General features: G+C 40.0%; 4 protein-coding genes across 4 annotated transcripts; all 4 read left to right on the forward strand.

Moving 5' to 3' along the window:
* Positions 1 to 8511: 8511 nt before the first annotated feature.
* Positions 8512 to 14940, forward strand: DBF4B (DBF4B-CDC7 kinase regulatory subunit). Its single transcript, XM_087713379.1, is given in 12 exon segments — positions 8512 to 8550; positions 9325 to 9361; positions 10955 to 11008; positions 11705 to 11786; positions 12139 to 12250; positions 13074 to 13112; positions 13114 to 13199; positions 13860 to 14172; positions 14174 to 14270; positions 14273 to 14618; positions 14620 to 14705; positions 14708 to 14940. Coding segments are annotated over 12 exon segments (1524 nt in total).
* ADAM11 (ADAM metallopeptidase domain 11) lies at positions 12138 to 103671 on the forward strand. Its single transcript, XM_014076414.2, has 27 exons — positions 12138 to 12250; positions 18656 to 18893; positions 20111 to 20322; positions 36403 to 36479; positions 43763 to 43829; positions 47894 to 47979; positions 48583 to 48649; positions 54064 to 54133; positions 56393 to 56460; positions 58749 to 58823; positions 65606 to 65677; positions 69145 to 69311; positions 70792 to 70876; positions 71500 to 71590; positions 73958 to 74009; positions 78631 to 78730; positions 88381 to 88452; positions 89144 to 89236; positions 89915 to 89995; positions 90661 to 90711; positions 91049 to 91112; positions 95814 to 95913; positions 96077 to 96196; positions 96552 to 96720; positions 97287 to 97401; positions 98294 to 98384; positions 101510 to 103671. The coding sequence occupies exons 2-27, from the start codon at positions 18830 to 18832 to the stop codon at positions 101553 to 101555; spliced, it is 2355 nt and encodes a 784-aa protein (XP_013931889.2). The 5' UTR covers positions 12138 to 12250; positions 18656 to 18829; the 3' UTR covers positions 101556 to 103671.
* Positions 103672 to 120331: 16660 nt separating this feature from the next.
* On the forward strand, positions 120332 to 223390 carry LOC106551420 (sodium channel protein type 4 subunit alpha). The gene is made up of 26 exons (XM_087713380.1): positions 120332 to 120428; positions 151153 to 151477; positions 157509 to 157627; positions 159350 to 159439; positions 160488 to 160616; positions 162379 to 162470; positions 162914 to 163222; positions 165125 to 165188; positions 165752 to 165893; positions 166591 to 166803; positions 171710 to 171877; positions 172968 to 173091; positions 173746 to 173984; positions 180379 to 180552; positions 182043 to 182399; positions 186964 to 187410; positions 199258 to 199390; positions 200457 to 200611; positions 203163 to 203336; positions 204369 to 204491; positions 205554 to 205841; positions 207804 to 207857; positions 207947 to 208084; positions 212997 to 213101; positions 214432 to 214702; positions 220347 to 223390. The coding sequence occupies exons 2-26, from the start codon at positions 151211 to 151213 to the stop codon at positions 221597 to 221599; spliced, it is 5628 nt and encodes a 1875-aa protein (XP_087569506.1). The 5' UTR covers positions 120332 to 120428; positions 151153 to 151210; the 3' UTR covers positions 221600 to 223390.
* Positions 223391 to 258330: 34940 nt separating this feature from the next.
* On the forward strand, positions 258331 to 277739 carry LOC148045974 (uncharacterized). The gene is made up of 12 exons (XM_087714428.1): positions 258331 to 258727; positions 259400 to 259630; positions 259814 to 260655; positions 261176 to 261283; positions 263214 to 263266; positions 266358 to 266400; positions 268029 to 268168; positions 273091 to 273336; positions 274365 to 274409; positions 274566 to 274610; positions 276852 to 276893; positions 277667 to 277739. Exons 1-12 carry the CDS (start codon positions 258331 to 258333, stop codon positions 277737 to 277739), a joined length of 2265 nt encoding a protein of 754 aa, XP_087570554.1.
* Positions 277740 to 288358: the final 10619 nt, after the last annotated feature.

Below are 288358 nucleotides of genomic sequence, written 5' to 3' on the forward strand. Positions count from 1 at the left end.
CTTTTGACCAGTGCTGCAATGTGAGTGCCCCAGGTCAGGTCCTCTTTTATGATAACACCCACTTAAAACTGGCCATTTGCTCCACTTGGTCTCTATTGATAAGCAAAGGCCGGATGTCTGATCTGTTCCTTCTATAGTCCACTATAAGCTCCTTAGTCTTATAGGTGCTAATGACCAAGTTATTTTCTCCACACCACAAAAGCAATCAGTCCATCTTATCTTGATAGGCAGACTCATGGTTTTTTTTTAATGATTTGATGGTGTTTTTGATGCTAGTTGTCCATTTTAAGTCTTGAGATATTATAGAACCTAGAAACTTGAAGGACTCTACTGTTGATACTGTGTTGTCTAGTATTGTAAGAGATATAGGAGGGTTTCTCCTAAAGTCTACCATCATTTCTATGGTTTTTGAGTATGTTTAGTTCAAGATTGTTCTGGCTGCACCACAAGGCTAGTTGTTCAACCTCCCATCTGTATGCAGATTCGTTGTCATCTCGAATGAGACCAATCACTGTTGTATCATCTACAAGCTTCAGTACTTTAACAGAGGGATCTTTTAAGATGCAGTCATTGGTGTATGGAGAGAAGAGAAGTGGAGAGAGCACACAGCCTGGGGGTGGGGGCTGTACTAATTGTACAGGTATCTAATAGCTTGCATGTTGAGTACCAAACAACTGATTTAGTTTAGTTAGAAGAATATCTGGAATGTTGGTATTGAATGCTGAGATGAAGTCTACCTTTTGTTGAATAACCGCCTCCTGCTGCTTCACATTCGGGTGGCGCAAATGAGTTGAGGATTGGTGGCGCCATCTTGGGGACCACGTGCAGGAGGAACGGGGCTTCGTCAAAGCCGCTTGGCAGCAGCCCTAGCCAGCTGAATGGGACAAGAAGGAGGCTGGAGGTGGTGCTGCGGAGCTGTGAGTAGTTGCAGAGTTGGGGGAGCTTGGCAAGATGGTGGACACCATGAGGCGACCAGGGGCCTCCCCTGAGGCTTCTGATCTCGGCGAGAGGACTTCCAGGGGAACTACTCCTTCAGAGAGAGAGAGGGCCAAAAGCAGAAAGAGCACCTCTAAGTCCTCTAGGAAAGGGGGTGCTCATAAGCAGCAAGCGCCCTTCGCCCTCCAGGTCATGTTCACCCCGCAGGCTTTCACCGGTTGCTCGGTCCCCTCCTAGATCTAAAGGCTCCTCTAGGGGAGATTTCTCCCTGTTCCTCCTCTCTCACCTGAGCACCCAGGGGACTGCCAGGAGGCAGCTGCAGCAAGTAGGCCCGGCTTGCCCCTCAATCAGCTAGCACCAGGCCAGAATTGGAGCCTCCCATTCTTTCATCAGCCTTCCCAGATATTCCAGAAAGCTTTCAGAATATTATTGCTCAGGCTATTGCACAAGGCATTATAGCAGGGATGCAGCAGAAGTCCCATTCTTCTAGGTGAAGTTTGTCTTGTATAACACAAAGAGGTCATCCAAACCAATCCGGAACCTCAACTACTCAGGAGCAATGGTCGGGTTCCCCTTCTACGGCCAGTGAGGGATCTTGCTTAGATGAGGAAGGCCAGAAGGATGTTGATTTTTCTGAGGATGAGGATTCTCCAATCCCAGAGGCCTCTGTGGTCACAGGTTTTTTCCCTTCTTTGTTCGGGTCTCTTCTACGCAAGGCCAAGGCCACTGCTGACCTGGGGGTACTCCTACTGCTGCTGAGACACCTGCTGCCTCTGCAACAAGTAGGAAGCCAAAGGGTCCTTTCCTCAAGCCACAGAGGGAGAAGGAGGAAATCCCAACTCCATTGATGTTTCTTAAGATACTCAAGACCCAATGGGCCAAACCTGGGGCTTTTCCCACTCCGGGGAGCAATGATCGTCGTTTTTATAACTTTGATGCCAGCTTTTCCTGGACCTTGCAGATTCTGACGGTGGATACTCCGGTGGCAGCACCGGCGTCTTCTTCATCCCTTGTGGTGGGTGACATCGCCAACAACCTGAAGGCGGAAGATAAGAGAGCAGAACTAACCCTGTGCAAGATCTTCCAAGCATCAACCTGGGCAATCAAGGCAGTGACCACTGCTTCCTTCTTCAACAGGACTACTCTTCTTTGGCTGATCCAGATGCAGGAGAGGGCTTCATCATCAGAGGTACGACTCTTGCAAGACATCAAGAAACTTACAGCAGCTACCCAGTTTTCAGCGATGCCACGCTTGATGCGATCAAATATGCCTCAAGGGCGCTCTCTTCTTTGGTGGCCTCTCCTCTGGCTGTGCAGCTGGCAGGCAGATGCACAGTCCAAATGGAACCTGGCGGCGGTTGAATATTCTTATCGAAAAGCTGTTTGGGCCCCTCCATGAATCCTATTTTAGTGGAGGATAAAAACAAATGCAAGGTCCTCCCTACTACATTGAAGTGCCCTGAGCAATGTCTGGCACCCTACCAGAGGAGGCTTTCCTATCAGCCTCCCGAGGAGGACTTCCAACAGCAGATATTCCTCTTCCAGATATTCTAGCATGGGGACAGACATTTTTATAGGGACAGGAATAGGTCCTAGCAACCCAACAAGTGGCCTTTTCAGGGGGGGGCGGGCATCCCTACTGCAGAAGTATTTTTTGGAGTATAAGATGCACCGGAGTATAAGACGCAGCAAAGTTTTGAAGAGGCAAATTTTTTAAAAAGTGGGTAGGTAGATAGCGGGATAGAGAGGGAGAGAAAGAGAGAGAAATGCAGTAAGTAGGTAGGGAGAGAAAGAGGATAGTTAGGTAGGTAGGTAGGTAGATAAAGGGAGAGAGAGAGAGAGAGAGAGAAATAGAGAGAGAGAGAGAGAGAAATACAGTAGATAGGTAGGGAGTGTGTGTGTGTGTGTGTGTGTGTGTGTGTAGGTAGGTAGGTAGTTGTTTCCAGGTGTATTTATACATTTGTGATAGAGAAGAAAATTGCTAATAATCTGCAGCACCTAAGACTTTTGGGAGATTTGTAGAGTGCAAAAACTTTTTTTTTCCTTTTGGAAAGCTCTTTAACTGATTGATGAGAATTACATTGATCAAGTGCTGTGCCAGCAGAAACAAAGTCTTAGGTGCTGCAGATTATCAGCAATTTTCTTCTCTAGCACATGCATAAATACACCTGGAAACATCTACCTATCTATCTACTCTCCCTTTATCTACCAGCCAGAGTGATCAGGACAATTGAGGCATCACGGAGGCAATCCACTACCTGCATTTACAATGCTACATGTTCCTCGTTTGTGTCCTGGTACCACTCCACGCAGGTGGAACCGGCAACGGCTTTGGCACTGAAGGCTTGACCCTTCATTCTTCCCAAGGTTAACGTTCCCTTCCATAGGGCTTAGGAGATGGTTCTCCCAGACTTCTGTCCGGCACCTTCCAGAGAGAGGGAACGTTCCTGGCATTGCCTGGATGTGTGAAGGGCTCTGTGAAGATGAGGCAATCTTCATCTTCTTCCAGTCCTCTACCCTAGGGGCAAGGGTGTCCCCAGCTACCATCAGCAGGTGGATTAGGTTAGCCATCACTAGGGCGTATGAGGCATGCAGGCTTCCGGTGCTGGCTGGCATCATGGCACACTCTGCTAGGAGTGCGGCCATGTCTGCAGCCTGGTTGACTCATGCGTCCATTGAGGATATTTGTAGGGTGGCCACCTGGGTTTCGCTCTCGCCTTTAATCAGGAAATACCGGCTGGACGCTTCCGCTTCAGTTGTGGCTTCTTTCAGTAGGAGGGTACTGCAGGGAATGCTGGACATTTGAGGGGCTCAGGCCCATTTATTCCCTCCCATGGACACCAAGCTTTGATATGTCCCCTCAGTGACTCATCCCACAGGATACTTGGGAGAATGTCCCAATGTTACCTGAACTGCATTTCTCGAAATACTGTGGGATGAGTCACTTCCCACCCTAGTTAGTACACATTTTTGGCATGAGAGGTCCTGAGCCAAGCTTTAGTGGCTGTTGGATCAGTCAGGGTCCTGGGGTTGGGGTGTTGTCTTTCTTATATCCTTCCTTCCCAGTTTCTTTTTTGGAGCACTGACCTTAGATTAAGGAACCATGCAGAGGAGGTAAAGTGGAGTGGCCTCAACTTTAACCTCAGTCTCTGGGCAGATTGAACGTGAGAATAACCATCAGTGACTCATTCCACAGTACTTCAAAAAATGCAGTTCAGGTAAGACCAACTGATATTTACCAAAGAATGTTCTCCAATGCTCTTTAAAACTTGGCATAAATATGCATATTCTACATATTCACTTCAGAGCATACACTGATTTGGGAAAAACAGATTTACTCAATGAGTTAGCAGGAAAGAAATGAACAACTTTCAGGATAAAATCTGGCAAGCATGAAAAAACAATGAATGTAGGCCCAGTGCAAATGTCAGCAAAGCCTAATTTATCCATTACTACTATAGATAACAATTTTGTTGTACTCCAAAAACTGTTTTGCAGACCCTGGTCAGTCATGGGAAGAGGTTGTTACATGAAGCTATTGGCAGTCAGGTAAAATATGTGACTGTTAGGTTTTCTTTCATCTGTGAATGAAGCATAAGTAGAGACAAGGATGGAGTTGAAACATTATCCCCAAATCATTAGGTCAAATTTGTCTCACAGGTTTGAGCCTTCCATCCAATGCAGAATTGCAAATTTACTATAGATAACCTTGAGGAGAATAGTTTCAAATGAGTCAAGCAAAAGTATTCAGATGAGAATGGGTTTTTTAAAAATTTAACTATAAATACCTATTTCTACCCAGTGGATTGTCCAATACTCCATGAAAAGCGTGCATGTAGGTTTCCGGGGCATTCTCTCAAAATCACTCAATAATGGATTTGTTATGATTATCTTATAAGAAGCCTCATCATCAAATTCGCTTAAAAGTGGCAGAGTCTTTTAGGAATGGGCCAGAATTATAGAACTATCTTATGAATGAAATATAATTGGTTCCTTCAATACTTGTTTTAATTAGATTTGAAAAGGTATTTTTCTTCATGCAATATATTATTAATATTTTAACTTTATAATGTCATAAAAACTTTTTTGCATTGATTTACTGAAATACTTTTATATTAGGATTAAATGTCATGATTTTAACACTGTTATTTTGTGATAAACCTTGTCTTCAAATTTGGCATATTTTTCAGTTTTAATAATTTTTAATCATTTTTTTAATTAATTATTTAAAATGCCCCTTGATTTGGATGATCCTGAAAAAGATAAGCAGAGTTAGTAGTTCCATGACAGTTTATCCGGAAATCCCAAATGTAGAGGCTAAGCTGGAAAGTTAACAAAATATTTTAGAAGCAGTGAGGGGCAAATCACATTTACAATGGATATTAAAAAGTCTACACATCTTTGTTAAAATTTCAGGTTTAGAGATATAGAAAAATCAGACCAAAATAAAGAACTTCAGATTTTTTCAATCTTTAATATAACATATGTATATGCTGTACAGTTCAGTTGAAAAACAAACTAAAATCTAGGAGAAAAATAATAAGTGATTAGGAGAAAAATTTATCTGAAGGGAGAATTTAGTGTACTTTGTGATATACAATAATTAGATAATGTTTTCTTCTGTGTGAAAATAATGTAGTATTTTAATTTTGCCAGGAGATGGCAGGTCAGAACAATAAAGTATTTGCCAATATAAGGGCTGCCTGGCTAAACTCATCTATATAGCAGAGTACTAAAGCTCTTGTTCCTGTAACGTTTAATTGGTGAAAATGATGTCTCACTGGACAACTGTTTTTGAATCAAGATACCTCAAATGAGTTAACTTACAGATGTGTCCAAATTTCAGGTCCCATGGACTTGAAATTTGGCAAACTTTATAAAATACTTTATGACAAAAACATACTTTATAAAATATTTTATGACAGAATACAAAATAGCAGAAAGCATTTCCTGAGGTCAACTCTTGATGTTTGACTGCTCGGTAGTTCAAGATGGGCTGCTTTCAAGGTAGATTCATTTCTCAATATCTCCCAGAATTTTAAAGAACTTTTGCAGTAAAGGCAGTACATTGAAAACTCTGTAACTGTTGAAAGCATTGAGGAGTCTGGTAAGTAAATAATTCTTAAATGATAACTCGGGGATGAAGGGTTGTATGGTATTTGATTATTGCTGAAAAATATTTTATTGTAAATAACTTTTATGCCTTTAGCAGTTTGATGTGTACCGTAATGATTATTAGATAAAGGTACTATAATCTCTGCCATGAAAAGACTAAATAGTGGGGAAAGGGGGAGAAGGTGCCACGATGCTGTTAAAGTCTCATTTCTGTTCAGCTGGCTAATATAACCCTAATTGGGCCACAAAACAACAAAGCGAAGCACAACACAAAGCAAAATATTTTTTCTATGAGGGCATAGAGAGTGCATATTATCTTTACCTGTAGGTAAAATAAGTTATACTGGAGGACTATCCATACCCTTTGGAAAGGGAACCAATGCTCCTTCATATCTTATTTTAATCTGTCTGTCAATTATATCATTTTGGAAAGCTGAAATAAAGAACAGATTTAATTAAGAGAAGAAAATTATATTGCTATTAATCCATCCATCCATCTATTGATAAAATTTATTGGCCACCCCTCTTACAATAGGGTAACTGGGTAGCTTACAGTCATTAAAATACATATACATTAAAATATAAAAAAATTAAAGCCAAGCATTAAAATCAAAGGTCACATGGGCAGGGTGGAAGTGTAATGGGGGGAGGTGGGATCTGTTAATTGATCAATCACCTCCACTATGCTGTTTCCCCATTGGGAACCAAAGCCAACTGGCAGAGCCACATTTTCAGGCCCTTACAAAAGGACAGGAGAGTTGGAGCCAACCTCACATTGGGGGCAATATATTCCAGAGAGCAGGAGCAACAGCAGAGAAGGCCCTCCTCCTGGACCCTGCCAGCCAGAAAAATCAGGCCCACAGCATGCCTCCTCTACCAGCATGAGTGGGATCAGCCAATCTGATTGGGGTGACACAGTTCCTCAAATAACCTGGACCCATGCCATAAAGGGCTTTAAAGGTGATCATTAACACCTTGACTTGTACCCGGAAGCAGACTGCAATCAACGCAGCTCGCAGAGCAACAGTGTTACAGGGGCCATTCTTGGGCCATTCAAGAGCCAAGGTGGCGCAGTGGTTAAATGCAGCACTGCAGGCTACTGCTAGATCAGCAGGTCAGCGGTTCAAATCTCACCGGCTCAGGGTTGACTCAGCCTTCCATCCTTCCGAGGTGGGTAAAATGAGGACCCAGATTGTTGGGGGCAATATGCTGACTCTCTGTAAACCGCTTAGAGAGGCCTGAAAGGCCTATGAAGCGGTATATAAGTCTACTGCTATATTGCTATTGCTTTCTAAAACTGCCCACACTGCTGCACTCTGCACCAGCTGTGGCTCCTGAAAGCTCTTCAAGGCTAGTCCTAGCTAGAGCAGATTACAATAGTCCAGCTGCGAGATGACCAGGAACTAAGTGACTGAGCAAGGAAATCCTGATCCAGGAAGTATCGCAACTAGCACACAACACAGAATGGATCTCCTAGCCATGACTACCACCTGCTCCTCAAGCAGGAGTTGTGAGTCCTGTAGAACACGGGTCTCCAATCCTGGGTCACGGCCCACTACTGGACTGTGGCCTATTTGCAATCAGACCAGGTAATACACACGCATGCAGCTTAATTTGCATGAGTGGCAGGTCAGAGCACATGCACACAGCTGTACTTATGGAGCAGTGGGCCAAGATGCACATGCTGCATGTGCATGTGTGCCAACCCACCATTTGCACAGCCTCCTCCCTGATGGGATGCCAAGCTGCAAAGGTTTGTAAATGCTGCAGTAGAGGCCCCAAATTTGCGGACTCAATTTTTTCTGGGCCAGTGCCAGCCAGAGGCAAAAATAGCAAAGTCCCTGTACCCAAAGCTGTTTGGCTTGATCAGAGTTCAGTCAAAGCCTGTTGTCTCCCATCCAGGCCCCGACAGACTTCTGGCACGGCAAGAGGGTGGCCACAGCATCACTTGGGTCACCAAAAGTGGAAATACAGAGTTGAAGCCACTGAGAGGTAAAGAAGAGCATGGATTGTCCCCAACTCACTCTTGTTAGAGATCATCAACAAATGTGACCAATACCATTTCTGTCCCATAACCAGGACTGGATCCTGACTGAAAGGGGTCTGGATAATCCATTTCATCCAGGACCCTCTGCAGCTGCTGGGCCATCACCTTTTCCATTTAACTACATCTGTTTTTTATTTCAACTTTTTCAAATCTAGTGCTCCCTTAATGTGTTGCATTTTCATTTATTTATTTTCAAGCCAAATAACTACATGTGATAATATTTAATATCTGCATTTGGACCTTAAAGACATAGCATAGTCACTTGAAGAATTGATAGAATTGTGATTAAACCTTGTCTCAGTTCTCCCCTTTCCTTACAAAGACAAGGAATTAAGAAGAAATGTTTTGTGTTGTTTCCCTCAACTATCTTTGAAAAAAATGTGATATTTTCCCTTCAAGAAACGTTATTGTACATGCAAAGATTATATAAGAAACAACCTCTGCAATGAAAGGTAATGCTGAAAGAACTGTTCTGATTATTGGAATGGGGGAAGATTTATGTGGTAGAATAGTAGATTTGGAAAACACGTTTTTTAAAGATGTAGATGCTTTTTTCATGCAATAAGAGAGACATGATGTAAACTAGTGTTTCTCTCATGGCTGGCTGGGAAATTTTGTCCATGCATCTTAAAGTGGCTAAGGTTCAGAAACATTGATATAGACCAGTGATGGCTAATCTTTTTGGCATCGAGTGCTAAAATTGGAGAGTGCACCGGAGCGCCAGAGCCCAAAAGAGAACAGCTGGCCTTACGGGTTCTGTCATGCGCATGCACACCGGACAGCTGGTCCGATGCACATGCACACTGGCCAGATGTTTTCTTCTGGAACAGCTGGCCGGCCTGCATGTGCGCACCGGAACCAAGAAGAGCAACTACCCACTGTGTGCATGCGCGCCGGACCAACTGCCCACTCCGTGCATCTGCACTGGACCAACTGGCCGGTTCGGATGCAGTGACAAAACTCATAAAAGCAGCTGCCCACAGAGAGTCACTGTCTGCCACATAAGCTCTCTATGCCAGGAATCATAAAGATACACTACAGGGGAATGATCCTCATTATTCCCATTTAGTACAATTTATTAATGTATGAAATTGTATACTGCCTGGCTCTTGATGACTCTGGGTGGCTCATCATAATCAAACATTCATATTTCATGTATAGTTTGCATTTTTTAAAAATGCTTGCTCTGGTTTAGAATCTTGCCTTAACATGTTCTCTTGGTTTAGGAGAAAGTGCTTGCTTCTGGATAGCTACTTTTAAAAAGTGAGTAGAGAAAATATTTGTTTAGAAATGCTAGATATAGTGATCCGGTTTGTCCCCTTTTGTTGCAACTGGCAGAGGTTCTGAGTTTTCATTGTGACTTGGTTGATCATCTTGATGTACTCTGTGCTTAAATGAGAAAAGGCTTCAGAAGGAAGCAATTTAATTCAAAATCAACCCTTTTCCCCACTCCCCAGCAACATGTTTTTTCCTCTTTTTTGAAATGGAAAGAAAACAAACACTGCTTCAGAAGACTATTGCTTCCAAAATGAGGTCAGGAAAGTTGGTACTCTCGCATGAGGATGGGACTATGACTGTGAGAGAAGTACAAAAAGAGAAGAATCATGGTCTCTCTAGGGTTTTTTTTCTCTCCTGTCCAACCTTCTTTCTCCATATTTGCTGGAGAACTGAAATGTTGTGCTACATTTATTTCTCTCTCTCTAGCAAACCTATACAACTGCTAGAAAGGAGAAAAGCTTAATTGGGAGATGGGGTGGAGGTTATAGGGAAAAATATCAACCTTGAGGAATGCCTTCCAGGAGGTGGATATTCCTCCTTCAAAAGTGTGTGTGTGTGTGTGTGTGTGTGTGTGTGTGTGTGTGTGTGTGTGAGAGAGAGAGAGAGAGAGAGAGAGAGAGAGAGAGAGAGAGAGAGAGAGAGGGAGAGGGAGAGGGAGAGGGAGAGAGAGAGAACAAGACAAGTGGATCCAATTAGATTGCAATTCCTGGTTAGGCTCCTCCCTGCCAACCAGAATGTTTGTCCAGAGAGTTGTATTGTTTTTTCTGATGGAAAACATCACTCTTGCCAGATCATTTTGATGTCTTGAACAAACAGCAGTTTACCTTGGCACCATAGCAAGAAAAGTGGGTGGATGAAGTAGAAAACACCAATTCAGATAAGTGATATTAACCAAAGAATTTAGAGAAGATTTGGTGACAACAAGCAAGAAAAATGATTGGAGAACCTTTGGTGAGAATTAATGCTGAATAAACTTACCAAGGTTGATTCACCTGAGACTCTTATGTTTTTAAATCCTCTCTTAATGCCAGTGACTGTTCACTGTTGGGAATTTTAGCATTGGTTTTGCCTACCCAGCTTCTCCTTACTATACTGGCTAATTCTTCTGAAAAATATTTAAATATTTCCTAATATCTGAATGGATATTCATTGTATGCCTAACAAAGCCGAAGCCCATCTCCTGTTTCCTCAAGATATGCTGTTGTGGCTGCCAGCCCTGGATAGTGTCCCGCTTGCTAACAATGCTGTATTGGCTTAGTGCTGGCACTTTGCCTACTCATGAGGCAGACTGTTGTTTTAATATAATAATCGTCTTGTTGCACAGTGTTTAAGTAACGGTCACCTGCACTAGCTTGCTCAGCTGTTTCTTACAGAGTTGGCTGCTTTAGCAACAACCCCCAGCCTGAGAGAGCTCACTATTTAATTTTAAAGAGAAATGATAGAATTTGGTTTTTCTGATTTCCTTTAAACTTTCTTCCAAACCAAAACTTGAAATTGATATCTATGTTGTTTATTATATTTTGATAGCTGCCAAAAGTTGTTTCTCCCTCTTCGCTCTTTATCTTTTATTTCTCGTAGCGAGGCTGGGTCCACCATTTGTGAAAATTGAAGACCATAGCAGATAAAGGGAGCATAGTAGAATTTCATCTTCTGGCTTTTTAAAGTTGGATACACAGAGAGTTTGGCACACCCTAACAAACACAAGTTCGTCCACCTATAGTGAATGCATGGGTTGTGCATCTGTTGTGGGTAGGTTCAGATGCAGCCTAAGGTTTTCCATCTGGTCTCTTGAAAGTTTAGAGAGGCCTTTGCTCCTCCCTGGAGCCTCATTTCTCATAATTAACCCTTAGTACATTTTTTGCAAGTCTAAAGGTTCCCCTCGCACATATGTGCTAATCGTTCCCGACTCTAGGTGGGGTGGTGCTCATCTCTGTTTCAAAGCCAAAGAGCCAGTACTGTCCAAATACGTCTCCGTGGTCATGTGGCTGACATGACTAAACGCCAAATTATTTATCTGGAAGAATACTACCTCCAGCATTTTTTGTTCCAGCATTTTTTGTTCTTGTTTTATTTTAAAACAAGAATAAACTAAATGTCTATATTTTTTCAGGATAGTGTAAGCCACAAGACATTCAAGAATTTTAACAGGATTGTGCATTCCTTGACTGACCTCTGGTTATTTCTTGCCATCACTTTTTCCCAATTGGAAGTCCTGTATACTGACTGGGAGTTGGTCTAACATTTATGGAGTTCACCATGGCTGGGGAAAATGGCTGCTCCTAATTTTCTCCCCAAGACTCAGTTATTTTTCTCCTCTTTATCTATGTACTTTCTTAAAAGTATTCAAGAATTTTCCTCAACTATATTTCCTATCATCAAGAACATGTAGCATATTTGAACCCAATTCAAAGTAAGTATATGTATTGGAGTTGGGGAAGGAATAAAATCTATTTAGGAAAGATTTAAACACAATAAACACAACCCAAACTTCATGTGTGGCTTAGAAGCAAGGAAAAATTCTACCTCTAGTAGTATTTCTCCTCACTTTGTGCTCTGATGGAAAAAAACAGAAATGTTGATAAGCGGAGCTCCCTATTTTCATATTCAGAAAGTAGCTTTGGATCTAGATGAGCATTATAGGTTGCGCACAACACCCCCCTGCCCCCGAGATTGGTTCATAGTTTTAATGAATAAAAAGCAAGGTTGAGATTTATGTGCGGTAAAATGGGAATTCTTATACGTGACTCTTTCTGTCTCTGCAGAGAATCCAAAACCAGACAATCACCCAGTAAGCCAAGAACTCTCTTTATCGTTCCCAAAGCACAGAAAGGCTACTGTGAGTGTTGTGGAGAAGATTTCAAAGATTTACAGATGGTAAGAAAGTACACTATCTAGAATTGCCGTAGACATTTTTAGGCTTTATTGAGATGTCTATTTATGACAGCATCTGTCATTCCTGGACCAGGTGCGTAAAACCTGAATTTAATGTAGTTAAAGTTGTTACTGCTAACAGCATTATGACTGATACGTAGCGGTATGTTGCAAATATCTTTGCATAGAATTCCATTACAATACATCATAAAATAGTCAAATACAGTAGCTAAATTAAAACGTTGGATAAAAAGTATTCTTTCTTACCCAAATATTCAATTAATTGGTGAAAAACCATCAAAGAATGGCAGTGGACACTCTTGAGGAGTTTTACTGCTCCCTTGCCTAATAGTGCAGACTTACCTGAGGTAGAACTATATTGAATGCTGTTGAGACTAGTGGGTGGCTATCTCTACGTTTATTGCTTCAGAAATTATAAAATCTGGTAGTTTTCTTTGTATCTTCTACATTCCTCAAACAGAATGAGCTGCTGGACATCCTTATAATAGAATGAAACCTGAAAACCAGATCCATTTTGAGATGTTTTGAATGAATGCTCTTGGGTAATTTAAACCTACCTTGATTCAGCTCTTGCCTTTTTAAAAAATAGGCTATTCAATTGTTTTGCTTTGTCAGTTAAGTTCCAGAGCACAAAGCCTTCTACCTGCCTTTTCACAGAAGAATTTTCCTTTCTTTGTCTGGGTGGTAGATATAATGAGATGGAACAGGGTGGTTTTTTTTCATGCTTTGGTTTAATATTCTTGTTTTTTTTCCATTTACAAATTTTGCTCATTGTGTTAACTTTCTGATGGCGTTTTTTTCACAGCATCTTCAAAGCTTGCAACATCAGGAATTTTTACTGGATTTCCTATGCTTTGTCCTATGCTTTCTTAGATAGCATCCTCTCCCAACTGAGCAGTGACTTTGTGCCTTCCTGCACTCCACTGCTGAGGTATAAGTATGATCCATAGGTAGAGAAAAAGAGTATCAAAGATGATACTGTTTCAAAGTATGAGAATTTCTGACTTCCCTTTGCTTACTAAAGATTTTGTGTCCTCCCCACCTCTAAAAAAAGATCCCCCCCTTCCTGCAACTAGCAAAACATGCAGGCAGAAGAGAGAGACAGACAGGAGTAGATGTTTAGTGAGAAATTATGTCCGGAATTCATCCTGGTTTTGAAAGCAAATTTAGGATTCTTATTCTTCAGATCAATGCAAGATGCCCACATAATAAAGCCAAAATTCTGGGTATGTATCTGGAGTAAGCTCCCCACCACTCTCTCCCTCTTTCTCTCCCTCTTTCTCTACCGTGTATGTGTGCATTAGTGAAGATTGTATGGAAAGAATAGTAAAAGAGGACTAGAGGAATTTGATAATCAATTGAGTGATTGATCAATTGATTATTTGCTATTAAGTCATTTTTGATTCCTACTGACCAAACTGCTAGGTTTATTCCATGATAATGCCTGGTTCGAGCCCAGTGGGGAGAAAATCTTGCTGATTTGTGTAAAATTTAAGTACTATTTTTGTGGCAGTGCAGGACAATAACATAGGCAGAACACTTGTGATAGTTGAAAGCCTTACATTGATAATCTTCCTCTTTTTCTTCTCAGTGTATGTAATGATGTTTCTTCTGAATTTGAAATGGAGGCTGCTGAAAATGTCAAAGTACCATTTTCAGGTCAGGTAGTGAAAAGTCAGATACTTTTTGAGGGCTCAACAGATCATCTTGTTAGCTTGGGGGATCCACCATGCTTGCTTAAGGAGCCAAATTTCCTTCACCTGTCAGTAACATCCATGGAGATGACCACCACACTGGTGTCATTTGCCTCTGACACCCATGAAAAAGGCAGAGTGATTGCTGACACTTGCCTAAAGACTGCAGTCCCTGTTGAATGCAAATTTGAGGTTTCTCTTCAGGAGGGGAAATTCCCGACACAAATTCCCGACACAAGCTGGCATGTTACCTTGCAAATGCAAGCACCCTTATGGGCAATATGGACAGGTGAAAAAAAGACAAACATTATATCAGATAAAAGCCTGTCTAATAAGAATTTGTTCCCTACAGACTAACAAGTTGAAACAACAGGTTACTTATTTCCTAGTCAACTCAATTTGCCTGCAATTCTATCATACACCCCCAGCTCTTATTGTGTTCCCCCACAGTTACCTCAGAAAGTCCTGCACTGTCAGTCTTGTAAGCCTGTTGCTATAGACACGAGCTATCTCAAAAATCCAATGCAACAGCTAGACCAGAAGGAGGTGGAGGCAATCTCTCCCTGTAAGGAATGGGAAATGCACAATTCTTGCAACTTTTCCAGCATTGATAGTACATTGAGCGGCCTATCTAGATTCCATGAGGACAAACAAGTACCCTGGAATTGGTGGACTGTGAGCTTGAGCGCTGGTCACCTTGCTAACACAGAATATGTTGCCACAGCAACCAGGTTCGGGGCCCAACATTTCCTTTCTTACCCACTGACTAGTCCTTCAGCAGAAGCAAAGGTCTCTTCCAATATGTCTGAATGAGTTGAAATATTTCTTTGGGTGCTGGCAGGTGCATCCCATCTCTCTTCAGAGAGTCCAAAGAATGCTACATTGCCTGGGATCTGTATTAGCTTGCAAGATAGTAACTATAAATCCCATCTCTGTTCTGTTCTCCAGTAGACATCTGAGCAAGGACAGCTTAAATGAGTAGAGCAACCTTCTGAAGATAGAAAGGACTTTCTTTACTAGAGTTGAGAATTGCCTGAAAAATGGCCCCTAGTTAGACTTTTCTCATCAACTTCTGGTTGTCTGTCTTTTTATATGTATATAAAGTTTCCATGTAAAATCCCAAGTTTCTTTATCTTCGTTGCAGTAAAAAGCCCTCTGCCATTTTGTGTGGGCTGATTTGAGTGCATGCTGTATTTCTTCAAAGGCCTCCAAATATCTTTGTGTGTAAGCTAGAGAAGTAGAGATGACATTTTTGAGACTCTTCAGAAATTAAGCAAGAATATTCATCTATGTAGGTGCATCTATTAGAATTGTTACAACAGTCCTAATTGAATGACCTAATGGGAATATTGCCTTGTTCATTTATTAGCAGGGGAAAAGTAGTTACAGTAATATTCTTCCCTCTTTTCAGCTTTGACAGAATGTAGTGTTAAGGAGGTCAAACCAGCACAAGAATTTGTGAACAGCAGTAAAGGATGACAAATGTTGAGTGCTCACTTTCGCTAATCAACCAGGTTGGAGAAGGGCATTTTTATGTTCCCGTCCTGTCCCTCTCTGCAGACAGCTATGTCTCTGGGCCTTTTAATAGAGGGAAGTGGGAGTAGAAAAGCTGCTTGTACATTTTGCAGTGATCTAATTTCACTTGCCCATCCTTTTCAAGTCCCACAAACATTTTTATGTCTGCATATCAAAATGTTTTTTTTTTAATTAATGATGTTTTTCTTCTTCAGCTTCTTTAAATGTAACTGAACATATTTTCTTTTATAAACTAAATTTATGTATATTACTATATCTGATGTGTGAAGTTGAAAAGATTATTAAAGATTTTTGTTCATTGCTACTTGCTCTGTGTATCTACTGCAGCCAGTCTAACTCACAAAAAAAATATGTGTATGCACAGAAGACTACAGTAATAAAAGTAATGTTATTAATAAAGCATCTAACATTTTTCAGAAAAACACATCAGCTTGTAGTACTACTACATCAGTAGTAGTGACCAATGCCTAAAATATTTCTTTTTCCCTTTTTAAGCTCCATTCTTAAAAAAATGAGAGGTACAGAATCATAAGTATACAGAACTAGCTGTTTGTCTTCTGAAAATCTCTTCCGAAACCAAAGTCTCAGGTTGCACTTGCTTCAACACAGAAGGTTTGGCATGGTGGAGATATTGCTTTTTGACTCACAGTTGTATGAGAAATTAACATGGTAATTCCATGTTATATATAATGACCGGATCCACACATCACTTTAAAATGATAACTTGGTTAAATGAAGGATTATAGCAAGGTGAATTTCTTGCCCCCTCCTGTATTTCTTTTTCAGCTGAATGATGACACACCTAAACCCATTCTTCTCTGTGTACATATGTAGCAAAAGCATATATTTGAGATGCATGTCACTTCTGTTTTAGTCCCCGGAAATATTCAGCAACTTTTACCAGAAGCTTTCATTTATATTTTCTGCTACTGTTTCCATTATAAATAATGCCACAGTAATTGCCACACTATGTCTTTGTTCATTTTTGTTCTTCACAGTAAAGACTTTTCTCCCACAAATTTTAATTTTCTAAAGAAATCGGTGGCATAAATAATAAAAACAACAAGAATACAATAGTACTTTAAATGAATGGAATCAACTGAAGGCTCTTTCACTCTTTTCCAAACACCAGGAATTTGCATAGTAAAAGATAATTAAATCTAGTTTCTAAACTAAAACAACTACAGGAAAAAGATTCTAATTAAAATTAGGAGACCTGGACTCTATAACTTCTTGATTCACCTCAAACAGGTTGATACAGCAACATACAAATGGAAGAAATTATCCTAAAAGGTTTTTAAAATGGAGTGATAATACAGAAATAATTGTAATGTAACAGAAGGTCAGTGTTTGCATACTTTACAGAATTTGTATTAATAAAATAACAACTCCAGACTATTGTAGAAGCCACCATATTCTGGTTTTAAGCAGAAGTGAGAAAAAAGTTACAAGGAACATAGAGTCATGTCTTAAAAAATATACTGGTATGACCTCTATTTTAATTATAGTAATCATAAAACAATCTAGTATGTTTGGATGCTTAGCATTTGATGATAAAAAAAGTCTAGATGTGGTGATGGAGAGAATTTAGAAAGCCTATAATCCACTAAAGAAGAAAAAGATGGTCCTCTTGTTATTTAGATAATAAGTGATCTCAAAAAATTGCATCTTGCATACATAAATGTGCATCTCTAAGCCTGATCAAAATCCTTATTCTTAAATATGCCACTCATGTAACTTAAAGGTAGGGCAGGGTACTTGAAACAATGAACAAATTGCAACAATTACTTCATAGCTATTAAAAGGTTGGAGAACAGTTTGGGAACATAGCCACACTTTATTTGCCTGTATCAATTGACCACTAAAACAAGTTTTATAAAAACTGAATTATATCAGAAAAGAGAAAAAGCAGGAAGAAGTTACTTGAGCTGCATCACATCCTACCTTGCCAGCTTCCCCATTGAGTTTGCATATGAGAAACTGGTGGGGAAAATTACAAATGGCAATCACATCATTATGGCTCTTTGCAACTTACAGTAATTACACGCTGGACATACAAACGCCCTGATGGTGATTATCTGACTGCGGGGATGTTACTACAGCCGTAACTTGGAGGACCAGTTTTATGTCCCTTTTTTTCAGTGATACCGTAACTTTGAATAACCATTCAAATTTATGGTATCACTGAAAAATGGACATAAAACTGGCCCTTCAAGTTACAGCTGAGCAAATAGATGTAAACTGAGGGCTACCTATAGTAGATGGTGACTCAAACTTGTGAATGGAAGTACGGTACATGGTACAGTACTATAATGCACAATCTTCATGGTGTACCATGTTTGCTGGTCAGTTTGCCTTCTATATATGTAGAAATGCTATCTGTACAAGATTGCTCATTACTGGCTGGCTTAGTATGACTTACTAAATAAGATTTAATTTTATCTAAATAGGTCAGGCTTACTCTTCTGGCCTGAGTAAAGTGGATGGAATTAAGCATAATTTACAGGCTCCCTGGTAATAGTGGAAGGCATTCTGAACCTTTTGAAAGACAAAATCTTTGACTTTACATTCAAAGCTTCAATAAAATCGAGAATCTGGTCAATCTCCAAAGGTGGCAGCTCCTTATTATATAAATGATCAATGTTTGTGCCTATGATTTATTAGAAAATTTTATTGTGACTTGACTGATTGTCAACAATCAGTTTATGTGTGCATGCAAGAGGCTGGTGTGTGTGTGGGTGTGTGTGGGTGTGTGTGGGTGTGTGTGAGTCAGTGAGTGAGTGACACTCCTCTCCTTTTGTGAGTTTTACTGCCTTCTCTCATGCTTCTCCATACAGAAAGTCTGTGTATGGAGCTGGAGAGCAAGCGAGCACCAGAGACGGCTCTTCCATGCTAAAAAGGCAGGAGGAGGGATCTTTGTAGCTCACGTGTCCCTTTTCTCTCTTGCTCCCCCCCTGCAATTCTCCACAGTTCTCCCTCACATCATGTTAGGCTCTTCTATCCATCACTGCATAATCAAGAGGAAGAATTTTTTTGTCTTTCTCCTGTCTGTCTCCAACTCTCTGCTGGTTCTGATTTGCCTCTGCAAAAGATTCCCATCACCTGCCCTCAACTGCTTTTTCTTCCACACCTCTTCTTCCACCCTTCTCTTTCTCAGAAATAATCCAGAAGGAAGAGCAAAGAGGAAAAGCAAGGAGAGGCAAGGCAAGGACCAGTAAGAATCCCAGACTTTCAATGCAAAGCAAAAGAAAACGAAGAAAGGGCACCACAATCTGCCTTCCTTGCATGCCAGACAGCTGGTGCCAACTCTGGTTCCGATTATGAAGGCATTATGAGCTGCTCGCTCCAGAACTGGGTGTTGACAGCTTTCTGCTGCCTGCTGCTTTGTCATTCAGGTGAGGGGAAAAAAACTATTTGCTTTGACCTCCCAACTTTCCCCCCTTCTCTCCCCCCCCCCCCCGCCCTCCCCTTTCTCTCTCTTTGTATTGCTTTGGAATAGTGAGCACTGTGTGAGGTAGGAAGCTGGTTACAGGCACTGGAGTACCATTCAAGCAGTGGGAGTTACATTGCATACATTTCTCAAAGTGACAGGGAGCACCATATTTCAATCCTGCCTCCTTTCTCCCCCCCCCTTCTAACAATGGCTTTTATTATTCACCTTTTGGAATGGGGCACATGGGGAGGAGGGTGCTGCAATTTGCTGTTTGTAAATATATCCCTTGTTTAAAATCTCTTCTTTATAGACACATTTTTACATTCCATCAGCTGGGACTGCAGTCTTTTCTGCTGCATCGACACATTTTCTGCAGTTTCTTTCTGAGGTGGAGATGGTTAAGCAACAGCTGGGGAGGGTGGCTAAAATCGCCTGTCAGGTTTACCTGGGAATAGGGCAGGGGGGTGGAGGATTTCAAGCTTATACGGGTGACAGCTCTGCTCATAGATATCTTGGTAAACATGAATGAATTAGATGAAAGAATCTGGGGAAATGGGAAAAAGACTGAAATTCTTGGGGATGCAGTAACCCAGGGTTCAGCTTAAGTATTTTAGATGCTGGGGCCAGTCCAAAAATACATGTGATTATAACGAACAAAAGGGGACACAATCCTTGAGTACATGCAGAGTGCATTTCCTTCATTGTTCCAGGAAAGGTTTAACCTCAGCACCTGTCATTTTTAGAATGTAAAGTACTGGGCATGCCCAAAAGAAAGTGAATAAGGTTGTGAGAAAGGGCATCGAGATGGCAGTTTCAATATGGATCGGCTTTTCTTTATACTAGCTATGTGCAAGTGTCCTGCCAATCATTGACATTTAGTATACACCAAGGTTTGGCTTAGCTTAGTTTGACTGAGAATGCATTAGAATATAGCCCTCAGGTGTCTTCTGGAGCTCAGCCTACAATCTAGGCCAGCTTATCTGAGTATATTCAGATTTTTGCCTTCTCCACTGATATCAAAATGACCTGTTTCCCTTCCACACCAGATTTTATAAACAAGGACTTTCACTTCCAAGTGGATTGAACCCCTTTTGTTGATCTTCCAGCTACTCTTTTGTCTTTGCTTTAATTGCATCTTGCACAACAATTGTTGATTTTGTTCTGTTTTTCTTTTTGGAGGTTTTGTGAAGGCAGATCCACAGCCTGGTGATTCGCGGAGGTGGGTCCCAAATTCCAGTTGGCGCAAAAGATGGGGTATTTCAGAAATCACATATCCCACTAGGCTGGTGAAACACAATTCTGGGGGAGAGATCCAGAAGTATCAGCTGGACACAAGAGTGAGAAAAGAGACTGGTGGCAGCAGAGGAGGCGACAGAAAAGGAGGAAGCCCTGTAAGTGATTCCAAGAACCTTCTCCCACTCACCATTTCATTAGCTGGTTTTCTTTTTCTTCTCACAGCTTTGTACTAGGGTTCCTACCAATAAGGCACAGGTGCTTGTGGGAGGAGAGAACAGACTCCAAGCTGTTCTTTGAAGCCAGATGGTATACACATGTAATGGCTGGGTGGCAATAGTTACTTCTAACTTTTTAACTGGCAGCACTTTGGGCCGCAGTTTTAGACAACTCAAGCATTTTTCCAGGACAAGAAGTAAAATATTTCAGCTGGCATTCCATCTCCTGCCCCCTATTGCCAAAGCCAATTCTTGCCAGCATTCTGAGTTACATATGTCATGGGAAGGGACTTTGGAGAAGTTATCCTTGTTCAGAAGATGTTTTCATCCCAAAACATCACTTATATTTATCATTCCTATGGAATCAGTAGCAATAATAGTTGTTCATATATCTTACTAAGCTATGATTTATTGAATCATAACTTATTAAACAAAGTACTATTATTTGGATTTACACAGTACAGTGTACCATAAAAACCAATGACTTTTCTTTCTGCAGACCATTAAATTGTCATAAAAAAAATGAGAACTACTACATATGCCAAGGCTAGCAACATACTGACATGCATTCCCCAGATAGTACCCCAAGGACCCCAAATGAAATAAAAAATAATCAAAAAATGAATGGCCATATATCATGATATTTTGGTATTCTCACCTAAAACACTGTAAAAAATTTACCAAAACTACTACACTCTTGATAATTTCTTGAGACTGATAGTGTATAAAAATATGTGAAAGATCGGAGGTTGGGGGGAGTGATATACACTGCAATGTTGTGGCACAAATTCTGCCCTTGTGCATTTTTATGCAATGCAAGTTCAAAAGCCAAAGCTTGTGTCATGATCTCACAACTCACATTTTATCATTTTTAAGTCATTACTGGTTGCAGATGCTTGTTTGTATCTCTGTAATTTATTAGAATGATCTCAGTCTTTTATTCAGGAACTACTAATGGATGATAATTAATAAACATAATAAGACTTCCAATTACTATGTGTGTGGCCCACCTATGGTCTCTAATTATAGACTGAGATCACGGACAATCGATCATGGTTTAAAAAGCGTACTATAGGCAAATTCTAAACCCAAGCTAACAAAAATGTACTTGCAAGACTTGCATTGCTCTGTTAGAATTTGCTCAACTGATTTGACTGTGGCTGTAAAAGCAGCCTATTGTCCCCCCAGTTGGGTGAGGTCAAGCAGGAAGCATTGCTTTTCCATGGTAGAGACAGCCCTCAGGAAGACTTTTCCCGTCCATCTTTTTCCACTTGGCAGAAGATGAAGATGAAATTCTTTTAAGAGGGCATTTAGAACATGAGCCCACTTGACAGTTGTTGACAGTTGTTAGTAGGTTTTTCAGTATTTTGTTTCTGTATTATTATATATTCTGTGTTTTATTCCTTTTTGTAAGCTGCTATGTATCTGTTTAGATCAGTGTTTCTCAACCTTGGTAACTTGAAAAGGTGTAGACTTTAATTTCCAGAATTCCCCAGCCAGTATGGTTTAGATTGTGATGTGATATAAACAAACAAACCACAATTGCTATATTCCTACAACAATCTGTCTTCTTCAATAAATTGAATCATGGCTGAAGACGATGACTATATTTGTATAACCTGCTGAAGCACAAACTTGCTAACCTGTATTTATCTAGCCTAATGTGTTATGTGAACTTAACTCTTGAGCTGGTAATGCACTGCAGCTAAACTCATCCTTCTGAAATAAGGTAATATGGTGTGGATAATGGGATCTGGGATTATTTTTTCACCTTTTGGAGTAGATGATAGACATTGCTCTAGAACCCAATCTGAAGAATTCAAATTATGGACATCATGGAGGGACATCAGAACAGTATAATACCTAAGGAAGTTAAAATTGCAATTGAGAGACCGCCTGCTGCCAATTACCTCCCAAAGACCCGTTAGATCACACAGGGTCGGCCTCCTCTGGGTTCCGTCCACCAGCCAATGCCATCTGGCTACCATCCGGGGGAGGGCCTTCTCTGTAGCAGCTCCGGCCCTTTGGAATGAACTCCCCGCGGAGATTCGGACCCTCACCTCTCTCCAGGCCTTCCGGAACGCCATCAAAACCTGGCTGTGCCGGCAAGCCTGGGGTTGATGAGTTCCCCTCCCCTCTCGACTTGTATGGCTGTGTGATTCTCGTGTATTTTAATTACGTGTATTGTGTTTTATGTCCCCTTTCCCTCCCTGAGTTGTTCGCGCCCTGAGTCCCTCCCGGAGAAGGGCGGCATACAAATAAACTAAATCAATCAATCAATCAATCAATCAATCTTTTAAATAGAAAGTATCAGTAGTTTAGGATTACTTCCATTTCCTATTTTCTTTTTAGTCAATTTCATCTTTGTCAGTGTTTCTTGAAGTAGTACTGTTGGTAATTAAAGATGAGCTTTACATACTGAGCACAATATAAAAGCAAAATATTTCACAATTAGTTCTCAATTTGTGTCCATGAAAAAAAGAAACGATGAAAGACTAAAACTGCTAGAAAATAGAAGAACTATTGTACTTGCAAGATGTCTCGGCCATCCTTATTCCTTTTTAAAAACTCTTTAAATCTGAGTTTCCAGATAGCTGGATTCCATGATTTTAGAAGTAGGGTATTATGAAGTCATTATTTATGTAGGAGCATATTAAGTAAACAAAATCTTTCTCAGAACTGATCAGCTTTGCAGTATGCAGTTTCTGATTTAGCATTCATATAAACATTAAATCAATCAATGCTTAATTGATTGCTGGTTGTGTTTGTAGACTCACTATCCAGTTAACCAAACCATAGTTTACTGAATTCGCCCAACTCTCTATGATGGCACAATGCATGGAACCAAAGCTAGCCAAACATTTTTTAGTATGCAAATCCAATTTTTGGACTATTAAAAGAAAAAAAAAAAAACAGAAGTCACAGAACATTAGCAGCAAAGCAATAATGCATTCTTAAGTCATTCTAGATTGTTCTCCCTTTTGATGCTTGCCTCCGAAATGAGAACTTTTTTTGAAAAATGAAAAATTTAATAATAACATTTACCTTCACTCTCTTGCCCATACCTTTTCTAGCATTGTTGGATTACAACTCTCACACCTAGCTAATTATATTGTATTTCCTATCTGGAAAGCAGCAAGTTAGGAAAAATAGTCTGAATAGATATGTCATTTACTTCCTGATGTCAGTTCACCTTTCACCCTTTTGTGTTCTGCTGCCTCTGCTTTCTGTTCCTTTCTCAAAGGCTGTGTTTACATATGACCCTGAGCCCCCATCTGACCACATTTTAGTTTTGCAAACATACCCATCCAAGTTGTTAGCATGTTGTGTGAACTCATACTGGGTTCACTAAAAAAGAAAAAGATGATAAATTGCAATTAATTGTGTATTACAAGCTCAGCCAGTGAGAATTATGACATTGATTTTGGATTCAGAAAGGTGGGAGCCTAGATAGGATTGTGATAATTGCATTATGTTGCCATGATTCAAATGGTGTGATTTACATTCTTGCATTATGAACATTTGTGTGTGTTGATGTTATGTTGCACAAGTCAATATTCTGATGCACAGAGCCTATTGTGGACATGTATGCCTGTCATAGATAGTTTCTTCAGGAAAGATATGCCTGACCTTTATAAGGATACTTGCATAGCTATTTATAGTGTAATACAGTAATAGATTTTTTATAATGTCTCAAAACATAAAGCATCATTAGTTAAATATTTGTGGGAAACTTGTGCATTCCTATTGGATCTCTTAATCTCATCCGCTCACATTTTCATCTTTCTCTTGTTCTACTGACCTCAGTATGCCAACAACATACTGTAGATTAAATTAGAGATCTTAAAGCAATTGAGAGAAGGCTTATATGCAGAACTGCCTTAATTTTAAAAATCCTGCCAAGCATAAGTGGCCAGGGGATAAAGCTGCAGGGAGAATTGGATATTTTTGACAGTTTTTCTTCTTTCTAAAAAATAAATAAATAAAATGTAAAACTCCAGATAATAGCTACTTCAACTACCAGGTTCAGAAAGTTGCTATACTCTTAATAAGTATAGAGTATAGGGGTGAGACAAATTGTTATACAGAGGGAATTATTTTTTTAACTGAGCATTCATAATAAAGTAAAGAAATAGAAATTCTTCTTTGTCTCCAGAGTAAAGATATGTTAATGAATATGGTCTGTTTTTAATATATCTTGTTAGATATTCTAGCTAAATGAAAGCCATTGCTCTTATTAATTTATCCAGCTTTTTAAAAATATATTTAGACATATATCACACATATTGTGGGTTTGGTTATAAATCATAGAAAGCGGATATTTCAATAGAGTTTTTTTCCCAAGTGCATATATAATTACATCATACTGTATTTTATTGTACTATTAAGTGTGCAATAGCATTATGTCTGAAAATGTACATACCTTAATTAGAAATGCTTGGTCGCTAAAATGCTAATAATCTAAGCTTTAGCTAGTTCTAATCTTTTTCTGATGGAGGGTGAAAAAAGAAATGCAGTATCTGTGAAGTGCACTAAAGCGAAGCATATAATGAGCTATGTCTGAATAACTCAAGAAGCTGAACATATTTAATAGTTCTGCTTCTGTATTCTGCACAACAACCCTGTGAAGGCTGAGAGAGAAATAACTGCCCTAAATTCAGGCCTTTCATGCCTAAGGGAGACTAGAACTCACAGTCTCCTGGTTTTTAACAGGAGAAATCCTCACTCAAATTCACACATTTTAGAATTTTTGATGCCTGGCCATTTTTCATCTCAAAATATATATTTCCTATTTTGATGACTTCCTTTATTTAAAATATTTGCAAAATATTATTTCTATGCTATTGTGAGATCTCAGTGTCTTTTATATCATATCTTCGGTGGCAGCTGTACCAAGATGATAGTTTTGTTAGATGGGGTGCAGGATTGTTCCCCAAGTATAAAATCTGCAAAAAGACCCACTTGCAAAGTTTAGAGAATTTTTGTTCCCTGGAATGGCCTCGGCTCTGCCTTCCTTAAGCAGGAAGAAATGGAAGAAAAAGCATTGGTCACATAAGTCATTTTGCTTTGCTGCATTTTAATTCTGGTTCTAACCATTGTGAGATCCCCTGGAGTTGTGCTAGGAATTAACAGTTGGCGGCATTCTGGGAATTTAATTCCAGAGAAGAATATTAGAGATGGACAGTGAAGTATTTTCTGGCAGGACCTGCAGAACTGGCTCACTTCCCTATGCAAAAAGACCCACTTGCAAAATTAGAGTGCTTCCAGATGGACTGCTCAATGTGCTGCTAATCGAAAAACACCGTAGAGGTAGTCTATCTGTGGTAAGAATAAAAAAAAGGAGGGTTATAATACAAGAGACAGGATGATTGTGCAATGAAAGCCTTTGTCAAGAAACATTTGTGAGATTGCTGGAGAGGTAGTCTCAGAGTGGGAAAGTTGTTTCCTTCGCCCCATGAATGTATTGTATTATGTTTTCCATATTTCACTAACTTGAGGCTCTCTTTAAAAAAATAAAATAACATTTACCATGCTTCAGTATTAAATGCATTGTATTGAGTCCAGTTTCCAATTAATTCAGTGTGACAGACTTGCCATTGATTTCCTTGTAAAATATATTGAACTAGCTTAGTTTGTGAGCCAGTTTGGGAGAGTTGTTAAAGCACCAGGCTAGAACCTAGAAGACCAGAGTTCTAGTCCTTCCTGAAGCACAAAACCAGGTGTGTGACTCTAGGCCAGTCAATTTTCTCAGCCCTAGGGAGAAGGCAGCAGCAAATCACTTGGAAAATTGCAGGAACTACCCCAATCGCCAGGAGGCAACAGTGACACAAAGGCACAAAAACCCTATAATAAACAATTACCTTGATTTGGGCCTAACACTGTCAATATAGCAAAGCAAGAACATCCAGGTTTTAAAACAATGACCCCCAACTTTTCATGGACCGGCAGTGGTGGCAGTGAGGGTTTGGGGGAGGGAGGGGATGGTTTCTTGTACATGCCCATTGCTTGCGCAAATGGAGCTCTGCGTACTCACCTGCCATTTGTATGGCTTGGTTCCCAACAGGACAGGTATTGGGGAACCCTGTTTCAGAAGGTTCCCATTCTATTTCATTCTGAAAATCTTTCTTCTGGAATTATTTTCTGATGGCAAAAAGTATCCCTCCCCCCAAGCATCCCTACCTAAGTTTGGGGCATGTCATTGTCATATACCAGTTACTAACTGAACATTCAGACACTGTTAATGTAAAATAACTCTAAAGGAGGCAGGGTAGAACAGTAATTCATACAGAGATGCAGCAGCCTCTTTCTTCTGAAGATAAATGTATGGCATTAATAACATGATCATACATCATTGCATATTAACTGTTCCTGTGGGCATATAACTTGGCAATTATTTAGTGTTAAACTAAGTAAGACCACAAAGATCTATTATTGCCTTTCCCAATGTTTCTAGGTGTTTATTGTCTTAATTGAGACAAAGTGGAGTAAGGTAGACTACGACTGTAAAGATCCAGGGAAGCTGTACCTTTTGGTCCTAGCTGGACCAATTTCACATATTATGTGGGAAAATAGAAGAGAATGCATTGTCTTGAACTGTTGAGTTAAAAGAATGATATGAATATTAATAATAATAGTAAAATATACTTTACTTAATTGATACTCAGGATTACCATCCTACCAAGACATTCATTTCAGAAAAATAAACTAAAAAAGAACAAGTAGAAGTGAAACAATACAACTTAAAAATTCAGCCTCCCCAAACATTTAAGAGCAGAAAATTTTTGCAAGGTAAAGGTAAAGGTTCCCCTTGCACATATTGCTAGTTGTTCCCGACTCTAGAGGGCGGTGCTCATCTCCGTTTCAAAGCCGAAGAGCCAGCGCTGTCTGAAGACATCTCTGTGGCTGGCATGACTAAACGCCAAAGGCACACAGAACACTGTTACCTTCCCACCAAAATGGTCCCTATTTTTCTACTTGCATTTTTACGTGCTTTCAAACGGCTATGTTGGCAGAAGCTGGGACAAGTAACTGGAGCTCACCCTGTTACGTGGCACTAGGGATTTGAACTGCCAACCCTTCTGATAGACAAACGCAGCATCTTAGCCACTGAGTCACCACATCACTCTTGATTTTATAGAATCATTGAAAATATGGGACATTGACAAAAATTGGCAGAAGAACGTAGTTAAAGGCAATCACTGGGAGGTCTCTCTCCCCACTGTTTCCATTCTGATCTGTAAGAAAGTTCCAGTTCTAATTTTTTTTCTGATCCATTTTTGCCTTCTACGTTTTCTTTCTTCAAAACCTCTTTAATGGATTCCATTAAACACTTTATTGTAGGTGTATGCAAGTGTTAAACTAGATTTAATTGAAGGTGCGCAGAAGATCTCATCCATAATGAATTAGATAATCACTCTGCTAAGATGGGAGCAAAAGTAGAATTGCTGCTGCTGCTATGGCTATATGTGGGGGAGTCACACAATTTATATAACAATACATGTAATACATAACCAATTATAGTGGGTAGGTGATTCAAACTGTAGGTCCCCTTTATGTTTTTCATTCTGTCTGTAGTTCCACCAGAGGATAGTTTATTCCAGAACTAATCTTTCTGTTGTCTAGATAAGTAAGTGGGCAGAGGACAGGTTGGGCAAGGCAGGACAGTATTAAAAATTCTAATTCTGCAAAATGCCCTGTTTATGATAAAGTTTGTGAGATGTTTCATAAGTTTTTCTGAGATTTTCTGGCATTATTTTGTTTTACATTCTGACAGATTTGCATTTCCAAATTTCCAAAATTAAACAAATCTAGAATTTCTACCCAACATTTTTTCATTCTACATTTTTATGAAAGTTCACATGATTTCATTGTAGAATGGTTGTATTTCAAAGTTGTATCTGTAGTCTTCTGATCTTTTTCAGGCCACATTTGTATAACAAAATGTGATCTTCTGTAAAACTTGGGAAAAAGGACTGATTGTTTTCAATAGCAATAGTGTCTTAAATTAAAACTAGTTGCATATTCCTTTCAATCAGCGTGCTTGGCTTGATACTGGTGGACAGCTGATTAGTCAGATACTGTTTTTTGTATGAACATGGAACTGATCATTAATTTGCTACAAAACAAATAAAATGAGATCAGTAATTAAAGCCTTCTTCATAAGAACGGGAACTGATCAATTAAGAAGTAATTCAGTGTTCTGAACAAAAAAACAAAAGACAAAACAAAAACAGAAGAGGTGGAAACTGAAAAAAACTATTAATTTCATCAATGTAGGGAAACAAGCTTGTGATTTACTAATCATTATAGAATAAACTTAGTTATGGAAAAAGGAAATTGTAGGATTATATAGTATTATATTGACCATTGTATGGAATCTTGTCATTTAATTCCAAATCAGTCAATGAAAAATAGAGCTTTGGTTGTGATAAAAGACTGAAATATAGAATGAACAGTATAGTATCTATACCAGATTATTTTTGTAGTTTATTATAATGAACTGATATATTTCTGTAGGTAAATATAAGTTTCATTTTGAAGTGGAGATTTCAAGGTTTGTAATTTTATTACGTTTTTCTTTTTATATCGTAAGGTCAAAGCAGAAACATAATAAAGATGAATATAGCAAATTAAATGCCATGTTCAGTACATATATAAACGTGACTTCCCCCTTCAAGTTTAAATAATTTTAGTAACATCCATCTCCTTCCAAAGTACAAGAAATATTCCAGGTCACTTTCTTGGTTTATTATTTGCATATCCCTTTTTATTATTAAAACATTTTTCTTTTATGTGTTTTGTATAGCATCTTTTTCATTTAATTCTTGTAGCATTTTATTTTTGAATTCTTTTTCAATCAGTCTCAGCCTTGTCTAGTAATCCTGTTCTATAATAACATCTTTTAAACACAGTCTATCTACAGAGGCAGACACTCTTAAAATTAATTTATATATCCATTGTTCAAAAATATCCTTCAGTGTGTCCAATTTTAAAATATTTTGCACCATAATCTTTTAATATTTTTTTAGTTCTTCCTAGTTCCCTCTAGTGTCCAACCTTCAAAATACCATCCTATGTTTTTAGTTAAATAATTCAAATAGCATTTATTGATGGGAAGGATTATTGTAATTAATTCCAAAATCATATTTCAAATTTAACTGGACTTTTAATCCATTTATAAGTTTTCAAAATCAAAGTTCTAATTGCCCTTCTGCTCCTTATTTCTTCCCCACCCTAAAACACATTTTAAGTCCTTAAACTTGTGTATTAAAACTTCTTTCTCTAAGACTTGAAGGAAACTCACTTAGTGTTTTCAGACTGATTGATCTAAAGATTCCTAATAACTAAAAACCAGTTATTAAGCAATTCCTGAAAATGCTTAGAAAAAGAAGTATGCAAAACCAATCTCCTTTTAAAGACACCAAGCATGTTTCAAGCAAGATGGCTATTCCCTTATCCCAGAGCCCTAAACCCATTAGAGACTGTTGTCTTGCTGTCTTCTTATGAGAAGCAACTGTCTGTAGCACTTGTGGGCAATCTCAAGGCTTCTTGTCCAGAGAGGAATTACAAAGAGCTGCCTCTTTTTATCAATTTCTCCCACCATTTCTTTTCCAAGGATCCAGAGATATCATTGTTTATCATGTATATTCAAAAATGTTGGTTATAACATGTATGATGAACTTATTTCTAATATTCTTGCTGGACCATATATAACCCAAGTATTAAATTTCTGAGCTCAAATGAATCACAATGTAGTGTAGAGAGTTCAGAATTCCATTTCTAAAAATCTAGCAAAGTATGCAGGAACACTTCAGTACAACCAGTTAACAAATAATACATATAAAGTGATACTTATGTACCACCATAAATACTGTTTACATTTGCTTGCAAGGACCCATTATTACCAGTTGGTTACACATTAATCAGAGAGATACACTTGGATCTCTTTAGGGTTTTTTGCCTTTTGGTTTTCTTTAATTTCAGTTTTCACTATTTTGATATCATTTGCATGTGATTGATTCACTGTATATCTTTTTAGAAATAATTTTTTTACTTGCTTCATTGACATGAAGAACCTTAAACTTCTCATCATGTATAATAGGCCTGCCATTTCAGGGGTGAAATATCTAGCAACCCTAACTATTGCCGAAGAGAAATAGAAAAAAAATTTTTTGCAGTGAGATACGATAAGCATTTGATATTTTGGAGTCTATTGTAAATGAGAAAAATGTATGTCACATATGTGTTTTACTACAGATGATTGTCAAGAAGTTTTAAAATATTACAACAAGAGTTTGGGATTTTTTTTTCCTGTAGCAGTATTTTGGAACAAATTGCTATTGGACATGTATAAAATTTAGATTACCAGTTGATGGCAGAAAGAAGATGCAAAAAAGACTGGCTTTTTGCAGGCCTGGTTTATAACTGAGTAATAGAATTTATCTTTTCATTCAAGATTTCAAAATTTTATTATTTTGCTGAGAATGCTATTTTAACATTTAAAATTTTCTAAGCTTCCCAGAATAATCCAGTTACTTCTCCTACTGTAGCCTTTAAATCAGCTCCTCACCATGACTCAATGTGAGCAAAAGGAGTCACTATGTAAACTGAAATTTGGAGTGACCTTTTTCCTCTGTCTAAATATGTTGCAAATACCAATCAAAAGGAAGTGTTAAATATGTTCCTTCTCTTTGCAATATAGTCTGAACTTGTCTTACCCTTCTTTTGTGTTGAGCCTTCTATAGTGTTTCCTTGGAAATCATATTTTTCAGCCCTTGAAATATTCTCACCACTTCACGCTACAATTGTCCTGCCTTTCTGCAGGAAAAGGAATGAGCAAACCAAAAACCAGAAGTAACTCTCATGTTTGAATAAATTTCTTTTTCTTAGCCCTTATTTTTAATCTTATCCCTTTCCTCCTCCTCTATTATAAAGCCAAAAATTGCATTAGTTCAATATGCCGCAGCAGCATTTTAGCAGGATTAAATCTGAGCCAGGATTCAGTCCCAGAAGCTTTTAGTCTGTTGTCTACATTTCTCCCATTGTCCAATCGCTCTGATAATCCATTTGATTTCACATTCCATTACCAAACCTCCCTCCCATTAGCACGCTGCTGCTCTGCTTGTTTATGGGCATTCTCTGATATAATTTCATATCCAATATTGAAGAACTTGTCCTCAGGACACATGCGATCGATGCTAATACACTCTCAACTGAAGGGAAAAAAGCATGTCACAAAATATATTGTTTGCTTGTGGAACTCTTTGCCACAAGCTTTTATTGATCATGGCTGACGAAAGACTTTATAAAGAAGTGGGCTCGTTTATTGAGGACACTAGCAGCAGCCAACTTCCATCCATAGTTGCAGGCTTTTATAAAGGAACTTTTACTTTTATGTCATCAAATAACTGCAACATTTTAAGATGAGTGCTAATTTAAAAAGAAGGTGAGAGAGAAAGAGGAAGCGAGTAGGATGCAGCCACTTAAACTGCCTTCTGACATGGAAGGCCATATTCTGTGAGAAATACAACAGAACATTACAAGCTTAAAGAGGTATTGTAATTTATAATTCCATGCATTTTATATTGCGCTTTAGCACAGTAAAAACCTTTACACTGCATATAATTGGAACTTTGGAATTCACTGTCACAACTACTGCTGGCTGTCATCTCAACTGGGTTCAAAACAGGGTTGGAACAATTCACAGAAATCATGAGGCTCAATGATTATTAGCCTTGATGGCCATCCACCTGGCAGACTAGAGGGCTTCCTTGTATAATTGGTTGGCTGCTGGTTAGCCACTGGTTGGTAGCTATGAGAACAGACTGCTGGACTAAATGGGCCACAGGTCCAATTCAGCAGGCCACACATTCCTATATTTCTGAACCCATTCCTACTGAATTGTGCAGTAGGAATATATGTGCATTGTTGACTAAAAGTGATACTTGTTTGTTTCCGCCCAAATTCCATTTCCTGACCAAGCTGTGTGAAATGATGTTTATGAACCTGAACATCCTCAGGGAATTGTGTAGGAAATATATACACAAAAGTTTGAGGTATATAAAACTGTGGAAGAAACTTAAGGGGAAAAAAAACCAATAAAAGCTGGAAGGGAAGCAAACATCTCCTTTGGCTAGACACTGCTATTCTAAATACCATACATATTTGCAAAGTGCAGTTCCCTAAGCCATTACGTTGCAGATCTTGCAATTCTAGTACATTCCAATAAGCACATTAGATATTGATGTTTTGTCTTATTAATGTTCAAGCAAAAGTGAAATCAGAGTGCTAGAGTGCAAAATGGTGCAAAGATCCAGATGCCAAGTAGCTATCCCTATAATCCAGGGTTTCAGTTGTGCTACTGCACAATAGAATACAGTAAATACTGATTCATTCTCTGATCTGATACCAGAACGCGTACTGGCTCCTGCATCTTGCAAAAATATTTTGGAAAAAATAATCATAATATTGACTCTGTGTCAGCATTAGTTTGTGCCTGCTTTAATTAGTCCTTGCAGGTGGTCAGCTGCAGCAACTCAGTTCAACTTCATTCATTGAGCTTTTTCTTCCCTAAAGATCCACATGTTGGAGTGTCTAATAAATGATCTGTAGTTTCCTGCAGTTGCAGGGAACGAATGAGAATAGACTGGGCTTGTATATAAATTGGTTGTGGTATCCAGAAATCACCTATGTCCACCATCCTTTAATTTTTAAACAATGAAATTCAGAGTTGTGCAGAAGTCTAATTATGTCAATAATATTGCCATATTTGTATTTTCTATAAAAAAACAATATTCTAATGAAGGAATTACTTCATTATCTATCTGCAGGTAGTCCTTGGTTACTAACTAATCATTCAGCAACTGTTCAAAGTTAAAATAGTACTAAACAAGTGAAGTTTATGAGTTGTCCTTGAAGTTCTGACCATCCTTCCATCCCTGTGGTCATGTGATTATAAACCACCCAACATTTAGTGATGTACCTACTACGGGCATGTAGTCATATGGATTGCAATTTGTGACTTTTCCTGCCAGCTTCCCACAAGCAAACCTGGTAGGGAAGGTAACAGGGAAGATCACAAGTTGGTCTCGTATGTTTTCCGCACCTTTCACCCTCCTAGAGTCCCATTGTGCTTGTATCATGCCAAGTTGGCCACTTGTGCACGCTCTCCCTCCCAGCTGCTTACTTATCTTCTGGTCTGGTTGCAAGTTCTCTGAGACTTCAACTTTGGCTGTTAGAAGCTGGCAGGAAGTAGCCAGGAAGTGCTTACCTAATGACACATGATCCTCATTTAAGTACAGCAACAGAGCTGCAGTGGTTGCTCTTGCTATGCAATGCAGTCATGGACATTGCACTTTATGACCACATCACTTAGCAATGGAAATTCTGGTCCCAATTCCCATAGTAATTCAAAAACTCTCTGTGTCTCTTTCTTTCATCATAAATTGCCAAATATCCATTCCCAGAATCTAATATCGTTGTTTTTCAAATGCAGTTAGTCCTCCTTTAACAATCACAATTGGGACCAGCAAATCTATCATTAAGTGACACGGTCATTAAATGAGACATCATGTTACTTCAATGCCTCATGACCTCACTTTTACTGTGCTATTAAAGTAAGCAAATCGCTGCTGTCGTTAAGCAAGAAATCATGTGGCTGTGCAATTTTACCGTTGGCTTTTGCACTGTTTCTGCTCCTTGGAAGTCATCTGTGAAGTGTGCAAGTGATAACCATGTGATCTTGGGATTCTGTGATGGTTGTAAGCCACATCAGATGTGAGCTGCCCAGATCTCGGATGCACGGATGGTTTTAAGTGCAAGAACTGGTTGTAAAGTTATTTTTCAGCACTGTCATAACTTCAAATAGTTGCTGGATAGGACATTGTTAAACAGGAACTACATATATTGCACTTTCATTTGTGTTCTTATGAGATTTACCAGGTGATGATGGGAAGTTCTATTCTCATCTTTTAATATATGATAGGCAGCTTTGAGTTGACTCGCATCCAAGCTGGTTGTAAAAACAGGATTTGAAAGCTGAGGGATAGTGATTGGTTAGCCAAGATGGTTGAATGAAACGTTTGTGCAAAAAGATGTGTACTGTCCAAGATCGGAATCAGAATCACACTCAATCAAAACTAGCTGAAGAAACTATGCTTGGCTCTACTAAAACATTGAGTTGAGCTCTAAGCCAAATGTTGGGTTTGGCTATTTCTTTTTTCTGCATTGTGGATAGAATTTGCTTGATTACTTAGATCAATAAAAGGCTTTATGAAGGTGATCGCACTGCAAGATGGTTAGATGTCTGATACTCAAGAGAAAGTTTTCTTCTATTGGGCTCCCAGTTGTTGAATGCTTTCCTCAGGGTGGTGTGCTGGTTTTACCAAGTTTTAACTGCGAATTGATTTAATTGGATTGATTTCATTATGCTCTTTTATAATTTGACTTTAACTTTTGTTTTAAACATAAACATTTGTATCAACAGAAGAGGATAGCTTAACAAACAAACAAGGCATTAATAATTTGGGATGTTTGGCATTGGGGTATAGTATAGTAGCAAATAATAAGTCAGAATTAATGGGAGCATATTTAGCAGCATGGAATTCAGGCCCAGCAGAACTAAAAACAGGGTTTTTTTTGAGAGGGGCTGCTATTCCCTAACTAGTAAGAAGAAAATGTTTTATCTCACTATTCTGCTATTTCTATTTTGTCCAAGCTTGTTCCAGAAGCAGGAGGTCTGCACTTGAGAAACCAGAGTTGTGCTTTTGCTAATCTTTGGGGTTTTTTAGTCTCCATATTTTACCCCCTGCAGAGGTGATACAGGTGGGAATGCCTTTAATTTGAAGAATTAAATCTGTGTAAATCTGACTCTCACATGTATTCCCTGAGCCTGTGAAATTGGGACAACATACAATTAACCAGGGCAACAGGCAACTTCTGACTGTTCTCTCATGCCATCTTTGCCATAAGATAAAGTGTGACTTTAACCAAGACAAGATTCATTTACTTTCCTCCATCATGATCCATTTTTCCCTACTATAGCAATAGCAATAGCAGTAGACTTATATACCGCTTCATAGGCCTTTCAGGCCTCTCTAAGCGGTTTACAGAGAGTCAGCATATTGCCCCCAACAATCTGGGTCCTATACAGGCACACATGATCAACCCTTGGGACTGCAGCTACCCCAGAGCAAGTGGTTCCTTGTTTTTAGGACCTAGGTCATCCTCAGGCTGGGGTATGACAGAACTGAAAAAGCATAATGAATATTTGAGGAAAACCTGCCCTCTGGGATCCTTCTTCTCTCCTTCCCTTCCTCCCTCCCTTCAAAGTTTTTATATCACTCCCTCGTATAGATTCTGGGCAGTTGACAAAGTAAAAACATTGAGCATGAAATGTTCTCCAAACCACAGCTCTTATCCCTCAAAGTAACATCAGAATAAAACCATAAATGGTTTCCAATGACCCTCAGTCAGCAAATCCTGCTGAGAATGACCTTCAGTGCCTTTTCAATGCCAGGAGCAGTCCTCTCTGTGGGTCACGTATTGTACCTCAGGGAGTCCACTGCTGTAGAGGCCAACTTCTTGCCCACCTATCCCACAACAGAACAGGAGCATAAGAACAGGCAGAATCATTTTGAGCAAGTAAGGCAGTTCCTAATAAGTATTAATTCTATATTATTTTCTTTAGTATCAGATGTATTGGGTATGGTGGTTGTGAATTCAAATTCAGTGATGAGGTATTCTGTATTTTTATAAAGGCGCCCTTGTCTTGTGTTATGTACGTGATGATTGCAACAGATTAATTTCTCACTGTATGTATATGAAGGGAATGGAAGGAGAGGAGAGTTATGGTAAGTTTAAGAGGGAATATGTGTGAGCAAACACAATTGGTTGCATAAACAGTATTGCAGAACCATTCTGTTACAATAATAAGCAATGGATAAGAGCTTATTTGATATTACTATAGATGAAGGCAAAAGTCAAAGAAAGCTCTGCCTTAATTTGTTTTTGTTCTTTTAGATTATCCATCTGGCCCAAGTGAGTTTCCTCATCCCTGCCTTTGGTTCAACCTTCATTTTGGATCTTGAGCTGAACCAGTAAGTATTTACTGCCAAAATAATTGTTCTTGTGATTCAAAGGTAAGATTCCATTTTTTGATTGGGTGGTGAAGGAAGGGGAAAGAGTGGTTGTTTGGAGCCTCTCCGATAATTGCAGCCAAGAAATACATTTACCAAAATTATATATAGAACTGTAAATCTTGAGCAAATAGAAAATCACACAGAATAAATAAGGAAATAGTAAAAGATGCCCACATTTAAAAAAGAAAGAAATCTTGTCCATGGAAAATTGTGTATCATTTCAATGCTAAACTAGGATTCTTCTTTATGATAAATTGCTTCTTATGGTACAATGGAGAACATTTGGGTGTATATTTTCAACATATGTAATAGAATGCTTTCATGTAAAAGGATGAAGTACGTTGTACAGCAGAATTATAAAAATACCTGAGATTCGCTATCAATGCTGGTTAGATAGTGTAAACGTGTATTATGTTTATATGCAATAGCAGGACTTATAGTGGATAGAGCCACAATCTGCTCAGAGTCACATCATTAAATCTTGTCATTCTATAAAGTGCATCTTTTCACTGCCATAATAGTCTCAATATCTTTAAAAAAATGACTCTGATCACAGACAAAAAAGACTGTTATGGAAAACTGAGTAATTTTGATTAATATACCATGCTAAACCACAAATGTGGATCACAACAAATTGTGTTAAGTTCTTAAAGAGATGTGAGCACCAGACCATCTTATTTGTCTCTTGAGAAACCTATATGTGGATCAAGATGCAACAATGAAAACTCGACACGGAACCATTGATTTGTTCAAAATTGGGAAAGGAGTCGAGCAAGACTGTATGCTGTCGCCCTGCCTATTTAACTTATATGCAGAGCACTTCATGAGACAGGCTGAGCTAGATGAATCAAAAGTTGAAATTAAGATTGCCGGGAGAAATATCTACAACCTCAGATATGCAGATGATACCACTCTAAGAGCAGAAAGTAAAGGGGAACGAAAGAACCTCTTGATGCAGGTGAAGAAGGAGAATGCAAAAGTTGGCTTGAAACTCAACATTAAGAAAACTAGGATCATGGCATCTGGCCCTCTCAATTCCTGGCAAATAGATGGGGAAGAAATGGAGGTAGTGACAGATTTTATTTTCCTGGGCTGCAAGATCACCACAGATGGGGACCGCAGCCAAGAAATTAAAAGATGCTTGCTCCTGGGGAGGAAAGCTATGGCAAATCTAGACAGCATACTAAAAAGCAAAGACATCACCATGCCAACAAAAGGGCGTATATTCAAGGCTGTGTTTTTTCTAATTGCAATGTATGGCTGTGAAAGTTGGACCATAAGGATTGCCAAAGAATTTAGGCCTTTGAACTATGGTGCTGGAGAAGACTCCAGCGAGTCCTTTGGACAGCAAAGCGATCAAACTGGTCAGTCCTAGAGAAGATTAAACCTGACTGCTCTTTAGAAGGCCAGATCCTGAAGATGAAACTTAAATACTTTGGCCACCTAATGAAAATGAAGAACTCACTGGAGAAGAGCCTAATGCTGGGAAAGATTGAGAGCAAAAGAAGGGGATGACAGAGAATGAGGTGGCTGGATGGAGTCACCGAAGCAGAAGGCATGAGCTAAAATGGACTCCGGGGATAGTAAGGACAGGAAGGCCTGAAGGAACGTTGTCCATGAGGTCGCAATAGGTTTAACACAATTTCACAACTAACAAAAGCAACAAACCACAAATACCGTACATTTCTGAGTGTAAGATGCCCTCTCCCCACAAAAGAGGGTGGAAATGTTGGTGTGTCTTATACACCAAACACAGCCTCTGGAAACCCTGCCCAACATGTCCCGTTTTCACAAAAACAGGGTGCGCAGGGGGTTTAGGAGGCCTGCAGAGTCCTAGGGGTGGAGGAAGGCAAAAGGAGGCAAAAAATGGGCCTGTTTTTTTTTAAAAAATGGGGGCATTTTTGCCCTTCACATCCCTCAGGAGCATTCCGCAGGCCTCCCAAACCCTCTGTGTGCCCCGTTTTTGAGAAAAATGGGCTCATTTTTGGCCTCCCAAACCCACCAGGAGTGCCGATTTTGCCCTTCCCAATCCTCAGGAGTATTCTGCAGGCCTCCCAAACACTCTGCGTGTGCCGTTTTTGTGAAAAACAAGCCTGATTTTTGTGAAAATGGGACATGCATGGTGGGGTTTCCGGAGGCCAAAAATGGCTGTACTTGATGTATAGGACACACAAACATTTCCACCCTCTTTAGGGGGGGGGGGAGTGCGTCTTATACTCCGAAAAATAAGGAATTTATTAGGTTTGGATTTCAAATATAGTTGGTCCTAGTTGTTGTGATTTATACATCATGGATTACAGCATAATGTGTGTATCAAGTCATTGTGGCATGTTTAGTAAATTGTTATCAAACTTTGATTTAGCATTCCACATGTTCAGTGTAACGATCAAATTGAAATAATCAACAATTATTGTAAATGCTGCAGTTTATTTATTTTTTAATAATTTAATCTGGTCTATTTATATTTGTTTATTTATTTTGCTGTGTTTTTTTAATTCTGTAAGCCAAGAAGAATCATGTGAGATATTCAACTATGTGAATTGAATAAACAAAAATAAATAATTATCATTCTGGAAAAGTTAATTAAGCAACAAATCGATGAACACCTAGAGACAATGTAATTACCAAAAGCTAACATGTTGTCAAAAAGTGATAATGCCAGACAAATCTTATTACATTCTTTAACAAAGTGACAAAATTAGTGGATCACAGGAATGCTATACTTCAATTTATTTGGACTTCAGTAAGACCTTTGATAAAGTAGACTATAACCTATTACTTTATAGAAAAATATGGGTTTAACAGCATCACCACCAGATGGATTCGTAACTGGTTGACCAACTGCACTCAACATCTAGTCCTCAATAGAACTGCATGTACTTGGAGGGGAGTATGCAATAGGGTACCCCAAGGCTCTGTTTTAGGCCCAGTACTCTTCAACATCTTCATCAATGATTTGGGCAAGGGGATAGAAGGGGAATCCATCAAATTTGATGACACCAAGCTGGCAGGAATAGCCAATACTCCAGAAGATAGGTTTAATGTACAGAAGGATCTTGACAGACTTGAACATTGGGGGCTATCTAACAAAATGAAATTCAATGGTGAAAAAAATAAGGTTCTACATTTAGGCAAGAAAAACAGAACACACAGGTACAGTATATGTGGTACTTTGCTCAATAGTAGTAACTGTGAGAGGGATCTTAGAGTCATAGTGGACAATCATTTAAATATGAGCCAGCAGTCTGTTGCAGCTGCCAAAAAAGCCAGCATTAACATGGAGATAGAATCAAGGTCACGTGAAGTGTTAATACCACTTTATAATGCCTTGGTAAGGCCACACTTGGAATACTGAATTAAGTTTTGATATACACAATGTAAAAAAGATGTTGATACTCTAAAAAGAGTGCAGAGAAGAGCAACAAAGATGGTTAGGGGACTGGAGGCTAAAACATATAACTAATGATTGCTGGAATTGGGTATGTCTAGTTTAATGAAAAGAAGGACTGAGGGAGACATGATAGCAGTATTCCAATATCTCAGGGATTGCCACAAAGAAGAGGGAGTCAAGCTATTTTCCAAAGCACCTGAGGGCAGGACAAGAAGCAATGGATGGAAGCAACCTAGAACTAAGGAGAAATTTCCTGACAGTTAGAACAATTAATCAATGGAACAACATGTTTTCAGAAGTTGTGAATGATTCAACACTGGAAGTTTTTAAAGAAGAGATTAGACAACCATTTGTCTGAAATTTGTCTAAGCAGGAGGTTGATTTGAAAACCTCCAAGGTCCAGGTCTGTTAGTCTATTCTCTCATTGCACAAATCTAGAGAGTGATCCTATGTAAAATATTTTTTATCCCATTCTTTTTTCATATACTCAAGGCAGCGAACATACCAATATTCCTTCTTCCTCCCATTTTCCCCACAACAGCACCCCTGTAAAGTAGATTGGGCTGAGAAAGAATGAGTGGCCCAAAGTCACTCAGCTGACTTTCATGGCTAAGGCAGGATTAGAACTCATAGTTTCTAGGCTAGCATTACACTGAACTGGTTCTCCAGTTATTCAATCCCAATAGTCTTATATTAAAATTTTCATAATATAAAGATCCAGAAAGATTCTTTTTTGGAATTATAGTGTAAGAGAATATTGTTATTGTATTAGCTGCAGAGGAAATTAAAAGTTTCTTTCTATTTCTTTTGAGTTTCTCTTTATGCATTTTCCTCTTTTTTCTTTTTTTACTCTTATTGGTTTGTGTTAGCTTTTATGTTCTTTGCAAAACTTTTAATGATTTATAGATACAGATAAATGGATGGATGGATGGGTGGGTGGGTGGATGGATAGATAGATAATGGAAAAATGGTCATTTGGGCAAGTTTCTGAATATTTTATTCCATGATACTTTAAAGAGGGATTAATATATTAAGGTATAAACTTTCATTAGCTGCGAGCTACTTTTGTCAAGTAGCAGATTTACATATATGAGAGTAGAGAAAATAATAGAAAAATGTAATCTCTTTTTCGGGCAGGAGATAAAGTCTGTAATTATCTACAAACATGAAACATTATTACAGACTTTATCTCATAGTGACCATTCAAAGCGCAATAATAGATGATAACACAATTATCATAGTTTTAATTTGTTAATTAACAGCAATAATGAGATTGAACAACACTGTTATCTCAGTTCAGGTATTTGTTTTTAAAAAATGCATATGGAATAAGCCATGTTTTAGCTTAGATTATACACCATGTTCTTCTCTTTAAAAGAAGAGACCAAGATCTCAACGATGGATTGCAATATGGGAGGTGTGAAATTTGTAACATGGGAGTCTTCACATATGTCAGTATCTCCCAATGTGGCGTCTTCCAGTGTGAAGATTTCCAACACTCTTTTAATTCTCAGATATCTTTGCTGTAAGTTGTGAGAACTGAAATTTTAGGCTACTTTATTGGCAAACTCTGAGGTAGTAATAGGCAAATTCATAGGCATGGATGTGGGTGCATACTTTTTCTTAACATATGGTTGTAACAGAGTGTGTCACAGGATAGGAGTTACAATGTGTTGATTTTATATTTATGTGGCAAGCCAAGATATGTGGCAGCAAATGTGAAAGAAGGTGTGCTTGTCTTCCTGTTTATTTATGTAGGTGGGTATGCATATTTTTGCGTGATAAAACTGAGTGCTTGTTGTGAGTGGAAAGGCCCACTAGCTTTGTCCCATCTGCTTTTATTAAACAATTATGAAACATACTTATAACTGAACACAGATAAAAAAAGAAGAAATTGAGATATCTAGTTCAAGAGAATTTTCTAGATACATTGATTATGTTGATCTATGACTATAATAAAGATTTGTTTTAATTTTATATATGTTGACAATTCTTGTGCTAATTAAATATTGAAATATGGAAGGGGCAATACTGTTTTTAATTTCTCAAAAGGACTTTCAATACTGAAGTACAACTATGCATCTCCTGCATATGCCTTACCCTTCATCTCTGATGAATTCGGAGACGTTATAGCTGCATAAAAATGAGAGAAAGTCACTCTGTACTTGCTTATTGACACTCTACACTTGTTATTTATAACTTCCAGAGATGTCTTGTTAATGAAAAACAGTTTTACTCCTTTTCTTGTAGTCAAATTTCAATCCCTCTATCTCAGAAACTATTTTGCTGTATTATTTCAGTATTTGTCAGAGGTTTTTTTATGCGTGGGTGCATGTGCACAAATGTGAAGCAATGCAAGCAAGCTATTGACTATGACACCATATTTGCTCATTTTGTACATGTGATTAGAGTCATAATTAATTTCACGCAGATCCCAGTGTTTGTTCATTTATTATTGTTCGTTTAAATTTACTAACTACGTAACTCCAGGGGACTTATGAAAATATGATTATGTGCATAATGTATATCAATATATGAGCTTCTATGTACCTTTTGCAAGTTTAAATAGGATATAAATAGGGGTGTAGCTGTGGGAAATTTTCTTCATGCAGTGATTTTTTATTATTATATGAGCCATGCAATATTGTAAAGGTATTTGTCTTTTTTTCATACTATCCCCTAAATATGTGTCTAAATATATTATCTGGGGTGAATATAGTTTGAAGTACTATGCTTGGAAGGTGTGATTAGGTGAGTGCCTTTTAATATTTAATAAGGCATCTGGAAACATTTCTGTTCATCTGTTCTTCTGCAAATAAATTAAGTTCAGGGTTAGGCACTAGATCACTGTAAGATGAGGTAGCTGATGATGAGCCTTAGTCTGTAACTAGATATAGTGTTGTAAATGAGCAGGTCAGGTAACTGAGTTTCACCCCTGGACTGTGCCTTATTTTACCCAGGAGTCCAGATGCCCTGAAAAATGACCTGAACAAAGCTCAATGTTCATTTTCAGTGTTGGAATTTGCTGGGGCCACAGAACTGAAGGAAATATGCAGGATTATTTGCCAAGGACTAATAGCTGCTAATAATAGTGCATCCAAGAAGAATGTTTGTAGAATACTACAGATACGTGGATTTCAATCATGAAATCTACACATCTATATTGAGGAAAGGCAAGCTTTGTAATTTGCCAAACTAGATTTGCCAAATAATGAATTCTAGTTCCTGGCTCAGTTAACCCATTTCTTTTTCACCCAAGGAATCTTTTCTCTGCAAGTCTTTGCAGAGAAGATCTGCATTCAAAAGCTAAGTGGTGGGAATCATTGGAAACCAACAGCAAGAGATTGTTCATGCCAGTCAGAGAGCTCACAATGTAGCTCATGCTTTGCATGATAGCTTGAATCAATAGTGATTCAAGAAATTTATTATGACATGCACCCATACAAGTGCCATGATTGTCAACTAGAGCAAAGGTCAGTTGCCAATGTTTTCACTACCAGTTTGGGTGCGCTCCTGCACACACGCGCAACACTTCTGTACATGCAGAAGGGCTGGGCGGGTGGGTGGAGCCTCCCGCCGCCACTACTATAGGTTCGGCCAATCTGGGCTGAACCAGCAGCAACCCACCTCTGAACTAGAGGATAGTTTAGAGTAGTTATACTGAGTAAAGGAGAGTGGGCAAACAGGGATAGGATCGGTCACACAAAAGAAATGACAAAGGTTTTGGTGTCCTCAATACTGTTAATTTTATAAGCATGAATTAGGAAAACAGGAGAATATGAGGCAGATTTGATCTCAAACATTGATGAAAGTATTTATATAACTTTCATCCTTTTTCTTCTTCTATCAGCCATCTGTTGTCCTTAAATTATGTGGAACGTCATTTTGGACAGGATGGAAATGCCAGCCACACCACGGTAAGAAATCTAAAGATCTATATCTGTATTGCTTAACTTAATATTTAAATATGTGTAGAGTCCCTTTGCATCGGGGGGGGGGGGGAGAGGGGGAGAGGGGAGGGGGAGAAGGAGAAGATCGTTACAAGACCTTGACTTGCATTTATTTCAGGCTAGTTCTCCCATCTGTTAAGCATGAAATAACTAACTGGGTGGGGCAGTGGGAAGATTGTGGATGGGAGGAGTGCTGGTTGTACTTTGCAGCTGCCAGAGCAAAGATGTAGATTGCAGATGCTGAGTCTGAAAAAGAATGAATGGATGATCCAGAAATAGCCCTGCTCTCCCTGCAAAAGGAAGCCTCACAAGTAGAGCATCAATAATACTAAGTGCTTGCTAAGTGGTTGGTCACACACAGCCTCCCAAGCAGCTGCAGCCAATCCTTGAGTCCCTGCTTTGCCAGGAGCAATGGCTTCCCCCATTCTTGTCTAAGCTAACCTGAACCATGCTGCTTTCTATAAATAGTCATGAGAGGGAGGTGGTTGCTTGCTCATGCTGCAACAACCTTGAACACAACAGGCAGGGCAGGGACACTTGTGAACTGCTTCATAGAAAGGCGCAAGCAGGCAAAAGAAGGTCAGCAGACAGGCATGCTTCTGCACAGAGGGTACAGCTGGGTATTGGTGTGCCAATGTCATTTCAAGTATAATTTATCATTCTTCATTGTTGCTGATATTGTTCAAGTGCAGTATTATCCACACTGATTTTACATTTTAAATGCTATGGTTCTTTGAGCTGTACATTCAGCATCACCGTGTTATACCAGAAAAATAACACTCTGCCAACGGTGTTGAACTATTGTTCGTATTAAAATTAAGTAATGCTGAATATGATAGGAGCCATAGGGTACTGGATGGTAGAAAACCACATCTGGAGGGTACCGGATGGTAGAAAACTAGAACATCTGGAATCCATATTTGGAGAGTGGAAAGTAGTGGAAAGTCCTTTGAGAGTCCACCTGTCTGCCTACATTCTGATCTATTCTCTGGTCATCTCTTGCCTTGGTTCCTGTAATCTTCTCTCAGCTTTTTCACCATAATTGCAGAAGACTTTAGCTAATTTTCCTTAGTCCTCTGCCTGACGTCTGTGTAGTTTATATCTTTAAATAGCCGTCCTATGCTAATCTTTTCTTTGTTATATCCCCAAAATCTGAAATATCAAGATCTGAATTATACAGGACAGGAAGACAGTTCCCATTAAAAAGAGATGGCCATGCAGTCCACACAGACAGGACATGTGAAAATGTTTTGTTTGACAGATGTCAGGACCAGATTTTAACTTTGAAGGCCATGAACATGAAAGGAGTTCGAGAGTTTTGAAGTGATCTTTCAACAGATATTATGATACTCTGGTCATAGTTCCCCCCCCCCCCCGCTATGATAGAGAAGTATTATGTTTACAAATTTGTATTGAGCTTGTAAATTATCATATGCAGGCAGCTCTGAAAATTTTGTTCTCTTTGTGGCTACGCAAAGATGTTTAAGTTAACTGTGTAACAACAAAGAAATCAAATTTCTTCTTCCACTTTACCTTGCTGTTTTTTATCATTTTTTCATGCCTTTATACTTTTAATGTTAGAGCAGTAGTAGAATTTAATTATAGGGACATGATGTCTCAGTGGCTAAAACACTGAGCTTGTCGATCAGAAAGGTTGGCAGTTCTTAGTGCCATATAATGGAGTGAACTCCTGTTACTTATTCCAGCTTCTGTCAACCTGGAAGTTCGAAAGCATGTAAAAAATGCAAGTAGAAAAATAGGAACCACCTTTGGTGGGAAGGTAACAGCATTCTGTGTGTCTTCGGCATTTAGTGATGCTGGCCATATAACCACAGAGACATCTTTGGACAGAGCTGGCTCTTTAGCTCTTCATCTCTTTGAAACAGAGATGAGCACTGCCCCCTAGAGTCAGGAACAACTAGCACATATGTGCAAGGGGAATCTTTACCTTTTAGTATTTATTTATTTGGTTAGTGGCCACTTAATTTAAAACAATAATAGCAAAATGGAACAAATTTAATTCAAAGTTTATTTAGCATATATTACAAATCACGTTTTACTTTATATCTCTACTGCTGTAAAAATGTTATATTCAAATAATGATAATGTAATTTTAAAAAAACCACCTATTTCTTTTAGCTATTTGCTTTAGAGCTACCTAAAATAGTAGCACACAAAAAAGCAAAGGGGGTGACCATTTAAAAATAATTAAGAAAACAAAACCTAGTGCCAGAAAAATACAACTGAACACTCACACATCTTTGATGTAACAAAACATAAGTCATTAAATTTGTTTATCTTATCCACAGGAGGAGTCATTTTTCAACAGCAAAGTGCACCTATTTGCATTTGGAAGGCCTCAAGTTCAGTTTATTGATTATTTTCATAACAATTTTATTACAAATTACAGCAACAAAAAACTAATTCAAACTTTAAAAAGGAAAAAAAATGGATACAAAAAATAGAAGATAAAAAGAAAAAAGAATATATTAAAGAAAAAAAGATATATAGAAAGGAATGTCTTCCCTCTTTATCACAAGCATAAATACTTTTAATAATTTATTAAAGGTAAAGATTTCTTCCCTGTCTGAGTCATGTGTGGCTCTAGGGGTCAGAAATGCTGATCTCCATTTCTTGGCCGAGGAAGCCAATGTTTTCAGAAGACATTTCCATGGTCATGTAGCCAGCATGACTATACACTGAAGTGCACAAAACGCTGTTATCTTCCCACCAAAGTAGTACTAATTATCTACTCACATTTACATGCTTTCAAATTGCTAGGTTGTGCAAAGCTCGAATCTTGAATCCAGGTTGGATATATCCAGTGCCCCCAATAACTTATTACCTTTTCTTAAAATAAACAAAAAAAATCTCTTCTTCCCATACCCCATCTGTTATTTAGAAACAAATTCTTAAAACCTTGTCATTTCAACTCCAATCATCAAAAGTGCATGAGTCATCATAGAGATAACAATATATGTGTTTTAACCATGATCAAAAAAACCAACTCTATATTTCTTAAATTTATTTCTAACTTTCTGATGTTTAGTCACTTCAAATAATGCACTAGAAATTTATTTCTTTTCATTTTTTTCTTGTCCCATCTCATAAAATACCTTCATAAAATATTTATCTGGGCTTACTCTCTTGCTTTGTTATTTGTATATCCCCTTTAATTATGAATATATCATCTAATTACTTTTGTACGTCCATGTAACATTTTGTTTCATAATTCTTACAGCATTCTTGTAACATCATTCTTATGGCATGTTATTTTAAAACCCACTTTTAAATTTGTCTCAGTATTGTCTGATAAAACTTGTTCATTTTTCATAATATCTTTTAAATAAAATCTACCTATAGAGGCAGTCACTGTCAAGATTAACTTCTGGGTCCATTGTTTAAAAATATTCTTTAATATATCCAATATTAAAATATTTTGCTCCATTCTGTATTTGTAAGTCAAATTTAAGTGTTTGTCTCTTTTTATTGTAACCTTATTTGCTTCTATTTCATTTAGTGTCCAATTTTTAAAATCTTGAAGAATTAAAAACAAATGTATTTTCCTATGGGAAGGATTTTTTATAATCAATTCCAAACTCATATTTCAAATTTATCTTAGTCCATCTGTTACTTCCTAAAAAATGCTTTGGCTCTTTGTTTCAAATAGTTTTTAAATCCTTAAACTTGTAGTTAAAACATATTTCTTTATCCCACCCCCCCAAATGTTCTCATTCTTCCTGCTCTGTTTGATACTCTATTTTTCTGATCTCCAATAAACCGACTGCACATATTTATTCCACCCATCCTTTGAGTGAGTGATGACATCAATCACTATTTTCTACATACTCCCCTCTTGTTTCTGGAGTAGCATAGAGGATCTGAATGGTAGTGCTGTGGTGGAGAGATTTGATTTGTCTCTTGCTAGTTGGTTGCTTATTTTGCTTCTTGTATTGAAGAACAAGCCAATTTGCATTACAAGAACTTAAGCAGATAAAAGGAAACATGATGTTTTGTTACATCTCTTTTAGGGACCAAATGAGCACTGTTACTATCAGGGCAATCTCCGTGGAGAAGCAAACTCTTTTGTGGCTTTATCTACCTGCCATGGCCTACAGTAAGTAAGGAATGGTGAAATGGGAAAAGCAACCATGACAAAGAAAGCCTGGTTTCCATCAAGGCAAAGTCAGTCTGTGTGTTTTTTTTTTAAATTGACTGTTGGATATTGCCCATGTTGGGATCCTTTGTAGATAAGAAGTGGTTTAGTTAGACACTTAAAAATTAATAACTCTGATAATAGGCATTTAAAAAATAATAATTCTGATCAATCAGAAATCTGATTAAAGTTGCTACTTCAGTGCTGAGTGGGCTTGTGGGTGATGTCAGCACGGTGCCATTGTGGCTTCTATCATACTGAAAACGTCAGTTTAGCGCCTGTGAATAATATTTCCTAGTAATTCTTAAGGGCATATAATCTGCATTTAGACATTTCTTGGTCCAGATTCTGTTTTTATTTCCCTGAGTGAGAGAAATAAGGAATGTCAACTATGGCTGCTTCATGGAAATGCTTAGCATGCGACTTTTAGAAACATGCAACTTTGTCCTAATGAAGTTACTGATGCCTGCCTGAATATTGTTTCTTAATTTTTTTCTGCCTAATGTAAATATAGTTTCCTTTGTGTTTTATGTAACCTCTTCGTATTTCTTTGCACTTCTTCAGTGGTGTTTTCTCTGATGGAAAAGACATGTACCTCCTGAAGCCTCATGATTCACTTGAACATCAAGCGGTAAGGAAAGCGTGTCCCGGGCTGTAATTCCATCACTGCCATAGAGATACCTCACTTGTGTTTCATCCCCAGAGGTGAAAGGAAGTTCGTGTTGGCTCCCTTCCCTCCTGTAAACTTCTGTAGATATTGGGAGTCTGTTCTAAGTCAGCATCAGTGTCAAAGTGAGGTGTCTGGGCAAAATTACTGGCATTGAATTGCAGAGGCCCGGATTCAAATCTCTCTTCAGCCAGAAAGCTCACTTGAAGGATATCAACAACCATTGTCCATCAGACCAACTGACATTACTAGGTTGTTCCTAGGATAAACGGTAACAATTAACAAGGTACACAGTAGCTTTAAGCAATAGTGACATATAAGTATAATACACATAAATTCTATTTTGACTTTCTTGGCATAGTAACAGGAAGAGAGAAAATTGCCAGCTTTAAATGTGAGGTCAGACGCATGCAGGGATAATTAACTCCAACTTTTATCAAGAAGTTTTTGTGTGTTTTATTTTTCTGAACACTTTTCGTTATACACTATAATCAGTGTATTGATTTTAAAATTGCCTTTCTTTCTCCCAAAGGGATAGGGAGGCTATTATGGTTGCAAATCCTCCAGAAGTTGCTAAAGAAAATGCAATTTTCAGATTCTAAAATTTCTGCTCCAGTATGGAGCTATTTCATATCTGGTTCCAAAGAAATTGGAATTTTCCATAGTGCTAAATGACTTAGGCAGCTTCTAAATCTGTTCTCCCCCTCTCCCCCCCAACTTGGCCTAACATATTTCCAGCAGCCACTCTTTTGTAAAAGCCATGAAAAGGAATTTCCCAAGGTGCTTCCTTTGAATGTTGTTACCATAGCAGCAAAAGGAAGGAGACTGCCTCTTTTTTCTCCCAGATAATCTGCTTCCCCTACTTTCTTACTTCTCATCTACCTCAATTTGCACACATGTTTTACTATTGCTTTATTCCAATCAATCATCGATGAAAAACATGGTAGGGAAATATTATAATATTTTACTCAAAAAGTATTGGAGAAAAAAGAAATTGCAATAACATAAACATGAACTCCAACTTAACATAAGAAACATGAGTTTCAACATTAGGGTGTTTGAATATTGTAATTGGTGAACCAGTAAGAAAGAAACAATTTTTAAGGATGAACAGGCTGTTCTTCAGTCTAGAAAAAACATAACACCTTGGTGTATATGGCACTTCCATAGAGAATCTTTTCAGCAGTTTAGAAACAGTTCCAAAGCTGTGAGATCTCACAATATTGGTTAAGAGAGAACTGAACACATGCTTCTTTTGGCTTTTCACCAGTTTATCTAAAATTGGGGCAAAGCTGATGGTTTTTTTTTTTTTTTTTTTGCAAAGTTTCAGATATCTAAAATACGTAACTGGTTGTATCTCTCACAGATGGAACTCTTGCTTCCTCCCTTTGACTATTCCTGTGCTATATGCGCATGCTATTAATTCTCAGGGCACTTAAGAGAAAAGATGGCTAAGCAACTTTGTGGCTTTCATAACATCGCAGGGATTGTTTTGACACAACTGACCATAAAAATTAAAGCAAGAACATGCTGGTAGTTATTTTCTGTTACACATACTCTGTAAAATATTTTAATATCAAAATATTTTTTGTATCATATAAGCTTTGCCAGGTAATATAAAGAGGAATGACAGAACAATAAAGATACAAAAAGCAAAGTAGAAGTTAAACTACTAATAAAACATAAGTAAAAATATAATAATAATAAACAACCTTTAGTAGTGCCTTTGCTCATTCTTTCCACTTATTTTCCCAAATGCTAACCACTACCAAGATATTTTTTGCTGTACTTGGACATAAAATGGTGGAGGTCATTATTAGTACCTAAAACATTTTATTTATCAGTTTAATTGATTTTTTTAACTCTTTTCCTAGAAAACAGTCTGAATTTGCTGTGTAATGTAATTTTTATAATTTATTTATTCAATTTATATAGCTGCCCATCTAACATATGTGATTCAATGTAGCTTGAAATAAAATACACAGTATGAAAAAAATAAAAATGAAAAAGACAATAGTGGAGTCTCATCCAATCATACAGCCAGGAGATGATCTTTGTCACATGCGTAAGGGTCCTGAGTTTGAGCATAAAACTAAGTTTCAAGTCCTTATGGAAAGAAGCAGGGATGGGTCCAGCCTAATCTCATGGGGAATGATATCTCAAAGGGTGAGCCCCATAGCAAAAAAGGCTCTTCTTCTGGACCCCATGAGCCAACACTCATGGGGCAGAATCCAGAGCATGCTGCTCCTGGCAGGGTGGGTTCCAGCTTCTTTTACTGCCGGTTCACTCAGGGCCGTGCTTTGGGCGTGCACGCTTGGTGCACGCCTCCTATGGCGCCGCCAATAGAACCAGTTTGGGGGCGTGGCCAGCCAAGTTACTTCCTACTCGGCCGAACCAGTCCGAACCGGTAGGAACCCACCTCTGCCTCCTGCTGGGTCAAACAGGATGGTAGAGACAATTGGGAAAAGATGTAATTGGGAAAAGATCAGATGTAGTCCACACACCTTAAAGTTGCCAGGTTTGAGTTAAATTGTGGCTAAGTCTATCATATTAGTGCATATGATAATTTATTTATTCAATTTATATAGCTCCCCATCTAACATATGTGACTCAAGGTAGCTTGGAATAAAATACACAGTATGAAAAAATAAAAATGAACAAGACAATAGTGGAGTCTCATACAATCATACAGCCAGGAGATATTGATTCCCCCCCCCCAATATATAATAGCTCAGTGTAGCAGACAAAAAAGACCAATACAATCAAGATATTAAGGTAAAATGTTCATAGTTTTATGGACATTTAGATCATGGGTATTTACCATTCATTTTATGATGCCTGCTGAATAGAGCAGTAAATGCTTGACAGAAATTTTAGTTTATTCTATCACTTGTTTCCAGGACCCACCCACTATTCCCTCCAATAAGTCATTAACTCTGATCACTTTTGCATGTTTCCCTGCCACTTGCCAGTGGGGAAATTATGGTCTGGTTATTATTATGTTTGCTAACCTTTCCTTCAGTTAACTTTTTTTTCATCCTGGACTCATAAGTGGTGTTGAGTCTTAATTGGGGCTGTTCAATACAAATCAGCCAGCCACATTTTAGCCTGTTCTTTTCTACTAACTTCCAGTTTATTAGATCAGTTCATTTAGTGACTGCTAAAAGTTACAACACTAAAAAAAGTAACTTCTGTCTGTTTTTCACACTCATAACTATTGCAGCATTCTAATGTCACATGATCAAAATTCAGACTTTTGGCAACTGACTCATATTTATGATAGTTGCAGTATCCTGTGGTCATGTGATCACTTTTTGTAACCTTCTGACAAGTGAAATCAATGGGGAAAGCAGATTCACCAAACAACCATGTTACTAACTTAACAACTGCAGTGATTCACTTAACAACTGTGGCAAAAAAGGTCATAAATGTGGCAAAAGTCACTTAACAAATGTTTCATTTAGCAACAGAAATGTTGCTCAATAATGGTCCTAAATCAAGGACTACCTATAACACTAGAAAACATAGAGTCTGATGGATGGAAATGCACATCAATAGTTGAAAAATTGACTAGAGAACAATCAAAGAGAGCTTTATAACAGAACATTTGTTTATACGTGAATATTCCACATTCTTTCCCTGCCATCCATGTTAAAAGATTTATGAATGAGCAGGAAGACATAAGACTTTGAAGAGCTGTCTGTGATGGTAAATGTAATGTTGTGCTAGCTCGAGTATGATGCAGTTTGTTGCAAAAGGACCCATGAGGCTCTGAAAAATAAAATAATGCTATGTGGTGTAGAAATGATGGGGTAGCATGGCAGGCAGAGGCCAATGTGGAGGAGAGGGAGGATGAAATTAGCTAAGGGATGGAATCCTGAAAATTGAAAACTATGCCATACATAGAGGGGAAGTCTGAAAAATGGGATTGCAAAAAAATGAGGCAGTAGCAATCTTTACTGTACACAGAGAATTTTTTTTAAAAAAGGGAAAAAAGCAGTTTTGCATTATGTGATTAAAAAAAACAAAACAAGTGCTGTATGGTCTGGAGAAATTCAGAGAGGAGAGTTAAAAGGAGACGCCCAGAGAAAGAGGTGGTTAATTGCTAAATAGGGACCTTTCTACAACATCATGGTTCCATTCCCCAATCCTTCAAAAGCAGCCTGGAGCTGATTTGCAGTAATTTTCACTTCTAACGAATTCAAAATGCTGAACACAGCATGAGCCAATCAGTTCTTCCTACCAGTTGCCCACCCGAAGGCTCGGGTTAATGGCATTCAATCAGTACAATTCCAGCAGGTTGCACTCACATGCTTGGTGATGTAAAGAAAAAAAAAGTTGTTGCTTTTGCTCTATGAGAAGCAGGGGCAATTTACTTTGAGTGGGACCTTGGAGTCAAGGTGAGGTACATTCTCCCTAATGGAAAACAGATTGCCGATAAATTCTTCAGAGTTCTATCAGTGCAAATGGAAAATTTGCTTTTGACCAATTCTAGATGTGGTAGCAACTGAGCCAAAAATAAATCAGTTTAGATGCTGCATACAGCATAAGAGTATACACCTGGAGGCATCTTCTGAAACAAGGCAAAGATGCTATGTGAAACACAGGTTACAAAAAAAAGTCTTCCTTTGTGGCTATGGCTATGCGGGACACTAGAATTAGCCCTTACATTTGGCTTTTCAGCTCAAGATTATAGGGTAATGAACATCAGTGTAGAGATTGGAACTATGGTAGCAACTTATGTTATCTTTCCAAACAATATACACTTGTCTGGAGAACTGAAGGCACTTTAAAAGCAAAGAATCCTTCAGTGTGATTTTAAATTCCTGCTTGTTTGGAGTACAAGTAGTATGAATGTATTTGCACGTAAGCACATTTTCTATAGGCCTTCAAATAGATATATGTAAAGGAAGAAACTTGCTATCATGAGCTTTCCTATTCTGTGATAATTAATTCAACTCTCACATTGTTTGAAAAATTATCTTAATATAGACCGAAGAGTGAATGAGATTGCAATGAGTGGTGTGATGGCCTAGTGGCAAAGATTTTTGCCTCCCATTCGGAAGGTTGAGAGCTCAGTCCTAGGGAGTGGCAGATGTTCATCTCTATCCAGTGGCCCAAACTCTACCCCGAATTTAGGCATTATAGGGTCACAAAAAGAGAGTTTAGTTAATTAAATTGCACAATTCTTACATAAGGATATAGGCAGCCTGGTTTTAGTCTTCCTGTCCATTAGTAAAAAAAGTAAAGGATTGTATATAAATAACAATACTATGAACATTTTAATTAAACTGAAGTGAATTAAGTATTGCCTGATACCAATGTAAATACATGCTTTTTGTGGTAATAATTTTTTCTTTTTTTTAAATCTCCTGCAGCAGGAGCAACTTCCTCACCAGATCAACCAGACACCGGTACCTCGCATGCCCAGTGGTTGCACAGAACCAGGTAAACATGTCTTTCTATCAAGAGGTTTTGGTACCTTGTAATTAATTTTGGATTTTGGATAAATGAGTTTCCAACTTTTACCTCTGCATTCCTTTAAATTTTTGGAATTCTGTTCTTACCATAGTCTCAATAAATTAGATGTATTCTAATGCAAATCTGTTGCATTTAATTTCTGTTGAGTACTGAGATATAAACGCATCCTCAATGAATGTTTCATTGCCAATCTTTTCTCCTGACTTATTTATTTGTTCCTTGGTAGCGTTTTATTTTCACTTGTTTTCTTTTCCTTTGGGTGTACTTAAGGTGGATAATTTTAACCAATTTCATTGTATTTAAGTACAATGACAATAAAGATTATACTTATACTTAAAAAACCCATTAAAAACCCAGATTAAACGTCCTAATAAAATAGATAGCATAATCATCTAATAGTTGAAAGCCTGTTTAAAGAAATGATAGGATTTTTAAAGGAATATGTTTCATACTCTGAAAGAAACACAAGAAGTCTTCTCCTGAATTTAAAGTGGAGAGTAGATTTGATTTTTATTTTATTGCATTAATTATTGTACTTTATTTTATTTATTATTTTATTTTATTCAATTTATATAGCCAACCGTCTCACATTTGTGACTGGGCAACACACTGTTTCAAAACAACTAATAAACAAAATATAGGAAAACAGTAAAAACAAAATAATCATTAAGATCAAATAAAAAACTTAAACTAAAATTACCATGTCCCCCCCAAAGCCCCTCGCCCACTAAAAGGTAGGCAAGTGCAAGTCGTGGATCAATCATAGCCATTTCTTTGCTATATTTTACTCCAGTTGCAACTGCTGAACACTCTTCAAGAAATAGCCTGAACCTTTTCTCCCCAATGTCTAATGGAATATGTAGCCAGTTGAAAAATTTCCTTTGTGGCCGGATAACCTTGGTTTTAACTCAGAAATCACAATATTGGTTCTCACCTTGAGCTACTTGCTATTTTATTAAGTTATCTGAAGTGCCATTCACATGCATATAAAATCCAATACTAAGCGTACTTTAACATGTGAAGATTGCCCAGAGTCTTCTATGCTTCTTGCAAACAGGAAATTTCCTATTTAGGTTTCTATCACATGCTACCCCAGGATTCTTCAGAATTCGGGCCATTTTCCAGTTGGAGGAAAAAAAATTTTTCCCCTCAAATTAATTTTGATGATGTTCATTTTGGAATGGAGAAACTGCATTTTTTCCCCCTGGTTACATCCCAAAGAATAATTGGAGTTTACAATACTATCTCTCACTGGAAATACAGTAAATCTTTTGTTCAGAAAGAAATGGTTTTCCATTGATTGATATTGTGAAAGATAAATGCAGTTAAGAATTCCTGGACACAAGTTACTGAAAATGAACAGAGTGTATGGTGTATGAATACTCATGCAAAATTAGAACTAAATATGTAGCTAAATTAAAAGAAGATCTAATTAAATAATAATTGTTGGTCTTATTTTAAAACTTAGAATATATAAAGGGCAAATAATCTAATTCATTAACCCTCATCCTGCCTATCCTCACCTCTTAGGAAAATGCTTTTCACCTAGGAGCAACCCAGATAGTGTTTCGTACCCGAAGTGCTCAGATCTTGACAATAAATAGGTTCAATCTGTTATGTCTTTGAGTGTCCAGTAATTGAGATTTATCTATGAAATTTTGAAAACTCCAGGGACTGTTCTAGAAGATTTCTGTTAACCAAAATGAAGCTCTGCTTTGCATACACCGAGGCTCCATGAAAACATATAGCCAATTATTTGTTGGCAGGATTTTTTCTTACCAAAGAAGGGAGATGGGTTGAGATGATTACGTGTCTCAGGTACCCAGCTGACCTGATATAGATAGCTGTGACACTGAGCTATAATACTTAAGACATGTTTTCTGAAAGGAAGGCAACAACTATCTCTTGTATTTTTGCACTGAGTTTGAATAGAAAGCAGCAAAAATATTTCTTCCAATAGATGGTGAGCATTAAGATGATTTCTTCTCTCAGACATCTCAACTGGTATGCATTGGAAGAAATCATATCATATAAATTAGTAGTGGGTAGTTATGCTAGATATTTTAGTATAATTGTATCAGAATGATATCATAACATTATGTCAGTATATATAGAGAGAGTTTTCTATACTGTTCCTTGTCTGATCACATCATTTGTCCTTTGATTACCTATTTTTCCATATATGATATCCTTCTTCAATATATAATACGTGTTCTTTTCTCCCAGAGTGTTTATTTTCTGCATTGAACAACTACATTACTCCTGGGCTTCCTAAACTGCGCCGAAGAAGACAGGTAAATTTACTACCTTACAGTAATCACCAGTTTTAAAAGCAGAAGAGCAAGAATATGAATTTACTGTACTTGAAAAACAGAACACAATTTATAATATGACCTATCAAAACATGACCTATTATGCTGGGATGGTCCAGACCGGTCCAGACCTTCCTCTACAATCTTTTTCTGCAATTGAGAATCAAGATCACATGACGTGTTAATACCACTTTATAATGTCTGGGAAACACCATTCTTGGAATAGTACATTCAGTTTTGGTTGCCACAATATAAAATAAAAATGTTGAGACTCTGGAAAGAGTGCAGAGAAGTTTAACAAAGATAATTAGATAATTATGAAGAATAGTTACATAAATTGGTTATGCTGTGAAAAGAAGGACTAGGGATAAGTCTTCCAATATCTCAGGGCCTGCCACAAAGAAGAGGGGGGGAGTCAACCTATTCTCCAAAGCACCTGAGGGCAGGACAAGAGGACAATGGATGGAAACTAATCAAGGAGAGAATCAACCTAGAACTAAGGAGAAATTTCCTGACAGTTAGAACAATTAATCAGTACAACTATTTGCCTCAGAACTTGTGGTTGTCCCATCACTGAAGATTTTTAAGAAGAGAGTGGACAGCCATTTGTCCAAAATGGTATAGAGTCTTCTGCTTGACCAGGGGGGTTGCACTAGAATAGCATACCCAACCTTTCCAACTTGGCAGCCCAGCCTGGCACGAGCGGAAGGTGCTTGTGTTCACGTGTGAAGCTTTACTTGTGCAAGTGGAAAGTGCCTGCGTGCAAAGCTCTGTTCATATGTGAGTGGAGCTTCATGTGCACATGCTTACTCACTGTTCACGTGAGTGGAGCTTCGCTCACGTGCTTTCCCATTGCATGTGCAGTCCGGTTTGAAACCGGCTGCCATCTGGCAGTAGGCTGTGGCCTGGGGGTTGGGGACCCCTGGACTATAAGACCTCCAAGATCTCTTCCAACTCTGTTATTCTGTTATCTTCATGGAGTTTGCTTCCCATGCAGTATACAACCAGACATAAGCAGTATTAATACTTTACACACATGTCAATCTAAAAATCTCAGAGTCCCCATACTCAATGAACTATCATCCAATTTTTCAAAATACAGGGAAGACACCATGTTGTTCTCTTTCTCCCATGGAGGCAATACTTTCCTAAGCAATCTATTAGTGCCTACTTAAGGCTTTTCAAAGAGGAAATGTTTCATAAGAATAGAAGTTATTTATTTGCATTTATGTTTTATAGGTACTGATAAACTGCTTATTCAAATTAAGCACTGTTATTTGGAAAAATTTGTAAGTCTTCAATTGTCTAACTTGGTCCAATTTACTTCATTTATTTATTCTTTTAAATGGATAGCACAAAACAGGTTAACTTCTCTTCCTCTATATTTTTGTATATTTTTAAGGGTATTGGTCTAGAAATCAGGATACTCTAAGTTTTAGTCCTGTTTTAGCCATGAAAATATAAAGTAATAAAGGCAAGATAAAAATCTAATAAATAAGATTAACAAAGATCCTTGTTTATTTCATTTGAAAATCTTATTGTAAGAAATTCCTTTACTATTTTGGGATTGCAGTTAAATTTTTATTTTAGAATAACAAATGGCAGCTAGATAAATTCTCACATTCCAAACAGCAAGTCTTGTGAGCATCCCAATTAGTGCACTATAGCATCATGTTTAACATGTTGGATTAAAAGTATGAAAATCTAGGTTCAAATCCACTCTCAGATCAATAAGTGTATGAAGATAATCTCTTAGCTCAACCTATCTCACATAGTTATTCTAGGGATAGAATATATACCCCAGTTCCCAGATGAAAGAAAACAAGAACAATGCAATAATAAAATATTAATTACACTTAATATTGCATAATTGTTATTGAAAAGAGAGGTATGAAAGTGCTGTGATTAAAATCATGTTTGGGTTAGTTTTGACTGATTATATACAACATCTTAAAGTTTTATAGCATTCCACAACTTAGAAAGCTTGATGTATAATATATACCAGCTTTCTCCAGTTGCACTTTGGATGTATTGAGCTGCTCTTAATACTTAACTATCTGCAGGAATTAAGCTGTGCCTAAATAACACTAGGTTGTGGAAGATTGATGGAATCCAATCCTCTGATTGAGCTTGCTTACTATAAAATGTAGGAGAACGAATATGGGAACATACAAAGGCCTGTGTATGAAATATGTTCCTGGGCACGAATGGAGAGGCCCTTCTTAGAGCAGGAGAGTTACCAATGTAAATGTGTCTTCTTCCCATCCCAGGTTCACCGAGGTCATCGGACTGTCCACAGTGAGACCAAATTCATTGAATTGATAATTGTTAATGACCACCAACTGGTGAGTACTGATAATGGCATAGAAAGACAAATGTGGATGGGTTTGTTTTTGCAGATCCTTTAAAATGCTTTGTGGAGAGAAGCAAATGAATTGCCTGCCAAACCTGTATCTTTGAGCAATTTGGCAAATAAAAATCAGAACGTTTTTCCTTTCAGTATCTTAAGTCTGATTTCTTTTCTTTTCTTGTTTTTAAATTGGTCAGTATATCCTCTGTCAGGATCTCTTTCACAATGCTATTCGCAATTCAGATAAACTGTCCATCAGCTGAGCTTGCTGGATCAATATAATTACACTGTCAGTATGACCAGTGTAGATTGATAAAGTACAGACAAAGCTTTCCAAAGATACTATGTCTTCCATTCTGACCCCTCCTCCAGCCTGTGAGTAATGCAGACACAAGCTTGGCTATTTGCCACTCTTTAATAATTACAACTCCGTTGGCTGAAAGCCCAGACAACACTCTCATGGAAGAAGGGTTTCCAACTTGGCAGCCCAGCCTGGCACTAGCGGAAATACAAAACAGACCAGACAAGAGTTCCTCAAAACTGTTACGAACGGTTGTGTCCTGCAAAAGGACCCCTCCCAATTTCTCACTTATATACTCTCTTGGGAGGGGCCAAGCCACAACAATCTGGGCTTGATTATTGCTTATGAGTCTGCCTCTGCAGCTGCTGCTTCCGTTTCTCCGCCCTCCTTTGACTGGTGTCAGGAACAAACTGCCTTGAGTCCTCCCCACTGCTCCATGCCTCAGGCACCTCCTGGTGGCCAACCAGCCTCTCTGGTCCCTGCTCTGAACCCTGCCCAGGGTCCTCCACATCTTCCATAGCAGACTCATAGGGTTCCTCACTATCCGAGTCCATCAGCAGCTCAAATGGATCCTGCTGGGCCACATTATCCCTCATCACAGGGCCCTTCCCCCAGGTCTGATGCTCAGGGTGCAGCCTCGAGTGATATTGTGTATGGTAGACCTGCACCAAAGCAGGGGCATGTATGTCCGTCGCATCGACCCGAGTCCCCCTATCCGACCCGTCGTCCTTCCAGTCCACCAAGTATTGGAAACGTCCCTTTAGCCATCTCGAGTCTCGGATCCGGGCCACTTCATGCGGGAGCTGCGTCTCAACCTCATGCGGTGACGGCTGGAGCAGAGACAGTTGGTGGAGAGGTCAAGCTGACCGCTCAGGGATCAGGAGCGAGAGATGGAACACCGGGTGCACTCGCATCAAGCGTGGCAGGGTCAAGCGATAGGCCATCGGGTTGATGACGGCCGCCACAGGGAACGGCCCAAGATACCGGTAGTCCAAGTTCTTAGCCAGCTGTTGGGACGAAAGATGCCGTGTGGACATCACATGCGATTTCCCACAGCCAACTCTGGCACCACACGCCGAGACCTATCCGCCACCCTCCTGGAGTCCTCCTTTGCTTTATTCAGATAGTGGCACACCACTTGGTGTACCGCCTGGAGCTCTGAGAGGAAGTCATGTGCTGGGTGGACCGGGGAGTCGACTGAGTAAGAGGGAAGAAGCGAGGGTGATACCTGACATTAGCCATGAAGGGCGTCACCTGTGTGGAGGTATGTTGCGAGTTGTTAAACACAAACTCCGCCACAGCCAGGTACTCCACCCAGTTGTTCTGCTGCTGATTCACGAAGCAGCGCAGGTACTGTTCCAAGATCCCAATCACCTTCTCTGTCCCCCTGTCGGTTTTGGGATGGTGCGCCGAGGACAAGCAAACCTGGACGTCCAGAGCCTCCATCAGCCCTTCCCAGAACTGGGCCGTGAATTGCATCCCACAGTCCGACATGACCCGATCAGGTAGGGCATGCAGCCAGAAGATGTGCTGGATGAACATGCGGGCGGTAGCGCGGGCTGTCGGCAATCTCTGACATGGGATGAAATATACCATCTTTGTGAGCATGTCCACCACCACAAGGACAGTGGTAAATCTTGAAGATGGAGGCAGTTCCATCAGAAAGTCCATGGACACGGCTCCCCAGGTCTGTCCAGGATTGGCAATGGCTGAAGCAGGCCTGGAGGAGTTCCCACCGCTGACTTGGCCTGCCGACACTGTACACAAGAGGTGGCATACATCTGTACGTCGTGTTGCAAGCAGGGCCACCACAAAGTACTGGAGACCAGGTTCAAAGTCTTGAAAAGGCCAAAATGTCCCGCCGCCAAGTTATCATGACACTGGGAGAGAATAAGTCCCTGGATGGGCCCTGTGGGCACATAGAGCCGATCCCGGTACCTCAAGAGGTCATCGTCGAATGTCCATTGGGAGGCCAGCCCTACCTCTGCCCTCCGTTGCTCCACCCACTTGTTACACCACTGCACATCCCATATCTGAGACTGTAAGTCCACGGGCTCGTGAACTGCAGTAAAGGATTCGAAGGGCAAAACTGTCTGGGGTGCAAGTGAGTCTGCAGTGTCAGAGTACTCCGGTTTCCAGGACTGGGCATCTGCCGTTTGGTTTTGCGTACTCGGGATGTAGGTCACTCTGAAGTTGAACCGGGCAAAGAACGGAGACCACCGGATCTGAAGCTGGTTTAACTTGCAGGCCGTTGTCAGGAACTCTAGCCAAGGTGGCGCAGTGGTTAAATGCAGCACTGCAGGCTACTGCTAGATCAGCAAGTCAGCGGTTCAAATCTCACCGGCTCAGGGTTGACTCAGCCTTCCATCCTTCCGAGGTGGGTAAAATGAGGACCCAGATTGTTGGGGGCAATATGCTGACTCTCTGTAAACCGCTTAGAGAGGCCTGAAAGGCCTATGAAGCGGTATATAAGTCTACTGCTATTGCTATTGCTATTGCTCTAGATTCCTATGGTCCATTTGGACCTCGGCTTGATGCCTGGCCCACTCCAGGTGATACCTCCAGGCCTCAAACGCCACCTTAATGGCCAGTAACTCCTTCTCCCAGATGGTATAATTGCGCTTGGAAGGATTGAGTTTCCACGAGAAGAAAGCACAAGGGAAAGGGGTACCTGCTAGGGGCGTGAGCCTGCAGTAACACCATGCCCACTGTGATGTCAGACGTGTCCGCCTCCACCACAAACGGACGATGGAGATCAGGGTGCTTCAGGATCGGCTCCTTCATGAAGCCGTGCTTCAGGGCCTCGAACACGTATTGTTCCATGGGCCCCCAGCGAAACAGCACTTTCTTCTGCAGGAGCCAAGTGAGGGGCGCAGTCAGGAAAGCGAAAGTGGGGATGAAGGGCCGGTAGTAGTTGGCAAACCTGAGGAGTTGTTGGACATCCTTCACTTGCCAAGGAGGTTGCCAACTGCGAAATGCTTCTACCTTGCCCAGCTCCATCGCAATTCCTTCAGGGGAGATACGGTGCCCCAGGAACTCGATGGTAGTCAAGAGCCAAGGTGGCGCAGTGGTTAAATGCAGCACTGCAGGGTACTGCTAGATCAGCAGTTCAGCGGTTCAAATCTCACCGGCTCAGGGTTGACTCAGCCTTCCATCCTTCCGAGGTGGGTAAAATGAGGACCCAGGTTGTTGGGGGCAATATGCTGACTCTCTGTAAACCGCTTAGAGAGGGCTGAAAGTCCTATGAAGCGGTATATAAGTCTACTGCTATTGCTATTGCTATAGTCTGCCAGAACTGACACTTCTCCAGCTTTGCGAAGAAATCATGCTTCCGGAGTCGTTGCAGGACCAGACGTAGGTGCTGCAGATGATCCTTCCAAGAAGTCGATTAAATCAAAATGCCGTCCAGGTAAATGATGACAAACTGATCCAAGTGGTCCCGGAAGATATCATTAATAAAGTGCTGGAAAACTGCCGGGGCATTAGTCAATCTGAATGGCATGACTGTGTACTCAAAATGTCCATACCGGGTGCTGAAGGCCGTCTTCCATTTGTCCCCTGCCCGGACTCAGACCAAGTTATAAGCACCGTGCAAGTCCAGTTTCATGAACAATGTTGCCTCCTGGAGCCACTCCAACAATTCAGGAGCAGTGGGTAATGGTTGTGCACTGTGATGGCATTCAAGTGATGATAATCACAACATAGTCTCAGATCCCCAGTCTTCTTTTTGCTGAACAAGACCGGGGCAGACAGTGGCGAAGACAAAGGCTGGATAAAACCCGGGTGAGGTTCTTGTCCAGAAAGACCAGCAATGTGGCCAACTCCGGCTCGGACATGGAGTACAGGCGACCCAGAGGGAGCTTCGTGTCTGGTACCAAGTCAATGGGGCAGTCATAAGGCCAGTATGGCGGCATTTGGTCCGTCTCCTGCTTTCTGAAGACGTCTACGAACTCCGCTAAGTCTGGCGGCAAGGACATTCCGGGCGAACTGAGCACGTGCCCTGTACAGACATGACGGGTGTGGTCAACACATTGCAGGGATGGGAATGTCACCAGGTTCTGGGACCAATAAATTTGAGGGTCGTCTGCCCGCAGCCAAGCCAAGCCCAGGACCACAGGGAAATGCAGGCCCGAAGCAAGGTAAAACTGGATGGCCTCTTCGTGATCCCCGAGAACCAAGCGGAAAGGCTGCATGGCGGCCTTGATAGGCCCAGACAGGAGTACCCGGCCATCAATGGTCTTGACCAGCATCGGTGGGTCCACTGGACACAGAGGGACAGCGTACTTGGTCTGTGGTGGCCCCAGAATCGACCAGGGTTTGGGCTGGAATCTCCGGTGGACTACCAGACAGGAGAATGCGTACTGCCAAGATCATGTGCCGGAAAGGGTTGTCCATCTCTGTTTCAGTGTGCGCCCGACCCAAGGTCTTCCTCAGATCGGGCTCCAGCCATTTCCTGACAAGTTGTTCTGGAGCTGAGGGGTAGGCCCCGGACCTCGCAACCCCCCTACTCTTCTTGGGGCAAAATGTAGCCAAGTGTCCAAGATCCCCGCAATAGAACCACAACCCCCCTGCATGCCATCTGTCCATCTCCGTTCGCGACAAGCGGGATTTGGTGGCGCCCAAATCCATGGACTCCTCCCGTGGAGCTAGGATCCATCCGAGTCCATCAGCAGCTCAAATGGATCCTGCTGGGCCACAACAGTCTTCAATTGGTAATTTGTTTGTTTATTTCTTTTGTTGCAGATCTATGTTTTGTGCTATGCATTCACAGCAGAGTTACTAATGAATCCCTGATAATTATAGACAATTATTCAAAATTGTGATAGGGGCCTTTAATTTATGATTTTATTATTTAATATGCAAAATGATGTTATTCTTTCCTAGCATGTTCAAATAACAATGATGAAATAACATGTATAATGAAAAGTTCTTTCTCAATATTGAACAGACTGGCAAATTGAAGACCACTACGAGATGACTTATCAGTAATGTTGCTATTAATCTGAATTCTTAATGACTTTATGGATTCTTCCATATGGGAAACTATGAAATATTTATTTATTAAATGTATACGCCTCCATCATTATCAAAGTGATTCATTTCAAATGGTTTAACGCTGTCTTCTTCCAAGTTATTATTATGGCATCCCAATATAGTCTATATCCTTGACCTATCTTACTGAATTAATTAGTAATTAATTAAATAATTATACTACCAGGAAATACTTGAGTTGCAGACCAGACTGAGAAATTTAAAAATATCTGATATGTCCCCAAAGTTATCAACATCCAAGCAGGGGTTGGCTTTTTATCAACAGCAGTTGAGCTTGATTCAAATGGAACTTCTTTATTCCAAGCAGGAAGTTTTTTGCAGGAAGCAAAAAACTGGATCAGTGCTTGAATACTTGCTCAGTTAAAGATGTGATCAAAGAGTGCTACATTGGTTAGAAAATCTTGGAATTATTGAGTTAAAAGGAATCAGTAATCTGATTCTCTACAGGAGGCTGCCATTGAAATATATTCAGAAGCTACAACTGATACTGACCACAGAGACAGTTCTGGAGGCTCTTGGGTGGACTATTTCACAGCACTATTTTCACACTGCACTGATTGTAATCTGCTTCTGGATCCAGTTCATGGAGTTGGTTATCATCTTCAAAGGCCTTTGTGGCATGAGTCCAGAGTATCTAAGACAAGGATCTCCAAGCTTTTCTCGCTTGGGAATTCTGGGAGTTGAAGTCCACCAGGCTCAAAGTTGCCAAGATTGGAGACCCCTGATCTAAGATGATGTCTCTCCCAAAGGTGTTGGCCTATCCTCCTTACTCCAGCAGAAGATGCCTACTTTGGATCTTATCTGCCAAAGAATTTACGGTTGGTGGTCCAAGGGAAAAGCCTTTTGTGGCCCCTGTCCTTTGGAATATTCTCCTGCCAGAGTTGAGGTCCACCCTCCTGGTCTTTTCAAAAGAGCTTTAAAACCTGGCTCTGCTGGGGGACCTGATAGGAATGCTTTATGCTGGGGTGGCTTGCAGGGTAGAGAGAAAATCTCCACCCCTGTTTTGCCTGCCCGCTTTATTTTTAACCTCCATTTATTTGTTCTTAATTTTAGTCATTTAGTACTACCATTTTTAAACATTTTGTAAGCTTCCTAGATTTGCTGCAACAGTAAAATGGGTGGCATATGAAATCAATCAAACAAACAAACAATTCAGTACAAGTTTCAGAAAATTATTTACATGGGCTTATTTCTGTGCAAACATGATAAAAGTTCATGCCTAAGAAGGAAATCATTTCCAAGAATGTATGCATGTGTTAAGAGTGGAATTGACCTAATGGCTGCTTTTTTAAGTTGGGGAAAGTCACTTCATGAAGAAAGAGGTAGAGAGAGGAAGACCCTCACTGTACTGCTTCAACCTCAGTTTTCATCAGATGACGATTGAGTTTCTTGAAACTATTTGTTCTGTATCTATTCTCTTCCAGTTTGAACAAATGCGTCGCTCAGTCAGCCTTACCAGCAACTTTGCAAAGTCTGTGGTAAACCTTGCTGATGTGGTGAGTGTGGAGTGCATTGCAGTTTTCTCCAAAAATTACATGCAAAAATATATTGAGAATGAAAAAAGAGAAAACCTGGCCCGATGCAAAGGATTCCATGGTAGGTCCCTTCTATAGGCCACCATCAGGTACAACGAAGTGACTCAGTCTATTGAGTTGTAGATCACTCTCACATATATGTAGTCTTAAATCCCAGCATCTCATTTCCACAACACATTGCGGCTAAGTGTCTAAGCACACATAAACATTGGCTTTCAAGTATCCACAATAATTTTTAGACAATGTTTCCCTGACACAGGTGTTTTCATATCTAGTACGTGTCACATTCAGAATAATTAAACAGTTAAATATTTTCCAATAACTCTGCTTGAGAAAAATGATCTGTCCCTCATATTGTGACCCCATTTCTAATAAAGAGGTACTATAAAGATTAGAGGGACATGGTGGCTCAGTGGCTAAGACACTGAGCTTGTTGATAAAAAAGATTGGCAGTTTGGCGGTTTGAATCCCTAGCATTGCATGAGTGAGCTCCCTTTACTTATCCCAGCTTCTGCCAACCTAGCAGTGCGAAAGCTCATAAAAAATGTAAGTAGAAAAATAGGAATCCCCTTTGGTGGGAAGGTAACAGCGTTCGGTGCATCTTCGGCGTTTAGTCATGCCAGCCACATGACCAAGGAGATATCTTCGGACAGCACTGGCTCTTCAGCTTTGAAATGGAGATGAGCACCGTCCCTTAGAGTCAAGAATGACTACCCTTACCTTTTACAAAGATTAGATTTAAAACTTCTGTTGAGAACTGTGCATGAATGTCAAATGTAGCTTGTTGGTGATGTCTTATGCATGCCTAAAGACCAGCCTCCAAAAATTGCACTATGTTGGATATCTCCTGGAGGAAAGACGAAACAAGGCTGGCCTCAGGGAACTTAAAGAAGATCTTAAGATTATTAGTGTCCCTAGGGCTGATGCCTAAGATGCTGCAAATGATTGAAAACCACTTCAAAACTCTTGCTGCCCAATGTGTTCTGCACAGGATCTGATGATGATGATGATGATGATGATGATGACGACATACCAAATTTTAATTCTCATAATTAGCTTAAGAAATGCAAATTTAGTTGGCCACACTTGTTGAGAAAATTTTTTCAGTTATCTTTATATTCTCCACTCACTCATCTTTTTGTTTTAAATCAGTAAACCCTTTAAAGAAAGAATTATAGACAAGGAGAGATGAAATATGTGTTAAATGGGTAAAGGGTAAGTAAGCAAAATACTAATAGTAAGATACAAATAAATAAACAAGATCTAAATTGCCTTGGAGACTACAGTTCTTACATAAAATATTACTTACATATGTAATTACAAAATGTATCAGCTTTTAAAGAAAAAACTAAGAATAACTATTAAGTTTTAAGCTAATAAAAATAGTATAGCATAAATCAGTAATTAAAATTATAAACTGTAATACCGTATATACTCGAGTATAAGCCGACCCGAATATAAGCCGAGGCACCTAATTTTACCCCAAAAAGCTGGAAAAGTTATTGACTCGAGTATAAGCCTAGGGTGGGAAATGCAGCAGCTACGGTAAATTTCAAAAATAAAAAATCAGTGTTATTTGAAACTCAAAGTTATGTTTATTCAAGGGACCCGCTTAATTAAAGTGTTCTATAATATCAGTATGACTTATAATACTGCAAGTCTGCAATATTAAAATACTTGTATAGGGGATCCCCGGGATCCCCCGAAGAGATCAAATCACAACCAGTATGCCACCTTCTTGGTATATTGTTTTTATTTTCACTGAGTTTTTAAAAATGAGCATTATTTCATCCTTTTTTTCTTTATGTTTGATTGGTATCTGCAATTTGTGTTAATTCTGTTCATACATATAATATAAATGAAAAACCCAGCTCTCTTAAAAAATATTTTAAGTTCTTTCTGGTGCTCCCTCTTAGAATTGGCCAACTAATATTTCTGTTCGCCCAACTAATGTCAGGCAGAGTTAACTGAAAAAGTAATTTTTCATGAAAGGACATTTTCCTAGGATTTTAATTGTTCTTACTGTCAGATTTCTCGTTATTTCCAGCTTGAGTCTCCTTCTGACAAGTTTCCATTGCTTCTTGTCCTGTCCTCAGGTGCTATTGCTGCCGCCGCCTCCTCCTCCTCCAACAGCACCAGCACATTTGCTGCCCAGCGCTGCGGCTGAGGTGAAGCCGCCAAAGCTCCCGCTGGCGCCCCCGCAGCGTTGGGCGGATATCCGGCAGTGCTGTTGGAGGAGGAGGAGGCGAACCAGCCTGCCATCGCCGGCCACCGCTAGCCCCGCCGCTCTTCCCACCCCCTTCCAAGCCCCACAGTCCAGCGGATGGAGCAGCGAAGCCCCGGGGCTTCGCTGCTGCTCCGTCCGCTGGACTGTGGGGCTTGGAAGGGGGTGGGAAGAGCGGCGGGGCTAGCGGTGGCTGGCGATGGCAGGCTGGAATCCCCTCTCCAAGGGATCCCCGTGCAGAAAATGCGGGGAGCAGCAGCGAAGCCCCGGAGCTGCTTCTGCTCCATCCGCTGGACTGTGGGGCTTGGAAGGGGTCGGGAAGAGCGGCGGGGCTAGCGGTGGCCGGCGATGGCAGGCTGGTTCGCCTCCTCCTCCTCCAACAGGCAACAGCACTGCCGGATCCAGTTGTAGACTCGAGTATAAGCCGAGGCGGCTTTTTTCAGCCCAAAAAGTGGGCTGAAAAACTCGGCTTATACTCGAGTATATACGGTAGATTGAATTTAATTTTCAAAATAAATTCTACTCTCCATAGAAAACTCCCATATTTTATATGCCTTTGATTCTTTGAATGAAAGAATGGCTAGCCAAATTGTGAGTGTGTGCTTTGATGTCTAGAATAAATTTGTATTTTTAAAAAAATAATTTTATTACAATTTATTTTTTATATTTAAATATTTAGACTTAATCTTAAATAATATTATTCAAGATTTCTTTTTGTTTCTAATGAAAAGAATATAATTTCCTTGTAACAGCTAACACATACAAAACTAATTCAATATACTTTGAAGGATTGTATATATTGGTAAAATTTAATACATGTTGCAACTAGGAATTCAACTTTTATAATATGTATAATTTTAATGGAAATTTATTCCCCAAAGTGCTGAGTTTTCAGTATTACTGTCAAATATGAAGCAATCATCTTCACAACAGAAATCATCTTATTTTCAACATTTTAGTAAATGAAAGAAATATGTCAATAATAAAACAGCAATAATATTACAATATTCAAAGTAATTTTAATCCCCCCCCTCACTAAAAATAGATGTGAAAATAAATTGTGGGTAGGAAATAAACTGCTTTAATCTTCATTTAACTTCAAGGGTACATTTGGAAAATTATGGCTGCTTGGAAAATGGGAAGGATATCACATATGGAAGGGGGAAAGTCTCCACCTTTAAAAAAAATCTTTGTTGGGTCACAGATTTTTAAGGAGCAGCTGAACACTCGTATTGTGTTGGTTGCCATGGAAACATGGGCATCAGGGAATAAGATCCAGACGGATGAAGATTCCCTCGAGACACTGAGAGAGTTTATGAAGTATCGTCAAGAGTCTCTTCCTGAACACAGTGATGCTGCTCATCTCTTCTCGTGAGTTTTAAACGGGAATGTGATCACTTTTATGTTAGAAAGATACAAAATTAATTATTATAGTTCTGATAGTAAGAATAGGCTGAAGTAATGTGTAAGGGATGTTAAAAAAATCTATGCACTTAATGAAACTTTTCTTTTGCGGAACAAGTTAGCCAGAAGATTGCTTTGCTGGTAAGCACACATAATCTATCTCCTGGTATTGTAGCAAAAGGGACACGGTGGCTCAGTGGCTTAGGTGCTGAGCTTGTCGATCAGAAAGGTCGGCAGTTCGAATGCCTAGGGGTGTGTAATGGAATGAGCTCCCGTTACTTGTCCCAGCCTCTGCCAACCTAGCAGTTCGAAAGGAAAAATGCAAGTAGAAAAATAAGAAACCACCTTTGTTTGGAAGGTAACAATGTGCGCCTTCAGTGTGTAGTCATGCCGGCCACATGACCATGGAGACGTATTCAGACAGCGCTGGGTCTTCCTCTTTGAAATGGAGATGAGCACTGCCCCCTAGATTTGAGAATGACTAGCAAGCAAAATGGCTTTCTATTATATGTTCCCTTTTATTTATATTCTGTTTTAGACCTTTAGAATAACATAGAGACATTCTTCGTTTATGAAGAGTATTAACTAATATAGTAGAAATAAGATGTTGGCAAAAAAGAAAACTTTGCCTGATTTTTTTTTTATATACAGCTAGTCTTCATTCAGTGACTGCTTCATTTAGCAATTGTTCAAAGTTAGAAATGGCATTTAGCACATAGCCTTATATACCACTTCATAGTGCTTTATAGCCCTCTCTAAGCAGTTTACAGAGTCAACATACTGCCCCCAACAATCTGGGGCCCCATTTTACTTGGAAGGATGGAAGCATGGTAATGAAAAAATGACTTCATGACCCATAATCACATTTACAGCCTTTGCAAGTATGTAAAGCAAAGGAAAGCCAAAGTAAGATTCCAAACACAGGTGTGCTTTCACTTAACAATCATTTCACTTAATGACTGAATTGCTGGTTCTATTTAAGGTGACTAAACATGGACTACCTGTATTAGATAATAACTGTATTACATGTTAAAATTATATAAGAGGCTCTCTAATATCTCTAATTAATATACTACTAAAATTAATGCCAGTTCTAGAAAGCGTGATTTTTAAAATAACAATTGCTTGTGATTCATGATTAAAATACTGTATATAGATTCATTTTATCAGATCTCAACAAAACAACAACAAGTTTGAATTAATGTAGATCAGCATATAAAATATGGCACAGCAATGCCCATTTGGACTTAGTGCTAAGGTCAGAATTTTTAACAAAGGTAACAGACTGATGCAAAGAAATGACCAATCCATACTCTTGCCGTATTTTGATAGTTTTCATTCTTCCAGGTTTAGTAAGTGAATGCGAACAGGACAAAAAATCTAGCAGGTCAAGGCTATCTAGCTTTCCCTTCACCTGCATAGTAAATATTCCTTCTTACTCTCCCAGAGGGCACACTTTTAGAAGCAGCCGCAGTGGTACAGCTTACATTGGCGGAATCTGCTCAGTTGCTAGAGGCGGCGGTGTGAATGAGGTGAGTTGGGTTATGATGACTGGGGCTGGAGTTTAAAGGTACAGAATCAAAGCCTGCCTGCTCTTCCAACTGTAACAAATTTGTCTGTTCTAAGATCTCAAGCTCATTTAGATTTCTTTTCTCATCTTGCAACTCCTGAGGCTTTGAAGATCCTTTTCCCTTGTGAAATACTACTCTTCTGCCCTTTAAAACCCTTTCAGGATCCCTTATTTTCTGTGAAGCCTTGTCTCCACACTCTAACTAAACTAATACTTATGATTTTTGCCACTACATTTGCTGACATTCAACCCTTATGCTTCCTTCCTCCTCCACTGTTTTCCCCTTCAGTCAACTAAATTTATACTGTAAGACGATTGGAGTGGTGCTTCTCTTGTTCCTTTACATGATTCTGCAAAGTAGCTGATGTACTGATAGGGCTCTTTACATGTCAATCATAGCCAGGAATTCATTGTTTTTTTCAGGGTGAGGAATATGTCCACAGAGAGAAAGGGCGGGGTGGGTTAACTTCCATGGGGCCTGTCAATAATCTGGAAAAGATCTGCTCTCAAAATTTTAACATTTTTATGATAGTTGATCTCTCCATACTGAGCCTATCCAATAACTTGTTGTCCTCCTTCCCAAAGTATGGTACCGTTGGAGCGATGGCAGTAACATTAGCCCAGACCTTGGGGCAAAACATTGGCATGATGTGGAACAAGCACCGTGCTTCTGCAGGTAAGTAACTGTGTGATGAGCCAAGTGTTTTCCTAGTCTCAAAGCATAATGAGAACCTGAGAATTGCTTAGACCAGTTCTCAACCTTTTCTTCACCACAACCCCCCTTTAAATACCTTTTGTGGCCATGAATTATGGCTAGAGACCTCCAAGACTTCACTCGAAATTTAAATCATAACATTTCTTCAAGCCTTCGCGGACCCCATATGATAACATCACAGCTCCCTAGTGGTCCACAGACCATAGATTGAGAACCACTGGCTTAGTCCAACAATAATTATATGGTTTGCCTAAAATACCTTGTTTCAAAGAGATTTGGAGCCCAACAGGCACTCTTATTCCAATAGATTTAAGAACTATTCCATTCTCAAGCTTTGTCTCCTGTTCTGGAGAAACTTGAAAAAGTAATTCTTAGTTTTCTAATTTAGTACTCCATTATCTATGTTGGGTTTGATATTTTTCATTTATCATGAACATTTTAGTATAAGTTGAGATTGTTTCTTTCAGATCAGCAGTTATTTTGTTCTGGTTTCCAATTTGGAAATCTGTACTTTAAAAGATTCTGAGTGGATAAGCCAAAACTGATGAAGAAGCCTGAATCTGGATTCACTATGGCTGTGGTTTATGTTGTCAATCTTCCAGATCTAATTTTCTTTTCTTCCATATCCTCTTTGTCAGTGTTTTGGCTGCTTCTTAAGATTATGATTATCATAATAGAATGGGTGAGCAAGGGCAGTTCTTTTGAGGTTAATAAAATGAACCTGGATAATGAATAAAATGTTACTGCAAATAAAATTGCAGATGGTCTTCCTGGAGATTCCTAGTTTAAAAAATTTCAACTAATTAACAGGTTTTGCATGTGTGTGTGATATATAATAGGTTATAAATACCTTATCAATTAACAATTTACATTTTTTGGGATCTCCTGAGATTGCCTGAAACATTCTCTAATCTGTTTGGTATGTAACCTTCATCTGCATATTGAACCTGCCTCCCCCCTTTCTCTTCATTCCAGTTTAAAACTACATTGGACTACCTATTAATAAATACTATTAAGTCACCTGCAACATTTTCTTTACTGAACATTATAAGCTATATTAGCTGGACATTGGAGGAAGTGTATTAGATAATGCATAGAGACCAACAGGTTACATTCTCAGGAGGAAAATGAAGGAGAATAATATATTAAAAATAAATGCACTAAAATGCATCATTACTTAAAAAAAGCAAGCACTAATATTTGTACATGCAGAAAAAGCCTTTGATAAGTTGGAGTGGGCTTTTTATTAGCCTTTTTAAAACAAAACAAATCCAAGAAAAGAATTTAAAAGTTGAATGAATAACAAACCAACAACAAGCAGCAAATGGAATATTTTCCACAAATTTTCTAGTAAGGAAACCCACTGGGTTAGGGTGTTTACTTTGTGACCCGTCAAAACCGCGGTAGACAAAAGCGCGCTCGACAAAAGTGCGTACCTGACGTCATCAGCAGCGTGACGAAAAAAATTAAAAATAAATTAAATTGAAATTAAAATAAAATTAAATTCACATAAAGGTAAGGCTTAGGTTTAGGGTTAGGGTTAGGTTAAGGGTTAGGGTTAGGTTTAGGGTTACGTTAAGCGTTAGGGTTAGGGTTAGCATTAGGTTAAGGGTTAGCGTTAGGTTTAGCGTTAGGTTAAGGGTTAGGGTTAGGTTTAGGGTTAGGTTAAGGGTTAGGTTTAGGGTTAGGTTTAGGGTTAGGTTTGGGGGGGTTAGGGTAAGGTTTTCGCTTTAATTTTAAATTTACCGCTCACAGCGCGATGTTTTAGTCGCGCTGTGATGACATCACATACGCGCTTTTGTCGAGCGCGCTTTTGTCTACCGCGGTTTTGTGATGGAACCGTTTACTTTCTTCCTTTGTTATTGGTTTATAAGTTTTGAGAGACAAAAGTTGGAAAGACAAACAAGCACTTGAAATTAAAATTCAAGGGGAGGAATATATGTAGGTGATATACTATCATGTAGTATCAACCACTATGCAACCATCAAAAGAGAACTGTCAAAATTTGTTAGGAAAGATTACTTTCTGACTCTTCTTGATATTTTTGCCAACAAAGATTAACATGACCATCTTCCAACAACATCTAGTTCAGATTTTATAGGAGAAAAATGGTTTAAGGCTTAATCTTAGAATGAGATGTTTTATCAAGGACAGTGAGAAAATAAATAGTACTTGATTATTTCAGCTTTAGGAATATACAATTCTGGGTTATGATTTGAAATAGGGGATTTGGACACAATAAATGTGAACAAGGAATAGAGAATGTATATTTCCCATAATTCTTTGAGAAGATCTTTCTATTTTTTTTATTGCTCCTTTTCTCTATAGGAGATTGTCGCTGTCCTGACTTATGGCTGGGTTGTATTATGGAAGATACTGGGTAAGTTGTAGAAGAAGTGAGGATCATATAAGGCCAAGGTTAATATTTGAGACCAGGAACCAAGGATTTATTAAAGTAAATTTGAGATCTGTTAAGATCTGTTTAGATCTTAACTTTACATCTTGCTAGCAACAGAAAACTCTCTTTGATTGATTATTGTTAAGTTCATCTATTTCCCTCTCTAGCTGACTTCAGAAGAAAGCAGGTAGCACTTTATACATAGGTAAAAGAAAGATACATCTGTTCAATTTTCCTTTTTTAGTAATCTGACATCTGCTACATCTTGTTATCTTATCAGTTTTTAAATTCAGCTTTCTATTAACCTTCCCTCCACCCCCATCCCTGCTGTCTTTTTCAAAGAAAGGAAAGGGAATTTGGGTCACTAATAGATCTTGAGAAAATCTCACCTTAAGCCTCTAGCATCAACTGGAAACAAATTCAAGATGCAGATGTACGGTTATATTAATGATTTTACATCTAGCCATATTGAGCTTACAAAACTTTTAAAATAATCTTTATTAGTGATTACAAAAACACAGATAAAAACTAAGAGAAACTATAAAAATTAAGATAAAAAAATAAAGTGCAAGAGAAAAGAAAAAAATATAATAGCAGAAAAAATATATATAAAGAAATAGCTCCGTTTCTTATCACAAGTATGAAAAATATTTCTAACAAATCATAATTTTATCTTGACAGTAACTAGCTGTAAGAGGAAACTAGGATTCCTAATGCTCAACCATTGGGATATAAACCAGCATTACTGCAGTTGCCAAAAAAAACACCCAATGCAGTCCTAGACTGCATCAACAGATCAAGATCACACGAAATGTTAGTAATGTTTTATACTGCCTTGGTAAGACTACACTTGGAATAATCTAAAGTGTTTTAGTCACTACGATACAAAAAAGATGTTAAGACTCTAGAAAACGGTTGCAGGAACTGGGTATGTCTAGTTTAATGAAAAGAAGGACTAGCAGTATGCCAATATCTCAGGGGTTGCCTGAGGGAGGGAGTCAAACTATTCTCCAGGGCGCAAGAAACAATGGGTGGGAACTAATCAAGGAGAGAAGCAACTTAGAACTGAGGAGAAATTCCCTGACAGTTAGAACAATTAATCAGTGAACGTTTGCCTCTAGAAGTTGTGAATGCCCCAACACTGGAAGTCTTTAAGAAGATTTTGGATAGCCATTTGTCTGAAACGGTATAGGGCAGCGATGGCGAACCTTTTTTGGCGTGCGCGCCATAAGTGGGGGGAGCGCAGGGGGGTTGTGTGTGAGCTTGCTGCACCCATAAAGCAATGTGCAACCCCCCAGTGTGCATGCACGCACTACCGGCGCTCCCCCCATTTTTTGCATGCTTTTTTCGTTCCTATAAAGCCTCTGGAGCCTGGGGAGGGTGAAAACAGCCTCCCCCGCCCCCTCAGAAGCCCTCCGGAGGCTTCAGGGACCTTTAGGAGGCTTCCCTGAAGCCTCTGAGCAGTCAAAATGACCCTCTGGGAAAAGCGGAAGTCACTTCCGATTTGCTCGGAGGGTCGTTTTGAGTGCCCCGAAGGCTTCAGGCACCTTCAGAAGGCTTCCTTGAAGCCTTTGGAGCAGTCAAAACGATCCTCCGAGCAAACTGGAAGTCCATTTCTGAAGTTCCGGTTTGCCCGTAGGGCCAGTTTTTTGCACTCCAGAGGCTTCAGTGAAGCTCATGAAGCTTCCGGAGGGTCTCCAGGGGTGGGGGAGGCTCTTTTCGCTCTTCCCAGGCTCCTATAAAACCTCTGGAGCCTGGGGAGGGCAAAAAATGGCTTTAAAAAAGGGAGCACGCTGGCCAGCTGACAAATGGCTCTGCATGCCACCTGTGGCACACGTGACATAGGTTCGCCATCCCGGGTATAGGGTTTCCTGCCTAGGCAGGAGGTTGGACTAGAAGATCTCCAAGGTCCCTTCCAACTCTGCTATTGTATTGTATTAAAAATGGTGAGAAGAGCAACAAAGATGATTAAGGGACTGGAAGCTAAATGTATGGTGAATAGTTGCAAGTTCTAGGTTTGTCTAATCTAATGAAGAGAAGGACTAAGAATGACATGCAAGCAGTCTTCCAATATTTGAGGGGTTGTCACAGAGAATAGGAGGTCAACCTATTTTCCTAAGCACCTGAAAGCAGGAATGAAAGCAAGGGATGAAAACTAATTAAGAAGAGATCAAACCTCGAACTAAGGGAAAATTTCCTATCAATAAGAGCAATTCATCAGTGGAAAGGCTTGCCTCCAAAAGTTGTGGGTGTTCCATCACTTTTTAAGAAGAGATTGGACAGTCATTTCTCCAGAATATCACTTCATCTCTTCAAAATCTCTTCAGAAAGATTTTTTTCTGAGTCTTTTGCATTTATTTATTTTTGCTATGGATTGAAGGTGACTCACCCTATGTGATGTTCCAAGGGTTCTTAATATTTAAAAAACAGTAAAAATAATTTCAGAAATTATTAAGAGATGAGGATCCTAATTGAGAGTTACCAGAAATACTAATGCATCTATTTTAAACTTAATCCAAAAACACCCATAATATAACCTTTCCTTTTGTATCTCATGCTTCATCTATAAAGAAATCTTCCCAAACCTTATTATCCAATCACAATAAATGAAAACTCATTAGTTTTATTTTATCCTGCTCTTATTATTTTTATAAACAACTCAAGGTGACAAAGATATAATATTCTTTTCTCATATTTTCACCACAACCATCCTGTGAGGTGAGTTGGATTGAGAGAGAATAACTGACCCAGATACCCAGCTCTCATGCTTAAGGCTGTGTGAAGGAAAGGACCACATGCTTACATTAACATTACTTAAAATATGTAAAATACAAAATAAATTATTTCCCCATATCTCTTATCTGAGAATAGAACCTTAAAACCTCTTTATTCAGTCCTAATTAGCAAACAGTCCATTGATGAGTTTCAGACAATGTATTTGTTTTACCCTTGATCAATAAACCTACTTTATATTTGTTCTGTTTCAGTTTAGCATACAAACATATGCAGGCAGTTGCTATGGAAATAAGCAGTTAATAGTAGACTAGATTGTAAATCAGGGTCTGTGCAAAGAGACCTTGCCTGAATAAATTGCTTTGAAGTTTAAGAAGCAATAGAGTGATCCAGTTCATTCATTCCAATCAGCCAATCCAAATGTCAAAAGTTCAAGGATAAGTTACACAGGAATTATTATCACGAACTAAAAATCCAAATTGTTATTTCCAATAAAGAGTAAAGGAAAAGCAGCTACATAAATCTATATGCAGTTGGCTGCAATTACTCAGGCTTTGTCCTTTACTCAGTGAAAAGCCTAATCGAGTAGTTTTGGTCTACTGGGGCTTGAAGATCATGCCTCATCATCTGACTGCTCCGTCGATCAGGAGATTCCTATGATTGCTCAGCCTTTTCAGATGAATCCTGGCTTGAAGAATCTTGAAGCTAACAATCCATAAGACTCAGCTGGATCAACGTTGTCAGAGTTTGAATCTGAATTTTGGCTCATGACCATATTCCTTCCCCTTATTCTGTACAATTTTAGTTTTTAGTCCCCCTCAAATAATGTCCTAGAACTTTCCCCCCTCCTCTCAGAAAACCTTGAAACTTTAATAGCTCTCTTTCTTCAGAGTTTGATTTTTCCCCCATTTTTGCTTTGCCCTTTATCACAGAATTTGTACATTCAGTATTTCATCTCCTTCCCTACCATTCTTGTAATGTGTCATTTCCAGATTCACATTTAAATAGGTTTCAGTTTTATCTAGCAAAACTCATTCCTCTTGCACAATATCTTTTACAATCTGTTAACTATAAGTCAATATTTTTAAATTAATTTGAGTCTATTATCCCTAAATATCTTAAATTCATCTGATGTTAAAATATTTTGTTCTGTTCTTGGCAGATAATTTAGATATTTCTCCTTTACATGTAATCTTTAGTACCTTCTGTTTTGTCCTATGATTTGCCCAATTAAAGGTTACAGACACAAAAGTTTTAGTAGTATATATACAATTAGAAATCTTATTTCACATTTATCTGGCCCTTCAGTCTGTCATTTACTTTCCCAAAGCAATACTCTAATTACCCTTTTCCTATTTACTCCAAAACGGAATTTTTCTGAGTGTTTAAATTTTTATTTTAAAATTTGGATTGAAAGAGAGCAATCAGTGAATTCCATGAAACTTCTGTGCCATTCCAAGAGTTCTAAATATTTAAACAGTAAAAATATATATATCCAAAACTGGTTAAGCAATGAAGATTGGTCAAACTTAAAGTCCTTAAAGACAATATTACATTTTTGAGCCTAATGAACTCCCTTGACTCCCAGTTGCATTATACACAAGCGACCACAGAAACATTGGTTCTTGCTATCTATACACCAGTAACAGCTATCTGGAGTATGTATGGGCAATCTCACAATCTCTTCTTTCTCCAGGGAGATTTCAGTAGCACAGATCCAGCTGTAAGCTCCCAATTCAGCTGTAATGTTGTCCACCTGTTCAGGAACATCAATTTCTCACTGGAAGTCTCTGGACCAAGGAAAACGTTTTACTTCCTTTGAGATTTCATTGGCTTTTAATGTTTTATTGGCTCTCTTCCTGATACATAGATACTACCTGCCACGGAAATTTTCACGCTGCAGTGTTGATGAATACAATCAGTTTCTGGCTGAAGGAGGAGGAAGCTGTCTCTTTAACAAGCCTTTGAAGGTAACATTAAAACACTTTCATTTGATCACAATTGTAAATAAGAATTACTTCCAGACAACATTTTCCATCTATTATCTTATATCTTGGCAATTCATAGGACCAAAATTTGGTGAAACCAAATTCTTGTTTTGTGATCAGAATATCAGCCACAGATCTAGGTAAGATAGGACCATATCTTTCTTATGGTACTTTAATAGGTGGTACTACCTCTCAGTTGACCTACAAAATTATTGAAAGGATCAATTTCAATTAACTCATGCTGCATTTCATAATTGTTTTCTTGTCAACAATATGAAAGTAATTTGTAATTTGGAGGGGTTTTTTTCACTTTCCTAATCTGCTCTGCAGTTTAATGATTATTATTTTTTGCTATCTAAGCCCCATTTATTTTTTGAAGACTTGTCATCAACATGTGTTGCAAAGACTTTAGTCAATGCATTTTACATGTGTCTGCTATAGGCAAGCTTGAGTGACTTGCATAAAAATGCAGGATTGACTACTGCAAAGTACATGTACTGTAAGGTATCCTATAAAGAATGTTCTCTTGAACATACTTGAATTAAGTTAGCATTTTTACATTTACATTTAATTAAGATTTATAGGCCGCCCTTCTCCCTGAGGGGAGTATTTCAATTGGTTGTATGTAACTGAATATATAATACTGAAGGTCATTGCTAAAATCCAAGCAATATATGTGCCAATATCTATAGTTTGTTCTATATGAATCATAAAATATGTTTGAAAGTCACAATAAATTCTATCCACGATATTGAACATATATTCTGATTTAATACATCTTGTAAAATATTAAATCTTTGCTAACAAGAAAACTCAATTTTTTAGTATTCTAGAGGCCTACTGTATGTATAGAACTCTCGTTCAAAAATGTTTTCAAGTAGAATTAGGTTTTGTATAAGATTTACTTCTGAGATACAAAGTTATTTGGAACGTCAAGGCATACTGCCACTCAGTGGTGGGATTGAACCAGTGGTGGGTTCCAATTTTTTTTAGAATCTATTCTGTAGGTTTGGCTTGTTTTGTGGGAGTGGCTCACTGGGCATGTGACCAGGTAGGAGTGGCTTGGCAGTCATGTGACTGGCTGGGCATGGCCAACTTGTAAAATGTGGTGAAACTCACTAAATAACGCTCTTGCTTAGCAACCAAAATTTTGGGCTCAATTGTGGTCATGAGTTTTCTTTCTTTCCTTCCTTTCTCCTTCTTTCTTTCCCTTCCTTTCTCTCCTTCCCTCCTTCCTTCCTTTCTTATTTCTCTCTCTCCCTTCCTCTTTCTTTTTCCTTCTTTCTCTTTCTTTCTCTCTTTCTCTCTCTTACTCTTTTTTCTTTCCAAAGGGACACAATATATGGACCTAACTAGATGTTATGCATCATAAAATATATGGCACCTTACAAAACTGACCCACCAACTGAGCAACAGACACTTCACTGCTGTGAAAAAAATATTCCTTGTATTTACATAATATTCCACCTTTTATAGGCTTTATAAATATATTTATTTCCATAAGAGAAGAGAGAGATCAGCTGGAAGAAGTAGGCTGCATTATTAATCTGAGGGGACAACCAGCTTTACCTTTCCTTTTCATCCAAAACTGGTGAAATAGTGGTTATTCTGAACTGGTAACAGAAAAGGATGAAGTGAGGGGCCAATATTTTTGTCTCTTGTATCCACCCAATATAAAGGCATTTTTGCAGGTGCCTTATTTGTCTGGATAAAAAGAACAGCTTGAGAGGAACAGACATTTTATCAACTCAGGTACCTATTGGGTTTAATACTGTTTGGACAGAGATAGCTAGTTAGCTAGGTAAATAGAGATAGATAATGATAGATAGACAGACAGACAGACAGACAGGAGGGAGGGAGGAAGTTCCATCTTCTAAATCCATCTTCCAGCATGGGAAATATTCTTCGAAATTTTGTAATGAATCCAGATGGGCCCAAAAATATCTTTGATATTTACAGGGTGAACACCATTCACAATCTTTAATATGTCAACATTATAGAAAAATTAGTTGTTATAGTCTAACATCTTATATCCAGATGATCCTAAGGTCAATTATATTTCCCCAAAGAGTCTATCCATCCTTCCTTCCTTCCTTCCTTCCTTCCTTCCTTCCTTCCTTCCTTCCTTCCTTCCTTCCTTCCTTCCTTCGCTTCCTCCCTCCCTCCCTCCCTCCCTCCCCCCCTCTCACACACAACCATGGTCTGGACACATAGACAATGGTGGTGGTGGTGGTAGAGCTTGCTTTAGCTCTCCGCCATCCTGGAACTGCACTGCACCAGGGAGTTCTTTGTGGATGTGTCTGGCAGCAGCAGCGGGGGAGGGGAGAGCTTGCATTGGCTTTCTGCCATCCTGGAACTGTTGGGGAGTTCTCCTGCATGGATGCACCTTTTCCCTTGAGTCCCCTCAGGGAAAAGGGCGGCCTACAAATGCTAATAAACCACTAAACCACTAAACCACTGTAGCGGTGGCAACAGAGCACACCCTGTCTTCGGGGGCCCATTCTCCCAGCTGGATCAACCGTAATGGGGATTTCTGTGTGGATGCTCCCAGCGGCGGTGGGCTCAGCAGCAGGAAGACTTGGTGCCCATTCCTTCAACCTGTGGTACCTTCAAGTGGCCACGGGATAGATGTGTCTTTGATGACCTTCCACCTTGGCAGCTGCTACGACACATTGCAGGCGCCCAAGGCAGCCTTGACCACCGCCTTCCTGCTGCCTCTAGCCCCCAGCTCTGCTGGGTAGCCACTCCTTCACATCCCATTGCTCCTTTCTCCTGAAAATCCTTCCTGGCTGGGAGTGACCTTCTGCCACAGAGAGTTTGTCGGAAACGGGGAAATGGAGGCTTCTTTGCTAGCCTCCCAGCTGGCAAAACAGACATTTCAGGTGCTGCATCAGCCGAGAGCCCAGGGAAGGGGTGGCGGTGTGGCTATTGTAGTCCGGGAGTCCTTAGTACCTCGTAGGATCCCTGCTCCGGAGCTTGTCGGGTGTGAGTCCCTGCTGGTGAAGCTGGACCTCAAGGGTCAAGTGGGTCTTCTGCTTACGTACCTGCCTCCCAACTGCGTTGCAGCAGCCCTCCCCTCGCTCCTCGAGTCAGTAGCCGAGCTAGCAGTTGAGTTCCCTAGACTTATGGTTCTGGGGGACTTCAACCTGTCTTCGCTCGGTGAACACTCTGATGGAGCGCAGGAGTTCATGGCTTCCATGACAGCCATGGGCTTGACTCAGGTAATTCGAGGCCCAACCCACTCAGCGGGTCACACACTTGACCTCGTATTCCTCTCGGAGCAGTGGAGTTATGATCTTGGTCTGAGGGGTAATGAGATCATACCCCTGTCGTGGTCAGACCACTGCCTACTGAGGCTAGACTTCCGGAGGCCAAACCCCCACCGTAGGGAGGAGGAACCGACCAGGTGGTTCCGCCCCAAGCGACTTATGGACCCTGTTAGGTTCCAGACGGAGCTTGGGGTTATTCCTGATACCCTCGCCCACAGTTCGGTGGAGACACTCGTCGCTGCCTGGCACTCGGCAGCTTCGGGGTCTCTAGACCGGATTGCGCCACTACGGCCCCTCCGGGTCAGCGGCCCCCGGAGGCCCCCTTGGTTTACTGAGGAGCTCCGGGAGATAAAGCGCCGGAGGAGACGCCTAGAGCACTCGTGGAGGTCCGATAGGTCCGAGTCGAAACGGGCACTTTTAACAGCATGCACCAAGGAGTATATTCGGACTTTAAGAACAGCAAAAAGAACACATATCGCCTCCTTGGTAGCGTCCACCGAGTCCCGCCCAGCCGCCCTGTTTAGGATAACCCGCTCCCTCCTAAATAGGAGGGAGACGGGGGACCCCTTACAGGGTAAGGCTGAGGAGTATGTCCAGTTCTTGGCGGACAAAGTTGCCCGGTTTCGATCGAACCTGGACTCCACTCCAGCAGATCCAGCCGAGACACAAGGGGAAGACTTGGCAAACCATCTCTGGGTTGAGTTTCAGGAAGTTGCCTCTGGGGATGTGGACAAGGCTATGCGAGCTGTGAGTGCCTCCACCTGTATACTGGACCCGTGTCCCTCCTGGCTGGTTACCAACAGCAGTGAGGTGACACGAGGCTGGATCCAGGCGGTTGTTACCGCCTCTCTTCGGGAGGGGCACTTCCCCACCGCGCTTAAGACAGCGGTGGTGAGACCCCTCCTGAAGAAACCGTCCTTGGATCCAGCTGTCCTTAATAACTACCGTCCAGTCTCCAACCTCCCCTTTGTGGGGAAGGTTGTTGAGAAGGTGGTGGCCCTCCAGCTACAGCGTACCTTGGAGGAAGCTAACTATCTAGACCCCTTCCAGTCTGGCTTCAGGCCCGGTTACAGCACAGAAACCGCTTTGGTCGCATTGACCGATGATCTCTGGAGAGCTAGGGATGGAGGCCGCGCTTCCATCCTAGTTCTCCTTGACCTTTCAGCGGCTTTCGATACCATCGACCATGGTATCCTTCTGCGACGACTGCGGGAGATAGGGGTGGGCGGCACTGTTTTGCAGTGGTTCTCCTCCTAACTCTTGGACAGGTCGCAGTCGGTGTTGGTGGGGGGGGCAGAGATCGTCCCTGAGGCCCCTAACTTATGGGGTGCCGCAGGGTTCGGTCTTATCCCCCCTACTATTTAACATATACATGAAACCGCTGGGCGAGATCATTCGGAGGCACGGGATAAAATACCACCAATATGCGGACGATACACAGTTGTATCTGTCCGCCCCGTGCCAACTCAATGAAGCGGTGGACGTGATGAACCGGGGTCTTGAGGCCGTTAAAGACTGGATGAGAGCAAACAAGCTGATACTCAACCCAGACAAGACCGAGTGGCTGTTGTGTTTTCCTCCCAAAAATTTGACCAACGTACCATCACTCAGGCTGGGGGGACAAAATTTATACCCCTCAGACAGGGCCCGCAACTTGGGAGTCCTCCTGGACCCACAGCTGAGTTTCGACCACCATCTTTCAGCTGTGACCAGGGGGGCATTTGCCCAGGTTCGCCTGGTGCGCCAGTTGCGGCCCTACCTGAATCGGGAGGCCCTCACAACAGTCACTCGAGCCCTTGTGGTCTCTAGGCTGGAATACTGCAACGTGCTCTACATGGGGCTGCCCTTGAAGAGCACCCGGAGACTTCAGCTAGTCCAGAATGCGGCCGCGCGAGTGATCGTGGGCGCACCACGGTTCGCCCACATAACACCGATCCTCCGTGAGCTGTGCTGGCTACCTGTCGATCTCCGGGTGCACTTCAACGTCCTACTCACCACCCATAAAGCGCTCCATGGTAGTGGATCTGGCTATTTGAGAGACCGCCTTCTGCCAATTACCTCCCTGCATCCCATCAGATCGCATAGAGCTGGCCTCCTCCGTATTCTATCCGCCAGTCAGTGCCGACTGGCGACTACTCGGAGGAGAGCCTTCTCTGTTGCGGCTCCGACGCTATGGAATAATCTCCCCGTGGAGATCCGTACCCTCACCACCGTCCAGGCCTTCCGCACAGCTCTCAAGATCTGGCTAGCCCGTCAGGCCTGGGGATAAGTTTTTACTTTCGCCCCTCCCGAATGTCGAGTGAATGTTGTGTTTTACTGTTTAATTTATTCTCGTTCACATTTCTTTTTGTATTTGTCCTACACTCCCTTTTCCCTTTTATTGTAAGCCGTCCTGAGTCCCCTCAGGGAAAAGGGCGGCCTATAAATGTATAATAAATACCCAAAAATACCAAATTTTCACAGCAGCGGCTGAAACACAATCCCGGGCAGTCAGTTCCAGCTCTCCCTTCCCCAAGCATGTCCTGTTGCTGCTGGAGTCGCTTTTGCTGAATCTGGCGCGGCAGCAGGACTGTTGCCATCGCTGAGAGCATCACTGGCAGCCATTTCTTGCCATCGCTGCTGCGCTGGATTAAGCAAAAGCGGCTCCAACAGCAACAGGACATGCTTAGGAAAGGGAGAGCTGGAACTGACTGCCCGGGATTGTGTTTCAGCCGCCACTGTGGAAATGTCTGTTTTTCCAGCTGGAAGGCTGGCAAAGAGGCCTTCATTTCCCTGTAGCCACTGAATGGTCCGTGCCCTCCCCCTACAGATTGATGCTGCAGGAGAGAAGGAAAGAAGCCAGTGTTGGGAAGAACCTTCCCTCTCCCTCCAGAAAGCCTATGCCGAGAGACAGGAGGGAGGGAGGTTGGTTTGAATGCGGGCAAGCTGGCAGTTTGGGGCGGGTGCCTCCTTTGCTCGTTCGGGCAGGCGGAGAAAAAGGGGCATGTGATAAAGCACCCCCGACACCAAGGGTGAAGGGGAGCGCCTCGGCTATCGCGCACCTCCTTTCTTTCTCTGCCCACCCAAACAAGCAAAGGAGGCACTGCTGCCCGCCTGCCCATGTTAAAACCAGGCTGCCTCCTCTCTCCCCACATGGGCTCTTTGAAGGGGGAGGGTAAATCTCTCCCAAGACCTGCTTCCCTTACCTCGCGGCGCAGTTCCGGGATGGCAGGATATCCTTTTTTTGCTGGTATGGAGGCATAGCCTCGACCCCTGCCTTCCTACCACCTCCAGTCCAGCCCCGTGTAATCTCCCCTCCACCCCACCAACCTGGGGACACTCCTGGATGCAGTCGGCATACTCCTAGCATACTCCTAGCAATCCTTCCTGGCTACACCCCCAGAATGGTCACATGGCGGTGGTGGGCAGGCTGCTGACTGTCCCAGGGCATGCCCAGATGCCCAGAGAGGATCGGCAGGAGAAAGCCAACTGCTGCCGCCAATGGGGCACAAAGGAGCAGCCATCCAGCAGCTGCCACAGCCCATTGCAGGCACCCAGGGTGGCCTTGATGTCCCACCTCCAGCCCTGCACAACCTCCCCGCCAACCCACTGACCTCAGAACACTCTGCTGGATGGCCTCTCCCCATCCTGTTGCAGCCACGTCTGGGCAGGTGCTGCACCCCCAGAGCGGTCACATGGCAGTGGTGCGTGGGCTGCTGACCATCCCAGAACCCGCCCAGTTGCTTCTGGAGGGAGCAGGCAGATGGGCAGCATTCCCCCATTGCCCCGGCTGCCTGCAGCCTCGGCGCCTCGGCTGGGCGGGAAAAGGAAGTGGGTGGGTGAGGCAAGCATGGTTTGGATGGGTGGGTGAGAGAGCGAGTGGTGATCGGGCGGGTGGGGGGGAACAACAGGCCAGGGGAGGAGCATTCTGGTATGGGGCCTCCAGAAGATCAGGTACAGGAAGGCATGCTAAATTTCACCAACCAGAATGCCCGTACTGGTGCATACCGGCTAAAACCCACCCCCAGATTAAACCTACTTAATAACTGGTTCATTGAAAATGTAAGCGCGCACTAGTTTGTAAATAGGTTTGTGTGCGCAATGCAGTGGATGGAATACAGCAGGAAGCAGTGTTGATCAAGCACAGGACACTCACTGTTGGCAGGAGCACATAGTGCATTTAATTACTTAAAGAGTTTGGAAGATTATTCCTTCACTTAACTCTTTGAGCTTTTATTTCTCTTGAAGTTATCTTGCAGAAGAAAATATTTTTTGGCATGTGTACATAAAGTAACTTCTTTTAAAAAAAAGAAAGAAAAGAAAATGTAAGCGCGCGTCTTCAGCTTCCATACATGGTGTCTTTTGTCACATGGTGAGGGTCGACTGAGCAGCCTTTCAGGGCCTACTCCGCTCCATCTATGCTCTCCAGGGCAGTGGTTCCTTCTGCCCAGTGCTGCTCTTTCTGGGAGAGAGAGCGTCTCTTGTGCAATTTAGCAGCTGTGAGCTGCTGCATTCTTCTAAGCCCCATTTGGAAAGTGTGCAGCACAGGGAAGCAGCAGCCATGTTGAATGCTGGTTCTCTGTGCCACAGCGAACCAGTTGTGGCACAGCTGTCATCTTGCTTTGACAATGAGCCAATCAGATCACAGTAGTATTCAGTTACTGATGTCATGTATTTAAGCTGAGAGCAGAACATTTATCTGTGTTACGGGATCACTATCAAGATGGTTGGGATTTTTTGTGTTCCTTCGTTTTGTGAGCTTGTAAAACATAATAAAATGAAAGTAATGGTGCAAAGAGTTGACTGGTCGCCCAGAAAGCGATGTAAAATAGTATTATTAACTGAACAAGGATACAGTTATAAAGAAATTGGAAGAAAAATTGGTGGAAACTTAACCAAAAGTGGCATTTCTAAGTTTTTGAAGAGGTATAAGGAGACTCAGTCACTACAATACTACACTGGCAAAGGCATGAAATGATGCACAACAGCAAGTGATGATAAAAGACTTAAGAGACTGTGCCAGGGGTGGGTTCCTGCCAGTTTTAACCTCTTCTATAGAAGAGGTTCCATAAAACTACAGTGCTGTTTAGAACCGGTTCCAGCTCCCTCCCCCTGTCCATCTGCACATCATCAAGATGAAGAGCGAGAGGAGGAATTCTGGGAGTTGAAGTCCACAAGTCTTAAAGCTGTAAAGTTTGAACACCCCTGGTTTTTTTTTCTAAAGGGTTAGGGGTGCAAGGGTCTTTGTAACTTGACAGTTTTAAGGCTTGCGTGCTTCAAATGCCAGAGTTCCTGAGCCAATATTTTGGTTGCTAAACAAGAACATTGTTAAGTGAGTTTCACCACATTTTACAAGTTGACCACGCCCACCCAGTAAAATGGCTGGCAAGCCACTCCCACCTGGTCACATGGCCGGCAAACCACTCCCACAAAGCAGGCCATATCAACAGAAGAGGTTCTAAAAAATTTTGAAACCCACCACTGGACTGTGCCTATGTGACAGAAGAAAATCATTTGGGTGTGTACCAGATGAAATGGCCCAATGCAATGTGTAGTTGAGTGCAAAGACTGTTCAGCACAGACTGCAGGAATTTGGCTTAAAATCTAGAATTCCACAAAAGAAGCCACTTTTATCTCTCAAACAAAGGTTGAAAAACTAAACTGGGCTAAACCCCAGGAACAATGCTATTTGGAGTGATAAGACCAAGATCTCCCTATTTGGTAGTGATGGCATAACATACACTTTTTCCAAAAGGTTTCCACAATTTTGGCCATTACTGTCTATGGCATATTAAATCCCAATTTTTTTGCCTTGCTCTCATGTCATAATTTTGAGTAGCATTTTATCATACCATGTTTTCCCCAAAATAAGACAGGGCCTTATTTTCTTTTGACTCCCGAAATGAGCACTTGGCCTTATTTTTGGGGAGGTTTTATTATTTTTGAGATACAGGAGGCGGTGAGTGTGGCCACCTCATGGCTGCTGCTGTGTTGCAATATTTTCAGGGAGGGCTTATTTTATGCATTTAAAAGACCGATTGGGCTTATTATCTGGGGAGGTGTTATTTTTGGGAAAACAGGGTAAACAGTATAGTGTCATTCTGAGTTCAGTTTGCTTAAATTATGGTCCTGTGCCAGGTGCCAATTGGTAAAACAATGGAGGGATTTACTTTGAAATTATTGTTTACCTTAAAAAATTGCTTTCACTTTCATTGTTGATTCCTCAAATCTACCACCTCCCAAAATGGAGCATAAAAAGGAGAAATTTCAGGAGAGTTTCTTCATTTCTATTTTCAAGGATGAGTGATGTAGATGAAAATATTATTAGACGATGTCATGAAACCTAGTGATTCCATTTTGTTCACCACTATCTCCTTAACACAGCTCCTTGATCCTCCTGAATGCGGTAATGGATTTGTTGAAGCAGGAGAAGAATGTGACTGTGGGTCCTTTGCGGTAAGCAACAACTGGGGCTAAAAAAATGTGCCATCTGACTCAAAATAATATTACTAGTGTGTGACGGGAATTCTATTGCCAGTCTTTGACTTCTGAATTCTGTTTTATGGATGCTGAAGAATATCTTGTTATTTTATCAGAGACTGGAGTAGTTCAGAATCAGAACCCCCATTCTTTTTCTTCAGAATGTTTTTTCAGATCCATAAATGTTGGGATAACCCTGTCATTAATGCTGGATAAGATCAACTAGCATCTTTTTGTTTAACTTTGGTGTTGTTCAAAATCCACAAAAACAAATATTGTCTGTTCATGAGATATGTGTCCTCCCCCCTCAAAAAAATGTTAGTTAAAAATTAGCAACAAACATTATGGAAATTGATGTTATAAACAATATAATTATCTCAGTTGGTAGAAGGAAAAAAGAGTTTTTTTGAGAATTGATTAAATCTGCATAATTTGTAAAATAAAGCAACATATGTTAGGAAAACTTGCAAATTCAAGTTTTCATGTTGGAAACTTCATATTCCTACTGTATTCAAATGGTGGGTGGTGGTGAGTTTGAAAATAAAACCCAAATCTCTAAAACAATGTTAGTTAAGATCTAAAAAAACCTGAAGCTGTACTTTTCTTTTTGCAACTTTGACCTAAAATCCCAAGCAATATTAACGATATTCTTTTTCTTTTCTCAAAGGAATGTTCTAGAAGTGGGGGAAACTGCTGCAAGAAATGTACCCTTACACATGATGCCATGTGCAGTGATGGGTTGTGTTGTCGAGAGTGCAAGGTAAACAAGTTGGAATGGGACATCTGCCATTCGATTCTGTGCCCATCTCTCACAGGTTTTAAGCAAAGCTATCTTTCTTGGGAGTTACACAGCAGGGCATCATCAGGGCTTGCATGGCAATACTGCCTACAGAAAACCAATTGTAGTCAGGCCAAGCAGCAATTGGGTATTAATTGTCAGTTCACATATTTTAAGGTGGCTCAGATATGCATGATTTTCTACAAAATATTTCTGAACAGCTCAAAGCATTAGAGTTTGCATACATCATGGGAGTGAAGGGATGAATGGGGTTCAGCAGTCTCCCCTTTGAGTAAATCTTCAGCTGCTTAATTCCTGCAGATTCATAGTGTCAGGTATCCCCAACTCATGGATGGATCCCGGTGCATGTATGTCTGTGCATGTTTAATATTTACAAATCTCTTAATGGATTTGGTAAAATGCTGAGACATGCTTTCTTTTCTCTTTTGTTGCAAGGAGGAAGATTAAGAAACTATAAACCCAGTTTCTCCCTGCATGGTGCTAGGGATAATTTGGTTCTCTTCTTTTCCTGCACTGAGAGTGGAAAAAAAGGAGAAAGTTAGAGAAAGCCCCCACCAGACACATTCTTCTTTTTATTCTTTCCTTGCCAGCTTAATATTAAAGTCCACAATTATTTTTCTCCCATTTTCTCCCATGAAGTATGAGCCACGGGGTGTAACTTGTCGAGAAGCTGTGAATGAATGTGATGTCCCAGAAACTTGTACTGGGGACTCCAGTCAGGTGAGTTGGGGGAATTATAAGGAATGTGATTTACGAGTAGATGGGGGTGGGGGATAGCACTGTAACCTACCATACAAAGCATCCATGTTTTGGTGGCTTCTCTGCACAACAGCGGATGGCAGGTTGTCCTTATTATTGAAAAGTCCATCTAGAATTTTAATTTCTAAAAAAGAGATGTTGTGAATAAAATTGGCTTGAAAGCATATCCATTTAAAATGGGTCCCTACATTTTCTGGCCTTCCTAACCTGATTCCTTAAATATGTGCCATGTTGCCTGAGGATTATAGAATGTCATCTACCCTGTTTTCCTGAAAATAAGACCTCCCTAGATAATAAGCCAATTGGGCTTTTGAGTGCATGTGCTAAAATAAGCCTTCTCCCCAAAATAAGCCCTTCCTGAAAATATTGCAACACAGCAGCCATGAAGTGACCACACTCGCTCTCGCCTGCACTTCAAAAATAATAATACCTCCCCAAAAATAAGGCTAAGTGCTTATTTCAGGAGGGTCAAAAGAAAATAAGACCCTGCCTTATTTTCAAGAAAACACGGTAGTATATCTGAAGCATACTAGATTGCGAAAAAGAACCTTTTACCAGTTTTCCTGAGTGGTATTTATCTATATTTTGTCCTTTCCAATGTAATTCTCTTACTTCTCTCTCCGTAGTGTCCACCTAATGTACACAAGCAGGATGGCTACTTTTGTGAGAATGAACAGGTATAGTTGGTATCTCAGTTTCATAACTAGAATTCCTGGAACTGCAAGAAATATTGGGAAAAAGATTAATTGCAGTTGGATACATCTGTCAATCCTAATAAAAGGAGTATCCTTGGAAAATTCTAATTAAATCAGATTGAACAAGGAGCAAGTTTCTCAATGGTTGTTTAAACAAACAAACAAACAAATAAACAAACAAACAAAGGTTAATGTGGAGTTGTAAAGCCAGATCTGGATTCTCAAATCCCATAAACTGGGTATTACACTTTTCTGTAAAACATGCAAGCTGAGTGGTGCTTGCATGAGCCTCTAACAAGTCCCATTTTTTGCTCTTTAGGGGCGGTGTTATGGAGGCCGTTGTAAAACCAGGGATCGCCAGTGCAATGCATTGTGGGGGCGAGGTAAGTAGTGATTCACTTGCAGAAAAGAATCATCATAACTAATGATTGCAAAATCTAAATAGCCAGTGTGCCATAGAAAAGGGTTTTTTTTAAATCTCTTTGCTGCCATCTAGTGGTAATGCAAACCTTTGTAGGTGTGCTTATAACTTAGCTGTACAATATAATGGCACTTAAATATTTGAGTGACATCCACTAACATTGGTAATGGAGATAGAATTGTCCTCAGGTTATGGAAAACATATTAATTCTATTGTTACTTAATTTATCGGTACAGTTTGATTATCTTCTTTTATATATAGCAGTTTGCTAAGCAGACTGCCTGAACCCTGTTCCGCAATTTTTTTGCTAGCAGCTTTCTCTGAAGATAGTTAATTGCTTGAATCAGTGAGGGGAACAGTAGATGCCCCTATAACCATTTCTAGGGCTGATTGTAATCACCCATTGCTAGCAAATCACTTATCAGCAAACACTAACATTTTGTTTGTTTTTCCATCACTGTCTGCAAACAACACAAACTATTTAATCTAGAGAAAGAGGTGGGCGTTGTCTTCAAAATTCATCCAGACCTAGTTTTCAATAATGCCAGGCAATTTCATTCTGAATAGTTATGCTTGGCTTTTGCTCTTTCTTGCATTCATCTTCTGATTTTTCCAGTGCCAAATGAAGAAACCAGGGGCGTGAACTTTGCATTATTTCAAGGAATTAGAAAATCATTGTGTGGGAAGGCCCACTTAGGCCAACTCCCTACTTGGGGCATGAATTCAAATTAAAACATCTCTACCAGATGGCTCACTTTCAGATGAGCAGATGGAATGAATGGAAACTCTCTGGATAATTGGCTTCACTATCAAACTGCTTCTTACTGTTAAGTTCCCCCCCCCCCCTAACATTTAATCATCATCTGGTTTCCCATTACTTTAATTCATTATTTCATGTCCTGCATTCTGAAAGAACAGAGAACAAGTTTTCACCTTCTGCTGACATACTTTCAAATATTTGAAAGGAGATATCTTATGCTGCCCCACCTCCACTTCTCAAGGTGAAGCATGTATAGTTCCTTCAATTTCACTTCATAGGAGTTAATTTTAGTCCCCTTTTAATCCTCTTTGTGCTTTTATGAATCTGTTTATGTTTATCTGAAGCCTTCTTAAACTGTGGTATCCAGAATTGAACACAATATTGAAACATTGGGGTTTGGCCAATGTTGCAGAATGAAGTGGAGCTTTGATTGTTATTACTTGGAAACCATACTTTAGTAAATGTAACCTAAAACTGCATTTGCTTTTCCTTTTTGGCGGGCTGCACTAACATTATGCTACATATTCATATTTGGATTACAATCAATTATCCCTCCAGTATATACTAATATCAAGCAGGTATTCAACTTTCTACAGCTATGCTTCCTAACTTAAATATGTTTCCTAATTTAATATGCATTAAATTTCATATTCTTATGTTTTATGTTTCTTTAAACTATCAATATTATTTTGAATTTTATTTCTGTGTTAGGGCATTATTTCCCAGTTTTATGCAAATTTGATGAGCATCTCTTCATCCCTTGATAAATAAAAATATAATACAGGGCCCAAGATTGGTCTTACAACATATGTCTTTCTATTTTTGTGAGGTATCATTGATGGGCACCCTTTGAGCAATCTATGTACTTAATTGCCATGTCATCCATACTGTGGATTACTAGTTTGTTAATTAAATGTAGTACTTTGTCAAGTACTTTGGTGAAATAAATGTAAAGTAACTCTGCCAAAACCACTTATGAATTTATCCAATAAAAGTGAGATATATCTGGCAAAAAAAATATAAGTAATTATCACACTGTTTTGAAAGTGCTCACAGATTCATTATTTTATTGTCTGCTTTAAACTCTCCTATATTAGTGTCAGAATGACTTTGATATAATCCTTTCCCTCCTTCTTGAAGGAAGCAAAACATGTTCTTTTCCAGCCATATGGCACTTCACCTGTTCTCCAAGATCTCTCAAAGATAATGGATTGGCCAGACCTTCAGTAAGTTCCTTTAATATCCTAGGATGCAATTCATCTGCTCCTGGAGATTTAATGCAAAGTAACAAATAATGCCAGACTGTGCTTTCATCAGTCTCATGCCTCGGTCCTGCCTCTTCATTCCGCTCTTCATAATTTTCTGGGTCAAAATATACCTTCTTGCTGGAGGAGATGGAGACAAATGAGCAACTGGTCTATTGATTCTTTCTTCTTATCATGGCTAAAGAAATGTTTTGGGTTTATTTTGTTTGTTCTCAGACTTCTTCATTTATCTCAGCATGTTCTGAGTTTTAGCTTTCCTAAAACACTTTCTTGAGTTCCAGACTCCTAGAATTGTTTGCTGTTGTGCATTGAGTACATCCTTTTTTAGGAACATCTTTTCATTTTGAGCTTCTTTTCCCATTAATTTCTCTTACTGTGGAATTCTACTTTATTTGAGTATATTAAAATCTATTTTGTTCTTTTGTACTTAGTGTTTACAGGAAAAGGGAGTGGTCTGAAAGATAATGATTTTCCAATTGCCTGGACCAGAATAGCCATGCAGGACAGTGTCCACGGATGTGGATTTTGTGTGTTTGTGCATGTGTGCAGGTGTTGTATGTGCATCAGGGGTGGTATTCACTTACCTTTCCTACCGGTTCGCAAATGTGAGTGCACGCCACCTCCTTACATGCGAACAGTATTCTGCGCATGCACTTTTGGCGGAAAGAGGACCTAAAGGAATGCTGTAGAGCTGGGGAGGGTGGGCGGCACCACCCGCGATTTCCGCTACCAGTTCAAGTGAACCGGTCTAAACCAGAAGAATACCACCTCTGATATGCATGTTCCTGAAGTGACCAATAGAAGCTTGACTGATTCCACATATTAAAGAGCACCTGGTTGTGCCCATAAGAGAATGGCCAGTGAAGTATGTCATTTGTATATGTGACAAAAAAAAAAAAAGAAGGATCAGGATACGATGGAAAGCATAGCTTGAATACCAGAACTGTTAAGGAACATTGACTGTATCTGGAATAGGGGCTGGGGAATCAAATGAAGACCATGTCATCATTACAAAGTAATAACAAGAGTTTTCAGAGCTTTTTTTGTATTGCAGTTACATAAAGGGAAAAAGACCTAAATCTTCCCTAACACTTAATGACTCTTATGGAAGTAATTCAATAGGGGGGTGAATTAAAGAAAAAGTCCACAACCATGCCACAACTGTAAATATAATGCTAATGGACTAAATTTGAAGCTAACAATTTGGGTCCCTCAACTTGGCTACTAATTGAAATTGGCACTGTTATGCACTGTTGCTTTATTCTAAATTAACACAGAAATTCCCAAATGAACTGTAATTTTGCAAGACCCTAGCCCTGTTCTTTGCTTGTGCCAGAGATATTCACCATTATTCACTTTGCTTATTTCAACTTCTGCCAACCATTTTAACAACAAACAGAAATTAAATCCAACAGCCAAAAAGACAAATGAATCTGACTATTTGTATATTTACCATATTTAACATCATGTACACATGTTGTGCTTTATAGAAAACTAGAATTTCTATTCCAGCAGTAATCTAATTTAATTTAATTTAAAACACCCATGCATATACAGGGAAAGGACTGGAAAAGGCAGGGGAAGAATGGGCAATTATTTTATTGACATCAACTTTGCCTTGATAAGGCTTCTTCCAAAAACCAATAACTTCCACATGAGCTGGATACCAATTCCTACCATTTATCAGGAGAGGACAGGAACTAGTTTTAATTTACAGTATCTGGAGGTCTCACATTATGACAGATTGAATAAAACATAGCAGTTAGAAACTCTGGAAATGCTAAAGATGGATTTAAACAGAAGAGGGTACGTACCATGAACCCAAAATCAGAAGATAAGAACAGGAAGAGAAAGATGGGGGAGAAAAAGAGATAAAACAAAAACCATCCATGTCAGCTGTACCTTAAGGATCATTGGATAATCTGCTGCTTTATCCATCTGAATTGGCTCATGACTCCAGACAATCCCACCTCTTCTGGCTGTTACTAAGATGACGTTTTCATAGTGCAAATGAAGGATAGGAACCTGACTTGGCACCATAGAAGTATTATTTGTCCATTATTTACTGAAGCAATTTTTACTCATTCCTTCAAACTGAAAAGACTTGGTAGGTTTGAAGCTGAATAAAAAGCAAAATGTTTTCATCTTAGATAGCAAAACAAACCTTATAAATAATTCCAACTAAGGAATCTGGCCTTTTAGTTCTGAAAGTTTAAGCCCTCAAATGTTAACACAAAGCCCCACAGATCAGGTTTGCACATGGCATAGCTTGAATGTCCTATTATTTTCTGGTCATTGTTTACACATTCCCCTTTTTAAGGATAGAAATCTTTTACTTGAAAATAGTGTTTTTAAAATCTTAAGCAGTTTTGGAGTTGGCCAAATGTTATACATCAAAAGCTAGGTCAGTAGAAGACGTCCGGATGGATGTATAGTAAATAAATTATTTAATTATCTGAGTTCCTTCCTAAGCTTCTCCATGCACCGGGATCACTGCTGACCTAGAGATAGCATTTATTCTCTTCCTTGTCAAACATAGAATAATTCTTCAGTATTCAATGTGTGAAATCCATGGTTATTATGTTCTTTGGCTTGCTCTTATTCTCTTTCTCACTTTTCTTCCTGAAAAAAAATCAAGCTTCGGCTGAAAGGTTTTGCTACGAGAAGCTCAATGTTGAAGGCACTGAGCGTGGGAACTGTGGGCATGAGGGGAACCGCTGGGTGCCCTGTATCAAGCAGTGAGTAATATGAGATTTCTCCTTTTCCCACAATATCCTTTCCCATAGTGTGCTGAATCAAATCACACAGAGGGAAGTCACTAGAATGCCACAACCAATAAGTTGAGGCAGAAGCCAGTTTTTTTAAAAGCATGTTGTGTTCCTCTCCTCCCGTTCCAATTAGGGATGTGTTGTGTGGATATCTTCTCTGTGCCAATGCAACTGGATCTCCACGTATTGGTGAACTGCTAGGCGAGATCACAACAATGACATTCTATCACCAGAAGAGATATATTGATTGCCGGTAAGTCTTGCGCTCTTAAGACCCACCTTCCTTCATTCGTGCCAACTTGCTGGAGAATTGGAGAGATGAAAATAGGAATGTTCTGGGCTGCAGATTGATCCCCTCCCACCATAGAATAAGTTTCCAAATAATTTTGGGGAATGTCTGCCTGCCAGCCACAATCCTGAAGGCACAGAATCAACAGATTCCTTAGGGATGTAGTGTAATGCAGTATAATGAAGGGGGCTGTGGGAAAAAAAGTGCCTATTGTCCTTTCTTCCTCAAACTTTTCACCATTGTCGGCATGAACCAAAGAGATTTTAAAGGTCATTGAAATATTCCTTCACTCAATGGAGCCTTTTTCCCCCCCACCCAGGGGTGGCCATGTGCAACTGGTGGACGGCACAGAGCTGAGCTATGTAGAAGACGGGACACCCTGCGGGCCCAACATGTTGTGTCTTGATCACAAATGCCTTCCCGTCTCTGCCTTTAACTTCAGTATCTGCCCAGGCAGCTGGGGTGGCCAGATCTGCTTTGACCACGGGGTAAAAATTATAAATAAAAAAGTTGTGTTTTCTGTTTTCATTAAATAGTAATGCAAAAAAGGGAGAGAAATGTACCATTTAGCAACTGTCTTGCCAAGTATGATCTATATAAATGCCAATATTGTGCCATCTGCACTTTTTTCTTGGCTTTATTTCCTTGTGGATTAAATATTAAAGATAAAACAGGAACATTCAAAATAGGAACATGTCTATCTTAAATATTCCTAAAGTGTATTTATTTATTAAATTTGTTAGCCCCCTCATCTTTTCAGAAGTTGGCAAGTAATGATGGGTCATAGAAAAAGCTGATTGTGATTTAATATCTTGTTGGTATGCCAAAAAAAAAAAAAAAGATTATTTCATTGAGAAACAGCCATTCTTCAGCATTATTAAATAAGATAGAATTATTTTTTGATGTATTGTGGGAATATTGAAAGCTTAATTTTTGTCAACTCATTGTGTAATGGTGCCCGCTAAAGAAAGAAATGAACACGTAAAAGTTTCTGGGAAAAGATCACTGGAATGGGTTTGAGGAGCCCCACAAAAAGCATCTTGCTTAATTACAGGTCTGCAGCAATGAGGGCCAGTGCATTTGCTATTCAGACTGGACAGGAAAAGACTGCAGTGTCTATGATCCTATTCCAGACCCTAAGCCTACTGGGGAAACAGAAAAATACAAGGGTAAGTTGTGGGAGGCCCAGAACACTTTGCAGAGAGGCAGAACGCTCAATTAATCAATTAAATAGTTGAAAAGTTTTTTTGCAGAAATCTTATTCTGTCTGAAAGCCCTTCAGCAATAGTGGGATTCAAATAATTTAACAACCGGTTCTCTGTCCTAATGAACCAGCTGGGTAGGCGGGGCTCTGTGGTCATATGACTGGGTGGGCATGGCCAACTCAACATTACTCACGTTGATGGGCGCTACTCCTTAGCTATTACAATGTAATAAGGGTTAACCGGAGAGACAGTTTCTGTAAGCAGGGCAAAAAAGATTAGGCTAGAAACAACACCAGAACGTTTCCTTCCTGCCTTCCTTCCTTACAGGATTAGCCCTGTAAAGTGGAAAAAAAACAAAATGAGATTTCTTCCAACAACTGGTTCTCCAAACTGCTTAGAAAGTTACAACTGGTTCTCCCGAATAGGTGCGAACTGGTTGAATTCCACCACTGCCCTTCAGGCATTTTCTATTTTGGATAAATTCCTGCATGTCTTTTATCTGTCCAGGTATTTCCTGATTTTTCTAAAAAAGGGAATAAGGAATGCTAGAATCTTCCAGGACTGGAGAAACTTGCAATATATAGTGCAAGATGAGTGATGTGTCAATCTACTGTTCGAATAGCCTTCTTTTCTCACTTCTTCCTTACTTCTTGGAAACTGTTCTAATATTCTCCTGTTCCTATTTTCCTATATAAAAGCAATCCCTTTTTCTGATTTCCAGATGTTTTATATTATATGTTCTTATTGTAATAATACATTTATGTTGTACAGCCAAGTTTTGCCCATTGTGCTACATACGAAGAACACACATAATTACAATACTGTTCATTTTTTTTTGTCCCCTCTTTCTCCACAGGTCCCAGTGGTACCAACATCATTATTGGCTCCATTGCTGGAGCCATCTTGGTGGCTGCTATTGTTCTTGGTGGCACCGGATGGGGATTTAAGTAAGCAGCGTCAACGTGCACATATTGTGCTTCTCAAGTTGCTGTGCCCGTGGGCTAGATTGCCTTGAGGACTTCCTCTCTGTTGCATGTATTCCAGGTGCCTTTTGCAGTGGCACTTAATTTGGGGAAAGGGGAATTGAGCCCAGGTATGGCCCATCCACCCCCACCTTAGTTTTGGGCTGAAGGGGAGGATCCTCTTCAGGGTGGAGTCATACAGATATTCCACAGGTAGTCCTTGACTTACAATTGTTCACTCAAATGACCATTTGAAGTTACAGTGGGCTTCCCCAGAGCTATGTACGACCCATTTTAAAGTTACAAAGCTGCACCCCTCTCTGTGGTCATGTGATTTCAGTTTTGAATGTACAATAACTGTTTCACCTTTGTTTGCACTATCCCGCAATCACATGACCATAATTTCTGACTTTTGTTTTGCTGGTTTCTGGCATTTATTTCTGGTTTCCAGCAAAAAAAGTACCAGTCGAGGAAAATGGATTTGCTTAGTGACAACCACATTTGCTTAATGACTGCAGCGTTCTCTTAATGACCAATACAAAAAGAGTAGAAAAAAAATCGGAGCTGGTCATATAATGCCTTGAGTTGCTAATGCAATGATTTCTGGCTGAAACTTCAGGATCAATTATAACTGTAAGTCAAGGACTATCTGTACTGAAGGTGTAATGCAACAACAACGGTTTTTGCAAGCTTGTTTCCATGATGCAAAACCTTCTTATGATAGTACAGCAAAAGCATGGATATTCTTGAGCTAGCTATGTCTGACTACATGCCTGGACTGGAAACAGGGGGCAGGCTTAGATGATGGATTGAGTCTTTGCTGCATTTTAAGTTGAAGTTGGTATTAAGAATCTCTGGAAGGAACCATCAGTGGATAGAGAGGGGTGGCAAAGGAAGATATATGCAAATAAGATGTTGGTCAATAGTCTGAATCCATTTCAGCAAAATAAGGATTGGCTGCTATAGGAAAATGTGACAAGTTGAGCTATAGGTCTGGAAAAGGTGAAGAGAGACAGAAGGTGTACAGTATTATGGAGACACAAACTAATATTTAGCTGTATTTCCAGGCATGTATGGTGCTTGTTAGACAGGCCAAAGCCACCCTCTTGTGGTGAGAGTCCATATTTACACATATCTGAGGATAGAAGTGGGGAAAATACAAAAATGGTTTTTGCTTAAACGTGGTAAATTTCAGTTATTATCACAAGATGTTATATTGGAACAAAAAATTCAGAAGTGTGATGTATTAAAATTGCATTGTAGTGTTTTTCCACTAATAAAAATAATATATGGTAAGTTTCAGGATACTTTCTAGTGGCATTAGAGAGAGCAACAGTAAACTGAACTGGAAAAAAATTCATACTGATCTACTTCCAAGGATTGGCTGGTATTGTTGTAATTTTGTCATAATTTCTCCTCTTAAGATGCTAGCTTGCTGGTCTCACAACAGTTAAAGCAGGATTTCTCTTTCTTCCCCATCTTGAACATAATAAGAGAAGTATTAAGTGGAAGGGGACCATAAAGTGTTCTCATTACTTCTTTCCCTCCACCCCACACCTCCCCCCCCCCCCAGTTTCCTAGATATTGATGCTGCTGGTTTTTGAAAGTTCAGCCAGAACCTTTTCTATTCTTGGCGTGTGTATAATTGGTTTTTTGTTTGCCTTGGGTAAAAGTGCCATTTGGTTTTTAGTTCATCAGGTTGGGTTAATACTGTTGGCTTAGTGAGGGGAAGAACTATTTGGCAGGGGAAACTATTCAGATTGGGAAAGAGAAGCAGGGCACGGAGACAGAAATGGAGGGACCTGCAGACCGATTGGGGGTAGCTATTGTTCCTCTCTGATCCACACCAGGCTTCCTGTTATGTTTTGCATGGATTGACACTTGCATGAATGAAGGAGCGCCTGACCCGGGATTGCATGAATCAGATACTAATGGTGACGGGGACATTGGCATGGAGGTGGAGTGGGGAACAACCGTCCTTAAATATCTATTCTATCCCCAAAGCAGCTTTGTAAAATCCAGTCTTAAACTACACTTCCACTATTCTCAGCTTATTGGTAGGAGATGATATGAGTGTTATCCAATATATCAATATATATTTTAATGCGTAAGAAGTGGGAGAAGCTGCTTTGGGTACTCTGCTCATAACAAAAGCTGGAGGTACATCCTATAAAGTTAACTGTATCCCACTTGGACCCCCCACCCAAGATCTCTTGCTTCCCTGCAGGGTTTATTGCTGGTATGACATGTTGTATGGGTTGGTCTGTTTGCACTATTGCACTGAGGGGTGAGAGAATATAAATTCCGCAGCACCACTGTTTGGGAGGCTGGAAGGAAGAAGATGTTTGAGGAATGAAGATGAGGAAAGCACCTTCAATTTGTAGCGGAGACAGAATAATCACTTTGGTTTCTTAGGTCTGTAACAATTCTGGAATCACAAACAACTTTTCTTGCTTCCCCAATCACATGAGCCCCAGGCATTTGGAATGTTGTTTTGGTTGCAAAATTTGAGTTCTTTCGTCATTGGTTTATTTTTATCATCTGTTGGGAAAGGTGATACAAGGAACGAAAAAAGTAGCAGAGGGAACTTAATGGAAGGATAAGGAAAATGGAGCACCTCTGCCCTGCAGAAAATCCCTTTTCCCTGGCAGCTTCTTCTACATTCCCTCTAGTTCTACGTGTGGTATTCTTGGTATGCAATTACAAGTAAACTTTCTTTAATGCAAGCAAACAACATTGTCATGTAGTGTTTCCAGAAGAAATGCAGGCTAACACAGACTAGGAACGTGAGGCCCACTTGCCTTGGAGAACGTGCTGCAGGGGAGAGTGGAATGAAGGTGCTCTTCTTTGTGATATTTCCAGCCTCCCTTTAAGTTCTGACAGGAGCTACATGAGCTAATGGAGTTCTCCAAGAATGATGGTAATTGGATCTCTCTGCACAAAAGTTGTCCTGGATGGTAAGAAGAAATTGCATGTTAAGCTAGTTTGCATTACCAACCATAGCATGTGGCACGAAGACTGGAAGCAGTCAGGCCAAGAGGTACAGCTGAAGTTATCTGCTAACCCCTGCTCCCCCTCTCTCTTTCCTTTTCTCTCTTCGGCTTGCAAAGGAACATTCGCAGAGGAAGGTACGGCCCAGCTCAGCAGAGCATGTAGCAGCTTTCCTGAGCACATCTCTCCATCACCTACCGCCTCCATCCCATCCTCCTCATCGCCTTCTCCCCGCTCCTGCTGCTTGCAATGATCATTGGTGCAGAAGGGCCAGAGCTCTCATGGAGGCCTGTCTCGGCAGAGAGAATTTCACCCGTCCATGCATCCATCAGTATCAGCCTCATTCTCCACTTCTTCAGTTGTTATCGTGAGGGGGTGTCTAGTGAATAAGTAAAAAGGCCACAGGTGTTCTATCCAGCCATTTAATGAACCCCTCGTTCTGCTCACTGGATGACAGGGATGGGAATTAATCTTTCTCCAGTTTAAGGCCCAAGTAATAATCCTTTATTTCACTTTATGGTAAAGTTAGCACAGGATTTTACTATATCATTCTCACAGTGGGATATTTCGCAAATAGAAACAGTTTGCAGTGAACTGTGATGATTTTGAGACATAAAAACTTCCACATATCTCTGCAATGACCTCACCACCTAAACATGTATACGATATAATATACACTTATATTGCCAAGGAGAAGTATGCTTTAATTGGGCCCACACCCATTCTATTATAAAAGAGGGTAGGTATGGTGCTGAATAATAAAGCATCAAGCTATATTATAAAACAGCCTTCTAAAACCTGAAGACTTCAAGAGTGTTTTAATTTTAACTCTTAGATTTCCCAGCCAGCTGTGGAATCTATTGTTCAAAGACATTAGGAGTTTGCCATGTTGCGGAATTGTTGCAGTCCTGAGGTATAACTAATACCCCCAGGAATCTGAAAAGAGATATATTTGAATGAATCTGCTGCTAAGTTGAAATGGATGCACAAGGCCCGGCGTAGCTGTTGAACCTTCCTGGAGTGCAAATGTTTAATTACATTTCCTGTGCTCTTTAAAGTTTCAAAATACATGTTTAAGTAGTGGTATTTAGAATTTAGGAGTTTCCTATTACCAATGAAGCACATGCTGCTCATTTCCAATTTTGAATGGAAAAGTGGCCAGTAGGGAAAGAATTAAATAGCATAATTAATTCTATGATTATGAAAATAATAACAATAACAATCATTTTGCATAGATTTAGTCTGAGTTCTGTAGAATAGAAAAGGCCCAATTAATGACACTAATAGGTTTGGGCTACTTGTTTTGGTTTATGTACATTCACCCAATGGGATCTTTATGAAGTGGGGACCAAAATATTTATATTTTTCATGTGGAAACAGAGCATATAAAAGCTACCTAAGTAGAGAAAAACATCACTCAAATCATCAGAAGATTGACTAAAACCATTCTGATGTGCTTACATGTAGGCTGATTATATCTTTATCATTCTAATTAATAAATTAAGATCTTGTATCTTGTCTTAGGAAGATTCCCCTTTCTGAAGTTCAGGGCCTTATTCAAAACTTGGGGAAGATAGTCTGCCCCAGTATATGCTATATGACATACACCCATGCTTTTCTGCTGCTCTGCATATTATGCATTACTTTCTTGAATATGATTTGGTTGCTTGCTTGCTTGGCATTTGTTCCTATTTCATGGTGTTATTCTTCCTTGAAAGTTTAAAAGAGCCAGAGTATTAGGGGTCGCAAAAGAGATTGTCATCTACATTTAATTGCTTTAAACACTAGATACTTATATAATTAAAAGGTTTGTATTACTGACATGCTACCAAGTTAGGTTTCTGGAGGAGAAAACATCTGAAAACCACTTCCTATTCTATATTGGGGTAATATGACTTCTGTTTCCATTGTTAGTCATGGACTGTATCATACAGTAAATAAGTGCCTTTCAGTATGAACTAAATCTTCACAACATAATAAAAGTATTCATGTATTATCCATAATAAAAATATTCATGTATTAAAGGTAGATCTTCCGAAGTTCATTTTAGGAAATAAATATATTTCTTTTTAAAGAAGAACTGCACATATTGATTTTTTCCCAATATATGCATACAATATGTATTAAAAAGATGCAGCCCTATGAAGAACAGAATCTAAGGCATTTAGATGTTTAAATAAATCTTTTTAACTCTTGTGTTGGAAAGGATAGAAAATTAATTATTCCTTTTATTTTTCATAAATTAACAATTTTTCACTGTATAAGATCCTTCAACTTCTCCCAAAGTATATTTCAATTGTTCATTCTATAACTGAACTAACTCAAGTAACTCAAAATTCATTCTTCTGCCAAAAAATAATAAGATTCAAATTTAAAGAGATTTGTGGTAATTATATTGGGAGATATGGAATCAATAAATAAAAGTCTGGAACCAAGAGTTGGATAATTTTGTATCAAGTATATTTAAATGTTAGTTTCAGAAAGTGTTTTTTAAATAAACCAATTCATTCCTAAATGTATCACCAGTGGTAACTGGCTTGTGGAACATCATCTTAGTAATGTCTGTAGAGTAAAATAATAACAATGAAAAAAGAGATGACCATAAGCTGAGTTCTTTATATCCTGAGAAATATTTGGCTTTTTGAAGCAAATTTGAGTTAGAATTTTTTTTTGAATGTTTATATTTTATTTACAGTACACAAAAGCTTTTGTTAATAATTCTGTATAAACAGAGCAAGTAATTTGGTACAAATTCGGTTTGTTTTTTTCTGACAAAGCTGCAGTTAATCAGTGAAGGTTTTGATGTAACAATGGGAAAGGATAAGAAAAAAGAAAACTAAAATCACCAGTCAGGCACACCATCTGGCAAGGAACTCCACCCCCCCCCTTCAAATGGCTCAAGGCCAAATTCCAGTGAAATGTTAAAATTTGATGGTGGAGTGGAAACAGAGACCCTAAGATCCAGGCAAAATGCAGCCTATGTGGACCCTTACCCTCGTTTAGCAATGGATATCCAACTTACTACCTGGTCCTCATTTTTAAAAAAATAAAGACTCCTGAGGTTCCTGAGGTTTCCATTACATTTGTTTAATTTTGCAACTGTACAATTTCTAGAAACTTGAAGTTTTGAAATGGCTGCTATATGTCTGGCTTAATAATAATAATATAGTAAAAAGAGAAATCATGTATGTTTTTCAAAATATAAAGTGGGCAATGTCTATTTTGCTTCTACACTGGGAAAACAGTGGGTTAACTAACACCATATTGGTATTCATAATAAAAGACTGCTTTTGTTGGGTTGGGTTGTTATAAAGCAGTGGCACAGTTTTGAGGACAACAACAACTAAGCTTCTAATGATGCAGCTGCCAATAGTGTTCCAAAACATCCTTTTTCATCATCTATAGTTGTGCTTTTCTCCCCTGGAAACTTTAAGATAAATGAACTTCAATTTCCAGAATTCACCAGCCAACAATACTCAGTGGGGAACTCTAGGAGTTGAAGTCCACATATGTTAAAGTCTTCAAGGCTAAAAAAAAAACCCCACTGATCTACAGCACCAATTCTAGGTTTTGCTTTGGATTTAGTGGGCTCACAAGAAAATGAGTAAAGGGATATTCATCTGGCTCTTTTAACCAGTAGGGAATCATTACAACAGCCCCATCCTCTCCCCTATCCTCCCCCATGCACCATCTTGCATTCCTCTTACTACTCTGACCTTAAAAAAAACCCTTCCTTCTGTGTTACAGGTCTGGAGGGGCTTAGCCCCAAATCATAGCTTGATCTTTGTGCTTCTGGGTCAGTATTCTCACCATAGGGTGGAAAAGAAGGTAACAGCGCCTTCTTCCTTTTCCTTTTCCTGGCCAGCAAATAATCAACACCCTAATCTACCAAGTCTTCCATTGCTTCCTGGATAGACAAGGGCAGGAATGAAGCTCTCCTTTGAAGGGGTACCACATTGCTCTGCTTCACTGTATGGAAAAAGATCTTCATGAAGGACTCCTGCTCTTTTATATCTTGTCAGATGCACCTTTTCCTCTCCTTCCTACATTGTCTGGGGAAAAAGAGAACCCCAAAACAGCATTTCTTCTACCTGTGCAGGTCTTCATGTGTGCCTCACTTTACTAATCCCATCAAGGAATGTACCATGCTGGAACCACCAAAATACTACACGCAACTCAGGGGTATAACAACACTCTTCAGCTTCTGGAAGATGCCACTTGGAAGACATGCAAGCCTGTTCCTTCCCATGAAGTAGTTTGAGCAAAAGTGGATATTTGGGATATGTTTGGCTTCTGCTAAAATTTTGCTATGATTTCAAATCAGGGAATTGTGCATTCATGGCTAATGCTTATAAAATTACTGGGAGTGAAGAAATGACATGTATTCATTAATTAAATCCAAGCCCCTTACTGTCATATTTTTGTTCCTAAAAGTTTGAGCTATAAGCCTTTCTATCATGCTGACTCTACCAGCATAAATGCAAGAGCATGCCATTCTTGATTTAAGGGACAATAATAGACATGATGATAGTATGCTAAGGTAGTACTCTAAATGGACCAGACCTATTACCTTTGCCCTCCGCTCCCCCACTTCCAAAGGTTATATTTTCTGTTTTGAATGTGATGGCTAATTGTGCCACAGTGGCAAAAAAGTGTTGGGAATAGTGACAGCTCATAACAAAATGCAGCAAGTGGCTTCTTGGTCAGGGATTGAGGGCGGATCTAATATCACAAGTTTTGCATGTGTATCAGAATCCTCCTGCCAAAAGTGAGAATGGACACTTTTGATTTGTTTATGGTTGATCTATTCTAGCTCATCCCCATTTTATTTCTTTTGTTTTAAACATTTGTTTTCCATCAGCACGAATGGAGAGGAATTATCCCAGCTTCTGAGTTCCAAAACTGGAATTAAGCTTTCTTTTTGAAAGGGAATCTGTGAATATTTTTTTTCTCAGTAGAGATTTGCAAAAGCCATTATATAAGCTACATGCTTTTTATGTATTAGGTACACAATATACACAATCCTTAGAAGTGGAGTGACCAGTCAACCAGAAGCCAATCATTCATAAAACTGTTATTTTAAAGACTCCTCCTCCTCCTCCCCCTGCCCCAGTATCCCTGTTCTCTACCAGGAAATTTCTGTATTCTAGGAAGCAGCTTTTAAATTCATTTTTAGTCTTTTGCAACAATTAGGTATATATGGAAAGTAACTATATGCTAAACGAAACAGATGAAATAATTCAGAGTGGCATAAGAAGAAATGTTAATAGCAATTGCTAAATTTTAAAAAAAAAGGGTGGGGAATTCTATCTCCCACACAACATGTACTTGGTCCAGTGGTGGGTTACGATTGATACGCCTGGTACGGGTGTACCGGTGTCTGCTGGGAGTACTGGGTACTGTTCTGGTACAGTGCTCTGGAGAGCCCACCCATCCACCTGCGCTCCTTACCGGTATTTGAGCTCTTTGGGGCTTTCACATGCACACGGAGCGTACGGCGCCTGCGCAATGCTCCGCCAAGCAGCTGAAGCATCGCAGGCGGTAAGTACACATGCGCGTGTGCTGCACGCATTCATGTGGTGGACATCGGGCCCTGTTGCACTTTACCGGAACCCACCACTGTATTTGGAACCCACCACTGACTTGATCATTCTTTTTAAGTGTTGTATGTGATGAGATATGATTTCTTTTAGTAAATTCTCTTAGTAATATTTCAATACAGTAAGGAAAATGGCTAGGAGGCTGTACCTCAATAGCACAGCAGGTTTTTGCTGACAGGTGTTTTGTTTTAAAAAGTTTGAGAACCAAGGAAACACAGATGGATTATAAGAATTTTGTTTCCTCCCTTTTCCCTTAGTAGGAGAAAGCCCACCATACTGAATAGATGGTACATTTCATGGACCAGCTATTCAGCATAAAACCAGCCCATCTCAGAAGGTGCTAACTCTTTTTCAAGTAGATATTTTAAACCAAAACTTTGAAGTCCCCTTTGGATCATAGTAGATCTCCTATACTAGCAGAGGGCAGGATTAGATGATACTTCATCTCTTGGGTCAAAAGCTTTTCTTCCTAAATGAAGGCTATCCCACCGTCACCATGGAACGTTCCTAATGGGCTTATCAAAGAAATTCTTTTCCCAGGATAGGTTGCAGGAAAGTTCCCAACAAGCAGATTCTACAGAGGTGTTACATATCCATTTAGGTATACACAGTAAACTGGGATTAAACTCAGATTGTTTCATTTCAGGTCTAAACAATGATAAGAATTACAAATCAAGAGAGCCCTGCTCAACTGTCACATCTATTTTGACCCTCAGCATTTCTTAAAATAACTATAGTTTGGATTCTGCCAGGACACCTCTCCTCCCCCCCCCCCAGCACACTTTTCTTTGGAATAGCTTTTAGATCAAGAGTGTCAAACGCCCACCCCCGTTTTAGCGAAGGGGAAAAAAGTTGTGATAAATCATGTGACAACAATGTGACAATGCAGATTTGACATCCCTGTTCTAGAATTACACATTGCTGGTTTTTGTGCCTTTTCAAAATGTTACATTTGAAGTGACTGTGTTCTCTGCCCCCCCAAGTGCCACTGAAGCAGAATTTCCACCTTCAATGAGTCCTGTCACTTTTCTCCTTGGGTTTGCCGCCTTCCAGTGAAGAAGCATGTCCACATTAATAATTCAAACAGTGGTACAAGAGGGAGGATTCTTTGAAAATGTCATCTTTTAAGTTTCTCAGGAATAAAGTGAGCCTCAGTTCTCAAAAAATTGGGAAAGTCTTAAAATTTTCTCAACATATAATATGAATAGATGTAGGTTCAGAACTGCTCACAGAATAATCTATAAACTCTTTGAGATTTGATTGATTATGACCACTATGCTTGGTCCAAGATGTTTCTTAAAGAAAATTGCAAAATTTTGGGCAAATTACCATTAGCAAGCATTGAGCTTGCCTGAAAATGTAGATTGGAACCCTATCTAAGCATTTGATAATGCTCCAATCCAGTTCTGCAAGAAAATTCTCTGCAAGCTTCTCATTTGGTAGGATCCCTAACATAGTATGCATTTGTTTATTTAAAATATGTATATAGCTGCCCATCTTGAACTTAGATTGAGTATGTGAGGACAGGCAACAATTCTGTTCCCCCTACTGTCTCTTTCTACTTCTACCATCAGGCAGAAGACATCAAAGTATAGCTAGCCGAACAGACAGGTTTAAAGATAGTTTCTATCCTTGGGCTGTGAGACTTTTAAATACAATCACAATCACTCCATGCACACTCTAGTTTTTTTTTCTTTTTCTTTCTTTTTTCGTTTCTGTTATAATTTTGCACCAGTGAGGTTAAAACTAATTTTGTTGTATTTAAGTACAATGACAACAAAGATTATACTTATACCATGGCAACATAAGAGGGCCAATTCATGCTGTAGGATATGGTAGATGACAACCTTGTAGTTTCCTTTGTTTTGATAGGAAATTGAGGTCCTTTTTAGTGATAATTGATTAAAATATCTTACTTTATCAATTGGACAGGAAGGAATAGGCTTGACAATACTATTTTTAAAGCATTGCAAAGAAGTGAAAATCCCAATATCATCATATCTTAGTATTCTAAAATGTTAAAATTTGCTTAAGAACAGCTTTATATTAACTTGTGAGATCATATTACTTTGATTAGCTGGTTGTTGGCATTAAGTGTCTTTAATGTCTCGCAGATGTGTGAGATTATAAACAGGTATTTTGGGCAAGCAGGAAAATATAAGCACAGCTGTGCCATGTAACACTTTCCCATGCTTCCTCATTTATAAAACTAAAGAGGAAGTGGTAAGTTTAAATATTTAGCGTATTACAGCTTTATTAAGTATAAATTAGCATCTTAGCATTGCTAATAATCAGTTGCAGAGGCTTCTCTGAAAATATCCCTTTCCAATATTTGCAGACAAAGTACCAAATGGCTCTTCTACTCACTCCCTCCATACTTTAAATCATATGAAAGTGGGGATCTCAAGTACAAGAAACAGAAAACTTCTCTTTCACATGCTACAGCCCCCACCCCAAAAAATCAATTCCCCTGTTTTTAATAAGTAAAGAAAAAATGGAGAAGTAATGTCATATTAATATACAATTACTATATTGCTTTTTACTTGATAACAATAAAAAAAGAAATTCTAGGCCGGTCGAGGAGTAGGATTGGAAGATTGAATTTATTCACTTCAGATTTGCATCTCCCAACTTGGAATACAAAATGATATGCAGTGATGCATCAAAATCTGCACTTTTACAAAAATCTATAATAGCTTATAAATTGAACAATTGTGTTCATGTTAAATGTACATGTATTAGCAGAAAGAGCACATTGAGTGAAACAGGGGTGGAAAAACTATTACAGAAATAAGACAGACCAAACAGAAAAAAATAGGAAGTGAGTCAAATCAAAATTACTCAACCTGACTATAATGTTCATCATGTTATCCTAACTATACCATTTCACATTACTAATAGTATTCATATGAGTGAAAACTTTTCTAGAAATAATCTTTGGATTTGTGGAACTCATAAGTGCAAGACAACACTGTTCTACTCTTTGGGGTTTCTACTGTTCTGCTGCAGCTCTTTAGGATCTTCATTCATATGAATCCCTCTCAATAAGAGGCTGGAAAATTTAATAGTAGACATATCTTAGGGAAATTTCAAAGGAGAGGAAAGTGTAAATTCAAAGAACTGCTTTTTGTTCTAAGTTGCTCTTTTAAAATTATTTTTCTATAAAGAAATGTACAAATCCCCACAAGTATTTGTATGTTTTTTGAGAGGGGACAACTTTGCATTTGGCTGACTAGGTACATTAGTTTGGAGAAATATGGGAAAAATAAATGATCTAATTATTCAGTAATAACTTTAAAATTAGAATAAAAATTCTAAATGTAGAATTTGAAAATGTAGAAGTTTCAATGATTTTTTTTTACGTTCTCAACTTACTTGATTCCAAGAGGAGTTGCCTTTTGTGTGGAAGGCTATCTAATGTATTACCTATCAAGTTCTCCAATCCTAGGCAGATTAGACCTTTATTGTTCAATCATGGTTTCATTTCAAAGCATCTTGTCTTTGTCATGATGAATTATATCCATCCCTCCAGTCCCCTAATCAAAGATGATTAGGGCACTGGAGACTAAAACATATGAAGAACGGTTGCAGGAATTGGGTATGTCTAGTTTAATGAAAAGAAGGCCTAGGGAAGACATGATAGCAGTGTTCCAGTATCTCAGGGGTTGCCACAAAGAAGATGGAGTCAAACTATTCTCCAAGGTACCTGAGGGTAGAACAAGAAGCAATGGGTGGAAAATAATCAAGGAGATAAGTAATTTAGAACTGAGGAGAAATTTCCTGACAGTTAGAACAATTAATCAGTGGAACAGCTTGCCTCCAGAAGATGTGAATGCCCCAACACTGGAAGTCTTTAAGAAGATGTTGGATAGCCATTTGCTTGGAACGGTATAGGTTTCCTGCCTAGACAGGGGGTTGGACTAGAAGACCTCCAAGGTCCCTTCCAACTCTGCTATTGTATTATTGTATAGTGCTAAAATAATCCACATGGATTATCCACATTTCATTTTTCAAAGAGGATGGACATTAATTAATTAATTTCCCACTTTATTATTCTTTCAAATAACTTAAAGTGATGAATATATTACTAAGGGAGGCTGAAATTCAGTGGTTCAAATCCATCTTAAATACAAAGTTCAATTGGTAAGAAATAAGAAATTGTATTTAGTAGTACATTTCTGTCAGCAAAACAAATACAATTAATCATTTTCCTATCAGAGAGTAGATGCCAGGACATCTTTGCAAATGGAAAGTGAATCAGAAATTCTCACCCAATAAGCAGAAGTTCAGTTGCACAATGCTGCATTCATTCATTCATTCGTTCGTTCGTTCGTTCATTCATTCATTCATTCACAGCTATTAACTGGTCATAGTCAGCAGATTCTTTTAAATATTATTTTCAGACAAAAAAGCAACGTATTTCATTTCATGCTTTCTCAACCATTTGTCTGAACTGCTCTTTCTATTCCCTCTTTTTATTTGAGCACCTCAGTATACTAAGTCTCCTGGGCAGGTAAGAACCAAATGGACTACACTGTGACCTTTCTTACCTTCCTATTTTTGCTGCAAGTCTTTTCTTCCTCCCTTATCCTTAAGATAGATAAATGATTTGGGGATGTGTAGTTTCTTTTGGCTCCAGTGAGGACAGGCAGTTGGCAAACTGAAATTTGAAACAGGTAAGGTGATTTTCTTATGGCACCAAGGGTTGTATATTTCAGAAAGATCAAGTTTTTACATTATCCAGAAAGTTTGGTGACTTTAGCCCCATTTGAATGATGTAACTTAAGGGTGACAGTAGCTGCCTTTGCAGTATGTGCACATACCGCTGTCAATGCAACTGTATGCCTGTGTTTGCAATCAGTGCGAGTGAATGTGTGCACACTCTGCGGTCTTGGTGCAATGGGCAACCAGAATCTTTTCTTTTTCTTTTTAACATTCACACAGTAGCAAGGATCAAGGCTCCTAAGAGTTCAAGGCAAACGAGTGAAGAAGAATGAGGCAACATTGCAACTAAGAGCACAACTACAGAAGAAGCTTACATTATAACATGCTCACTTGGACTTGGCCATCTCCTAGCACTCCGGCTGTGGGCACCTAGAATTCAGAATGCTATTGCTAATGGATTGTGTGTGTGTATATATATACTTATATATAGGCTTTCTTCCCAGAGACTTGTCTATGTATCGTAATGTGCCCAAAGACTAATTCAAATGCCACTTCTGGGCATTCTTCTAGAAATAACTTGTACTTTCACTGCACATGCTTCATGCTGAAGGCTGAGCAAGGGAGTTGCCAATCGAGGAACACTTCTTGGTCGTTGGTTTGGGCAAATGGCAACAGCTGAATGCTAGGCCTTCTTGTTTTGTGTTTCCTGCTATGCCACACACATATCTTCCCAGCAATATTTGCTAAAATGAAAAGACTAATTTAGATTTTCTCGTGACCCTGGAATCATGGTTATCAGTACAATAAGGGCCAATATTTTAAATTCCTACAAAATTCTGCAAATCCTAGTGTATACTATAAGAAAAAAATAGTAAAACACATCCAACTGCCATGTCTTAATGAACAATAAATATTCTTCTCCTTTATTTGGGACTTATTGTCACTGTCTCGCAACTGTTGTTTGGCACAGCATAAAATATTTTACTGAACTGAAAGACTTTCATTGTCCTTCAGTAAATGGTGCAGCTGTAAAAGTTATTGTGCTTATTTGCCAATCCCTATTTGGCTTCCATTGCTTTACTGCGTAAGGATGGTGTGATTTTACAATTGTAAGACATGTTAAAAAGCCAGAGTGGCACAGTGGCAAAACATTGGAGTAGAAGCTGGGAGACCATAACTTCTAGGCCCATCTTAAGGACAAGGCCAGCTTGGTGACCTGGTGTCAGTCAAATTTTACCAACCAAGCTTCAAATATTCACTATCATTCCTATCAATCTCTCTCAGAGAGAAACAGACAAGGGCAAACTATTTCTGAAATCTTGCCAGGAAAACTGTAGGGACTTGTCCAGGTAATCGCCTGGAGTCAATATTGGTCAATATTGAATATTGATTCAAGGACACGTGTGTGCATGTTTGTGCATGTGTGTATGTACAAATACACAGACACACAAAACTCAGAAAAAATTTATCTTGCAGAATCTTGATTTAACTCTACTTTTAGAGTCAGTTTGTTGTAGTGGTTAAGGCACCAGGAAATTTTTAGTTCCGTCTTAGACATGACATCAGCTGAGCCAGACTTTGGGCCAGTCATACTCTCTCAGCCCTAGGAAGAAAAAAGTCTTCAAAGACTTTCTTGCCATGAAAGCTACAAGGACTTGTCCAGGCTGTCTCCAGAAATCAACAATGACTCAAAGATGCACATGCACAGACTCACAAACTGGTTAAGGAAAGTAATGAATGTAGTTTAAACTCTCTAGCTTTGGTACACTCGCCTTTTCTGATGAAGTGGTAAAGCAAGTAATAAAATACCCACCAATCAGGGCAATACAGGAATGGTTTTGGAAGATGGTGTTTTGACAGACAACTCAACCACATCTCTGGCTTTAGCATGTGTGTCAAAGCAACATGACATACCTGTCAAAGCTCACCAACTCTGTGTGTTCACTGAACAGTTGTTCAGCAGAAGGCAAAAGGGTAAGTTTGGACAGGTGCCCATTCCTGTTTTATTACACATAGGTCCACTTACCAGCTTTACAAATCTGCTAGACAGCTGCTCAGTGGCTACTTTAGAATCTGCTTATGTTCTGAAATGAAATAACCTCATTCTCAAAACTCAGCAAAGAATGCCAGGTAAAGTGTCGTTCTTTGGGCTTTCCTTCTTTTCCTGGCTGTTCAGCGTGTTGAAGGAACTGCAAGGTGTCATGTAGCTATGACCAGCTTGTTCTACAGGAAAGTAAAAATGATGGCAGAGATAACATCATGAGCATTTAGCAGAAAAGGGTTGACATGCATATTTGTTCTATGTTTAGATGCAAGGTTGTTTCAATCATAGGCTGGGGATCAAGGCAGCAGCATGCAAATACAAGAAGAAAAAAAAGGAGGAGGAGGGGGGAGGAGGAGAAGGAAGAAGAAGAAGAAGAAGAAGAAGAAGAAGAAGAAGAAGAAGAAGAAGAAGAAGAAGAAGAAGAAGAAGAAACAACAACAACAACAACAACAACAACAACATTGTCAGGGCATATTTGTGCCCTGATTAGATACATCTGGAAAAAGGCCTTCTGTCTCAGTACTTTCACATGGTACTGTTTCTGTTCCCCAAACTATAAGGATTCATTAATGCAGATGTCAGAATACAGAGAACAGGCAGGGAACACCTAAAGTCAATCAGTGATTACTCCCCAACTGATAGTGGAATGCAAAAAACATGATTCAGATAGTACTCTGGTCCAAACTTAGTGGATCCACTTTCTCCATGCACAATGGATTTTTTCCTCCAATCCATGTTTCATTGGCTATTTGTAAAAAGTCCAAATGATTGTTGTAAAATGTAACTGTGAACTGTGAACAACTTACCATTCCTATATGCTATTTAAAAGTCTATTGCTAATTATGAAATGAAAAAGCAACCTGTCAACATTTTTTGCAAGGTTTTCTCAGTAGCTGAAGTCTTCTGAGGTTGCATATTGCTGCAGACTAGAGAGAAAAACAGTATAATAATGTTTATATGTGTCATGAGGTCTAAAACCTGCAAAAGACAGAGAGATGGCCCTGGAGCTAAAGTGTACACCTCCACCTGTGCAAAAAGGGAAGATAAAGATCATACTTCTCTTTCTATCCACAAAACAGACCTTGAAACCATAGTTTAAGTAGCAACGTAATGTTTTGCAAAGAAGGAGGAAATAGAACTTTTATCAGCATTTCTACTCCCATTGCTTGAGCTACTTTACTAGGGAACAGTTTCAACATTGTACAAAAAATCTGAACAGCCTACATAGGATAGATAGCTACCAGATAGCTGAAAGGGGAAAGAAAGACAAATGGGGGAGGGGGAGGAGAGGACATATTAATTGTTTAACGTTCTTGGCTTCCACAATAAAAATTACAGGGAGAAACTGCAAAAAAAATGTATTGAAATCTACTTATATATTAAATTACTTTTACCAACATCGGAAAGACTGGTTTTTCAGACACAAGAATGTGGTTATGTTTGCAATTGTAATTGACAAGATTTTGTCAATTTCAGATAGCAGGACAAGCCAAGGGTACTAATCAACTAATTAAGGTCACAGATCTAAGCTTGTTAATTTGTAGTTAGCACTTATTGGGGAAGTGCTGGGGGCAGGGAGTTGTTAAGGAAGAAATGGAGTACTCAAAAAGCAAACAGGGCAATATGCCTGCCAGACAGCGGAACAAAAGGAGAACATGCCCTCCTTTTGCTGGAGATTTGGTAACACTGAAATTACATCAATCCAGTGGTGGGTTGCAGATGGTACGCCACGGTACAGACATACCGGAGCCTGCACGGAGCACTGGGTACCGTTCCGAGCTTCAGTGCATGTGCATGGTGTGTACAGCATCTTCAGACAATGCTGGCTCCCACAGCTAAGAAACCAAGATGAGCACCACCTCTTAGACACAACTGAACTGCGGAAAACTTTATCTTTATTATCTCCTTAGGTACTTGCAAGTTTCCAGAGCTATCTAATTAGATATCACAGACAAAAATGCAGAACTAGATTTTTCCACCCTTTCATTTGGTCTTAAATTTGATAGCAACTGTGATGGATATCATTGGGCCTGTGGCAATTTCAGTCTTTATTCCCCAGCCCCGTCTTGGCCTTTTATGAAGATAACACATTTCTGTTGCCTGTTGAAAGAGAAACCACAAAAAATATGCATAACATATTTCATATAGTATATTTTGCTGGAAAAATGAATGTCTAACTCCTATTACCAGATATTATGGAGTTATAAATGAGACTGGAATATAAAAATATGATGATCCATTACTATCCCTTGAATTAAATCTCTGTGCTTATCTTCTGTCCCTAATTAATAATTATATTTCTCAGGAATATAACCTTAACATTTGTTCCTTTAACTTAAATTAGTAACAGTTTTAAAATCTGTTCTTATACAAGAGAACTATTTTTTTTAACTTTTAACTAGTGAACGATTAACTTTCTGCACTTCAGCATTATTTTTAAGATTATATGCCATCAAGTTAATGTAAACTGTTAACAACCACATAGAAGTCTTCAAGATGAAGTGCCTTCAACCTGGCCCTTCAGGTCTTCCAGCTATGTATCCATCACTGCTGCAATCAAGCCCATCTATAATGCCACTAGATATTTCTATCTTTCCCAGGATTATAGATTTCTCAAGGATGCTAGATACGTATTTGTGCAGTATGTCCAAACTATAATAATTTGTTGCTCATCATTTCTGCCCCAAGTAAGAAATCTGGACTGATTTATTCCATGAATAATTTGTACTGTGATTCATTTTAATTATTTTTAAAATAACTCTTAAACTGGATTGTTTAACCATGATTTACTAAATCAACATAGGTCAAAAATAATCCTTATTGTAAACTAATATTTTGCAAAAACAAAAATGCAATTTAATTGATTTTAAAATTAACTACTTAGTAAATTATTAAACATATATTACCCTATTTTTCAAAAATACACAAACTAGTGTCCTATTGTTTGTAACAATGGAAAGAATAAAATTAAAATACATGCCCATGTGATAAATCAATTAAACTACTCTGGTTTCTGGTCTTTGTCCTTAACATTTCAGATATCCAGCTTGATTAGGATACAATCATTTGATTTCTTAGTTTTTCAAGTGTGATTGTTACTAGATTAGACTACACAGCAACACATTTGAAAAGAAGAAAAATGCAATATTTGGTAAAGTTGGGGGATGCCTGAGGATGGCAGTATGATCCCATGTCTCTTTGTTGGCACTGTCATTGAATACAGTAGCAGAAAGCTGAACAAGAGAACTGAAGAAGTTTCTTGGATAAGAGGTGAAATGTTTTCAAAGGAAAAACAAACTCAATAAAGTCCAGTTGTCTTTTGGAAAAGCACCTTTGGGACAGCCATGATCTGGATGATTGAGAATCTGCATAGACAGAAAGCTGAACAGACCTTGCCCCTAAGAAACAACAGGCAGAAACTGAAAAATATCTTTGCCTTTTGCCTTATTGGAAGAAACATGCAGGAGTCACAAGAGTTTTCCCCCGTGTGTTTAATATTTGGGTATGGCGCGATGTCACAATTTCATTTATTGCATGGAATGTAGGCATACCCTATTTGTCACTGACTGAAACCAAATACTTTGGCAATTGGACTTTGAAGAAGAATAAGAAGTGTGGTGACACTTGTGAGCTTTGATATTAGAGAAGACACCTAAGAATACTATGGACAGCCAGAAAATAAATTTCTGGAACATTGAACGAATTAAACCAAAGTTCTCAGTTGAGACACAAGCTCGAATTATTCAATTTCAGACGCGTTGCACAATTATCTGAAGAAGGCTGCAATGTTGGGAAAGAGTGGAAAGAAAGAGAAGAAGCTTATGACCTCCACTAAGGTGAATGGACTCAGTTACAGTGGCAATGAGTGCACAGTTGGAAGAGTTGAAAGATCAGCTTAGGGTTAGATCATCATGGAGAAAAACTGTCTATGTGGTGGCTATGAGGCAATAATGATTTGATGGCACTTAATCACACCCCCAATTATTCCATGTGTCATTTGCTTACCTCAAATATGTTCAAATATCAAGATCTTCTAAAGAATTCCGCCCTCCTCATTCTGTGAAGCTAGGAAGCATGACTAAAAGACACAGAAAACATTCTTCCCACTGAAACTGAAAACTATTCTCTGAAATGATTAGCAATAACACTGAATGTTATAGAGTTTAGCACAATAACAGAGTTGGAAGGGACCTTGGAGGTCTTCTAGTCCAACCCCCTGCCTAAGCAGGAGACCCTGTACCATTTTGGATAGTTGGCTGCCCAATCCCTTCTTAAAAATCACTGATGATGAAGCACTTACAGCTTCCAAAAGCAAGCTGTTCCTCTGGTTAATTGTTCTTACTGTTAGGAAGTTTCCCTATGTTTTCATTAAACTAGACACACTCAATGCAGCCTAGGAGTCCATTGGCTTTTTTGGCAGCTGCAACATACTGCTGGTTCATATTTAAGTGACTGTCTACCCGGATCCAAGAACCATCTAGCAGTTGTTGGTATTGAGCCAGGTTCTACCAAATATACCTCTCCATTTGATTTTTCTTTCCTAAATGTAAAACATATTCCCTCATCTATATAATTTATGAAGCTAGTACTTGGCTGAGGATAGGAGACCTTGAGATACCCCACTACTTACTTCCCTGCATGCAAATATAGTTCCATTAAGAATTACAAGTTGAGTGAGATCATCAACCAGTTATGAATTCAATTAATGATGACACTGTCTATCCCACATTTTTCTAACTTGCTGAGATGTAGGTTGTGGGCTATTTTGTTAAATGCTTACTGAAATCCAGGTATACTTTGTCATAAACCCACTGAAATCCAAGTATACTGGGTAATCTAGTACACCCTACTAGATTATCTATAGTATTATGTCCACTATATTATCTATAGTATAGATAAGGTTCTATACAGTCCAGGAGGTGTCATTACTGGATCTCTTTCAGCCACACAATGATTCAAGGCTAATTCCCCACTTGAGTCCTCCTACCTGCCTGGGAAACCCCTCATTTTTTTTAAAAAAAGAGTTTCTATCACAATACTTTAATAGGAGAGAGAGAGAAATTGAAAAGTTTCTTCAGCTACAATTTTAAAAAAAAGGTCCACTAGTAGGAAATAAAAATTGAGTGAAAAGACATTGAAGGACAGCATGATTACGAGTAAATAAAATACAGGTAGTCCTTGACTTAGAACAATTTATTTAATGACCAAAGTTACAACGACACTGAAAAAAGTGGCTTGTGAGTGTTTTTCACACAACCATTACATCATCTCCATAGTCATGTGTTCAAAATTCAGATGCTTGGCAAATGATTCATATTTATGACAGTTGCAATAGGATAGTTACAATTATTTTATCTATCTATCTATCTATCTATCTATCTATCTATCTATCTATCTATCTATCTATCTATCATCAGATCACCTTTTGTGATCTGTCAAGCAAAATCAATTGAGAAGCCACATTCACTTAACAAACATGTTACTAACTTAATAACTGCAGTGGTTCACTTAATACCTGTGGCAAGAAAAGTCATAAAATGGGGCAAAATTCATCTAACAACTCTCTCACAAGGCAACACTTTGGGCTCAGCTGTAGTTTTAAGTCAAGAACTACCTGCATATAAATATAAGAGCAATAGCTAGGCAAAGGGATTGATTTTGACTTTGACTAGGATTTACTCCTGAAAAACATATATCTCACCCACCATGATGGGACTTGTAGAATAATTATAAGAAATACGGAACTAATTAAAATTATCTGCTACAATGTCCCACCTGTCAATGACTACTTCAGCTTCAACCACAAAAATACACGAGCTCACAATAGATACAAACTTAAAGTAAACCACTCCAAACTTGATTGAAGAAAATACGACTTCACCAAAAGAGTGGTCAATGCCTGGAATGCTCTACCTGACTCTGTGGTTTCTTTCCCAAACCCCCAAATGCTTAACCTTAGACTGCCTACTGCTGACCTCACCCCATTCCTAAGAGGTCGTAAGGGGTGTGCATAAGCACACCAAGATGCTTACCATCCCAGTCCTAATGTTCCCTTTTATTCATATCCATTTTATGTATTCAAAATCATGTTTGTACTTATATATGTTATCTAATACATGCTTGACAAAATAGATAGATAGATAGATAGATAGATAGATAGATAGATAGATAGATAGATAAAATAATTGTAACTATCCTATTGCAAAATGGCACCACAAGCAGCAATAAGAGATTTAATGGGGAAGCCCCTAAGAAGATCAGAGCTATTATAACAAAGAAGACTGTCCTCCTCAATTGCCTCATTAGTTTTAAAAGAGCAAGTGGGAGTGGAGAAGGTAGGAAGTGCTTGGTTTTAAAGGGGGACAAAATCCACCATCCCCAAGTATTTCCTCCTTTTTGATGGGGCAGAGAAAAGTATTCTTCCTGGAAGCCTTCGTAGAAGGCTGTACCATCCAGCCACATTACAAAGTAGAGCAGCCGAGTTACAAGACTATCTGATACTTGACTAGCTGCCCAGAGGAGTGAGTGCCAAAGCTGAGAGAGAGGAGGATGCTACCTGAAGAAGCCTGAGGGCCTCAGGTTTCACCATGACCATTTGAAGGCAACAGCAGCTGTTCTGCCAACAGGCACAGCTCGTCTCCAAGCTCCCACTCCCGAAGCCAGTTAGAAGGGAGAGAAAACTGGACCCTAAAAGGGTCTTTGGTGGGATATTGCTCATACCGTCAAACAGTAAGTAGGCAACAAAATCCCAGTTGCTGGCTGGCAGCTTTCATGCCTCACAAATCGTCTTCTGCTCTTTTCTCTCCCTGGTACAGGATGAGTTCCTTAACTTCCATATCTTCTTGCATGGCTGATTATTCATGTCTAGCTTTGATCGCCCTGGGGGAAATTATATGTTGTTGTTGCTGCTGCTGCTATCCCATCTTTGGCAGAAGGAATGTTTGGTTATGTGTGTGTTTCCCCCTCCCCTCAAAAAAGCAAAAAGATAACCTTCCTCCTTTAAATCCCCGGTGATTATAACGGGTCACAATGTTACAATGTGGAAAGGAAAAGAAGGGCCTGAGGGGAGAAGTGGGGAGAGGGCAAAATAGAAGAGAGTTTTGGAGTGAAAAGGGGTCTCTGTGGACCAACTCCATGTGCAAGAAGAGGTAAAGGACATGGCTGAGATGTCAAAGAAGCTGCTTAGGACTTACAACGTGCTAAAACTCCATCCTCTTCATGCTTCACAGGATGATTTGGATCTTGGCTTTAAAAGCAGAAATACCCCAGCTCTGGGCGTCTTCATCTATCAATCTAAATATAAATTCAGGCCACACAGGGGGTTACATGGAAGGACATATAAGTGCTATTTGCTAAGGCAGCATTTAGAAAGTAGGATATGTTCTGAATCTGGATTTCAACTGTGAAAGCATCGAAGTAAGAATCCAAACCTTCTAGTATCCTCTTGACCTGGAAGTCTCAGAAATCAACTAGGTCGCCCAGTAGTGTTACTCAGATAGTAACAGAGACAAAAGAGACATCTGTCCAAGTTCAGAGACATTCTTCTCTGTATTGATTACTATATGTTTGAAGGATGAGTTTAGGATTGAGCCCAATATCCTGAGGGAAAGGGAAAGTCAACGAACTGTTCTTATATTGGGTGAATGTCATTTCTTGCTTGGATATTACTGATATTCCCTGTATGCAATTTGATATGATTGGATCAAAAGCATAAGAACATTACTCAAATGTTGTGGTGCATGTGAAGTCTCACTAAAAAAAAAAGGGATCTTTGTGCCCAGTTATGACATGATATGATTCATTCAAGTGCTTAATGTAGAACAAATGATCTTATTTTCTGCTTTTTAACTGTGGAGGGCAAGACACGTTTCAACCCAGCCCTTTGGCTTTTTGACGGAGGAAGGATACAGTTTCTGTATGTTTCGCAAGGAGTTCACATCCATTCTGTTTTGGAAGCTGAAATAGGCAAGCAAACTACTCTTCAACTACCCCGTTCCCGGACCCTGTCAAAATGGGAGGGGAAACAATAGTAGATACTTTTTTTGCCTTGATAGAGAATATTGTGCTAGATGACTTACCATTTTCCCACATAGAATATCCAGAAAAGAAAAGAATTGTTTATGTGATAGCCTTCTTAAATAACAACTGTAATTCTTATTTTCCTGAAATAACAAGTGCTGGGGCTCAAGCCAGTGTGGAGTTAGGTGAGAAAAGTACCGTATTCAGCATAAGATCAAAGGTACTTTAAAATGTGCACATTGTTCAGTTAAACTTGGTTCTTGTTGGAGTCTGCTAGCAAATCATTGTTTTAGTTAGGACTCATTCAAGAACCCTGATTGGTAAAAGCAGAGAGGTGGGGGGAGAACAATATAGGAAGTCTTTGACTTACAATTAAGCCCAAACTTTCTGTTGCTAAGCAAGACAGTTAAGCTAATTTTGCCCCATTTTACAATCTTTTTTGCCATGGTTATTAAGTGAATTGCTGCTATTAAGTTAATTAAATGAGTCTAGCTTCCCCATTGACTTTGCTTGTCAGAAGGTCGCAAAAGGTGACCACATCATGAACCCGTGACACTGCAACCATCATAAATATGAGTCAATATCCAAGCATTGGATTTCTGACCACGTGACCATGGAGAAGCTGCAAGTTTGAAAAATGGTCATGTCACTTTTTTCAGTGCCGTTGTAACTTCAAACAGTCACAAAATAAATTGTTTCTAACTCAAGGAGTACCTGTATATTAATCTGTTCACTTAACTACCATACTTCATGCTGATATTTCCTGTATCTTTTCAAAGAATTTTGGGAATTATTATATACGGAAATGCTAAGAATCTATATACTACTAAAACTCTACTGTTTGCTTGTAACCTTCAATTATTTCTTCATAGGATAACAATTTTTGAATGAATTGTATCTCAGATGAATTATCCTAAAGAAACCCATTCAAAATCTGGGAATTGTTACTCCCATAGGATTGACAATTTGCAAAGTTGTCAATGTGATCATCATTTCCAATGCTCCCTTCCAGCTTCCCACAAGGAAAATAAATGTGAAAGCTCGTAGGGAGTTGGAAGTCACTCCTACTCACACTGCTGTTTTGCTTGCCCATGTCAGTTCTTAGTTCTTAGGAAATGTCTTTGACACGATGACCCAACAGATCATGTTTGTCTAGTTTTCTATTAAAAACCCTCAGATCTTCAGATCATGCATTCAGACAATATGCTAAGGTAGGCTAAAGTGTGGTTTATGTGTTAATTATGAGAATCTAGCCATTTCTAAAAATGGGAAATAGTTAATCACATATTATACGTATATTATATACATATAACTGTATGTTGCTAATTAATGTTTGAAATTCAACACATTGCATAAACTCAGTTTTAGTGCTATAGTTCAGAAGAAGCTCCTCTTATAGTTCCGGAATGCTTCTCAAGGTTTCCTTAAACCCAGTGTCAAGATTCTGATGATGAACCCAATCAAACCAGCAAGTCAAGAACACAATTAACCAGATCTCTTTAAGTATAATTTTATTGAGTACATCATTTCAGCACGCATAAAGCAAAACCAACTCCCACATTTTTTGCCTAATTAAAGAATGAATTATTTCCTCCCTTCCTTTGTCCAGGTCACATTGTCCAGTTAGGTGTTCTGGTGTCTCTATGGCAGCTCCTTCAAATCCTTGCCAAACATCTGTTGAGATGACCTTAGCTCCCATGGGATGATTTCTTGTTTTCATCTGGGCTAGCATTCCCTCCCCTCATAGTTATGGCAAACTGAGAAATGAAAAGATGGCTGCATAGGCACGTTTTGAAGTTGGCAGACCCCTAGAAAGTAAGAAGCACCTGAAAAATAATAAGCGTATACATTAGCTATTTCAGAGGGTAGGTTGGTGTGTAGGAAGGGCCCCTTGGCTTCTGGGGATATTTTTCATGAAATTTCTCTACTAACCTATCTGCTCTTACGTTCTGCACTTTTACCCCTGGACTCTAACATTAGGGACCCCTTCCACTGGCCTAGGTATTGGGGTTTCCCCTTGTACAGCCTTGAATGCAGAATTCATTTAACCTCATAGTCCCCCCCCTACTGTAATCAGACTTGGGATTATTTTAGCTACTGACCTTTGTTCAGACCCCACCACTGACTTCTTATGATTTTTACTATGGGGATTCACCATCAGATCCATTCATCTGCATAGTCTACAAATATTTAGGAAGAGATTGTCATTTTTTCTCTTGCAGAGTAAAATAGCAGTCCTTTAAAGACAAGCTTCATGAACTTGGCATGCTGATGATGTATTCAGCTTGGTTTTCACCAATCTCAGTAAAAATTCTAAAATAAACCTATGTGAGTAAGAATGCTCCTTCTAAAAGACCCACAGCTCTTTTTAATTTCTTTAAAAATATAATATACACCACTTCAGACAAATGGTTATCCAATCTCTTCTTAAAAACTTCCAGTATATTGGACAGTGGTGGGTTGCCAATTTTTTTACTACCGGCTCGGGTGTGTGATTGTGTGCTCGTGTGACACTTCTACACATGTGCAGAAGCATCTGGGTGGGTGGGTGGAGCCTCCCGCTGCTGCTACTACCGGTTTGCCAAATCCGGGCTGAACTGAAGTTAACGCACCTCTGGTGTTGGAGCATTCACAACTTCTGGAGGCAAGTTGTTCCACTGATTAATTGTTCTAACTATCAGGACATTTCTCCTTAGTTCTAAATTGCTTCTCTTAATCAGTTTCCACCCATTGCTTCTTGTTCTACCCTCAAGGGCTTTGGAGAATAGCTTGACTCCTTCTTCTTTGCGGCAACCCCTGAGATATTGGAACACTGCTATCATGTCTCCCATAGTCCTTCTTTTCATTAAACTAGACATACCCAGTTCCTGCAACCATTCTTCATGTTTTAGCCTCCAGTCCCCTAGTCATCTTTGTTGCTCTTCTCTGCACTCTTTCTAGAGTCTCCACATCTTTTTTACACTGTGATGTAAAAAACTGGATGCAATATTCCAAGTGTGGCCTTACGAAGGCATTATAAAGTGGTATTAACACTTCATGTGATCTTGATTCTATCTCTCTGTTTACGCAGCCTAGAACTGTGTTGGCTTTTTTGGCAGCTGCTGCACACTGCTGGCTCATATTTAAATGGTTGTCCACTAGGACTCCAAGATCTCTCTCACAGTTGCTACTATTGAGCAAGGTACCACATATACTGTATCTATGCATTTGGTTTTTCTTGCCTAAATGTAGAACCTTACTTTTTACAACGTTGAGTTTCATTTGTTAGATAGTGCCCAATGTTCAAGTCTGTCAAGATCCTTCTGTATCTTAAGCCTATCTTCTGGAGTGTTGGCTATTCCTGCTAGTTTGGTGTTGTCTGCAAATTTGATGAGTTCACCATCTACCCCTTGTCCAAATCATTGATGAAGATGTTGAAGACATCTTAGTAACTAAATTACTAATATTTAATATTTTGAAAATTACTCATTATTCCATCATAATAATATCCCAAATGTCTAGGACTAGTAATAAGGCCAAATATTAATAAAATGTAATCAATCCTGGGATTATATTTCAAAATCTCTACAATTTCTAATCCTTAATTATTTAAGTTCACAATATACTTTAACACACTATTAATAATACAATTAGATTACCTAATCCTAAACTTCCATTTACTAATCTTATCTTATTTTTAATTATAATATATTCTATTATCTGTTAATATGTATGCTACTATTTTCCCTATTTGTATTTTCCATTTTATCTTTTTATTAATATATTTTATCATTATCCATCATCTCTTAACCTTTTTGGATTTCCATTATTTATTGATTTTTTTAATCACCCTTTTATTTCTCTCTCTTGGAGTCTTATAACTGTTTTTGATATTTTTATACCTACTGAACATTCCTTTTGGGTTGCCCTTTGTCTCTTTCTGCTGTATTATTTGAACACCCATCGATAACACTTTCTTTTTTTAAAAGAGATTTTTCTTTTTTCTCTCTAAAACTTTCTTTTTAAAAAAAAGATTTTCCTTTTTTCCTCTGTTCTATTGTAAGCTTTTAGGGAATTATATGATTGAATCTTACTTATTAATCCTTTCTCTTCATTATCTTTATCTTCTTGCATCTCCTTTTGATTTTTTCCTTCCACTGTTTCTTCTAATTTCTTATCTACTTTCTGAATATCAGGTTCATCCCCCCCCCCCCTTGTTGAGTGGCTTCTACACTCATTTCTTTATTTTTAGACAATCCCCTTGTCTCCTTATTGTTATTTATAGTTTTAGGCATGTTTTTGAGTATCAAAAGACCCATAGCTCTTGATTGCCCTCATAGTTCTCAGTTGTTATGTTTCCTATGTAACACATGTTTTTTAGAATCAGAAAAAAAAGGGCGTTGGCAACTTACCTGATACGCCTCTTCTAATAAGGTGGAGATAGCATCTGTGCATGGGTTGACACTGTCAGTGCTCTGATTGGACTGAGTCTGATTACTAATTAATTAACCACTATATAAGCCGCTCCATTAGTGGTACCGCCCAGTTTTCCGGCGAAGAAAAAGAAAGACAGACTCCTCGTGTTATCCCAAGAAAAAACAAATTTAGTAAGTCAAAGAACAAAATATTACAACATGCAATGGAACCCTGAAAGGCCTGAGTTGAACTTCTGAAGAACAACAGTCTCAGGAGTACAAGGAATATAAGGAATACAAGAAATACAAGGAACAGGCAAAGAAGGGCCGGGGCTAGATGCTATCTCTACCTTATTAGAAGAGGCGTATCAGGTAAGTTACCAACACCCTTTCTCAATAAGAGTGGAGATAGCATCTATGCATGGGACATAACCAAGCCCCATAACATTCAAGGGTGGGTCAGCGACTGTTCCTGGATTGGTCTAGCCGAATGAACTGCCTGGAGCACTCTCCGTCCGAATGCAGCTTCGGATGAAGCAAACTTATCAAGTTTATAATGGTGCACAAAGGGGGAAGGGGAAGTCCACGTAGCTGCTCTACAAATCTCCTCCAGAGAAGCCTGCGCTGCCCATGCCATTGTCGTGGCAGCGCTCCTGGTAGAGTGGGCCGTCACCCCAACTGGTCTTGGCTCCTGGTGCGAGTCATATGCATCAGCAATGCACCGCCTGATCCACTGCCCAATGGTGGCTGTAGAAACCCTCTGACCCAGAGAAGAAGAATGGAAAGAAATAAACAGGGACTCTGAGTGACTGTGGCCTGCCGTGCGCTCAATGTAAATGCTTAGCAGCCGACGCACATCCAACTTGTGCCACTCATGTTCCAACTCATGAGTGGGAGAGGGACAAAAATTTGGAAGAACAACCTCTTGAGTGCGATGAAACCAGGACCCCACTTTAGGTATGAATGAAGGGTCCAGTCTGAGAACCACCCTATCCTCATGGAACCTACATAGATTGAGTTGACTGCCCCCTTTAAAAATCCCCTGACGTTGGGGTGATGTGTCAATGACTGACCCCCGTCCCAAGTGAGTACGCTGTTAAGGGCTGCCACCTGTCACCTATGGGTGTTGGGAGCTAGCCCCTTTTTCAACCCATCTTGCAGAAATTCCAGAACCTGGGGGATGGTAGACTGAACTGATGAGATCTGCCTGCCCACGCACCAACATGAAAATATTCTCCAGGTGGTATTATAAATGCAGATTGTGGACGGCCTCCTGGAGACCTGTATGGTGGAAATAACCCTATCAGAAAATTTTCCGTCCCTCAGCGCGATCCGCTCAACCTCCAGACGGTTAGCTGCAACCACTGGGGTTTTGGATGACAGATCAACCCTTGGGTGAGAACAACCCACTCTGGTGGGATTCTCCAAGACTTTTTTTACTGAGAGCGACCGCAGGTCGGTGAACCAGGGGTGCCGAGGCCAGTGAGGAGCCAGAAGGATGACCTCCACCTCCAGACAGATGATTCTGTGGATGACCTTGGGGAGAAGAGGGATCGGGGAAAATGCATAAAGCAATCCCCTGGGCCAAGGGCAGTGAAGGGCATCCACTGTTTCCGTTCCCGGTATGTTGAAGCGTGAGAAAAACCTCGGCAGCTGGGTGTTGTCCACGGTGGCAAACAGGTTGATGATGGGGAGCCTGAACAGTCATGTGACCTCCTGAAAAAGACAAGGGTGTAGACGCCATTCGGCTTGGTCAAGCATAGATCTTCTAAGCCAATCCGCCATGATGTTAGTGACACCTGATATGTGTTTAGCGGAGATGGACCTAAGGTTCCTCTCAGCCCAAGAAAATAAGAGGTTTGCCTCAACCATGAGGTCACCAGATCTAGTACCCCCCTGTCTATTGAAGTGGGCGTTAGCAGTCATATTATCCATAAGAATGAGGACATGACAGCCCAAGATCAAATCCCGGAAACTCAGTAGTGCCAGTCTAATGGCTCGCAGCTCCAACCAGTTAATACTCCTTTCAGCTTCCTCCCTTGACCAAATACCCTGGGCCAATTGGGTACCTATATGGGCCCCCCAACCCTGAAGGCTGGCATCAGTGGTCACTGTCACTCTATCGAACGCCCTAAAATGACATCCCCTCTCCACATCCGAGGATCTCCACCAGTCGAGCAACTGTCAAATCTCCCTGAGCAACTGAACCCTGGCCAAGGAGGCACTGCTGTCGGCCTTCTGGTAGGGGAGGAGGAACCATTGCAGCTCCCTCGAGTGTAACCTAGCCCAGGTACTATGGAGAAGGTAGAGACTATTTTGCCCAACAGCTTAGATAGAGTGGCCAAGAATGTCCTGTGACTGCGTAGCACCTCTATCACCAGTTGCCTAAGGCTGTTGACCCGGTCCTCCAAAGGAAGACCAGACCTATCACTGTGTCTATCCATGCCCCCAGGTGTAAGATACAAGTAGTGGGGATAAAGTGACTTTTGGCCTCATTGATGGAAAACCTGTGTTCCCTCAAGACTCTTAATGTAAGGTGTAAATCCGACACCACCCCGTCCCTGGAACTAGATTGACTCAATATATCGTCCAGATACAGTTGGACCCTGACCGGGACCAAGCATAGATGGGCCGCTAACACTGCCAAAACCTTAATGAATACCCGGGGTGTGGAGGAAAGACCAAAGGGCAAAGCCCTATACTGCTAATGGTGCGACCTGTAGCAAAAATGCAAGAATTGCCTGTGGCCTCTCTGAATAGGCACATGCAGGTAAACCTCTGTGAGGTCAATAGAAGAAAGAAAACCACCTTCCTGAATACCCTCCAGGATAGTCATCAAGGAATGCTTCTTGGAACACCTGTATTTAACAAACTTGTTTAATCGTTTCAAATCCAAACTGGCCCCCCACCCTCCAGAGGCCTTAGGTATGACAAACAGAACAGAATAGAAACCCCAGCTGGCTTGACCGGTAGGTACCTCCTGAACAGCCCTGATCTCAAGCAAATGCTGTATGGTGGACTGCATAAAGGATCTCCTCTGGGGATTGTTAGAAACTGGGCAATGAATAAAAAACTTTGGGGGTGTAGAAATAAACTCCAAGGCCAGACCAAACCTGCCCATGGCCTTAACCCAGGCATCAGTGGTCGTGACTTCCCATTGGTCAGCGAAGAAACGCAACTTGCCACCAATGGGGTGCTGTTCCTAGGGGGAATTAAGGTCTGCGGTAGTATCGCTTACCGCCTCCACGAAAGGGGCGCTTAGACTGGTTACCTCTCTGCTGCTGACACTATGGCTGTCTATAACTCTGAAAGGATCCCCCCTGTGGGCGATATCCCGATGGGGAATACTCATGTTGTCTGCCAGACCCCCCATACTCCTGGTTGCGAAAGGCTTGCCTCCTAGGATAAGGAGTTGATCGCGCAAACCCTCTTTTAGGATTGGAGGGGAGGATTTTACGCTTATCCTTCCCCTCGATTAAAAGGGGAGTGAGAAAATCCCCAAAGAGTGTACCCCCCACATAGAGCTTGGACACCAAGCGCCACTTATGTTTGACCTCCATCTGCCACTGTCGCAGCCACAAGATCCTGCATGATGTCACCGATGATGCCATTGCTTTAGAGGTGAACCAGTTGGCACTCAGAGTGGCGTCCGCTGTGAATTGCACAGCGGCAATAATCTTGTTCAGGTCCTGATGGGACCGTGAATCCCCGACTGGGATTCGCCCCTGCAACTGCTGCAACCAGCTGAGGCTGGAACGGGAGAAGAAGGAAGCCGCTGTTGAAGCCTGCATCGCCCAGGCAGCTGCCTGGTGGCCCCGCTGGATGACCTGATCGTCCCGTCGATCCTCAGGTTTGAGGATATCCTCCTGTGCCCCAGGCATGGTGGTATTGGTGTAGAGGACTGCGACAGGTGGGTCAATCATTGGCCATAACAACACCTTGTTGAGGCGGTCTGCCATGTTGTAGAAACATTTGTCATTGGCTGATGGGTCTGGGCCTGACGTAGGCGTGGACCACTGGCGCTGGACGGTGTCAACAAAAATTTGTGGGGCCAGAATGGTGTCAGTTTCCAGGTTGTGTTCTGTAAACCAAACACTGGTAGACTGGGGTTGAGGCGTGGTCTCCTTTGTTGTCTGACCCCCCCAGTTTGGATGCCACCTTGGCCTTCCTTGCAGAGTAACGGCGTGAACAGGTTGGATAGAAAGAGGCCTGTACAAGAGGACTTATCTGCGACTGCCCCCCCCCCCCTCTGATAGCTCGACATCTCTGATTTCGCCTTCCTCAGAGGTGGGGGATGAGCAGTGGTCAGGTTCAAGCATGTGGGCAGAATCTGAAGTCGGTGGGAAGCCTCCTGCATGTGTAGGCCCCTGAGCTGCTATGGTAAGTGAAGCTTTCTCCCTCAGGCCAGCTGCGATCCCTTGCTTTATAATATCCTGACAAGCAGGAGGCATGCTTTGTATAGGAGTGGGAGTATACAGGGTGGGCATGGTAGTCTCTCCTGGGTGGAGCCCAGCTGCAATCGGGGTGAATGTGGCCTCAACCATCCTGCCTTGTCCCTGCATGCCAGGGGTGCCCCAAAGGCCTGCTGTGTTTATTGGCAGCATTAGACTAAATGGCCCCTGAGCCAAAGTTAATTGAAGCTGGGGCAGGGGCTGGGTGGTGGCAGCACCCACGGGTCTTTATCAGAGTGGCACTGGGATGGGCTCTCAGAATGCTTACTCTTTGAAGAGGCCTTAGAGGCCTTCCTTGCCTTGGAGCCTTTGTCAGAGGATCCCTTGTGTGCCGGCTTTGATGAGGCCTCAGTGTGTGTGGGGGTTTCTGTTGAGGACTCGGAAAGTCCTTGACATACGACCAGGCAGCTAGCAACAAGCCAGGCTGCGCCCTGATTGGCTGGGGTGCAGCGTTGCCTGTTGCTAGCTGCTAGAGGCGCCCTGATTGGTTAAGGTGCAGCGTCATCAGTTGCCAGACAGCTGATGGGCGCCTATTGGTTATCCCTGCTCTGACAGCTCGTTTAAATAGCTGTCAAGCAGGGATGGTGCTGAATCACCTGTAAATAGTTTGTCTTACAATAAACCTTTGTTCGGAAGTTCTGGCTCTCGTCTCTTCTCTTCCTCGATCCACTAAAGTTTCCACTACAGCCAGAAGGCCAGGCTCCCCCAGTGCCACTTCTCTGCCCCCATTAGAGGCTGACTGATATGCTGCTGTCAGCCATTCTGCCCAGGGAGCTGTAGTGGGTGTCAAAATGGCGACTAGCTGCCAGCCCTGGCTCCGCCCTTTTTTCAAAATGGCGCTCGCACTTTTTTTCACTGCAGAATCAAGGCCACTTGTGCTGCGCTAGGCCTCTGTAAGGCCTGTGAGAAGCACGGAGTGGACTGTGGCCTCCCCATATCTGTTCTGCTCACCGCCGCATTTTTTTGCCCTTCAACTGCCTCTGGGGCACCCCGGCAAGTCTGCGCACGCCACCCAGCTGCTGAGCGGCATTTCGGGCACTCTCCCCACGTGGCCGTCTGTCAAAGGCCTCTACAGCCATTTCCCGCCGCCGCAGTGGTTAGCCACAAGGACCAGGTGAGGTGAGAACTCACTGAGGCAAGCAGGGGGAAAGTGTTAAGGCTGTGAACAGGGGTCCTTATTTCTCCAGTCCAGAAGCCCCAGAGCTCACCGCAATGGAGAGCAGGGTGACAGATTCGAATATAGACCTCAGTATTTATCCTCTAACAAGTTGTAGAAGAAGCCAAGGGTAACACGACTGTCCCAGAGTGAACTGAGTCAGAAAACTGGACGGTACCACTAATGGAGGGGTTATATAGTGGTTAATTAATTAGTAATCAGACTCAATCCAATCAGAGCACGGACAGTGTCAATCCATGCATAGATGCTATCTCCACCCTTATTGAGAAATAATAGCATCCTAGACAAATCTTACTGCATTCTTTGATAAAGTGACAAAATTAATAGGGTAGAGAAATGCTGCAGATATAATTTACTTGGACTTCAATAAGACATTTGATAAATAAACTACAACCTACTACTTGATAAGATAGATGAATGTGTGATAAACAACATCATTACCAGATGGATTTGTAACTGGCTGATCAACCACACTCAATATATAATCATCAATGGAACTGCATCTACATGGAGGGAAATATGCAGTGGGGTACCACAAACTTCTATCTTAGGCCAGTAGTCTTCAATATCTTTGTCAATGATTTAGATGAGGGGATAGATGATGAACTCATCAAATTTGCAGATGACACCAAGCTGGCAGGAATAGCCAACACTTCAGAAGATAGATTTAAGATACAGAAGGATCTTGACAGTCTTGAACATTGGGTGCTAACTAACATTATTAAATTCAGTAGTGGAAAAAGTAAGGTTCTATATTTAAATAAGAAAAACCAGACATAGAATAGGGGTTACCTGGCTCAATAGTAGTAACTGCGAGACTGATCTAGGACTCCTAGAGGACAATCACTTAAATATGAACCAGCAGGGTGCTGCAGCTAGCAACAATGTCAATGAAATCCTAGGCTGCATTCACAGAGATAGAATCAAGATTATGTGAACTGTAAATACCACTTTATAATGCCTTGGAAGACCATGCTTGGAATATTACATCCAGTTTTTATCATCATGTATAAAAACATGTTGAGGCTCTAGAAACAGTGCAGAGAAGAGCTACAAAGATGATTAGGAAACTGGAGGTTAAAACATATGTAGAATAGTTTCAGGAATTGGGTATGTATAGTTTAATGAAAAGGAGGACTAAGGTGATATGATATTAGTGTTCCAATATCTAAGGGACTGTCACAAAGAAAAAGGGTCAAGCTATTCTCCAAAGGACCTGAAGGTAGGACAAGAAGCAATGTATGGAAACTAATCGAGGAGAGAACCAACCTAGAAATTTACTGACAGTTAGAACAATTAATCATAATTCAAAGAAATTGGAGGAAGAATTGGAAGTTCTAGTCCTTTTCATAGAGACAGTAAAAAAAAATCAAAGTGATGTTTGCAATCATGGTATGATCAAAGTTATTTCTCTTTTTAACATATAGCACTATTTTTACACACATACATCATGGATGCCCCTGTCCATCTCTAGAAAAGCAAATTTCATTGGTCTATGCTGGAAAAAAAATGAGATGGGGCAAGATTTGCACACATATTATATAATGTTGTCCTTCACTCACATGATCTGCCTACACTGTATCTCTTTATGAGGTGCTTCTTTAAATACAAAAAAGTCCTTATCTTCGTATCATATTGCCCACCATAATACTCAGTGTTACATTGGTAGCTGTGAACAGACTGTCTTCTCTACCATGAGCATGAGCTCTGCAGGTAGCTAGTGTATCAATTATCAAAACTTTCTGCATTCAAATTACTGATAATTTCCACTAATGGTTTACATAATTGCAGTCATTGTTTTGCAAAGATGCTAAATTGTTATGAAAATGTGGAACAGAAAATGAATAAGATATAGAAATTTTGACTTTGTTAAGTGCCTGCTCCAATCCAAACATTCATTAATAGTATCTGCTTTTTAATTAAGCATCCTTGATACTGTGGATTTAACATTCTTTTATCTCGCATTTATCTCAGTACAGCTTCTTCTGCAATGAGAAGCTTGTAAGATCAGCCAGGTTATGTCCTGGTGTTACTTTTTAAACTGTTCTCCGGAAGGGTATTTTAATTCTGGCTCTTATTTCACCTCTAAGATTCTCATCCGTTAGGAGTTAAGTCCGCTTCCTTCAAGGCATCACATAATCTCAGAAAGTAAAAGAACATTCTTCGTGCAGGTTTCAGAGCCGGAAGTTTAACGTCTGACATCAGTACCATAGCAGGAAATAGACACAGCCAACCCACATTGGGTTACAGGGACATTTTAGGTTTGTTGGAATCTGCTTTTTAGAGTTGCCTTTCAATCCAATACTTAAAGTTAAACATTTGGAAACGTGACTTCTTCTTTACTGATTTTCTTACTTATTTCTTTACTGATCACTCTGTGATTGTTCCCAGATGTGTGATCTGGTTATACTGTACTTACAAGTTATACCAGAAACTCATATAGTGTTCATAGTGAGAGAGATTTTCAAGATTGCTTGATTAAACCCAACAGTGGTTCTTTCCCAATCTATTCAACACTCCTTTTTTTCCCAATCAGCTAGAAACAGAATTCAATACAGGTAGTCCTCAACTTATGATCATTAGTTTTGCAACCTTTTTTGCCATAGTTGTCAAACAAATTGATGCAGTTGTTAAGTGAGTCACACAAACTTTGATCATGTATCTGTGGATGCTGTGATCGTCATAAGTGTGAGGACTCGTTGTAATTCACTTTTTCCATGCCATTATAACTTCATACAGTCACTAAACAAATGGCTGTAAGATGACTACCTGTAATGATTTAACAGAATATTACCATAATATTTTGCAATGTCCATGCCACAATCAAGATCTATCTAAAAGATTTTGAGAATTCAGCTCGGAGAGCTGCAATGCTGATTAGTAGCTATCTACTTATAGCTGTGTGCTTTTTATTTATTTCTATTAAATGAATAGTTCCTGATTAATTAGCAAATAATAATTTTAGAAAGAGAATTTAAACTTGGTTATCTCTTTTATTTCCAAAACTGTTCAAAACATAGTGACTGAAAGTATATGTTATGTTAAGAATGTATATCAAAATAGATACAGCTGTAGTACTTGAAGGATCTTGAATAGATTGAGAGTTGGAGTGCCTAAGTGTAAAACCAATAAGCTCAATGGAAGGCTCTTAACAGATAACAACACACTGTGTGAAAGACACAGAGTCTAGCCCATCTGCTGGTATGTCAGCTATTGCCAGATACCAAGATATAGAAATTCTGGCTTCGTTAAATGCCTGCTCCAATGCAAACATTCACTAACAGTATCTGCTTCTTAATTAAGCATTCTTAATCCTGTGGATTTAACCTTCTTTTACTAATAATGTAGTGATGTACATTCTCAGTACATTATCTGTACTGATGACTTATATTTGGCCAAGAATGTGCTTTTTTTCTGGCAGTTTAAAGTGTGAACTAGACATGGAAGAAGAATCTGATACTTATCAGTTTCTCAAGCTCTGAATCAGAAAGGAGTAAATTCTATGTCACAAACTAAGATTGGGAAAAGGTTAAATCATGAGTTTAATACAATGTGCCATTTTAACCATTTGGCTTGTAACAAAAGTATTTAGAAGAACAAAACAAATAAAATAGATTTTCTATTGTGAATATAATATAGGCTAAAATACATAACGCAGGCTGAAATAGGGAGAAAGTATCTGCTGTTCTTCCAAGAACCATAGGCTGAATTATTACGGTCTCACAAAATTTTTCACATATTCAGTTTTCTAAAGAAGATTCAGTTTCAGAATGATGCCAATGGGGAATTTCCTTCTAGTGTAAATATAAAGTGTTTCTACCTCATATCTCCTGGAACTAATGTACACTGGCTACTGTGTTGCACTATAGGTCCAAATATCTAAAAATATTTAACATATACTTTTGTCTATTTAGCCTACATTTAAAAAAATTCTAAAGACAACAAAGTTAGGTTATTGATATTTTAAAGAAACATTAAGCTCTAAATATTTAACTTCAAGTACATAATTGATTTAGAAAATGAAAGCCATATAAATAGTAAAAAAAACCATGAAAGTCATAAAAAATAAATTAAATTATAGCTACAAACACATTAAATACCAGAAAAGTTTTTCCAGTAAAAATATTTGCACCTAATGCCAAAGTAATAACAAATCTCCTTAAAGAGAGAATTTCTGATGTTGGAAGCCACAATAAATGAGGTACAACTTCCATTTATAACCCACCTTACTTTAGAAGATCAGAAAGATCCATAAAGATATAGAAACTGTTAACATCTCAAATACCCTGGACAGAAGTTCAGCATTTATTACCAGGAAGGCTAACTCTGGATGTTGTGTACTCTACTCCATGGGGAGATGTTACCAGCTTGGGGAAGGCAGGTTTTGCAGTTAAAAAGTTTTTTTAAAAAACCTTTGTTCTTGAAAAAGACCTGATCAAAAGGTGTGTGAGCTAGTGAGATATATTTTATTTATCACTTCATTTTGAGTATGTATTTGAGATGAACCTGAGGGTTTAATCAATGCATTAGAAAGAGCAAATAGGGAGGAACAACATATGATAGATGTGAACATCTATGTGAAAATAGCATGAATGAAAAGTTAAAAAGGCTAGAGACTTTACACCACAAGGATCTGCATATCATGGTTATTATTGATTTTGCATAGAATGATTTTAAAATGGCAAATTTATGGTTTAAAAGCAATTTTGGTCTGAAATCTTTAAAGGGAAATTCTTGCTTAGTATAGGTAAATAGTTGCCTATTATTTATTTCTTAAATGGCTGCATGGAATTTTGTTGCAGATCTTAGTTACCTGTGACCAAAGCTGAATGCTTGTGTGGCAATAAGGGCTTAAATCCTGTTACAAATGCTGAAGTCACTGCATTGGCATCCTTTTGACTAGGTATGGTCTTGCTTTCAGTCTGAATCTCTGCAGCAAGAAAACTTTAGCAATCACATTCATTTTGGTTTCCAACTGCATCTGGAGACCTGTAGCTAAGACCCTACCCACAACTTGATAGATCTCCTTGAGCCTTCATTTATACAGTATTGCCCAATGGCATCCATTTACTTAGGAATTATTTATCCTCTACTTTTTAAAAAATGAAGCTGTTTTTTTTAGCTAATGAGAATTTGAAAGGACATGACTAGCTAATAAGTTATGGCATGCAATAGCTGTGGTGTGTGAACTGAGGCAGGTGCACATTATATGGAAAGACCACAGGCAGCTGGGTAAAGCAGGATATGAGTAAAAGGGAGAGAGGGAAAGCAGCCTAGAAAATAGACCGAAGGTAGGGCTGTCAAGTGGCAGGGTAGTGAGCCTAGCCTTGTTTTTCTTGTATATGGCTCCTCCTGCTTCTGTCCTTTCCTCCTCTTCCTTACGAGGAATGGCCTGAGTCATCTTGTTGCTGAAACCCAACACTACCTATGATGGCTCACAACAGCTGGAGAAAAAGCAAAGTGCAAAACTCTCTCCAAGGCTGACTGCCTAGAGAAGGCAAGACACATACTACCAACTCCCCTCCCCCATAGAGTTTACTTTGTCATGTCTAAAGGAAGGAGAATTCCCTCTGCTACTGGAGACCCCATCTCTCTTACAAACTGTCCTAGATAGGTCAGGTTCATAAATTTAGCATCAATACAACATAATATTCACAAATATACTGTTTACGTCTTTAAAGAGCTTTTTGACCTTTTTTGACTTCACATACAGACAATTTTCTTATGTGATAGGTCACTGTTACTCTGATTTCTTAAGTTGGGTGATGAAAAGCCTTTCTCTTTCTACATAATATCTTTTGCTTGATTTCCTTTGGCATAAACAAAAGGCACAGTTACTTGTTTCCTGTCCGTTGTATTTTGATTAGAACTGGAGATGGTATAAAGTTAGGCCAAATGTTTGAACTACAGTATGAATAAATTTCTTCTTACATGAGCTTAGTTAAAATTTGATTCTCTCTGCCTCATTTCTACATTGGTATCTATAGGAGTAGTGACTGTAGCCACCTAAGGTTATTATTTGAATAAAGATTCAAACTGATGCATTGAATATTTGTAAGCACTTTATAAATGCTTATTATTTTTTATAATATTCTATTCAGGAATTAGGACTAACTCATCTTATGTTTTCCCCCTTATATTCGTATATCTTTCAATAGATTTCATTTGCAGATTAGAGACAGCATTCTATGCGTCATTAAATTACTCTGAACTGAGGGTAGAATACAATTGCCTTTCAGGTTTTGTGAATCTAAAGACATCTAGAAAAATTTGGAGACATTTCTAAAATAATATGTTCCCAATTTCTATAAAATAAATTGTTTTTTAAAATCTTTGCTGCCATTCATAGCAATAGTAAATCTATAGTTTATAATACTCCCAACAGCATTCTTTGTAAGAATAGTAGAGTGGGAACAGTGGAAGTGCTGCCCCCCCCACCCCAAGGGCAGTGGAGTCAGGGTCCGCCTGGCCTTCTTGGTATGGTCACTGGTCCACACTGGTCCTTTGCTCAGACATCTCTACCGGCCTGGGTCATGTAGTGGAGTGGTAGTCTCTCTGTCTATCTCTCTCTCCCTTCTCCCTCTCTCTCCTTCCCTCCCCCCTCTCTTCCCCCCCTCCCCTTGCACCTGCTTCCCTTTCGTCCTGCCTCTTTTCCTATTCTCTCAGGGCTCTTTTGCCATTTCCCCCTTAAGCCTCTCAGGTCTCTTTTTATCTCTTTCTCTAGGTCTATTTTCCTATCCTCTCAGGGCTCTTTCACCATTTCCCCCTTAAGCCTCTTTTCTTACCCTCTCAGGTCTCCTTTGCCATTTCCCTCCTTAGTTTCTTTTCCTACCCTCTCTCTTTTTATCCCTTTCTCTAGGCCTCTTTTCCTACCTTATTTATTTATTTATTAGACTTATATACCGCTTCATAGGGCTTTCTCTAAGCGGTTTACAAATTTTTTTAGCAAATTGAGTCAGCAACTTGCCCCCACAGTCCGGGTCCTCGTTTCACCCACCTCGGAAGGATGGAAGGCTGAGTCGACCTTGAGCCGGTGAGATTTGAACCACTGAACTGCAGATCACAGTCAGCTAAAGTGGCCTGCAGTACTGCACCCTAACCACTGCGTCACCTCGGCTCTTAAGAAAGACCCCTTCTAAGGGGTCTTTCTCCATTTCCCGCATAAGCCTCTTTTCCTATCCTCTCAGGCCTCTTTCACCATTTCCCCCTTAAGCCTCTTTTTCTACCACATCAGAGCTGTTTTTAACCCTTTCTTTAGGCCTCTTTTTCTATCTTCTCAGGGCTCTTTCTCCAGTTCCCCCTTAAGTCTCTTTACCTAACCTCACAGGCCTCTTTCTCCATTTCCCCCTAAGCTTATTTTCCTATTCTCTCAGGCCTCTTTCACCATTTCCCCCTTAAGCCTCTTTTTCTACCATCTCAGAGCTGTTTTTAATCCTTTCTCTAGGCCTCTTTTTCTATCTTCTCAGAGTTCTTTCTTCATTTCCCCCTTAAGCCTCTTTTCCTATCCTCTCAGGGCTCTTTCTCCATTTCCCCCTTAAATCTCTTTACCTAACCTCAAAGGACTCTTTCTCCATTTCCCCCTAAGCTTATTTTCCTATTCTTTCAGGCCTCTTTTTATCCCTTTCTCTAGGCCTCTTTTCTTTAGCTCTCAGGCCTCTTTCTCCATTTCCCCCTAAGCTTATTTTCCTATCCTCTCAGAGCTGTTTTTAATCCTTTCTCTAGGCCTGTTTTCCTACACTCTCAGGCCTCTTTCTCCATTTCCCCCTAAGCTTATTTTCCTATCCTCTCAGGCCTCTTTTTATCTTTCTCTAGGCCTCTTTTCTTACGCTCTCAGGCCTCTTTCTCCATTTCCCCCTAAGCTTATTTTCCTATCCTCTCAGAGCTGTTTTTAATCCTTTCTCTAGGCCTCTTTTCCTATCTTCTGAGAGCTCTTTCTTCATTTCTCCCTTAAGTCTCTTTTCCTATCCTATCAGGTTTCTTTCTCCATTTTCTAAGCTTCTTTTCCTACGCTCTCAGGCCCCTTTCTCCATTTCCCCCTAAGCTAATTTTCCTATCCTCTCAGAGCTGTTTTTATCTCTTTCTCTAGGCCTTTTTTCCTACCCTCTCAGGCCTCTTTTTATCTCTTTCTCTAGGCCTCTTTTCCTACGCCCTCAGGCCTCTTTCATCATTTCCCCTTTAAGCCTGTTTTCTTACCCTCTCAGGCATCTTTTTTCCCTTCTCTAGGCCTCTTTTCCTACACTCTCAGGCCTCTTTCTCCATTTCCCCCTAAGCTTATTTTCCTATCCTCTCAGGCCTCTTTTTATCTTTCTCTAGGCCTCTTTTCTTACGCTCTCAGGCCTCTTTCTCCATTTCCCCCTAAGCTTATTTTCCTATCCTCTCAGAGCTGTTTTTAATCCTTTCTCTAGGCCTCTTTTCCTATCTTCTAAGAGCTCTTTCTTCATTTCTCCCTTAAGTCTCTTTTCCTATCCTATGAGGTTTCTTTCTCCATTTTCTAAGCCAGTGTTTCCCAACCTTGGTGACTTTAAGTCCTGTGGACTTCAACTCCCAGAATCCCCCAGCCAGCATAGCTGGCTGGGGAATTCTGGGAGTTGAAGTCCACAGGACTTAAAGTCACCAAGGTTGGGAAACACTGTTCTAAGCTTCTTTTCCTACCCTCTCAGGCCTCTTTTTTCTCTTTCTGTAGGCCTCTTTTCCTACGCTCTCAGGCCCCTTTCTCCATTTCCCCCTAAGCTAATTTTCCTATCCTCTCAGAGCTGTTTTTATCTCTTTCTCTAGGCCTTTTTTCCTACCCTCTCAGGCCTCTTTTTATCTCTTTCTCTAGGCCTCTTTTCTTTAGCTCTCAGGCCTCTTTCTCCATTTCCCCTTTAAGCCTGTTTTCTTACCCTCTCAGGCATCTTTTTTCCCTTCTCTAAGCCTCTTTTCCTATCCTCTCAGTGCTAAGTGCTCGACTTGCGACCGGTCCTAAAGTCCTTGACTTATGACCGGCCGTAAGTCCTCGACTCACGATTGACAGCTGGCAACAGCCTAGCCGCGCCTGATTGGCTAAGACGCGGCTGGTTGAGCCCGGGCTGCCAGAGGCACTCCTATTGGTCACCCTTCTTGACAGCTCCCATATAAATAGCTGTCAAGCAGGGTGAGGTGCTGAACTCCCTCTGTATATAGTTAACTGTTGCTGTTACCCAATAAATAGCTGTTCGCTTACCTCAGCCGCCTCATTCGAACTTCAACGACGGAAGTGAGATGCTGACAGTCCCTGCCTGAACAGCCACTAAAGACAAGGAAGCAAAATTATTATTTTTTCTTTTGAAAAGAACGACTATTTTTACCTCATGCCGCAACAGCCATGGCTTCCCTTCCGCCATTCGCTCCATTTGGAACCGCCGGTGAGTCTTGGGTCAGGTTCCTGGAGTGTTTTGAATGCTTCCTGATTGCTAACAATAACCACAACCTGTCCTCGGACCACAAGTGCAGCTTCTTTTTGAGCTCGTGTGGTCCCAAAATGTTTAATACAGCCAGGGCTCTCGCTTCGCCTTGGCCATATACGTACTCAGCTGAGACATTCTAATAACTAAGCTAAAAAACCACTATGCTCCGACGCCATTGAGGATTGCCCGCCGCTACGCATTTTGACAGTGTGTTCAGAAAGACTCTGAGATTGTGAGCCAGTTCTTACAGTCTCTACAGATGGCGGTGATCCAGTGTGTGTTCGTCGACCTCGATGACTCTCTCATGGAGCAATTTGTCTGCGGAGTTCGAGATCTCCTCTTGAAAAGGAGGCTGTTGGCTAGAGCCGTTGAACTGTCAGATGGATGAGATGCACCACATCCAGCTGCCACCTCCGCCAACCCACAGAACCTGCCTCATCGATGAGCTTGTGCCCCTCAATGAGTTGGAGGAGGACCAGGTGGACCGCTTGAGAGCTGTGCCCAGATGCTTACCGCCACAGCCGGCCAGACATTCTGCCGTCACCGCTTGCTTGGGTTGCAGGGGCAACCACCCTCACTCTGCATACCCTTTTAAAGCTGCCATTTGCTGCAGGTGCTCCAAGAAGGGGCATTTGGTTCAAGTCTGCTGTGCTACATTGCCGCTCAACCTGCAATCGGACGCCTAGCTTCAGCTCTACAGCCAGCCGGCACAGCCGCGCCTCCAGCAGCACTGCCACCAGCAGCGGCAGAAGGACGGCTGTTTCGCTGTCTCCAGGAATCCTCCAGACACCCCTGCGGAGTCGGTCAGCAAGGCATTGGCCAACTCCAAGAAAATTACCGTGTCCCTGCTGCTGGAAGGGGCACTCTGCATCATGGAGGTCAACTCTGGCTCCTCCCGCACCCTCCTGTCATGGGCCACTTTCTCTCAACTGTGCCCGAACATTGACTGTGCCCAGCTGCCTCCGTCCGACACCACCCTTAAAGTCTACCAAGGCAGGTAGGGCAGGGTGGGCACTCAAATTCTCACCCTGGGCTGTCATTCTGTGTGGGTAGACTATGGAGCTTTCCATGGCAGTCCTCCCATCCTTATCGTGGAAAAGATGCTGCCTGCTCTGTTAGGGCTCGATTGGTTCCCCTTGCTGGGCCTGTCACTCTTGGGGGTGCATCAGACCACGGCCGCCTCACCTAGCATTGAAGACATTATTGCAGAATTCGCTGATGTCTTCGGTGGGGGAATACAAAGGGACCCCTATTTCCCTGAATTTGGATCCCCAGGTTGCTCCTATCAGGCTGAAGGCTCGCAGGGTGCCTTTTGCCTTGAGGCCGAAGGGTGATGCCAAACTAGACAAATTGTTGGCTCAGGGTGTCCGGGAACCTGTTGACCACTCCAAATGGGAGATTAAAAAATTCCATGACTTCTTATACGGACGACATTTCACACTCTTCACTGACCACAAGCCTCTCCTTGAACTTCTGGCCGGTGACCGTCCTATCCCTCCCATCCTCTCTCCTCGGATGACCCGTTGGACGGAGTTCCTGGCAGCGTATTCTTATACGCTGCAGTACTGTCCGGGCAAGCAGCTAGGGCATACTGATGCCCTCAGCCGCGGTCCCCTCCCTATTGCTGACCTCCAGCCGGTGCCATCCTTGTCAATGCTTTCCATCGCCTCCCTTGACCTCCCACTGACTGCCTCAGACGTGGTGGCTCACACCATGGCCAACCCTGTCCTTTCCCAAGTCTTCTTATGGGTCTTGAGGGGCTGGCCTATGGGTAGGGTCTCCAAGGATTTCCGCCCCTTTAAAACCTGCCAGTTGGAGCTGTCCATCCACAGCGGGTATTTGCTTTGGGGGAATAGAGTCATCATTCCCCCCCCTCCGCCGCCAGGTGCTTGACCGCCTCCATGGGGACCACCCGGGCATAGTTCGCATGAAGGTGTTAGCTCGCAGCTATGTCTGGTGGTCCCACATGGATGAGGAAATAGCAGCCTGGGTGGCACGGTGCTCTTCGTGCCAGTTGTCCTGTCCCGCTCCGCCTGCGGTACCGCCCCGGGACTGGGAGGTTCCTAGGGGACCCTGGTTGAGGCTCCACTTAGACTTTGCATGTCCCTTCCATGGGCAGATGTTCCTGGTGGTCGTGGACGCTTACTCCCGCTGGGTGGAACTTCTTCTCATGACTTCCACCACCACAGAAACCACTTTGCGGGCCTTGCAGTGCCTTTTCGCAATCCACGGACTGCCGGACATTGTTGTGTCTGGCAATGGGCCGCAGTTTGCATCCACGGCCTTCCAGGAGTTCCTGGCCATGCAGGGGATCCACTACGCGCCTACCGCCCCTTACCATCCTGCTTGCAATGGCTGGGCAGAACGAGCTGTCCGTTCAGCCAATGAGGCATTGGGCCAGATGGATTGGGGCAACTGGCTGGCAAGGGTGGCCGCTTACCTCCTAGGTGAGCACTCCACCCCTTGCCCTATCTCCAACAAAAGCCCCACCAAACTGCTGATGGGCCGGCGCCTGCAAACCACCCTGGACAGACTGCACTCACTCTACTCAGGGCAATAGCATAGCAACCTGGGGGCTCCTCCTCGCACTTTTGGGGAAGGGGACCTTGTCTGGGCTCAGAATTTCACTGGGGATCCAAAGTGGGTGCCTGCCACCATCACTGCAGTAACCGGTCCCTGCTCTTACAGGGGCGGCCTCACAGATTACACTCAGTGGAGGCGCCATGTGGATCAGTTGAGGCGCCGCCTTCCACCGGAGGCCTGCACTCAATCCGGCCCGTCGAGCCGGCTGCCATCGCCCAGCAGCCGGCCCCAGTTCCGCCATGGCCCGCAATTCCTCCATCGAATGCGGTTCCGTTTGAGGCCTTCACCCAGTCAGGCCTTCCCTACCCTGCTACCGCCTTCTGGCAGCCACGATCTGGTTCGCCTCCGTCTGACACGTCCCGTCCTATCTTTTCCGCAGGATCCGCCTTCGGGGGTAGGCCAGGATGACGTCTCCCAGAGCTACACTCCCTTCAGGGAGGAGCTACCATAGGAACCTCTTACCCCATCGATGCTGCTGCAGCAACTGAGACGCTCAAGGCTGGCCCGATGCCAACCCGCCTACTTAAGTGATTACGCATGCACAACCTTCATGCATGCACCCTCGCTAGGGGGAAAGGAGTGCTAAGTCCTTAGCTTGCGACCGGTCCTAAAGTCTTTGACTTACGACCGGTTGTAAGTCCTCAACTCATGATTGACAGCCGGCAACAGCCTAGCCGCGCCTGTTTGGCTAAGACGCGGCTGGCTGAGTGCGGGCTGCCAGAGGCACTCCTATTGGTTGCCCTGCTTGATAGCTCCTGTATAAATAGCTGTCAAGCAGGGCGAGGTGCTGAACTCTCTCTGTATATAGTTAACTGTTGCTGTTACCCAATAAATAACTGTTCGCTTACCTTAGCTGCCTCATGTCTCATCTGTTCCTTCGAACTTCAACAGGTGGGAGAGACGGGCAAGGGCTCCGCCATGCCATTGCCTGCAGGGTGGTAGGGTGCCACCAGTGCATGGCGAATGCCCAGGCTGGCGAGGTAGGATTGGAAGGGACGGAGGTGAATTGAGGGCCGTTGTCCGAGACGATGACATCCGGAATGCCATGGGTTGTAAAAAAGGGTGTCTAGTTTTTGAATGGTGGTGCCAGACGTGGTGGACTGCATGGGGAAAATGTCAACCCATTTGGAGAGAGCGTCCACCACAAGGAGGAAGGTGCGGCCGTCAACGGGGCCCAAAAAATCGAGGTGGAGGTGGCTCCACAGGGCAGAGGGGGTATCCCATTCCCGGGCCGGGGCGGAGGGAGGAGCCAGACAGACTGCCTGGCACGGTGGGCACTGCTGGACCCAGGCAGCAATGTCCGTGTCCATGGAGGGCCACCAGACATAGCTGCGATCGAGGGCCTTCATTTGCACTATGCCAGGGTGGCCCTCGTGGAGGCAGCGGAGAACTTGCTGGCGGAGGGCCGCAGGGACGATGACCCTGGAGCCCCAGAAGAGGCAGTCCTGTTGGATGGACAGTTTGTCCCAGCGGCGGAAAAATGGCAGGAACTTGGCAAGGCGAGTGTCCACCGTCCAGTCCTGGTGGACAGCATCCAGGACTCTCTGGAGGAGGGGGTCGGACCCAGAAGCATGGGCAATGTCGGTCGCTGAGAAAGGGAGGGCGAGCTCGTCAGTCAGCGAGACGAAGGAGGCTGTGGGGGCGGGATCGGACACAGGAAAGGGTAGCGGGCAGAGGCTGAGGGCATCTGCATGACCCATGTGTTTCCCAGGGCGGTAGAGAAGGAAGTAGGTGTAGGAGGCGAGGAACACCGACCACTGGCCCATGCGGGGCGAAAGGATGGTAGGAGTGAGCCTGTCCCCAGATAGAATGCCCAGAAGGGGTTTGTGATCCGTGAGTAGGGTGAAGGAGCGGCCATAAAGGTAGTGATGAAAGTGTTTAACCCCCGCAATGGCTGCGAGGGCCTCCTTGTCCAGCTGTTGTAGTTGCGCTCAGTCCTGGACAAGGTGCGGGAGTAAAAGGCAATCGGGGCTTCAGAGCCATCGGGATACAAGTGGCTCAGGACAGCCCTGACACTGAAAGGGGAGGCGTCGCAGGTGAGGAGGAGGGGAAGGCGCTCATCGTATTGGACGAGCACGGGGGCAGCTGTCAAGAGGGATTTGACGGCCACGAGCGCATGTGCCTCGTGGTTCATCCAAATCCAAGGGTCAGGGGCATCTAGCAGCCGGTGAAGAGGCTCCGCAATGGAAGCCTTATGTGGGATGAAGGCGGCGTAAAGGTTAAGGAGACCCAGGAATGCCTGGAGCTCCGCCTTGGAGGAGAGGTGGGGGCGGAGACAATGGCGTCAATTTTGGCGGGAGTAGGGTGGATTCCTTTGGAATCTATGAGGTAGCCTAAGAACTCTACAGAGGGGATGCCAAGCTGACACTTAGATCATTATCCGATTATCTGGATCCCTTTCAGTCTGGATTCAGGCCTGGCTACAGCACGGAAACTGCTTTGGTCGCAGTGACCGATGATCTCTGCAGAGCCAGGGACGGAGGTCATGCCTCCGTCCTAGTGCTTCTTGACCTCTCAGTGGCCTTCAATACCATCGACCATGGTATCCTTCTGTGGCGGTTATGGGATGTGGGGGTGGGAGGCACCATCCTTCGGTGGTTCTCCTCCTACCTCTCGGACAGGTCACAGTCGGTGTTGGTTGGGGGGCAGAGGTCGACCCCTAGGCCCCTGAAATATGGGGTTCCGCAGGGTTCAGTCCTGTCCCCCCTCCTGTTTAACATCTACATGAAGCCGTTGGGCAAGATCATTCGGTGGCACAGGATAAAATACCACCAGTATGTGGACGATACCCAGTTGTATGTCCGCCCCGTGCCAACTCAGTGAAGCGTTGACGTGATGTGCCAGTGCCTGGAGGCTGTCAGGCTCTGGATCGGGGTAAACAAGCTTGCACTCAATCCAGACAAGACCGAGTGGCTGCTGTGTTTCCCTCCCAAAAATTGGCTAAGCATTCCATCACTCAGGCTGGGGGGTGAAATTTTACAACCCTCAGACAGGGTTCGCAATTTGGGAGTCCTCCTGGACCTACAGCTGACCTTAGAACATCAGTTGTTGGCTGTGACCAGGGGGGCATTTGCCCAGGTTCGCCTGGTGCACCAATTGCGTCCCTACCTGAACCGGGAGGCACTCTCAACAGTCACTCATGCCTTTGTGACTTCAAGACTGGACTACTGCAATGCGCTCTACATGGGGCATCCCTTGAAGAGCATTCGGAGACTTCAGCTTGTCCAGAATGCAGCCGCGCGAGCGATTGTGGGTGCACCTCGGTACACCCACGTTACACCTATCCTCCACGAGCTGCACTGGTTATCGATTGGTCTCTGGATACGCTTCAAGGTGCTAGTCGTCACTTATAAAGCCCTTCATGGTATTGGACTTGGCTACTTGAGAGACCGCCTGCTGCCAATTACCTCCCAAAGGCCCATTAGATCCCACAGATTAGGCCTCCTCCAGGTTCCAACTACTGGCCAATGTCATCTGGCTACTACCCAGGGGAGGGCCTTCTCTGTGGCTGCTCCGGCCCTTTGGAATGAGCTCCCCGCAGAGATTCAGACCCTCACCTCTCTCCAGGCTTTCTGAAACGTGACCCGTCAAAACCGCGCTCGACTAAGCCGTGCCCGATTAAACCGCATCGCTGACGTCATCAACAGCGCGACAACAGCCAGCGTGGAGAAAGAAGGGCACTTTAAATAGCGCTTTGAAAGCAAGCCGATTCAACTTAAGGTAAGGGTTAGCTTTAGGGTTAGCTTTAGGGTTAGCTTTAGGGTTAGGTTAAGGGTTAGGGTTAGGTTTAGGGTTAGGTTAAGGATTAGGGTTAGGGTTAGGTTAAGGGTTAGGTTTAGGGTTAGGTTTAGGATTAGGATTAGGTTTAGGGGGGTTAGGTTTAGGTTTAGGGGTTAATTTTAGGTTTAGGGTTTACAGCATGCTTCTGTCTCTGCACTGTTGTCGCCCTGTTGATGACGTCAGCGATGCGGTTTAGTTGGGTGCGGTTTAGTCGAGCGCGGTTTTGTGGTGGAACCTTCCGAAAAGCTGCTAGAACCTGGCTGTGTCGGCAGGCCTGGGGTTGATGAGTTCCCTTCGCCTCTCGAGTCGTGTGACTGTTGGTTGTCTTTTAAATTCCCCTGTACCTTTTCTGTTGTAGTTTCTTTGTGTTTGCCTCCCCCTTCCCCTTGGGTTTGTGAGCCGCCCGGAGTCCCTCAGGGAATAGGGCAGCATATAAATAAAATAAACCTCAAACCTCAAACCTCATCATTTTAAGTGAAGGCCAGCGGCTCTAACACATGTCAGCACCCCCCGCAGCATTTTGACGAGTCCTGATTGATTGGCTGCGACAATCAGGACATCGTCAAAATAAGGCGTAACCCCAGGGATGCCATGGAGCAAATGCTCCATCAGGCCCTGGAAGATGCCGGGAGCAACACTGATGCCGAATTGCAGTTGGTGGCATTTAAAGGCACCACGGTGTGTCACTATGGTCTGGGCCACCATGGTGACCTCATCCATGGGCAGCTGCTGGTAAGCTTGGGCCAGGTCCAACTTGGCAAAGAGTTTGCCCTGGCCCAAGGTGTGCAACATATGTTGCACAATCGGCACAGGATAGGGCTGTGCCTGCAGGGCCTTGTTGATGGTTGTCTTATAGTCCACGCAGATCCTCAGGGATCTGTCGGACTTTAGGGGCAACACTATAGGCGTTTCCCAAGGGGAGTGATCCACGGGCTCTAAGATGCCCTGTGCGATCAGCTTGTCCAGCTTCAGGTCAACCTGAGCCCAGAGAGCAAAGGGAACCTGTCTTGCCTTAAGGTGGATGGGCACCACCATAGGGTCCAAATTTAAGGGGATGGGGGTGCCCTTATAACAACCCAAGGCATCAGAGAACAGGTCAGAGAATTCAGAGAGGAGGGAATCAAGGGAGGAGGTGAAGCGCAGGGAATTGATGCCAGCGATAGAGAGGCCGAAGGCTCGGAACCAGTCGAGCCCTAGAAGGGAAGCTAGGGGGCTGCAGACAACCAAAAGGGGCAAGGGACCCTTAAATTTTCCATACTGGACAAGGAAGGTCCCACAACTCAGAATGGAGATAGGATTCCCCTGGTAGTCCCGCAGATGACAGGTGGTGGGAGAGAGCTGGCTAGGCTGGAGACGTGGCAGCAAGGCTTTGAGAGTGTCCCAGGACATGATTGAGCGGGCAAAGCCAGTGTCCAATTCCATAGTGCAGGGGTGGCCGGCAAGGAAGATGTAGAGATGCATCTTACCCCGGCCCCCAAAAGAAGAGGAAGCGGAGTCAGCTGGACAGTCAGGAAGCGGAGGCTATGGGTCGGATACGGCGTAGCACCCCAGGCGGGTGGCCGAAGAAGACAAGGCAGGTCGGCCGCCAGCAGGATGAGGAGGAGCCCTCGGGTTGCGAGGGTCGGCAGGAGTCGAGCGGCAGACGGCCGCAATGTGGCCCCTTTTCCCGCACTTGCGGCAAAGGACCATGTGGAAATGGCAGGAGGCCCTGGAGCGGCGGCTGCCACAGCTGAGGCAGGTACCGCTATCCCAAAGGGACATTGACTTGAGGCAGTCGACCGAGGGCTCAAATTCTGCACGGAGGTCATCGGGCCCCATCTGGCAATGGACAGTGGAGTGAGGCAATGAGGGCAAAGCCGACGGACGTCCGGGGCGGACTGGCCGGCCATTTCATTTCACTTCGTCCACCACGATCTTCATGGTCAGCTCGGCGTGGGACAGGATGTGGCAGTGAAGGTTGATGTCGAGGAGACCGTAGATGAATTGTTCCAGGAGGGCATCCTCCAAATCCACGAATTCACAGTGGATTGCGGCAGCCCTCAGAGCAGCCACATACTGGCTGATGGTTTGGCCCTCAACCTGGATGCACCGCCTGAAGAACTGACGGCAGGCGTAGCGCGATGGTGTTGGCTCGTAGTGAAGCTTGATCCTGGCCATCAAAATGTCCAGGGGCATCGTACGCACTGGCATTGGCATGGAAAGAGCCCTGGTGGTGGCGAACATTTCAGGGCCACAGTAGTGGAGGAAGGTGCCCCTCTTCCTCCCCTTAGACAAGTCAGTGAGATCATGGGCTTGTAAGAAAACCTCGAAGCGTTCGAGGAATGCATTCCACGATTCCGCCTCAGGACGGAACGTAATGAAGACAGAGCGATGGCAGGAACATGGACGGGGTCCGTGTCACTCATCCTCGTCGCCAGTTTTAAGTACTGACACTCTGAGGAGAGGGTTCAATCAAAGGAACTTTATTTAACACAACTTGTACAACAGTAGTGACGAAGAGGGAACCGTGCCCGCCTGACAGCTATTTATACTTGACAGCTGTCAGGCGGGGAACCAATCAGCAGCGCGCAATTCTCCCTCCAGTCGGCAGCTACGTCAGAGCCAATCAGCCTTCTTCTGACTCTGGCTGCGGCTGCCGGCTGCGTCGGGAGGACGCAACATTATCCCTTTCTCTTGTTTCTTTTCCTATCTTCTCAGGGCTCTTTTTCCCCAGGTCTCTTTTTTTATCCTTACCTTTCAGCTTTCCCCACATAAAAACTCCTCTTTCCTCCTCTCCTCCCTCTGCTTCCCACCAAAAACTCCTTCTTTTCTTCCCCCCTCTCCACCCGCCCCCCAGCTACACCAGGAAAGACTTAACAAAGGATAGTGAGAAATGCCAAACTCAGAAATACAATATATTGCAGGGTTGTCAAACTTGATTTCATTGAGGGCTGCTTCCGGGTTATGTTGACTTTGGGGGGCTGGGGTGGGCATGGCTAGCTGATGTCACTTGTGCCGGGGCACTGGTGGTGGCCGGAGTGTTCTGCCAGTGAAAATGGGCTCCTGAGCTCCATTTTCAGGTGTAATGGCCTCCTACAACCCTCTGCAAGTAAAAAGGGAGCTCCCAAGTTCTTCTTTCACTGGCAGAAGCACCATGGATGAGTCCGCTGTTTCCTGAAGCCCCGTGGGCTAGATCTAAGCACCCCACAAGACAGATCCAGTCCCTGGACCTTGAGTTTGACACCCCTGATCTATTGGCTGTGTTGATCAGTTAAAATAGATAGAAATGAAATGATAAAAGCCTAGCAGATTGTACCACTTTGGCTTATCGGTAGTGATTCCTTAAGATTTGTTTTCTTTGGTGCACCTCTATAAATAAAAAAATAGTACACCAAGGTAGTATACTATTGTGATTAATGTTTATTGGCAAAAAACTTTTAGATGAGGACAAATTAAAAATTGTATTCCTTTTTGTAGACTGAAATTTTTATGCATGTATATTGGAAGTTTAAAACTCCAAGAAGAAAGCTTTCTAGGAGATACATGTAACTGAACGCATCTAATGCTATCACATAAGAAGGTTTGCTAATGATGTGTAATTAAGTCCAGTCTAAAATTCATTTTTTTCTCTTTTTTTCTCATTAGTCTTCCCTCCATTGTTTTGTGACTCTGCATAGAATTGATCCAGAAGCAGAATGCAAAGATGGCAGCCGTGCCCTACATCCCAGGTCCGGACTGCCTACGCCCTTTTACCCGTGAGTCCCTTAAAGCTATAGAGAAACGGATTGCAGAGCGGGAAGCTGAGAAATTGAAGAACCAACATGAGGAGGTTCTTGATGAAGAAAAACAGCCAAAGCCCCGTTGTGACTTGGAACAAGGAAAAGGCCTCCCACTCATTTACGGGGAACCTCCTCCAGAACTCATTGGAGTTCCTTTGGAAGATTTGGATACATTTTACAGTGATCAGAAAGTAAGTAGGAAATGTTAAAGGGAAAGATAGAATTCAATAATAATAATAATTGCAGAAAGCGGCTTTGCTCGGAACAGCTTCCATTCTGCAACGATATCTGTAATACCATCAAACTTCCACATCTGCCCATCCCAGGTCTTTGGTAAGGACTCATATAGGTAGACAAAAATGCCAAACCCAGTCTGAACATCTGACTGACTGTGCAATGATCACCACCACTACTACCACTACTACCACTACTACCACTACTACCACTACCACCACCACCACCACCACCACCACCACCACCACCACCACCACCACCACCACCACTACTACTACTACTACTACTACTACTACTACTACTACTACTAATGTAACAGTGATACCTATTGTCATCAGGGCACTTGGTACCATGTCAAAGAATTTTATAAAATACATCAAGAAATTGCAGCTTCCTGCAATAACACCAGCAGAACTGTAAAAAACTCTGCTATTTGGAACATTGTACATTTTAGGAAGGTACTTGGTTGATACCTAGGATGCTGGCAGCAACCCGTATTAGCCATTAGCACCAGTCAATGGTATTTGTGATGCATTTTTGAATGTTCAGTTGACTGAATTTCATGTTTAATGAATAAAGTATATAGTGGCATTATGAAAGTTTTCCTTGTCAGCCTCCCAAGTAGATCAGACTGGAAACATGAACAGTATTAAAGTATAGAATATAAAGTAAGGAATTAATTCTATTGTATTGTAAAGCTGCATTAATAGAATCTTGCAATTCTGAATATACAAATTTCCCACTGTCTCTTTTTACTGCTTGATAATTTAGGGTGGGGGTAGATTTTTCTTTTTTCTGCTCATTATTCAGTTGTGGATTCACCCTGCCTTTTATCTGATCGCTCCTGAGGCAGCATCTCTTTTCCTCATTTTTCAGAGTCATTCATTACATCCCTAGACTTGCACTCTCCATACAGGTAAAACTCGAAAAATTAGAATATCGTGCAAAAGTTCATTTATTTTAGTAATGCAACTTAAAAGGTAAAACTAATATATGAGATAGACTCATTACATGCAAAGCAAGATAGTTCAAGCCGTGATTTGTCATAATTGTGATGATTATGGCTTACAGTTCATGAAAACCCAAATACACAATCTCAGAAAATTAGAATATTGTGAAAAGGTGCAATATTCTAGGCTCAAAGTGTCCCACTCTAATCAGCTAATTAAACCATAACACCTGCAAAGCATTCCTGAGCCTTTAACTGGTCTTTCAGTCTGGTTCAGTAGGAATCACAATCATGCGAAAGACTGCTGACCTGACAGTTATGCAGAAAACCATCATGCTCCCAACTGTTCTCCTTTGTCTTCCTCATCCTCCTGCCCAATATACCTGTATATTATTGGCAATTGTTTTACAAAGACAAAATGAACAGAAATCAGCAATCCAAGATTGTACATCTGGGATTGCACTATCTTGCAAATAATGAAGAATGCTTTATTTTTGCTGTTCTCAAATAATAAACCTCATTGATATTTTAAAGGATTTAAAACTGATGGTTATTAAACCAAAGTAGGCAACAAGAAGTTCATATCCTATGAACCAAAGTAGGCAATAACAAGTTCATATCATATGAATAAATGTCTCCTCCCCATTTTACACTCAAACAAAATGAGGTTCAACTAAAAAATTTAAACATTCTTTGGTATTTTTTTGTCAAACTAGTCTCTTAAGATCATAAGAAAACTGACAGGAGTTTAAAGCTCTGGGAAAACATTAAGACCAGATTCCAAAATCAAGAAATATTTCAATTGAATGTACTGCTGTGTTTGCTCTTTTATGTGATTGAGATCCTTCTTGTAATAACTCAAATGATTAAAAAACTTGATTTGACAATCAATTGATTTAAATGATTTAACACCTTACTTGTTTAGTATTCAAAATTAAAAACAAATGATTTATCTTTATTTCAGGCTGAGATTATCTAGCATGAAAATTTATTATATGATTTAAGAGTGAAACTACATTTCTATCCCAATGTCTTTCAGTTGTGCCTTGCAATTTTAAATAAAATAACAGAGGTATGGCTAAAAATGGAGCCAAGCTGCTACTATCACATAATATTTTTTTACCTATGCCCACATGGTAGTGTTCCTTTTTAAATGTTCCACAAAGATACTGAATTCAAAATATATATCCTTTAATAAAACTGAAAGCCAGGAAGTGTCCAAAGCTGCTTTGAATCATGAGATGGATGGCATATAAATGTAACTAATAAATAAAAAAGTTAAAATCTACATCATTATATGGTAGTTACAACTAAATACAGGAAATAGCAATAACAATAGACTTATGTACCACTTTATAATGCTTTAAACGCCTCTCTAAGCAGTTTACAGAATCAGCATGTTGTTCCCCAGGGACGTGCAGTCACGGGGGGCCTCACCAGTCTCCTGAGGGAAAGAAAAGAATTAAAAAATTTTTTTTTAAATAATTAAAGCCATGATAGTTGCTACCAGATTTAAAGTCACAGTGGCTTGGTGTCTGCTCTCAGTATTAACTATAGGAGGAGGCCAGAGAACTCGGGGCCTCCTTTGCATAAGGAATTTTTTGCCTTTTAAAAGTTAAGAAACGGTTAAAAAGCAAAAAAATTTCTATGCAAAGAAGGCACTGATTCTCCCACCTTCTGATCTGGGAGCAGCGAATCATGCCTGTGCAAGGGCACTTGAGTGACTGCGTAATCTAGCAGTTTCCATCGAGGGTGATTCTGGAGAGGTTGCTCTGGGCCGCCAGCCGCTGTTTCTTCAGCAGCAATTTCTTCTCTGTCCAGCATTTTCTACTGGGCAGAACCAGGTCTTGGCGGCTCCCACGATGCAAAGTGTCCCGCCGGGCACTTTGCATCACGGGAGCCGCCAAGCGCTGACATTCCTGCTGCCCCAGCCTGCAGCCAGCCCATCACCGAGCGGGGAGGAGGAGGAGGAGGAGGAGGAGGAGAGCAGTGAGTCCTTGTGCTGGCCAGGCGGCCAGGCGGGGAGCAGGTTGGGCGGGGGGGGGGGCTAGCTGGCTGGCTGTGGAGGGGGTCACCTGAGCGGCCATGATCCCCCTCCCCAGCCAGCCAGCCCACCCACCCCCTGCCCGACCTGCTCCCTGCCTGGCCGGCCGGCCGGCACAAGGACTCACCGCTCTTTGTCACTGTTCATCGGAGGAAGCGTCACTGTTCGTTGGAGGAAGCGGGGGGGGGCAAGGCGGTGGAGCGCAACAGCAAGCAGCTTGGACGGAGCCGGGACACCCAAGCTGCTGGCGGTGGGGGCCACCTGAGCGGCAATGATCCCGGCTATGCTGCTCCTCGGCGGCACACTTTTGGAATATCCTTTTGGAATGTCAGCAGGGACAGAGGAGGCGGGGGGCGAGGCGGCACGGCATGGCAGCGGCAAGAAGCAACACCCCCGCCGCTATGTTTGACAGGCATCTTGTGTTTATGTCTGTCATATACGCAAGACGCCTGTCGGACACAGCGGCGGGGACATTGCTTCTCGCCGCTGCTGCGCTCTTGCCTCACCAACGGTAGCCCTCACCACACATCATTGTTGTTCCCAATAATCTTGGTCCTCATTTTACCCATCTCAGAAGGATGAAAGGCTGAGTCAACCTTGGGCCTGTCAAGATTGAACTCCTGGCAGTGGGCAGAGTTAGTGTGCATTCTAAAAACTGTGCTTAATCAGAGAACTGAAGACAATAACGAAGTACAAAAACAGCTCTTATGGAAAATTATGTATAAATGGTTAGTTGCATTCATAAATAATTTATTTAAAAGACCTTTTCAATCTGATTAAAATAAAAAATATTAGCATATTTATAGATAAGGGTATTGATGTTTAAGTAACTTATTTTAATATTTTTATAATAACAATTAGTATTAACAGCTCTACATGACACTCTCATTAAAGAGCAGTACTCAATCAAGAGCAGCGCATGTGTCTTATGAGATCTTATGAGATTTGCAGATTAATAAAATTGGGAGGTCTGGCTAAAATAAGGGAGACAAACAAATTGCAATCTAATCTGAACAGATTCGAAATTGAACTGAGAGAAACAAGATGCCCTTCAACAGGGGAAAAGAGAAAAAAACAGGGCACATATATTGGAAAAGCACCATATTAGATAAGGACTTGGATGTGAACATTGGGGAAAAGTTAAACATAGGGCAGCTGATAGACTTGATACCGCTCTGGACTGCATTGGAAAAAATATTATTTGAAAAAAGTCCTTATTTCTTGTATTATGTATTGGTGAAACCACAGTAGGACCATTTCATTTGATTCTAAGAATCACATTCCCAGAAGGATATTGATAGTTAATTAAGTTCAAAGAAGGGTAATAGAAATAGGTAATAGATATAGGGACTTGAGGATAATATAAAGGAAATAAAAGATATTTATTTTGAGGTAAAGAAAATTGAAGGAAGGCATGATATCAAAGGAAGGAAGGAAGGCAAGTACCTCAAAGATTGCTATAGGGAAAAAAGTTAGGAGCTATTTTCTATTGCCACAATAACTAGGACCAGAAATAACAGGTGCAGGTTGCAAATACTTAGATTTCACTTAAATATAAGAATATACTGCAGATAAAATAGGGGAACAGTCTAGCTATAATACTTGTAGATTTTTCCTCACTGGAGAAGCAGGACAACATCTTCTTAAGAATAAGTTTGGTTTTCCTCCAGAGGACAGAAGGCTAGACAAAATGCTCCTTGTGGTTCCTTCCAGCTCCATATTCTACAATTCTATTTTCCACCAAATTCAATGAGATTTTAGCTATTTATATCTACTTTTATCGAATTTTTTTTAAAAATGATATGTTTATATCTACAAATGAAAAAAGTATCCTTGAATTAATTATTTTCAGATATTTAAAAGAGTTCAAATTTCCATAGAAACATTACACATTTGAACCTTTAGGAAGTTTATGTTAATTAAATAACTGGATAATTTTCCATGTTACTACTATTTTTTATATTGTCACCAATAATAAGTTTCTTTTTTACTGATATTTCTATGCCACTTTACTTCAAACGTTTCTATTTTAAAATGCTAATCAATGCTTCTTGCCCTCTTTGACATTACCATACTTTTATCCAACATTGACAATCATTTTGGAAACAAAACAGTCTACTTTTATCTCATTTGAGTAAAAGAATATGTTTCTTACTTTCCATTCTAATATGCCACTGCCACTACATGTTTCAGATTACATACTTCCATTTACAATTACTAAAAATTGTGGATTTATTGGTGGCATACTTTGATCGTAGCAGCAATATTTTTCTGTATTTTACTATCCAATATTCTGCTAATGTTACTGCTAATTATTCATGGTTGCTTATTAGATAAAATTATGCCACACCTCACTATTATTTTTTAGACATTCCACCATATTGTAGATTCACTACAATCTAGTGAATGCATTTAGTAGTTTTAAACCTCAGTCCAGGACATTACCAAAACGTTGAACTCTATTAATAGATGTTCATATACAATATACATAATTATCAATAAGAGATGTCATCAGCATATAAAAGAAATTTGTATAGATAATGAGAGTATTCCATTTGTAATATAGAGTTTCTGAAATTTTCACTGCAGCTGATTAAAGACATTTGTCACAAAACAATCATCACAATTTTAATTTTTCTGAATGTATAATATCCAGTGTTGTCATATGCTTGATGATCTCTTATAAAATTTGACTGGGTAGAAAAGATGATTGAAAGTAATATTGTGCTAGAGTCAATATCAATATTTTGTGTCATCATTTTACAAGAAAATTAGCTGACCAACTGCATAACCAGTAAGAATCTTCGCCCTCTAAATCAAATGTATTGGTTTTTTTCAGTTACAGATGATTTGGTATTAGACAATTAAGAGCAATAATTATTTATTATGATTTTTCTTCTGAGTTGAATCACTATTTTTTTATCTGCAGTGGCTTTAATATAGAGATAATGTCACATTGTCATTTGATTGATATTTTTCTTTCTTTTTTCTTCAGACATACATCATCCTCAACAAAGGAAATACCATATTCCGGTTCACTGCCGCTCCGGCTCTCTACATGTTGGATCCATTCAACCCTATCCGGAATGGTGCTATCAAAGTGCTTACACATTCATATCCCTCAGAATGCTTGAGCTGGATATGGAGTGGTTTCACATTGGGTGGAGGTTTTGGGGGCTTCTGGTCAATAAAATATGGGATATCTGTGGCCAACCTTTACTACTGACAAAGCTGGCTAGACCTGTTGGAAGTTGTAGTTCATCAAGCCCAGTTTTGATATATTCTCTGCTATGGCAGATTATAGTACTTAATTGAAGGAAAGCTGTTGCCAAGATTAGGGGCTTTTAGGGAAAGCAGATGATTCAACAGAAGATCACAAGTAGGAAAAAAAAGGGGGGGAAATGCTTTAAAGTACTCATACAATGGCATATATATGACCTGTATATAAAAAGGAAAAGCAGAGGAAGGTGTGTGGGTGTATATATGGGTGTGTTATAGCAGATGTTGCAGAACATGCTGTTGAATAAGATATCACCTAGTAAACAAGTGAAGTATAGCTTGCAAGCCCAATGATTCAGTCCTAGACAAGAAGGATAACCGAGAATATATTGGAGCAATTTTTGAACATGTGAAGATACCAAGAGATCAGAGTGTGTCCTATTTAAGGAGTTTTAAATATTAGTAAAACTGTTAAAGGCTTAAAGGTTTTATTTAGTAGTCAGGACAATCCACAGATATTCTATTATCAGCCATTGATATCACCCCAAAAAGTAAAAGCAAAGCCAAAATACAGCACAAGCCAAAGTAAAAAAAAAAAGAGAATTAAGAAGTATGAACACACATGTACATGCACGCACACTCCCTCCCACAGATCTAATATACCTACTACATTTCATAAATATATTTCACTTGTATATTTAGCTCATGCTTATATTATGTAGGTATCAGTGGTTAGAAGAAATTCCCTCATTTGTTTAAGTCAGAAGTGGAGAACTATCACACTTTTATGATTTGTGGACTTCAACTCCAACCACCATGTCTGGTTCGGGAATTCTGTGAGTTGAAGTCTACAAGTAATAATTCCCTTTCCTTGGTTTAAGTGCTATCTGTGTGTATATTTATATGAGCTCCCATCCTGACCCTCCATCTGACATCTATCTTTATATAGGCTGTCAATACACTTTATGCCTACAAATGCCAAGGATTCTTTTAACTTTATCATATCATTTCCTTATCAAACACTGAATACCAGTTATGGTGTGCAGAAGTGGTATCATAGTCATAATTTCCAATATCTAAAACACAATAAATTGGTTAGGTTATTTTCTTTTTTTTAATTTGCCACCATTTCTATCTCATTTTCCTACATCCCTTTTCACCATCCTTGTTGGCTCACATTTTTCAAGATAATTATAGTTTTAAGGTTACTAATAACTTAACAGCTGTCTCCATCATCATCTATACATTACAAAGGCCTATGGGGCTCTGCTATGTGCAGCTACCAGGGAAATCAAGAGGGGGAATTTAAATAGCATGTTCAAGATGTTTTTTTCATTGAACATAGCCTTGAACTACATTTATAAAGAACTTTTCTTTAATTTAAACATTTGTTTTGCTATCAGAATTTTTTTTTACATTTTTACATTTTTTAAAACAAGCACAAGCCCAAAGCTTTGGTTATAGCTTTAGTTTAATTTAATGAACTTTGACTTTTTGGACTCTGGCTGAAAATGGTACTACTGTTCACAAAGTATGTAGTTCTTAAGAAATAAGTATTTTGTGGGGAAAGTGTATTTTCAGTAGAGGTCTGAGGCATTTCCTTGACTTTATATTCAAATTGTTCAGTATGTTTATCATGATAACCATCTTAGCCAACTGTGTCTTCATGACTATGAGTAACCCTCCAATATGGGCCAAAGATGTGGAGTAAGTATTCTCTTTTTCCCCCTCCATCTTTAATGATTTTATGCCTGGTCCTTACTGCTTAGAATGGATGACGAAGAAAACTAATCCAGAAGAGCAAGAATCCAAAAGGGAAAGTGAGACCCATGTGATCTGAATTCTAATCACTTTGACTTTTACCAACATTTGCCCACATTTCAGATATCCATATCTGAACTCAGTTTGCATGAGGGAAAAGATGATAAAACAGACTTTTCCCCCCAAACCTAGAATGTCTTTGTATCTTTATAAAAGATTAATTTGGGCAGAATATTGGAAAGGGGCCACTTTCTTGGAAAGGAGGCAGATACAATCTTTTGCAAATGCTCACAGTGCATTTTTAAAGATAAAACTTTCTTGGTGAAACACATGTGTGCTATCGAATTGCAGATTTCAGCATAGGGTCCACTACTTTTTCAATGCTTCAAGTGACTGTTCAGTTTTTTATATTAATTTTTATATTAATTCATCACCTTATTAATATTTTAAAATATATCATCAATATAATTAAGCTACCCAGTGTTGCAAAGGAGAGTGTACACACATGGCATCAGCTACTCAGTATGATGCACTTTGGGAAAGATATGATGACATCAGCAGGGGAGGTAGGATAAACATTTTTGACCTTTTGTAGGCCTTTTTGGGGGTGGATTGTTAATCAAAGTAAGTGTATGAAAAAAGCCTATTTCGCAGATTGTTTCTTTTTTAACAAGTTTGAGAAAATCACTGTGAAATTTCAGCTGTCTTTAAAGCTTGCAGCAAAGGTATAGTGGAAAATCATGAAGTCCTTTTTGTCAATTTTTAATAAAAATTCTTTAGGCTTGATAGTTGAATAGCTGCAAATTAGAAGGCTTTCAAAAGTGAAATTTTAATTGTGAAGTGGAATTACATCTAGGAAATAAATATTAACCAATTTTCTTCTTCTAAATTATTTGTAATTTTATCTTATTTTTGCTGCTTTTACTAAAATAGACTGTAAAAGCTGGAGTTTTGTTATGTCACCTTAAAAAAACCAACACTTGCTTGTTCACAGATACACCTTTACTGGCATTTATACTTTTGAGGCTATGATCAAGGTACTTGCTCGGGGATTCTGTATTGACAGCTTTACATTCCTGCGAGATCCTTGGAATTGGCTGGATTTCAGTGTCATCGTCATGGCGTATGTTGCATTCTGCAAGTGTTTTATGAAAATCAGCCATGGGAAATTGAATGGGGGGGTCACCATGGGGAAAAAAAAAACAATTCCCTGTGATATTGTATGGGTATAGTAACTGATGCAACCACAACTCTTTAACCTTATTCCCAAAGTGTATTTTTTCAAGGAAGTATATCATGTTTCCTGAGTCCAAGAAGAATTAAAGGGATGTTGCTCTCTAGATGACTGGCTAGGATAGCTTTATTTAGGTCATGCCACTTTTTAAATACTCCCTGATTTTATATCGTTTTGCTTTTGTAACTTTGTAACTTCCTTGTTCCCTTAGAGTTTTTAAATTAAAAATGAAATTTTTGAGAGCTTATTAAGCTGAAGGAGAACTCAATGAATAATAAATATACACTAAATTAACAAAACCAATTAAGAAAACCTTTTAAGTTTACCTCTCCCATTATACTTATACATTGCAACCCAATTTGATAAATAATGATGAAGGCTGGTCCCTGGGTGACCTGGCTGGTCTCTAGCTAAATTTGCTCAGGATATATTTTAATATAATGTAAATCATAGCCACTGTTTAAGGTGATGTCTGAAATCAGATTGGCCTGGCAGAGCATGCATAAAAGTGCTTTATAGCTATTTATTTAATTTGGAATGGATGGAGGGAACTAAATAGATATAACAGAGGATGGCAGCAGGTGGCATTGTCTCCTTTCTGTTGTCATGCCATCCAGTACTTCTTCAGCTTCCCTTTAACAATGATTGTCAAGATGACGGTGCTATTGATGTAAAAAACAAATTTATTTTAAAAAAGAATTATCATTTCTTTTTAACATATAAAAAGCAAAAACTATACATACAATCTTATATCATAAAAAGAATATTTGTTGTCAGGGTTGAAATGAGGCATCCTTGGGGCTCTCTGAGTTGTTTTCTTGCATATGTTTCATTATCATAAACTTAAACTTATGATATTTTCTCTCCATATTTCCATACCTACCTATCTACCTAGCTAGCATTAAGTGAATGGGACCATCATGTCATAGTTTTCTGCTCACACAAGGATGGATAGATGGCATGTTAACCTTAATGTTAGATACAGTAGCTAGTTATCCGATGTTCAGGTATTGGCCAGGATCCCAACAGGATTTCAGCAGAGCCAAATAGTAGTGTGAGATTGAACAAATAGTAGTTGTCAAGTTGAATCTAAAGAATAGGTTAATTCTGAAATTCTTTATTCCAACCAGTGACCAAACCTAAAATAAATGCCCCAAGAATGTATAAAATTAAACCCACATTTTCCACAGGCAATTATAAAATGGACACCCTACATATAAAGCTCAAATGTGATTTAAATATGAATAAAATATGTCAATCCAGTATATATAACTGCAAAACTATATAAAATATTTCAAAAACTTTCATGCAATACAAATCCAGATATGTTGGATTTTGCCTAATTAACACAATTATACAATGTTAAATTACCAAAATATGCACTTGTATCAGTAAACAGTAAATAAATGTTTAAAGAGATATTCACATGTTTAGTTACACTTAGTCTATAATTGTAATAAGCAAGAATGAATCCTTGAATTGTTTTACATTTGTTGAATGCAGTACTTGTACTTAATACAGGTCTATATGATTTCTTCAAAATAAATGATTAATAAAGAGCATTATCCTGACTTTTTAAAATTTTATACACTCTGACATTTCTTCTGTAAATTACCTTTATATTAACAGCTTTCTGTTCTTTTTGTTCTAGTTATGTCACAGAGTTCGTAGACTTGGGCAACGTCTCTGCTCTACGGACATTCCGTGTTCTTCGAGCGCTAAAAACTATCACTGTCATTCCAGGTACATCATGGGGATGACAAAGCTAAAGCTGGTTTTAGGGATTTTGCTTTTTTATACAAAACAACTAGGCTAGTAGAAAGGTGAGATAGACATACCTCTTTACTAGACCAGGAAATCTGTAATCAATATTATAGTAAAAAGAAGAATTTTGGTTGCCTTTTTAAAAAAAACAATAATTATAGTACTGAAGGCAAATTCTATATAGTCATCATCTGGAATTATGAGAATAAAATGAATTTAAAGCACAGCAAAAATGACTTGACATAGTTTATGTAACTAGCCTTTCAATTCTTTACAAAATATTTTGTCTTGAAATATTCCTGCTAACAAATATAATTCATAAAATATTTTTTTTTAAAATGAAATTGGAAGAAGATCCATTTTATTGCATAAACAAATGGAAATTTCTGTTCTCTTTCTTCTCTGACTCCTCCCCCCAAAAGGTCTAAAAACAATTGTGGGAGCTTTGATCCAGTCTGTGAAGAAGCTCGCTGATGTGATGATCCTCACTGTGTTCTGTTTGGCAGTCTTTGCCCTCATTGGCCTGCAACTGTTCATGGGGAACTTGCGACAAAAGTGTGTTCGATGGCCACCTTTTTCCAATGACACCCTGCAGGATGCATTAGGCCCATCCTTCACCAGTGACTCCCTGCAGGATGTCTTATGGAGGGATCCACTTGACAACAGCACTCTGAATGACAATTTTACTCTCACTGGGACCTTTGACTGGCATGAGTACATTAACAATGAAGGTAAGACTATTATCATTCAAGAATTGTACAATTTCAATGAATAAAAACACTGAAATAAATTCAATTATCAAAAATAAAAATTAAAAACCAAATCAGTTAGAAAAAAGAGGTAGGGGAGAAAACAAAAGCAACCGTGTGTGTGTGTGTGTGTGTGTGTGTGTGTGTGTGTGTGTGTGTGTGTGTGAGAGAGAGAGAGAGAGAGAGAGAGAGAGAGAGAGAGAGAGAATGAGTGTATGTGTGGGAGAGAGAGATGAAATGCACACACACACACACACACACACACATAAATAAATATTTTAAGAAGATTTATTTAACTGGTATGAAAAGTAATCAGGAAATACATAGTTAAGTAATAAACACCAAATCTGAATAATTAGCTTATAATTTACCTAATGCTAAAAATATATTAATATAATTTAGTTCAGGGTTTTACAAGGGCAAATTTGGCAACTGACAACAAAAATTAAGTTATTTCCCATGCTGAACAAATTTACAATATTTGTGAAACAAGGACAATATTTCAACATAAGTTATTGTTGTTAAAAGTTATTTATTTATTTATAAATTTTATAGGTGGGCCTATTCATAACCCTTTCTGATGTTCTTCAATATGACATTTGTGACCAAAATGACTATATGGACATTGCCATTAGGATGATCATATAGTATGATCAATTTCAATTAATACCTTCTGAGACAATCTGGAATTGTAGAGGACTGTAGTTCAATTTATGGGTTTTTCTAAGTCACTTTTTGATGACCTTCTTGATGACCTTGATGAAAGATTTGTGAATGTGTTCAGCTTTGTTATCTCAAAAAATTCCAACATGCATTTTATCTCTATGCATTTAATCTCTAATTAGATACATTTTCTAAAGAACATGGACAACAAAATCCTGGAATAAATTTATTTATTTTTTGCAAATATAGACAGTAAAACATCCCTATGTTATTAATGATATGTTCTGCCTTTAATGCCAGTTTTGGAATGGGAGGACAGATGTACATTCTGTTCTTTAAGATTTCACTATTGCTACCACCCCATCTTTTCAGTTTTAACATCTAAATTGGCAATCTAACTTTGCCCTCTGTGTGAAACAGCAGGACTAGAATTTTCATGGAAATTTTTTTCATCAATCCCTAAATCTACAAAAAGCAAGTGAAAGTATTCTCTTAAGACTAATTGTTGTTTTTCTTTCTCCTTTTCTATGTACTCACAAATACTCATATGTATTCCCAATTTTCTAATATATGAACGTTTTCTTTGATTTTGAAGAAAGAAGTCAAATTACTTTAGATTTTCATTTATAATTTTATTCAATTCTTTTCCACTCAATTTCTGATCTTTCTCCAAGGCAGTTAGATTGTTATGACCAAATAATTCTCCATTTTAAAAGAATCCTATGATACAGATAAAATGGGGAGGAAAAGACAATTTACTCAAAGTAGTGACTTTCATGATTTATGGGGGGAAAGAAATATGATAGGTACTATATCAGAAATTCCCATCAAGTATCTTACTGTAGATGCAGCTATATGAGACAGAAGAGATGCTTGGTTAGAATTTTGAATGAAAGTTTATTTTTTCTTTTAGTAGCTATAGGGAGGCGATTTATTTGTGATAGTATAGTACTATACTATAGTATATGTTTAATCTCAAGGCCATAATAAATATATACTCACAATTTTCAGTGTCATGGCTGTAGTTCAATTTGATTAATTCCAACACATAGCATCTGCATAGCTGTTTTATTTCCTGCTTACAAGTCTGGCTCTCCTCCTAATTCGTAATTTTTTTGCTATTCTTCTGCCCATTTTTAAATGAAGTTGAAAGTAAAAGTCAATTCTCATTCCTATTTTTTTAAATGTTATTTTATTTTATTTTTTTGTTTGCTCATGAAGACAATTTCTATTTCCTCGATGGTGCACTTGATGCTTTGCTCTGTGGGAACAGCTCTGATGCTGGGTAAGTGAGGTCTCTCTCAATGGTTGAATCTTTTTTGGAGTGAGGAGGGGGCTTAATGTCTGAGAAAAGAATATGAGATCCAGTTTGGTTCAGTGAAAAGGTGCTTGCCTAGAAATCAGGACAATGTGAGTTCTAAGACTCACAGGCATGAAATCCTGATGAGTAACTTTGAGCCAGTCATTCTCTCTCAGCCAACTTTCCTCATAGGATTGTTGCTGTGAAAAAAAGAGAAGGCAGGAGCATTAGTAATGTTCACTGCTCTGAGTTATATATAAAAAGGTGGGAAAAAAACTAGTACTAATGATAATGGCTCCTAGCCCACAACAACATATTGTAAAAATAATTCAAACAATTGGGTTTTGGAATTAATTGTTAGGAAAAGCTACGTACAATACGATAATTGTCAGGTCATATTAGATGTCAGAAATATATAATAATGCACCTAATCTATAACTTGGAACGAGTGGTTATGGTAACTATCTAGATTACGCCTTAGATTTAGGAAGGAAATGCTTCCCTTATAATATGATGTTATATTGGAATTTTTGTATAATCTACTGTAGACAGTGTCCAGAAGGATTTCTCTGCATGAAAGCTGGCCGAAACCCAAATTACGGCTATACAAGCTATGACACCTTCAGCTGGGCTTTCCTTTCACTTTTTCGCCTCATGACTCAGGACTATTGGGAGAATCTCTTCCAATTGGTAAGTTTATATATTGTTATATATTGTTTCAGGAACTTCTTTTAATTTTTTCTCCTTTTATTTGTTCCCCTGCATTTTTGCCAATGTTTATGAAAGTTTTTGATCATGTGCTGGGATTGCTTTTATTTCATCAGATTCATAACCCTAACCTCAACTAGAGAAGAGACTGAAGACATTGGTCCAGATATTCTGAGTTTTAAACTTTTCTAAACATATATGGGATGCATGCAAATGGAAAGGTAGAAATTTTTCCAGTTAAAATTTCTCCCATATGGACTTGTATGCAGATCCCTCTTAATTTCCTTAATGGAAGAAATAATGGGAACCAGGTAAGAAAAACAGGGTGCAGCAACCCAGTATCAGTCCAGATTCCTCTCCTTTGATTGTTTTACAAAAAGATGAAGAGGTAGGAGCTCCACTGACATATAAGAATGCAAGGATCCAGTTGGGTGAATTCAAAGTCTGTTGTACTCTGCTTCTTTTCCATAATGACCACCAACCATTATTTTATTTAGTTTGATCCTAAGTCTGAGAATTGTATTTCAAATGCCAAGCAATTTGTGAAGTATAGCACGGAGTCTTTGAATTTCTTCAAAATACATTGCTTAGACTAATGACTATTTAGAAAGGGTGTATATGAGAATGGAATTCTGAATTTCCAGGTACCAAGGAGGGTGAAATTCTTCTTTTTCTCTAGACTTTGCGAGCAGCTGGGAAAACATACATGATCTTCTTTGTTGTGATCATATTCTTGGGCTCTTTCTATCTCATCAATTTAATCCTGGCTGTGGTGGCAATGGCCTACGCAGAACAGAATGATGCCACCTTACAGGAAGAAAAAGAAAAAGAAGAAGAGTTCCAGCAGATGGTAGAACAGCTGAAAAAGCATCAGGAGGAGCAACAAAGACTGGTCAGGTTTTTTTCTTTATGTCTATTTATTTTAATTTATCCAGTTCTAGAAGGTCTATGTATATATAGTTTTCCTTCCTCAAGGGATTCAAGGCAACTTTGATAGTTTGACTTCATTTTGGGTGTCGGGGAGAGAACATTCCAGACAAAAGGTTTGCACCAACTCTAAATCAGCATAGGCCTCTCACAATATTCCCTATTTTGGAGACTTGACAATAGTGCAGGTGCAGTTCCAATTTATATGAAACAATAGCAAAGCTTTTTTTTCCTTTTCTTTTTGAATCAGTGAGCTTCTGCAGCTCTAATAGTGGGAGAGGAGGTGATACACTTTTCTTTTTCCCACAGTTTTCAGCAACTACCTTATTTTGAAAAGCTATTTCAACACAGGCCACTTTAGATGTGGCAATTGCAGGAATGCAGTAAACATGCCTTCTTATGCAGATAGTAGATCCAGGTGGAGGTAACACTTTCTCAGTCTGCTTTCTTCCAACAAAAGTCTAACATGGTTATTTACTTTTTAAGGAAAACCACAGCAACAAATCGGAGCTCCTTTTAACTCCCAGCTCTACTTTCAAATAATCCCATCCCTGCAAATAGTAACTTCAGGAATTTATTTCTATCGGTATCCTATCAGAGACGAGTTTGAAGAACTTTTCTTTAGCTGAGAGGGCTCATCCTACTAAAACTGGCAGGTTAAGCTACTGTATATAAACAGGCAGCAAATCCCACACTCACTTGTGCTGATGATGTTGCTTACTTGGGTAATAAAATGTGTGCAGGCAAAGAACCAAGCTTAGAGGGTACCAAGAATTCCACAGGGTTCACTGGTATTTCTAACCAAATTCTAATCCAACCAATTATTTGCTGAATACTCTATTTTTAAAAGTGATTTAATCACTTCTGTTGGCTTGAACAGATTCTTGTGTGTGAGTGTGTCTGTAGATTTATTGAACTATTATTTGGTGTAATGTGGATAGATTAATTTTAGAAACAAGAGTCAGTCCTTCTGGAATTCCTAATTATCTTTTTACATTATTATTTGGCTTGCTGATTATTTTGAGTCATTATGGTTGGTTGCACAATCAATCATATATTTAGACTGAACCTGGCATTTTTATCCACCTATCAAGTCCTGGAATAGGCAGATGTTGTTGTTTGATGTTGTTATAGATATTGTCACAGGATCAGAGGTACCCACCTCTGATGGTTGCAGAGTTTCTGCTGGTTCAGGCCGTTTCAGGCCATTTCAACTAAACCGGTAGTGATGGTGGTGGGAGGTTCCGCCCACCCACTTGGACATGCGAGCCTGAGCGAACTGGTAGTAAACCAGTTAGCAACCCACCACTGCACAGGATGTAACTGTTCCAAGTAAAGCTGCCTTTAGCAATTGATTGATGGTAATTTTGTCAATGCCAGTGGAGTTCAAAGGCTGCTCCAGATGTTTTGGGATTACACCCAAGGTACCTATCACTATTGGTACTGTCTTTGCTTTCCTTTTTACCATAGTCATTCTACTTTTATTTGCAAGTTTTTGTACTTCGTTATTTTTTCCAGTTCTTTGAAGAGCCCTGATGGCATAGTGATTAGAATGCAGGCTAATTGCCCATAGTCTGGAATTCCTGATGGGCTCGAGGTTGATTCAGCCTTCCATCCTTCTGAAGTTGGTAAAACGAGGTCCCAGATTGTTGGGGACAATATGCTGACTCTATAAACTCCCCAGAGAGGGCTGGAAAGCACTATGGAGTGGTATATAAATATAAAGTGCTATTTCTATGCTTTCTATACTATAGAAATGCTGTAGTGCCATGTCCATTTTCAGACTTTTTTGTCCTTCTTATTGATAGTTGTTAAGTCTTGGGTGTTATAGGTGGTAGGTGCTTGTTTGTCTGAATTTTAAAGTCCCAGAGCATTTTAGCTTCTTCATTTCTGTTACTTTGACTATTTTATAGTCCCGCCAGTTCTTGCTTGTAAGAAAATCAAATTTCTTGCAGATATTCCAATGCACCATTTGTCATGCCATTACAAAGTCTGTGAGAAATGGATATATTTCTCCTCCTTTCTCTCACACAAACACACAAACAGAGGATTGCACACTCCCTTCTCCCACTGTTGCTGCCTTAGAGTTTTAAACATCAACTGTGAGCCAGCAATTTGCTTGCTATTTCATTCCCAAGCAGTGACATAGCTTCTCAGACTCCTTGCCAGGTTTACTGACAGGATTGTCAACAGGACTGGCTTCCTGGAGTTGTTTAAATAGAACATTTATGGGTAACATTTTTATCCCTTCAATAAATTCCCTGCATAAATATTCAATATAACATTCTAAAGAACACAAAATGGAGTGCTGGTATTCCCCATTTAGCAACTGCCTTGCACACCAACTGTTCACGATTACAACAATCATGACCGGTCATTTACAATCTTCACAAAAATCATAAAGCAAAGGAAAGCTGAGTCATGATTTTATTTGCAACTGCTTTGATTAACAACCAAGTTGCTGGTACCAATAATCATGGACTACCAGCCATTCTCTGATATCCATGACAACAAAGCACTGCAATCTTAACCCAAATTACCAATATAACTCATGGCAAATTATCAACAACATGAGACATTGAATGATTTCTGGCATGTCACTCTTCCTCTAACAAAAGAGAAATAATTATTTACCTATTTATTACTTTAAAAAAACCAGTTTGATCATGTGTGTGATTTCCAGGATCTGTCATATGCCCCTGCAGCCTGTCCAAGACAACTCCATATTGCACGAGGTCTTGAGCAACTTTGGAAAATGCTCTTCCATAGCTTCTACAGTCTCCAAAACCTCATGAAAGTACACCCCATTTTTGCATGATTTTCAGAGACTCTGTGCAATAGCACAGCTTTCTCATTAATTTCCAGAAGGTCCAGAGGACACAGAAAAACACACCCCAGTCTTGTGTGGTCTCTGAAATTTGCATAAGAACAAGGTATGCTTTCAATAATAGTTGTTGTCGGATGTTGATGAAGACTGGCATATCAGCTTTGCTAATGTGTGACATAGGTTTACCATCATTACCTTAGAGTGTAGAAGGCCTTTGCACAACTCCATTTGGTTTGCCAGTTGTACCCTTTCCTAAAGCGGAAGGTCCTTCAGACAATCACGCATGCTGTGGTCACCTCACTCTACATGCACTGTCCTTGAAGACCACTCAGAAAGTTCAACTTGTCGAAATGAGGTGGCATGAATAGTAATGGGTATGCATATATATGCATGCATGCATGCATGCATGCATGTATGCATGTAATATACTTTTGTGTCACTATTTTGAATATGCCTATGTAACACTTCTGCTTTACAAGCTAGTTGCCAGTTTGGCAAATGGGTGCTTTTTGTTATCAGTAAAGCTCCACATGGCATAGGATCTCATTCTTTGAAGGTCTGATTATTTCCCATAGTATCTCCCTGTCTGGTTTGATCTGCTGGCTTGGCATATCCAGGTTGTTTTGAACAATTTCATCTATAGGGGCCCTGAAAGTGGGCATACTCTATAGTAGCTTTGGGTCACTAGAACAAGATTCCCCCACAAGATTGGATCGCCTGACTTTGCTGCTGTTGTTGAAGACTGGTAAAGATATGAGTCTTCATCCAGGCCTTTGGTGAGGGAGAGTGAGACATTGCAATATTTTATCTTTTATGTTTAATTGATTTTATTTTAATTTCTCTGATTATTGTGAACCATTGAGATTTGGGCAATTTACAAGTTTAATAAATTATTATTATTTATTATTTGATGCTGTTTAATGCACCAACAGATAGCACTTGAACAGTGGAAAATTGGCCTGTGGGAAATTAATATAAAGATAGCTATTAAATGGAAAATGATCAAGACTTGTTGGAATCAGTATATTGATAAGCAAATATACAAAAACATGTTGAAAAATATCTTGTTTTATCATCAGAAATCAAATAATTTAAAAAAATAGTAATTATATTACAATATTTTATAAATATTGAGTTGATAATTACAGAATTCTTTGAATACTTTAGAATGCTGTACTGTATGAATTTCTAGCATCATATTTGTTACTCCAACTCATCTTCTCCAACAATAATTTTCATAGAAAGAGACATTTCTACTTGTCTGTCTTGCATCCTTGAGATTTGTGGGATCACTACTTCCACCAGTCTTGGCTATCCTGTTGGCTGGGGACAAATGGAAATTGCTGATCAGCATAACTGAAGGGACCAAATAGTGCCATGTTTTCCCGAAAATAAGATTCACCCCAAAAATAAGCTCTGGCCTGATTTTTTTGGGTGGGCCTAATATAAGCTTTGTCTCCCTCTGGATAATAAGTATTTGGGTAGCTACTACTGGCCCCTGCCCTCCCCCACAGTCTGCTTACTCGTGGCCTCAATCAGGGCCAAGCTCTCTGCATGCCCCAACCTCCACTCGCCCTGCCAGGAGGGCAAAGAGCCCCAGTAAGGCCAGCAGCAGCATAGGCAGTCATTTGGTGGCCAGAACAGCACCTGCTGTGGCCAAGAAGTGTCCCAGCAGCAGCTGGACCAGCAGGCAGGGTGGGTGGAGGTAGGGGCATGCTGAGAGCTTGGCCCATTGCAGCCAAGAGGGCGGTGCCAATGGTAGCTACACTCCCACTACCATCGACCCCAGCGCTCGTTGCCTCCTGCACTTAAAAAAACAGGACCTCCCTGAAAATAAGCCTGAGTCCTTATTTTCAAACCCCAAATAAAATAAACCTTATTTTTTGGGAAACATGGTAGAAGACTTGAAAAACGTATCATAAGTAACATAAATACATACCATATGATTTCAAAATTCAAGGGAAAAATTAGCAAATCACAATTTCAGTAATGTCAACAGCCTTTTCCTGATTTTCTTGTGCTAAATCTGCTATATTTTTTGTAGCTTCAAGCACAGACAGCAACTAACAGCTCTGCAGAAAGCATTATAGTGGAAAAAAAGCAAAAAGGAGAATTAGACGAAAAGGCTCAGAGTGATCAAGAGGGACCAAAAGATTGCAATGGTCGTGCCATCCCACGTTTGGTGTTGGAGAGATCAGCTACAGTACGTGAGGTATGTTCTCCATGCACCAGGAACCAAAGATAAAAACATAATCCATACTGCTTGCTGCTCATTCAATAGTTATAGAAATGCTCATTAGAATTGTGTTGATACAAGCTAATGTGTGGATGCTTCTAGAAAAGATTAGCCATGGACTGTAAATGGCCCATTTCATGGCTTTTACAACAGGCTCAGGCAACAAATATTTATGACACTGCTGGACTAAAAATGAAGACTGATCTGAATTGCTGAACTCAAAAGATAGACAGTCTCTCAAAGTTACAGACTTTCACATGTGTTTGAAAGGACTAAAATCTTGGACCATTGGACTTGCCCCCTCTCCTCTCTTCATATTTCTGCATAGGCTGTCTTCCAGTCATCTGTACCCTGATGCTGGAGAAAATTATATGCACAGATTAATCCAACATATGAGGAGGGTTAGCTAATTGTCCAGAGGTATGAGGAGTCCATCAAACAATATTTTTTTTCATTTTCTGGACTTCTATCCCAGTGTAACTGGAAATCAGCAAGAAACACCGATTAACAAACATAGTTGGGAAAACAGAAGGATGTTGTAGGGGAGTAAAGTTTGTAGTAAAGATAGCTTTTCTGCTGAGTCTGTGACAGAGCAGTAAATGTTACCGCATCCAAGTCTGGTTTCATATTTTCAAACATCAGCTGAATTGTTTTGGTGCTTGAGGCATCTGGCACTGAAAATATAGCAATAATAAATGTAATAATTGATAATGAATTAACTAAATATGTAGTTACTTGATATGGTTTAGTCCTGGCAAATCCTGATAGTGAAATTCTTAAAGAATTCAAGGAGTATCAACATTATTTTTTTTGCTGGTACAAAGTGACTTCCTTGGTTATACTTACTTTTGAACTCTAGCCCTAACTCTAACCCTAGCCCTAGCTCTAACCTTTCCTTTAAATAGTGTCATATCATAGCAAACATCTTGAATTACTTCCTCATTACATCTCTAATTCAAGTACTATTTCAGATTCTAATGCTAATGGCCATAGAGGCTTTTTTATTCAAAAACTTACATTTTTGTCACTGTTTTTTTTAATCTTGGATCTCATTTTTTTATTACAGTCAAATCCAAGGGAAGAACATGAGAAATCTGATCAAAACCATTTGTATGTGGATGGTGTTGAGGGGAAGGGTTTGGAGAAGCGAGTAGGGAGTGCAGTCAGTGTGGTCTCCAGTACTCTTGAAGGTAAATGACTAGGTAGAAACTAGATTACTTCTGAATTAAAGACAGATATTTTAATAACATTTTCATGTTTAGTGTATTGTAGATTGCTCTGAAATATAGTATAAGAATTGAAGATAAATTAACCAGATTATTTGATAAAGGCTATAATATTTAGCCAGAAATTTTACAAATGGACAACCTGCTAGATTTTTCCAGTAACCAATGAAAAAGTAGCTTCAGAAATATTTGACATGCTGATGAAAGAGTTTTGAAAAAGAATAGCTCTCTGCCATAAGTCTTATGCCTTTTACAACAGCCTTCTATAATAGAAAAATGTGTCCCTCTTATATATTATACACTATCCACACATGATAATTCAGTATTAAAATATAAAATGGTTGTAGTTCTATTAGCTCTTTTGTGCAACAATTCAACAACCTTAGTCCAGCATAATGAGGAGATTAAGAAATTCCTTTCAGGCAGACTCGATAAGAAAATTCCAATAATTTCCACAGTACAGAAATTGTAATCCTATACTGTTTTAAGTGCCAGTTTAATGCATCATCAATCAATCTCATTGATTAGTTGGCTAAAGTTAGCACGCTTAGTAATTCATGATTTACTTCTAGTGGAATTGATTTTGTTATAGATATCTTTTTTGATTTTTGTTTTTAGAACTGGAAGAGGCCCACCAGAAGTGCCCACCATGGTGGTATAAGTTTGCCCACGCTGTATTAATATGGAACTGTTGTCCAGCTTGGGTGAAGCTAAAGCACATTATTAAGCTCATTGTCCTGGACCCTTTTGTTGATTTGGGGATCACCATCTGCATTGTCCTTAATACTGTCTTCATGGCCATGGAACACTACCCAATGACTGAAGAGTTCAACAATGTATTGAATGTGGGCAATCTGGTAAGAGAACTTCTCTTCATACTTTAATTTGATAGTGTGATATCTCTGAGGTGCTTGCAAGAAAGAAATGACCCCTAATACCACAATAATCTAACAATTGGCAAGATGGAACAAATAGGTGGTGCCTCTGATTCCAACAGTAACCAATCCGATATTTCTGATATATATCTTTGATGCCTAAAACAATTGGTACACCTGTATCCTCCATGATGCTTGCTTGTTTGTCAGCCTTACTATTGATCATTTTCATATTGTTTTGAGAATGAATAGCAAATTGCATAGATATCTTATTAAAATATTTTGTCTTGTCTTTATTTTGATCATAATTTGATCACAATTGACTGACAGTGACTATTAGTTCTTTGAGAGGGAGTAAGACCTTTCATTATATTAATTACATTTTTATTAATCTACATGCAGCACTATTTTCTCAGTTTTTTCCTGCTATGTTTAGAGCACAACTCTATCTTAAAAGTTTGAGAAACACTGGTGTACAACTTTCTCCAATGCTCAGACAAAAACAGATGTACAGTTATTTTAAGGAAATCAATTCATGCCAGGGTTCAAAGGGGTTAGGTTATAAATGTTTAATTTTAGTACCGATTTGGTCCTTCACCTGCCTGGACAATTTGCCAGGTCATTGGACCTTAGGTCTGCAGCTACTGCTACTTAATTCCTGGTTGCCTAACTGCCTCATTTGTGGATGAGAGATCGTAGTAGGTATTGCTGAGACCTGGTGGACAAAGGCAAAATGCCTCTCTAGGAAAAGGGGCTATTTAGGTTTTGGGTATAAAGTGTGCCACAATCTAAAGACAGGGGTGACGGGGTAGCTTTGGTTTTCCAAGAGACTCTCTGCAGATAACCAGATGCAAGTCCCTACATTCTGAAGTTGGATTCTAAGGATGAGATGGGATTGTTGTAACTATGTCGACCTCATTGCAGTGTAAGCTGAATGACTTAGTTAGGTTGTTGGTGGAGTTCCCCAGGTGTACAAACTTGGGACACTTTAATCTGTCTTATTTGGGCACAGAAACAAAAGTGGCTCAGGAGTTCATGGCAGCCATAGCCCTGATCAAGGTCACTGAGATCTTGGTATACATGGAAAGAGGAGGAGTCATAAACTAGATTTGGAATTGGTGGACATGAATATTTTCTCTTATCTTAGACGGATCACTTTGTATTAGTCTTGGAGTTTTACGTGCCTATCCCCTGCTGTAATGGTTCATGAGAATGATCTTGGGAAACAAGGGTAAGAGACAGTGGTGGAATTCAGCCGGTTCAGGCCAGTTTGGGCAAACCGGTTGTTAAAATTCTGTGCCGCCACACCCCACCCCACCCCGCTCTGTTCAGTCGCTCCTCATCTTGTCTGCTTGCCTGGCATAGCTGCTGCTACTCTCACTTGCCTCGGGCACACGGTCTCTGAGGGCCAGCCAGCCAGCTTGCCTGCCTTCTGCATGGCTGAATCCCACACAGCACTCTCCACGCAACCCAGCTGGGCAGCCATATTAGCCTGGGTGAACCTGAATCCTGGTCTAACTGCCACCCATGTTTCCCAGTCAGCTTGTCTGCTTTCCCCGCGGCTCCCCTGAGGCTCAGCATGCTTGCCTGCTGCCACTGCTTCATTGCCTGCCCTCCGTAAATCAATGGATGCTGCAGAGACAGATTTCCTACATACCATTCTAGCCCAGCTCTGGCTGCAGGCATGCGATTGTGAGGGCAGGCTTTTCCAAGGCCGGTCACAGAGGGGAAACAGAACTGACTGCACTGGAGTCCTAGACTTCCAGCGTTCGTGCGGGGAATCCAGGCTTGCAGTAGCAGCAATAGTTTGGAGCTTGTTAAGGAGACTGCTCCTCTACCCCAGCCATGCATTTTCCAGTCCGGAGTGCTTGGAGTAAAAAGCATGCAATATGCTGCCGCTCCCAGGATTCCCTGAACAAGCACTGGAAGAAACTTGGCTGATGCAGCCAGAGCCGAGCTTGGAAAAGAAGCAGATGGACTTCAGAGCAAACAATCTACTCCTCAAGCTCCAATGCCTGAACCAGCGAGTTGGAAGAGTGATTCACAGTCATGTTGATGAGTATGGACTGAGTAGGCTTTTTGCTTTTCGTCCCCCACCTCCCCATCCCGAACCAGCATGGTGCAGACAGCCCAATGGAGAAGGAAAACGGGGTGTTTCTATTGGCCCTTCTCTTTTTTTCCCCCTAGCCTCCTTTTGCCAGCATTCGGCAGGCAGACTCGGCAAGCAGTTGCAATGTTTAGATGGGGTTTTATTTTGTCAGCCCAAGGGCGGAGGGGGAGAGGGGAAAGGTACATCGGAAATCACCCTGTCTCTGCAGCATTGGTCATGTGACTGAGTGGGCATGGCCAACTTAATGTCACTCACACCAAGGTGCTGCCCCACCTTGCCGTGAGTGATGTTGAGTTTGTCAGAGTATGTTCACAGACTGGAATAGATATAGCAACAGGTCAGCCAATGGGGACTATTTGAATAGACATGGTAACAGGTCAGAAACTGAAACTGAAAACATAGTCTTTGTTTGTATGGGGCCATATCAGACGTTTGGAGTCTGGGCGTGGCTTAGACTTGCTGAACTGTATATAAGAGTTGATTTGGCCTCTGTAATTTGGCCTCAGCCTTTGTACAATATAGGCCTCTGTATCTCTCTACTCTATAATGACTTGCTTCTATGAATATTGCTTCTGTGTTCCTGACGCTGTATGCTGAATTCTGCTATTTGGTATTGTATGTAAAGAAGTTTAATACAATACAATAGCAGAGTTGGAAGGGACCTTGGAGGTCTTCTAGTCCAACCCCCTGCCTAGGCAGGAAACCCTATACCATTTCAGACAAATGGCTATCCAACATCTTCTTAAAGATTTGCAGTGTTGGGGCATTCACAACTTCTGGAGGCAAGCTATTCCACTGATTAATTGTTCTAACTGTCAGGAAATTTCTCCTCAGTTCTAAGTTGCTTCTCTCCTTGATTAGTTTTCACCCATTGCTTCTTGTTCTACTCTCAGGTGCCTTGGAAAATAGTTTGACTCCCTCTTCTTTATGGCAACCCCTGAGATATTGGAACACTGCTATCATGTCTCCCTTAGTCCTTCTTTCTATTAAAATAGACATACCCAGTTCCTGCAACCGTTCTTCATATGTTTTAGTCTCCAGTCCCCTAATCATCTTTGTTGCTCTTCTCTGCACTCTTTCGAGAGTCTCCATACCTTTTCTACATCATGGTGACCAAAACCGAATGCAGTATTCTAAGTGTGGCCTTACCAAGGCATTATAAAGTGGTATTAACACTTCACATGATCTTGATTCTATCCCTCTGTTTATGTAGCCTAGAACTGTGTTGGCTTTTTTGGCAGCTGCTGCACACTGGTAGCTCATATTTAAATGGTTGTCCACTAGGACTCCAAGATCCCTTTCACAGTTACTACTGCTGAGCAAGATACCACCTATACTATACCTGTGCATTTCGTTTTTGTTGCCTACTGTAAATGTAGAACCTTACTCTTTTCACCATTGAATTTCATTTTATTAGATAGTGCCTTCTGTATCTTTAGTCTATTTTCTGGAGTGTTGGCTATTCCTGTCAGCTTGGTGTCATCTGCAAATTTGATTTGTTGCCCATTTATTCCCTCATCCAAATCCTTGATAAAGATGTTGAAGAGTACTGGGCCCAAAACAGAGCCTTAGGGTACTCCACTGCATGCTTCCCTCCATGAAGATGCAGTTCCATTGAGGACTACATGTTGAGTGCGGTTGGTCAGCCACTTACAAATCCATCTGGTGGTGATGCTGTCTAACCCACATTCTTCTACTTTATCTAATAGTAGGTTATGGTCTACCTTATCAAATGCCTTACTGAAGTCCAAGTAAACTATATCGATGGCATTCCTCTGGTCCACTAATTTTGTCACATTATCAAAGAATCCAATAAGATTAGTCTGGCATGATCTGTTTTTGACAAACCCATGTTGGCTTTTGGCTATTACTTTGTTTGCTTCTAGGTGTTCACTAATTTGTTGCTTGATTATCTTTCTTATACAGGTGAAACTCAAAAAATTAGAATATCATGCAAAAGTTCATTTATTTCAGTAATGCAATTTAAAAGGTGAAACTAATATGTGAGATAGACTCATTACATGCAAAGTAAGATAGTTCAAGTCGTGATTTGTCATAATTGTGATGATTATGGCTTACAGCTCATGAAAACCCCAAATCCACAATCTCAGAAAATTAGAATATTACATGCAATCAATAAAACAAGGATTGTACATAGAACAATATCAGACCTCTGAAAAGTATAAGCATGCATATGTACTCAGTACTTGGTTTGGCCCCTTTTGCTGCAATTACTGCCTCAATGTGGCATGGCATGGAAGCAATCAGCCTGTGGCACTGCTGAAGTGTTATGGAAGACCAGGATGCTTCAATAGCGGCCTTCAGCTCTTCTGCATTGTTCAGTCTCATGTCTCTCATCTTTCTCTTGGCAATGCCCCATAGATTCTCTATGGGATTCAGGTTAGCCGAGTTTGCTGGCCAATCAAGCACAGTAATCCCACGATCATTGAACCAGGTTTTGGTGCTTTTAGCAGTGTGGGCAGGTGCCAAGTCCAGCTGGAAAATGAAGACAGCATCCCTATAAAGTTAGTCTGTGGAAGGAAGCATGAAGTGCTCCAAAATCTCCTGGTAGATGGCTGCGTTGACCCTGGACTTAATGAAGCACAGTGAACCAACCCCAGCAGATGACATGGCTCCCCAAATCAACACAGACTGTGGAAAATCCACACTGGACTTCAAGGATCTTGCAGTGTATGCCTCTCCATTCTTCCTCCATACTCTGGGTCCTTGATTTCCAAATGAGATGCAAAAGTTGCTCTCATCAGAAAAGAGGACTTTGGACTACTGAGCAACAGACCAGGTCTGTTTTTCTTTAGCCCAGGTAAGACGCTTCTGACATTGTTTGTGGAGCGGCTTGACAAAAGGAAAATGACATTTGAAGCTCCTGTCCAGGATCCGTCTGTGTGTGGCGGCTCTTGATGCACTGACTCCAGCCTCAGTCCACTCCTTGTAAAAGGCCCCAACACTTTTGAATGGCCTTTTCCTGACAATCCTCTCCAGGCTGCGGTCAACCCTGCTGCTTGTGCATCTTTTTCTTCCACACTTTTCCCTTCCACATAACTTTCTATTAATGTGCTTTGATACAGCACTTTGGGAACCTCCAACTTCTTTTGCAATTACCTTTTGAGGCATTCCCTCTTTATGGAGGGTGTCAGTGATGGTTTTCTACACAACTGTCAGGTCAGCAGTCTTTCCCATGATTGCGATTCCTACTGAACCAGACTGAGAGACCATTTAAGGCCCAGGAACCCTTTGCAGGTGTTATGGCTTAACTGATTAGAGTGGGACACTTTGAGCCTAGAATATTGCACCTTTTCACAATATTCTAATTTTCTGAGATTGTGTATTTGGGGTTTTCATGAGCTGTAAGCCATAATCATCACAATTATGACAAATCACAGCTTGAACTATCTTGCTTTGCATGTAATGAGTCTATCTCATATATTAGTTTCACCTTTTAAGTTGCATTACTGAAATAAATGAACTTTTACATGATATTCTAATTTTTTGTGTTTCACCTGTATATAATTGAATCCTGCTGAAGCTCATTTACTTGTGTGCTTGCTGCATGCGCTGTTGCAGTCAACAAAAAACTCAGTCACATGGCCCTCCCAAGCCACACCCACCCAACCAATCACTAGGACAACTGGTTGTTAAATTACTTGAATCCCACCATTGGTAAGAGATTCTGCCTAGAGAAGAATCAAATAAAAGGTGAAGGGCACCAGAGCTGAATAACAACAGAGAAATAAGCTTAGAAAGGAACCACCTATCTATCAGATGGTAAAAAGAGATGGTGGGAGATCTGTATTTTCAGTTTGCAAGATTATATTAATGTAGCTCTACAATAAAGCAGAATTAAACATCTTGTCGAGTTTCCTGTTTGATCTATTTGGGAAGCTGACACCTGTTGCAAGATGCTAGGATATGTTTGATCCAATCCAGGCACCTAATGGACCCAGGTGGGATTCAGAGGGAGTTTGGGGTTATACCTATACATGGTATCTTGGTGAATAATTTGGGGGCGGAGGGGAGGGGAGGGAAAACCTCTGCAGTGTTCTCTAGTAGCTCCCTCCCTGAAAAACTATCAAAATATTTCCCGTCATCCACTGAAAAAATATGAAGTGTCTGCTGTTGTTAGTTGTAGTGTATAGAAGATGATTCAGGACTAGCTTTTGAATTTAATATTTTTCACTGGCATGTTTTTAAAGAAAATAAATTCCTTCTTCCCATTTTTATAAGTCAAGTTTATCTATTCCCTTGCAGGTATTCACAGGGATATTCACAGCTGAGATGGTGCTTAAATTGATTGCTCTAGATCCTTATGAATATTTCCAGATAGGATGGAACATCTTTGACAGCATTATTGTTACTCTCAGCTTAGTTGAGCTTGGTCTTGCTAATGTTCAAGGTCTGTCTGTACTACGATCCTTCCGTCTGGTAAGTGACTTATAGAAAGTTTTCTGCAGCTTCAATATTTGATACCACACTATTGAGGGCAAAAACCATTCTTGGCAGAGGATCACATTATCTGAAAGACCACTTCCCCTGATTACATCAGCCATCTCCACTATATTTGGCAAAGTATGCATGTTATAAGTGCCATCAGCCAGGGACCATCATTTGATTGTTCGTAGGAAATGCGCCTTCTCTTCTCTGATACCCACTTTATGGAACATTCTTCCCTCTACCCCTTTGGGTATTCTGAAATGCTCTCAGATATTCACCATGTTGTGGGGCCTGAGGTTCTAAGGTGACTAGATACCTGCTCAGATGGTTTCCATTATTGAGGTGACCATTTTTATCCTCCTTTTCCTATGGTTTGTATTTTCACTTTTATGATACTTATTAATAAGGTTTTATATATTGAATATTTTTGTTGTTTTTATTTATTGTTTCTATTGTTTCTTGTTCACTACCAGAGTCATCTTCAGTGAGATGGGCAGATATATAAATTTGATTGATGATAAAGTAAAATAAATATTTTCCCTCCCCATACTAAATTAGATAGGGGTATGATGTTTGCTGCAAATTGGGAAGCAGTGCAGAGAATTGCAGATTAAATTGTAGTGTGAAAACTGGGAAATGCTTGCCTAAAGATAGTCTCTTGGTTTGCACTATACTAGCTGCATATATCAAATAGCAAAACATCTGCCATTATAGCAATAATGGCCTAACAACAGTTCTCCAAGTATTGTTCTGCGGACCACTGCCACAACCCTTTCAGGGAGTCCACAAATCAAATAAATAAATAAATTCAATAAATAAGTTCAATAAATAAACTAACAAAGATTTTTCAGTTCTAAATTTTAATACAGTAAATATCAGTACATACAGTCCACACAAACTAAAACTTTCAATCATTTTTAAATATGTAAAGGGAGGTGGGGCAGAGACCAAAATATTTGAGAACTGCTGGCTTTTAATATAGTCTAATATTGCCATACAGATTTAGCCTTCTAAATTTCTTGATTATATTTTGTTCAAAAGAAAGCAATTTCTAACCCTTGGAGCTAGCAGAACGTTGATGTGCGTAGGTGCATACATACACCATGCATGAAAAAAAAAAGAGCAGCACAAATAATTGTGCATCATGTTCTTCTAGCTCTCCCTTCTTCATGGCAATCCAGTTTACATCATTGCAATTTTGCTGCCATTTTAGAAAAATTGATTTGGGGAGGGATGCTTCCCCATGGAAAACCACCTAGGTATCCTATGACAATTACATGCAACACGCACTTCTGTGTTATATATCGAAACAAGAAAAAATATATCAAAAAGCTGTTATGAGTAGAAACAACTGAAGTCTAAAATGGAAACAGAAGTTTGTGAGTTCATAATATGTAACTTTAATGTACTAGAGATGCCTGTATTACTTTGGCTAAAAGCACAATTCCATAAATTAATCATGATCCATCTTTCTTTTTCAGATGAGAGTTTTCAAGCTTGCCAAATCTTGGCCAACTCTCAATATGTTAATTAAGATCATTGGGAACTCAGTAGGTGCCTTGGGAAACCTCACTCTAGTCCTGGCCATCATAGTTTTCATCTTTGCTGTGGTGGGCATGCAGCTATTTGGGAAGAACTACTTAGAGTGTGTCTGTAAAATTTCCAGTGACTGTGAGCTGCCACGCTGGCACATGCATGACTTCTTTCACTCCTTTCTTATTGTCTTCCGCATCCTCTGTGGAGAATGGATTGAGACCATGTGGGATTGCATGGAAGTGGCTGGACAGCCCATGTGCCTCATTGTCTTTCTAATGGTCATGGTCATCGGGAATTTAGTGGTGAGTACAGGAATATAAAATTAAATACTATAGAGAATGGTTGATGAACTTTTTAAATTTAGGTTTATGAAAGTCACAGAGATATGTGAGAAAGACTCACATAGAAGGGGTTCAGTCCTATGTGTGTTGTGGTAAAAGACCTGGAATGTTATTTAAAGGCAGAAATGTGTGCCTTAATATGTTGAGTTTGTCCTTATGTATTTGCTATTTTAGAAAAGACAAAATAATGCTGCTGAAAATTGGTTATTTCATGTTGGATTTCTTTGTGATGCTCTCCTTGATGGAAACTTCAAGAGACTGTAAAAATAGGTCACAAGTTGCCAACTGCTTTTATTTAAAAAAAAATAGTCAGATCTTTTTTCAGTTTTGTTTGTAAAAAACAGTATTTGTTTAAACTTGATATGATATTAAATTCCCTTTTTAGATTTTATACATACTATGTATGTATGTATGTATGTATGTATGTATGTATGTATGTATGTATCCACAGTAACTGAGAAATAGCTAGTTATCTAATCCTTCAACATAATGAAGGGAAAGTTGCTACCACAAATGGAGACTGACTAAATACACATTACATCCAATACTTAAGAAGACCTCAAAGTCTAAGTGGATGTGCAATCAAAACCTGAAGCTGGAATGTCTTTATCACCCTCTCCATTACAGAGCACAATTGCTGATGTGAGGCATAAGATCATAGATAAAGTAGCTATAATCAACCCTCAAAACCGATTACTAAAGCTCATCAGAGATATGCCATCAGATAGTATGCTAGAAGATGGCAATAGAGCCCTCAGAACAATCACTACTACAACAAAACTCAAACCAATGGATTGATATATGCTACAGCCACTGTAATCCTGGATATGTTTGGCCACACAATTAAGAAGAATAGTAGTATTTAGCTTCCCTGGAAAATAAGGTTAGAGTTAAGATCAAGGCAACTTAGAGAGAGGTTAGTCAGTTGGTGGAATAAGGTGTCAGGATTGGAGATTAGCTACTGAAAAGAAATGCAAGGGCCTGACTCCATCTGACTACTAAACAAAGGCTTGTAGCAGTGGCTACCAGGTTAAGGAGATACATGAGAGAAGCAGAAGCCAAGAAAATAAATGGATGTCCTCCAAAACCATCCACAGGGTACTCTAACTACAGTGCAATAACATAGTAATAACAGAACCATCAAGAGCAAAAATTGAAAAATAATTAAAGGAAAATATGGGTAGTATTGGCTACCAGGCTAAGGAGATACACTAGAGAAGCAGAGGCCAAGATGATAAATGCCCTATTTTCCAAAGAACATAAAAGGTGTACTCCCAACTGCAGTGCAGTGCATCAGCAGAGCCACCAACAGCACAAATTAAACAGTGCTGGAAGGACATATGGGAGAAAGAGAAGGCATATAAAACAAGTGCAAAATGGTTGTAGTACCTGAGAACAGACCACAGCAATATCCCAGAACAGGGACCAGTCATCAGTACAGTAGCAGATATCCAACAGCAGGTTAAGAACATGAAGAGGTAGACTAGTGGTTCCCAACATGGGCCCCACGTGGGGGCAATTTGATTTTTAATGGGGGCAAGTTCAATCTTGTTTTAACCAAGTTAATGGCCTTTTAGGCTTCCTCCACGTGAGTAGAATTCACTTTTTGAGTAAAGTAATAATTATATGTCACAGAGGGTGGGAGGATTTTAGAGATGCTTATGTGGGGTTCGGGCATTAAAAAGTTGGGAACCACTGAGCTAGACAGTACTTGGCCCAGACATGATTCACATGTATTGGCTAAAGAAACTAACAACAATGTATGAGCTAGGAGCATAGATGAACCAGCTATTAGTAGCAGGCTCCCACCAAACTGGTTACCCCAAGGAAGGACAGTATTGATCATGAAATACTCCCACAAGGGAACAGCAACATCCCTGAAAAGAAAGAAAATGTACCCTACAATCCCCCTAATTTTAATGCTAGATTTGTAAGTAATCAGGTATCAGTGTTGCTGCCCAACATCCCACCAATTGCTAGGTTCAGATTCTTTTTCTGCCAAGAGTTTTCCTGCTACAATTTATTGCTAGATTCAAATATGGTTGACTTATTTTAAATTGAAACACATTATTTCTATGGGAAAATAAGCAAATGGAAATGCAATTTAGGCAAAGAAGTTAACAAAGAGAAAGCCTCTCCACAATATTAAATAATTCCATTTGTATGCATATGACTTCCAATCTCCATTCTGTTCTCTCATCTCAAGTCAATAATTTTTCATGGTAAAAATGTTGTAGTTTGACCTAAGAAACTTAATATATTTTTAGAATCTCTTAAGCTAGCTATTCTTTTTTCATCATTATCAAGTTATGATGATTTATGAAAGTTATAAGAGTGAAAACCCCTAACTTGAGTCAATGTTACAGTTATTGGTGATTGGCAGCTGTAAGTAGTATTTAAAAGAAGCCTCCAAGAGCTTAAAGGAAACCAAAGGAGTTTATATAAAAGTCCTAGTTAAGTCATGAGGCATAAGACATGTGTAAATAGCCATGACCTTGAATATCAGCAAAATCCCTTCTCAAATGTATTCCTGGCAGGATTGAAGCACAAACATCAACAGCTGTGAGTGGGCAGGAAGCAGGCTTTTCACAGCAAACACATTCCCCCTTTTTTGCTGATGTTACTGTACCGGCATACCTAAGGGTTTTTTCCCCGATAAAAATGCACAGGATTTTCCTTTCAGCCAAACATGGGAGATCAAAAGCAAGATCCCAAATTCAAAAGAACATTTTTTTTACTGGAGCAAACAGATTCCGCATCTTGTTTCCATCAGAAGCCAGACAGATGATTACAAGAAATCCCAAAGTAGATCATGCAGAGTCATTTTAAGGGCTGTTTGCACTTAAGAATTGGTATTCATGGAATATGGCTTGTGAATATTGGACGATCTGCTTATCCATTATGACTAAAAGTAGCTGAATCACCAGAAATTTGTCTAATCCTATTATGAACCCATATATAATCATGGCTATCACTCACTTTTTGGGAATAACTCTTGTAAATTAATATATTGTGTGATCAAGGCCTTCCCTTTTTCCTGGTATGAACTGTTACCACAGTCACTAAATCCTGAGGTCCAACACTGCCTATTGCTCATCAGATTTATTTCATGAGAGAAGAACTTTATCTCCTTTACCTACTTTTTTCTTTGGCCTTTCCCAGATCAACATGGTTGCCACCATTCTAAAAATATTAGGTCATCTCTCCAGATGATCAACTGCAACATGCAAAATAGTGCAAATAATAAATCTTTCACACAATAATAAGTCTTGTGTGTCATTGTGATTTAGCAATCACTACATTGTGTTATCTCATAATATTGTTTACCAAACTGAGCAAGTTCTTTTTCATCATTTTTTTCAAAAATGAACAAATATTATAATATTATTTTTGCTTTTTGAATGTAATAATCTTGAATCAAGCAAGAGTAAATCAAGTTAGATTTTATATTTTTATTATATACAACTGAAGAAAATATTGGTTTCTTTAGGGAGGTTTAACTTGGGGAGATATTTGCTATAGTTTTCTTTCCATCTTCCTTTGGACACTGTCTAAGAAGCAGATCATTAGGAAGGGAGTTTATTTATTTGAAATATAGCTTATCCATAAGCTTATCACAAGCTTATCCATAATTTATATATTTCATTGGCTTTTACTGTACTGTATATTCGTCACAATTATCAGAAAGTAAGCCATAGAGAAGTTGATGTAATAGTGTAATACAAATGAGTTATGACTCAAGACCTGGATGTGTTTCAATGTTTTAATGAAATCAACCTGCCACAAAGTTCCTGGCTGACAAATTGATAAATAAAATAAAGATCAGACTTTGTGCTTATATGCAAAGAATACATCCTGTTCAAATGGCAGGAAATGCTTGGATAAAGGTTTGAGGCAACAACAACATCTTTGGAAACCAAAGAAACTGTATTGTATTAAATTTATATTTACCAGCAATATAATACCGGGGGAGTAGTATAAGTCTGTTTCAAGCTATTTAGCTCTTGTCAGCTAGCCATACGCTTCTGGGATTTGAATGGCTAGCTGACAAGAGCTAAATAGCTTGAAATAGATCTACACTAGTCTCTCTTTATTTCTTTGTCAGTAAATATAAGTTTAACACAAAAATGATTTCTCACGAAAGTGACTACCTGCAAAGACCCCTGGATTGGGGCTGAAAGGCAAAAGTGGAAGTAGTATGCTCCGTCCCATATTTGAGTATGCTCCGTCCCATATTTGTCCTGATAGACCTCACTGGAAAACACTTAAACTGTGTTGTAATACAGCATAGACTTATTTTGCATGATTTATATAGAATTTTGATTTTCTTAAATGAGAACATAGATTATTTGGCAACATAAGGTATTTTCTTATATCTCTTTCTATTATCTTTATTTTTCTTAAATTTTGTGAATTGGTTGGCAGAACCTATCCTTGGTTATTTCTTCCTGTTATTTCTTCCTATAAATTATGGAAAGCATTCTGAATATTTTTTTTAAAGTGATATTTGCTTTTGTCCTTTTAGGTACTCAACCTGTTTTTAGCTTTGCTGCTTAGCTCCTTCAGTGCCGATAGCCTGGCAGGATCCGATGATGATAGTGAGATGAACAATTTGCAAATTGCAATTGGCAGGATCAACCGAGGAATTGATTTTGTAAAGAAACATGTCCTTCTGCTGCTTCACAGAGAACTGAAAGAGAAAACAGAGCTATCATCTGAGGAACCAGATGACAGTAAAAAAGAAAACTTTGTTCTCAACCACATGGACAATCTTAACCATGTGGACACAGGCCAGGATTTCAAGTCTGAATACATGGATGGAATAGTAAAAAACGAGCAACTCATTGATGAACTGGGACAAATGAACTTCATTAATAATCCCAACCTGACCATAAATGTACCTATAGCATCTGAAGAGTCTGATCTTTATGATGAAACTGATACAGGTGAAGAAACTGCTGATGACATCAAGGTGAGTTCCCCTCCCCCCCAAAGATTTTAGTGCAGAGATGCATCTGGTTGGAATTTTTTTTAAACATATCCACATACAGGATCTTTTGCTGAGACTGTTCTCAAAAATGTTTGTCCAAAAGGTAGGTTGTCTATCATTACCAATTGCATTATGCATTGAAGAGGATTCTAGAACAATTCCTGTTCACAAGCTATGTAGCTTTATGGAGAGAGTGAAACTAGATAGAAGAAAAATTGAATGACTAGTACTTAGAAAAAATGGCAACATCTCTAAACATACAGTACATTTCCATAATGCCATTCTTTTTACATAACTCCTCTTACAAGCTTTTAAAAAATCTATTGTTTTTCAAATGCATCATATGATGATGATGATTATCTTCATATATCACTATGCTGCCTCTGTTTATAATCTATTTATGTAGTCACTAGGACTAAAAAATGACTAGATGGCACATATTCTCCAGGGCATCATGGGAGGAGTCACAGCTGAGTTATTATCACAGCCTGATTGGTCGAGACTGAGTGTCAATCTTGAAACCATGTCTCTTCCTCTGTAGCTCCTGTTTGTTACTGAGTGTGGTCGAGGTGACTGTGATTAGATTTAGCTCCTGAGCAAACTTTTCTAATTTGATTTAATTGGCTATTTTTAAAATTCTAAAAAGAGAGCTGCTGGATACATGATGGAAATGAAGGTGAAGCTTTAATTATGAATGGACTAAAGTGTGTGAATATTAAAAAACCTATAAATTGGTTATTATCATCTAGTTGTGGATACAAACAAATTATTGGAATTATGGTAGTTGCAGGGGTAGACTGCAGCATTTTGAAGGAACGTGACTAGTGGAAAAGGTTATTCTACTAGAAAGACTGAAAGAATGCATCTTTTTTTTCACCTAGAATCCGTAGATGATCTTAGGGGGAAAGTGGACATGGGAAAAAAATGGAAAGAAGTGACAAAAATCTAAAATAAAAGTGTACTGACTAAAAGGTAGAATAATCCACTGGTAGAATAAATAGAAAGTTAATAAAAGAAAGAAGTTATGGAACTGTCTGAAATTACTATATGTTTGTGAAGTTACCATATAGGAAGCATGATAAGGGATCTTTGTGAGATTAGAAAGAAGTTTGGATGAGGAAAACATTTAAAATGTGGATAAAAGTAGTTATTGCATAATAAATCTAGCAACAAAAAGAATAGATGCAATGTATAGTGTTAAAGAAAGCAAGGGACTATTAGGACTAAAAGAGGCAGAAATAACGTAATGATGATTTTGCCTATCAATGTTCTGACTGACAAGCCCAACTTAAAGTAAGCATAGTTGAGACAAGCCAATCTCTTAATGCAAAACTTTAATGAATACATCATATTGGCGAAGATGAGGGCAAAACCAGATTTAACTATTTCCCATGCAATCCCATATAGTTAAAGTTCAAGATCTCCCTCTCCCCCTATTAGGCCAGGTTACTTGTCCAATGGAGACTTCTTTTATTGTTATGAGAAAGTCTTTTTCAGCTCTGGTAAACACCTGCCGAAATATCCTTGGTTCCCATGGCTGGCATCTTGATGTCTGGAGCTCCGTTCTATCTCTCCCTTCCCTCCCCCTATAGTTTATTGGCAATCTGAGAAGTGATAATAGTTATAACAGCAAAAATGCCATTTGAAGCTTGACATCTGATTCATAAGAGGTAAAAAGTCATCCTAAATGAAATGGTAAGTGCATCATTTACAATACAATAAGAACGGAGAAATAAATATGTTTTACCATCTTTTATCATGCTGCTGTAGCTTGAGCTCATGAGCTCACGCCCATCTTTAATCCACTCCAATCTTTTTCATCAGTACTACCAGGCATCTGTTCTGTCACTCTGTATTGGGGAGCTGAATCAGGCACTTGAGGAAAAACCTGAAGTGGCCATTGAAAGGAATGTACTAGTACCTTTTTTATTAACACATTTTAGTAAAAGTCATAACTTGCCTTTTCATGATCTGTATTTCACTTCACCAAATTCATAGAGTTGCTAGATTGAAGTAGGATTTAAATCGAGGCAAGGCAGGAGGTGAGAAGGGAGAGGAAGATAGACCAGTTATTCATACGCAGATTAAATATGAAATAGATATATTTTTAAATAGTAAGATATTCAGAGTCACTCATGTAAGATAAGCACCTATATAAATGAAATGAATGGATAAACAAATGAATAAATAAATAAATAATTGCAAGTATCTTATCAATTAACAATTGTACTTTGTTAAAAACCTATTGTGTTTGTTGAGACCATCTGAAATTGCTGAAATCTATTGATGTTTGTGAGTTTAGGAATTTATCAACCAATGGTATTGTAAATGAAGTCCACTTTTCCAAAAACATCTCTTTGCTGTTTAGTGAAGTCCATTTTTCCAAAATAGTCATATAAAGAGTTCTAAGAATCTGAAATCTGTTTTTACCATTTTGTTGTTTTGAGTCCTAATTTCAAATTTGTACTCATCAATTATTTTATGTAAGATTTGTCTCGTATGTCCTATGTAAAATCCAGAAGGGTATTGCTGGCAGATTATGGCATATGTCACATGAGAGCAAAAGTATGTGAAAGTACCTTATTTGTGTCCTCCTAGTGCTCTTCATGTAGATGTTGGAACAAGATGTTGCCAGACTGGTTTGTATAATTCCATCAGAGTTTCCAAATTGGCCATTCCTATTTCCAGCCAGCAGTCCTGTCTCTGTATTCAATTCTGATATCCTAGACTTCCTTCCTTCCTTCCTTCCTTCTCACTTGCCTTTCTGCCTTTAATCTGCACCTATCAAAACAAAGTAGTCTTCTAACTAGCACAAATTCCCATTACATTTTTGCAATCTCATATCAATATCCATTCCTTCAGTTTTCCTCTGATTTCTCAGTCCAGTTTTACTAGGCTGATGAAGGCAGGAAATTTTCTCTCCTGCCTTCACTCCAGATTTCTTCAATCTGAGTTTCAATCAGACTATCCTGATCCTGGGTGTTGGTGCTTTCTCAATGATGGTGCTCTCAGTGACAATCTGGTCAATTATTTTTTAACTATCACTGAGTCAATATATTTCTGGGCCACTTCAGCTTAGATGTTAATGAATCCAATTCTTCTTCCTCCCTGACAGTTTATTACTTCCTTTTTCTTTCCTACAATTGACATGTTTACTTTTTCTCTGTCTGTCTGTCTGTCTGTCTGTCTTTCTGTCTGTCTGTCTGTCCATCCCTCCGTCCCTCCCAAACCACCTTAATCCAGCTCTGCCCTCTCTTCATTTTCTTGCCATGCCACAACTCCATAAACTCTTCAATAACTCCAAAATTCCTATCAACAGCACCCATCCAACCACCTTTTTTGTCATCTCTTTCTTCTAACCATTATATTTTCCTAGTTGTTTTGTAACAGTTAGTTGACAGCTTCCAGTCTCTTCACTTTCGTTTTATGCCCACTATATAGATTTTCCAGTTTTGGTGGAAAGTCATAATGTTTAGGACTCCCTCCTTTGCCCATGACTTTTCTATCTCCAGCAACTATCTCTGTTACCATTACTCTACACCAAGAAAGTAAAAGAATTGGTAGGAGGTGGGGGCTAGCTATTCTTTCCTTGGCCAAAGGAAAACTGTAGTGGGCTCCTAGGCAGTGACATCTTCAGGTTGCCATAACAGCAGATAGCATATTAAGGATGCTTTCCAGGTTCCAGTATAAGATAGTAATTGGGTAGCAATGAAATATATACTGAAAGGGGCTCACATAGTAAATATTCAAAGAGAACACTGCTCTGAATAGAAATATGCTTCTTATGAAAGGGACTTTCAATTTGTAGAGTGGTCTGTACAAATGGAGTGTGTGAATGAACATAGGATCTAAAATTAATTCAGTAAGTGCCTAAAGGTTTTATCTTTTAAAATGCCTGTAAGCCATCAAAATCTGGAGCCGGTTTTAGGCCTGGACACTCAAGAGGGCTCAGGACAACCATATATTGGTATTGCTGGATATTGTGAGTTTTGGATGTCAGTGATTAAAATTAGAATATGTAGAGAAGAATCCTTTTCAGCACGTGTAAACTATAAACCAGCTGTCAGATATAAATGCCCTCCCAACATCTGGAGCATTTAAATATAAATTATGGGAATTTTAGGAGATACCAAGTTGAGGATGCTGTGTTTAATCTGTGTCTCTGTTATCAATGTCATTGTTTACAATAAATGATGATAAATAAAATCATGAACATTTATAGACTGTTTTTTCCTGAGTTACTAAGAGCCTATGATCAGTTTCCTACACATGTGGGCATCAGTGCTTGACATTTAGGAAATAGGACTTCCAAATTTGAGACTCCAGCATATCCTGAAGCCTCAGTATTTTCCGAAGTTAGAAATAAAGCTCAGTTTGGGAGCCTCTTTCCTAATGTCAAGGCTCAGGAGCAAACTTTCTAAATATAAAGAGAAGCTAAAAGCTTTTTAAGAAGGAGCAATTCAGTTGATGCCAGAAGATTTCCCATACACAGTAATGTTTATGTGAATAGGACTATATTAAAGTGACACCTAGTGGCAAATTCTAGCCATACAACAATTTTTTTTAAATAAGAAATATATGCAGTTATTTATAGTTTATCCGGCATATATCCTCCTCTCCTTAAAACATGTATACTTAAACATTAGTATCAATTATAGAGTAGAAGCTCTGTAATTAAAGTGACACTTTTTCTAACATTCTACCACACTATGTGCCCTGGGAATTGCATTTATTGTAAACTGAAAATGCCAGGTTCAGTAAATACATAAGTTCATAGAGACTAAACATCAATTAAAAAGAGATATAAATGTAGCAGAATTTCAGAGAAATCTGCAAAACATTACTAAGCAGCTGCATTGTAATGAACGAGTCATTGTTTGTAGTCTTATTTGTATCTGCCAAAATTTCCTTCCCTGCCTCCTCCCCCTTATTCCCATTTCCCTCCCTCTCTCCCAGGATATTTATTTATTCATTTTAAAGATTTTTATTGTGCCACATTTTTTTTCCACATTATTGCATGCTGGTTATAGTTTCACAATAAACATGATAGAATTAAAATAATATGCAAGAAAAAAACAACAAGAGATTCAGATGGTACAGTATGTAAAGGCTGTTTGAAAAATTTCCATTTTTAATAGCTCCCCAAAATTCCAGGGAGGGGGCCATGCTGATTTTAGTGAAGAGACTCCACAGTATCAGTGCTACTGCAAAGAAGCAATACCTATATTATCTAATACATTTGGCTGTATCTGTTTGGAGGATATAGCCCTATGGGTATCCAGGTCTCAAGCCATATAAGACTTTTACAGTATAAGTTAACATATGCATTTAAAATTATATTTGGAACAGAACTGGTAATCTCTGCTGGTTGCACAATGTAAGTGTAATATTCTTCCAATGCCAAGGACCAGTTAAGAATGGGCCACCATATCCTGAATTAATTATAATTTCCTATAAACTATAAAATAGTTTTAGTAGCAGTGCAGGCAAAGACCATTGTAGTAGTTTATGTGGTGAAGCGTGTTGCTAGGTCCTCTTGTAGCAGATAAGGATGCAATTAGTACACCAAAGAAAACCCCACCAAGTTCAAATGGGTTCCAGTAATTATTTACTAATCAGGGTAGAATATAAATAGCATATGATCTAATGCTGTAGATCATCCCAATGATCCCAATGTATCACAGCCTCAAAAGCCACCAAGAGGCAAACGGACAAAGACAGTTACCCCAATTCTGGTGCAATCACAGATCACCCAAGAGAGCAACCATGTTCTCTCAGATTCACACCCAGAAATTGAATCCAGACTGAAAAGCTTCAAGGTATTTAGATGCTTTTGTGAGCACCATAGTGAGCTGATGTCCTGCTGGCAATGGGTTTTTGTTTACAGGAAAATTGTGGCTGGACACCAGATCTGGAATAGCAAAATGTCCCTGAAGGAAGGAGAAATCATCAATGGATAGCCATTCCTCATGGGTACAATTTAGAAAATAGTGTTTTGCAATCTGCTTCTGGATTGAATGGCTGAGAGTTAAGGGATTCCATCCAGCTCACACTCATAATGCAGCCTTTTAAGAGCATAAAGTTCATCCAAGCCTTATTTCTTAGGCTTATAAATTAAACAATCAGTTTTGGTATTTTTTTTTACTATATTGAAAATATTAAGACTTTTGAATTGGCAAAGTTTTACTGTAGTCATTGGATGAATTGCCTTCTTTGCTTTGGAAAATATTTTTTGGATTAAACAACAAAAGGGTGCTTAGAATATGAATTTGGGAGAGCTAATAATTGATTAAGAATCCAGATGGACCGGAGTTTTCAATTAATCCCAGGGAAAATGGCAGTTGTTTGGGATATTTTTTTAAAAAAAGAAATATAATAATGGGGCTTTCATGTTTGACACTAGAGGGAATTAGAGGATAATTAATTAGTTTTATTAATGAGAGAGAGGGGGGAGAGAGTGGATGTTTTTGAATATTAGTCTTCAAAATTGCTTGATATGATAGACAAACTGTGTGTCAATGCAATTATAGAAGATGAATGGAATACCACAGATAACATTGAAATTAATTTGAATGTAAATGTGCCAAGCAATTAGAAGGATATGGGGAAATATGTGTTGGAAACACAAATGAAAGATATACAATTATTAAACCAGAAGAATTTTTCATTTTTATTTATTTATTTGTATCCTCCCTTTATTATTTTTACAATTAACTCAAGGCAATGAACATATCTAACATATCTGTCTCCTCTTATTTTCCAAACAACAACAACCCTCTGAGGTGGGCTGAGAGAGAGGGACTGGCCCAAAGTCACCCACATGGCTTTCATGGCTAAGATGGGAAGGTGGGACAGTCTCCCAGTTTTTAGACTTATCCTTTAACCACTACTGGACAAAATAAGAAGTTAATGAGCTCTACCCAATGTACAAAAACAAGGGTCCTCAAGACAACAACTTTAGCTTTTTGTCACTCAGAAGCTGCCTGCCAGTCTGGTATAAATCACCACATGCTGGAAAAGTAGATGTTGCTCTGAATAAAGCTAGCACAATTATTACTGGTTCAGTTGGCATTGTCCCGCCTGCTGTTTGCAGAGCAGCAGCAGCATACAGAGAGAGGCATAAATGATCTACATCTAGGCAAAACTCTCTATGGCTTACAACCAGTTCATCAGAGATTAAAACCTAGGAAACGTTTCCTTGGGTCGATGGAATATTTCAAATAATTTAAATGCAGAGTGGACCTATAGAAAGTTACAACATTGGATGGAATAAATAAAGGAGCTGACATCTGTGTCTGGCAAAAGCTGGAAGTATGGAAATAGTTAGAGACTATACATGGATATAATGTGGCACAGTGGTTAGAGTGCAATACTGCAGGCTATTTCTGCTGACTGCCGGCTGACTGCAATTTGGCAGTTCAAATACCACCAGGCTCAAGGCTGACTGAGCCTTCCATCTTTCCGAGGTGGGTAAAATGAGGACCCAAATTGTTGGGGGCAATATGCTGACTCTATAAAACCGCTTAGAGAGGGCTATAAAGCACTGAGAAGCGGTATATAAGTCTAAGTGCTATTGCTACTGCTATAACAAGATCCAGAGACACTCTGAAGAAATGGAGCTAGCAGGGGTGGGTTTCTCGCCCCGTTCCAACCAGTTCGATTGGAACAGGGCTGGCAGCGTCCTCGTGCACACGCGCAGCGCATGCATGCGTACTAGTGTCTGTGCGATGCTCCAGCTGCTCCTGGAGGATCGCGCAGGCGCTGTATGCGTCCTGCGCATGCGTGGAAGCGCAGAACTCGTCAAAACCGGGTAAGGAACGCGGGCGGGCGGGTGGGCCCTTCGCCGTTCCCGGAAGTTACTTACTTCCGGGTTCGCCGACCAACCGGTTCGCGGGGACTGCCGCGAACCGGTTGAAACCCACCCCTGGGAGCTAGCCAGTAGCTTCTATTCTTTGTGCTTGTGATAACATGCAGAAAACAACATATATTATACCTATCCTTTGTGTCCTGATCAGTGTACCGCTGAGGACTTCATGGCAACACAACAGAATGAAATTAATGTTGTTAGTTTCTGGGCAAGATTGGTTTTAACTTGTACATGTTTTAATCTTGTATTTTATTTTTAAATGTTATGTTGTAATGTATGCCTTACTTTTATTGTGATGCTTCTGACACAAATAAACAAACCATTAGATCAAACTGGCTCTATTTTAAAATGTAAATATTTTATGATATAATCTGGATTGGATAATCTTCTTACTGGATTTACTAAAGAGATCTATTAAAGTCTTGGAGGACTTTGAGAAGTGGGGAAAAAAGGACAAACTTAACTTTCTGGATGTACAACAGAGATAAAGTTTTGAAAGATTTTGGGGTAAAAAAAGTTGAACAGAAAATAAGTTCTGGAACTTTGGAAGGGTTAAAATAAAAATTGTTAAAGATTCAAGAAATGAATATAGGGTTGTCCTTTTGATAAAGATTAAAATAGAAAAAAATAATTTTATTTGGTTTACCATACTGGATTTTTGTTAATAAAGAATGAATGACAAGGTTTTTAATATTTGATTTTTTAATCAAGAGCTGATTTAAGGGATAAAGGGTATATGTTGTACTAAGGGGTCATGATAAACTTTAAATTTGTTTTTACTTGCTGAGATGAAGGGAGAAATTACTTTTTTTCCTTTTCTACACATTTTTCTTTTTTGTTGTTGTTTCATGTCGAGATTGACTGTGGTTTTCCCTATGTTTTTGTATACTTTTTTTTAAAAATGGAAGAGTCTTCCAGTAAGTGGATCTCCATCATCCAGAAATTTAAGAGACTGCAACCCCACACAGTTATCAATCCATCTGATTGGCAAGAATCAACACAGGATTAGTTCTGTCTGTGTAGTATATAAAGAGTTTTTGCACTGAGCATTGGTGTTTTCTAAGAAAAATGGTATTTGTGGAGTCTATTTATGAGAAACTGTTTAAAAGCATGCTATTATTGATCTACAGATCTTTCCATGTATTTCTAAATCCAAATCAACAACTATTGCTGCCAATGCTTACCTTGTTGACTATTATTCTAGACAATTTGTGCCTGGATCAACATGATAAGCATAAGGCACAGTATTTGATGGGGCAGATATTTGAAGCAAATTCCAAAATGCAATTTTGGCAGAATTAATTCAAATTACAACTGTTTTATTTAGTAAAGTAATTTCAAGAATGCTTAAATCAACCTAATGCCGAATTCAAAGAGAAGGAGCCTAGTAGATGCTGCCTTGGACCTTGAAAGAAAGGTGGGATATAAATCATCTTATTCTTACTCTGGCTTGTTGCACAGATGTTTAGACTAGCTTTGGCACTTTTATCTACCTATTGAGTTTTCCCCAAGGACTTGGGATAGGCAGATTTGGATGTGTAATGGTCTTAAAGGTATTGTCACAGGATGCAAGTTGTTCCTAGCAAAGCTGTCTTTTGCAATTGAGTGATGAGAATTTTGTTAGTGCCAGTGGTGTTCAAGATGTGTGCTCTAGTTGTTTTCAGATTGCAACCAAGGCACCCATTATTATTACCTTTGCTTTCTTTTGCCACTGTTATCCTATTTATATTTGCATGTTTTTGTATTTTGTTATCCTTTCCAGTTGTTTCTTTTCTATTCTGCTGTCTTCAGGTACTGCCACATCCTCTATTTAGACTTTTTCTGTCTTTTTCATCGACAGTTGTTAAGTCTGGGTTATTAATGTGTGTGACAGGTGTCTGCCTGTTTGAATTCTAAAGTCTAGAGCAATTTAGCTTCTTCATTTTCTATGACTTTCTCTATTTTATGATCTCACCAGTTCTTACTTGCAGTCAAATTGTATTTCTTCCAGAACTTCCAATGCACTATTGTTGCTAATTTGTCATGCTGTTGTTCATATTCAGGTTGTGTGATCTTATTTCAGCAGCTAATCAGATGATCCAGTGTTTCTTCAGCTTCTTTGCAGTGGTGGCATGTTATCTGTTGGTCAGAGGTGGGTTGCTCCTGGTTTGGCCCGCTTCGGCCGAACAGGTAGTGGAATTGAGGCCTGGGTCGCAGAACTGGCAGCGACCTAGGCCTGCCACGCACCCAAACCGGTTCCCTTGCCGCTGCTGGGCCGCTGCCATTTTAATTTTTACTGTCTGCCTGTGTGCAGTTCACTGTAAATTGTTCTGCACATGTGCGAAGAACAATTTACATTGAACAGCGCATGCATGAGTTGCGAACTGGTAGTAAAACCGGCAGCAACCGACTCCTGCTGTTGGTGACTTCTCAATTCTGAATTTGTATGCATTTGTTTTTATAGCTTGGTCTTGTGCACCCACCTATTTTCCTTTGTAAGTAGATTCTTTCAACATTGTTGCATGGATGTAGACCATCCTTGTCTTGTATCCTTTTGGATTGTACATGGATTAGTTAAATCACCATTTATGACATTTTTTTCATTCTGTGACGTGTAGATTGCTTTAATTCCTTGAATAAAATTTACTCCAAAGTCCATTTCTTCCAATACCTTAAACATAAAGCCCCAATTCATGTCAAAGGCCTTCTCTACATCTAAAAAAATTAAGGCAGCCTTTTAAAAGAGAAACAATTTTGAACTAAGAAGAAATTTACTAACAATGAGAACAATTATTCAATGAAAGTTGCTCCATCACTGGAGGCTCTTAAGAAGAAACTGGATAGCCACTTGTCTAGAATGATATAGAGCAGGGGCCCAGGGTGGCAGGGGCTGATCCCTTGCCGTCTCTAGGATGGCCCTATGGGCCAACTCTGCGGCCTATTGCAGGCTGGATCCGGCCCACAGGCTGCAAGTGTGACACCTCTGCTTTAGACCATCTGGGCCAAGTAGACACATTCCAGACCACAATATTCCATACCTTTCTTCCTCAGTGGTCTCCCCAAATTCAGGAGTGCTTCCGTGGTCTTATCCTGGGTCACTTTAGAATGAGCAAGTCTTTAACAGCTAAAGCTATCTAGCATTCATCCTGGTTCACCAGCTATCCAAATTTAGCACCAAACAAACTTCCTGCCAGCACATTAGCCCCATTTATGCATCCCTTCTCCCCAGAAAGCTTCTATGCAAGTGCAATTGCTTATCCCTTTAACTGAACACTTTTATCAATTGAAAGCAGCACTTTTCCTATCTTTGTCAAAATATAAGAATAAAGCATATGTCTGGACAACAAGACAGAGTGTTCTATTTCTTTATTCTGTCACAAGTATTGAAACTCTGGTAGAGTTTCATTGTTTCTAGATGTTTCCATATCTTAAATATAAAATCATGTTCTTTAATTCCAATAATGAACTATTTACTGAGATGAATAAGAATAAATAATTACACTTCTTTTATTAACATGCATTTGTAAAAGGAGTTAATCTGGCCTTTCTTTTTAATGTTAACCTCCTCTGAACTTAGAAACATGGCCTAATTCTCTAACCTAAGGATGATAAAAACATAAAATAATTTCTAATCTAATCTGCAGGATAATCTCTTGCCTTCAGAAGTAGCTATATGTAACTCACTGGATCCTGGATAAAATTCAGTGAGTGTCTTCCTCACAGATAAGTCATTGTAACAATTTCATATGAAACTTGATGTTAATTATGACAGTGTCCATTTTCTACACACACAAACACACACACACACACACACACACAATCTCAGATATTCAGAATATGCTTAATTATATTTTTATTCGTCTCCCAACACAAACCATTAAGTACAATCATTCTTAAATTTATGGCGAACGCTTTGGACAGATTTACTCTTGCTTCCTAAAATGAACCAAAGGTTTAATCTGCTGTTCTCTTGCTGTCTTCAGAAACCACTATCGGATGGAACAGATTCATCCATATGCAGCACCGTGGATTATAAACCTCCAGATCCTTCGGAGGAGAAAGCAGAAGTTGAAGAAAATATGGAGAATGACGATCCAGAGGAATGCTTCACTGAAGGTATCACGGTCAGAAAACAAGCTCCACTCATCAAATTTGCAGATGAGATCAAGTTGGAGAAAAATAGCTAACACGTTAGATAATAGATTAAAAAACGGAACATTTCTGCAAGTGGGGGCGATGGTGGGAAATCCACCCCTTGCCTTTCAAATTTTGCTGCTTTCCTGCTTCCCATTTCCCAGCACATCTCTGAGTGATTTTTCTTCTGGCAGGATGCCAGGTTGACTCCAAGTTGCCCAGGGCAACTTGTTCTGCATCCACCTGGTCCTACTTCCCCCTACCATCCCCAACCTGGTGCATCCACCTAACTACGCTGACTTAGTCATCCTGAGTCAGCCGCCCTGAGTCAGTCACACCAAGCTGGCTACACCTAATCCTCCATGTCAATCTGGCCACACCCAGCCAGCCACGCCCACCTGGCAGTGCTTAGATGGCCATGCCCACCCAGTAATACTCACTTGACTGCAATGAGTTGTCATAGACCCCTATTGACTTGGGCAGGGTGTTGAACAGAGGAGTTCTGAGGTCATGTCCAACCCTATTATTCTGATTGATTGATTGATTTTAAATTTTTATCACCCATCTTGCAGCAAGGCGACTCTTCTGTACTTTTCAAATATTCTCTTCCAGCACATGTGAAAAAAGAGTGCTCCAACATGTACATAATTCTAATTATGTATTAATTATTAAGAATAATTACTGTTATACTTCTCATCTTTTCTACTACCTTTTCTACTGCTCATCTTTTCTACTGCTATTGGTATTTTAGGATTATATTACTTTGTTGTTTGTATGTGCTTCTGCACTGAAGACAAATTCCTCATGTGTCCATCACACTTTACAATAAAGTGCTCTGCTTCTATTCTATTATATTCTGTTCTGTTCTAAATTCCTTTGCTGCTATGATAAAGGAGTCCCAAATTGTGTGGTCAGCATTAAGAGCATATGAGGAAACAACAAAATGTCTGTAGTTTGCGGTAAATGAAAATTTCAAGTTCACAGCATAGATTTAGAACAAGGTAGAGCAGCTGCAATGTTAAATGACTCACTCTTTCTTCCCTTGCAGCCTGTGTTCAAAGGTGTCCTTTCCTGTATGTTGATATCAAAACAGAAAAGGGAGCGAAGTGGTGGAATCTTCGGAAAGCATGTTTCAAAATTGTAGAACACAATTGGTTTGAGACCTTCATTATCTTCATGATTCTCCTTAGCAGTGGTGCTCTGGTGAGCGTTTCTCTTTTGCAATATATTTTCCCCTACAGTAATACAAGTTAGAATGAGAGTGATTTTAATTTGTTTTCATAATATGCTTCTTCTAAGAATATAGGCTAATCTTCCTAGTTTATTAGATTCCATAAGTACCATTATGAATTCAATTTGAGGTATAATAACACAAATCAATTGGATCCAGCAGATTATGTTTATGATCATGTTGGTGATCCAGTCTCTTCCAGAAAGGCAGTTTCAGTGTAACTGAAAGGCTGCTGCCCCCAGATAGCTCCAGTGCCTCTATGTTCCCAGAATAAATAAACTCTTTGAACTATTTATTCTAGCTAAGTGCCATCACTTAAAATAGCTTACAAGAATTAAAATAGCTATACAATAATGCAATGCATGAAAGCCAGAGCAGATTACTCTTTACGTTACACTTGAAGAGAGGGAGAGATTATTAGTTTTACTGCAGTTACCTGTTACCATATTCTACAGACTGTTTTGCAAAATTTTAGTAAACTGTGGGTCCAAAGTAAAAAAGTCACTTGATTAATCTGGGTTGCAGAGAGAGATTTATGAAAAAGTTTTAATAAAACTTTTGTGTCAATCACTATAAAATTTCATTTTATCTATCTGTTCTTATCATCCTGAGTCACATAGACTATCTTCCTCTTATAGTTTGTCTTTGAATGGAGCAGATGGAAGAATGTTAAACTGAGACTGTGACCAACTTCTGTGATTTGGCATTTCCAAGATGATAACATACACAATGAACTGTAGACTCAGATTTCGTCTCCAAAACTTAGTATGACTAGGAATAGACTTAAGTCATTTTACCATTTAGCATCATGGACTTTCCTTGAGATGCACCCAGTAGTCTAAAGAGAGCAAGCAACAACTCTGGAGAGAGACTTGGGTTAGCAGTTCATGTCATAATGTCCTCTTCCAGGTCAAATGTAATTTACTAAATTCCAAAGATTATTGAAACAACCAGTTCTATTGGACTGAGATTGAATTTCAAAAATTAACCATTACCAGCCGAAGCTGAGTCTTCATCTTGAGTAAGTCAGACTATCCCCAAGACATTGTTCAGAATTTAGTACTTGCTCTGCAATTCTCCTTGATAAGTGTAGCACCAATTAATTGCAAATAATATTTAACAAGATTTAGCTTGTTGACGATTCAGATTTCTTATAGGAACAAACTATTATGGTTCATTAAATGGCTAATAAAGCAGTTGGGTAGAATTTTATCAACTAGTAGTAAGAAATCAAGAAGAGGCTACATCAGGATTCAAAATGGTCCCTGGGAAAGATGGGATTCTCAGAAATTTTCTACATATTTCTACACCTATCTGTACAATGTCCAAATCCTTGTGCATATTTATTACATGTCCTGTTCAGTAATACAAGGTTATGCCCAGAAGGGTAAAAACCGAGATCATTCGGAGGCACGGGATAAGATACCACCAATATGCGGACGATACCCAGTTGTATCTGTCTGCCCCGTGCCAACTCAATGAAGCGGTGGACGTGATGAACCGGGGCCTTGAAGCCGTTAGGGACTGGATGAGGGCTAACAAGCTTGTACTCAACCCGGAAAAGACCAAGTGGCTGTTGTGTTTCCCTCCCAATAATTTGGCTAGTGTTCCATCATTCAGGCTGGGGGGCCAAAACTTACACCCCTCAGACAGGGTCCGCAACTTGGGAGTCCTCCTGGACCCACAGCTGACCTTTGATCATCATCTGTCGGCTGTGACCAGGGGGGCATTTGCCCAGGTTCGCCTGGTGCGCCAGTTGCGACCCTACCTGAACCGGGAGGCTCTCACAACAGTCACTCGTGCCCTTGTGACCTCTAGGCTGGAATACTGCAACGTGCTCTACATGGGGCTGCCCTTGAAGAGCATCCGGCGACTTCAGCTAGTACAGAATGCGGCCGCGCGAGTGATTGTGGGTGCACCTCGGTTCGCCCACATAACACCTATCCTCCACGAGCTGCGCTGGCTACCTGTTGATCTCCGGGTGCGCTTCAAGGTGCTACTTACCACCCACAAAGCCCTCCATGGTAGTGGATCTGGGTACTTGAGAGACCGCCTCCTGCCAATTACCTCCTATTAGATCACACAGATTAGGCCTCCTCCGAGTCCCATCCGCCAGTCAGTGTCGACTGGCAACTACGCGGAGGAGAGCCTTTTCAGTAGTAGCTCCGACCCTTTGGAACAATCTCCCCATGGAGATTCGTACCCTCACCACCCTCCAGACCTTCCGCACAGCCCTCAAGATCTGGCTATCCCATCAGGCCTGGGGTTAAAGATTATAATCCGTCCCCTCCCGAATGATGAATGAATGTTGCTTCTATTTTTAATTATGTACTGTCTTTATATGTCATTGTGTGTACTCCCTTCCCTATATGTTGTAAGCCGCCCTGAGTCCCCTCAGGGAAAAGGGCGGCCTATAAATAAATTTATCTACAATCTACAACCACTTAGACTGTGGCTGCTTTTGCTGCTTTTATGTCTTGTCAAGAGGTCTCAAACGTTACTCCGCCTTAATTCCCCTTTCAGGCTTTTGAAGATATCTACATAGAACGCAGACATACAATTCGCACCATCTTGGAGTATGCTGATAAGATCTTCACATATGTTTTTATTCTTGAGATGCTCCTTAAATGGGTAGCCTATGGATTCAAGGTCTACTTTACCAATGCTTGGTGCTGGCTGGACTTCCTCATTGTTGATGTAAGTTGCAGCTTTCTAGAAGTAAGCAATCTGGGAAAGATTCCCAAAGATCCCTTTGGTCTTGCATTAAATCTGATTAATCATGTGATTCCGTTAGGTTCCATTTCAAATTTTAGCCCTCAAAATAAGAGGAAACAGCTTCTTCTGATAAATATTTAAGGACACTTGATATGACTTCAGGAACCAGATTCTTTTCCCATAGCTAAATTAAAATGCTATTGATCCACCACTGTTGGCAGGAAACTATGCTATGTTGTAATTTGATGTTCCTATTGATGATCCATATACTCCCTCTATTGAATCTGTTCTGAATGGCTGCTGAATGATGTTGTCTTGTTTATGATTTTCAGCATATGATCAGCCAATCACTCATTTAATTCTACTGGCTTTGCCACCTTCTTTAGGATCTTACCAACTGGCAGGAAATCTTCCACTAATCATGGTGTGGGTTTTATTGCAAGACACCATCTGGTGGAACAGAATAACCAGTAGAATGCTAAAATATATAGCTTATTTCCTCTTGCACAGAACTGAAAGACTTTGGTTCAAAACTGCTTTTCTCCCCAGCTATTAAATTTTTACACATAGCTAACCTGGAAGGGAGGCAGGAAATGTGTATGAATGAATCTGAACTATAAGGATGCTGCTGAGCATCCTTCTGAAAGAGTCTACTCCTGATCATTGACTCTCCTTCCATCAGTGTAATGGATGGCAAACTGTATATGAACACAGTCTTGTAACACTGGATGTTGTCTGCTTAAAGCATACAATGTTTTAACATTGGTACAGCTAAAGATAACTGTCTCTTTCATGGGCTGGGCATAAGATAAAGGCAACATCATGGGAAAATGGCCTAAAACAATATATTGCCAGGACATATTTTTATCATGGTTATACTTAAAGCATCATGTAGCTTAGGGGATTCCGGAAATTTGACCCAGATGCTCCTATGTGCAAGAAATGCAACTATATTCCTTCTTCTATAATTTTATCATTTGTTACTACTAACTATTTCATTTTCTTTTTAATCAGGTCTCCCTAATTAGTTTAACAGCAAACTGGCTAGGCTATTCAGAGCTGGGAGCTATCAAATCCCTGAGGACACTCCGAGCATTGAGGCCGCTTCGGGCTTTATCCAGATTTGAAGGCATGAGAGTAAGTGTGGCATGACAATCCAAAATTTCATTTCTCCAGTTTCCTTCCATGCCATGGGAATTTCAGAGGGTATGAATATAATTCCTATAGAAAATAGAAATAAAGCCCAAGCCTGCCTTGAAAGCATTTGCAGTATTTTGATTTGCCGCAGAGGTTACCATTTTTTTCTCCATTGTATTTACATTTTGCTTTCTTTAATGAAGTTAGAATAATAGAAATAGAATAGTTCTATTTTGTTCTGAGAAATGATCACAATCCAAGACTATTCTAAATATTATAAATATATGGAGATGAAAATTGGAGACAGTCACTCCAGGAAAATATGATGTTGATGAGGATTGGGAGGAGGAGGAGGATGTAGTAATAGTGATGATGATGCCCAACTCTCAATGACTCTAAACAGCTCAAAACATTAAACAAAGAAATTACAAAAAACCCTGATATAAAATAAAAAACCATGGCAAGTGGCCTGGGTGAAGAGTCAGGTCTGTCCCGTCCCTTGCCTTTACTTTCCAAAGAAGAAGGAAGGGTCCCTCCTGAAACGATTCCTCCACCCTTATTCCTTCTGTGGCTAACATAATTCTTGTCTGATCATTGCTCTGGCTGCATTTCTTCCTCCTCTCTCCCATTCTCATAGCTCATTACACCCTCCAGGCAATGGGAGAGATCCTTGAGAGTTCCAATTATTTTTTTAATTTTTATAATATTATTTTAAATTAGATTATAAAATATTATGCAATTATTTATTTATTATGATCTTTTAGGAACCAGTTCTCTTGATTCTTGCTTTAATAAATGTATAGACTACTCACATCTCAGAATTATCTATAGCAAATGAACCCACATATTGGCACTAATTGAAATGTCTATAGTCATGTTAATATTCTATCTTACTGCCTTTTCTGCACTAGTATAAATTTAACTTGAATTTATTATCTCCAATCTAATTCAGAATAGAAACCAAAAACATCTTTTTAACAGGTCATATAATGCATTTGTGAAAAGTGTTGAAGTTGAGCTACTTTTATTAAATCCTGAGTAGATTCTTTCTCCTGATACTAGGTGGTTGTAAATGCTCTTTTGGGGGCCATCCCCTCCATCATGAACGTCCTCTTGGTATGCCTGATCTTCTGGCTCATCTTCAGCATTATGGGGGTGAACCTCTTTGCAGGGAAGTACTATCGCTGTGTCAATACCACCACAGGTGATCTCTTTGAAATCGAACATGTAAACAACAAAAGTGACTGCATCAACCTTATCAATATTGAAAATGCCACTGATGTCCGTTGGGTCAATGTCAAAGTCAATTTTGACAATGTGGGATTAGGCTATCTCTCCCTTTTGCAAGTGGTAAGTAAGCATGCTTTCCCTTAGGAAATGTTCTATTTTAGCTGGAACCCGTCTTTCTTATATAGGGGCTTATATGAGAAACTGTCAACTAAAGCACTGGCTAACTATCCTTCTCAGCTGGCCCTTTGACCTATTTAATCCTGGCCAATAAATTGATTTCTTGATTTCTTCCAGGAAGAAAAACGTAGTTTGAACCCAAATTATTTTGACCCGTTTTTCGTCCAGTTCAGTGTTTAGAACACCTGGGCCTAAGAGAGATGCTGCAGAGAAGAAACAGCATGTTGATCTGGATGTGCAGAGAGAGGGGACCAAAGCCTTTTATTGCAATGGCATTTATTTTAGTAGATTTTTCTTAATACATGGAATTTCTAATGTCTCTTCCCCACACAAATATTAAAATATTGGTTTAGTTAGTCTGATTCAATTCTTTGTCTTTTGGGGTTTTCAAAAAGCACTTCACCAATATTTCACTATAAGAACACCTTTGTCTGAGAGAGTTTTCTATGTTTTGATATGTTGTATTCCAAATTAAGATTGTCCCCACTAACTTTCAGCTTGACTGATTTGATGAGAATGCTTATTTCTGTCAGAAGACTGGTCTATAGAATTATTATAGAACAATCACCAACTGTTTGGTGTGATCAGTGTAAGGATGCGTTGAGATTAATTTTGGTGATTCCTGTGGCTATCCCTCCCTAATTTGTTTTTTTCCTACTAATTTCCTACATTTTCTCCTGATTTAAACTATCTTCCCATAATTTCTCTTGAACCAAACCAAATTTTCTCTGCTTTTGTGATCAGGGCAAAACCCAGCCTTCAATTATGGTTTTATTTCTACATTCTGGAGTTCTATATTGCTTGGGGGGGGGGGGGCAATCTCCTGTTCCTTCAGAATGATTTCTATTTCCCCCTCTAAAATAGAAATGATAATGTTTACTCTTTACCCTCATTGAAACTACCATTATTCAAAACACTTTGTATCATATATCCTCACCCCCACTACCACCACTGTGAAGGGTTCACATTCAGAAATGAGTTCCAGTCAGTTACACTGTACAGAAAAGATAATTACAATCCAATGAAGATGAGTTTATACTTTATTTGTTTTTATGAAGAAATTACATGCTGATGTAAATATATTCTATTCTAATTCCTCTTTACAAACTAATCCAAATTATTCAGAAAAAACATATTTGTTTGTCCTGTACCTGCTCAATCAATATATATTAGCAGATAGTTCTAATTTTCATTAAAAGGAATATCTGAATAAGTTGATATAATCTCCTTTCTCTCACTTAACAAAGACAGTTGTGTGATTAAATAAACATGGCTGTCCTCATCCTTTCTTATTCTCTCTTCACAAGGCAATTCTATTTTTTTATTTCCCCCCCCTAAAAAGTTAGAAAAAGAGAATGAAAGATGTAACTTCCAACCTGGGTTATATATGTTTTTACAAATTCACAGTCCCCTATATCAGAGTTGGGCTGCTGGGAGTTCACGGGGGTTTGGGAGAACCTCTAGCTAATATTCTGTGCAATTCAGAGAACCCCCAAATCCCACTCATGGCTGGCCCTGTCCACCATGCCCCTCCCCTCCCAGGGGTCCCTATGTGGACCATTTTGGATGTAGGTAAGTGCAGGGTGTGTGTGGAGACTCAGGGAGGGTGAAAAATAGGCCTACCAGAAATTCAAGAAGGCCAGAAATGGGACCGCTTCCAGCCTCCAGAGGGCCTTTAGAGCCTGGGAAGGCCCTTTTCACCCTCCTGGAGGCTCAATAAAAGCTCCGGAGCCAGGGGAGGGCAAAAACGCCCCCCACCGTGGTGCAGGAGGCCAACTAGGCTACGGCCACCATGGCCATGGCCACCCGCCAATTGGGCAGAGAACCCCTTGCTAATATTTTTGAAGCTCACCCCTGCTCTATTCTCAATCAAAATGAATGTGTCTGCATTATTTTTCCTTGCAGGCCACTTTCAAGGGCTGGATGGACATCATGTATGCAGCTGTTGACTCCCGTGAGGTAATTTGAAAAGACAATGTTTCTTTGCCCCTTCTGAAGCTTTCATGGAGGAATTAACAAGGGGTTCATTGCTTCCTTTGCCTTTCCAGCAGGAGGAACAGCCTCAATATGAAGTTAATCTCTACATGTATATCTATTTTGTCATCTTTATTATCTTTGGGTCATTCTTCACTCTCAATCTTTTTATTGGTGTAATCATTGACAATTTCAACCAGCAAAAAAAAAAGATAAGTATCTTTAATTTGTTTTATTTATTTATTTTGCTTCGAAAGGCATATGCTCTCTTTCAAATAAGTAGTTCCGGAAAAGTTTTTACCAATAGTACAGACAATCAAATTACCCAAATTGCATGCTTCCTGCAACTACTCAATGTGGCCAGAATATTTTACTTTTGGCTGTTCTTCATATGAGAAAAAGGGTACAGTACAGCCTTCTAGTGGTTTGGTTTATCCATGGCAGAGGCCAGTTCTGGAACCCTATGACAAATGCTGGTTCTGATTTTCCATAAAGATTGTCCTCTACTTTCCAAGCATTTTAATTGAATACACTACAGCTGCCCAAGGCAAAGCATGGAATAATCTTATAAACATTACTTAGAACTGATTCATAGATTGCTGTGAATAATCTGTGAGCCTGTAACTGCAAATTGAATAACTGAATTATAGTTAAGTTTCAGGGATCAGATTGAAGCCCACCTTGCTTTCCCAGAGCCTAAGAACCTGTCCTGAAAACTATAGCTGTGGTGTAAGACATGCAGCACAGAGATAGTATTCAGCCAATTTTGACAGGTTCTGGAAACAGGTTGCTTGCTACAAACCTATTTAACTATGGTGAAAACATATCAAGTGAATTATATGCTGGATCAAATGTTGCCTGGATCAACAAAACTTGCATTGAATACTATGGCTAATATGATACAGCACTCGGCTCCCTCTGCTATGGAGTTGATAGGAAACTGGAAGATGAGTGATTGCCAAAACTGATCAAGTTAGCAAGAGACGTTTGGCTAAATTATTGAAGAATGTGAATGAAGCTGTCCAGACTATTCCAACAGAAACATTAGCTCAAACAAATCAGCTAATGTATGCAGCACCTTATGTTATTACTGAATAATTGGGCTTGAAAATTGGAAAGAATAAAACAATTAAGAAGGGAAAACAATTTGGCACTGAAAAGATGTAACAATTGCTGTTAAGGCAGAAAAAATTGTTGATGATAATGGATTCAAATTTGATAATGCAGAGTTGATAAAAGAAGTAACACCAGAAGGATACAAGTACTTAGGAGTTTTGAAAGCTTCTGACCTGTTGCACAACCAAGTCAAGGAAGCTACTTCAACAAAATACATAAAAGGGGTTTGGGAAATATTGAGATCAGAGCTGAGTGACGGAAATATCTTAGGCAATTAATACCTGGGCAGTGCCTGTAATATGATACTCAACTGAAATAATTGATTGGACTCAGCTAGAAGTTGATAATTTGTATCAAAAGACAAGAAACTAATGACAATGCACCATGCTTTGCATCCAAAAAATGATATTGATCGATTGTACTGCAAGAGGACTCATACAAATGAAACAAACTATGGAAAAGGGAAAACATAGCTTAAATGACTACATTAAAAAAAGCCAAAGAGCATCTGCTGAAGATGAACAAAGGAAACTGTTGAAAACAGCGAGATTGAAAGCAGAATCGAGGTGGCGCAGTGGTTAAATGCAGCACTGCAGGCTACTTCAGCTGACTGCAGTTCTGCAGTTCGGCTGTTCAAATCTCACCGGCTCAGGGTTGACTCAGCCTTCCATCCTTCCGAGGTAGGTAAAATGAGGACCCGGATTGTTGTTGGGGGCAATACGCTGACTCTGTAAACCGCTTAGAGAGGGCCGAAAGCCCTATGAAGCGGTATATAAGTCTAACTGCTATTGCTATTGCTATTGCTATAGAATATCAAAAGGAAACAATGAGTATCGAGTTTGTAACTGGAAGAATAAGCCTATTCACAGTCAATACCTAAAGGACATTGAAGGAAAAGTAGATACAAAGCTAACATGAGATCAGGAGTGCTGAAGAATGAAATGGAAAGCTTCATTTTGGCTGCCCAAGAACAAGCCCTACAAACCAATTCCATGAGAGCAAAAACGCAACATGTTGGTGACAACAGCAAACATTGCTTATGCAACAAGAAAAATAGTATCTTATTGCAGTGCATCACCTTATCAGTAGCTGCCGCAAAATCTCACAAATTGATTATCTACAATGTCATGATCAAGTTACCAAAATCATACAGAAGCTTTGCCAGACGTTTGAGTTCGAATGCTGCAAAAATGACTGGGAACACCAAATTGACAAATTTCTTGAAAATGAACAGGTCAAAATCTTGAGGGACTTTTGAATCCAAACAGAAAGACATCTGGCCCAGATACATGCCTGATATCATTATTGTAGATAAGAAAAAAGTCTAGTTCATTGGTATTGCAATATCAAGTGATGCACAAATGGAAGAGAAACAACTAGAAAAAAATAACGAAATACTGAGATTTGCAAATTGAAGTTGAGCCGATTGTGGAGGAAGAAATCGACGGTTATACCAATAGTAATAGGAATGCTTGGAGCAATACCAAAAGCACTGCCTAGATACATGGAGATTTTGAACTTACCAGACCTGAATATTTTGACATTGCAAAAAACCCCACCAAACTTGGAACTGCCTATATACTCAGATGTTATCTTAATAGCTCTTAGGTCCTTGGTTAGGACTTGAACTGTTAAGTTTTTACCAGCCCCAGACTATGAATTGAATTAAAGATTAAATAACAACAACAACAACAACAACAACAACAACAACAACAGTAATAGTGATACCCATTGTCATCGGGGCATTTGGTACCATGTCCCAAAAAATTTATAAGATACATCAAGAAATTGCAATTTCCTGCAATAACACCAGCAGAACTGCAAAAAACTGAGCTACTTGGAATATTGTATATTTTAAGAAGGTACTTTGTTGATACCTAGGACAATGGCAGCAACCTGTATCAACCATTAGCATCAGTCAATGGTATTTGTGATGCATTTTTGAATGTTCAGTTGACTGAGTTTCATGTTTAATGAATAAAATATAACAACAACAACAACAATTTTATGCACTTTAACAGATTGAGGATTCTATTAAAGTGCATAAAACGGAAGATGTGAAAATAACAAAAGAAATGATGCAAAGACAGTCAAGAAAAGTGAAGAACTAGAGTGCACCTGGACCAGATGAGTTACATGGCTTCTGGTTAAAGGCACTTGCAAGTGTGCACAAAAGATTGGCAGCCCAAATGAACCAGATCTTAAAAACACCTGAAAATGATGAATGGATGACAACTGAAAGGACATTTTTGATCCAAAAAGATAAAGAAAAAGGAAAGGATCCTGGAAACTATAGATGGCCTATACATTTGATGAATTCGCAAGATATTAAAGTCCAAATTGAGTGGAGGAAACATCATAAAAGCCATAAATACCTGGGCTATACCTGTGATTCGATACTCTGCAGGAATAATTGACTGAACCCAGATGGACAGAAAAACAAGGAAGCTTATGACAATGAATCATGCTTTGCACCCTAAAAGTGATATTGACTGATTATATCTGCCAAGAGCAGAGGGTGGTCGAGAACTCCTACAAGTAAAACAGACTGTGGAAGAAGAAAAACACAGCTTGAATGATTACATCCAGAAAAGTGAATAATGAATGATTAAGGAAGTAAATAAAGGAGGCCTTTTAAAGACAACAAAGTCAAAAGCTGAATATAAGAAAGAAATAACTGAGAAGCGAGCTGAAAAAGCTATGCATAGCCAATATTTGAAAAGTATTGAAGGCAAAGCTGACCAAAAGCTAACTTGGAACTGGTTAAGATCAGGAGTACTGAAAAAAAAACAGAAGGCTTTATTTTGGCAGCTCAAGAACAAGCCTTAGCCACAAACTACATGAAGGCAAAAATTCACCATGTTACCACCAACAGCAAATGTCACCTCTGTAATAAGAAAGATGAGACAGTTGACCACTTGATCAGTGGGTGCAGCAAAATTTCACAAACTGACTACCTACAATGCCATCACCACGTTGCTAAGATCATTCACTGGAAATTGTGCCAAAAGTTTTAATTTGAGTGCAGCAAAAATCACTTGGAACATCAGGTCTTGAGAGACCGCCTGCTGCCGATCACCTCCAATAGACCGATTAGATCCCACAGATTAGGCCTCCTCCATATTCCATCAGTTGGCCAATGCCGTCTGGCAACCACCTGGAGGAGGGCCTTCTCTGTGGCTGCTCCGGCCCTTTGGAACGAGCTCCCCGTGGAGATTCGAACCCTCACTACCCTCCAGGCCTTAAAACCTGGCTATTCTGACAGGCCTGGGGCTAATGAGTCTTGTCCCCCCCTCGAATGGTATGGTTGTTGTGTGCTTTTAAACTATGGTATTGTTTTGTCTATCTTTTTATTCCTTATTTGTACCCTCCCCCTTGACTTGGGTTGTGAGCCGCCCTGAGTCCCCTTCGGGGAAAAGGGCGGCATAGAAATTTAATAAATTCAATTCAATTCAATTCAGGTCCAGAAGGTTTTAGAGAATGAGAAAGTCAAGATCTTGTGGGACTTCAGAATTCAGACTGACAGGCCCACAACACACCTGACATAACAATAGTTGAAAAGAAAAAAGTATGGTTCATTGACATTGCAATACCTGGAGATGCACGAATTGAAGATAAACAGCAAGAAAAAATAGCAAAGTACTGGGACTTGCAAATTGAAGTTGAGCGACTGTGGAAAAAGAAATTGTGTGTTGTCCCGATTGTAATTGGAGCCCTTGGAGCAATACCCAGAGTGATACCTCGCTATTTGGAAATTTTACATTTATCAGACTTGAACATTCTGATTCTACAAAAAAACACCCTACCTGGAACAGCTTATATTCTTCGACGTTACCTTAACAATTCCTAGGTCCTTGGTTAGGACTCGAGCTGTTGAGCTACCAACCAGCCCCAAAGGCTATGAATCTCACTAAAGATTAACCACATAATAATAATAATAATGATTATGATGATGATAATACTATATGATTTCACATCATGTCTAATAAGGGTGATTCTTTTTTTTACTTTGGAGGCAAAGATATCTTCATGACAGAGGAACAAAAAAAATACTACAATGCCATGAAGAAACTAGGTTCAAAAAAACCAGTGAAGCCCATTCCAAGACCCCAGGTATGCCATTCTCACGATCCAAGCCTATGGTCAGTGTCCATGGGAATTTGTTCCCCTCAGAAACACCCCCCCCCTTCGCCCCATATTTAGATACAAAAGCTAATCTAACTAGTCAGAATATTAATTGTCTCACTAAATGATAATATATTTTTGATTTAATGAACTTTGGCTGCAGATTTTGGAAACAACTGGCAAAAGCTCCCATACCATGTGTTTTTGCACATGTCTAAGATACCATTTGGATTTAATGGAGATTCTGCTTTAACTTTCCCGCTCTCTGGTAAATTGAGAATTTACTGTACAAGACTCTCGGGATCATAAAAATATGTTAATATATAACCCTTTAGAATTATGACAACTGCTATGAAGTTTATTTTTCAGAAGGTAAACATGAAGGGAAAAAAAGTATTGAGGCCAGGTTCCTAACAAGTTTTCATATATACCCTTAACTGATTACTATCCTTTTCTACCAACTTTTTCTATTTCTTTCTTTCCTTTGCATCCAAGTTTCTTTTTCCTAGATTCCAAGTTCTTCATTTCCTACTGTTTTCTAATACCAACATCTGACTTTTTTCTGCCCATGATATCTACTGCAGTGATTTTTATAGAAGCATTATCATTAGTTTTTCTAGCAGTTGTGAAGTGGGTACTGTACATTAATTGTCTTTACAGAGGCAAACTGATATTATAAGTGATTCCAGGTAATTCCTAAAATCATTATTTCTCCTTCCCATGCTCAGGTCTTAGAGGATAGTGATATCATCATAAATAATGAGATTAAAATATTTCAGTTTATTTTGTAGAAGTTCGGAAATATTAAGGGTGACATTGTATGAATTAGACTTTACAGGAAGTATCACAGCCCAACTTTAGCCATTTTCTCACCAAAGTTCAACAGCATTATCTCAGCAAGTTCTGAAGTCCACTAAATGGGCTGTGAGTCACCCATCCCTCTCTTAAGAAATCTCACAAGTCAGGGGTCTTAGCATAATGATGAGATTCTAGGGCAATACAGTGATCTTGTTTTTTCTCAAAACATTAGGAATTTTTATTTTTAAAAAATAATTCAGAGTCAAGAAACTTATTTCTTCTTTTAAAAAGTAATGTTTGTGTCTTCAAGTAGCTTCAAGACAGTAAAAATTGGAAATTTTTACTTTTGGGTAGCATACTAAATGATTTAGATTTAGCCCTTCAGCACTTCAACTTTTTCTTTGAGTTTTTCTCCATTTCTCTTCCTTTTCTTTCGTTTTCATGTTTGTCTTTGTCCATGTGTCTTGCACCCTTCCTGTCTTTCTGTCATACACACATGCATATCTACCAATTATTGAAGAACAAGTATCAAGGGATGATCTTTGACTTTGTGACTCAGCAAGCTTTTGATATAATCATCATGATCCTCATTTGTCTTAACATGGTAACAATGATGGTGGAAACAGATGACCAAAGCCAAACCAAGATAACTATCCTTGCTCAGATCAACTTGGTCTTCATTATCATCTTCACATCTGAATGTTTTCTCAAGATGATTGCCCTGAGGCACTACTTTTTCACTAATGGCTGGAACATCTTTGATTTTGTTGTGGTCATTCTCTCCATTGTAGGTAAGAACAAATATGAGCATAACTGATTTGTTTCTGAAATACTTCAATCAACGGTATGTACAGTGGAAATAGCAAAGCAGGAATAAAGGTGGTATAGGATAAGTACAATTAGCTAAAAGCTATTATGTAACCAACATACTCAAACTCAACTTCTGGAGCAGATCTGTGCAAATAAATAATCATGTAATCCAAATCTTTTTCAAAACAATATTAAACATGAAGACATGCATGAATAAAAAGTTTAGAATATTTTAAAAAGTGCCTACTAAAATGAAGAGAAAATCAAGCTGAAAAAATTAATAAAATAGATTTATATTTAATGGCATGATGTACAAAGGAAATTGAAATTGAGCTGACAAATTGTACCAAATAACAATAGTGTTAAAATGGTATTCCCACTTTCTCCTTAACAAATCTTGAATATACTATCGATGGTTGGAGGTTGTGATAAGATATTTCTGTTTTACAAAACAAGCAGAATAATTTTTGAAAATTATTCCAGAGTTTATCTGTTGCCTTCATTACTTGACAGGGGATTTTTCCATTCCTTCTCTTGCTTCACCCAGCCTCTAAAAGGTAATCCATTTGATTTCCTACCTAGACACTTCCAGAAATATTGCCAAATCTTCCCAATTATTAAAAGAATAACAATGGATTTTTTTGCTGTTCATAGGCAATCCATATTTCTGATTATGAAACTAGTAAACTGTATGACTATAAGTGAGATCTGCAATTCAATCTACATTCTGTTTCCGTCCTTTAAAAAGGGATGTTTTGGATCATTCTTTTTATATCCTGCTACTGTATTTACCATGTCTGTAGATCACTCTGAGAGCTATTCCTTATCTCTTCCTAAAGAAATGACAAATCTGACCAAGTAATCATTTTTTCTTGTCATAGCTTTATATTTTTGCCTTCCTCCTATGACCAATGTAGAGCTCACCACTTAAAATTATCTTTAGCAGTTCTGGTTTTAAACCAGAATCGCCAAGTGGGAAGGGATCCTGGAGGTCTTCTTATTCAACTTCCTGCTTAAGCAGGATACCTATACTATTCTGGACAAAGTGCCATCCAATCTCTTCTTCAAACCTCCAGTGATAGACCACTCACCACTCCTGATTCATTGTTCTCACTGACAGGAAATTTATCATCTTTATTGATCTCTGCACTCTTTCTAGAGTCTCAACATCTTTTTTGTATTGTGGAGACCAAAACTGGACACAGTATTCCAAGTGTGGCCTTATCATTGCAGTACAAAAGATACCAACACTTCACGTAATCTTTATACTGTTCCTCTGTTAATGCAACCTAAGATTGCATTGGCATTTTTTGATTGCTGTCACACACTGCTGGCTCATATTTAATTGGTTGTCCACCAGGTCTCTTAGATCCATTTTGCAGTTATTGCTGTTAAGGCAGGTACCATCTATTCTATATCTCTGCATTTGGTTTTTCTTTTCTAAATGTAAAGTGCTGTGTTAACCCACGCTTGGACTCTCCTCGCAGCGCCCTGAGAATGACTGTTCAGGTAAGCCAATGGTCTTTTTTCTCATCACTGAATAGTATTTTGTTGGATAGGGTCTAGTGTTCAAGTCTCTCAAGATCCTTCTGGGTCTTGAGCCTTTCTTCTAAAGTTGGCATGTTGTTGGCAATTCCCCCAAGTTTGGTATTATCTGCACATTTATGAATTCCTATCCTTTCATTTAATCATGTTGAAGAGTATTGGGCCTAAGACAGAACCTTGCATACTGCATACTTCCTTCCATGTAGAAATAATTCCATTAAAAACTACACAATGAGTGCGGTTGATCAGCCACTTACATATCCATGTGGTGATGATACTGTCTATTCCATATTTTTCTATCTTACCAAGAAGTATGCTATGATCTGTTTTATTAAATGCCTTAGTGAAGTCCAAATATATTATGTACACCTCATTTCACTGGTAATTTAATCACTTTGTCAAAAAGTTTGTCTGACATGACCTGTTTTGGATAAACCCACAATGGTTTCTAATAATAGTTTTGCTTGTTTCTAAATGTTAGCAGATCCACTGCTTATTTTTTCTTGGTTTGTCCCTGCTATTGTTGTTGAACTGATAGTTCCTTCAGAACCTGGAAGATAATCCATCTGGTCCTAATGATTTGAATTTACACTCAAGTAGATAGATGTTGCCTTTTCATTTTCTTGCCTATTTTGGTTTGTATTCTCAATCTGCCTTTTATAGTACTGTTTTTGTTTGGTTGAACTGTTTCTTCCTTTTGTAAAGACAGAAGCAAATAATAAATTAAGCAATTCTGCTTTCTCCCTGCTGCCTGTTATCTTCTTGTATCTTGTCCCAATAGTGAACCAATCGTTTCCTTGAGTTTTTCTTATTGTTTACATGTTGAAACTTTTTTAAATTATATTTTTAAACATTTCTTGAAAGGCTCAGTTAATTTTAGGCCTTAGTTTTCCTCACTTCAACTTTGCAGATATAGATAGATAGATAGATAGATAGATAGATAGATAGATAGATAGATAGATAGATAGATGAATAGATAGATTCTGCCCACTGTATATTGCCAATTCTGCCACCTTTATAAGATTTCCATCCAAGAACTTTCATACTTTTTACAGTTTATTTTGCCTACTCCATTCTGGCTTTGGGAGCAATGATGCCAAAAAAATGGAGCTGGACTTCTTGGGCTTCTCTATCAGCACCACCATTCTCTAGCAGCACTGGCTGACTTCCTTAGCATTGCCTCCTGCTTCATTCCATGACATCTTCAACAAGCTTAATCTTTAGCCAGGATATTTTTTAAACACAGATTTATTGGTATTCCAGAAGAAGGCTAGATCTGGCTACAGAAATAGCCCAACTCACAGGCATGGAAAAGGAGGAATGGGACAATCACAGCATTAGATTGACATAGATGGGTGGGTGTGGCCAGGTGGGCACAGACGACTGGGCATGGCAGGCTTAGTGCTGCTGATTCAGCTCTGCCAACTTGGCACAGACAAGTGGTAGGGACAAGTGGGTATGGCCAAATGGATGTGGCTGGGTGGGCGCAGATGGGTGGGCAAGGCTGGGTTGGCATAGAACAAGTCACAACAAGATGTGGGGACAATTCATGTTTCAGAAACTCTTCGCCTTCCCAAACTGCTGACAGCCAAGCACGTACATGCTCACAACACAAATCACATTCTCCGTTTGTGGACTTTTGTATGCATCTGTGCTTAGAAACTGCCAGTCGTGCCTGGGCTTGGGGAGTAGAAGCTCTGTTTTGGCATGCTGGGTATTCACATGAGTGCATGCATGTATACACACACACACACACATCATTCCAAGCTTGGGGACTTGCCTCATTCTGGCACCACAAGTTGGCAGTAAGATGCAGATCATGGAACAGCAAGGAATAGCTTAGAAGAAGTTTGCAAAGGGAGGTACTGCAAAAGGAATACTAAAGAGAAAAATGAACAATGAGGTCCCTCAGTGTCTGCATCTGCAGAATTGAACATTTGTGCTCCAAAGGGGAGCTTGCAGCTTGCTAAACAAGGTAGGGAAGTCCCCAAACTTCAAATGGGATGCATCAGTGGTGGGTTTCAAAAATTTTTAGAACCTCTTCTGTAGGTGTGGCCTGCTTTGTAGGAGTGGCTTGCTGGCCATATGACCGGGTGGGAGTGGCTTGCCAGCCATGTGACTGTAGGCGTGGCCAACTTGTAAAATGTGGTGAAACTCACTTAACAACGCTCCAAAATGTTGGCTCAGAAACTCTGGCATTTGAAGCACACAAGTCTTAAAGCTGTCAAGTTACAAGGCCCTTGCACCCCTAACCTTTTAGGGGGGGAAAAACCCAGGGGTGTTCAAACTTGACAGCTTTAAGACTTGTGGACTTCAATTCCCAGAATTCCTCCTCTCGCTCTTCATCTTAATGATGTGCGGACGGGCGGGGAGAGGGAGCTGGAACGGGTTCTAAACAGCACTATAGATTTGGCAAGAACCCACCCCTGGGATGCATGTATGCATGCATGTGCGCACGTGAGCACCTAGCACAGTAAAGGAGATATCCTTCTCTCCAAGCCCGAACACGACAGGCAATTTCCCAGCATGGATGCAGATAAAAGTCCCCAGTGCAGAATGGAGTTTTTGTATGTGTTTGTGCATGCACACTTGGCTGCCAGCTGTTCTAGATGTTATATAACTATAATGCAACATCAATTGCACATACTTCTAATTTGTGTTTTTGCTTTGATAATTTGATTTCTGAGAATTTATTTTCTTATCATATGTTGTAAGTTTTTGTGATAATGTGGGTAGTGCTCACTTAGCAACAGTAATTGGTACCAGAATTTCCCTTGCCAAGCCAAGTGGACAGAAACACCAATGACAAGTGCTTGCACCCTTTCAGTTTCAATTACCATTGTTAAGCAAATCCCATAAGGTCATTAAGCGTGACATCACATGGTCACCATTTGGGACTCCCTGCTGGCTTCCCCAATTTTTCTTGTAGGAAGGCAGTAGTGAAAGTTGCAATTACATGGTCATGTGACTATGGGTGCTTCAATATCATGATTGCAAGCCAGTTACCAAAACCCAGATCATCAGCATGTGACTGTAGATGCAACTATTGGCTCAATGGGATGCAACTATTGAAGTACAAAGACCCATCATAAGTGCCATTTGTTCAACAAAATTGTAAATTTGAACAGTCATTGAGTGAATAGTTGTTAGGAAGGAGGAACCACCTTTAATATATTTATCTTTCTTGTTCTTGTCACAGTTCATCATTTTTCATACTCATGAACATAAATTTTCGTTCCAAATTATCGAAGGTTTCTTTACATCTAAAAATATCATTTTCTTTCTTTTCTAGTTTAATTATCAGTAGCATTCAAAATATATCTGATATTATCTCTTTAATATCTCTTCAAAACAAATCCAGCCTGATTTGGGTATATCACTTCAGTTAAAGGCCATTTTCTCTCTTTGCAATTATTGCTATAAAAAGTTTATAATCTACATTGTATAATTAAATATGACTCAAGACATAAAACTCTATATAACTAAAGAAAACTTAAGTAATTTCTCTCTTTATAAATCAAAGAAATTAAAGCTTTCTTCCAGGAACAAGGCATTATTTGACATTGCCAAATTTCATTCATTTCCTGAAGTAATGATTTAATCAGAATTTTCTGGAAGATCTTGTAGTGCACTTCCAAAAATCTGTTTGGTCCTGAAGAGTTTTGCATTTCCATTTTTGAATTATATTTTTGTTTCCTCCTTAGTAATTGGCTTATTAAAAGTTTCCTTTTATTGTTGAATCCATTTTGTAAGTTGTATTGTCTAAATATTCTTCAATCTGTTTTAATATATGTTTGCTATATAATAATTTAATATGATTTCATGTCAATTTCTTCCACATTTTCTGCACCTTTTTGTATCCTTTCTGCATCTAAAGTATTTCACAAATATTTAGAAGCCACTCATACTTTTAGGTGTTTTTGTTTCAGATTGATAGTCCCTCTATAGTTGAATTTGATATTAGGGGGAATTTTGTATGTACAATATTTATGTGATTACAATAAATTAATAATAATGATTTTTGAAAATTGGTGTGATATTTTGATATATTCTGAGAAAAAATGTTTTCCTGTCTTTTAGGACTTGTTCTCTCGGATATTATCGAAAAATACTTTGTATCGCCCACTCTCTTCAGAGTCATCCGATTGGCTAGAATTGGGCGTGTTCTTCGGTTGATCAGGGGAGCAAAAGGCATCCGAACTCTGCTCTTTGCTTTGATGATGTCTCTGCCAGCATTATTCAACATTGGCCTCCTACTATTTCTGGTTATGTTCATTTATTCCATTTTTGGAATGTCAAACTTTGCTTATGTTAAGAAGGAATCTGGCATTGATGACATTTTCAACTTCGAGACGTTTGGTAACAGCATCATTTGTCTTTTTGAGATCACCACATCAGCTGGTTGGGATGGCTTATTGAACCCCATCTTGAACAGTGTTCCCCCAGATTGTGATCCTCACCTGGACAACCCTGGCAGTCATGTGAAAGGTGATTGTGGCAATCCTTCCATGGGCATCTGCTTTTTTTGCAGTTATATCATTGTCTCTTTCTTGATTGTGGTTAACATGTACATTGCCATCATTTTGGAGAATTTTAACGTAGCCACAGAGGAGAGCAGTGAGCCTCTCTGTGAAGATGACTTTGAAATGTTCTATGAAACATGGGAGAAGTTTGATCCTGATGCCACACAATTTATTGCTTACAGCACACTTTCTGATTTTGTGGATACCCTGCAAGAGCCGCTGAGAATTGCTAAACCCAATAAAATTAAACTGATCACTCTGGACTTGCCTATGGTTCCTGGAGATAAAATACATTGCTTGGACATTCTCTTTGCCCTGACAAAAGAAGTTTTGGGAGACTCTGGAGAAATGGATGCCCTGAAGCAATCAATGGAGGAGAAATTTATGGCTGCAAATCCTTCCAAAGTATCTTATGAGCCCATTACCACAACACTAAAACGAAAACAGGAAGAAGTCTGTGCCATCAAAATCCAAAGAGCATTCCGCCGATATCTGTTAAAACGGTCAGTGAAACAGGCCTCATATCTGTACAGGCAGAGTCAAGATATGGACATACAGAAAGAAAATGCCCCAGAGAAAGAAGGAATGATTGCAAACAAAATGAACGCAATGTATAGCTCACAAGTAGAAGTGGAAAAGTCCCCAGAAACAGCTCCATCTCCTGTACTTGAGCCACTAAGCAGCCCCGAGATTAAAAAGGATGCTGGTGAAATGAAAGAGCAGGACAATAATGGCAAGGAGGGAGATGACTCTGGAAAAACTAAAAAAAGTGAGAATGCCAAACGTGGTGTAAAAGAGTCATCTGTATAATGAACACACATATAGACAACAAATGTTGGTGTATGGTTCCAAATGATTTTTTTCACAAAATCCTTTTGGCATCTTCTATTTTAGTATACAAACAAGGTTCTTTTGCCAGATTTCAGGTACTTCACGCCACACTTCAACATTGAAAGCAGAATCCATCTGATTTCTGGCTTGTTTGCTTGTTTTTAAAATTTACCACAAATTGCAAAGTGTTTTTCCCCCTTCTTTCCTCATAATGTATATGTGCAGCATCTCCTCTTCTGGTGAAAAGATATCCTAGTTTCATGTTAGTTCATATGTTCCATAGAATGCCCCAGAATCAGTTTTGATTATTGTAAGTACTGAATCATATCGAATGAGTTGAGAATCAACTCTTTATTAGTAGAATGATTAAGCAGTGGAAGAAAAGGGGAAAAGAAGAAAGTCTTTAATTCATTATAATCAGGTTGAAGCTTTGAATGAATACAGATCGTTTCTGTAGAATTTCACCAGGATCTCTTAAGCTTCATGTGCTTAAAAATGTGCCAATAATAACTGTTATTTAGTTATTGATCTGATCAATTATGCAATTTTTCAGAAGATTGAATATTTTACTAATTTATTCTGCTAATGCTGGGGAAATATCATTGGGCATGAAAGCCTTCAATTGAATCCCTGAACAATGTATGTATGTATGTATGTATGTATGTATGTATGTATGTATGTATGTATGTATGTATGTATGTACGTACAGTTTATGGCTTCTGACAATTCATTTATTTGTATTTCACTTCTTTTTCAGCCATAAGAACTAGAAATATACTTTCTTTTTCAGTCAAAACTGAAATTTCCAGTTGGCTGAAATTTATGCCCATTGCTAAATTCTGCCCACATGCAGAAATTGGATATGATTATGGAAAACAAAATATGCAAAGCCGGATCATAGTGATTAGTACGTCTTAAATCCAGTTTGAAATAGCTGGAAAATACTCATCTTTAGCAATTTCCTTCTTCTTTGTATGTCTTTCTTGAAGATGGTAGCAGTGAAAGTTAGGATCTGTACTTGTGCTCAGATATTAACAACTAGGTGAGGGTCTCTGACTTCTTTAAAAATAATAATATTAATAGACATAGACTTTGGGTTTAGGATTCTTTCCAGCATGTACAGTATGGGTGCAAAATGAATGGCATATACTAATAGTTGAAATAACAGCACAGTTTAGGAACACAAAACTGCAATGTCTTAAATATGATTCATTTTTTTATTTAAATAATTTGAGTAGTCTTAAAAAGATTTTTGTTAAAAGTGGCTGGAAGTCCAATTAAGTTTTAATTAGATACTACCAATATAGTTTGTTTGTTTTTTCAACAAAAAAAAATATCAAATGTGATGTGCTAATCTGTTCTCAGGATTTATTGTCAATTTCATAATTTTTCTAATTCTCAAGTCTACATATAATCTTGGAATGTAAGCTGCATTTTTTGTTTGCCAATCCACTTTTTTCTCCTTTAAAGAGCTCTGCTTTAGAATAAGGCATGGATTACATTCTGATTCACAGTTCAAATTGCAGTTTGCATCTCCCCATTCCCTCCTCTATTAACTACCTGTCCCTTAATCAAACAGGCTTCCTTTTTTACTTCTCCCATTATTCAAAGTCTGGCTTAATGGCAGCCATTGCTCCTAGTTCTACGTATTCTCTAGGATTTATGTGAATGTAATCAAACTTAATGGGTGGATGTTAGAAATCAACAATTAAATTAGCCATAATGACATGCCCTATAAATAAATAACCTGTAGTACATCCAAATGATAAATTGTAGGGGTTGCAAAATCTTTGCTAAGATATGTGTACTATGAAAATAATAAAGATGTAAATAAAGAAAATAAAGATGTATCTTTAGATGTATCTTGGCTGTGTCATAAGTCTGCTATTGTTCACCCTATTGACCATGATTATTGTACAAGGCTTGCTTCAAGCCATATTATGAATTATGCAGATGATACAACAGTATGGGCCTTATTCGGAAAGATAATGAGGATGAGGTAAAAGATTTGGTCAACTGGTGAAATAAAAACAGCCTGGTTTTAGGTGTAGGAAAAGCAAAAGAGAGAAAAGGCAGGCTCAACCATACACCTCTATGTACAGAATATTCAATTACGGAGATAGTTAATAGTATTAAGTTTCTGAGTGTACAGCTGATGAGGTTACGGTCTCTCAACAGTGAGTCACTGGTGAAGTAGGCATAGAAGCACCTGCATTTGTGTTATATGAGAAGAGCACATCTTCCTTTCCATATCCTTACCACTTTCTATAGAGGTACAATTGAAAGCATCCTGTTATATTGTATTACTGTGTGCTTTGGAAGCATTACTGTTTTGGATAGGAAGGTTCTGCAAAAAGTGGTGAGGACAGCAGAAAATTGGATGTTCACTTTCTTCTATTCAATAGATCCCTGGGTCTTTTAACTTTATGATAGCTTTGTACACTAGGAAAATTTCCTCATGTTAATCTCTGAGATTCTGTTTTGATAAGTCACCAGATAAATACACACCTAATATCAGACCTGAGAAACACATAAGCCTCTAAGAAGAAACAATCCTTGGCTATATTTGCTGAGAAAGGTATAGTTTTATTAGAAATCAAGTGAATTGCAATATTGTAAAACCAGAACTGAGAATCGTATGCAAAAATCCCTGTTCAATTTTTCCCCTCCCTTAATGTCTTCCCCTCACTGATCCTCCCATGACCAATCAGGCTTTAGCAAGATGCTTTCAGAATAGTCACTTCAGGAGTAGGTTAGTATGCAATTGCATTCTCCTAGCCGGATGACCTTGAAACAGCATATTGGATGCAGCAGTTAGTTTATTTTCTCCCAAACATTCCCCCTTCTAGCCAGATACGTCAGTTAATTTCTTTTTCTCACAAGCATTCTCCTTTCTATGCATCTTTTTCATAGTTCATGGCAGATTGTCACAGCATGGTAACAAAGCATACAAGCAAGAAGATGATGATAGCTGACATTCCCCCTCCCTTGAATAAAGGATAAATAAAGAATAAAGAATAAAGGATTGAATAAAGACAGAATAAAGTATATTTATAGCAAAGGAAAGAGAAAAAGAAACTAATAACTCAGTTAGGTTTATCAGTATACTGGACATGAATTTTTGCTAACAGCTTTGGTGCTTGCTACAGTGGAAGACAGAGTGTATCTTTTTAAGGTTTTTAGGTAATTAAAGTTCAACAGTCACAGGGTTGATAATTCTTACAATGGGAAAAGGACTCACAAATTTTGTTCTCAGATTCTTTGAAGGTTATCCAGATTGCAGATACTTGATGGGCAACTTCAACACCTATTTTGATTTTTTTTCTGAGGGGACCTCTTTATCAGCATATTTTTATAAGTTTCTCTGGCCTCATCCAATGCCTGGTGAAATCACTAGCCATATAGTTGTATGATTCATCCACTCAACCAGAGAGAGGCATTTAGGTGTTTCTTGTAGGAGTTCTGGCTACAAAATCTCTGTTGGTTGTGACAAAGAAAGGAGCAAAATCAGTGCTGCTATATACTGCATTGTTGTACGCTTTCCCTGTGAATGGGAACAGGTCTGCCCAATAATCTTGCAGATAATTGATGTAACACCTCAGGTATTGTTCCAATACACTATTGGCATGCTAAGGTACGTATGGGTCAATTAGCCTCCACATCTTTCTTGACACCTGGCCACCAAAATTGACATCTAACTAGGTGCAGGGTCCTTATAAAACTAAAATATCCTGAAATTTTAGAGTTGTGGCTCCTCTGCAGAATCAAGAGCCTTTGGCTTGCAGGCACAGAGAGTTTACTATTGGCCCATGTGAGACTGTTGGGTAGAGGGACATCCTCCTTGTGGCTTACAAACCACTTGTTTTGGACCAGGATTGTTTTCATCGCCTAGGTAAGGTCATCGGTCAAGTTGGATTGCACTTTGCTGTGTGTTCTGGTTGTGGCTAGGGCTGCTGTTTAGTTGGAGGGGATGACAGTGTCTACTACGTCTCTTACAGTTATACTGGGGAATTCTGATGAGGGTATTTTCCTATCAAGGTAGGTGTTCAATGTGAAATTAAAACACTTAAAGTATTGCTCCCCTCTCACTTATTTGGGGTGAAGTTTTCAAGGGGTTTTCAGTGATGGTCCACACTTTGAAAGCCTCTTCCCCTCTTGTAGGAAGTGCTAATGTTAGTAATGCGCATTTCACTGTATAAGCTTTCTCCCAAACCATCCATCTATGTTCAGCCTCTGAGAGCTTTTTGGAACTGCATGTACAAGGCTGTAATCATTCCTTGATGATTAATGATCGCTATGCCATTTGTGTCTGCCTGGATGACAAAAGGCCTTTTGGGATCTGTTTCAGAACTGAAACAGTGTTTCGGAATTAGCAGCAAATAGTCTCTTAAGTTTCTCAAAAGTCACCTGACATTCCACGAGGTTTAGGTTTTTCCTTCCCTTTAGTTTTTAACAAATTGATAAGCTATAGAGCAATTTGAGTGAAAGCAGGAATGAATTCTATAGAAGTTTGTGAAACCCATGAAGCTTGCAACTCTTTTCGGGTGTGCAGTGCCTTCCATTCCACGACTGCTCACACCTTTCCTGTATCCATCTCCTCTTCCTAATGGGACATTGGGTAGCCTTGATAGTGCAATTTGGGTTGGTAAAACTCACATTTGGAGAGCTTCACATACAACTGTGCCGCCAATAACTTATCTAGAATAATTCTACAAGTTTGACATGCGCATCAATGGTTTCAATACAAATTAACATAATATCCAAGTAGACCAAGCCTCCTTTCAATAAATGTTCATGCAGGACTTTGTTAATCAGTTGCATGAACAGAGCAGGTGGTCCTTGCAGGCCAAGAGGGAAGATCCAGAACTGAAAACTCCCCAGCGGGCAATTAAACACAGTTTACCATTCATTACAGCCTTAATCTGCATTTCTGTGTGTGTGTCTGTGTCTGTGTGCGTATCTATGTATGTGTATCTATCTATCTATCTATCTATCTATCTATCTATCTATCTATCTATCTATCTATCTATCTATCTATCTATCTATCATCTATCATTTGTAGTTTTCCTTTAACAGCCATACATATTTTGTGGACAGCATATTGACTGGGTCAGTACACTTTTTACACAATGCTCAAAATAATAAAAGAATTAAATATACATAATCCCTGTCTTTCAACTTCAAACCTTAACATATACCTTGTAATTATAATTAATTATTTTATAATCCACTATGTATAATGCTATTTTCCCAATTTGTACTTATCTCCCCACCTCCACTTGTTGGGGTTCTTCTACAATCTTCTACATCTTTATCTTTAAACAATACCATTCTCTATGATTCTTTGTCACTTTTTCATATTCATTTCAACATAGATAACATTTTTTTCATACAGTATATTTGTGGTCCCCTGCTGAGTCATTAATATTTTAATATTTTAAAAATTACACAATATTCCACCATAATTCCAATATCCCAAAGAAACACTAATAAGAACTACTTATTAGCAAGGTTTAGTCAGTCCAGGATTATATCTCTAAGTCCCCCAAATTTCTAGTTCTTAAAAGTTATAATTTTCAGTAAACTTTTTACACACTGTTAATAATAATATAATTAGGTTACCTAATCATATTTTCTCTTTTATCACCTTTCTTCTTTTGCTTCGTAGGATGTTTTGTCAACTAACATTAATAACCCAGATCCAAATTGACCCACCAAATTTTCTCGAGTCTTTCAAATTCACCAACCAATAAACAGTTTCAATAGAGTTTAGTTATTTGCAATTCAATTTGTCTTAAAGATCTTCAAAAAGTTTACTAAACATTTCCAAATATCCAAATCATTTTCTGAAATAGAATCAAGGTCAAATGGCCCTCCAGCTGTTGTTTACTTTCCCTCCAGTCCTTTATTTGTATTAAAAAATTGTCACTTTCACTTGAGTTTCCCAGGTTGTAGTGAACGTCTTTCTCTAGTAGATGGCTCCCCTGCTCCAAATTCCAACACTGAACAGCTACCAAAATCAAACAGCTGATTGTCAACAGATTCAGGGAGGTTAAAAATAAAAATAAGAAGCAGTTTCTCCCAACTATCACTTTTCAAGTTGTTGTTAGCTCTTTTCCAGGCGTTCTGTGTTTTAAAGCTTCCGTTAGACATTTCTTTCACCTCTGAGTCTTTCATCTTTCTCCATGTCACTAATTGCTGCTTTCTTAGGAGATTATTTTTTGAGATTCTTTTACTAAAATATCTAGAATAAAAGTTGGAGGTTATCTCATCCAGTTTCAATGCTCTGTCCATAAACTGCTCCAGCACAAATCTTATTGTCCCTGTTGTCACAGCTTGTGACTTGCCAAAACAGCAGTCATCCCTGTTGTCATTTGGAAGAGCTTTCTTCTGCTCTAACAAGGAAATGATGGTTTCCTTGTGATTAATGAAGCACTTCTTTCTTTACCACCCCTCCAGGGCAGCTTTGACCCCATAGCAAGCTGATATTGGCTGGTTTTCATGGAGCTCAGCAGAGCTCTGCCATTCCCTCTGCAATGGCAACTGGTCTCCCTCTGTTAGTATTTTTTATCAAGCCCAGTTTAATAAAGATTTTGCCCTTGGATAAGAGGGTTAGCATGTTTCTCGTTGGGGTAGTGGGTACATATTCACCACAAAATGCCATTTAGGCCCCTGTAGTCTACATATAGTCTCAGGGACCCATTTTTCTTTTTCCAAAACTACATGGATACTGCCATGCGTGATTTCGCCAATTGTTTGATCCTCTAGCTAAGTTCTTATCAATTAATGATAAGAGCATCCAGCTCCCTTGGCATCATGGAATACAGGTTACACTTGGAAAACTGGCCCAGGGCAATATTTTGATGGTGCAGTCTATGGGGTGATGTGTGTGTGGGGAGTAGCATCAGTCTCCCACTCACTGAACACTTCCTTTAGGTGCCAGTATTCCTTCAGGATAAGAGACCTCTCCTCCTCATTTGCTGGGCAGGCTAGGTGCTAGGTTCTTGCACTCCTGCATTATGAAGCCTGAACTTGCTAGATTTTATTTCTATGATGGGCATGTCTGAGGAAATTTTAGTGTTTCCCTTACCCAGTTTACTGTAGGACTCCAGAATCATGGACCTGTCCATACTAGATGGTACACAATCTTATGGTTTCCACAAGGATGCTTATTTTCATTTCTATGGGCTCAGTCAGGAATCTAGTGGGATCCCCTCCTGCCAATGACTATCTAACTGCACAAATGCCATTGGCACTTTTATTGAATTGTATTATAAGTCTCTCCATCAGGTAGCAAGACATCAATGTATCCAGAGTCTAACAGGGCCCTAATCTTCCCTTCCATCCTGAGGAATCCACTTTTCATTTCCCCCCTCACTGTCACCAGTCTTGAAAGGCCACTTGCCAGTGGGTCATTATTGCTTCCACCACTTTCTGAGGTTGGATCTTGGTTCTTCCCCAGGGCCTCCTTCCCTTCACTTGACAGTGGGGAGAACCTGGCTGTTCCGACAGGCCTGGGGCTAAAGAGCTGTTGCCCCCCGCCTCGAATGGTATGACTGCTGTGTGTTTTTTAAATTATGTATTGTTATGTTCCGTCTTTTTTTATTTCTTGTCTGTACCCCCCTCCCCTGATTTGAATTGTGAGCCACCCTGAGTCCCCCTTGGGGAAAAGGGCGGCATATAAATGTAATAAAATAAAATAATAAAAAATAATAATAAATAGAACTCACATTCGGGACAGCTGTTTTGGGTTTGGTAGTTGCTTCATTGGGGTGATCTGAATCACTGGTGCTAGTCATGAGCTTGCACAGTTGTTTGCTTGGTGATCTTGGCTGTACTGAAAACTGCCCACTGGGTTGGTTTCTTGCCCTTCTTTTGTGGGGGGCTTCCTCTCTGGTGTTTTTGTGGGCTGTGATTCCCTCTCTGGTGTTTTGTGGCTAATGGTGAGGTTGATCTCCATCTCACTGGCCAGGATGTACATTCCTGCAGGATTCTGGGCAACCCCTGGAATAGGCAATTGACTAGGTCTTCTTGGTTAAGGCCCTGTTAGAAATATTCCGGGAGTATTCTTGGGTCCAGTTTAGCAACTTACTGGCCAGACCTTGGAATTCTTGGATTTAGGCCACGGCCAATTGTTAGCCTTGTCTGATGGTTCTGATTCTCCTTTTCACCTTCTGGTCTGCTAACAGATCCTCAAACGATTGCTCTCCTGTCTTATCATGGAAGCCTCCCCACTTTCTATCTCTGCTTGGCTTGGTCCCCACTGGAGATAGATGTGGTTGCTCATTCCCAAGGTAGGTTAATTCTCAGAGAGAATTGAATAATGCAGTTCTGGCTTAATGTCAGACCTGCCAAACACTTAATCCTCCAAGTAGAAATGATCCTTGGCTCCATTTGTTGAGAAAGACATAGTTTTATAAGAACTCAAGTGTATTACACTAGTGTAAAGTCAGAACTGACAGTTGTGTACCAACATTCCTAAGTTTCCCCTCTCTTATTTCCCTCCCTTTACTGACACCTCCCCCAAAGACCAATCAGCTTTCAGCAAGATGTTTTCAGAACAGTCACTTCAGACATAGGTGGGCATGCAGCTGCATTCTTCTCCAGCCAGATGACCTTGAAACAGTGTTTGGGGAAATACAGCAGTTAGTTTCATTTTCTTCCAAGCATTTGCTCTCCCATCCACATACAACAAGTTTCATCCCCCCACCATGCATCCCACCTCCCATCCATCCTCCCCAGAGTTCATGGCAGATTGTCCCTGCATGGTAATGAAATATACAAGCAAACATACAGTGGCAGCTGACACATAATGCACTATATGAAGTAGAAAAGAAATATTAGCTATTTTTCTGTTTTAAGTGAAGGTTGGCAGAAATTTATTTATTTTTTTAAATTTCAATTTCAGGAATCATGGTAACAGGAGTTTGGCACTCACTGGGCAACTTTTTAAACAGAAGAAAGAGCATGAGCACTAGTTGCTCTCTACATTCTGAATTTATAAATGAAATTAGTTGTGAATTGGTTTTAGTTTGGTTTGTGAGAAATTGGGAATGTAAATACTGATTGTGCCTTAATTGTGCACAGTGCTGATTGGCTGTTTCTGTAACAACATGATTATATCTTGTTATCTTCCTGAGAGTTTTTTCAATTTTAAAAAGAATTCATTATAGTTCTCTAGAACTTAATTTTTATATATATTGCATTTGTTGAATCAGAATGTCTACTCAGTTCTTTTACCTGACTTAAGTTGATTCTAGGAAGTAGAATTAGGTTCCAGGGCTAAACCCTGATGAATTCTGCTTCAAGTCTTAATTCTTTCAACCCACAGAGACTTATTATCTGAAATACCAGCTATATTAAATTAATTAAATGAGATTGACATTTTTAAAATGTATTCTATTGAATTTTTGGAAAGCCAATTTCTTCCCCAGCTTATCAGCAATTCAGTTTTACATATGCCTTTGGGGATGAGAAAAATGCTGCTAAGGGATATTTGGATCATCAATCCAGTTAAGTTAAAATTTCTCTGTATTAAAGGCAATTTCTGAGAAACACACCCAAAAATCAGTCTGTCATCTAGCTCCGATGTTCTCCATCAGAAAGCACACTTCTTTAGGATAGTGGTTCTCAGTCTGTTACTCCTTGGTGTTGGTCTTCCAGGCATAAAGGAGAAGGGAAAAAACCCAGATGTATAAATGAAACTTTTCCATGCCAAATGAATACTGAAATGATTATTCTGAGATAAACACACCCAGTAAACCTTCTGGGTTGCAAATTTTTCTTACAATTGTTTTTTTTAAAAAATCTGTATTGTTCAGAGGAAAATTTGTTCTAAAGTGCAAAGAATCTAGAATGAATTCATTTATTTTTTTTAGAATAGTACCATTGTGGTTTTATATGTAGCCACACTTTCAAGCCACCCAGTATTTCTGAAGCAGAATTAGGTTGATAAAGTCTACATCATAGACTGAATTAAATTGTGTTATTATTATTGATTTATCATACTTAGTAATAGTATTAAATAAGTGTTAAAGCAATCTGTTGTTATTACTTTACAGAATAGATTGATGTGGATTAAATGCCCAGCTCTCTAATGTTGGAAATTCTGGAAACTGGATTTTCCTTGGGGGTGGGGGGAGTGGTTATTGGGTTTTTTTTTCTTTAAAAAAACTTTTGCTTCTCATTCAGGTAGCTTCTTCTGTTCAGTTCAGAATTATTCTGTCATCTTTTCTATTTCCTTGAAATGGACAGAGGGAGGGGTGATCTTGGAAATTCCAGATCTTGGAACACTAGTAAATCTATTGGATTTTACAAGGCAAAAAAGTCATGTATGGTTTTTTAGCAATAAAAGGTATGCTGAATAGAGGAGGGAAAAATCCTAAAGTAGGGGTCTAAAGAATTCTGTTCATCTACTATATACTTGTTGTTTACAAGGCCTTCCTACCCTAGTTCTCCAGGCAGGAGCAGCACATCCCCTTAGCTGGAAAATGTTAATATAAAAATGATACATGTTATAATAAATATGGACTTAAAAATCTACAGTTAAAGAAACGTCATGAGAAAAGTGGAATAGTAGACTTAAACAGCAGAATACAAAAATTTTATCTTCCCAATTCAATCTTTGAGACATCTCATGATTGATTTTACTTGCATGTTCTTAACTCTGCTTCTCGGAAGCTAATTGTGAAGCAAACAAATAGTAATCACATGGCCGTAGAACACTGCAATATTCATAAATATGAGAATTGGTTGCAAAACTATTTTTCTGACACTGTCCTAAATTTGCTAAATGAAGCAGTTAGTAAGTAAGAATCATCTATACTTACATTGTGCTTCCAATATAGATTCAATGGAACTTTTCCCTGACATTGAAATGTGAATCCTTCCAATATTTTGTGAACTGTCTCTGTGTAGAAGTTAGGATATTAATTATCTAAAGTGCTTTGTTTTTTAATTTCAGAAAGTCTCTCACATCATTTGGCATTAGCAGGGGACTCTTCAGCCCACAGGCTATAGATGGTCTGGAGGGATCCTCTTACAAGGGTCCCGCCCTAACCCATTCCACCCCTCTTTTCTGCAAGACACTATGTACCCTCTTGAAATATGTGACAGATCTGTCTCTGATCTGATGCATTCTGGAAATTCTCCCACAAAACACACACACACACACACACACACACACACACACACACAGAGAGAGAGAGAGAGAGAGAGAGAGAGAGAGAGAGTGAGTGAGAGAGACTTCAACATTTTCAATATCTCTGGAAAAAAAACCTGTTTTCAGATTTCTGCAAAGTGAACTTAAAGGTCTAAAAATTCAGGCATATATGATTCATTGAATGAGGGTTCCCATAGTTGGGAAGAGATCGGCTCGGTATTCAGGTGGGAGAAATGGTGCACAACAGAAGAATGAAGAGAAAGTCAGCAACTCAAAAAAGTTTAATGGAGGCAGAAGTGACAACAACATTCAATTCTGGGACAGCTGATCAATTGGTTTGGTCAGTACATGGATTTTTATACAATTTTTTTCTACAGCATTTTGTAATTTAGAGGCTTGCTTTGTATATTTTATTCTTTGATTTTAATTAGTTTGTCTTGCGAAGGCCAGAAATGTGTCTAAAGTGCTGGCTTCCTTGGGGTTTTTATCCTGTCTAACAAATGTAATTAAACCTATCTCCCTATCTTTAATTAGTCTGATGTAGCTAGCAAGGTTTCATCGTGAATTGACAGGCTGGATTCAAAGTTTCCACTTTCTGAAAAAGCTGAAGTTATTCAAACTACCAGTTGCAACATTGAACCCTTTTAGGCTGAGACACTGAGTCTCTTGCTATGGTTTAGAGCAAGTATGTTAAACTCAATTTCATTGAGGGCTGCAGCAGGGCTGAGGTTGACCTCAGGGAGGTGGGGGGGCTTGGCTAACTGGGTCGGTGTGGTTAATTGGGTGGGCATGGCCAACTTGATGCTACTCACCGGGTATGGTCGACTGGATGGACATAGTCAACTGGGTGGGTGTCGCCAGTGTCAACTTGTAAAGCGTTGCCATGACTATTATCAGGTTGGCATTTGAGGGAGAATTTCATGCATACCTTTGGCCAGAGTTGGATCTCATATTTCTACAACCTAGTTATGAATATGATCTATGACGAATGACAGAAGGGAGGAGATAGAGGAGTAAAGTTCAAACTCAATTAAGCGGAAGCCAGTTTTGGCTCTGCAGGAGTACATGTCAGAATTTGATCCTAATAAATGAATGGATTTCTTTTGAACTTTGTCTCAAGGCTCGTAAATTAATTAGGTCATCCTCTGGGAACTTCACAGAGAGTCAAAACTGACTTTTAAAATCTATCAAGATTTCCGGGCTTCCTGAATACCGGGGTCTCCAGTCACTTCCCGATTTTTGGGGTGCTTGGAGGGAAAATCAGGCAACCATGGCAGAAGGTGGATTATCGGAAGAAAGCCTGATTTTGGCTGAAGGAAGTCGGCCAGCCCACGACTTCAGAGCTCCAGACTTCCACGCAGCAATGTCTTTCCCAGCAGCAGAAACAATAAAGGATGGGTACTGGTGGAAGTTAGCCCCTAAGGCAGCTGAAGTAGAGTTCCCTTACCCCAATTCCCAGATATAGGGAAGGGTCTCAAGCAAGCTGGCAAGGGTTGATTAGAGGTGGGACTGGAAACAAGCCAGGCTCCCAAAGCCCCAGATGGAATCCCTGAGGAGTGCAATAGAGCAAGTTAGGGAGGATTTTGACCGGGTCACCCTTCATGATGAGGGGCCATCATGCCACCCAAAAGAGAGGGGAGGGACATCTGATCCTGTTGAAGGGAGGAGTCGCAGACTGGAGTGCAGCCCCCCTTCCCCACCCAATAGAAGGAGAATAGAACCCAAAATGGCAACCAGTGCCTCTCCCATGCAGCAGGCAGGCTGCCAAGAACAGACAACCCCCTCCCTCTGTCCGAACTAGGGGTGAAGAAGATGACACAAGCATACAGAGGCCGACAGGAGGTTGGAGGAGTAGGGCTAAATGACCCAACCCAATTCAGGGGAAAGTTTGACGGAGACTCAGACCAGCTAGTTCTATTCTTTAACCTAAATAATAGAACTAAAATGCTATGGGCACCTCTACCTATCCTCCAGAGCCATTGTGAATACCTTCGCAGAGGGTCTAGAGGGAGAAGCAAGGGAATGGCTAGCACCCCTCCACAAGAGGAGAACCCCCAACTGCAAGACATAGATGACTTCCTACAACTGCTAGAGGCCAGGTTTGAGGAGGGAGAGGAGGATCCATATGAGGAAGAGGAACTCAGCAACCTAAAGCAGAGGGGCCACCCCATCAAAGAGCATACCCGTGAATTTAGGAGGGTCATAGGAAGGCCACCCCCTTTACCAGAATGGCTGCTGATGCATTTTTTTCAGAATAAGCCTGGACAAGTAAATTGCCCAGGTAACCGCATAGTGCGATATCCCAAATCGACTCTCTGAGTGATTCCAAGTAGCAACAAGAGTCAATAGCAGGCTCTGTGCCAACGACATGAGAAAGCAACCAGACACAAAAGAGAGAGGTCAACCTGACCTGAAACCACCCAGCAGGCGGGGAACCACAGCACCACAGCAGGGCCTAAGACCATCCCTCCCCCAAAATGCTACAGATATGGGGGGATGGGCCACATGGCAGCTGCATGCCCAACCCCAGCCCCAAAACCAAGGCCAGACCCACCACCCCAAGGCACGACCAGAACGACGCCCCAAACAGACAACCAACAGGCCTGGGAAAACCCTCCAGGCTGCAGAGGCCCCTTCCCTCTCAGCCAAAAGTGGTGGAACACCAGGCAACAACAACCATTTTTTTTTATATTGAACACTTATAGGCCGCCCTTTTCCCTGAGGGGACTCAGGGCGGCTTACAATAATGAGGGAGGGGAGTGCAAGACAAGACATAAAAGAAAATGTGAGTAAAAATAATTAACAATAAAAGCACAACATTCACTCAGCATTCGGGCAGGGAGAGAGTAAAGTCCTATCCCCAGGCCTGACGGGATAGCCAGATCTTAAGGGCCGTGCGGAAGGCCTGGACGGTGGTGAGGGTGCGGATCTCCACGGGGAGATTGTTCCATAGCGTCGGAGCTGCAACTGAGAAGGCTCTCCTCCGCGTAGTCGCCAGTCGGCACTGACTGGCGGATGAAATTCGGAGGAGGCCTACCCTGTGTGATCTGATGGGACGCAGGGAGGTAATTGGCAGAAGGCGGTCTCTCAAATAGTCAGACCCACTACCATGGAGCGCTTTGTGGATGGTAAGTAGGACCTTGAAGTGCACCCGGAGATCAACAGGTAGCCAGCGCAGCTCACGGAGGATCGGTGTTATGTGGGCGAACCGCGGTGCGCCCACGATCACTCGCGCGGCCGCATTCTGGACTAGCTGAAGTCGCCGGATGCTCTTCAAGGGCAGCCCCATGTAGAGCACATTGCAGTATTCCAGCCTAGAGAGCACAAGGGCTCGAGTGACTGTTGTGAGGGCCTCCCGGTTCAGGTAGGGCCGCAACTGGCGCACCAGGCGAACCTGGGCAAATGCCCCCCTGGTCACAGCTGACAAGTGATGGTCGAAATTCAGCTGTGGGTCCAGGAGGACTTCCAAGTTGCGGACCCTGTCTGAGGGGTATAAATTTTGCCCCCCCAGCCTGATTGATGGAACATTAGCCAAATTGTTGGGAGGAAAACACAACAGCCACTCGGTCTTTTCCGGGTTGAGTACCAGTTTGTTAGCTCTCATCCAGTCTTTAACAGCCTCAAGGCCCCGGTTCATCACGTCCACCGCTTCATTGAGTTGGCACGGGGCGGACAGATACAACTGTGTATCGTCCGCATATTGATGGTATTTTATCCCGTGCCTCCGAATGATCTCGCCCAGCAGTTTCATGTATATGTTGAATAGTAGGGGGGATAAGACCGAGCCCTGCGGCACCCCATAAGTTAGGGGCCTCGGGGACGATCTCTGTCCCCCCACCAACACCGACTGCGACCTGTCCGAGAGGTAGGAGGAGAACCACTGCAAAACAGTGCCGCCCACCCCCACCTCCCGCAGTCGTCGCAGAAGGATATCATGGTTGATGGTATCGAAAGCCGCTGAGAGGTCAAGGAGAACCAGGATGGACGCATGGCCTCCATCTCTGGCTCTCCAGAGATCATCGGTCAATGCGACCAAAGCAGTTTCTGTGCTGTAACCAGGCCTGAAGCCGGACTGGAAGGGGTCAAGATAGTTAGCTTCCTCCAAGGTACGCTGAAGCTGGAAGGCCACCACCTTCTCAACAACCTTCCCCACAAAGGGGAGGTTGGAGACTGGACGGTAGTTATTAAGAACTGCTGGATCCAAGGACGGTTTCTTCAGGAGGGGCCTCACCACCGCCGCCTTAAGCCAGTCACCCAAATCACATGACAGCGAGGATGAGGGAGAAAATGACCCAATGGTGAGTAAACCAATTCACCCTTTCCTTTTTCCAATATGCCTCACAGCCCCAAAAACAGGAAACCAGGGGGATTTTCAAGCCCTGATAGACTCAGGCTGCACGAGGTACTTGATCAACCAAACCACAGTCCTGAAACTGGGGATTAGAGCAAAAATACTGGTCCATCCGATCCAGTTCGATCAGGTCAATGGGTCCCTAATGGGAGGAGCCTATGCCAATCACCTGACTGAACCAGTGAGGTTAGAGCTAGCAGATCACTGGGAAGTAATTTGATTCATAATAGCCCGCAAAATGACAGATGCAGTCATACTGGGACTTTCCTGGCTAGACAAATGGGGACTGACCATCTGGTAAAAAGAGGGTACCCACAGACTTAGGATATCAAGGGGCCCCCACCCCCTCCCACACCAGCTAGCAGAAATGCCACCCACACAGGAACCCCCCAAAAGAACCCACAAGTACAACTGGCAACCACAACTGACAAAACCCCAGAGGCTGAACTGATTCTGATAGAATATCAGGACCTCACAGAAGTATTCAGCGAGGCTGAGTGCGATGTTCTGCCTCCTCGAGACAGACTGCCATCGAAATCATCCTTGGGGCAAAACTACTGAAGCCCAAACTGTATGCCACTACGCCCTGGGAAATGCAAGAGATCTGCAAATACATAGACAAAAACCTAGCAAGGGGGTTCATTGAGCCAGCCAAACTACGGGTCGCGGCACCAGTCCTCTTCAAAGAGAAAAAAAGATGGAACTATGAGATTGTGTATGGACTTTCGAGGGATAAATGGGATGTGTGTACACAATCTATACCCATCCCCCTCATGAAAGACATGCTATCCCTTCTGGCCAAGGCAAAGGTTTTCACCAAACGAGACCTCAGAGAAGCATACTACCGAGTATGTATCAGAAAGGGAGATGAATGGAAAACAGTGTTCAACTGCCCCCAGGGAGTTTTCAATTCAAACTGATACTTTTTGGACTGCAGGGCCCCCCAGTAGTATTCATGCAGTTAATAAACAAGGTGCTTCACAGACACCTCTACAAGGGGGTCCTTGGGTACCTGGGTGACATCCTTCTCTACACTGAGACCATGGGTGACCACATACCCCGGGTCCATCAAGTACTGGAAAAACTTCTGGCAGCCAACCTGTATGTCAAGGTATCAAATGAGAATTCCACTGTGCATAGTTAGACTACCTGGGTTACTGAGTGTCAAATGAGGGAATAGAGATGGACCCAGCCAAAGTGCAAGCCGTCTTAGGCTGGCAACCCCCTCACACCTGCAGACAGCTACAAAGTTTCCTAGGGTTCGCGAACTTCTACAGGCAATTCATTCCCTCCTTTGCGAAAATTGCCAAACTCCTAACAGACCTCCTGAAGACAGGGAGCCCAGGAACGCAACCTCATCTGGACAACCCCTATAGTGGGACCTAATCTGCCAAGAGGCGTTCGAAGCACTAAAAGAAATGTTTGCAAAGGAGCTGGTGCTGAAGCATCCTATCCTGAGCAACCCTTCATGATCCAGGCAGATGCCAGCGACATGGCAGTGGAAGCAGTGCTACTCCAAAGAAACAACTAAGGAAACTTACAACCCTGCGCCTACAAATCCCGCAAGCTCACAGACACAGAGAGATGATGAACCATGTGGGAAAAGGAAGCTTTCGCAATGAGATGGGCACTGCTAACCTAGAGACACCTGTTGGAAGGGGGCTGGAAACCATTCCAAGTCTGGACTGACCACAAAAATCTGGAGGCACTTAGGACCCTACGGCAACTATCACACAAACAAGTCCAATGGGCTCAATACTTCAACTGTTTTGATTTTGTTTTAAAGCACATTCCAGGGGGGAGGAACTTTCTAGCTGACGGCCTCTCCCACATGCCCCAGTACAAATGCGAATGGGAGCATGTAGTGGATGCCATCATTCCCTTTACTCAAACCACTGCCCAAGTGACCACCAGGTGGCAATGCTGTGATGGCAAAACCAACCTGCAAGCGACCTAACCATGAGGCTAAAAACCAAACTGCTAGCAGATCCCTGGTTCCAAAACAACCAACACATCTTGACGAAAAGAGATGCATGGAAGGGGATGAAATTCTATATCCCAGAATCCCTATGCACCCTAGTTCTCCAGAGTAGCTACGATGCCAAACCGGCAGGCCACTTTGGGTTCCTAAAGACTTTACACTTAGCCCAGAGGCAATTCTGGTGGCCTGGCATAAAGAAAGATGTGGATAGTTTCATGAAAATTTGCACCATCTGCGCCACAATGAAGAGATGACTGGAAAAAAAAAACTGGACTTTTGCAAACAGTAGTAGAGCCAACAAGGCCATGGGAGGAGATTGCAATGGACTTTATAGTAGAATTGCCAAAAAGTGGGGGAAACATAGTGAATTGGACTGTAATAGACCTGTTCTCCAAACAGGCACACTTCATACCCTGTAGCAGACTACCCTCGGCTCACAAGCTGGCTAAACTGTTTGTGAAACATATCTACCGACTCCATGGAATACCTCAAAGAATTATTTCAGACAGAGGGGTCCAGTTCATGGCTAAGTTGTGGAGGGAGTTCCTGCGCTCCATTGGGTCATCGCAGGGTCTTAGTTCAGCTTTTCATCCAAGCACCAATGGAGCAGCAGAATGCTATAGTAAAGCAGTACCTGAGGTGCTACGTGAACTATCAGCAGTCCAATTGGACAGACCTTTTATCTTTTGCTGAGGTTGTGTACAATAATGCTGTTCACAGTAGTACAGGACTCACACCGCTCAAAGTAGTGAGTGGCATGGACTTCGTCCCAATGCCTGAGTATCCAAGGGACCTGCCCTCCTCAGTCAGCTTGGCTGATTGGATGTCGATGCTGAAAGCAACCTGGGAAAGTCAAAAAGGCACTGGCTAAAGCGGCACAAACTTATAAGAAACAGGCAGATAAACACCGGGCTCTGCAATGACCATTCTGGATAGGAAAGAAGGTTTACCTCTCCACAAAATATTTGAGATTAAAACTGCCTAGCAAGAAACTGGAGCCAAAGTTTATGGGACCATTCCCCATAGTAAAGATCATCAACTAGTCACAGTGCAATTGAAACTGCCTCAATTGCTGGGGAAGATATACCCATCATTTCATAGTAGCCTCTTAAAACCTGTGATCAGATCCACTCTGAGACCACTACCCAAGAGCCCCCAGGCTCTGGGGTCATGGAGGCCAAATCCATTATGAAGTTCAACGAGTCCTTGATTCGAGATGGCACAGGAGACAACTCCAATACTTAATCAAGTGGAAGGGCTACCCCTTATCAGAGGCATCTTGGGTAAAAAGTAGGAATATCCAGACTGATCACCTTATAGCAAAATTCCATGCAGAAAATCCAGGCAAGCCTATGGGAGGAACGCATCCCTAAATTATATACCTGTATTCAAATTGTCTTTTTGTCACACAGGTCACTTTTGGGAAGTGAGGGGAACCAGATGTCAACTTGTAAAGCATTGCATGACCATTATCAGGTTGGCATTCGAGGGAGGATTCAATGCATACCTTCTGTCAGAGTTGGATCTTATATTTCTACAACCTAGTTCGTGAATATGATCTATGACGCATGACAGAAGGGAGGTGGTGGAGGGATAAAGTTCAAATGCAATTAAGCGGAAATCAGTTTTGGCTCCACAGGAGTACACATCAGAATGTTGATCCTGAAAAGGGGCATGGTGTTGCAGTGGAATGGTCAGACTTTCCTGGAGTCCTGGGATCGCTGCTGAATTCTGGTCATTTGGATGGTCTATTTGGACCTAAACCATCCTGTAGAGACAGTGACAGGTAGGGGTACACCCTGTCGATCCCAGAGACACCAGCAAAGTCTCTGGCAATCAGGGAAAAAGGCCCCTTTGCCAGCAACTAAGAGCCAGCCTTTTGGCTGCTGAAACTGCTGACCGCACCGAAACACAAGTGCTGGAGAGAAGCATGTCGATTTGGTGAGAGTTTTAATTTTCTATTTTTTTGGGAGGGAGAATACCCTAAAACCTGGAGATTTTACTTAAAAGAAAGAAAGATTGATGAGAGAATAAGCAGCGGACTTAAGAAATAGTTAATTGAAGGTTTCCCCCCCCCTTTTAATTCTGGAAGCCTGACTGGACTCACGAGGCAATTTGATTTTAATTTGGACTAGCTCCTTGCACTTTTCTTCTTACTTACTTTATTGGATTTCTTGGAATTATTGCTACAATTAAGATGGAACTGACCTAGAATTTTTTCTTTTTATTTACCATCTCCTTTTCTTTTTAAAGAGAAAGTTAAATGCAGAGTGTAACAGAGTAACAAGGATTGAGATTGAAACAAGTATCACTGCCACCTAGTGGATTTAGAACAATGTTTTTATTCTTGCATGAATGTTTGGAGAGAAGCTGCTCAAGGGTATTCAGCTAGATATGATAGTGAGAGGAACACAGGTGTTTCTTGGGAAATTATCAGCAGCTGGAAATTTACTTTGAAAGAATAAATAAAAATCTTTCTTTTTAAAGGGGAAGCTTAGAGTGACCTCGGAAAGGCTTTCACTTTAGATTTTGAACTTTTCTTTTTTTGCTCCCTTTTGGTGGCAGTGTTTATCTTACCTTGTTTTGGAAGCTGTGGTTTCACTCAGTCTATTTTTCTGTTTTGATTTTTTTCCTCTTTGTCAGAGTATATCAAGAGTGCTGGACTAAGGGAAATTTCTACAATTTTTTTATTTTCTTTTTCCCTTTCTTCTTTTCATAACTTTTTACATAGAAGAAATCAAATAATTTTTCTTATTTTTCTTTTTTCCTTCCTGATTTTTGGTCTTCCATATTATTGCATATTTCCCCCTTTTTCTTTCTCCTTTTTCTTCTTTTTGGCCTTTTTTATTGCTGTCTTAATTGTTAGTTATTGTTTTATTTTTCATTCTTTGACCCCTCATGGTTAAAAACCAAAACACAAAAAGGAAGATGAAAAATAGCAACTGTTGGCTCTGCAACAACAACCCCCTCCTCTTCACCTGCAGGAGGGTAAAGATCAATACAGATGATGCTTCAACAGGAAAAGGAAAAAGACAAGGGTGTAATATTAGAGGCAATTATGCAAGGAATATAAAAACCAGAAGCAAGAAGAGAATTGTAGTTGAACATATGAGACACAATGATAAAGATGTATTTATATACATTTGATAGATATTTTATGATTTTACATACAATTGAAAGTAATGACACACAAATATAAAATTTGGGTGAACCTTTTTTTTATATGCTGCAAGAAATACCAGAATAAGACAGGTGATACTATAAAGATATGTTATTATTAAATAGATTTATAATGATGTAACAGATAGTTGGCATATATATGAATTTAATTCTTAGAATACATGTCTAAAATGAAGGAATTATAAGAGTAAATTGAGTATATGATTTACAATGATAACAATGTACTCATGTATATTGGGTTGATGATGGTTGATTTTAAACACAATTGAAAGCGGTGATGCACAAATGTTTGTGACCAAACAACATGCTAAACACATATGTAATTGATGATGTTATATGTATGTTTGTTTTTTTTGTTTAAAAAATAAAAAAAAAGAATGTTGATCCTAATAAAATGAATGGATTTCTTTTGAACTTTGTCTCGAGGCAAATTAATTAGGTCATCTTCTGGGAACTTCACAGCCAGCTTGACCCCACTCCCTAAACTACTGGCATGTTTCCTCTTTGCATTGGGTAGAGCGGGCTGAAGTGACATGGGGCAGCTTCTTACATTTTCCAGGGCAGCCCCGCAGGCCGGATCCAACTACATTGGGGGCTGGATCCAGCCCGTAGGCCTTGTATTTGACACCCCTGGTTTAGGGGGAAAAAGATGGAGGTGGTGTTCTTTTTTACTTTTAGTGGCTTGTGTGTTCTTTTCCTTTACTTCTCTCTTCCTAATGTGGAGGGCTTTTTCTTTGGGGAAGTTGTGTCTTTTCTTACACATGGATCAACCACATTGGGAGGATGGGGGGCTTGAAGGCTGCAGTGAGATTTGGATGTTTTGGAGAGTCTTCCTTCCATATCTTTTTCCAATTTGTTGTTGTACAATTCAATTTCCACATGTTTTCCCTCTTTAATTTTCAAAGCAGAAAGTCAGAAGCAAATAGTTGCTAAGGGACTACTGTTTGTTACCTACCTGCATCATGGTGGAAGAGGTGACTCTGGTTCTTACTATTTCTCCCTAGAGCTATGACAATTGGCCAATCCCTTGTCCCTCCTGGAGTTAACTGAGGATTGCAGGCAATGGTAAAAAGTGTGTGTGTGTGTGTGTGTGTGTGTGTGTGTGTGTGTTAGTATTTTACTATCTGAGATACCCAGGATACTGCCTCTGCAGGGACTGTTGTGACTGATGGTCATTGATAGCCTTGTGCTCCCTTATCTGTCTTTCAGTTGGCATAAAATAGACTTTGGGTCTAGTTGGCTCAGGACAACTTAAGTTCTTACAGACTGGAAAGAAGAAGTGGGACATTGCCTTTTAAATGCAGCTGAATTTGAATCCCAGCTTTGAGATTCATTATAAATTGAAAAATGCAGAGAAGTAGACTATGAAAGGCACAGTAGGCAGAACTGAAACTCAGTTATGAAAATTAACTTTGTGAATATCTGGTTTTGTCTGTGCATGAAGCTATTTCCCCCAGTTCCCCAGCTTCCTACATCAATTTTATTTTCTGAGAAGTAGAGGTATTTAGCTATGCTTTGTAAAAAAAAAAAAGGGGGGGGGAGTAAATTATTCCAATCAGTAATTTGCAGAAAAAACATGCCCAAACAGTATGCAATTTAGCATCCCTGAAACAATTAAAAGGACATTTGGGGCAGTGTCTTAATATTAACTACTGTACATATGTGTTGTGTATGTAGAATGTGGCTTTGAATAGCCACTTTCTTGATGTGAAAGGTATTTACTGGCATGGTAACCTTAGCAAATATGAAAGGATAATACATGGTTAGTTATTGTTTTCTTATGGACGTTTTCTGGTCAAGCCATGGAAAAATGGCTTGCAGTTTCTTCTGCGTCAAGCTTTCACTGGAAACACTTGATCTGAATGTAGGAGCAAAAGACGCAGAGGTGTTTCAGAAGAAAGGTTTAATTTGCAAAACATTGCAATATAAATTATGGCTCTTAAATATCCCTGTGTGCAAAATTAATACAAAAGGTGTAGCTTGTGTTATCACTTCACAACAAACCTTTCACTATTTTTAATTGAAATAGATGTCTATGCGAACACAGTTGTTCCATTTTGGACAGCAAAATATCTCTGACCAAATTGGTTTTTAGAAAAGCTTCTGTGCTTGCCAACAATGACTTGATTTCTATTTCAAAAGGGTTTTTGTTTTGTTTTCTTTTGTTTAATTTGGTTTTCAAATGCAATTGCTGAAAGTTTTTCCATTGACAGATGTGTTCACCTAGGAATAATAACCACTGAAGTTCTTACTATAATATATCATTCTTCCAACCTGGTGCCTTCTAGGTCAGGGGTGAAATCAACTTACCTTTGCTACTGGTTCACAAATGTGAGCCACCTCTGCACATGTACAGGACCTTCCGTGCATTCATGGAGTGTCAAAAAGTGATGTGATGTTAAGTCAGCTGCTAGCCTTTTCATTCTTCACATGGATGTTCCCCCAAATCCTATTTCTCTGGTTTGTCTTGATAAACACCAATGTCTTCATACATATCAGCTAGTTCAACTGTCAGCCCCTGTTGAAGAAGAAAAATATAACTAGTCAATGGACGGAAAGTGTGTCAGCCAGGGCAATAATTACTTGGTTTTTTGGGGGGGCGGGGGGAAGGGGGTAGAAACATGTTATCCAGCTTAATTTTGTTCTTTCTGCATGCCAGTAAAAGAACTGCCCAATAGATGTCCTATGGGGACATAAAAAGAATCCTTCTCAATGAGACAAAAGGCCCATCTAATCCAGTTCTTGACTGGTGGACTGTTTAGCCAGAAGTCAAGAATGAAAGAAGCTGACTTGTACCATAATGAACTAAATCCAAGATTGTTTAAACTGGGAGTAGTTCCTCAGAGTTCCAGATAGAGTTTTTCCAAGCCCCTCCTGAGGTGCGACTCCTCTATGTTGGATGTAGCGGCAGGGCTTTTGGACACCCCAGCGCTGTGTCCGACATAGAGACGGGACACCTCTATGTCGGACATAGCACCGGGGCGGCAGGGTGGCTTTTGCCCGCTTGCCTCACAGGCCATAAACCTCACCGCACGTCACTGGTGGTGACACGTTTTTGACTGCCATGGCCTCCAACCCTGGCAGACAGAGCACCGCGGCATCAAAAAGCCCTGCCGCTATGTCCAAAAGCCCTGCCGCTATGTCCAAAAGCCCTGCCGCTATGCCCCAAAGCCCTGCCGCTATGCCCAAAAAGCCCTGCTGCTATGCCCCAAAGTCCTGCCCCTATGCCCCAAAGCCCTGCCGCTATGCCCCAAAGCCCTGCCGCTATGCCCAAAAGCCCTGTCGCTAAGTCCAAAAGCCCTGCCGCTATGTCCAAAAGCTCTGCCGCTATGCCCCAAAGCCCTGCCGCTATGCCCCAAAGCCCTGCCGCTATGCCCCAAAGCCCTGCCGCTATGCCCCAAAGCCCTGCCGCTATGCCCAAAAGCCCTGCCGCTATGCCCCAAAGCCCTGCCGCTATGCCCCAAAGCCCTGCCGCTATGCCCAAAAGCCCTGCCGCTATGCCCAAAAGCCCTGCCGCTATGCCTCAAATCCCTGCCGCTAAGTCCAAAAGTCCTGCCGCTATGCCCCAAAGCCCTGCCGCTATGCCTCAAATCCCTGCCGCTAAGTCCAAAAGCCCTGCCGCTATGTCCAAAAGCCCTGCCGCTATGCCCAAAAGCCCTGCCGCTATCTCCGACATAAAAAAAGTGCCAGCCCGCAGGACAGCAGAGGCAGGTAAAACACCCACATGCACACGCACACACATACACACATTACTTACAATAATACAATTACTTACAAATTACATTAATTTTGAATTCCTCCCCCTCCCTCCGACTCACATACCTTTTCCAGCTGTTTCACAGAGGATTTCAACTCTGCTCTTATCTGTCATGATGGAAATGTAAAAATGTAAAAGGAAAAAGGCAAAAGCTGCTGAGGTCAGGCTGGATTAGCTGCTGCCAGAGTCCTCAATGGTTGACACTGCTTAACTGTTTAAAAAAGCTTCTAAAAATCGCCCTCTACAGGAGGTGGCAAGAGAACCATGTGCCTCATCTACATAAGGAATTTTTCGGCTTTTAACCCCCGCTTAACTCTGCTCAAATGATCATAAAGTCAGACTAAATGAGGCACATGGTTCTCCCACCTCCTCCTGTAGAGGGCACTTTTTAAGAGGCTTTTTTAAACAGTTAAGCACTAAGTAGAGTCATCCACTGTGACTCTGGCAGCAACTACCTCAGCCTTTTTCCTTTTAATTTTTTTTCTTTTCATGATGACAGTGGTGAGGCCCTGCCTCCCCTGACTGCATGTCATTGGTCACCACAGATGCCCCTGACAGGAGTAGCATCAAGCTAGCAGCACCCACCATTGCCAGCCCCCCCCAGCCCTCCAAGGTCAAAAGCACATGATACTGACCCTCCCGAGTTCCATTTTCACTGGCAGAGGGTTGCAGGAGACTGTGGCAGTTGAAAACGAAGACCATTTTTGGCGGCAAAGCACTCCTGTCACCACAGGTGCTCCTGACAGGAATGAGGTCGAACTGTCCCTACCTACCCTGGCCACACTCACACTTGAGGCCAAACACAACCCTGATGTGGCCCTCCCAATCTGTTTTCACTGGCAGAGGGTTACAGGAGGCTATGGCAGTTGGAAACGCACTTCGCTCATGTTACCACAGGTCCCTGACAGGAGTGATATTATTATTCATATTTTATTCATTTTCACATTCCATTTTACAATCACTTATATACAGGGTATTTGCTATAAGAAAAAAAAAATTTAAAAAAAAAAACCACAACTCATCATTCACAACCCCACCTGACACTTCCATCCTCCATACACCCCATCTACCCCCTCCAACTTTCCTTTCCTCCCTCTAACGCTCCCCTCCTACTTCCCTTTCCCCTCAAACCTTCCTTCTCCCCTTACTCCCAACACGCCCTCCTTACATTCCCCTTACTCCTTCCTTACTCCTCCCTCCTCTTTCCATCTACCTCCCTCCTTGGTGTATTCCTTTATTCAAGTGTTGTTTATTATAATCTGATAATAAGTAAAATAAACCAAGGAAAAAAAAATATAAAGAAAGAAAAGAGAAAAAAAAGGAAAAGAAAAGAACAACCGTATATAAGTGCATTCTTGTTCTTATTGAGACTATGTTAACACCCACCCACCCACCCCCCATAAATCCCCATCCCTACTCCTCCCGACTTCCCAGGGCCCACACCTGGCACTGCCTTCTATCTAAAGTATCTTATGTTTGTATGGATTAAAAATAAAAGTAATATATTAAGGGGGGGGGGAAAGAAAAGAACAAAGAAAAAAAAAGAAACTCTTTGTGTTAAGCTCAGCCCCCCATCTTTATCTATGCTTAAATAGTATAAGTCATTCTATCTATATTTTATTCTCGTCTCTTGCTTCTTTGTTATTTACCCCGACCTCCTGTAGACTCTCCCATTCCTCTTCCTTAACCTTGTATTCAGATAAACATTTATCCAAATTTGTATAGACATCAATATACAATCTAGCTCAAAAATAATCCCTTCTAGTAAAATTTAAGCAGCGTGGATCATTCCACATATTCAAATATTACTTTACAGAAGAATAATCAAATTTTCCCTTCTAATAGGATTTAAACAGCGTAAATAATCTTTCTTAACCTTAATTTCAAACAGTAATTCAAAATAATCTGACCAAACTTTCCCTTCTTAGTAAAATTTAAGCAGCGTGGATCAAGTATTACTTTACACAAAAATCAGTTTGCATTCTATCTTAAGATGATCCCGACCAGCTTTCCCTTCTAATAGGATTTAAACAACGTAAATCATTTCGCATGCATTTTGCCCTCATCCCTTGCTTCTCTGATATTTACCACTATCAAATTTATGCAGACATTAGTTTAAAATTTAGCTCAAAATAATTTCACCAAGCTTTCCCTTCTAATAAAAATTAAATAGCATAGATCATTCCACATATTCAAATAATACTTTCAACAAGAATCAGTTTACCTTCTGTTTTAAAATAATCTCATCCAGCTTTCCCTTCTAACAGAATTTAAACAACCTAAATCATTCTGCATTCATTTTACATATATACATTCAGTATCACCCCACCAATATACGTAAATCATTCCGCATGCATTTTACCCTCATACCTTGCTTCTCTGATATTTACCACTATCAAATTTATGCAGACATTAGTTTAAAATCTAGCTCAAAATAATTTCACCAAGCTTTCCCTTCTAATAAAAATTAAATAGCATAGATCATTCCACATATTCAAATAATAGTTTCAACAAGAATCAGTTTACCTTCTATTTTAAAATAATCTCTTCAAACTTTCCCTTCTAACAAGATTTAAACAGCGTAAATCATTCTGCATGCATTTTACATATATACATTCAGTATCACCCCACCAATAAATTCCGTTTTTTCTACCGGAGAGAGGTCGCAAACCCCCATTCAATCCACAACTTTGGTGAATATTTTAGAATGTCTAAATCCTCAAACTCCGCTTTTCTGCTTCTCCGAGGGAGGGGGAGCTACCCCCTCCATCTTGCAGCCATGTGGTCTGTTGCTTGCCTTCTCCTTCGGCTTTTCTCTCCTCTTTTCCAAGTGAATCAGGAAGTCCCGCCTTCAAAGTCTTGTAATAGAAATCTCGAGCCTCCGAAACAGAATTGAGACGAAATCTTTGATTCTCAAATGTGACCGTAATACCGGCTGGGGCCTCCCATTTATATTGAATCTGATGATTTCTAAGCTCTTTAGTTAAGAAGGTATAGCCTCTTCTTGCTTTTAACATCTGGAAAGGTATTTCTTTGAAAACAATCAAGTCCTGGCCATCAACTCTCAAACTATTATTGTAAAATTTTTGCATGATCGCGTTTCTGGATTCTTTTGTGGAGAAATATATAATTATGTCCCTCGGGAGCTGTCGCTGTTCCGCTACCAATGAATTCTGGCGATAGATTTTCCGAATCTGCCAATCAAAGTTAAGTCCCGGGCTTCCCACCGCATGGCTGAGGGCTTCACCAAAGGTCTGTTTCAGATTCTCTCGCTCCTTTTCGCGGAATCCTCTGACTCTTATTGCGAATGCCTTCTTATTAAAGTTTATCATAACGAGCTGTTCTTGAGTGTCTCTAATTTTTTGTTGTAATATTTGAATATTAGTAGTCAAATTAGAATTAGCCTCCTCCAAGCTTTCCAATTTATTGTCTATTTCAGCGGTATAATCTGACAGGGCAGACACGGCTGCAAACGTATTCGCCTTCATTTGGTCAATTTTAGACTTTAAATCACCATATAGCTCCAATACAAATTCCTTAATTTCTTGTTTAAAATCATTAAACATTTGAAAAAAAAATTCCTGTGTTAAGAATTCTCCAGTAGAGGGCGTAGGAGACAAGGGCTGCGATTCCAGTGTAAATTCTTTAAGTTCATTCATAGATTCTTTAGGCACATTTGTAGAGAGACGCTTTGATTTTGACCTGGGTGCCATTATAAGTAAACAAATAAACAGCGCTTTCGCTCCCCTCTGTTTCCAAAAAAACAAAAAAAATTATTTTGTTAAGGAGCGGTCTGCAGGAAGGTAAAACCGGCTACGTACATCCCCTATCAGTCACCAACGGAGAGAAATCGCCATTTTGAAGTCCGTTTAAACAAAGAAGCCTCTAAGACAAATGGTGCTGGTATTTAAGATAGTAATAAAAGCATAAATCTCACAGGAGTGGGACCCGCCCGTATTAATCCTAGCTTCAAACAACTTTGCTTTGTCCTGGGGGGGGGGAATCGCCTGTCTAGGGCTGCAAAAAAAAAGCAGCTGAGAAGAACTGGCTGGAGATAAAAGCTCCGCTCACGCTGGATCTAATCTCTGTCCACAGCCAAACAAAAAGAGCAAGGCTGTGAATTACGAATAGACCCTAGCACACAGAGCTACTCCCTGCCCCTTTATAGCCAAAAAGGGGTGATATCTATGATCTTATTTAGATATACAGACCAGATCTCTGAGAGGAGCTCGGTTGAGCCCTCCTCGGCAACAGGCTCCGCCCCCCCCGGAAGTCACAGGAGTGATATTGAGTTGGCTGTACCCACCCTGGCCCTGCCCACTCCAGTCCCCAAGGCCAAGCACAATCCTGAGGTGACTCTCAATTCTGTTTCTTTCTTGTTGGTCAAGAAAAGTATCCTCTTCCTAAGCACATTATCTGTCCTGGAAATTGGTTTTCTTTGTTTTTAGAACATTTGGGTGGTGAAGCTACTAAATACAAGCTACCAATAGAAAGTAGCACTCTTCCAAGAAAAGACTAATTGCCTATTTATAATTAATGATGATTGAAAAGACAGTATTATTTTATAGTTTTCTAATAAATGACTTACTAATAGAAAAAGACCACTTGGCTCCAAATATGTTTTTCACAGGGAGCAAAAATTTTCAATATGACTTTCTGAGACACTTGAATCCACGCTGACTTCTCGGCCTGCCTGCTGTGTTACTGCTTCCTCCTCCTGCGGCTGCCTAAAGGTAAGTAAGCCTATGGTTGCGACTTTTGGGGGGGGGGGCGGCAAGAAACTACCAAGAGTGCTGTCGGGCTTCACAGTCTAAGCGAGCTCATGGACTGGCTGAGGCCTTCCTTGCCACTACTCCCTGGGCTCATGTAGACTGTGAAGTCTGCCGGCACCTGGAGGGTGACTTTGTGGGGTGTACAGGGGCAGCAAGAAGCTACCAAGAGTGCTGGCAGGCTTCGCGATCTATGCAAGCCCCGGGGACTGGTGGAGGCCTCCTTTGCTGCCACTCCCCAGACTCGCGTAGACCACAAAGATTGCTGGTGCTCTTGCTGCCCCTCAGTCCCTGGCCTCACCAGGCAGGCCTAACTGACTTGGTTGTCTCTGTGTGCCTCCAGTCCAGCTTACATAAATTTTATTTGCCTCAAAATGGCTGCTTTTATATGTGCAGGTTGGTGCAAGCTTTGCATGATTTTGTGTGTTTCTGTGTGATAACTGGTTTTTGAGGTAATTGTGAGGTGTTTGCTTCTTGCAGCAATCACCTTTTATGTGATTCCATGGCTGCTTTTATATGTTGAGTCTGTGCGGCTTTGTGAGCTCTTGTAGTTTGATGAGTTTTGATGGGTTTCTGATTGCCCTGCTTTTGTTTTCCAGTTTTCCTGGGTTAATCTTGGTCCCAGGTCTTTTGTCTTTCCGATCCTGGGGGTTAGTTCTGCCAGAAAACAGGAAGGAAGTTCCCAGGTGAGCTATTTTTAGCCTGCTGATTTCCCTTGTCTTAATGTCTGTACTTAAGAATTTAAGTCTTCCTTTCAGCTGGTGGTTTTGCCTGGGGTTTTCTTAAAGGGGCGAGGGCTGACTTGAGTTTTTTGGTACTGTTTTTTGTTGTTTCTGGTTCTATGATGTTTCTGGCACCGTTCTTTATACTAATACTTCCCACAATGCCTTGATGGTTTTTATTCCAGTGGTTTTGTCTTTCCTGTCCTTAGGGTTAGGGAAAAAACTGGTTTCATTTGCAGTGATTTTGGAGAAAACTGTTGTTATTCTTTTGGTGTTCCTGGTGCTGTCATAGTTTGGGATGTGTGTGTAATGTCCCGCAGTTATCTACACATTAATAATGATCAAATACTAATAATATTTGCTTATATATTTGAGTGACCTTTCTTTACATAATTGGTATTTTCTTTCATACTTTTACATTTCTAACTTCTGTTTGTGTTAGTTAGCCATTGATAAAACAAATCACAAGTTAAAAAGTATTTGAAGCCTTCTCCTTGATTTTAATTGTCAATTTATTCATTTCTGTACATCCTATTATTTTCTTTATTCATTTTCATATCTTTGTTTTTCCATTGTTGCACAAACACAATTCCAGCAGCTGTTAACATGTGTAAAATTAAATATGTATTGTATTCCCTTTGAAATACCCAAATATTTCTGGTTTTAAATCCATATCTTGGTTTACCATTGCTTCTAACTATGACACCACTAACTATTGAATAGCTACTTGGACTGACTAAGTACTGAACCTAATTCATATATTCCTGTTTTTTGAACTGAGGAATAAATACAAATAAATCTGTATTGCTCAGTGAATCTATCTATGACATTCATTCTACTTGATCTAACTTCTTAGATGAAAAACTATATCTTTCTTGTTTGTTGGGGGACATCCTTCCTGAAAAGACTGTACATTGTTGGATGAAAATAGAGATCCCTTCTGTTACCTGTAGTCTTCAGCTTACAACCACAATCGAGTCCAAAGCACAATATTGTTTTATTTCTTTTCTTTTGAAGTTAGTATTATTTAACAGGATGAAGAAGAGACAACAGAGTGTGACTGCTTTCAATCACCAAGAAACCAAGACAGGAACAATTGGCTAATCCAAAACAGTCATCAGCACTAGCACCAGCACCACAAGCACCAGCACCACCAGCACCACAAGTACCACCATTTCCACCACTTGAAGTGAGAGAAACCAGCAAGTCCATTTCAACTGAAAGTCTTCCTGACTGCTGGAGTTTGCAGCAATACAGAAACTTCCAGGAGAAGTATGATGGGCTGGCATTGTCAGACAAAAAGTTAGGTTATGAGTACTGTATGAAACATGGGTTCCCATTAGAGAAAGGTGTTCGTGTTTCCAGAGAAAGGAAAAATGTCCAGGTTGAGGCAACAGGGACAAATAAGGAGATCCATGGAAAAAAATGAAAGAACATTTTAAATCAAAATCACACACCATTTGCAGAGAAAACATTAAACAATGGGAGCAAGCTGCTATAACAAAATCAGTAGATAAGTCAACTGAAAAACATATATCTACTAAATACTAGCACAGTATTTCTTACAGTTTACAATCTGGTGCAAAATTGTAGACCATTCTAGACATTGAAGGACAGGTAGATTTGCTAACTGCAATTGGAGTAGATCTGGGAATAGGCTTGCGTTCACGGAGATCCGCAGTGAAAATAGTTGATTTCATTGGAAAAGAAATTAAAACCATCATGTTTACCAGTATTATTGCAAAGCATCTGAAAGTGTGTTTGATGATTGATGAAGCCTCAACACTATCAATGAAAGCAGCAGTTGTGAGAGTTTTTGTAAAAGCTGAGTATTCAGAATGCCCAGCAACCATTTTTGTTGAGCTAGTGGAATTGGACAAACAACTATATCTTCCTCAGTGATGGGAAGCTTACATAAAGTTGGGTTTACCATGGAATATCTGCGAAAGCATTTAATAGCATTCTGCTCCAATGATGCCAGTGTTATGCTTGGGAGAAAATGTGGAGTCAGCACCAGAATAGCTAAAGAGTTCCCAAACATTGTAATCTGGCACTGCTTGAACCACCACATCCAACTTGTGCTGGATCATTCCATACAAGAAATCAAGCAACTGAACCAAAAAATTTCTTGACAAGATACACACTACTTTCTATAAATCCTGCAAGAGCCAGATGGAACTTTTCCAAATCTCTGAACAACTGGGCATTGGAATCATGAAGATTAGCAGAGTTTTGGGACCAAGATGGGCTGCCATAGCTGTGTCGTGTGCTTATCCAGCGCTACATCAGGTTTTTTCTGGGCAATGAAAAATACCCAGGCATGGCTGCCTATCTTGAAAATTTAATTTGTTTTACTGATTTGGCCATCATGATTGATATTCTAAATGAGATTTCTCTTCTGTCAAATGCCCTGCAAGGGATAAACACAGACATCATCAAGGCCAAATAATTGGTATTGTGATCAATTAAAGAATTTGAAATGCATAGGCGGGGAAAGAGCCCATATGAAAAAAAAGGTTGACAGAATGATAACTTCAGAAGCCTTCCAAAATATAAAATTTGTTCAAAATCAATGATTTGTTGCACTTCCTCATGAAAAACTTTTAGAAAGCATCATCACCAATTTGAAGAAAAGGCTGATGGATTGTGAACATCTAAAAACAGGTAGCCAATTGCCAGAGGCAAACAAATTACAATTTCTCACACATTTGGAGTTGGATTATTGGAACATTGAAGATGTAGTCCTTCCATGGGCAGAAGTAGAGGAAGGATTGATTGAATTTGGCAAAATGTTTAATTACAAAATTAATTTGAATGGCTCCAGAGATTTTTTGGAAAACGTACTCAAAGATCCAAAGAACTATACAATTCATGACAATATCAAAAAAGCTAGCGATATTGTCAGGATAATTGCTGTTAGTTCAGCAGAGGCAGAAAAGGGGGTTCTCAAAAATGAACCTTATATGTTTAGAACTAAGAACATGCCTAACTATTCCAAACCTTAGCAAGTTGATGACAATAAGTGTTATTGGCATGCCTGTAGCAAGATGTCAAAAAGTGGCTCAGAGCACACCATCACAAGGCCAATAATCCATGAATGAAGAGTAAAAGAAGTGCAACCGAGGAGGCCGGAAATAAAAGAATGATGTGGAAACATCTTCAACCAAAAAACCAATAACACAGGTAAGTACTTGAGTATATCTCTTTCATTGTGTTATTCTTAAGTAAGGTGTAAGTGCATGCAATTAAAGTCTTCCTTTCTGTGTCTCTTCTTTGTGCAGGTCATTGGAGCAAGGTGGTCAGTTGGTGGTGTTGAAGATCAGCAGGACAATCATCTTTCCTCTATAAGTAGCTGTTTTATTGTTTTGTGTGCTGGTTTCATCCTTATGTAGTGCATGCAATTAAATAGTTCCTTTCTGTGTCTCTTCTTTGTGCTGGTCATTCATTGGAGCAAGGTAGTCAGTTGGCAGTGTTGAAGACAGGCAAGGAAAGTCATTTTCCTTCTGTAGGTAGGTCTTTTATTGTTTTGTGTACTTGTTTTATTCTTATTTAAGTAATAAGTGAACAAATAAATTTTATTTTTTACATCTTCTTTTTGTAGATCATTCATTGAGGCAAAGAATTCAGTGATATTGACTTGGCCACTCCCATCTGGTCACATGACCCAAGCCACACCCACAAAATTAAGTCACACCCACAAAACAAGCCATGCCCACAGAACTGGTTTTTTGAAGCCCACGCCTGGTAGAAACCATTGAAAAGAAAGGAAGGAGCAAGAAATGCAAATACTGGCAAATACTGCTGTTGAAAACAATGGATGCCCTTGAGATTAGGTTTGGTAAAGTCAAATGGAAGACATTTTTACTGCAGCTCTTCAATCGAATATATGAAATAGGAAAGATTCCAAATGATTGGCTAAAGTTAACCTTTGTGACAATCCCCCCAAAAATAAATGCAAAGAAGTGTGCCAAATACAGAACAATTAGCTTAATGAGTCATACCCTGAAAATATTCCTGAGAATAATTCACACAAGAATATACAACAAAATTGAGGAGTGTTTAAATAACACACAATTTCTTTTCAGAAACAATTGTGGTACACGAAATGCCCTATTCCGCATTCAAGTTCTTGTACAGTGCTGTAGTGATGTCAATCACAATATTTACATGTGCTTCATCAATTTTGTGACAGCATTTGATAAAATAAGACACAGTAAACTATTACAAATCTTGAAACAAATGGGACTAGATGATGAAGACATTTTAATCATAAAGAATCTATATTGGTATGAGATAGCAAATGTGAAACTAGGCCAAAAATACTCAGATGATACAGAAATACGAAGAGGGGTCAGACAGGGCTGTATTCTGTCTCTGCTGTTGTTTAATATCTACTCTGAATTTTCAATGAAGCATTGAAACACACTGATGCTGGTTTCAAAGTAAATGGTGTTCAAATTAACAATTTAAGATATGCTGATGATACAGTTCTGCTTGCCAGTAAGCATGAAGACCTTCAGCTCCTCATCAACGGAGCCTCAGAAATATCTGAAAAATATGGCTTGAAGCTTCAAAAACCAAGATCATGCTCCTCAATAAACAACCTATTAATTTACCATTGTTAAATTTGGAAGGAATGCCACTAGATAAGTTGAAAGGATCATGTACCTCAGTTTTAATTTACATGAAATCTGGGACATGACCACTGAAGTAAAGACAAGGATAGAGAAAGCTTGAATAGCAGTCTTCAAAATGAAAAAGGTCTTCTGCAGTCACGACATAAACCTAAGATTGAAAATCAGGCTTCTCAGATGTTACATCTTTTTTATCCTGCTCTACCGAGTAGAGAATTGGTCTCTGACAGAAAGCCACTTGAAGAAACTAGAAACATTTGAAATGTGGATTTACAGACAGCTGTTATGTATAAGCTAGGTTAAAAAAATCATAAATGATGTGGTGATAAGCCACCTACAAAAGCAAAGGGAAATAATCAAAGCCAATAAAAAATGAAAGTTAGAATATTTTGGAATATGATGCAACACCAGAAAAATATGGTATCCTTCACTTAATCCTCCAGAGAAAGATTAAAGGCAAATGAGGTCCAGGCAGAAGAAGAACATCATGCCTTCAAAACCTAAGGGACTGGTTTGGACAAGATTCAGCAGCATTTTTTCGTGAAGCTGTTGACAAAAGTAGGATTGCCAACATGATCTCCAATGTGTGATGACGGATATGGCACAACAACAAGAAGAAAATTAATTGGACTGGAATCTCCTCTTTTGTACCACTTTTGCTCCCTTTCCAATTATTTTTTTCTTTGCCTTCTCCAGTTTTCCTCTCATCTTTCTCTCCAGTCCAGCTCCCCTTTTGTCCTTCATTGTCCTCTTTTTCTTGTCAGGATTAACAAAGAATTGGATGCCAGGGTCGTTATGCTTATGATAGTGTGGGTGAGAGAAGTTTCTCTATATAAGAATTGTCAGGGGATATAGCTAGAAGCCAGCCAATGTTTAAAAGGAGGCAAATAATTTAAGTTAGTCATGAAGTTAAGTATTTTTTTTTGGCTGGCTCTTCTTTTTTGTCATAGGTAGATTCGGGGGGGGGGGAGGGTATGTGTGTCAACAGCAGTTATAGTGAAATGATGAGCATGTAATGATTTAATCACCCAAAAGCCACCAGCAATCAATTTACTAGTTAGGACATTAGATACAAGGATGTTTCTGTTTGCCATGGCACTTAAATGCAGATACCATCATCATGTTCCCTCCTCCCAACAAATATCCTTAGTCTTTATCACCCCCAAGTATGATAAATGTGAAGCCAGGAGGGATTGCTTTATAGTTTAACCTTTTTTATAAAAAAAATGTCTTCTTTTGGAAATCAGGCTGATTTCCCAGATTGTATTCAGACATTTAATTATTTTGGGTCACTTTTGCTGTTGCTGCTTTATTTTTTTTCTTCCTGAGTTGTCATTTTTAATATTCTCAAGGTTGATTTTGTTTTTAGATTTACCATGACTATTGTAAATTGTCCCACAGAGGGTACTCATCATGTAAACTCCTAGGATTTGGGTGCTTGCAATGTGACACACATACAATCAATAAACTTTGGGTGAAGGAAGACAGCTGTGTGTTTCCCAGGAATTTCTGTTTATCATTTCTCTGCTCTTTCTTCTGTGGATGATTATCTTGCGTGCACCATCAGGGGCTAACACTGCCCAAAGTTGGAATTTGATCATGACCAGCTCAGGGTTGCCTCAGCTTTCCATCTTTTCGAGGTTAATAAAATGAGGACCAGAGTGTTAGGGGCAATATGCTGACATTGTAAACTGCCCAGAAAATGCTATGAAGCACTATGGGAAGGTATATAAGTTAGTCCTGCTACTTTCCTTCCTCAACTGCTTATCCCTCCTTTTTTAGATATAAGCAATGTGCAGTAATTTGTTTTAGTAGCTGGAGAATGATAGCCAGGCCTTACAATCTGATTTTCCAGTGGAAACAGATGGTATTCCCTACTGTGACTCCTACCCAAAATTATTAATCATAAATATCTGAGTGATCTCATAAAATCAACTCATTATCAATAAAAGAGGCCACTACCTATATTGTTGCCATGGTTATTAGCAATTCTATGATGTCAGGAATCATGGTAAACTGATGTCACAGCAGTGGCATTATCCTGCAGCCTCCATATGGAATAACATGTGGTTGCTTGGAAACCACATAAACACACCTCAATTCTTGGCTGCAACATTCCAAGCAGCCTTCATTTGGGTAAAGTGAGCAAGAGGGGATGGGCATCATGAGATGTGTTGCCCCCTTTGCGACCCAAATTTTCCTGGTTGGAATGCTGGTATATTTTGAAAGGTTGGATGGATTCGTACTTCCATGCCCAGCCTCAAACATTTATTGCAAAAGGAATACCAATTCTCCCAGTTATTACAATGCTCATATTCGGGAGACAATTGGTAATTCCATTGAATTTATTAGGTCATCAATTTTAAAATTATGGGGTAGATTAACGAAATCAAATCCTCATGAATATTTGAATGAAAGTCATGAAAATCTGCTGAAAAAACTGTACAAATCTTCCAATGTCCTACAAGTGGCACCCAAAGCAGAAATAACCAAAAAGGTAGAGACTCAAGAGTTGGAACTCCAAAAGGATTTATCTACAGAAATTTTGGATATTGCTTATGACATAATCTTGAGGACTAAAACCTCTCTAGATAGATTTAAGAACTATCAGAATATGGTTTGGCTTCAAAAAAAACAAAGAAAAAAAGACTTAGTTGTTAGGTTACCAACAAAGAAGCAAGGATTAGAAAAAAACACAGGAAAACTTGCAGAAGATGAAGTAAAACGTAATTCACATACAATGGCTGAAAAACGATGGAAGCTTGCAGGGTGGCAAGGGCCTCTGACTACCAAAGTAGAAATTGCTGAAAACAAAGAGAAAACTCATGAGTTGAAGATTCAAAAAGAAGGGGCTGAAGAAATTTCAGAACATTCTGGTGACATCAACATGAGATCTAAAAGCCCTCTGGAATGGTTAAAGAGCCCACAAAAAATAGTACAAGAGGTTCATGTGGTTGGGAAAAATACAAGAAAAGAAGACTTCTTTCTTCAGTTGGTAACAAAAAGGAAAAGACTTGAAAGAATTAAAGGAACAGATGGAGGGGAGCAAATAAAACCAGCTTCACCTAAAATGGATGAAAAATGGAGGAAGGTCGGAAGGCGACTACTCCCTCTGAAGAATAACAAGTGGCCACAGGTTGCTACTGAAGAAAAATTAACAGAAAACAAAGAGAAAACTCAGGAGCTGGACATTCAAAAGGAATTGCCTCCAGAATTTTCAGAAGCTCTGAAGGTTAAGAGGTGGCTGAAGGTTACTCTCAAAGGAAAAACAAGAGGAAAGAAAGATAAAACACAGGACTTGGAGATTCAAAAGGAAGTGCCTAAAGAAATTTCAGAAACTCGGAAGGCTAATACAGTGCCAAAGATGACCCTCAAAGCAAAAATAAAAGGAAAAATGAGGAAATCTCATGAGTTTGAGATCCAAAAGGAAAAGGCGAAAGAACTTTCAGAAGCTTCTGGAGACATCAGCCTGAGTGTTAAAAATCCTGTGGAAAAGATAAATATCCATCAGATAATGGAACAGAAAGTTCATGAGCTTGGAAATACACCAAGTGAAGAATATTTCTTTGCTCCGTTCCTAACTAAAAGACGAAGATTTGGAAATACTCCTGGAAGACTTTCAGCAGAGCGAAGAAAACGTGCTTCACATTCCATGGCTGAAAAAACAGAGAAGCCTGCAGTGGTACTAGATCCTCAGCAGGTTTCTTCCCTTAAGAGGCTTCCTCAAACATCCATTCACACTTTACACAAACGCTCAATTTTGCACCTTCCGACTGAGCTGCCTCCTTTGACTACTTCCATTATAGCGGATGGTAGTGAGGAGCAGCCTGGTAAAGCCATCTTCATTTTGGAATCTGATAACGGATCAGCAAGGCCCCATCATCGAAAACAATTTGTAATCAGTCAACAGGCAAAAGAGAAAAATCCTCAGAATGAAGAAATAGCAGAGAAACTTTTGGAGCACAAACTTGAGTCCCAAAAATCAAGAGAGGAAAATCTTCTCAAGCATTTAATAATTGGAAGAAAAAACTCCAGAATTACCACCGAAGAAACTGAAATGTTGAATGAACCATTGCCTGATAAAACATTGTCCAATGAAGCAGATTTTGAGTATCAGGAACAAACCATGTCAGCTACCCCTTCATCTGACATTTTGTCAAGCTCTGAAAACTATCTTCTTCAGGCCAATGTCTTTGAAATTGCGGTGAAAAAACAGTTGGCACACCTGATCATTAATGAGCCTCTGAGGAGCCTAATTGCCCAGTTGATCCGTATCATAAAAGTGAACTGTAGAGAACTGACTACCAAGACATCTTGTGATATTCTCATCTCTAGAATAGGGCTTGCAATGAGACTCTTCAATAGGAGAAAACCCATCCAGGAACCATCTGCTCGGTTGAAACCCTACTTATTGCTGACTAAAAATGAAACCAATATGAAAACAGCAAGCTCCAGAACAATGGAGAAACCTTCTGATGAGGTAAAAACAACCCACATAAATAATTCTAACAGGTGCAAGAATAGAAGAATTACAAGATTTGGTTACCTAGATGCCTCCCTTATTTTCCTCAGAAGGCCCAATTGAGGCAAATTGTGCATTCATTTCTGTAAAGACAATTACTCTTTTTGAGTAAAAGTCTTGTTGGATTGTTTATTGTAATATGCATGTGCCAAGACCGCTTCTTTGCCTGATTCCCATCTCTATATACAAGGATAAGCGACATGTAAGGTTCTTACAAATTGTGATCAGCATCTGGGGAGAGCTGCATATAGCATAGAGCAAAAGCAACTAAAAACAAGGGAAAGCAGAATGAGATTTATTAAAATTAAATCAGAAATTTCAAATACAATTACTTTAATAAAACTGGATTGGTAAAACTGTTGTTGCTTTTAAAGGATAGGTGTTCCCGAATATACTTTACTTTTAAGGAAAAGAGCTCTTATGTTAAAATATACAAAGGCCCGTCTTCCACTTTACTCCTCTTTGTTTAACCCTGCAGATACCAAAGCAGGGAATTCCACAATATGGGAATGGCCTCAAATGGTGGTTGGCTGTTTCAGTGACAACAGTGACGGTGGTTGTTATTTTAATAATTTGTTTGATTGAGGTAAGCTAAACTATATTTCTATTTACCCTCTATATTTCAAAGTCTAATAATGAAAAGATAAACTTCTCCAAACACTCAATACAGTGCTTTATTGAAGAGCCAGCATTTGCTTGAACACTGTAACTCAGAAACCACATTACTGCAATCAGGATTTAATATAATATATTCAACCTCAAAAAAAGAAAGGGATTGATTTTTATAAAATTATTGGTGAGTGGGATAAATCATGACTAAATGGGTGTATTAAGCTTGGATTCATTCCATCTTCAATTCTGAGAGGGAACGTCTGGCTGGTAAGCTTGATTTGCTCCATAAGACCTTCTCATGAGGTTTACCAAGACCCAGTGATGTGCGGTGAGGTTTATGGCTGGTGAGGCAAGTGGGAAAAAGCTGTCCTGCCGCCCCAGCGCTATGTCTGTCATAGAGGCGAGACGCCTCTATGTTGGACATAGCGGCAGGGCTTTTGGACGCCTCGGCGCTGTGTCCGCCATAGAGGCAGGACGCCTCTATGTTGGACACAGTGGCAGGGCTTTTGGACACCCCGGCGCTGTGTCTGTCATAGAGATGGGATGCCTCTATGTCAGACACAGCAGCAGGACTTTTGGATGCCCGAGTGCTGGGTCCACCATAGAGGTGGGACGCGAAGGAGGAGGAGGCTGGTGGACTCTTCCCGAGAGCCTGCCTGCCTTCCCTGCTCCCTCCATCCCTTCCCTTCAGCTCCAAAGCCATGGCCAGTGCGGGGATTCCAGCTTTGGCTGTATTGTTGGAGTTTATTTTTGCTCTGGGCTTGTCCGCACACACTGGCAGGCTGAACAAAGCGGATGTCTTGAATTCCTTCTCAGCCCAGCTCGGGTTTGGCAGTGCTTGGAAGCCCCGATCGGCCAGCAGGAGGAGGAGAAAGAGGATGCAGCCCCTCGCTGATGCGCCCCCAGCCCACCCGGTGCCCATGCCAGCCCACAGCTTACCGGTCCTCCTTTCCCAGCACTGCCACCACCACTGCTTTCCCTTTAGCGTGGTGCGCAGGAGCCCAGGGCGCCCCAGACTTTCTTTGCCTCCATAGACATGGGACGCCTCTATGTCGGACACAGTGCTGGGGCATCCAAAAGCCCTGCCACTATGTCCAAAAGCCCTGCTGCTATGTCCGACATAAAAAAAGTGCCAGCCCGCGGGCCAGCAGAGACAGGTAAAACACATACACGCACACACATACACACATTACTTACAATAATACAATTACTTACAAATTACATTAATTTTGAATTCCTCCCCCTCCCTCCAACCCACATACCTTTTCCAGCTGTTTCACAGAGGATTTCAACTCTGCTCTTATCTGGCATGATGAAAATGTAAAAATGTAAAAGGAAAAAACAAGAGCTGCTGATGCCAGAGTCCCAAATGGATGTCTCTGCTTAACTGTTTAAAAAAGCCTCTAAAAAAACACCCTCTACAGAGGAGGCAAGAGAAACACGTGCCTCATCTACATAAGGAATTTTCGGCTTTTAACCCTTGCTTAACTCTGCTCGAATGATCATAAAGTCAGACTAAATGAGGCACATGGTTCTCCCACCTCCTCCTGTAGAGGGCACTTTTTAAGAGACTTTTTTAAACAGTTAAGCACTAAGTAGAGTCATCCACTGTGACTCTGGCAGCAACTACCTCAGCCTTTTTCCTTTTAATTTTTTTTTCTTTTCATGATGACAGTGGTGAGGCCCTGCCGCCCCTGCCTTCCCTGCCTGCACGTCACTGACCAAGACCATGTTGGAGACCCCACACCTTTTTATAAGCAGAAGATGGAGAAAAAGAAAAGTTTCTTATTGAGAAGCAGAGAAAAAACATTGTTCTCTGTGATAGCCATTTATTCTTTTTCCTCAGTGTGAAAAATATTTACATTTATCCCTTACAATCACACCTCTCTTTTTGGATTCAACAGGTCTGTTCTCATCAAGCTGCCAAAAGAAGAGAAGGAACCCCTTCTGTAAAATGGTAACTCTTCCCTGGAGATACTTAGTTATTTGTAACTTTCTACTGTGAAAATCCTGTTTATGAGGAACAGTCTCCAGATTAAGTGGCAATGCACTTATAAAACTCTTAAAATGCAAATTTTAGTTCACAAGATGATGCATCTAAAAGTTGAAAACACTGAAAACATTGCCAAATAATCTGATTTTTTGCTGGTTGAATTTGTATGTTTAGCATTGGCTTTCTGCTACATTCCTTCATTGGTTTCATATCCTTTTTTCTCTTCTCCTCTTGGCAACTTTCAATTATTTTCAGTGCTAAACAAACATTAAAGTTCAGATTACCAGGACGACATGCATGCAAATGAAGCCAAAAATAAATAAAAGCCCAAACAGCTTTGTGGCTACCTGCAGCATGAACTCTTAAAACTTTGGAGACAATTGCAGGTGTGGGTTTCAGTATAGGAGGCAATTAAGGCTTCTGCTGCCTGGTTATAGTTTGTACATGCACAGAAGAATCTTGTGACTGAAAAGCCTTTTAAGTCCATTTTGAGAAACAAATATATACATCTTTCATTACATGATAAGAGTTTGTATACTTCTCCAGTACAGAAATGGATGCCATATTTGATTTGAACATTGTCAAAAGGTAAAGTGACCAGATTTTCAGATTGGTAAAGAGGGACACCATTGACCGGGGGGGGGGGGCTTGATTAAAACTTTTATATTTTGTCAAAAGGTCACAAAGGCGATCGGTCGCTAAGTGTGAAAAATAGTCATCAGCCACTTTTTTCAATGCCATTGTAGCTTTGGTCACTAAATGAACTATTTGAAAGCTAAGGCTAGCTTGCATTATAATGCCTTATGCTAGCTTACATTTTCAAGAGAGAGAAGCTAAACTCCTTATTAGAATTGAAATAGAAATGAATAGAGTAGAGTAGGGTAGGGTAGGGTAGAGTAGGGTAGGGTAGGGTAGAGTAGGGTAGGGTAGGGTAGGGTAGGGTAGGGTAGGGTAGAGTAGAGTAGAGTAGAGTAGAGTAGAGTAGAGTAGAGTGGAGTAGAGTAGAGTAGAGTAAAGTAGAGTAGAATAGTTTATTAGCCAAGAGTGATTAGACACACAAGTAATTTGTCTTTGGTGAATATGCTCTCAGTGTACATAAAGAAAAATAAAATAGAATACATTCATCAAGAATCATAAGCTACAACACTTAGTGATAGTCATAGGTTACTAATAAGCAATCAAATTATACTAGGAAACAAATTATTGGATTTTTAAATTATTGGATTTTCTTTCAAAGAAACTCAGTATGTGCTTCCTGATTATTACAAGTGCAAATTCAGTGTCAATGACTCCTGACAATTTAAAAAAAGATTCTATCCAAAATAAATTGAAATAAGCAATTTTTAAAAATTCTATGCACAATAGTTTGAAATGTATTGTGCATAGAATTTTTTAAAAATGGTTTATTTCAATTTATTTTGGATAGAATCTTTTTTTAAATAGTCTAAGACAATTTAAAAAAAAGAATCCACACAGAATAAATTGAAGTAAAATATTTCAAACTACTCCACACAGAATAAATTGAAGTAAAACTATTTTTAAAAATTCTATGCACAATACATTTCAGAACTTCGAACCAGGTCGTAAGTACCTTTTGGGAGGGAGGGAAGGGTCTGTCATAACTTTGAACAGTTACTCAGTTACCAGGCTTAAATTGAGGACTACCTGAGCAATCCTGCCTTCCAAATGCCAAGTGGCTCCATCAACAATCCTTTTCATCTTTTTGTAAGAAAAATAGGATGGAAAAAGAAACAATAACTATTGTACATTTATTCCAGGACATACACGAAGTCATAGGAATGGATCATGAATGAGAGCACATTTCCACCAATTAATCCAGAAAATAAAAAAGCAAGGATCCCACTATTCCCCCCACTTCCTCTTTCTCCCTCTCGTTCTTTTTTTGGGGGGGGGAAGAAGGAGAAAGGACAAAAAGGAGAAAGGGGGAGAAAGAGGACGTGGGGGGGATAATGGGATCCTTACTGCACCAAGCTCAGAAAGCAGCAAGGATCCCACTATATCTCCCCACCTCCTCTTTCTCCCTCTCGTTCTCTTTTTGGGGGGAAGGACGAGAAAGGACAAAAAAGAGAAATAGGGAGAAATGGTTGTAGGGAGAGTGGCGCCCGAGAGAAGCGGGCAAAAAAAAAACCTTCTGATGGCTGAGCCGCTTGGCCCAGGATCGAGCCTCCTCCTCGCTGCGCTGCCACTGCTGGAAAGCCATCGCCCTCCCTGCAGAAAAACGTGCGTCAGCGCACGCACGTGCAGGAAGGGAGGGAGCCTCGCCCCTTGTCGGGCGCTGCGAGCAAGCCGAGCGGAGAGAGGGAAACCATTGCCCTCTAAAGGCCACATTGGGAACAATACTTCAGAGAAATAAAAACTTTTTTTTAACGGCGTCCTTTTTAAAATTGATTTTCTTTCTTTTGGAAAATCGGGACTTTTTGAACACACCGCGGGACATGGGACAAATTATTGAAAATCATGACTGTCCCGCCAAAAGCAGGAGGTCTGGTCACCTTACCCCCACCTCCTCTTTCTCCCTCTTGTTCTCTTTTTGGGGGGAAGGAGGAGAAAGGACAAAAAGGAGAAAGAGGGAGAAATGGCTGCAGGGAGAGCGGCGCCCGAGAGAAGCGGGCAAAAAAAGCCGCTTGGCCTGGGACTGAGCCTCCTCCTTGCCATGCTGCCGCTGTCAGAAAGCCGTCGCTCCCCCTGCAGAAAAACGTTGTGCGTTTGAGCACGCAGGCGCAAGAGGGGAGAGATCCTCACCACACGTCGGGCGCTGCGAGCAACCTGAGCGGAGAGAGGGAAACCACTGCCCTCTAAAGGCCACATCGGGAACGACACTTCAGAGAAATAAAAACTTCCTTTAACAGCGTCCTTTTTAAAATTGATCTTTCTTTTGGAAAATCAGGACTTTTTGAACACGCCACGGGACATGGGACAAATTATTAAAAATCGTGACTGTCCCGCCAAAAGCGGGACATCTGGTCACCTTTTCAAAAGGGTTTATCCAGTCTTAAGATCTCAGTATTGATTTCTTTTTAATTGTTTCTTTAAGGTCATTTCTGGGTAGAAAGAAGAAAGATACACCTGAAAAACAGGTATGTAAATGTAGAAAGAACCACTGACTATTTGGATCTGAAAAACATGGATCAACATAAGTATTATAGATGTGGCTCAGGCAAGCCTGAATTTAATCATCATCATCATCATCATCATCATCATCATCATCATCATCATCATCATCAATAACACAAATTAAAGTGTCACTGAATGGTGGATTTTTAAATTTTTTGCAAGCTGCCTTGAATCAGTTATGTGTGATTTGGATGGTTACTTAAATTTGCTTAAATAAATAAAAAATATATAATCCTGTCATTTGGGGAGTATATTAAACTCAATGAGAATTGCTTCTGAGTAAATATGCTTCAGGATTGGGTGCAGTTTAACTTAGGTTGGCTTTTACTTGGTAATTGAAGTTATCTCTCTAAATGTAGCTGTTCCTGTTTTAAAGTCACTCTTTGAGTTTTAAAGTCATTTAAGCCAGGCAGGATAATTGCCCCATTTTGACAGTTCTGTGAATAAAGATGGCAGCTTCCTAGCCGTTCCTCCTAATTTGCCAGTTTCTCCCGCTTCTTATCATTTCTTCTGGATCCTGTAAGACAATCAGTTGCCTTCAGGAACAGAATTACACTAATTTTCTGTTCAAGTAGAAATAATTCAGAACCACTTTAGCTTCTCTCTGTAGAATGAGAAGAAGGCCATTGTAACAGTCAATGGTCTGGAGTCTTTCCAACACCTGTGATTTATAGATGACTGACAATTTGAAATGACTAAATATATGCTATAGTATTTAGGGAAAAAACAATATTGTGAACATTTTGAAGACTTTTTATGACATAGTTCCCACATTGTGCCAAACTGTGGATGAACAGAAAATTATTTGTAGAGTAAATCCCAATGGCTGGATTCACAAAACCTAAAGGGAAAATCTGAATGTGTGAAGTGTATTGAGTCAAATGTGGAAACCATATGTTATAATTTTATGTATTTTGTGTACTTATCATTATTCCTAATGCATCTTTTCAGGAGAAAAGTTTTGCTACAGCCATTTGTGACTTATTAAATATACCAAAGATGAACAAACATGGCTTTGGAAGATTTTGAAAGCATCTTTTCCAGCTCTGTCAACCCCATTAATGTGGGAGATAGCATGCATGAAGCAAGACTGATCTTTTGAAAAGATTCCATGAGAATAATAGTGACAATTCACTTAAACCAGAGTGGTATCTACCAGATGAATTGATAAAAACCTTATTTCCATACAACGTTAAGGCATACATTTATTTCATGTATCATAATTAAACTAACATTAAATAATATATATTAAGCATAACAAAATTTGCAAAACTTAGGAATGCTAATACTTTTTAAACTGCAGCTAACTACTAATGTTACTGGCTACTAACACTAAATTAGCAGAAATACAAAATACATTCCAGAATTCTCTATCACAGTTAAAGAGGGAGTTAAAACTTGTGACTTAATTAGGAGTTCACAATTAAATTTGCTCTAATTTACTAGCCATATATTCCTACAGGAAGAACCTCCATTCCAGGATCTGGAATTTGAATCTGGGATATAAATAAAATGTTAATGCCACATGAACAAATTAAATCTCAGGCTGAAGTTTTATTTTCATTATTTCACATCCTTTTCTCATGTTTAGACTTCAGCATCTTCTTTGGACAAGCCTCCTTGGCTTGAGAAAATATATCAAGATAAAGTATGGAAAAAATACAACGGTGATAAATCTCATGATGAAGAATCCTCTGAAGAGGAAGTGATATTCAGTCGTGAAATTCCAAGGTATCTTTCTTTTCTTTTTTCCCCTTTGGCACATATTACAAGAAACAAATTCACAAGGTATCAAGAGGAGGAGGAGGTGCATTTAATTATGTCCATCTCTTCGCAATTCTATGGCCGGGTCTTGCCACATCTTCTTTTCTTGCACTACTTCCATGAGCTTTTGTCTGCTTTGGTTGATGCCAGGTTTTGATAGTGCCCAGCCACCATGTTTTTTTGACAGCCGGGCTTTCTTTTACCATTGAATCTTCCAAATGTAATTGCATTCTCCAGTGAACCCCCCTGTGCGACATGACTAAAGTAAAACTAGAGAGGGAATCATCCCATTCTGCAACTCAGAGAACATCTTTATATTTTTCATTACAAAATTCTTGGAACAAATTTGGATTTGTCCAATTGAGAACACTGCAATGTGTTTTACATGGGGCTGTCCTTGAAGATCACTTCAACTGCCCTTGAAGGCAACTTAGCAGCTACAACAGGCCACAAAACATGCAGCCCCAAGTTTGCTCATCTTATACCTCTGTTGTATGAGCTATATTGGCTTCAGTTTTCTTCTGGGTGTAATTCAAGCTCCTGGTTGTCACCTTTAAATGCCTTACAAAGGATCAGGATATTTGCAGGATTTCTTCTCCCTGACAGTATCTGCCCTTCCTACCAGATCAGATAGGGTAGGTATGCTCCGGGTCCTTTCCTGAAGTCTTGCCATCTGGTGGGAGCTCAGAGGTGTGCCTTTTTCTGTGGCTGTCCCTACCTTATGGAACACTCTCTACCCAAAGGATTCAGCAAACCCAGGTGCGGGGATGCAAAAAGAATATCTGAATCTGGTGGTGAAACATCCCAAAGAAAAGACTACAGAGCCTGGCTTTCATTTTCATTTTATGGTTTAATAGTTTCATTTTATGTTTTATTAATTTTATTATTATTACTACTCAGAATTTTGTTTAAGATAGAGGAGGAGCCAACGTTGCTACGAGACGGACATGTGATCTCAATTCTCTGAGATCACTGCCGAAACTTTTATCGCTGGGTGGTCCAATTGGACCTAAACCGTCTCGCAGAGATGGCGAATGGGAAGAATACATCCTGCTGATCTCAGGAACACCGCAAAGTCCCTGATCAACCCAGGAGAAGTTCTTCTAGCTGGCAATAAAAGCACAACCTCTAGGCTGATGAAGTTGGGACGGCTCAAAATGGAAGGAAATGGAAAGAGAAAGTGTTTACAACTGGTGAGGAATTTTTATTATTTTAAAGAGACTGCCTACAAAAAACTTAAAATTAATTTAAATCTGAGAACAGAAGAAATAAGCGGCAGAATTAAGCTTTGAATGGTTTTGGTCAGTGTGTTATCTTGCTCTTAAATGCTATTTTTATGGATGGAATTTATGCAAGCCTTTTAAAACGAATGGATTAAGTTTTCTTCTATCTTTTTTATTATTATTTTTGCAACCTATGGACTAAAATTCTCCTTCCTCATTACTACGTGTGTTTTCCTCTTTTTCTCTTTTTTACTCAAGAATTTGATTTTTATTTTTTTTAACTTGGAATATAAAAAAGAAAAGAAAAGAAGGAAACAAAAGATAATTTTAACAACAGAGGGAAAGTTAGTCCTGCTGCTCGGAACATTGAGAACAAAGCACTTTCACTTTCTTCACTGAACAGTCTGACTTGGCAATTCAAAGTCTCACAGTTTGTTTATAGAGAGTGGTAAGAACCAAAGGATGAATTGTTTACACAGGTGTCCTTTTGAACTATATCTCTAACTAGAGAAAGTTAAAAGAAGATTTTAATGTTAATTTATGTTTAACCTTGTAAAAATCCTTCAAGCCAGAGCAGCAGTATTTATCAGCTGGAAATTGTGGCACAACTTCAACAGCAGAAAGAAGCTTTAAGTTTGCAAAAGATAATGTTTGAAATTCAGAAATTATCAAACACATTTGAGATGATGGAAAAGAAGTTGGAAAATCTAGAGCATCTAAAAATAAAATATGATGAAGATGTTGGAGATGTTTATCAAGTGGAAAAAGTGGAGGTTAGAATCCTAAAAACCGAAGAGAAAAATGACCACAAAGAAATCAAATCCACTTATATCTATGGTGATTGGTTTGTGTCTGGAAATGGAAAGAGTGGAATACAGAAAGAGGAATTAAATGGAGGGGAACTCTATCCCAGATGGCAAGATACAGAAGAAGAAAAAACAAAAGAATTTTTGGATTTAAAGAGAGAAATTTTATTAGCAACATCATTGATAACACCACTGACAATTAAAGATAAGCTGATTAAGGAAACAGAAGAAGGGTATCAAAATTACATGAGAGACTCAATAAGCAATGAGTTGCAAAGAGGAGTCCATGCAAATTTGATTAAGGAGATGATTAGAGGACTGATACCACCAATGGCAGAAGATATGATATTGTTTTGCTACTGGAAAGACACAGGTTGATAGATGAAAGAGTATAATCTAAAACTAGTTGGGGTGGGGAAATGTATGATAATGGATAGAGTTAAATGAAGAAGGGATAATGATAACAATGTATATATATGTATGGGTACAACATAAGGAAATTGGATGTAAATTGTAAACAGTGATTTGGAAAGGAGGATTAGAAATTTTTGTTACTAAATATTATTGATATTTAGTCAGAATAGGCCATAAGGATATAGTGTTATTGGAGGATATTAGAAATAACAAATGAAATGCCAGTATGTGGTCAGGTTTTAAATCTTGGTACATTTTATGATGAAGGACGTTTAAACAATTATAGTCAAACGAAAATAGAGATATGATGATGATAATATATATAAAAATATTTGATTTAAAATGCTTGAGTTAATACGAATTTTGTGACGACATTGTAAGAAATGCATGAAAGCTTTTTGTAACCAACTGATACACTTTCTACAGTATGTAAAGAAGGAGGATTCTTTGTGTTATGTTTGTTTTGAAATTTTAAAATAAAAAAAAAACTTTTAATTAAAAAAACATGGGCAGCCATACAAATATTTCTTATAGAGGTAAAGTCTGGCATTTCACAGAAATGCTTATTTTTTCTTCCATTGAAAAAGCCACAACAATTTTGTAAAAATGAAAAATATATGCAATTGCATATGTTGCCCTTGTTGACTCCAAAATTTGGATGTTCTCTTCATATACTGCTTCTGTAGTTTGCTGGGGACACCAGTTAGCTTTTCTGGAATGGCTGCTTTCTCTAAATACGGGCATACATCACTGCAGAACCCTTGTGTGTAATATTGTTTTGAAAATAGGTTTGTTTACAACCGTCATGTACAAGATCTTATTGTTGAACAACAAACTCTGTAATTTCTGCTCTTTATCAGGCCTCTAGAAAAAAATGAGCCGATTCGTCCTGTGGGACTAAGGTGAGTTACTACATATACTACAAAACTATTACTAATGTTATTTTCCTGTTTAAAATTTAGAGCACCACAGCAATTCTTCTGCATTTTTGTTGAAATGAAATTATTAGAAAACTTTAGAGTGCTGTTTCCAACACAATTGAGTAACTGAGCAGAGTTCAAAACTTTGGAAGAATACTTAACGGTATTTCATCGAATTTTTAAATTTCCAGTATATATTTGAATAGATATATTTTAGTCTATGTATTATAGGACATCCTCTGCAATAATGTATTTTATTTTTCAAATGGAACTACATTTTCCTCATATTTTAGCAATCCAAAAGTGAAGATATAATTCAATTAATATTTAAGAAACAGCTACAATGGATACAGAGACCAAGTTGTTGCAGTGGTTTAGATAGCAGGCTGGAAACCAGGAGGTGGTGAGTTCTAGTCTCACCTTGGGCATTAAGCCAGGAGGGTGGCCTTGGGTCAGTCACTCTCTCAGCCCTAGGAAGGAGGCAATGGCAAACCACTTCTGAAATCTTTCCTAGAAAACTGCACGGACAGTCCAGACATTTGCCAAAAAAGTCAACATTGATGTAAAATCATGCACACAAAGAATGATTGTTAAATAAATAAATCCAACAAAAATATTTATGCAAATCTCTCCAAACTGGTTAACATAGAGCAAGAATGCCATCTGGGTGCAGAACCAATTAAACAAACAACTGTACCTTTAAGACAGTGCCTTTAAATGTCCTTAAAGATGTGCCTTTAAAGCCTTAGAGTTTTAAGGCTTTAAAAGAACTGCAGAAGAAGTCCTTTATGTTGGGATCAGATTCTATTTTCTTCAAGGACACATACACATTTTACAGTGACTAACATGAATTTGTTATTCTATTGCATTTGTTCTGTTGTTTCTCGAGGCATAGAAGAGACATGAACCATGGGTGCTTCCAGAAAGCTAATCCACTTCTAGTACCAAAGTTAGAGACATATTTGTTTATGTTTTTATTTGTTGGATATGTGTTTTACCATTTCTTTTCCTGTGGGCTTAAGATAGCATATAGGGGATTCCTCATTCATTTTATCTCAAAGGCAATGAACCTGTGAGGTAGATTTATCTTAGGAAGTGACTGGCTCCAAATTACTCGCAGGGTTCCATGACATTTGTGGAGATTTGAATCTGGGTCTCCCCACACCTGGTCTAACAGTTTAACCCAGCTATCCTTTAAGTCACACTTTCAACCATGAATCAACAAGCTGAAGCAGAATGAGAATACATAAAATAAATACATGTACATAAGAATCAAAGGCTTGAAAAAAGCTAGAAGAGTCTGTTTAGACATTTTGGAAAAACTAAACTTCAAATTCAACAGAGCTGAGGCTGTAAGTTTTGCAACAAAGCCATTTTAGGATTCTTATGAGCAAACACACAATTGTTGCTATCTTTAGAGAAATTGTGAAATTCTGGGTTCACATAAGGAAATAAAAGATCACAACTTTGTTCTTTATTAACCATTTAAACTTGGATTTATCTCTGTTTCTGCTTTATCTTCCTAGGGTCATACTACCATCCTCACCGGCAGCAACTGAACCTCCAGCTCCAGCTCCAGCTCCAGCTCCAGCTCCAGCTCCAGCTCCAGCTCCAGCTCCAGCTCCAGCTCCAGCTCCAGCTCCAGCTCCAGCTCCAGCTCCAGCTCCAGCTCCAGCTCCAGCTCCAGCTCCAGCTCCAGCCCCAGCCCCAGCCCCAGCCCCAGCCCCAGCCCCAGCCCCAGCTCCAGTTAAAAAGGCTAGTTCAAAGAAACTGTGAGTATCTGTATGTGTGGGATAGTATTCCTTTACTTGAAGGTAGATTCACTCATAGAGTCTAATTCATTCAGTTTATGAAAGAGCCAAGGGGGCGCAGTGGTTAGAATGCAATATTGAAGGGTAACTCAACCGTTGATTGCCAGGAGTTCAATCCTGATTGACTCAGTGTTACATCCTTTCAGTGTCATTAAATTGAAGACTCAGATTATTGGGTGCAATATGCTGAACAATGGTGGAATTCAATTTGTTTTTACTACCGGTTCTGTGGGGTATGGTTTGGTGGGCATGCCCACCAGAGGATGCCTCCTAGTGGCTTGGTGGGCATGGTGTGCCATGGCCATGGCAGGAGAAGGATACTATAAAATCTCCATTCCCTCCCAATCAGCTGGGACTCGGGTGGCAGAGAATAGATGGGGGCGGGGCCAGTTAGAGGTGGTACTTACCAGTTCCCCAAACTACTCAAAATTTCCGCTACTGGTTCTCTAGAACTGGTCAGAACCTGTGGAATACCACCTCTGATGCTGACTCTATAAATCTGACTCTGTAAAGCACTGTATATAAGTCTTAGTCCTATTGCCATACAATTTCTTAATCATATTTATATACACTGATTGTGTTTCATAATTGCTATACTAGGAGAGGTTGCTCAAAATTCTTAGCCTTATCTACAGACAAGCATATTGTGATGGAGCGATATTTGGGTTAATTTGCTCAGGAGGGGAAAAAAATCTCCAATAGAATGGAGAGGACAATTTATCTACCGCATGTTTCTCAATTATAGAATTTTTTAGATGAGTGGATGTCATCTCCCAAAGTTTCCTAGCCAGCCATGCTTAATATTAACATCTAAAAGTTCCTGAGGTTGAGACAATCCAGTCTAAATTTCCTTTCATTTTAAGAAGTTTGAAAAGAAATGAGCCATTACCTTCCCAGGATAATGTGTCCATAGGAAGGATGCAATCTCAGTTGCAGCAGAGTTCTTTTTAACTTCTCTTCTGTTAAAACACCTTTCTCTTCTTTGTCAGGTCTGAAAAAGAAACACCAACTAGTGAAACCACACCAATGACTGAGTGAGTAGTAGAGTCTCTCTCAAGGATTGTTATTTAACTTATATGCTTTTTCCTCCAAGATATTTCCTGGGAATTTTACAACTTTACATTTTAAATTGACAATTTTAGATGCAGCAGAATTCTTTTTAACGTCTATGTTTGTTTGTTCTTTGTCAGGTCAGAAAAAGAGACGGCCGCTAGTGAAGCCTCTCCAAAGTCTGAGTGAGTTATTTAACTTATATGCTTTTTCCTCCAAGATATTTCCTGGGAATTTTATAATTTTAAATTGACAGCTAAAATGACAATTTTAGATGAAGCAGAATTTTTTTAAACTTCTATTCTCTTAAAATGTTTTCTCTGTTCTTTGTCAGGTCAGAAAAAGAGACGGCCGCTAGTGAAGCCGAACCAACGACCGAGTGAGTAGTAGAGTCCCTCAAGGATTGTTCTTTAACTTATAACCTTTTTCCTCCAAGATATTTCCTGGGAAGGAAAGGAGACAATCTTAGCTGAAGCAGAATTCTTTTTAACTTCTATGTTTGTTTGTTCTTTGTCAGGTCAGAAAAAGAGACGGCCGCTAGTGAAGCCGAACCAGCGACTGAGTGAGTAGTAGAGTCCCTCAAGGATTGTTCTTTAACTTATAACCTTTTTCCTCCAAGATATTTCCTGGGAAGGAAAGGAGACAATCTTAGCTGAAGCAGAATTCTTTTTAACTTCTATGTTTGTTTGTTCTTTGTCAGGTCAGAAAAAGAGACGGCCGCTAGTGAAGCCGAACCAGCAACTGAGTGAGTACTACAGTGTGTCAAGGGCTGTTCTTTCACTTAGAACTTTTTTCCTCCAAGTTATTTCTAAGTAATGTGTTTGTTTAAAACAACATCTAATATGTACTGTTACTATTGCAGCTTCATCATTATTAAAATCAACAACTTTACACACTTAAAAGCCTTTGCATATATAAACAAAAAATAAAATATGCTGCACACACAATTGAAACATCCTAATTCCTCCCGTACTGTAATAGTATGAAATAATCTGGAAAAATAAAGGGTCCATTTTTAGTAGCTGAAGACATTTCAGATTCTAAGATTATTCTGAATTAAAAATGTAAATTGGGGGAAGCAGAACTAGGAAGCAGAGGATGCCTCTTAGTTCCAGCACTCACTAACCTGGTTGAAACTACAAGGCAAAAAGCAGCATTCTTTCCAGACTGTTCCACTCCCCAAACCCAAATGAGAGTTTCTAGCTGAGTGCAGGAAACAGCCCAAAATAATTTGCTCCCCAAATTTGAGCAGCAGAGAATGCCTTCCTCCCAGGGAGGCTTATTTTATTTTGGTGCACATTAAGGAAGGTTTTGTGAAATCTTCTCACTCTCTTTAGTGTAAGTAAATGAAGTTAATGATGCTACAAAACTGATTTGTTTGCTGCTACAATAGGGATAGAGAAGTGCCTTGCACAATGCCTTTGTGGATTGACCTCTTCTGCCACAAATCCATTTACCTGCAAACTCTGTTCCAATCTGGGACTTAGATAAAAGAAGTCTTATATATGGGGTTGATTGTCCCAACAGAAGAGACCACAATGTGAGATGAAAGAGAACATTCTTACTAATAAAATAAAATAAAATCCTCATGACTGAATTTGGAGAGACAAAGAAAAGCGAGTCATAAGCAGTGGTATTTGGAAGGAAAGGACTAAAATGGTAGATCTGGTGTGTGAGGAACCCATACAAAAACAAGCTTACATACAAGCGATAACTGCAACTCAGGCAGTTCTTGAGGCTCCTAGAGTGGCCCATGTTACATCACTGCTCTAAGAGCTGCCCTGGTTGCTAGCTTGCTTCTGGGTGCAATTCAAAGAGTTGGTTATTGCCCTTAAAGCCCTGCATGGCATAGGTCCAGGCTATTTGAGGAACAGTCTTGCCCCATTGAGGCTGGCCCACTCCTCTCACGTCAGCAGAGGAGGCAATCTTCAGGCTCCTCCAGTCAAGGAATTGTGGCTGCCGGGGTCCAGGAGAAGGACCTTCTCTGCTGTGGCTCCTGCCCATCGGGATAACTTACCCTTGAGATGAGATTGTCTCCCACCCTTCTGACCTTCCATAAGGTTAGACCTGAAGACCTGATCCTGCCAGATGGTTTGGGGCCCCAACAAGAGACAGCATCACACTGGAGGTGGCTGGTGAATTAAGAGGCAATCTCCCCCTCCCCACTGAACATCCTGCTCCCTCCTTCCCCATTTTTATCTTTTAGTTATCCTCCATTTATTAACTTTATCTTTGATTGTAGCCATTTTTATAATCTTAGAGATATTTATCCTTTGTCTTATAAGCCTCCCAGGGTTGCTCAGGAAGAAGATGAGTGCCAATTAAATTGAATAAATAAATAGATAAATGAGGAAGGCAAGCTGACCAGGTGAAGATAAAATATTCACAACAATACTTATTCTGCTTTTATTTTTTCTTTTAACCAGGGCTTCAGAAGCAGAAGAAACTGAAGGTGGTTCCAAAAAAGCGTAAGTAGCTTCAGTGTGCAAGTCAGGAGTATTTCTCTTTAAGAATTTTTGATGTGTAAAACATGTCATAATCTCATCATTTTATTTCACTGTTCAACAGTAGAAAAAAAAAAGTTCTAGTAGGAAATAGGAAAAGGAAGGAGCGAAACTAGAAAAGAGCAACAACTTTTTGCCTTTTCCTGTTCTGGAGTACCAAAACCCTATTATGAAAGGGAGCAGATGCTCCTTTCAGTGTATATTCATTGTATGTTTCTGTTGCATACATGTGGGTGTAATTTCCAATCATTTTTCCATCTATCTGATTCTAACAGATTGGGGCCTTTTTCAGTTTTGCTTTTCTATTTCTATTTAAATTAGATCCTATATTTAATCCTATCTGGATCCTAGATTTGAAGAATAGTCAGAAACCTACTGATCACCTTATGGCTTCACTTCTCCCTTTCCCTATACTCACCATAGATAGAAAGTGATGGTGCCAGACCCAAAGTAGCCATTGTGAGAAGATTCTATGGGTGGTTACAGAAGCCTTTTCTCTTAGAGCAACTGGCTATGAGAGGGTTGTTGAAATGCAGCTCTGAAATACTGAAATTCTTGCTCTTCTCAAAAAAATAATGGCACCTCAATATATGGATATTTCTTTAGAAGCACCTGAGAATAATAGTACTGGATCAATTATAATAATAATAGCTTGACAAAAGTTGAACAGACTTATTAGAAGAATAAGTTTTATAACCACACCGTAATATCATCTTTTATTCCTTCTATATCTACAGAAGTTCAGAAGGAGAAGGAGAAGAGGAAGAGGAAGAGGAAGGGGAAGGGGAAGAGGAAGAGGAAGAAGACTAATCCTACTTATACGGAACACTGCTTATTGCTATATATTTTACTATTAAATACATTTTTTCATGCACCTTTTTATTGTTATCCTTATCACGACGCTTTAAAACATTTCAGCATAGCTATTCCCCCATCTGGAGCAACTGCAATTGGGTTGGGCTAAAGTTCTTATTACTTATGGCCCTAGTGACTACCAGTGATAAAATCTATATAGGTTTTCTGGTGCCAGAATGATATTTTACAAACGTGTAGATCATTCACATGACATTTGTGTAGTGGCAGGATTACCCTCGTATGTATGTATTCATTTATTTATTGTATCTCTATAAAATGTTCAGTAATGTTTCCAGGTCACCAAATGCAGAATAAGTATCAGTTCTTTTTATATCTGTAACTAAAATTATGACTATAAACTGTAACACACAGAGAGAGACAAATAATAGCAGGGAGTGAAATAAGACTCACAATGTGACTAAGAATCCACAACATTTACAATACAAAATGAAAATGTAACAGATATCAAAAAGACTGAGGAATAAAATAATATTCACTTGATGGCAAAATAACAAAATTACCTGTATAAGACTGTTCTCCTTTGCAAGGAAAACATTCAATTTTCCTCACTTCACTTGTCAGGAGCAATAAAATAAAATAAAACAGCTTTTGAAAAAGCTTTCATGGTTCAAACGGAGAGATGTGAGAATATAAACTCTTTCTAAAATCTTGCTCCCAAGTCAAAGGCGCACCAGATGTTGAGCCCAGAAACATCCTGTGCAGCTAATAAATAAACTAGAGTAGCATGGAAAATTTCTTAATCTTCAAAAATTTTGCAGCATTATTTGGCCCACTGAAATTTTAAGACTATTTGAAAACAATGCACTGTGGAAGATGACCATAGCAGGGTGAAGGGTAGACAGGTTGTCACCTGCAAGAAAAGTGACAACCAGTGTATCAGCCAAAACTGATGAAGAATCTTTATTTTTTGTCACAAAGACTGCTCAAGTTTTTAGGGGCAACCTTGGATCAGGAAGCTCTCTGATAACCCCATTCAGAACTGGATGAATAGTTTAAACACATATGCACACCAATATTCCCTTCTTGTATGCTTAGTTTCAAGTTTCCTAATCATTATTCTATCCATAACCACATCATTCTTTATATTCATTGAGAAAAAAAAACTCAAATTCATCTATTTGTGGTATTTCTGGATCTCTCTCATCCAGAGATTGATTGAAACATCAAAGTTAACTTGGAAAAAAGAAGGAAATCCTTAATGTGACTCTGCTACTATCACTATTAGAAACTAGCCATTGAAGCAAGAATGTAATTAGTTCAAGCCTCACCTCCAGCATACAATTTGTATAGACTGTCCAGAATAATAGAAGGTTTGATGGTATCAAAAGCTCCAATGAAATCAAATAATGGAAGCTTATTTGTTCCTGAGGTATTGCTGTTCTTCTTTTAAAAATAGAGCTATTGATCCAAAGTCATATGCTAAAGCATGGTGTCTGCTATCTGAGTTTATAGTATGAAAAACAAGCATTCTTGCAGCTATGGGAAAATTATTGTATTTATAGCAGAAGCCACAAAGGGGAGCCATCTTGTTATTTTTACACTCTCAAGTGGTAGAGGAAGAAAATAAACATGATTGAGAGGTTATCAACTACAATTATAATAAATAAACACAAACATTTACATAGTAAAGGTTTTGGGGAAGTGGCAAGTGTCCAGTAGATGTTTAAGAACCATGTCTGTAGATGCCTGGGAGGTATCAGGAGAGGCACCATTTCAGTTGAGGTAGAAGTGGAAAGGTTGCGGACAGAAAATTCTAGGAATCTGATTTGATGGCAACTGTTGGGGAAGCTTGGCAAGTCCTTGTCTGAGTACCTAGGGTTATTTCTATTGTTGCACAAAGCAACCTTTTCAAGGAGACAGCAGAGCCAGGAAACTCCAGTTTTAAGAGACAATAAATATAATCGAAGATGAAAGATTGAAGTTTGGTGCCTTCTAATCAGTGTTGACCTCTGGAGACTGTCTGGAGAAGTCCCTGCACTTTTCTTGGAAAAATTTGTGAAATGAGTTTGGGCCTTTGACAGGTTTTAAAATAAACAAACCAAAAACAACAATGTTGATTAAGAATATGTTTTTTCAGGACAGTGATATATTGACCAAAACGTTGGATTTTAGGGTTGAGAAAAAGATGAAATATTTAGTTTTATGTTGACAAGTACAAATATAAAACTGTTTCAAAATAGTTATGTTCCTCTTTGGAGGGATATTAAGCCAGACCTACAAAGATGGGCCAAACTGCACCTATCACTATTGAGCAGAATCTCTGTAATTAAGATGAATATTTTACCAAAGATGCTTTTTTAAAATTCGAGACGTTACTAATACTTGCAACTAATAATCCATTTAAGCAATGTCAGGAGGATATTTCTAAGTTTATATGGCAAGGGAAAAAAGAATTAGCTAAAAGCTACTGCAAGATGCTAAGGAAAGAGGGAGTTTGGGTCTACCAGACTTGAAACTGTATTTTGATGTCTGCCCTGGTTAAAACAATGGGTGAACCTCCAGAACAAGAGGCTACTTGAACTAGAGGGCCATGAATTAAGGTTTGGATGGCACAGCTATCTATGGTATGATAAAATTAAAATTAATGTTGATTTTAATATTCAGTTTGTTAGATGTTCCACACTAAGAGTTTGGAATAAATATAAAACAAGGCTCTCTATGAAGCTGCCTCTTTGGATGTCACCCAGGAAGCTTTTTTAAAGAAAAGAAATGGTGGCAAAGCCAGACTGGTTTATCTTTAAACTCTGGTGATCCAGTACTAAAGCCGAGGGAAGAACTTGAATCAGAAGGTTATGTTTGCCATTGGTTTACTTGTCAACAACAGAAAGAAAATTTATATTGGATAAAAAGAGTTATGAGTTTGACTTTGTTAAAAATGAGTTGGAAATCTTACTGTGTGGAAATGATAAACATATTATTGCTAAGATTTATAAACTGTTAGTGAAATTGAAATGTGAAACATTGCATGATTCAGTGGCTAAGGAATTTTATATATGTGATGCTTGAAGAATGGGAGAATATGTGAATAGAGAATTTAAAATTTACATTAAATTATAATTTAAAAGAAACTTTTTATAAGATGATGTATCGCTGGTATCTAACACCAGGTAAGTCATCTAAGATGTATAAAAATATGTCAAACTAGTGGTGGAAGTGTAAAAGTAAAGAAGGGACTTTCTATCATTTACGGTGATGTGATAAAGCAAAAATAAATAAATTGGAGCATCATTCATATTTTAATACAGAACAATTTGAAAATGAAGATAAAGATGAAACTAGAAACTTTTCATGCATAAATGTAGATTTAATTTCCAATCATTTTTCCATCTATCTAATTCTAACAGATTGGAGGCTTTTTCAGTTTTGCTTTTGCATTTGTATTTAAATTGGATCCTATATTTATTCTTTGAAGAATACTCAGAAAACCTTCAAAAACTTATGGACAAATGGCTCTTTTTAAAAATGGAAATGTTTGGTGAATTAATAAGGTCCTCTGCTAGAGCAATATATAATTACAATAATAAATGAAATCTAAAATAATAATAATAAAAAAAAACTGTGAGTGCACATTTGCAAATTGGTAGGGAAGGTAAATGAAAACCACCCCTCAAGAATATGCTTCCCGATCTGTATAACCAATTCACAGATGAACCCCAGAGAATATAGTGTGTCTTACTCCTAAGTACATTTCCATTTGGATGCCACAATAAGAATCCTCCCAAACACTGCTTTACTAGGAATAAGCGGTACTTTTTTTTAGTCGCACCCATTGCATTCCTCCTATTGAAATATTTTACTTAGCACAGATGCTTGTTTACAGGAAGATAGAAATAGTCATGCCTTTCATTTATTTATTAAACAAACGTATATAACAGCCCAACTCACATATAGGTAATTCCAGGTGGGTTATAACATTTATTCAAACATGCCAAAAAAGAGAAGCCAGAACACAGTAGTTCTTTCCTCAGTCTTGTTGGAAGTGCAATATGAGGAAACCTATTGCTCGCCTTAGGGCTTCACTTCTTCCTTTCCCTATCCTCACCATAGATAGAAAGTGATAGTGCCAGACCCAAAGTAGCTACTAGGAGAAGATTCTATGGGTGGTTACAGAAGCCTTTTCTCTTAGAGCGACTGGCTATCAGAGGGTTGTTGAAATGCAGCTCTGAAATACTGAAATTCTTGCTCTTCTCAAAAAAATAATGGCACCTCAATATATGGATATTTCTTTAGAAGCATCTGAGAATAATCGTAATGGATCAATTATAATAATAATATCTTGACAAAAGTTGAACAGACTTATTAGAAGAATAAGTTTTATAACCACACTAATATCATCTTTCATTCCTTTTATATCTACAGAAATTCAGAAGAGGAAGAGAAAGATTAATCCTATTTAACTACAGCTCTGTTTATTGCTATTTATATTATTAAATACATTTTTCCATCCACCTTTTTTATTATCTTTATTCTGAGGCTATTCTCCCATTTGGAGCAATTGCAATTGTGTTGCACAAAGGTTCTTATTACTCATGGCTTAGTGTAAGGGTATCAAACTTGATTTCATTAAGGGCTGCATCAGGATTGTGGTTGGCCTCAGGGGGCCAGCTGGGTATGGCCAGCTCAACATCACTCGCATGGGGAGGCACCAGTTGTGACCCAGACAGGGCTGGGGATCCATTGTCTCCAGTGGAACCTCTGCCAGGTTTTTTTTAAATAAAAAAACTGTTCTTTTTGTCTACACCCCCCCCCCATTGCCTCTATTCCCGGACTGACTCTACACCTGATACCAAAATGGCGGTACTGCTTCTGTGCCCCCACAATGACAAAAGCTGCATGTCACCACCATTCACTTGCCACGTCCCCCCCCCCAACAACAGCCCCAAAGTTCCTGCGATTGCCTATCACCCATTACACACTGACAGGCAGAAGCATCATGGCTTCTGTCTGCCACCTAATCAGAGGTGTTATTCAACAGGTTCTGACCAGTTTTGGAGAACCGGTAGCGGAAATTTTGAGTAGTTCAGAAAACCTAAATAAATATCACTCCTGACTGGCCCTGACCCCATCTATTCTCTGCTTCCCGAGTCCCATCAGGAGGAAATGGGGATTTTACAGTAACCTTCCCCTGGAGTGGGGAGGGAATGGAGATTTTTATAGTATCCTTCCCCTGCCACACCCACCAAGTCATGCCACGCCCACCAAGTCACACCCACAGAATTGGTAGTAAATTTTTTTGAATCCCACCGCAACACTAGATTGGCCTAAAGGTCCCATTCCATTTTCAGGTGGGGGCAGCATCAGTCTCAGTGAACGATGGGGCCAAGCCAGCAAGCGGACCATGCAGGCACTGGTGAAAGAAACCATCCCTTCCAATGGAGCTGAGTCTCACCATGTCGAACCTAGGCCCTTGGAACATGGTGCCTGGCAGAGTGATGGACTGAGGCTGCTCCACTGCTGCCCACCCATGATTTCCTTCTTCCTTCCTTCCCTCCATCTCCCCCCTCCTTCCCATTCCTATCTCCTTCCTCCCTTCATGCTCAGAAAGGGACAAGGGATGTGGAAGAGATTGGCAGCACTGAATAGAATAGAATAGAATAGAATAGAATTTTATTATTTGTATGCCGCCCTTCTCCGGGAGGACTCAGGGCGGCGAACAATTCAAGGGGGAAAAAGGGGAACATAAAAAAAATGAAATACAATAATAAAAGTAAGCAACAGTCGCACAACCATACATGTCGAGAGGGGAGGGAACTCATCACCCCCAGGCCTGCCGGCAAAGCCAGGTTTTGACGGCTTTTCGGAAGGCCTGGAGAGAGGTGAGGGTCTGAATCCCTGCGGGGAGTTCATTCCAGAGGGCTGGAGCTGCCACAGAGAAGGCCCTCCCCCGGGTAATAGCCAGATGGCATTGGCTGGTAGATGGCACCCGGAGGAGGCCAACCCTGTGAGATCTAATGGGTCTGTGGGAGGTAATTGGCAGCAGGCGGTCTCTCAAGTACCCAGATCCAATACCATGAAGGGCTTTATAAGTTACGACTAGCACCTTGAAGCGTATCCGGAGACTGATCAGTAACCAGTGCAGCTCGCGGAGGATAGGTGTAACGTGGGTGTACCGAGGTGCACCCACAATCGCTCGCGCGGCTGCGTTCTGGACGAGTTGAAGTCTCCGAATACTCTTCAAGGGCTGCCCCATGTAGAGCGCATTGCAGTAGTCCAGTCTTGAGGTCACGAGGGCGTGAGTGACTGTTGCGAGTGCCTCCCGGTCCAAGTAGGGACGCAACTGGTGCACCAGGCGAACCTGGGCAAATGCCCCCCTGGTCACAGCCGACAAATGGTGTTCTAAAGTCAGCTGTGAATCCAGGAGGACCCCCAAGTTGCGAGCCCTGTCTGAGGGGCGTAGATTTTCACCCCCCAGCCTGAGTGATGGAATATTGACCAAGTTTTTGGGAGGGAAACACAACAGCCACTCGGTCTTGTCTGGATTGAGTACAAGCTTGTTAACCCCCATCCAGACCCTAACAGCCTCCAGGCACTGGCACATCATGTCAACCACTTCACTGAGTTGGCACGGGGCGGACAGATACAGCTGTGTATCGTCCGCATATTGATGGTGTTTTATCCCGTGCCGTCGAATGATCTCACCCAGTGGCTTCATGTAGATATTAAATAGCAGGGGGGACAGGACCGAACCCTGAGGAAACCCGTATTTCAGGGGCCTAGGGGTCGACCTCTCCTCCCCAACTGACTGCGACCTGTCCGAGAGGTAGGAGGAGAACCACCGAAAAACGGTGCCTCCCACCCCCACCTCTCGCAACTGTCGCAGAAGGATACCATGGTTGATGGTATCGAAGGCCGCTGAGAGGTCAAGGAGCACTAGGATGGAGGAATGACCTCCATCCCTGGCTCTCCAGAGCTCATCGGTCAGTGCGACCAAAGCGGTTTCTGTGCTGTAGCCAGGCCTGAAACCTGACTGAAAGGAGTCTAGATAATCAGCTTCATCCAAGGACCGCCGGAGTTGCGAGGCCACCACTTTCTCAACAACCTTCCCAATGAAGGGGAGGTTGGAGACTGGATGGTAGTTGTTCAAACTGGCTGGGTCCAGTGATGGCTTCTTCAGGAGGGGTCTCACCACCGCTACCTTCAAAGCTGGTGGGAAGAAACCCTCCCGAAGAGAGGCATTCACCACCTCCTGGATCCAGCCCCGCGTCACCTCCCTGCTGTTCACGACCAGCCAGGAGGGGCACGGGTCCAGTACACATGTGGAAGCACTCACCGCTCCCATGGCAGTGGCCATGCCACCACCGGCCACATTTTCCAATACAGAGGAGGCAGTCCCAGTGAAAGGAAAGCCTTGCGGACAGGCCAGCAAGGGGGGCATGGAGGTTCTGATGTGGGTGCAGCTGCTGATTTATTCTATAACCTGGTGGCAGGTATTTGGGCCAGAACATGGTCAGCCCTATTAGATCTGATCCATGGGATTGCCCTGGAGACAGTGAGAGGTCAACCCACTGCCTGTCCCTTGCACATGCGCATAGAAGGCAACAAGCATGTGAGTGCTGGCATCCTGGGTGAAAGGGAAGTACTCAGAGTGCAGTCAGTCAGCCAGGAATGCCAGGCTCTGTGTGTTCATCACCTGTGCATGCATCACGGGGTGGGCGGAAGCAGCCTCTTGCTGGCTCCAGGGCGGCTCCATTGTCAGATCTAAAGTTGACTGCATTCCAGCCTGGATGGCCACCACCAGGTTGTAAATCAGTGCCCGTCAGCCTGGGCCGGGCAGAGACGCTGTGAGCCAGTCCTTTACTGTTTCCAGAGTGGCCCCACAGGCCAGATCTAACCACATCACAGACTGGATCTGTCCTATGGGCCTTCAGTTTGATATGTCTGCTACAGAGCTTAATGCTTGTGCAGGGGGTTGGACTGGAGGACCTCCAAGGTACCTTCCAGCCATGTTATTCTGCTTCTAAACCTCTGAGAAGGAAGAATTGTTTTATTTTTCTATCAGGATCTACCTGGTCCACCCAAAGGATATTACTTCCCTTCTGGGAAGCAACTTCTGCAAAGGCTCATAGATTGGGACTGAAAAGCAAAAGGGAAGCAGTATGGCTCCTTCCCATATTGGGTAAACTAGATTGCCCTGATAGAAAAAAACATGTAATGTCTCCTCTGGTACAGCTGACAAATTTAAACTTGAATTAATCTCTGTTTCTGCTCTACCTTCCTAGGGAGCTAATGCCACAATCACCAGAGGCACCTGACTCTCTAGCTCCAACTCTGGCTCTGGCTAAAGGTCCAGCTCCAGCTCCAGAGCCTGTTAAAAAGGCCAGTTCCAAGAAACTGTGAGCATCTGTAGAGTTATATGTGTGGGATAGTATTCCTTTACTTGAAGGTAGATCCACCCATAGAGTCTAATTCATATTTTCTGGGAAAGAGGCAGTCTTAGCTGCAGAACTTCTGTTCTGTTAAAATATTTGTTGTTTTCCCCCCTTTGTCAGGTTTGAAAAAGAAATGCCCAGTAGTGAAACCACTCCAAAGACTGAGTGAGTAGCACAGTCTGTCAAGGGCTGTTGTTTAACTTAAAACTTAGAAAAGATAAGTGTATTTTATTTTATTATTTTATGTTATTTTTATTTTATTATTTGAAAGCAAATGTTCTCTTTCAAATAAGTAGTTCTGGAGACGTTTTTGCTAGTAGAAGAGACAATCAAATTGCATGCTCTTTGCAGCTATTGAATGGAGCCAGACTATTTTTCTTTTGGCTATTCTTACAAGAAAGGTTTCCTTTCATGGATCACTGCCTTGTCATGATAAAGGGGCTTGTACAGCGCAATAAAGCCATGCAAAGCTATGCCTTGCAGGGCCATCCAAGATGGACAGGTGATACCAGAGAGCTCTGATAAAACATGATCCACTGGAGAAGGAAATGGCCACCCACTCCAGTATCTCTGCCATGAAAAGTCCTTGGACAGTATCAAAAAGCAAAAAGATATGATGCTGGAAGATGAGCCCCTCAGGTCGGAAGGTGTCCAATATGCTACTGGAGAAGAGCAGAGGGCTAGTACTAGTAGTGCCAGGAAGAGTGAAGTGACTGGGCCAAAGCCGAAATGATGCTCAGCTGTGGATGTATCTGGTGGTAAAAGGAAAGTCCGATGCTGTAAATATCTATACTCCATGGGAACCTAGAATGTGAGATCCATGAATCAAGGCAAACTGGACCTGACCAAACAAGAGATGACAAGACTGAACATCGACATCTTAGGAATCAGTGAACTAAAATGGATAGGAATGGGTGAATTTAATTCAGATGAACATCAGATATACTACTACGGGCAAGAATCCCCCAGAAGAAATGGAGAAGCCTTCAGAGTTAATAAAAGAATAGGAAAATCAGTACTGGGATACAATGACAGAATGATCTCAGTTCGAATCCAAGGCAAACCATTCAACATCATAGTAGTTTAAGTCTATGCCCCAACCACTGGTGCTGAAGAAGGTGAGGTTGACCAGTTCTATGAAGACCTACAATACCTTCTAGAATTAACATCAAAAAAATGATGTCCTTATCATCATGGGGATTGAAATGCTAAAATAGGAAGCCAATAGATAACCAGAATAACAGGCAAGTTTGGTCTTGAAGTACAAAATGAGGCAGGGCACAGGCTGGTAGAATTTTGTCAAGAGAATATGATGGTCATAGCAAACACTCTTTTCCAACACCCCAAGAGACATCTCTACATATGGACATCACCAGATGGTCAACACAGAAATCAAATTAACTATGTACTCTGCAGCCAAAGATGGAGAAGTTCTTTACAGTCAGTAAAAACAAGGCCAGGAACTAACTGTGGCTCAGCTTCTTGTGGCAAAATTTAGCCTTATATTGAAGAAAGTAGGGAAAGTAGGGGAAAGCACTAGGCCATTCAGGTATGAACTAAAGCATATCCCTGATGAATATACAGTAGAGGTGGCAAAGTGTGTCATCAAATGCCGCTTTCTGTGATCAAATGCGTGCAGCCCTCCTGAGCTTCATTTTCGGCTGCTATGGCCTCCTGCAGCGCTCTGCCAGCTAAAATGGAGCTTGGGAAATCTGTGCGCGGCCCTCCTGAACTCTACTTTTGCTGGCAGAGGCACTGCCAGGCCTTCACTGTTTCCAGGGCAGCCCCACTGGCCAGATCTATGAATCCCCTGGCCCAGATGTGGCCCGCAGGCCTTGAGTTTGACACTCTGTCCTAGAACATCTTTTGGTGGAAAATGATGTTTTTATTTCATCAAGACAAATGCTGTTCTTGAGCAATATGTGCTTCATAGCACAAACTATGGTTTTTTAAAAAACCTTTTAATTCAAAAGTATACTAATCATCTCAGACTTTGGCTACTCCTAAAGAGACTACAGTAATTTTTCAATTACTGTAACCTGCACATAAGGTTAGAATACATATTTTTATACTGTGTATAAGGAAAGGAATATTTCCCCACAGGAAGCATTTTTAAATGACTTTAAATATCAGAGAAATGTCTATGTGTGTATGTGAGTTAATGTTTCCACAGTAAAAAGTCAT

This window comes from Thamnophis sirtalis, unplaced genomic scaffold (genome assembly GCF_051295495.1).
Source record: "Thamnophis sirtalis isolate CommonGarterSnake01/CBP01778 unplaced genomic scaffold, rThaSir2_p1.2 scaffold_4, whole genome shotgun sequence".
NCBI classification, from domain to species: Eukaryota; Metazoa; Chordata; class Lepidosauria; order Squamata; family Natricidae; genus Thamnophis; species Thamnophis sirtalis.

What these genes read in the sequence shown, in the direction of transcription:
- LOC148045974 (XM_087714428.1), top strand. Translation starts at nt 258,331, where the DNA reads ATGGGCATCATGAGATGTGTTGCCCCCTTTGCGACCCAAATTTTCCTG. An exon ending in GAAAGAACTTTCAGAAGCTT is followed by an intron (nt 259,631 to 259,813) that starts CTGGAGACATCA and finishes AGCGAAGAAAAC; the next exon opens with GTGCTTCACATTCCATGGCT. An exon ending in TTCAGTCGTGAAATTCCAAG is followed by an intron (nt 268,169 to 273,090) that starts GTATCTTTCTTT and finishes TTATCTTCCTAG; the next exon opens with GGTCATACTACCATCCTCAC.
- ADAM11 (XM_014076414.2), top strand. Translation starts at nt 18,830, where the DNA reads ATGAGCTGCTCGCTCCAGAACTGGGTGTTGACAGCTTTCTGCTGCCTG. An exon ending in ACTTTTGTGAGAATGAACAG is followed by an intron (nt 90,712 to 91,048) that starts GTATAGTTGGTA and finishes TTTGCTCTTTAG; the next exon opens with GGGCGGTGTTATGGAGGCCG. An exon ending in GGAAACAGAAAAATACAAGG is followed by an intron (nt 97,402 to 98,293) that starts GTAAGTTGTGGG and finishes CTTTCTCCACAG; the next exon opens with GTCCCAGTGGTACCAACATC.
- LOC106551420 (XM_087713380.1), top strand. Translation starts at nt 151,211, where the DNA reads ATGGCAGCCGTGCCCTACATCCCAGGTCCGGACTGCCTACGCCCTTTT. An exon ending in GGGAGAATCTCTTCCAATTG is followed by an intron (nt 165,894 to 166,590) that starts GTAAGTTTATAT and finishes CTTTTTCTCTAG; the next exon opens with ACTTTGCGAGCAGCTGGGAA. An exon ending in TCAACCAGCAAAAAAAAAAG is followed by an intron (nt 208,085 to 212,996) that starts ATAAGTATCTTT and finishes TCTTTTTTTTAC; the next exon opens with TTTGGAGGCAAAGATATCTT.